Here is a 254718-nt window from a genome sequence, read left to right on the forward strand (position 1 = left end):
TATATTATTTTTTAAATTAAATATCATTGTCAATTAATACAGATATGAATTATCCTTTGAAATAGCTACATGGTAATTTTTCATTTGTCTTCATCATAATTTATTTAACCCCCACTTACTGGTCTTTGTTGTTGTTGTTTGTTTGTTTTTAGAGACAGAGTCTCGCTCTCTTTCCCAAGCTGGAGTGCAGTGGTCCAGCCTCAAACTCCTGGACTCAAACAATCCTCCCAACTCAGCCTCCTAAGTAGCTGTGACTATAGGTACACACCACCACATCTGGCTTCTTCTTTTTTTTTTTTTTTTTTGAGACAGAGTCTTGCTCTGTCGCCCAGGGTGGAGTGCAATAGTGCAATCTTGGCTCACTGCAACATCCATCTCCCGGGTTCAATAAATTCTCCTGCCTCAGCCTCCAGAGCAGCTGGGATTACAGGTGCATGCCATCATGTCCAGCCAATTTTTGTATTTTTAGTAGAGAGGGGGTTTCACTATGTTGGCCAGGCTGGTCTCGAACTCCTGACCTCAGGTGATCCACCTGCCTCAGCCTCCCAAAGTGCTGGGATTATAGGCATGAGCCACTACGCCTGGCCACATCTGGCTATTTTTTAAATTTTTGCAGAGATGGTATCTCATTATGTTGTCCAGTCTGGCCTCAAACTCCTAGCTCACACAATCCTCCCACCTCAGCCTCCCAAAGTTTTGGGATTACAGGTATGAGCCACTGCACCTGGCCAACCCCTCCCCTGTTGATGCCCATTTATGTTGTTTCCCAGTTGATAAATGGTTACCCAAGGTCATCCTCATGTGCATAAACTTTGCATCTTGCTGAATTTTTCTTTAGAACATATTCCTAAGAGCATCCATGCAGAGTTAAAGGATAAGAACAATCGGAATTCAGTGCAGTGCCAAGTTGCTCTCTGGAAAGCAAAATTAACACAATGACCTCCAGGATTGGGTCTCTGCTCCTGAGTGTAGTTGTGCTGCCCAGGAAGGTCCAAGTGGGCAGAGATGCTTAGGGAAGGAGCGGAGGCTTCGCATATGGTAGGGAAAGGAGGGAGGCTTTTCCTGGGCAGAGGGGAAGAAAGGCCAGCGAAGGCTCAATGGAGGATTCATTTTGCTACCCAGCATTCTTTCCTCCTGGGAATCACCTTTCCTCATTCCTTAGAGATCATTCAGTCTATGAGATTTGGGTGGTGTTGACCTCATACTTTGCCTCTCACTCCAGCGTGGGCTAGCCACAGAGGTGACTATGTAGCTTGAGCCAGATTACTCAGAGGACTCCATACCCTGGAGTCCCTGGAGATTGGACCAAGGATGTGTCTATATCTGCATGTCCACATGACCCACTCCAGGAAGCAGCTTCCTCTCTTTACTCAGCCTCATGTGACACCAGAACTGGCAGTGTCCCTCTCCTCCCACACACAAGGGCTGCGGGGATGGAGACAAAACACTGACATCACTGCTGAACCGCAGGATACAGCCATGTCTCAAGTCAGCAGGATTCATCCTGGACTTTGCAGTTACACGCGAGCCCATATACTTCTTCCCCCCTGCCAAATTTTATTCGATTTTATTTTTTAAGCATTGAAAAAGAAAAAGCAAAAAGAGCCAGGCATTGGCATGCATGCCAGCAGTTTCTCTGTCTGGGGGTGGGAAGTAGAGTTTTGGGGAGAGAATGGCTGAGGTGAGAGGATTGCTTGAGCCCAGCCTGGGCAAGATAGTGAGACCCTGTCCTCGTCTCAAACACAAACTAACAAAAAAAAAGCATTGGATTTTTTTCTTTTTCTTTTCTTTTTTTTTTTTTTTTTTTTTTTGAGATGGAGTCTCTCTCTGTCACCAAGGCTGGAGTGCAGTGGCGCAATCTTGGCTCATTGTAACCTCCACCTCCTGGGTTCAAGTGATTCTCCTGCCTCAGCTTTCTGAATAGCTGGGATTACAGGCACCCGCCACCACACTCAGCTAATATTTTGTATTTTAGTAGAGAAGAGGTTTCACTATGTTGGTTAGGTTGGTCTCGAACTCCTGAGCTCAAGTGATCCACCTGCCTGGGCCTCCCAAAGTGCTGGGATTACAAGCATGAACTACTGCACCCGGCCGGTTTCTTTTTATTCACATAACACAAAATTAATCATTAACCATTTTAAAGTGTGCAGTTCAGTGGCACTTACATTCACAAGGCGGTCCAACCACCACCTCTACCCAGTTGAAGATATTTTCATCATCCTCAAAGGAAACCCCATACTCATTAAGCAATCACTTCCTCTTTCTCCCTCCCATCAACTCCTGGCAACCACTAGTCAGCTTTCTGTCTTTATGGCTACACTTCTTCTAGAATGTGGCTTTACGAACTCTGAAAGTTTCATATAAATGGAATCATAAAATATGTAACCTTTTGCATCTGGATTCTTTCACTTAGCATACTGTTTTCAGGCTTCGTTAACATTGCCGATTGTTTAAGTGCATCATTCTTTCTTGGGGCTGGATACTGTTCCACTGCGTAGATACACCACCTTTTGTTTACCCATTCATTAGTTGATGAGAATTTGGGTTATTTCTGCCTTTGGCTGTTATGAATAATGTCACTACGAAGATTCATGTACAAGAATTTGAATACCTGTTTTCAATTTTGGGGGGTATAGACCTAGAAGTGGAATTCCTGGATCATTTGGTAACTCTGAATCCATACCTTCCTTTTCTAGTGTAAGCTAGAGTGCAGTGTGGTTCTGTCCTGGGCAAACAAAGGAATCCCAACTTACTCAGGCCTTGAAAGAGGAACCAACCAGGCACAGTGGCTCTCATCTGTAATCCTAACACTTTGGAAGGCCAAGATAGGAGGATTACTTGGGCCTTGGAATTCAAGACCAGGCAGGGCAACATAGTGAGACCCTGTCTCTACTAAAAATAAAATTAGCAAGGCATGGTGGTATGCACTCGTAGTCCCAACTACTCAGGTGGCTGAGGCAGGAGGATTACTTGAGCCTTGGAGGTCGAGGCTATAGTGAGCCATGATCATGCCATTGCACTCCAGCCCAGGTGACAGAGCAAGACTCTGCCTCAAAACAAAACAAAACAAAGAGGAAGCAGCATGGCTAAAGCGGGGAGCAGTGAGGACAGTGCTCTGCCCAGAGAGAGTAGATATGGGAAGCAGAGCAGGGAGGAAGCACTTTGTCCAGTGGGAGTGAGTGGCACATGAGAAGTTGGTGTTTTCTGAACAAGCACGGGGAGAAATACCCAGGGAGAAGGGGCATCTTAGAGCAGTTATTTGGCAACCTAATCTGTGGGTGGAAACACCCTCTCCTTCCTCTTTTTCTTCCTCCTGGCTTCTTGCCTGTGCAGCGATGAACCGCTGGGGAGTAAGCTGGGTGGAAAAGAGCACATTGTCATTTTTAAGTGAAAGGTTTTGTTTCACTCTGTGCCTCTCCCACTCTGCCAGGAGTTTCTCCATTCTGGTGAGCCGCAGGTCAGCTTTCAGGGCTGTGTTTGAGGGTGGCCAGCCATCTTCAGCTATGTCTGCTCTGCCTGGGGGAGGTTCCCCCTTTTCTAAGCTACCTCAGGGCCTTCCAGGTGTAGTGAAGGCCCCGACCCAGCTTAGAACAGACATGGTTGGAGTTTCTGCTCCTATTTCTTCATCCTCACTGCCCATCACTCTCTGCACCCCTGATGTTATTAGTTCATTTTGGAGAGATCAAACTAGGACAGTTGAAATCCATGTTTTTGCTCACTCTAACTGAGTACAGTTCTCTTCAAGGTCAGGCTTACATCCTCACCGTGGAACACACTATGGTGGAGAGTGGTTCTATTCAATTCCCCTCATGTTGAGTGCCTTTTGTGTGTGTCATGCTGGGCTAGGTCCTGAGCAACTGGAGAAGAGGAGAGGGGCAAGGATGTAGGGTTGCAGGCAGTAGAAACTGAGGCACCTGACCCTGAGGAGCATGGACACATGTCTCAGTGAAGACGAACAGGTACCCAGAGGAAGCAGTGGGGCCATTCAGAAGAATAGACAAAATTACAAAGGTAGGGGGAATTCTAGATCTCCCTAGCACATATCTATGAGTATAATATATGTTTTCAATTTTTAAAGTAATACCTTCACATAGCCTAGAAGCCGAGGCCTCCTGCCAGTAGCCAGCACCAACTTGCCAGTCATGTGGGGAGCCTCTTGGAAGCAAACCTTCCAGCCCCAGTCAAGCCCTCAGATGTCTGCAGCCTCATAAGAGACCCCAAGAACTGTCAAACTAAGTAACCACTGAAGTTCTGACCCACAGAAATGGTGTGATATAGTGTTTTTATTTAAAAAAAAATTTTTTTTGAAACAGAGTTTCTCACTTGTTGTCCAGGCTGGAGTGCAGTGGCATGATCTCAGCTCACTGCAACCTCCACCTCCTGGGTTCAAGCAATTCTCCTGCCTCAGCCTCCCGAGTAGCTAGGATTACAGGTGTGCACTACCATACCTGGCTAATTTTTGTGTTATTAGTAGAGATGGGGTTTCACCATGTTAGCCAGTATGGTCTCGAACTCCTGATCTCAGGTGATCCACCCACTTCGGTCTCCCAAAGTGTTGGGATTACAGGCATGAGCCACTGCGCCTGGCCAAGTGTTTTATTATTAAGTGGCTTCATTTTGGGGTGATTTATTGCACAGTAATAAAGAACTAATCCATAATGCTTGCTGTTATTATTTTCTTGGGTCACCATCCCCAAGCAAAGAAACTAAGGAAGGAGATGTCCTGTGCTATGCTATGAACAGTGGGGATTGTGTGTGCTGGCAGTTGGCGGGTGGGGGCATTTCGGGAGAGAGTCTCACTATGTTGCCCATGACTCAAACTCATGGGCTCCAATGATTCTCCCTCTTCAGCTTCCCAAGTAGCTGGGATTACAGGTGTGTGCCACCATGGCTGCCTGTGAACACAAGGCTAGTGTTAATAGCTAGGACCCCCTTGCTCTTGGGTTGTATATGATGAACTCAGGATCATCAGGCCATGTTATAAAGCTTCCTTTAAAATGAAAAGTTTCACACCAAGTGAAGTGTGCTTCAGAAGCCAGCAGTTTCGGGAGGAGATGCCTGGGCTAGCAAACTTTGCTCACAGATGACCTCAAGTGCTCAGGTAACACACCCATCAAAATAAGAGTGATGGGGCTATAGATCTAACACAGTTCTCATGGCTGGGAATTGACTGAGAACTTTCATTAGAAAAAGCTAGTCCCAGCCACATGTTCATTTGGGTCAGGCCCATGTTGCCAGAGGGTGGAAGTTTCAGCCCTCCCCATGAAAATGAGGCAAAAACCTCTGCGGTATTTTCCAGCAAAACAAGTTTCCTTCCCTGTCATCATTAGCTGGACAGAGGTGTGGGGCACAGGCAGCTGTGTTTCATCAGCTAATGTGAGCTCGTGTCCAAGAAGTCCCCACCCCTCTCTCCTCTGAGTACCTGAGATTCTGGGAAATGAGCTCTATTTTAAGCCTCTGGGTTTTCCTTGTCATTATGAGCACAGAACTCCTTGGAAATAGGTAGCCACAGGGGAGCTGAAAGAAGGGAAGATGAAGTGAGACCCACATAGCCCAAGACTTCAACTTGAAAACTCTGGAATCCTTCATCAGAAATCCTCTCATCAGTCACCCTTAGAGACATTAACTGTCTTGTGTAGGGGCTTCTCTCGGTAATGGAATGGTTAACGGATCTGAGCTCCTTCCCTGTAAGAAGTTTGATATAAAACACTTCAAGAGTGTGTTAACACTTCTGTATTTTTTTCAGCCAGGCACAGTGGCTCAAGCCTATAATCCCAGCACACAGGGAGGCCGAGGCAGGAGAATCACTTGAGGTCAGGAGTTCGAGACAAGCCTGGCCAATATGGTGAAGCCACATCTCTACTAAAAATACAAAAATTAGCCAAGTATGGTGGTGGATGCCTGTAGTCCCAGCTACTCGGAAGGCTGAGGCAGAAGAATCTCTTGAACCCGGGAAGCGGAGGGTGTAGTGAACAGAGATCATGCCATTGCACTCCAGTCTGGGTGACCAGAGTGAGACTCCGTCTCAAATATATATGTGTGTATGTATAAACACGCACACACATATATATGTGTGTGTGTGTGTGTGTGTGTGTGTGTATGAGTCTCACTCTGGTCACCCAGGCTGGAGTGCAGTGGCATGATCTCTGCTTACTACATATATACATATATATACACGTGTGTGTGTGTGTGTGTGTGTGTATGAGTCTCACTCTGGTCACCCAGGCTGGAGTGCAGTGGCATGATCTCTGCTTACTACATATATACATATATATATACACGTGTATGTGTGTGTGTGTATTGGTTTTGCTCCATTGAAACAGGTATTCAGCACCATCTACCTTTCAAAGGCTGTAAAGGGAAGTAGTCGAGAAATGACCGCTTTCCAACCTTCCCAGTTCCCTTGGAAAGAAAGGATATAACACTTGGGTTCAGATGGTTTAAGGCCCAAGTTATTTACTAGTCTTCCTTCCTCTAGCCAAAGCCCATAGGTAGTAAACAAACTCAGTCAATTGGATTCTTACATGCCTTCCTTAAGCATTTCATGAACGACGCTTTTTGGATTAATGGCTAATATTGACTTCCACTTCCCAAAGGAAATTGAACATTTCCATACACTTCCCAAAGGATAAATGGAGAAACCTATGTTGAAAAAGTTAAATCTGGATTTCTGAGAAATAGCCATATTTGTGTGGGAGGGTCTCCTTGGCCTCCACTCTCATGCTCCTTGAGTGCCGTAGCAAAAGGGTCAACGGTGTGTGAATGAAGTGCCCCAGCAGCAACTTTAGACAAGGCTGGCAGTGAAAGACAAGCAATAATGAAAGCAAAGTAAAACGCTACCAAGGCTTCTATTGCCATTGGTATCAGATTACCCTTAATGATTTGTAATTTTGCATTTAAAGTTTTGGCAGGCACCTTGACTTTGAATGAGTGTCTCTTACCCCAGGGGGCTATGGCAAACTGTCTGCAGCCCACAGTAAGACCAGAGCAAGGCTGTCTGCACTGGAGTGCAGCTATCCAGGTAAGTTGTGCCACCAGCCTGAGGTCATTCCTTCCTCCTTGGCGTGAGGTCACCCTAGGTTGGCACCTATCATGGTCACTGCTTTGGTGACTGTCATCCTGCTCAGGGCTTTAAGCGAACACCTTCCACAGACTCCCATTTCATACTATGGAGAAAGAATCTAGTGTCTTGCCTTCCCTCCCTCAGTGCCCTAGGACTGTCTGGTGAGTGGCACTAAAGGATCATCCCTTGGTTCCTGGCATCTAGAAATCTACATATACTTAAAAAAACAGCAAGATACTTGCCCAGATTGAATCTCTGCAGGTTGAAAAGTAAGATGGATTCCAACTAGAGCACCGCCTCCCTAATCCCACACACTTTTTTTTTTTTTTTTGAGATGGAGTTTTGCTCTTGTTGCCCAAGGCTGGAGCGCAATGGCACCATCTCAGCTCACCACAACCTCTGCCTCCCAAGTTCAAATGATTCTCCTGCCTCAGCCTCCCGAGTAGCTGGGATTACAGGCATGCACCTCCATGCCCAGCTAATTTTGTAATTTCAGTAGAGATGAGTTTCTCCATGTCAGTCAGGCTGGTCTTGAACCCCCGACCTCAGGTGGTCTGCCTGCCTCGGCCTCCCAAAGTACTGGGATTACAGGCATGAGCCACTGTACCCGGCAATCCCAGACACTTTTAAGGAACTAGAGCATGAGGAATGTTCAGAGATTATCACAGAACGTTCTGGCCCTTTTGTCAGTGCCTGAAAGCTCTTTAGAGAAATGGACTATACAGAAATTCAGCCACAAGGAGAGCACATGCAGAAGCAGCATGAGCTATTTCTTCCCTGAGCACATACTATGCACACTGACCGGTACAAATATAGCTGAAAGAAATGACTATTACATCAAGTTCCTAGCCAGTGTCCAGAGCATAGTAAGTCCATCAGTCAGCTCTTCCTATTTAACAAATCTTCCCTAAACTTAGTGGCTCAAAACAACCATTCTTTAGCTCACAATTCTGCAGTCCGGCATATTTCTGCCAGCTTGCTCGAGCTCAAGGCCAGCTGCCTGGTGGGCTGGGGCCTGGCTAGACTAGGACAGCCTCAGCAGGGGCAGCTTCTCTGTGCTTCTCATTCTCCAGCAGACTAGCCCAGGCTTGTTCACACGAGTTTCCAGAGAGAGAAGTAGGCAAGAGCTTCAGAACTATACAAACAAGGTCCACTGCATTCTACTGGCCAGAGCGAGTCCCTAGGGCATCCCCAATGGAAGGAGAGGAGAGGAGGAGCACAGAGTCACTTAGCTTAGGGGTAAACATATAGACACAGTGAAGGATTGTGGCTATTTTTGCAATCTACCACTGTAGCTCCCAATAAATTCTGTAAATGTGTATAGTTTTTCAGCCATTTCCAAAAGGAATTCTATTGGTATGTTAGTTGACAAGCCTAGAATGAAAAGATAGATGGGAAAAGAAGACCATCAGGCCAGTAACGAAGGTTGTTAGCCAGGCACAGTGGCTCACACCTGCAATTTCACCACTTTGGGAGGCCAAGGTGGGCGGATCATGAGGTCAAGAGTTTGAGACCAGCTTGACCAACATGGTAAAACCCTGTCTCGACTAAAAATACAAAATTAGCTGGGTGTGGTGGCACATGCCTGCAATCCCAGCTACTTAGGAGGCTGAGGCAGAATTGCTTGAACCCAGGAGGTGAAGGTTGCAGTGAGCCAAGATCATGCCATTGCACTCTAGGCTGGGCGACAGAGTGAGACTCCGTCTTGAAAAACAAACAAACAAAAAACACATTGTCAAAGACCAACACCTTAGTTAATGCGCTTGCTCCCCCAACAGCCAACCCCTGAAAGTGTCCCTCTGCTGACCAGTCCTCCTCCTCCCTCCCCTCAGTGTGAGATCCTGGCTGGGCCTCAGCCCAAGACTTACATCCTGCCCTCAGGACATGTGCATCTGGCCGAGACTGTCCAGCTTCTGGCCTGGCAGTTTTGCTCCCTCGGGAGCTGCTCCACTTTTTAATGGAGTCATTTCAGAGTCTCTGGGAAGAATTGAAGCTCTGCTCCAAGAGTTGGGGATGGATTACCCTGGTCTGGAATACTCCTTTCCCTCTTATTTGGAAGTTAGAAAGTGGGTAGTGACATGGCCGGCGCCTGTGGGATCACCCTCTTCCTCTAGGTCGCTGGTTATGTGGAGACAAGCATGAAGATGCCCAGGTTCTGGCACAGCGTTGCTCTTTGGCTCCGTCACAGTTTCAGGTGAGGCAAATCCGCGTAGTGATTTCCCTTCAGGAACAGGAACGGCATCCCCTCCTCCCTCTGATTGCACTACACATGCCATCACACGCATGCAATGCACTGACGACAACTGCATTGTTCTATTTCTTCAGCAGAGCAGACACCATCAGCTGCTCATCTTCACTCAGACAACCCCCTTTTCCATAGGCATTCTTCTGGCTAGAGGTGATTGTGTGACACCACACGGACTGTGAGAAATAGGCAAGTTCAGGCTAGTGACGCTTCTGGGAAAGCTTGTTTTCCTAATTTTTTAAGAAAGGAGTCGAGGAACTGGCATGCCTTTTGTCCTTCCTCCCTCTTCCTGCCTGGAGCATGGATGTGAGACTAGGAAGTACAGCAGCCGTCTTGTGACCATGAAGACTAAAGTCCTGCACTGAGGATGGTAGAGTAGAATGAAAGAGGCAGCCTGGGTGCCTGATGAGGAGCTGTGCCAGCCTCAGTGTCAATCATTGTGCTTCTGATTTTCTCCTATTTGTAGCCAAATAAATTCCTTACTGATACAGGCAGGGTCCTTGTTGGTTCCAAAGAAAAGTGGATTCACAGAAATATAACTGAAAGAAACATGAATTTCTAAAGAAGTCCCAGAAATAGACCAGTCAGAGAAATTATCCGTTTCAGGCAGGAGTTTCTATGGTAAGTTGCTTGGGTAGAAAATAAATCAGTATTAAGGAGGTGAGAATGCCATGGCTTGAATCATATTACTCTATTTTATGAAGTCTCAGATGCCATCAGGCATAAGGTATAGCATTATTTTACATATCACTATGAGAGAAGAAAATGTTCTCAAGACATATCACTGAATGTAACACACATCCACCTTGATTTCAGACATTTTAAAATGCGAAAAAAGGGAGGGGCATCTTGGGATTGGTGAAATATGCCACATATTTACTTGTTTCCTTGACTCCTGCCTGCTGTCCCCATTAGACCAGAGACACTGTCTGCTTTGCTCTCTGACAAGTCCTCTGTACCTAGAATTGGGCCTGGCATAGAGTGGGCTCCATAAATATTGTTTAATAAGTTAACTTATAAGTTCTAGTCCTTGCTTTTCCAGTAACTTCCCCTGCTACCCTTGCTGGAGAAAGCATTTCCCTTTCTTTGTATCTCATTTCTTCATAACCTAGCTCAGCTGACCCTCACCAGAACAGAAGAAACAAAAAGCCCCAAATACATGCAAAGCGGACCTGCAGTCTGCATTACCATGGCGACCCTCCCAGGGTCCCAGAGGGCAGGAGGCCACATCTTCCACCATCCCTGGAAATCTCTATTTCCCCAGAGCCCAACTCCTTCTAAAGCTCTGCGGTTAACCCTTTCCAGGCAACCCATTTCCCCAACACTCTGTTTGGGTTACTAAATGTGCTCCCTACAAATGGACTAGGGCCAAGGAATTATGCAAGGTCCTTCCAGCAAAGAGATGGTATTTTGTAACCTGCCTGAGTTTCTTCAGAAAGATGAAATGCACAACATATTTTAAAATAATGTCAACCTACATCTGTCAGAGAAGTAGTCTCATATGACCAAAGCCCTTGAGCTGGTGAGGGGCGGGGTTCCAGGTGCCCCTTCGTGACACCAGCACTGTATTCAGAAGTAATCAAGATAAGAGATTTCAAGTAAATGAGTGATGAAGCTTTCACATATATTCCTTCGTTGAGTCTTCAACAGAAACTTATGGGGTAGGAATACCTTTATCCCCATCTTACAAGTGGGGAAACTGAAGCACATAAATGTTAAGTAAGTAGCAGAGCCTAGCCTTGAACTCAGGTGGGGTAGCACCAGAGTTTATGCTCTCAACCACTATGCTCTATTGCCTTATAACTGCCTTATACTAGGCACCTAATTCATGCCAGGCTCTGTGCTTGACATTGAGGCACAGACAAAAAATAAGGCCTAGTTTCTACCCTGGAAGAGTTTTTGCTCTAATGGAAAAGACAGACCTGCTGGCAGAGATGGTCATGAAGTGTCACAGGAACACAAAAGAAAGAAAAAAGGGCCCATGCCTGTAGGCAATCAAGGAAGGCTTCACGGAGGAGGTGGCTTTGAGTGGGCCATTAAAGGGAAAGTAGGAGTTTCCTAGGTAGACAATGGAGGGCAGGGCATCCCTGAGAGCAGAAGCTTCTTGGAGGCTAGATCTGGGGAGGAGGAAGAGACAGAGGAGCTAGCAGAAATCAGGACTAGAAATTAGGGGGGCCCTATGAGGAGGGAGTTTGCCTGCCTTGGTCAGGGAATCTGAGAAGGGTTTAAACAGTAGAGGAACAGGTTTGCTTTGCATTCTTTATTATTATTATTATTATTATACTTTAAGTTCTGGGGTACAAGTAAAATGTCCAGGTTTGTTACGTAGGTATACATGTGCCATGGTGGTTTGCTGCACCCATCAACCTGCGATCTACATTAGGTATTTCTCCTAATGCTCTCCCTCCCCCAGCCCACTGCTTTGCATTTTTGAAAGGGTTCTCCGGTAGTTGCACAGAGTGACTGTGGTGAGGAAAAAGAGAGAACTGCATTCTGGTGGGTAGCAAAATTCCCGTTGCCCTCTGTGAGTGACATTGTGAAGCGGAGAAGGAAAGGTAGGCAGACATGGAGATTAGCATGAGTTTGTTTGTTTGTTTGTTTTGTTTTGTTTTGTTTTGTTTTGTGAGACAGGGCCTCACCCTGTTACCAAGCTGGAGTGCAGTGGTGTGATCATGGCTCACTGCAGCCTTGACCTCCGGGGCCCAAATGATCCTCCCACCTCAGCCTCCCGAGTAGCTGGGACTACAGCTGTGTGCCACCACACCCAGCTAATTTTTAAATTTTTTTGTAGAGATGGGGGTCTCCCTATTTTTCCCAGGCTTGTCTTGAATTCCTGAGCTCAAGCAATCCTCCTGCCTCAGCCTCCCAAAGTGCTGGGGTTACAGGCATGAACCACTGCACCTGGCCAAAACTAGCATGTATTAAAACATGTATTTGGCTTCAAGTGTAGGAAGGATGAGCATCCATGCCTACAGAACTCTCACAACCTGGGTAGGCCTTTTTTTTTTTTTTTTTTTAACTGCTCTTTGTGGAGCAGGGTTACCCCACAAGCAGAGTGCCCTGGCCCCATGTGTTCATGTGCATTGACTTGAGGGCCTCTGGCAAGGTTTCTGCTCCCTCTTCTAAAACACCGTGTGTCTGATGCCTGAAGTTCCACTTTCAGAAACTATGCCTATAGGATATGTGCTGATCTCTCTTCTCCAGAATTTCTCTTATTTTTTCCAAAATCGTTCTTTTACTTATGTTTTAAATTTCCGAAGCGACGTGGCCTTCTTATAAAAAAAGAAAACATTAAAACATAACTGGAAGTGTCCTTTATTTCCTCCCTACTCTAGCTTAGACTCCGAGCATCCCTCAATATCCATTCTTGATTCTTTGTTTCAGTGGAAGGGCCCTGCTTATATTCTGGGTGACAATGTGTCTTGCTAAAAAACAAAAACAAAAACAAAAAACCTTCATTTCTCAGACTTTCTTTTTCTTTCTTTCTTTCTTTTTTTTTTAGGAAAAAAAAAAAAGCTTTATAAATCTCAGCACCAGCAATGTCCACAGGACAGGGGAGTGAGTTCTGTTGACTGATAGGGTTAGGTGGCTCCTACTTGCCTGCGATGAGCGGGCTCCGCAGGACCACGATGACTGAGTCCCTGCGCAGGAACATCTTGGAGATGCAGCAGTCTTTGTCGACCTGTCTTTGTTGACCTTTGTTGGACTTCTTCTTGCCCTTGCCGCTCTTGGGTACCTAGTCCACATCTCCTTCACGTTCTCCAGCACCATGTTGCAGTGCCTGTCGAAGGCCTTCACGCGGCCCAGGAGTTTCTCATTGTCGCGGCAGTTGATGAGCACTTGGGTGTCGTTCTTGACGGACTGAGTGAGCACAGAGAGGGGACCCGTGTTAAATTCCTCCTCCTCTCACTTCTGCAGCTCCTCCGGGGTCATCTCACTCTTGGGCTTGTTGAGGAGGCTCATGTTGGTCACTAAGCTCTTGGTTCACTCCCATTTCCTCCGCGTTGCTGCTGCCTCCATTTCTCAGACTTTCTTACAGCTAAGTGTGCACAACCTCTGTGACTAGGTTCTAGCAACGCGATAAGTGTGGGTGTTCTGTGGGGCTCCTAATAAGGCTGCTTCACGGGAGATGACAGCAGGGAGTGGAGGAGCTTATGTCTTTCTTTCCTCCTCCCAGCCTGCAACTCCATGTGATGTAATGACTGGAGCTTCAGCAGCCATCTTGAATCACGAGGTGACCTTGAGGATGGAAGCTGCATACCCAGGTTGTGATCAAGGGGCCACCATAGCAGTCCTGGACTGCTCACCTCTTACATGAGAAAGAAAAAAGTTTACATATATATACATATATAGTGCATATATGTGTGTGTGTGTATATATATATATTTTTTTGAGATGGAGTTTCATTCTTGTCACCCAGGCTGGAGTGCAGTGGCAGAGTCTCAGCTTACTACAACCTCCAACTCCTGGGTTCAAGCAATTCTCCTGCCTCAGCCTCCCGAGTAGCTGGGATTACAGGTGCCCGCCACCACTCCCGGCTAATTTTTCTATTTTTAGTAGAGACAGGTTTTCACCATATTGGCCAGTCTGGTCTCAAACTGCCGACCTCAGGTGATCCATCTGCCTGCCTCAGCCTCCCAAAGTGCTGGGATTACAGGAATGAGCCACTGTGCTCGGTCAGAAATTCATATTTTTAAACTTCTATTATTTTGGATATTCTGCCACATGCAGCTCAGCGAAATCCTGCATAATACACCAACCATGCTGGTCTTGGAGAGAAACTAACCGGCCCAACAGTAGCAACACCATGGCTGACTGAGCCAGATATGGCCAGCTGACTGCAGTGGAATCACCTGTAGGCTACATGAGCCAGACCCTCCCTCTCAGGAACTGGAGGACACAGAAAGTCTAGCTAGTTGGTGCTGGACTTAAAAGTCACAGTCACGGGGTCCGGGGGCCACCATGTTAGGGCAGCCATTTTATGAGACCATGTGCCAGCTGACAGCTGAGTGAAGAGAGCTGTCTGCTGAGAGAAAAGATGAAGGTGGACGCAGGCAGGAGAGATGAGAAACATGGAACTCCAGAGAGTGAGGAAGAGGTGGAGGGAGTAACTGCCTGAGGACTTCCAGTTCCCTGAGGCCACACTACACTATCTGCAGTCAAGTTTCCATGTGAACTCCAGTTTCCTGATAAGAAGTCCTCTCCTCCCTTTTTTAAAATTTAAGCCAGCTTGAGTAAGTTTCTGTCTCTTGCAATGAACAGATCCCTGACATAACCTAACATACAGTCCTCTAATTCCCTTTTTCACTTTCGAGGTTCCCCCATAAGTTAACACATACACCAATAATACTTTAGGATCAATCATTTTTGTCATCTTCCCAAGTAGAGGAAGTAAAGGAGGAGACAGACAGGTAATATGAGGTTCCGGGGAGAGGATGCCAAAGGGATGGGAAGTGGCTCTGGCAAGTCAGGGGCAGACCTGGCTGCCCTCACAGTACCTGAGCCCAGCCCAGTGTATAGAATGCTCTCCCTACAGTCTGCAGGGACTGCAGGCTATAAAATTCCTGGAGAGATTGTTCCAGAGCATGGAGTTTAATACAGAAGGTCAAGAATTAGCTGGAAGTATGGTATCTTCAGAGCAGGATCTGTGACCCATACTTGATTCTGCAGAAATTCAAGATGCTTGTATTTTGCTCTAAAAGACTGCTTGGTTTCTTTATTCTGTTTCACCAAAAACTTGCCACATCACACGTGAGTAGGTTCTGCCTGTTTCTTACATCACAGACAATAAACTGTTAACTGATAAGAATAAAAACTCAGCATTCTTAGTTACCTATCTAAACAAGTGGCCCCTAAAAAAGCTTTCAGAAAGGGCATCAGAAACACTTATACCCATGGCTGGGTGTGGTCGCTCACACTTGTAATCCCAGCATTTTGGGAGGCTGAGGTGGGTGGATCACTTGAGGCCTGGAGTTCAAGACTGGCCTGACCAATATGGCAAAACCCCGTCTCAACTAAAAAATAAATGAATAAATAATAGCCAGGCGTGGTGGCAGGCACCTGTAAGCCCAGCTACTAAGGAGGCTGAGGCAGGAGAATCACTTGAACCTAGGAGGTAGAGGTTGCAGTGAGCAGAGATCACACCATTGCACTTCAGCCTGGGTGACAACAGCGAAACTCTGTCTCAGAAAACAAACAAACGAACAAACAAAAAAATACCTATAACCTCAAAGAGCCTCCAAAAGCAAGTGCCAAAGCCACTTTATTTACTTGAACTTATACTGTTAAATAAAAATTGCAGGAGGCCACTGTTTTGGATTAAGCTCCTGCACGAGGCCCCAACAGACAAGACTAAAAATCAAAATAGTAGGGTCACACATGCCAAAGTTCCACTTCATCAAACTAAAAGTAAGCTCTCTGACTTCCAAGAAATAAGGCAACAGTCAATTTCCCAAACAGGCCAGTTTCAGTCTTCAATTGGCACGATAATAAAGTTTCCTCTGCCTTAATCCTTACAGGCAAAAGGGAGCCCGACGAACGCGATATTCACGCATCAGTGGTTTTCCTATTGTTCCATCTCTCTGTTCCCACCTTGCAAGGAAAGTAACTTTGAAATGACCAAGAGGATTTTGTTCTTTGTTTTTGCTTTCTTCAGTCTTTTCTGCCTGTAAAGCCAGCCCATTCTCCTCAGTTCATTGGAAAACTTATTCTATTTTATGGAATGAAGTATTGCCCAATTCTAGAACTGCAACAAAGTCAGTTGAGATCTTTAAGCTAAATATCGTTGTAATTTTGCCTTTTTATAATACCCTTTCTCATGCCACGAGGGATCTAAGGGGGCTCTCAACCTCACGTGTCGTCAGTATCCTCCTCCAAGCATGCATTTAACGTTGGCTATATGCAGAGGGCTAGAAATACAGTAATGGTGCCGGGCGTGGTGGCTCACGCCTATAATCCCAGCACTTTGGGAGGCTGAGGCGGGCAGATCACCCGAGGTCAGGTGTTGGAGACCAGCCTGACCAACATGGAGAAACCCTACCTCTACTAAAAATACAAAATTAGTTGGGTGTGGTGGCGCATGCCTGTAATCCCAGCTACTTGGGAGGCTGAGGCAGGAGAATCACTTGAATCCAGGAAGTGGAGGTTGTGGTGAGCCAAGATCATGCCATTGCACTCCAGCCTGGGCAACAAGAGCAAAACTTCATGTCAAAAAAAAAAGAAAGAAAAGAAAAATATAACAATGGTTAACATGAATGGAACACTTATGGCAAGGCATTGTGCTAAGCGATTTACCTGGATTAGTCTGTGAGAAATACTACCATGTTTCACTGAATCAACCATACCAACAATTGTGAGTTACAGCACCATGCACTAGGAAAGAAAAACAAACCTGACAATTAACTGGAGCATGCAATACCAGTCAGGATATGCTAGTCTGTGCTGTCAAAACACAGGACCCCAATCTCAATGGCTAAAGAAGAAAGGTTTATGCTTCTGTCCCTTAAAAGCAAACCAGCTGCAGCTCAGCTCCACATCCTCTTTACTGTGGGACTGGGCCCATGAAACGGCCTCTGTCTGGAACTTTGCTGGCTGCTCGGGTGGATGAAAAAGAGCATGAAATGAACGACAGTTGCCTTTGAAAGCTGCAGCCCAGATGTGACAAATGTCACTTGCTTCACACTCCATTGCCCAGGACAAGTTCTCTGGCCACCCCAGCTCAGCAGATGGGATGTGGGTTGCTCTGGCAGAGCACTGCAGTGGCACGACAGTCAATACAGGAGTGGGGGTACACGACCTCCTGCCCCCATATCAACTGTAAGACAAGCCCAGCTTCAGAGAAATTAAGATGAAAAAAACTGCATATCCTAGAATTGATGAAATACGGAATATCATCCCCAGTATACAGGTTGGAGGCTTAGGTGGGTCATAAAATGTGCTTCAGATCTCAGAGGGGCAGAGCTGGGGCATCCACTCAGGTGTCAGTAACTCTAAACCACACCACTTCCCAGGTGTGGCCTAAACAAGTCTAATAGAGGGTAACCAGGACTTGACAGATCCTAGGATCTATTTCTTAGTAAATTTTTTTTTTGAGATGGAGTCCTGCTCTGTTGCCCAGGCTAGAGTACAGTGGCATGATCTCGGCTCATTGCAACCTCCACTCCCCGGGTTCAAGCTCCTGACTCAGCCTCCCAAGTAGCTGGGATTAAAGGTGCCCACCACCATGCCTGGCTAATTTTTTTGTACTTTTAGTAGAGACAGGGTTTCACCATGTTTGCCAGGCTGGTCTTGAACTCCTGACCTCAGGTGATCCACCTACCTCAGCATCCCAAAGTGCTGGGATTAAGGGTGTGAACGACCGCACCCGGCCAGTAATTTTTTTTAAACTTCTTTCATTCAAACATGCATTGAGTCAGCACTGTGTTTGGTACAACACCGGAGGCTAGGACTCTAGTTCTCCTAAATAAAATGCACCAGGTCAGCCAGGGGCCAGAAGGAAAGATCCACAGAGGTCAGTCATTAGCTGTGGAGGGAAAGGAGTGTGCTCAGAGGGTAAGATACACGTGACCTCGTCCCATACTGGGCTGGCCCTGGTCATAAATTGTCCCATAAAGAGCTGACTATTTACTCTAGGCAGAGCCCTGGTGGGTGCAAGTGAGCTGGCCGTTGGAATGTGAGCGTAGGAGGGTGGGAGGGGAAGTGGCCACTGGCTTCCACTGAGTCACAGAGGGCTGGGTGCAGAGGCAGCTGGGCTCCACCTTGGCCCAGCAGGAAGAAGAAGGGCAGGAAGAGCAGAGGCGGGTGGGGTATGGCAGGGAGGGGAGGAGGGCGGGCTCAGGACACAGCAGATCCAGGCTGTGTGTGACCAGGTCTTTGGTGTAAATACTGCCCAGGAAAACCACTCAGGATCCAGGTGGCCACCCAGACAGTCACTTCTTGAGTGTAAATCGGGGTTGCCATGAGAACATCCGGAGCCCCCACTTTTGTCAGGTGTGAAATTCAGAAGCTGCTGGCCGGAGTGTCAAATATGGATCCTGAGAAGAAGAGATTTGGGGTCCTTTAGTTGCTACTCCTCCTCCCAGAGTGGGGGTCTCAGCATATTAACAATGGGCAGCACAGTGAGGTGGCTCACACCTGTAATCCCAAGCTACTTGGGAACTGAAGTGGGAGGATTGCTTGAGGCCAGGAGTTCAAGCTGCAGTGAGCTCTGATCACACCATTGCACTCCCAGCCTGGGTGACAGAGGGAGGCCTTGATACAGGAAAAAAAAAAAAAAAGATGGGAATAATAAGAGAAGCTGAGGGTTAAAGGGAAGAAGAGAGAGTAGAATGGGTTGGAGGAGAATGTGGGCAAAACTTAAACATTAACTAAAGCCAGATTCAGGATGGCGTCCCTGGGTACCCATGGCACAGTCTGAGTGTGCAGTGGCAGCTCTGCTTTATATAATAACCCGAGAGGAGCTGTGCTGGAGGCCTGTGTATGTCTTCGGTCTGTTAGTGTGGGCTCCTGCTGAACCCAGAGGTCTGGCAGAAGCTCAAGCTCCCAGGGACCCCCAAAGAGCAGATTCGCCCCAGGCACTCTGCCCAGCTGGCACCCAGCCTCCACATGCACCCCCCCAACCCTCAGACCCACCCTCCAGGGCTGCCTGGCCACTGTCCCTGCTCTTGTCCCTAGAGCCTTCTTCTTCTTTTTTTTTTTTTGAGGCAGAGTTTCACTCTTATCACTCAGGCTGGAGTGCAGTGCAACCTCTGCCTCCCAGGTTCAAGCAATTATCCTGCCTCAGCCTCCCGAGAAGCTGGGATTACAAGCACCTGCCACCACACCCAACCAGTTTTTGTATTTTTAGTAGAGATGAGGTTTCACCTTGTTGGCCAGCCTGGTTACAAACTCCTGACTTCAGGTGATTCACCCACCTCAGCCTCTCCAAGTGCTGGGATTATAGGCGTGAGCCACCATGCCCGGCCCCTAGAGCCTTCTTTCAGGTTGCCTTCTTCACCCCGGACGCCCTCTCTCCTCTGCATCCTTAAAGGCCACCCTCCTGGATCACTTCAGCCACCACTGAGCAAGTGCTGTGTGTTCATTGCTTAGGCTCCTCTGCCTACACAGGTGGGGACGGGACCTGCCCTAGCCAAAAGGAAAAAGGAGGGACTATCTTGTCTCATGTAACTGCTCTGAGGACAGTGCCACACTAGAGCTGGCCCTGGGGAGCCCTGGCAGGCCAGCAACTCCGTCTGTCCCTCTGTCCCTACCTGACTTTCTTCAGTACGTTTTCCTTTTTCTTTTTCTCAGGCTGCTAAAGCCAGAATATGGCGCTGAGCATGCCTAGTTCTTCCCCCTACAACCGTGTAACCAGGAGAAGCCACTTTTCCTCTCCTGGCTGATGGCTTTAGAGGTCAAATCTCAGTGAGGGACTCTGGCTCTGCCTGAACCCTGCTTGTACCCCAGGGGCCAGGGTGGCGACGTCGGAGTAGAATTCGGAGGGGCGCTGCTGGCAGAGCAGGGCGGCCTGCAGCACACAGGCCACGGTGTCGTATCATTTGCTAGTTGTTGCAGGTGTTTGTTACCTTCAGGCCTCAATTACGCTTCTGAATGCCTCAAAAGAGAGGATTCTCCCCCATGCTGATTTTGGAGCCTAGTAAGCAGGCCCTCAAGAAACGTTTGCTGACTGGTTGATCAACCATTAGACAAACAGGCCTGGCCAGGACCACTTATTCCTCAAAATAAACTTATTTGTGAAGCTCAGAGTTGATCCTAAATCTTGGGGATCTTTCAGGCTCTTTAGAAATCTAATATTATCCAGGGAAATGCAGACTTCTGGAGGCTGAGCTGCCTTTAAGAATAAAAACTACCTCGGCCGGGCGCAGTGGCTCATGCCTGTAATCCCAGCCCTTTGGGAGGCGAAGGTGGGCAGATCATGAGGTCAGGAGTTCAAGATTAGCCTGGTCAAGATGGTGAAACCGTCTCTACTAAAAAAAAAAAAAAAAAAAAGAAATACAAGTAGCCGGGTGTTGTGGTGCGGGCCTATAATCCCAGCTACTCAGTAGGCTGAGACAGAGAACTGCTTGAACCCAGGAGGCGGAGGTTGCCGTGAGCCAAGATCACCCCACTGCACTCCAGCCTGGGTGACAGAACGAGACTCTGTCTCAGAAAAAAGAACCATAAAAGGGTAAAAACGACCTCTCCTCTCCCTCCCCTCCCACTCCCCCCAGGATAGAGAAGGGCAACTTTTGCGGGGAGGGTACCTTCCAAGGATCTTTGGTTATTTCCCTCCCACTAAGGATCCCGACCTTAAAGGCTGGAATAAAAGTTGCCAATGATACTGATGGAGCAGCCCCACTCGCTCAGCAGAGATGATACTAAACGTGCATCTTAGAAGACAGTCAATGGGTTATAGTGTGTCATTTAACCTGTCCGTTTGAGGGTGGTCATTTATGTGTCTTTCAGCTTTGTCATCTCTCTTGTTTCCCTCCAGGGTTGCCCAGCAGCGCCTCTGTGCCCTCCCCACCTTCCTCTGGACGTTTTCTCCTGAGAGCCAGTCTGCAGCTTCAAAAGCGGGGTGGTTATACTCAGTAAGTACTTAGTGAGCATCCATTGTATGTATCAGTCATTGTGTTGGGAGCACAGAGGACCCCCGAGGAGTGTAAAACAGGATCTGCTCTCAAGGAGCTGCCACTATGCAGGGAGATCCCTGAAGAGAGATGATCCTCGACTGGAAGGTCTTGAAGGTTCTCTGGGCATTAATATAATGTGGTTAGAGACTAAGTGATTGGGTGTGGGTCAGGGCCTGATGGATGGGTAGGATCTGGGTATCTATTAGGAGGTGGGACAGCAGGGAGACGGGGAGATATTCCAAGAACAGGGAAAGTCAAGGAGGTTTGAAAATACAAGGTTTGGGCAGTGGCTCATGCCTGTAATCCCAGCACTTTGGGAGGCTGATGTAGGTGGATCACGAGGTCAGGGGTTCAAGACCAACCTGGTCAACATGGTGAAACCCTGTCTCTACTGAAAATATAAAAATTAGCTGGGCACAGTGGCCAGCGTCTGTAATCCCAACTATTTGGGAGGCTGAGGCAGGAGAATTGTTTGAACCCAGGAGGCGGAGATTGTAGTAAGCCGAGATGGTACCACTGCACTCCAGCCTGGGTGACAAGAACAAGACTCTGTCTCAAAAAAAAAAAAAAAAAAAAGAAAGAAAGAAAGAAAATACAAGGTGTGTTCTAGATTTGACCTGCATGGCCAGAGCAGAGGAGTTTTATGAAGAAATGACAGAGGTTTACTGCAATATTGGTTAGAACTAATGATTATGTAATGTCTCCCATAGGCAGCAGAGACCAAGTGAACAATTTGAACAGGTAAAAACCAAAATTGAATAGTTTTTATAACAGTGTTCATATCCCACTTGCTCAGTGCGGCCTCTGTAATAAACACTGTTTACACTCAGCAACCATTCCCGACTCCTTTCTAACAGACCCCCAATGTTGTTCAAGAGCTACTCCTTCTCCACGCTGCAAACATGCCCCAAGAAAAGCCAGCCCCACCCCGCGGTGACTCATGCCTGTAATTCCAGCACTTTGGGAGGTCAAGGAGGGTGGGTCACCTGAGGTCAGGAGTTTGAGACCAGCCTGGCCAACATGGTGAAACTCCATCTCTACTAAAAATACAAAAATTAGCCAGGTGTGCTAGCACACGCCTGTAATCCCAGCTACCCAGGAAGCTGAGGCAGGACAATTGCTGGAACCTAAGAGACAGAGGCTGCAGTGAGCCGAGATCTCTCCACTGCACTCCAGCCTGGGTGACAGAGCAAGGCTCTGTCTCAAAAAAAAAAAAGGGGGGAAAGAAAAGCTGGTCCCACCTCATGCTCCAGAGTGGGTCTCAGTGGTCTATCTTGCCAATGACTGGTGCTAGAATGAGTATATGACCCAGTTCTAGCCCCTGAGAGCTAATGAGAAATCCACTAGGGGACTTCTGAGAAAAATGTCCTTGTTCCAAAGAGAAACTCAGAAAAGAGAGGGTCTTTTCTTTCCCCTCATCTTTGACATTACTAGGTAAGATGATTTTCATTTTTACTCTGGACATTGTCACATCTGGAGGAGGCTGTTTTGCCTCTAGTCTGAAGATAAAATCACCAATTAAGGTAGCAGAGCAGAGAGATGAAAAGAATGTGATTCTCTGATTATATTGTTGAGCCACTGAATCAACCCCCCTGAAACCTACCCATTCTGTTATGTGATACAGTACGTTTCTGTATCATTAAGCTAGTTGGAGTCAGGATTTTCTGTTACTTGCAGCCCAAGTCATCCTCATTGCTTTCCTCCTGGCTCTTGAAATCTTTTTTCCCCATTAAGCCCATTCTCTAGTGAAGTTATCAGAAGCTCTAGTTCCATGGCCGTTCCTGTTTCTCCAGTTGTATTAACTATTTCCTGTCCTTACTGTCTTTCATGGCATTGAAGAACCCTATAGAGTAGTAGTTTACCTTCACTCCTCTCTTGCCAGCTCCCTCCAAAGCCTCAGTCCTCCCGTCCCCAACCCCCAGCACATTCTCCCATGAAATCCCCAGCCATGGACCAATCCAACTCTGCCTTTGCTGCTCCCACCCTGAGCTTAGGGTAATAAGGTTTGTCTGGGACTGGGGGACTTCCTTGGCTTCTAGCCTTTCACTGCTAAAATGGGTATTGTGCTGGGTAAACTGGGATTGTGGGTGACCCTATCTAGTGCTAGTGAGGCTGCTGGGAAAGGCACCCAATGATGTGATGAGTGACCATTACCAGTGTGTAGTCTGGGATCTCCACTGGAGCATACCCCTATTTGGTAGTCCTATTGCCCAGTCCTGGTCAGCCTGGCAACATTAGCCCCCTTCACCTCAGTGGTGGTTTTAAATCTTCACCAGGGGCTGGCTGGGGTGCAGTGGTGTTTACAACTAATTGATCACAATCAGTTACCAATTCCTTTGTTTCTGTTCCACTCTCACTGCTTCACTTGACTAGCCTGTAAAAACATCTTCACCAGGGCTTTCAAGTTGCCTATGAAGCTCCCACCACACTCCTGTCACAGCTATAAATCTCATGGAAAAAATAGAATTTATTGGCCATCAACCCCTTCACCTTCCTGCCTTCTCACTCAGAACGTACCTTCCCTCCTGTTTCTTAGAGGGAAGTCTTTCTCCATTCCAAAGCAATCACCAGAAATCCAGACCCCCATCCCTTCCTCTGCATCCATCTCTAGCTATTACCCTCTCCCCATCCCTTCACCAACAAGCTACCTGCAATACAAGTGTCATTTGTGGTCTGCTCCTAACTCTCCCTTCAACTCTGCCCCTGCTACTATTCTTGCTGGGTTCACCAAGGACCCAATAACGGATGCAGGCCATGGGCTAACTTCTCAGTGTAGTGAACACATTGGAAGCTCTAGTTCCATGGCTCACTAACGCATCTCCTTGGAGCCTGCTCTCTTCCCTTGATACCATTCCCCTACTTCCCTTCCCATCTTGGTCTGCTCCTGCTCAATTTTATCTTAGGGCGTCTCTCCCTCTGCACTGTAAATATTGGCATTTCTTCCCTCGCTCTTTCTCAAATGTACACATGCCTTGGAAGTTTTTACTCTATAACTATGGTTTCAACTATGATCAAATATTTTTTTCCCCCTAAGTTACTTTTGTTGTAGCATATTATCAAATCTTGACAACTCCTGAATTTGTAGCTCTAGCCAAGACTCTTCTTCTACGCTTTGACTTGTATTTGTTGTGAAGACATCAGTGTGATTGTTAAGATCCACAGTTTTGGAGTCAGACATATCTTGGTTTGAGTCCTGGCTCTACCATGTATTAGCTGTGTAACCTTGGTCAGGTGTCTTAAGTTCTCTGTGCTTCAGTTTCCTCACTTATAAGCTGGAGCTCATCCTGTCTTTACCTTATGGCACTGCTGAGCTGACATGAGATTATGCACAGTGCTTAGGCAGTGCCTGGCTCGTAGTAACAATGAATGCAGGTATGTTTATGGCATTCAGCTGCCTATTACACATCTTTTTGTTTTAAGCTTGTATTTCCTAAATAGCCAGACACTAAACAATTTATATCATTTGAGTCTAAAAAAAAAAAAAAAAAAAAAAAAGGTAAAGCCAGCAAGTAGGTGCTCTATTTTCTCTTTACAGGTGGTGAGACTGAGGCTGACAAAGCGCTGAGTAAGGTCTCACATCCTTGGCGGTGGCCAAGCCTGGCTTTGGACATACTGATGCCAAAGTCCTTCTCAGCCACGACAATGACCCCATCTCAAACCGTATTCAAACCAAAATGTATTCTCTTTTCCATGTTCCACACCTGTTCTTCTGCTTAAAATCTCGTTTTGCTAGAAGGCTGTCAGCAAAAACCCACCCTGCAGGGGAAAGAAGGGTGTAGACAGGTAGGTGGGCTAGACTCTGCTTTCTCTCCTGCCTGACCCCAGGCCAGTTCAGCTTCCTCCCAAATATTCCATTCCCCGCACACACCCTCTTCTCTCCATCCACTTGCCCTCTTTCAGTCCTCTAGATTTCTGTTGGGTTATTGCCACAGCCTCCTAACTGGTCTTTCTGCTGGAGTCAGCAGCCAGTAGGACATCAAGAAATAATCAAGGACCCCTGCTGACCTGAGTCTTGCTCCTAATCCACCCTTTGTTCTGCTGCTAACATGTAGCTATATGTTCATTTCATTCTCCTCAAAGCAGGGGTGTCCAGTTTTTGGCTTTCCCGGGCCACATTGGAAGAAAACTTGTCTTGGACCACACATAAAATACGCTAACACTAATGACAGTTGATGAGAAAAAAAATTGCAAAAAAAAAATCTCATAATGTTTTAAGAAAGTTTATGAATTTGTGTTGGGCCGCATTCAAAGCATCTTGGGCCACAGGTGACCCACGGGAGGTAGGTTGGACAAGGTGGCTTTAAAGGCTCCTGATTTCCCACAGGACACAACGTTAGGGAGAGTTGAGCAAAAGAGAACTCCAGTGTGAAAGGTTTTGGGTCCCCTTGGAGGAAAGGGAATTCCCAAGGTTCGATCCTTTGCATCTGTGGCCTAAGGTTTAGGGAGGACTGATCCTCCAACAGCAAATGTTGGATTTAAGAACACAGTAGACTTGTTCGGGTTTAGTTTCTTTCAGCTGCTTCTCCAGTAGGGGTCAGTAGCGAGCAAAAGGTGTTGCCGTAGGATGGGGCTAGTGACCTCGCTTCTGGACTAGGTATCCTCCAGTTCCCTGGGCCATGTCCGAAGAAAACACTCTGGCTACACAATTGGTCTTTCATTGGCATCTTTTCTGGCAGCTTCAGGGAGAAGTTAGGACTGAAATGACTGGAAAAGGAATTCTTTTCCCCCCTCTCTTTTTTTGGCGCCTCCTGCTCCTGTTTCTGGAGCCAGGAGACTCCTGGGCTGGGTGGAGAGGGATTGGAACCAAAGTTCTGCTGGGAGGGCCTCGGGTCTGTCCACCACTGCCATAGGCCCTTGGAAATTTGTCATGGTAATCACTCCTTTGGCCTCTACCCTGGAGAACCCCACCCCCAGGGTGACTCACCCTTTTCCGGCCCAGGCTGAGCACCTCAGTGGGAGGCCCAGTGGGGAACCCCATTGGGCTCAGTTGGGTGTGCCCCTTAAGTGGCACGTGCCCTGGAAATTCCTGGGTGGTGCATGGCTCACCCTGTGTGGCCTGAGCTGGACTGGCAGCCTCTCAGCCTTGTTTGACTGTTTGCCGGTCCACACACCAGGCTTAGAGTCACAGATACATGAAACCCTGGAGCAGGAAGAGACGGCACCAAGAGCTCATCGCTTTTGCAGCCACGTGCTTCCTGGAAAACAGCACAACAAGGGGAAGGGATTTTCTCAGTCAGTTCAGCACAGCAGCAGGGTTGCTCGGGTGCCCTGAACTGTTAGGGGGCTGGTGGGGCTGGGGTGGTGGTGTAAGAATGCTAAACAAGGCTGGGCACAGTGTCTCATGCCTGTAATCCCAGCACTTTGGGAGGCTGAGGCAGGTGGATCACAAGGTCAGGAGTTCCAGAACAGCCTGGCCAACATGGTGAAACCCCGCCTCTACTAAAAATACTAAAAGCCGGGCATGGTCGCACACGCCTGTAATCCCAGCTACTCAGGAGGCTGAGGCAGGGAGAGTTGCTTGAACTCAGGAGGCAGAGGTTGCAGTGAGCTGAGATCCTGCCACTGCACTCTAGCCTGGGTGACAGAGTGAGACTCCATCTCAAAAAAAAAAAAAAAAACAAAGAAAAATCCTAAAGATATTCTTTCATTTGCTGTTTACCTCAGGACAGTGGCTGACCTGGTGAGGCCTGACCCAAACAGACCTGTGGGTTTATACCTGCTTGCTACAAGTCCTTGGCCTAGTTTAAGATTTACAAACATGTGTCTTATTCCCTTGAATTCTAGAGCTTTAGAGCTATAGAAACATCAAGAGCACCCCAGTCCCTCACTCAAATGAAGAGACCTGGAGGGCTGGGTGATTTGACCTGGATACACCATTCCTACTGTTGGTTAATGGTGAGTCACACCCGGAACCCAAATCCCCAGCACCTCACACTGATTGTCAAATGACATCCTCTCCTAAACTTAGGCCAGGTAGAGGCCTGGTGGAGAGGCAGTGTGGCTTATGATCGAAGGAGCTGGTGCTAGGGAAACATTAATCAAATGAACAGTGTCTCCCTTGGGTTAAGAACTTTATGTAGATACAATATATTGTTTCAGTGGGAAACTACACATCATTTATAGCACACCCCTCAGGGTTATGCTATTCTAGCCCTGTTCACTACAGTCTCTACCTCTCAGGCTCAGTTATCCTCCCACCTCAGCCTTCTGAGTAGCTAGGACTGCAGGTGCACAACACCATGCCTAGCTAATTTTTGTATTTTTTGTAGAGATAGGGCAACCCTAGGTTGCCCGGGCTGGTTTTGGACTCCTGTACTCAACTGATCCTCCTGCAGGAGCCTCCCAAAGTGCTGGGATTACAGGCATGAGCCACCACACCCAGCCCATTGTCTTTTATTATTTTGTTGCTTCATTTTTATTTAAAAGACAGGGTCTATGGTGCCCAGGCTGGTCTTGAACTTCTGGCCTCAAGTGATCTTCCCAGCTCGGCCTCCCAAAGTACTGGGATTATAAGTGTGAACCATGTGCCTGGCCCCTTGTTCATTGTCTTTAAACTATTTTGCACATCCATAAATTGTAGGTAATCCATAGATACATAAATTCTGTTCTGTCTGGTAGAGATTTGACTTTTTCTCACTCCCACTCATTTGGCAGGAAAAAAACCCCACTTTGTCCTCATTTGCAATTCATTGCAACATTTCTTTACTCCATATAAATTTGTGTTGTTTTTTTCCTTTGAACCAATTATAACACCTATCTATCTGGTTTCTTCATATTATTTGAGCAACGTAAATTCCTTAACGTGCTCTTTTTAAAATGTATTTACGGAAGTCATAATTTTACCTTTTAACAACGTCGCACCTGTCTACTTAGCCCAGCCATCCCTCTGGGTGGTGCAGCGACTTTGTTTCCATATCCACACGAGCTGCTCTTGGCTGAGTTTTTCTGCAGAGACAATGTTCGTAAAGATGGCAGATAGTATTGGCCCAGAGTGACCTGGGTCCCCCAGCCCCATGCCATGGATTGGTATTCCTCTTGGACATTGTATCCAAAAATAATGTCAGAGAATAAGTCCTACCCCCTCTGAGAGCAGGAAGATGGCTTAGAAGCAGATAGATGGCCAGCCCTTGGAAGCCAGGCTTACCTGGGCATAGCATAGCCTAGCTAGATGTCTCTTTGGGTCATTTTTCCTGGGTTTGAATTTTCTTCTCTGCCTTTTTTTTTCTCATGGTAATTAGTCCATTGAAGAGAACAGAAGTATTTGCTTACTGCACTAAAAAGAAAGGGGAAAAAGAAGAAAATAGGAAGAAATGAGGGACAAACAGGGAAACAGGGAAGCAATGAGGGAGATAAAACAACGGGTAAGGTAAAGAGAATTGTTTTAGTCCATTCATGTTGCTGTAAAGGAATACATGAGGCCAGGTCATTTATAAAGAAAAGAAGTTTATTTGGCTCACAGTTCTGCAGGCTGTACAAGAAGCATGGTGCTAGCATTTGCTTGGCTTCTGGTGATAGCCTCAGGCTGCTTCCACTTATGGCCAGAGGCAAAGAGGAGCTGGTATGTGCAGATCACATGGCAAGAAAGAAAATAAGAGAGGGAGAAATGCGAGGCCCTCTTTAACAACCAGCTCTCACGGGAACTAATAGAGCAAGAACTCACTTGTGACTGTGAGGAAGACACCAAGACATTCCTAAGGGATCCATTCTTAAGTGATCCAACCCAGTGATCCAAACACCTCCTATTAGGGCTCCCCTCCAACAATGGGGATCAGATTTCAACATGAGGTTTGGGGGACAAACATCCAAACTGTAACAAGAATAAACTCCAGTAGTCTTTGCACCATTATTTCCTGAGTTACAGAAAATGGTCTAAGGACACAGCATTAAGCAGAGACTGATGAGGCCATGCCCTTGGCACTTCTGAGGATGTGACAGAGAAAGCCTCAGTTTGGTGCTGCTCTGTCTTCAACATCTCTCTTCACTTCTCCTTTCTCCCCTGTTAACCAAGGAATGAGTAGGCCTTGCTTTCAGAGCGAGTCAGCAACAGTATCCAGTTAGAATGTAATACCACTGCTCTGTTTTCATTGTGTTAAGTTTACTGTTTAAAAATTTCCTCCCATTATAGGAAGAGATATTGGTTTTCTATTGATAAAAAGTTTCTTTTAAAAATAATTTTACTTAGATTTTTAAAGAACCAAGAGGGAAAAAATTATTGGATGTAAAAAAATTAAGTAAATATTAGGATATGCAAACACTGTGGCGGTGGCACAGCAATGACTAGAATTGAGGACTGAAGTTGAAAAGAAAAAGAAGAAAGGAGAAAGACAGCAAGAAGAATGAGAGAAGAGAAGCTGCTAGAACCATGGCAGGGGTGGGGGACACTGAAAGGGTAGGCTTGACCACAAAGTGAGAAGGAAGACGTCTGAGAGGGATGAAAGAGGGTCTGGCTTTTGCATTTGGGTCTGAAGCGGAGGGTGGGTGATTTGAGGGTGGTACTGGTGCTGTGTCAACTGTATATCGGCTGTTTGGGAGAGTTTGGGGAGTGGTTCAGAAAAACTAGAAGTGGTTTAGGATGGCTCCGACCTCTCAGAAAGGAGAAGGGGGCTCTACCACGGGTGGCTCTGCGACAATTTCTAGTCTCTCTGCCATTAAACAGCGACTTGAGTAGGTATCACTTTGTTTCTTTCTTCATTGGTATTCATTAGTTATTTTTAAATGTCTAATTGCAAGAACTCATTCTGAGCAGCTTACATTTTCATGCTGAGGCATGAATTAGTGTCCAGTAACTCAGAGCCTGTCTGCTTCTCCACTTAATTTAGAGATATGCTGGTTGGCACAAGGCTAATGTTGCCAAAAAATCTTTCATTTCTGAAGCTTTCTAGTCAGCTCCATGAAAAACACCACCATAAATACTCATTCCAACAGCTCCCCAGATCATCATCACAAAGCTTTTACACTGCATTTACCCAGAGCTTCCCAGCCAAGATCATCTCACTGATACTCCTCCAGTGTCGTTGGATATGTTTGTGTCCTCCCACCACCTACCTGCCTTGCTGTGTACCACCTTTCTTGCACCCCTGGATAAATAGGCCACGTGTCCAGAGGCAAGGTTGAAGCTGTGGGCCTGATTTCCTACAGTCAAATTCCTAAAGTGGTAAACCTTTGGCTCCCCAGCTTACCACATAGTGATTCCCTGGCCAGGACAGGTATTGGAGGGTTTGGTAAAAAGACAGAGGGTTTGGTAAAAAGGAGGAAAAAAGTCTTTTTCCTTTACCCAGCTTAGATTTTCTGAGACCCTGTAAAGTTGACGAACAAAAGACATATTAAAAAGGCTGAATCCTCCAACTTTTGGTGTGGCCTGCAGGGTAGATTTGCTCAGTTGAATTGTATAGGGGGAGTAGGAAGGGGGGTCTTGGAAGGACATAGGGTTCTTTCTTCCACCCCATAAATTGCCCTATAAATCCTGGAGTTCACTCAGTCCACAGAAGCAAGCCAGTCTTGTTTTTAGTGGCCAGGCATAGACCAGTCACTAGCCAGCCCCTTACAAGATATTGTCGTGAGGCTCCCACTGTTTCTTAACCCTGGCTACATGCTATTAATAAAACTAACTGGGGATCTTTAGAAATCATGATGCCTGAGACCCATCCCAGACCTTTTAAATCCAGAGTCTCTGAGGGTAAGCCTGGCTATTGGTATTTTTAAATTAAGGTATAACTTAGATGCAGCAGAATGCACAAATCTTAAGTATACAGCCTGATAAGTTTTTGCATATGTATCTATCTAGGTAATTAACCTAGATCAAGACATGGGTCACTTCCAGCCCCTCTAAGGGCTCCTTTCTGCCTTTCTGCAGTATGTGTATGTGTGTGTGTGTGTGTGTGTGTGTATACACATACATATGTGTACACGCAATACATGTTTGTGTGCATATATTAATGTATATCTACATATAAAAATATGTGTGTATATAACTATGTTCATATATTAGGGTAGTCATTTTTGGGAGGGTTTGGTAAAAAGGAGGAAAAATGTCTTTCTCCTTTACCCAGCTTCGATTTTCTGAGACCCTGTAAAGTTGACGAACAAAAGACATATTAAAAAGGGAAAAATAAGCAGAAGTTTATTAGCATGTGCATCCTGCCTGCACAATGGAGTGCCCAGAGATGAGTAACTCAAAGGGGTGGGAGAACCTCGGTTTATTTAGCCTTTTAACAAAAGAACAATACATTTTTAGAGAAGTGACAAGACAAAGGAAAATAACTTTGAATTTCTAAGGCAGCAAATTGTGGGAAGGCAAATATGTGGAGGATCCAGTGGAAGATAAGGGCTAGTGAGCAAGTTTGCTGTGCAGATTCCTCCACTGCCTTCTCTGGGCTGATGAGCATCTAAAATGGTCTCTGTTGATAACTTCTGTCTTTTCTGGTAGACAGCAGAGGAGGAGACACCTTCACAAATTATATCCTGCTTTTAGGCAAATAGGGGGAAGGCAGAGGGCTTTTCTTCTACCTGCTTCTTCTCAATTGCCTTCAGCTCAAAATAATCCTTACGCCAAAGTGGCATATTTTGGGGTGGGGCATTCTGATCCCCTTCAGCAGTAACATCAGGGCCCACTAGATCAAGAGCAGGACAGCTGACATCTCTTCTTTAGCCTTTCCTAGTTTTCCCAACTGCAGGAAACCTACATCAAGCACTCTGGGTCCATCTCTTAGGTCCCCTGACTAGGCTTGATTGGGAGAGAAATGCCCAGGACTCCAGGACAACTCTCTCTCTGGTATTTACATGTCTAGCATTTGGAATGACTTGCTGGAAGGTGAGTGAGTGATGGGTTCAGAAGGGTAGAACTCCTTTCTGAACCAACTCTGCATATCAAGGGTGGTAGACAGGCCTTTGTCTTCTACAAAAGATATTGCTGCACACATTTCCCAGGGCAGGGAGCACATTTTAGCCTTCATATTTACACGACTAGAAGGGGCCACTGCAGGTATTGTCATAGAACAAAGAAAATCTTGCCAGGTCAGGTGGTAGCATCCCCAGTAGTCCCAGCTACTGGGGAGGCTAAAGTGGGAGGAACTCTTGAGCCCAGGAATTCAAGTCCAAGCTGGGCAACACAGCAAGACCCCATTTCTTCTCCTTCTTCTTCCTCCTCCTCCTCCTCCTCCTCCTCCTCTTCTTCTTCTTCTTCTTCTTCTTCTTCTTCTTCTTCTTCTTCTTCTTCTTTTAGATGAAGTCTTGCTCTGCTGCTCAGGCTAGAGCACAACAGCATGATCTCGGCTCATGGCAACGTCCGTTTCCTGGGTTCAAGCAATTCTCCTGCCTCAGCCTCCTGAGTGGGATTACAGGCATGTACCACCACACCCAGCTAATTTTTGTATTTTTAGTAGAGATGGGGTTTCACCATGTTGGTCAGGCTGGTCTCAAACTCCTGACCTTGTGATCTGCCCACCTCGGCCTCCCAAAATGCTGGGATTACAGGCATGAGCCACTGCACCTGGCCACAAGAACCCATTTCTCAAAATATATATATATATATATATATGCTCAAGATGACTTTGCGCTTCAACCAAGTCCTTGGAGGTGCTGGCAGTCCTTAACTTGATGCTGCTTTAGCTAAAAAATATCAGTTTTGCACCCCACTACCTTCATGGGTCTACCCTGTGACAGGCTCTGGCCTGGTATCTGAATTGTGCATAGAGTGTCATTGGCAGAGGCTGCTTGGGTGCATAACAGTCACTGGGCCATGTGGGCTGGGGAGAGGTCCATTTCACCCCCCAAAGGGGTATACAACATGGCTCACTGAGTAGCAAGGGTACCAGGGATGATGGCTGAACAGCTGTCATCTCTGAATCTGGCAGCCCATCCCTGGGTTGATGCCCTGGACTGGGACCTCAGCTTCCTCGCAGAGTGGCAGAAGTGGACATGCCAGTGCTTGCCTTGGCTTCTGTGGCCAAGTCATCTGTGAACTCATGGTGCACCACTGAGGCCTCCTAAAATCAGAGCGGGAGGCCAAAGTTCAGGGTTATGAAAGTGGGAGCCTAGACCAAGGAAATTCCAAATTTTACTGCTAATGGGACCTCCTGGCAGAAGAGGCCTTGGATATTCTGATTCCTGGATAATCCTCAAATGCTAATCAATGAATAGGGCAACTGATTCTTAGAGAAGTAGTTTCTAATCTGTCCATTTCCCAGAGCTATAGCCAGTTAAATCTGAATTTCATACTCTCCAGCTCCTCCTCCTCCTCCCACATATACAAGAAGCATGTGATATGGAATAAAGTGGTCAAGATTCTAAGATCAAGTCTGGCTTCTAGAGATAGGTGTACCCAAATAGGAATTGTAAGCCCTAGAACAAGTAGCTAGAATTAGCAAGGCTTTCCAGCCTTCTGGTTTTCATAGAAGTTCCTGCCTTGAGCACTGAATGGATTGCTAGTGAGAGCCTAGTAAATTAGGTTCGCCTGTTGGTGGCCAAGCATTTCTGTGGCTAGACCTCATCAAGATCAAAGTCTTCTGTAGTGTAGGGGCGTGTTAGTCCATTCTTGTGTTGCTATAAAGGAAGGTCTGAGACGGGTTATTTGTAAAGAAAAGAGGTATAATTGGCTCACAGTTCTGCAGGCTGTACAAGAAGCATGACAGCAACATCTGCTCAGCTTCTGGTGAGGGATTCAGGAAGCTTCCAGTCATGGTGGAAGGTGAAGGGGGAGCCAACATGTCACATGGTAAGAGCAGGAGCAAAGCCAGGGGTGGGGAGGAAGGAGGTACCACCCTCTTTTAAGCAACCAGATTTCATGTGAACTCAGAGTGAGAACTCACTCATTCTCCTGAGGACAGCACCAGCCATTCATGACGGATCCACCTCCACAACCAAACACCCCCAACTAGGCCCACCTCCAACACTGGGGGTCACATTTCAGCATGAGATTTGGAGGGGACAAAACATCCAAACCATATCAAGGGGTGAAGAGAAAACTTCCCCTTCACCCTCTAAAGACTTGCTGAAAAGCAACTGACCAAAGACAGATAATAGGAGGAAAGGTATATACATTTTTATTTTTAGGTGTACAGCATGGGGGAATTGAAGGAGAATAATTACTCAATAACCCAACAAGGTACAGATGCTTATACACTGTTCTTCACAGGAGAAGGAAGATGGGAGAAATGTGGCAATTCATGGGATAGTAAATAATTTTTAGGGGAAAATAAATGGACTTGGAGAGCGTACAGTGGCCTGGGACAAAGTCTACTGAGCCTGCAGAGCAAACAATGGTTTGTGACAAAAGTCTGTCCAGGTGTGTTAACAGACTTCAGTCTTTCTTCCTACAATATGAGTTCAGTTAATGAAAACTTGGGAAAGGGACCAGAGGTCATTGTTATCTTCTTTGATGAGTCTGAACTTTAGGCAGATAAGGGATCTTCAAAGAACAGTTTCATCCCATGCTGAGGGAGAGACAGAGGACTGAGGAACAGGACTAGGCAGGGTGGCAGGTCAGAGAGACCTTGAGGCTGCTGCTTCAGTCCAGCATGTCAAAGCAACATATTTTAGGATATCTGTTTCTCAGCCCCAACACATTTAATAATGGCCATTCATCTAAATCGCCAGGAGTGGCTGCCTTCTCTTCATCAGAGCAGGAGCTGGAGCTCTGAAGAAGGAGGTCGGAATGGGGCCTGGACAACCCTGGCCAGGAATAGGGTGTTAGGGACTCCTATGCCTGCCTGCAATTACCTTTCCCATGAGAGGCTCCGCGACCCCCAAACAGGCTTTAGTGCAAGTCACACTCCTATGTCCTGAGGGATACAGAAAGGCCACAGGAAGTTTGCCATCTGGTAGAGAGAGTCAGGCTTATAGGATAAGGAATCAGTGCCCAGATAAAGCATGAGCAAGGATGCATTGTTCTGTTCCCAGAGGAAGTAATCCTGATGCTGTGTGTGATGTGGTTCCATTAAGCTTGCCCTGTTATCATCACACAACTTTGGTGTTATTTTAAATAATAGCAGAAATGAATATACTAAGACTTTTTTAGGATCAGATGTGTGCTAAGAACATTTTAGTCTATTTTGATTTTTTTAGAGACAGGGTCTCACTCTGTCACCCAGACTGGAGTGCAGTGGTCTGATCATAGCTCACTGCAGCCTTGACCTCCTGGGTCAAGCCATCTTGTTGCCTCAGCCTCCTGAGTAGCTAAGGCTACAGCACTGTACCATCATGTCTGGCTAATTAAAAAAAAATTATTTTTGGCTGGGCTCAGTGGCTCCGCCTGTAATCCCAGCACTTTGGGAGGCTAAGGCAGGCAGATCACCTGAGGTTGAGAGTTCTACCTGACCAACATGGAGAAACCCCATCTCTACTAAAAACACCAAAATTGGCTGGGCATGGTGTGGTGGTATATGCCTGTAATCCCAGCTACTCGGGAGGCTGAGGCAGGAGAATCACTTGAACTCAGAAGCGGAGGTTGCAGTGAGCCGAGGTCATACCATTGTACTGCAGCCTGGGCAATAAGAGGGAGACTGCTTCTCAAAAAAAAAAAAATTTTTTTTTTGTAGGGACAGTCTCTTACTATGTTGCCCAGTCTAGTCTTGAACTCCTGACCTCAAGAGAGCCTCCCACCTTGGCCTCCCAATGCACTGGGATTAGAGGCATGAACCACCATGCCTGGTCCTTGTGCTATGCACTTCAAATTCATGGAGCTATTCAGTTGCCATGACAACACGAGGAGGAAAATATTCTTCTTCTTATTGTGATCTCCATTTCACAGATAAGGAAACTGACCCTCAGAGAAGTTAAATGCTAGCCCTGAAATGGTCCTCCTGGGAAGAGGTGGAGCCAGAATTTTAGTCTACTTTGGTTCAATCTGAGGTGTGAGTGGTCAATGTGATGCTATGCTGGACATTTGAAAGAACCTACAGGCAAAGCCGGCTCTGAAGTGAGTCCTGATTTTGGTGCCAGTGCTTTCCTACCCCATGGCCTTACACCAGTCCCTGTCAAGGGTTTGGTTTCCTCCTCGCTTGTTTTAATAGTTGGGCCAAATGACTACAAATGTGCCTTTCATTTCTAAAAATGCTCTCAAATCTAGGATTTTCAAGTTCCTAAAAATGAAACCAACTTATGCTCACTCTTGTTCATGTCTAAATCCGGAAGAACATTTACGAGGCAAATAAGGTACCATCGTACCCACTCACTCTATGACTTCCGAAGAGACTGCTGTAAAGAATGAAGTGTGGTGGCAGGGGTGGGAGGGGGTATGGGGGTGGGAGAGCCACAGTCCTGTTGACAGGAACTCACTGAACATACTCTAGTATTTGTACAGTGTGTATCAGGATAGACTGCTATGTCAAACAGCCCCAACATTTTAATGGCGTAACCCAAGAAAAGCTTATTTCTCACTTAGGAACAGCCCAACCCAAGTGTCCTAGTTGGCTCTCTCCAAGGGGCTCTTCTCCAGGGGGCTTCTTAGGAACCCAGGCTCCTCCTCTCTCATGGTTCTGCCTGTCTGCTGGGCCCTCAGAGTACTTCACTTTTGGTTGGAGAGAAGGTTTAGTGTGCAGGAAAGTAGCATATTTTACTTCTGTTCCATTGCATTGGCCAGAATTAGTCACATGGTTCCACCTAACTTCCCACAATGAGCTGGGATGTAGGGAACTTACTCTTTATCAGTCATGGAGACTCTCCACAGATGTCCTCTCTGCTTGTTGATGACCCATTTTTCCACCATGACTGTATATGTGACAAACCTGAATGTCCCTTGGCAGGCATAAAATGACCCCCCTTTCCTTCCTTGATTCTCTAAAAGAAGGTAATGGACTTTCTTTAAAGAGTGCAAGGACTTACTTCACTGTCTTGTCCTGGGATCAAAGGTAGAAATAATATGAATAATAGCTAGCGTTTATTGAGCATATATTCTACACCAAGTACCTGCATGCATTGTCTCAGAGTGAGGGCAAATCTCAAGGTCTGGGTGAGATATGTAGAATTGAGCAATGATGCAATTGTATTTACTTTTTCCATAAATGACATTAATTTCTATTTTGAATGTCCATTCTGCTAGGTGGCAGCATCTTAATTTCATTGATTTGGGTTTTGTCTAAGTTCCCAGGTGATGGGCGGGAGCTAGGACCTAGATGCTGTTATGTGTGCCCATCTACCCACAGTGGCACCTGCCGTTACGTCACAGTGTGAGGGCTGACATTCCTGCAGGCTTCTGCCTGATGGTCCTCCTTTACTCCATACCTAAAAACCATCACTCTCTTTGCTACCTCAAAACCACTTCATAGTTCGCAGGGAGCAAAGCCACTATTTCCAGCACCTGGTTCTGACCTAGAGCCTCTGTTTGAGCACATTTAGAAAACAATTCCTCTGCCCTGGGGGCAAGAGGCACCAGTCCCCTCTGCTTTCCTGTTACTCATCACTGCATCTCCCAGAGCAGGTCCCTGGGTACGAGGCAAGCTGTAGGCCCCTCTCTCAGGGACTCTGCCGACTTTCTGCCTCCCTTTGCTTCTTTCCTGCCTTCCATAGTCCTCATAATCCCTGATTTCTGGAGACAGGGCAATCTCATTCTTGTTTTCCCAGTTCCAATATTTGGAGTACAAACTTGACACCTTCAATTCTTGCAGACTTAGACTTTTTTTTTTTTTTAAACAGGGTCTTGCTCTGTCACCCAGGCTAGAGTGCAGTGGCACAATCTCAGCTCACTGCAACTTCTGCCTCCCGGGTTCAAGTCATCCTCTCGCCTCAGCCTCCCAAGTAGCTGGGACTACAGGCACCTGCCACCAAGCCCAGCTAAATTTTGTCTTTTTAGTAGAGACAGTGTTTTGTCATGTTGGCCTGGCTCTTCTCAAACTCCTGACCTCAGGTGATCTGCCAGCCTTGGCCTCCCAAAGTGCTGGGATTACAGGCGTGAGCCACCACGCCCAGCCTAGACTTAAACTTCTGCAGTTCAAAGGCTTCCTTCTGACCACTCCTAAACTGTTGTGCTGTTTCTGCCATGTCATTTGTCCCCTGGGGCAATGAATGCTGCGAGGCAGTAAAAGAGTACAGACAAAATGGGAGAAAGCCAAGAGACACCAGGACATCAATACAGAGTGGTTTTTTACAAAAACTTCAAATATTTTCCAAAATATCTTCCCTGTCACAATCGCACTGAATTCTTGGTGACAACCCTACATAGAGATGCCATTCATATTTCTGTTTTTAAAGAGGGTCTTGCTGTGCTGCCGAGGCTGAGTGCAGTGGTTATTCGTAGGCCCCATCCCATTACTGATAGCCCTGGAGCTTTGACCTGCTCATTTCTGACTGGGCTGGTTCAGCTCTCCTTAGGCAACCTGGTGGCTCCCTACTCCTGGAAGATCACGATATTGATGCTACACTTAGTACAAACACCTAAAGGCCACAGCTTACTACAGCCCAGAATACCTAGGCTCAAGTGATCTTCCCGCCTCAGCCTCCGCAGCAGCTGGGACTACAGGTGCGTACCACCACACCCAGCTACTATCTCTGTTTGACAAAAGAAGACACTAAGCTACATTCTTAAGATACTTTGCCAGGACACTTCTCCATATATAATGTATGGAAAAAGTAAAGGTTATTTTGAATTGGCAAGAAGTTAGGATCAGAGTACTTAAAAGGTTTTACCGTTATTTTTTCTTTTAAGGGTGAACACAAACTCATTGATATAAAATCTTGCCTAATGGAGCCAAGTCTTAGACTTATTTAACAAATATCTAAGGCACACTTGAAATTTGTAAGTAAGCCTATTATTTGGAAATGGATAAAACAACAGGTTTGTGAACTATCCTCTTAATTAAGTTAAACTCCCCCTTGCAATCTCTTCTAATGATTAGCTTATTAGAAAAATCCTTTTGTTTACCGAGAGTGTGAATGTCGTTTGCTTAATTATTCAGTAATATTGATTGAGGTGATTTTGAGGCCCCTGTCTAAAGCATAATTAGTTTTTAACTCTCCAGTTTTCAGCTGTTTTCTCACCTCAAATTTTAAATCTTTCCCTAAAATTTAAGTTTCTCTTTTTTTCTTTTTCTTTCTTTCTTTTTTCTTTTTTTTTGAAACAGAGTCTCCTCTCTCTGTCACCCAGGCTGGAATGGAATGCAGTGGCACAATTTCAGCTCTCTGCAACCTCCACTTCCTGAGTTCAAGTGATCCTCATGCCTCAGCCTCCAGAGTAGTCAAGACTACAAGCGTGTGCTACCACATCTGGCTAATTTTTGTATTTTTGGTAGAGACAGGGTTTCAACATGTTGCCCAGGCTGGTCTTGAACTCCTGACCTCAACTGATCCACCCACCTCGGTCTCCCAAAGTGCTGGGATTGCAGGCATCAGTCACCACCACTGGCCTGATCCTAACTTTTTGCCAATTCAAAATAACCTTTATTTTTTCCACACATAATACATGGAGAAATGTCCTTGCAAAGGATCTTTATTGAATGAATACTTGCTGGGCACTGACTGGGTGCTGGGCCCTGTGTGGGCACTGGAGAAGCAGGAAGCTTTGCCCTAAGGTGGGGTCTGGAAGCCTCTCAGAGGAGAGAAGGTAGTGAGGCCAGGAAAGAGGTGCTTAGAATGAGAAGTTTAGGCAGTGCCTACCTCAGACCAGGTGCCAATTAAATGTTTGAGGTATGAATCAAAATTGTGTTGGGGAAGAAAAAAAAAAAAAACTTTTTCCTCTACCCTTTTAGGTTCAGTGACTGAGACCCTGCAAAATAAGCTGACAGGTGAACCAGAGAAAAATGTTAATTTGATATGCCTAGAGAAGACCTCTCAGAAATGAAATGAAAACTCTAGAAAGGTGGTCAGACCACAAGCCTTATCTACCATCCTAACAAAGAGCAGTATATTTGTGGAGAAGTGGCAAGACAAGGAAAAAGGGTTTTGAGCTTCCAGGGGTGGTTAACTGTGGGAAGGTGAATATACGGAGAAGCCAATGGCCAACAAGTTTTATTTAGTAAAGTCTGTGTGTGCAGGCTCATCTCAGTGCTGACTTGCCATCTTTTTCATGGCCATACAACTCCCCTGAGAGGACTGATGGAAACTTTTATTTCTCAGAAGTTTCTGCTCTTCGATAAAGGAAGCTTTGAGAAGTCTTTGTGCATCTGTTGATTCTCAATGGCATTCAACTCAAAATAACCCATATGCCAAAATGGCATATTTGAGGCAGTATATTCTGCTCCCCTTCAGCTGCAGGGAATGCTAAAAAACAAAAAAGGAAATACCTTCTCTAGTCCTTCTTGGGAGAATAACTCAACTTTCCATAGAATGCTCCTTCACTGACCTGCCTTGAGGGAACCTCAGTCCCCAGGGCGAATAGGCTTTTCTTATATCCAGTGAAGCCCATTCTTACCTTAGTCTCATAGAGCCAGAGAGCACAGCAGAAAGATTTGGAGCAGCATGGGACCCACCCAGCATCAGGGCTGACTCCCACACAAGCATGCACATGAGCCTTTGGAGAGACTGGTCAGGGGCAGTAGCCAGGGATGGGTGGTAGGGAACATTGCCATGGCTGAGGCTCTATTTTTTTTTTGTTTTTTTTTGAGATGGAATCTCACTCTGTCACCCAGGCTGTAGTGCAGTGGTGTAATCTTGGCTCACTGCAACCTCTGCCTCCCTGATTCAAGCAATTCTTCTGCTTCAGCCTCCCTAGTAGCTGGGACTACAGGTGTGTGCCACCACTCCTGGCTAATTTTTTATATTTTTAGTAGAGTTGGGGTTTCATCATGTTAGCCAGGATGGTCTTGATCTCCTGACCTTGTGATCTGCCTGCCTCGGCCTCCCAAAGTGCTGGCATGACAGGAGTGAGCCACTGTGCCCGGCTGGGCTCTCATTTTTAAAAGAAACCTGGTAAAAAGTTATTCTTGAAGCTCACAGAACTTTGCTCGAGATTCCGGATAACACTTATCACAGAGCTTCCTGAGAACTCCTAACCTAGATATCTAGGGGATAGACTCAACTATCCATTAGATGACGGGATAAGGTCCATCATCTTATGGTGGAAGGAGGGATGCCTGGCACCTCAGAAGTCTTACAGGCATTTCCAGATGCTCATCTTTTGTTGAAAAAGACAACAGCTTCCAGTGCGTAGTGGGGAGACTCAGATCTTTTCCATGGAGCTTGGTGCAGCCTGCACTGGCTTCTTTATCAAGAGGTATCTAAGTGTTGTTGATATTGCCACTTCACTTCCTTTACAAACACTAGAAGCAATAATGGCTATTTTCAGTGGTTAGGCAGGTTCATAATGAAGCCTGGAGGTGACTCTAAAGGAAGGATTCAGGCCAACCTGGATTCAAATCCTGACAACCTGGATTCAAATCCTGACTTCACTACTTTCTAGATGTAGTAGGTTAAAGAAGGCAGCAAACTCTTTTCTATGCCTTCTCTCATTAGGAGATGAAGCGTGAAAAACAAAAAAAAGCCATGGCAGTGGCTCACACCTGCAATCCCGGCTCTTTGAGAGGCTGAGGCAGGGGAATCACCTAACGTCAGGAGTTCCAGACCAGCCTGACCAACATGGAGAAACCCCATCTCTACTAAAAATACAAAATTAGCCAGGCGTGGTGGTGCATGCCTGAAATCCCAGCTACTCGGGAGGCTGAGGCAGGAGAATGGCTTGAACCCGGGAGGTGGAGGTTGCAGTGAGCCAAGTTCGTGCTGTTGCACTCCAGCCTGGGCAACAAGAGCAAAATGAGAGCAGAGAGAGAGAGAGAGAGAGAGAGAGAGAGAACGAGAGAGAACACTATCCTCAGGCCTGTAGTTCACTTTGACCAATAGAATACGGTAGAAGTGATGCTGAGGCAGAAGGAGACTTGTCGCTTCTGGCTGGCTTGCTTAGAATGCTTGTTGGGACATCCCTCTGGGAACACAACCTTCCCGTCGGGGGGCTATGTACAGGCAGGCACTCTAGATGACAGTCCAGGTAACAGCCCAGGTCAGCATTTGTTCAATAAAGTTTTGCTCTACTCTGCTTGCACATCCAGCTCAGTAGAGCCTTCAGATGACCACAGCCACAGCTGACATCTAACTGCAACTGCATGAGACCCCCCAAGTGAGAATCACCCAATGGAGCCCTGTCAACCCTAGGATCATAAGAAACCATAGTAAGGTGTAGTAAAGTGTTGTTTTCAGCCACTCTGTGGCTGAAATATGGGGTGTATATAGCATAGACCCTCAGGTGAGGACGTAACCACTCTGAGGTTGTGTTTTCTTCTGTAAAATGGGCAAAATAACAGGATCTACTTATCGAGTTTTCATGATATGAATGCAATAATAATGGAAGTGCCTAGCATAGTGCCTGGTGCACAGTAGGCCTTCAGTATATGCCAGGTTCCTTCCTGCTCCTTCTCTAGGGTGCTCTATATTCCAGATGTGTATGAATCTTGGTTCCTGCTCTAAACTTCCTGGACAAAAATTCAACATCCTCAAAGAAAATGCCTAGAATAAATTTTGAAAATGGGATTGGAGAGCATTTGATTTTTCTTTCTAGGGCAATCTGTTACCCTTAGGAAAAATTTCAGGAAAATTGTATTTTTTTCTTTCTCCTCAAAAGGGTGGAAGAATTGTCTTTGCTTTTTGTAAAAAAACAAGAAATATGGTTGCTCACACTGAAAAGTAACGGCATGAAATGAAACAATTTCCCTTCTGTTTCACAGCCAGCAGATTCCCTTCAACACCCCAGCCCCAGAGAGCTGCAGATTGGACAATGGGCAGACTTTGTTGAACAGATGAACAAATGTAGCTTAATCTGTTTTTTGGGGGGAAAAATAAAAAGGTTCTGAAGCAATTGATAAACAAGAGGCTGAGGTCAGTGTGAAGGAAGAGTAAATGAGGCCAGATTGCAGAACGTTGAAATGTAAGCCTCTTTCATTCCCTGTCCTGAATTGGGTGTGTGAGTAATAGACAGGACTAATCCTGCTGAGAAATCTCTTGGATTGCCTGATGCTGAAGTTATGCTTTTTTAATTCAATTTTTTTTTTTGAAAATTGTACTGGAGTACAACATAGAAAAGTACACGAGTCATAATACAGTTGCAAAAGCATTCGTAAACTGAGCATATCATGTGATCAGTGCCCAGGTCAAGAAACAGAATATTGGCTGCATCCCAAAAACCCCTGGTTTCCATACCCCTCGCAAGGAGAATTGTGACTTGTAACCCAGTCATTATTATTTTTATAGCTCACACACATAGAACACATATAGAATACATATAGAATACATTCATGTGTGTTCTTCTGGAGACAGTCTATGCATCTGCTAGAATATGCATATGCTATTGTATTATACAAATATAGCAAAATGTTATGTTTTGTTTTTTGAGACAGGGTCTTGCTCTGTTGCCCAGGCTGCAGTGCAGTGGTGCAATCAAAGCTCACTGTATCTTCAACCTCCTGGGCTCAAGCCATCCTCCCACCTCAGCCTCCTGACTAGCTGGGACCACAGGTGTGCACCCCTATTCCTGGCTAATTTTTGTATTTTTTGTAGAGATGGGTTTTTGCCATGTTGCCCAGGCTAGTCTCAAACTCCTGGGCTCCAGAAATTGGCCTGCCTAGGTCTCCCGAAACGTTAGGATTACAGGTGTGAGCCACTGCACCCTGTGGTAAAATGTTTTAAATACTATGCAGCATATTACCCAGACTGTTCTGACTATTTTTATGTTTCACATTTATCTTGTGGTCATTCCATACCAACACACAGAAAGCATCCAGATTTCTTCAGTGGTTACCTAGTATTCCATTGTTTGAATGTATCACAACTTATTTAATTTTATTTAAAGCAAAGAGGTTATGTCCAACCTTTTTGGAGCTGGCTTTTAAATATATATATTCTTAGAGGTACCATTGTTGTCCTTTATTTAAGGTGGCAACTAGGCACTGCTCTCTGATGGCTCTTAAAAACACAGCTAGTTGTCACTCCATTCTGAAATGTGTTGGGTGTGGTGCCGCTTGGGGTGGTCACCTATTTTATTCCCTCATCCTGTTAGGACTCAGTTGTTCCATGTTTGAACATGTAACCAGGAAGTGGAAATAATGTTCCTGACGCCCCCACTTCCTTTTCTGGCAAATTGGTATCCGGTAAATGAGTCCAACAACTTTCACCCACCCCTGTCCTTCAGGCAGCTACTTACTCAGCATTGTCCTTGCTACAATCTGGAGATTTCAGAAGATGGACCCCAAAAGTTCTTCCAGACAGGACTAGTTGGATGAAACAGTGTTTGTTTTGGTTGAACCAAGCCTTCCCTTTCTGCCTGCCCTTTCCTCCTTCTGTGGATTCTTCTTGCTCCTCACCACCAACCCCAGCCCTGCTCTCTTGTCTCACCCTGCTCTGAACTCAGTTCTCAGAATCATTTAGTGTGAGTTCAAGACAGTGTCTTCTTTTTTCTTCCAGTGGTATTTGCCCTTTAAATTTCATATCCATCATAATTGCAGAACAAAAGGCTTTGTCTCCTTAAGGCTTTGGATTGCCTGACAGCGGGAACAGATATATTTGGGGGCTGGGGCAATCTCCTCACCTTTCTCCTTCATTAGCAGAATCATGCCTGTCCTTCTTCAGCCCCCAGAGGACAGTCCAGAGGGGCAGGCATAGCTGGCTCAGGACTTCACAGGGAGGTAAGAGCATCTCTGTATCTGTTACCTATAGCAAAGAGGTCCATGTCACCAGCTTGTGCAAAGGGGCGCCAAGCCTGAGCTGCAGAAGCATGTCCTCCATAGGCATGTCTCAGGGACTGAGGGCAGCCCTGACTCAATAGAGAAGGGAAGCACACAGGGTTGTGAGTACCAGGAGGTAAGAATCACCAGCGCACCTCTGGGAACTGGCAACTATACCTTCTCTGAGATGGTCATAACAGCAATCCCCTCACAGAGTTGTAATAAAAGTTAAAGGAGTAAATATTTAGCCATGGTAAGCACTCTATATTTTTGTTTTTTGCTCATTTCATTATTTGAATGTATATTTTTAGAGATAAGGTTTCACTCTGTTGCCAAGAGTAGAGTGCAGTGGCACGATCATGGCTCACTGTAGCCTCAAACTCATAGGCTCAGGTGATCCTTCTTCTTTAGCCTCCTCACTATCTGGGACTGCAGATGCTCACCACCACACCTGGGTAATTTTCTAGTTTTTTGTAAAGATGATGATTCACTGTGCTGCCCAGGCCAATCATGAACTCCTGGCCTCAAGAGATCCTGAACCTCTCAAAGCACCACTCTATAAATGTACTCTGATTATTGTGTGAGGTGGTCTGGACACAAAGGCCCCAGTTCTTATTACCAGTGACCAGATTAGTGATCACTGCTCCATTTCTCCTCCTCTGACTTGCCCTGCTCTCCTTACTTGGCTGTTCCAGCCTGAGCGTTTTTCTAGTCTCTGTGGACCCCTTTGTTGCCCCTGTCTCATGGTGTCCAGAGGCTCCCCCACCTCTGGGTGAGGGGCTTATCAGAACAATAGCACATCACAAAAGGTACTGACGAGAACACCAGTGGATAGAAAATGATGCCTCCATGTGAACTTCTAAAATGGCTTGAGCATTTTTTTCAAGGTAAGCAATGTTCACCTTCATTGTCAACTAGAGGAACAGTATTCAATAGCATTCTTTGATAGCTCCAAAACTGTCAGAGGTTTGTGAAACATTGTCTTAGTCTATTTGTGTTGCTATAACAAAAAACCTGAGAATGGGAAATTTATAAAGAACAGGCATTTCTTTCACACAGTTCTGGAGGCTGGAAAGTCCAAGATCAAGGCACCAGCCTCTGGTGTCTGATGAAGGCCTTGTTGCTGCATCCTCACCTGGCAGAAGAATGGAAAAGTGACAGGGGCAAACTGCTTCTGAAGCCTCTTTTATGAAGCCATTAATTCATTCCTAAGAGCAGAGCCCTTGGTCTGCTTCCCCAAGCAAACCATATCACATCAAACCATATCAATGTCTACATGGAAGGGAAGGTTAAGTCTTAACTTCTATCTGAGGTGGTTTTAATGTTTTTCTCTCAATGTTTGTTTATTTATGTATTTATCTGAGACAGGGTCTCACTTTGTCGCTCAGGCTGGAGTGCAGTAGCGTGATCTCGGCTCATTGCAACCTCTGCCTCCCAGGTTAAAGTAATTCCCCTGCCTCAGCTTCCTGAGTAGCTGGGATTATGGGTGCACACCAGCATGCCTGACAAATTTTAAATTTTTAGTAGAGACAGGTTTCATAATGTTGCCCAGGCTAGTCTCGAACTCCTGAGCTCAAAGCAATCACCTGCCTCAGTCACCCAAAGTGCTTGGATTATAGGTGCAAGCCACCAAACCTGGCCCCCTCAAGGTTTAAACTTTTCATCCTCCCAGTTTTTGCCTGAAGCTACCATTTGTGCAGTCTGTCTAACGATATTGCCAGTTTTCTAACATAAAACAGAGAGATGTATTGGGCTGAATAATGTCCCCCCACCCAAAAAAAAATTCAGGTGCACCCAGAACCTCAGAATATGACCTTATTTGCAAATAGAGCCTTTGTAATTAATGAAGATGAGGTCATACTGGATTAGGGTGGGCCCTAAATCCAATGATTGGTATCCTTGTAAGAGAAATGAGAGGGAAAATGAGACACACAAACACACACAGGAAAGAAAGTAACATGGCAATGGAGGCAGAGACTGGAGATCTATAAACCAAGGAAGGAATGCTAAGGATTTCTGGGAACCCAGAGGCCAGGAAGAGGCAAGGAAAGGAGCGTGTCCTGTCAGCACCTCACTTTTGAACTTCTAGCCTCATGAACTGTGAGAGAACAGATTTCTGCTGTTTTAAGCGTCTGGTTTGTGATGACTTTAGAAAACTAATACAGGGACTCTTGGTTGACTCTTTAAAATAATTCTTCATTATGAATATTTTCATGGATTCTTTTTTTAAATAGATGTGGTTTCTCTATGTTGCCCAGGCTGGACTGTTTACAGGTGTGATCATCACGACTACAGCAGCCCCTGTCGCTAGGACTACAGGCATGTGCCACTGTGCCCAGTGAGTTTTTGCATATCAAAACAAAGAAAAGGTAATGTGTTATGCTGTCACATTTTGATGGCTGTGACATTACAATGGCTATGTTGTCATTAGGAGATAGAAATATTTTCAGCTCCATCATCATTTTGTGGGACCACCATATATGCAGTTCATTATTAACAGAAATGTCATTTTTTGTCACATGACTGTATATATAACTAAACTAGTATAACCAACTGTACTAGTCAGGGTTCTCCAGAGGAACAGAACTAATAGCATATATGTATACATGAAAGAGAGGTTATTAGGGAGAAGTGGCTCACATGATCACAAGGCAAAGTCCCACAGTTGGCCGTCTGCAACCTGGGGAAGAAAGAAGCCAGTAGGGCTCAGTTTAGTCCTAAAGTCTCAAAACCAGGGAAGCTGACAGTGCAGCCTTCAGTCTATGGAGGCCTGAGAGCCTTGGGCAAACTACTGGTATAAGTCCAAGAGTCCAAAGGCTGAAGAACCCAGAGACTGATGTCCAAAGGGCAGGATGAATGGAAGGAGGCATCCAGCATGGAAGAAACATGAAACCCAGAAGACTCAGCAAGCCAGCTTATCCTGCCTTCTTCCACCCGCTTTGTTCTAGCTGTGCTGGCAGCTGATTGGGTGGTGCCCACACATTGAGGCTGGGTCTTCCTCTCCTAGTCCACCTACTCAAATGGCAGTCTCCTCTGGCAACACTCTCACAGACTCACCCAGAAACAATCCTTTATTAGCTGTCTAAGCATCCTTCAATTCAACTGAAGTGGCTATGTTGTCTAGGGTAAATACCCAAGGTTGTCACGGTGTGCTAGGAAAATTTAGGACACAGACACACACAAGGAGTTTAGGAGTGGAGGTTTAATAGGCAAAAGAGAGGGAAGCTGGGAACAGTGGCTCATGCCCATAATCCTAGCACTTTTGGAGGACGAGGCGAGCAGATCATCTGAGGCTCAGAGTTTGAGCCCAGCCTGGCTAACATGGAGAAGCCCTGTTCTCTACTAAAAGTACAAAATTAGCCAGGCATGATGGCTCATACCTGTAATCCCAGCTACTAGGGAGACTGAGGCAGGAGAATTGCTTGAACCTGGGAGGCAGAGATTGCAGTGAGCCGAGGTCACACCATTGCACTCCACCCTGGGCAATAAGAGTGAAGCTCTGTCGAAATAAAGAAAGAGAAAGGAGAGAGAGGATGGAAGGAAGGAAAAGAAAAAGAGAGGCAAAAAAGGAAGAGAGGAAGGAAAAAAGGGAGGGAGGGAAGGAAAGGAAAAACAACTCTCTAGCGAGAGACAGAGGACTTCTGAGAGGAAAGGATCGGCAAGTGATGGATGCACTGGATTTTATTTAATTAATTTATTTATTTATTTTGAGACGGAGTTTCACTGTTGTTACCCAGACTGGAGTGCAGTGGCATGATCTCAGCTCACTGCAACCTCCACCTTCTGGGTTCAAGCAATTCTCCTGCCTCAGCCTCCCGAGTAGCTGGGACTACAGGCACACACCACCATGCCCAGCTAATTTTTGTATTTTTAATAGAGACAGGGTTTCACCTTGTTGACCAGGATGGTCTCGATCTCTTAACCTCGTGATCTACCCACCTCGGCCTCCCAAAGTGCTGGGATTATAAGCGTTTAGGATTTTATAGTCAGGCTTGAGTAGGCCGTGTCTGATTTACATAGGGCTCACAGATTGGTTCAATCAGGTATGATGTTTACATAGGGCTTGCAGAAGGTTGGCCACTCCACCCTAATCTTACTATGCAAATGGACTTTCCAGTTGACCAGCACCATCTTATCTTCTCCTTACTGTACACAGGGCTAACAAAGAAAAGGGAAGATGGAGCTACCATCATGAACATGACTGGCACAACTGCTGGCATCTATGTCTGCAGCTTGATTTGACAGGCTGCTCTTTGTTAGAAAGGAAAATAATTTGAGGCTACTTTTCATTAAAAGGAAAACCTTACCAAGGACTTTCTTACCTTTACTATCTGCTTGAGTAATTTCTTCTTAATTCCTGTATCACAGTCAAGTTGACACCTAGTATTAGTCATCACACCAACCTTTATTGAATACTTATTTTATGACAAGTACCATTCTAAGTGCTTTATAGGCTATCTATTACAGCATAAAATAATCCTAAAACCAGGTGCCATGGCTTGTACTTGTAATCCCAGTGCTTTGGGAGGCTGAGGAGGGTGTATCACTTGAGGTCAGGAGTTCGAGACCAGCCGGGCCATCATGGTGAAACCCCGTCTCTACTAAAAATACAAAAATTAGAGCCTGAGGCACAAGAATCACTTGAACCCAGGAGGCAGAGGTTACAGTGAGCTGAGATTTTGCCATTGCACTCCTGCCTGGGCAACAGACTCCATCTCAAAACAAACAAACAAAACCAATAAATGTATTACTCTACACGTTGGGATATCTGAAGTCTAAAATGAGTCTCAGTGGGCAGAAATCAAAGTGTGGCAGGGCTGTGTTTTTCAGGAGGGTCTGCAGGAGAATCTGTTTTCTTGCCTTTTCTTTTTTCTCGAAGCTGCCTGCATTGCCTGGCTTGTGGTCCCCTTTCATCTTCAAAGCTAGCAATGGTTGGTCAAGCCTTTCTCATTCTGCATCACTGGACTCAGACTCTGTCCTGCCTCCCTCTTCCACATTTGAAAACCCTTGTGTTTCCATTGGGCCCACCTGGATAATTCAAGATCCTTTCCCCTACCTCAAGGTCAGCAGATAAACAACCTTAATTCCATCTGCAACCTTCATTCCTCTTTGCTGTGTGACATCATATAGTCACAGTTTCTGGGGACTAGGACGTGGACATCTTTGGGGAGCCATTATTCTTCCTTCAAGGTGGTTAAAACCAGCAACAGGGACAGCCCAGTCTCAAGGGGAAGGGAAATAGACTCCACTATTTGACAAGAGGAAGAGCAAAGCTTCTGTGGCTCTCTAGTGCACACAGCATGCATGAACTCAGTCTGCAGAACAACTCCGTGAGGTAGGCACCAGTATCATGCACATTTTAAAGTAGGAATCTAAGAACAGAGGTGTTACGAACTTGGCTAAGGCATGCCAACTCGTGAGCAGGGCACCTGGGGCTCAAATCTAGGCAGAGTGGCAGCAGGGCCAGAGCTCCCTCATGCCTGGTGGGCCTGAGGCTCAGCAAACGTTTCTCCTCCTCTGATCCCAGTTTTTCAGCCCCTCAAGGGCAGGAAGCCCCCATCTCCCTGATTACAGACACACACCTCTCTCTATCTCATATAAACATTCACATACACATAAGTATTCACGGTTAAGTCCCTTTAGTAAATAGGATGGTGGAATGATAGCCATTTCAGTGGATAAATATTCAGCTTTGGTTTTCTGGCTGTGTCCTGTCTGGTTATTCAAGTTTTCTCATGATTTCTCTCTACCTGGGTTCTGATCCATCTACCTAACTGCTACACCTTTTTGGCTTTTTTTTTTTTAAAGGGTCTCACTCTGTCAAGGGGTCTGGAGGGCAGTGGCACAATCATAGCTCACTGCAGCCTTGACCTCCTGGGCTCAAGTGACCCTCCTGCCTTAGTCTCCTGAGTAGCTGGGACCACAGGCAAAATACACTGCGCCAGCTCTTTTGGCTTTTCAACTCAAGCCCGCTTGTGGCTACTAGTTCTTATTCTCAGACACGTCTCAGCAGTGTGTGGGCCCTCCCCTACTCTGGTGTGGCTCTGAGCCCCAGCATTCCTCTGCCCTAGGTGCCCCCACCCCCACTCCAGGCCCTGTTGTCGAGAGCAAACCTCTGCTCTGCCTCACATAGTGCAGACCCTAACTGGGAAATGGCAGGAGCTGTGCCCAGATGAAATGGAGGAAGCAGCCTCCAAAATCAGCATCTTGTCAGAATACATTTGAATTTAGGTGAATTTTGAAATCAAATAGGCTTAAGGAGTGCCTCTGTCTGTCCATTTAATAGCTGTTTGTGGAGCCCTAGTCCAAGCCCTGGAGTACAGTCGGGGTGTGACACAGCCTGAAAAAGAATTGTTTGGTTTGGGCTGAGATTGGCACTTCCCATGCCAGAACCTGGGAGAAGGGCCCGGTGTCAGGACAGCCATGCAGACAGAAGTGGACGTGTGCCTTGCAAACAAAGTCATGCTTTTAGATTCACTTACTTCTCCAACAAAGGTACATTGTCATTTGTTATGAGCTAGTCATGGTACTGGGCACAGAGGACAAGGATGAGTGAACTAGATGTGTCCTGTCCTCAAGAAGCCCACAGTTAATTATAATAGTTATATCCCACATTTTTTTTTTTTTTTTTTGAGGTAGAGTTTCACTCTTGTTGCCCACACAGGAGTACAATGGTGCAATCTCGGCTCACTGCAACCTCTGCCTCCCAGGTTCAAGCGATTCTCCTGCCTCAGCCTCCTGAATAGCTAGGATTACAGGTATATGCTACTAAAAATACAAAAATACTAATTTTGTATTTTTAGTAGAGATGGGGTTTCTCCATGTTGATCAGCCTGGTCTCGAACTCCCAATCTCAGGTGATCTGGCCGCTTTGGCCTCCCAAAGTGCTGGGATTACAGGCGTGAGCCACCGTGCCCAGCTATGTTCCACATTTTATACCTGGGCATGGAACATCTAAAGATGTTAATCACTATATGAGTCTGCCAATAAGGCAAGCCTTTTTCCCTAAAAACTGTTGTTCACAAAAGAAGGGAGTACTTTATCTTGGAGTCCTTGCAATGTATCTCATGTTACCCTAATGTTCACTAAATTACTTCATATTTAGCAACTATGGTACAGTTTGAGAAGACATTAGCCTACGAGCACTTCAATTAATGCTAGTTTGGGATGCTTAGGGAGATCACTGACTCAGTGCAAAAGGAGGTGAGAATGAACACAGATTCCTTAGTTATTCCTGGAGGTGTGACTTCACATTTGCAATGCTGGAAGTTGCTGTAAACAAGCCTTTTATGATGACTTTAAAAAGCAGTACAGTGAGCGGTTATGGTGGAGAGACCAGTGAAAACACAAACACAAATGCTGTGCAAATGGGCACTTAGTGGTTTGGGAGAAAATTTCCAGTGACGGCATCCTATACAGAGTCCGAGATAATCCAGCAATCCAGATAGAAGTCAGAATGCCTTCAAAATGGCTCTAATGATAATAAGAATACTGATGACCAAGGGGAACAGGAAGAGTTTGGATGGATTTGTTAAGAAACATGAGAGGCCGGGCGTAGTGGCTCACTCCTGTAATCCCAACACTTTGGGAGGCCCAGGTGGGTGGATCACCTGAGGTCAGGAGTTTGAGACTAGACTGGCCAACATGGTGAAACCCTGCCTCTACTAAAAAAAATACAAAAATTAGCCAGGCAATGTGGCAAGCACCTATAATCCCAGCTACTCGGGAGGCTGAGGTAGGAGAATCCAGGAGATAGAGGTTGCAGTGAGCTGAGATCGCACCATTGCACTCCAGCCTGGGTGACAGAGCAAGACTCTGTTTCAAAAAAAAATATATATATATATGAGAGTGGAAAAAGCAATTACAAATTAATTGATTATATTCTAAAAAGGTATTAAATGTGCATATAACTGAACTTATACATGTAATAAGCATATCACAATTTCATCTATGTCACCAAAAGTTTCATGTGCTCAAGTTGACCAAAACATCACGGGAGGATGTACCCTTTGGAAAATTTAGTGATGTCTTGTATTTGGTGCCAACTTCTATTTGGGCATAAGTGGAACTTTTGCCCAAATTCAAACCAGCAGCGAGAAGGAGAGCCAGGTTTGTCTGACCTACCAATGAGTTTACCTTAATTCCTCATTTAGATCTGATTTAATAAAATATAACACAATAGGTTTGTGCTGTAGTATCTATTTCATTCTGTTTCAACTCAGAACATTTATTGACCAGGAATAAAATGGAGAAATTATTTTTCAAGTCTGTAAATCACTTTTAATAGTGAACTAAGAGAGAAGAGACTGCCTTTGAACTGAAGACTATAGAAAAGGGGTGGTTTTGACTAAGAGCAGCACTGGATTTGGGCTTTACAGGCCCCAGTTCTCTTTGTCAGGCAATGCATCTTTCCTGTCCTCTTGCTTACTTCGTAAGAAGGATTTAAAATGCCAGAAACGTCAGCCCCAACAGGATGGCTGCAGGGAGCAAATACATGTATGATTTCCCTCTGTCTGCTTTAAAATAATAATTTTTTAAAAACTCATTAGTCTCTTTGGGTAACAAATTTTTACCTTTCTTTTTTTTTTTTTGAAATGGAGTCTTGCTCTTATTGCCCAGGCTGGAATGTACTGCCACGATCTTGGCTCACTGTACCCTCGAACTCCTGAGTTCAAGTGATTCTCCTGCCTCAGCCTCCCAAGTAGTTGGGATTACAGGTACGCACCACCACGCCCAGCTCATTTTTGTATTTTTAGTAGAGACGGGGTTTCACCATGTTGGCCAGGCTGGTCTCGAACTCCTGAGCTCATGATCCACCCGCCTTGATGTCCCAAAATGCTGGGATCACAGGCATGAACCACTGAGCTTGGCCCTACTTTTTCTTTATACTTTGCAGTATCATGTGAATTTTCTATATGAGCATATATTATCTTCTATCAGAAAAGAATCAGTAACCATTCGTTTTTGAAAACACACAACTATTAGGCTCCAGGATTTCAATTTTACTTGCCAGATTTGCATTGAGCCCACCTCACATTTAATCTCTTTCCTTACTATTAATCCAGGCTAAAAAAAACCAAAGCACTTGCCTGTGGATAATATATACAAGGATCCCTTCTCTCGAGATCTGTCAGCCCCCACACCACCTTCCCCCCAGATGCCCAGAGAACTACACACAGGAAACAGAACAGAAAGATCAGGCGAAGTTTGATTTTATGTGTCTACTTAACTGGATCGGGGTCCCTGGATATTTGGCTAAGGGTGTGTCTGTGGGATGTTTCCAGAGGTTAGCATTTGAATCAGTGGGCTCAGCACAGCTGCCCTCACCAGTGTGGGTGGGCCTCATCCAATCTGTTGAGAGCTTAAACAGAACAAAAGGTGGAGGAAGGGAGACTCTACTCCTTTTTTTCTTTTCTTTTTCTTTTTTTTTTCTGCTTGACTTGTTGAGCTGGAACCTGGGTCTTTTCCTGTCCTCAGACCAAGACACACTATGGTCTCTCCTGGTTCTCAGGCCTTTGAACTCAGAGGGAATTACATTACTGGCTTTCCTGAGTCTCCAACTTGCAGATGGCAGATCATGGGACGTCTTAGCCTCCATGATCTCATGTGCCAATTCTTCCTAATAAATATATGTATTGTTTTTATTATATATATTGCCTATTGGTTCTGTTTCTCTGGAGAATGCTGACTTATACAGATGCCAAAAAGAGCTGGTGTTATGGCTTTTTGGTGTGTGCATTCAATATTATTATGTCTCTCCTTGAGAGTCTCCTTGTAAGGCCACCCTCTTACAGATATATCAAGTCCCTAAAAGTTGTGTGAAATAAAGAAGGAGGCCCTGTGTGCCTCAGGGCAAGCCATGCAATCTCTCTGAGCTGGAGTTTGCTGATCTGTAGAATCAGTGGTTGGATAAAAGAGGAAAATGTAAAGGAGCATTGCTGGGGGAAACTGACAGGACTGGATTCAAATCCCAGCTGCTGATCGATGGGCAAGAAGTTGAGCCTTAGTTTCTTCATTCGAAAGCAGGTGATAAGAGCCCCATTTTGCAGCAGGTATCATCTTGTGAAGAGTAAACATAGTGTGTATTGTACACTGTATAACATACACTGGTCTATCCTATATGCCAAACAAATGGTAGTAATGGTTGTAATGATAATCACTACTATATATGCAAAAGTGCCTGTTTCTCTTAAAACCATAAAGTACAGTCTGCCAGCTCAGCTGTGCCAACTGTGCACTGCACAACTCCAGAGGGTGCCATCCACATGGACCACAATGTCTGGTGGTGCCTGAGAGAGTGCTACAAAACTTTAGTTATTACTTGTACTAAGAAAAACAGAGAGGTAATATAGGACTTTTCTTGTTGTGGTAGGCACAGCTGAGGCCTCTAAATTGTTAAATTAGGTGACAAAAACACCTTTTAAAAGAAACATTTAGGCCTTCTGGGTAGGACTTGTTAAATAAAAGGCAAAAACAAAAACAAAACAAAACAAAAAAACAGAGTTAGTTCTGTGATTCATTCTAAATGTTGGTAGCGAAAATGTCACCAGAAAGGGACCCAGATCCAGACCCCAAGAGAGGGTTCTTGGATCTTGCGCAAGAAAGAATTCAGGGCGAGTTCATAAAGTGAAAGCAGGTTGATTAAGAAAGTAAAGGAATAAAAGAACGGCTTCTCCATAGACAGAGCAGCCCCGAGGGTTGCTTGTTGCCCATTTTTATTATTATTTTCTGATGATATGCTACACAAGGGATGGATTATTTATGCCTTCCCTTTTTAGACCATATAGGGTAACTTGCTGATGTTGCCATGGCATTTGTAAACTGTCATGGTGCTGGTGGGAGTGTAGCAGTGCCAACGACCAGAGATCACTCTTGCCGCCATCTTAGTTCTGGTGGGTTTTACCCAGATTCTTTACTGCAACCTAGGTTATCAGCAAGGTCTTTATGACCTTTGTCTTGTGCCAACCTCCCATCTCATCCTGTGACTTAGAATGCCTTAACCATCTGGGAATGCAGCCCAATAGGTCTCAGCCTGTTTTGTTTTTGAGATGGAGTTTCACTCTTGTTGCCCGGGCTGGAATGCAGTGGTACAACCTCGGCTCACTGCAACCTCCGCCTCCTGGGTTCAAGCAATTCTCCAGCCTCAGCCTCCAGAGTAGCTGGGATTACACATGCCTGCCACTGTTCCCTGCTAATTTTTTCTATGTTTAGTGGAGACGGGGTTTCACCATGTTGACCAGGCTGGTCTTGAACTCCTGATCACAGGCAATCCACCAGCCTCGGCCTCTCGAAGTATGGGGATTACAGGCATGAGCCACTGTGCCCAGCCTGGTCTGAGCCTTATTTTACCCAGACCCTAGTCAAGATGGAGTTGCTCTGGTTCAAATGCCCTCTGATAAAAATACTGGGGAGAGTGTTGCCCTGGATTCATGGGCATTTCCCTTGCCCTCAAGCCTAGTGAGAAGACCCAAGAGATGGACCCTGAGTGCTTAACATGGGTTTCTGCAGTTGGGAGGACTAAGAAAGTTGAAAGGTGAGGTGCTGGCTGCCCTGCTCCTGACAGCTGGGCGAGAGGAATGCTGCAGAGGAAGGAGCCTATGCCCCACCAAGCGTCTGGGAGGGTCCCTCTGGCAGAATGGACACAGCAGAAAGAGAACTGGCTTGAACTGTTTTCTTTCAAGGGCAAGAGATCTGCTACCTGGACAAGTGACCACAGGGTCGGGAACTGTGGTGCCTATCAACCTACCAAGAAAAACAGAAGTCACCGTGAAGTTAGAGTGGTGGACTGCAGTGTACAGCCCTGGCTAAGGAGCAATTAATTATGGCCATTGCCTCCCAGGTTTCAAAAAAGTTAACAAGGCATGAGGGGTCACCTGGACCACTTCATAATGGCTTTTTACAATGGCCCCAGTCAGATAGGTAGTTTCTGTCCTTTACCTGTCTTTGCTCCCGTGTCGCATCCTGGAGGAATCAGAGGCTTAAGGAGAAACAAAAGACTAGGGTTGAAAAAGGTGAGAAATAAAGGATGGGTTTGGTAGCAGCTGGGCTAGTAGCAGACTGCTTTTTTTTTTTTTTTTTTGAGATGGAGTTTTTGCTCTTGTTGCCTAGGCTGGAGTGTAATGGCGCAATCTCGGCTCACTGCAACCTCTGCCTTCTGGGTCCCAGCAATTCTCTTGCCTCAGCCTCCCAAGTAGCTGGGGTTACAGGTTCGTGCCACCACACCTGGCTAATTTCATATTTTACTAGAGACAGGGTTTCTCTGTGTTGGTCAGGCTGGTCTCAAACTCCCAACCTCAGGTAATCTGCCTGCCTCGACCTCCCAAAGTGCCAGGATTACAGGCATGAGCCACCGCACCCAGCCTAGTAGCAGACTCTTGAGGAATTTCTGAGTAAGGCTGGAAAAGTGGTGGGATTGACCTTCTCGTATCATCCCAAGATGGGGACCCAACAGAGCAGGTATGAGAAAAACAAAGCCATCTCTAGATTTCATAGGCTCACGGCCCAGCTAAGTGGCTCAGGGTGACGACCCTGGTAGTTGACAGTGCAGCTCTGGCCTCGCCCTCTTTAGGCTCTTTCCTTCTGGACGCAAGGCAGGAAAACTATTGCTCTGAGCAGCTGCCTCCCTGGATTGGCATGGGCTTCATGTCTCTCCAGCAAAAACGAAGGTCCTTGAAGCCAGGGGCTGTGTTTCTTCTCATCCTTAGCACCTAACACAAAGGCTATTAAAAGTTTATTATTGAAAAGAAGGTATGCAGAAGATAATGGAGGAGGGACAGTGCGAAAAATGGAAGCGAAGCATGTAATAGACAAGGTTCCAGCTCCTTCTCTCCCTTCATATCTGAGACAGTCATGGCCTCTGGGCTATAAGATCTCTGGGATAAAGAAAACCATGAACTTTCATCATAATCTTGCCGAAGCCACACTTCTCTGACCTTTAAAAATTCAATTTGAGGGTTGGGCACAGTGGCACGTGCCTGTAGTCCCAGCTACTCTGAGGCTCAGGTGGGAGGACTGCTTGAGCCCAGGAGTTCTGGGCTGTAGTGCACTATGCTGATCAGGTGTCTGCACTAAGTTTGGCATCAATATGGTGACCTCCCGGGAGCAGAGGACCACCAGGTTGCGTAAGGAGCGGTGAACCGGCTCAGGTCAGAAACGGAGCAGGTCAAAACTCCCGTGCTGATCAGCAGTGGGATTGCGCTTGTGAATAGCCACTGCATTCCAGCCTGGGCAACATAGCAAGACCCCATCTCTAAAAAAAAAAAAAAAAAATTCAATTTGAGGAGTTGGATGTGGTGGCTCATGCCTGTAATCCCAGTTACTTGGGAGGCTGAGGTGGAAGGATGGATGGCTTGAGCCCAAGGAGGTCAGGACCAGCTGGGGCAACATAGCAAGACCCTGTTGCTAAAATAAATGAATTTTTAAAGAGCCAAGCATGGTGGTACAAAGCTGCAGTCCCAGCTACTCGGTGGGAGGATCACTTGTGTCCAGGAGTTGGAAGATACAGGGAACTATGATCGTGCCACTGCCCTCCAGCCTGGGTGACAAAGCGAGACCCTATCTTAAAAAAGAAATCAGTGTGAAACTTAACAGAACTACAGTAAAAACTAAGTTTTTCCGGCCTTCTCCTAACTAGAAATATCTGGTTTACGACACATCGACTTTCCATGAAGATGATTTGTTTCTAGTGATGGTCTGAGACCTGAGGCACTGAAAGATTCTGAAATCCTGAAGACCTGGTCATCTTAGAAAGTCTGAGTTCCACAGCAGCCAAAATTGGGCTGGAAGTGTGTTTCTGTACATAAAAGTCTTCAAATGTTTGCTCTTTATTGGCCCAAATAATTGATTAACCTGAAGATCTCATTCCCCAATTATGTCAGAGATAAATATTGATCATATTTGGTGGTCAGGCTCAACTACGAGAGAAAATTTACTCCCTTCATTGCTCAAGTAAACATTCATGCTAAACAAATCTCTCCAAGACCGACTGCAGATGAAGGATGTTCAAGTTGAAACAAAGTGATGAAACTACATGAAAACACATGTCCCTTTTCTATATACATTTATGGATAGATGTCTTAGGAACTCAAGAAAATGCCTTTTTTCCCCAAAAAAATACCAACTCCCCTACGTTTTCTTGGCAGTTCACAATTAGAGTGCACTTGAGAGATTGAATTATTTCACTTCAAATATGTAGCAACACACTGTTTTCAGAAAACTGCTGAAGTCTGAGTATCAGCCTGTCTGATCATTTAGGGTCCCAGCTGTGCAATAAATGTAGGTTTATCCTTTTGGCCATTACAGAGACACTAAATTCAGAGCCAGCGTCCACCCAGAAGTTTTGAGTTTATTTGAATAACATTCTTATGCCTACAGGAAAATGAATGTCCATGGTGAACTGATGTGTAGGAAATTGTTAAATGTTGAGGGGCAGGATGGGGGATGGTAGAAGAGTTAGAAAAAACCCCCAAAACCCAGGGAGGTCATCACAGAGAATTAGGAAATCCAGATCTTTTCTTTTATAAGCCTCAAATCTTTCCGGGATTCCATCTGGCTTTCATTTCTAACCCCTTCTCTTCTAACAAAGAGAATAAAGATGGCTTTAAAACCAAATGTTAGCCCTTCCAGAAAAAGATTGAACAAGAGTTTCTCTCTTCCCTTCTTTCGCCTAGTAGCAGAATTTTCTTTTGCACTATTGAAAATGGCGTGGGCCACCTTTTCTCTAAAAACACACGAAGCTGATGCATAACTCTTTTCCAAATAATTAATCTTTCCAGTGGAATCTTTCAAAGCCCCACATTTCCTGTTATTCTATACAGCTGCAATTTGTAACTGGAGCTCCTGCCCAGTGTTCCACAGGCAAAATGCCAAATCCACTACATTTCACCTACTGAGGTGCCCTGCACAAATAATCCTTAACCACAAGTTAAACAGTTAGGTCCTGTGCTAGCTGAAAAGAAAAGCTCAAGAAACAAAAGACTTTTAACATACTTCTGTGTTAAAATTTTAGTGGATGCTCACTACGTTTTATTTTCCAACATCCACATCTGAAAGTATCACCAGTAAGCCACAATAAAAGATTTTTCAAAAATGAATTGGTTCTTGTGTTAGGCACCAGTAAGCCACAATAAAAGATTTTTCAAAAATGAATTGGTTCTTGTGTTAAGTGAATGTGAGTCATAAAAGTGATACCTTCTTAATTATCTGAAGGCCAGAAGCTGTGGCTGTGGTATCAGATCCACCTTATTTGCTTTCTTGTCTATAAGCTGGAAGGCGAGAGCCAAGGTTGGCTAAAGGGTAAGCTGGGGAGGCAGGATTTGTGGGGTTGGCAGGTGACCACATCCCATCTTCCCCTTGCACTTCCCCCATCCATTCACCCAGTTATCACTCCTCTAAGTTGCCCATGAACTGAAGTTCTCAAGATCACTAGGTTGGCAGGCTAAGGTGGGAGGATCGCTTGAGCCCAAGAGCTGAAGTTGAAGTAAGCTGTGTTTGTGCCACTGTACTCAAGGTTGGACGACAGAGTAAGACCTTGTCTCAAAAAAGAAAAAAAAAGATCACTAGGTTAAGAGTTTCTTTTTCAAATCCTTTCCATTCTCCTTAAACACCTCCCTACCCCAACCTCACATTTCTTTGTTTTTCTCCTGTCATCACAGCCTACCATTGAATCATCTCACATTTCTGCATGTGACCTGCCTTTACTTTTCAAAACTCAATGCCATGGAGCCAGGCCCCCGGCTTCCTGCTGCAGCCCCACCTTCCCTGGCGCCATCCCTACTTCCTGTCCTCCCATCCCTTGACGGATGCTTCCTGCCCTGAGGTCAGGCCCTGCACCTGTGTTCTAGATCCCAGCACCCAGAGCCCCACACTAGAAAATGTCTCCTCTCCCCTCTATTTCCAAGACTTCTCTGACACCTGAATCCTTCCTATTTACGTTTAAGCATGGTTGAGTCTCTCAACACAAAACAAAAACACCTTTCTCAACCCACAGCCCCTTCCTGTGACTATTCTTTCTTCTCCCCTTCCCAGTGAAACTTCTCAAATGGATTGGCTATACTCCACTTCAATTCCATCTGCTCCCCTCACTCCTCAGTCTCATCCCTTTGGCAAAAATAATTAATGACCACCATGTTGCTAGAAAGAACTAAGTCCTAACCTCCCCTGGCCTCTCTGGGACCATTCCCTCCTAAAACCCAAGTCCCTAGCCTTCAAGGACCAAGTGCCCTTTTCATTTTCCTTCTACCTCTTTGCCTACTCTTTCTTTTTCTCCTCTGCAGGCCCCATGTTCTCTACAGAGCCATTCAATGTCTAGGTTAAGCTTGCTTTTCTCATCTCTATGCAATCCCTGCGACCCACATCCACTGCTCCGATCATCAGACTCCTATATTCAGTTGCCTATGCCAAATCTCCAGTTGGGCTTTTCATAGGAACAAGTTCAAATCCCAAGGATCTTTCCTCCCAGACTTGACTCTTTACCTCAGATTATTTTTTATTTTTTATTTTTTTGAGATGGGGTTTCACTCTTGTTGCCCAGGTCAGAGTGCAATGGCGCGATCTTGGCTCACTGCAACCTCTGACTCCCGGGTTCAAGCGATTTGCCCGCCTGAGCTTCCCTGAGGAGCTGGGATTACAGGCATGAGCCACCACACCCAGCTAAATTTTCTATTTTTAGTAGAGATGGGATTTCTCCATGTTGGTCAGGCTGGTCTCAAACCCCTGACCTCAGGTGATCCCCCTGCCTCCACTTCGCAAACCGCTGGGATTATAGGTGTGAGCCACTGTGCCTGGCCTGACACTGCCATCCACTGGGCTGCTCAGGTCAGAAACTCAGACATCCTTGATGCCTTTCTCTATTTCTCAAATTCAACCTATCCCTCAATTCTGGCAATTTTACCTCCTAAACTTTCTGATGTCCATTCACTTTCTCTATCTCCACATTGAACTCCAGCCCCAGACACTGTCTTCTCTCTTTTGGACTATGGCAATACTCCCCCATGGGTCTCCCTACATCCTTTCTCAACCCTCTCTAAGCTGTCCCCCACAAATCATGTCACTCTTTTGCATGGAGTTCCTTTTTTTTTTGAGAGAGAGTCTCGCTCTGTCACCAAGCTGGAGTGCAGTGGTGCAATCTCAGCTCACTGCAACCTCCATGTCCTGGGTTCCAACGATTCTTGTGCCTCAGCCTCCTGAGTAGCTGGGACTACAGGCACATGCCACCACACCCAGCTAATTTTTGTATTTTAGTAGAGACGTGGTTTCACCATGTTGGCCAGGATTGTCTCGATCTCCTGATCTTATGATCTGCCCGCCTGGACCTCCACAAAGTACTGGGATGACAGGTGTGAGCCACCGCACCCGGCCTGCATGGAGTTCTTTAATGGTATGTTGAACACAAATCCTGCGTGTCTTCTTAAAGTCCCTTGACTGTGCCTTTTTCTCTCTTGCCTGGTCTTCCACCTGCACTTCCACTTCCAGGCTTGGATGAAAGCCACACTGCAGGCATGACCAGTGAGGGGCTAGGTGATGTGCCCTGGAAGGACACAGGAGTTAGCTTTTGTAGAATTAAACATGAACAATGGGCAATGCAAGATGAGAGAATACCAGGCTGCTAAATTATTCCTTCCTTTCTGCCTGCAAGAATTGCTCTGAGATATGACTTTCCTCATAAACTTTCTGGAGAAGTCCTGCGTGCTGAGCAAACACACCTGGTAACCAACCCTCTGTGTTTCCTTGCAGCTGCAGCTCATTGTGGTGCCACAACCAGAGTGATAACACAGCACTGCCTTGCTCCACATGTTTCCTCACTTTACGTCCCTTTTCCTCACCCTCCCTGTCCTGGCTCTTGTCATCACCACTTTGGTCTTTAACTAAGACTTTACTTCTTAGAGGTCTCAGACAAGACAAATGCTCAGGATAAAGATCATATTATCTATCCAAGGCTCTACACAAAGTGATTCCTGTGTACTTCATTCGTTTCTCTCATGTCTTACCACTTTCCTGCCTACTTCCAACGAGTTCTTTTTTCCTGCCAATTTGTCACGTGCCTTCCTCTCCACTACCCCTTGCTTCACCTGGCTAACACTTTTCCCACCAGATCTCAATTTCCACATGACTTCCTTCACTTCCTTTGGGAACCTTTCCAGCCCTCTCTCTGCTTTTGCCTCTCCAAATCTCCTAAGTTAGGGACTGTCAGTGCTCTAAGTCATTATTTTAATAGTGCCATTCCTTCCCATACTGACTGTAAACGCCACGTGAGCAGGGACAGCGTCTGCTTTTGCTCTCCCTGGCATCCCAGGCACCCAGCAGAGGAGTTTAACACTCAACAAACATATCTGAGTTAATGAACCCATGGGGTTCAACCTTATTGTCTTACAGGTGGAGAAGCTAAGATCAAAGAGACTAAGAGATTCATTCAAGATCAGACAGGTAGCTAGTGAGTGGTAGAACTCAGTTTTACTTTTTCCTTTTTAAATTAAGAGTTATTCTTCTCAATTTTGAAAAAGACATCTTAAACAGAATGGAGAATCCAGAAATACTTAAATACCTGCTTCAACATATAAAAAGTGCTCAGCTTCATTCATTCATAATAAAAGAAATGCAAATTAAAAGTAGGAAGTGGCATTTTTTATCTTTCTGATTGGCAAAATTCATAAAATTTGATAATTGCCTCTCTTGATGAGGACACTCAACAGTAAAGTTCCAAATATATAAAAGTAAATTTATGAGTGTGTATGGAGTGTGTAAATTGTTTTCCCTCATGTGGGACAGTCTGGCAACAGCTATTTGATTGCAGTAAGTACCAGATCACAAGGGCATATGCCTTCTGCAATTCAACCCAGCAGTTCAATTTTTAGGTGCTTATCCTGTAGATATATTTGCCCAGGTGGGAAGTAGTAAATGTACAAAGTTATTTATTGCAGCATATTTGTAATAGCAAAAGATTTAATGTGCATTATTTAAGGACTTAAGTAAATTGTTATTTTCATACAATGAAATATTTAGCTGTTTAAAAAGACTAAGGCAGCTCTATTTTTTGAATTCCATATTTCTATAAATGGAATTTCCCATACTCTTATATATGGAATATTTTATAGTCTTAGCATAGGAATATCCCATAGTCCCTTGTATTCCATATTTCTATAATAATATAAAACCCTTACCAAGATACATTAGGTGAAAAATAAGCAAGGTACACAGTCATTATATAATATGCCACAATTTGGGTTAAAAAATGAACAAAAACTCCAAACAAAATCAATTGAATTATAAACTAAATTGAGTGAGGGCAGTGCCTTTATACAGTTTGTCTTTCTTTGCACAGCAAATGCTTCAATTAATGTTAATTAAATGCTGTTTCTCTTAATATTTGTTGATTAATATCAGTAAGAACAAATGTCCTAAGTGATAAGGGAAGTGAGACAAAGGAAAAATAGACAAGTAGTCAATGTGTATACTTGTTAGCCAACTGGGTAAAATACGATCAAAGAAAAAAGTGCAATCTGATAGTCAGTATGATGGTTTAGGTCACCTGCAGGTTTTTCATTATGCAGCACGAATCAGCCATTCCGATGAGAATTGAAGAGCTCTGCACTCTCGATAGTATCAGCTCCCTTCTACCTTAACTAGAAAGGAACAGACACACTGTAAAGCTTTGCCTGCCAAAAGCTTATTGAGATCAGGTCTCTGTTACTGGTATGTCCTCTACTGGATTAACCCGATTTCTCACTTGTATACAACATCAGGCAAACCAAATGAAAAGATGCTTATGTATTGGCAGAGAGCTTTGCTCACACCAAAGAAACAGATATAATTTTATTAAAGCTAGGGTTTCATATTGCTGCCTGCATATTCTTTTGGAAGACGTATGACTATATAGCTTAGACCTGGGAAGTAATAACTGTGAAATCTAGCTGTTGCCAAAGTAAATATCTGCATGTTTTCCTGTCAAAATGCTCAGTGTGTGAGCTTGCTGTGCCTCAGTGGGGACGTTACTGCTACAGAGGCACTTATGTTATTTCTTTTCTGGATTTGAAGGCTTGTTTTCTGAATAGTATTTGAGTGTGTCAATACAAAAGATGCTTCCTAGTATGACAAAAGCTCAATGATATTTATAATATCAAGAAGCTGTTGTTTTCTTTTCCTGAAATCACTATATTAAAGGCAGAAAGAGTCACTAGAGAGCAGGCAATGTACTCTTTATAAAACTAGTGTTTTTTGTTTTTTGTTTTGTTGAGATGAAGTCGTGCTCTGTCTCTAGGCTGGAGTACAGTGGTGCGTTGTCGATCTCAGCTCGCTGCCACCTCCACCTCTTGAGTTCAAGCGATTCTCCTGCTTCAGCCACCCAATTAGCTAGGATTACAGACATGCATACCATGCCCAGCTAATTATTGTATTTTTACTGGAGACGAGGTTTCACCATGTTGGCCAGGCTGGTCTCGAACTCCTGACCTCAGGTGATCCATCCACCTTGGTCTCCCAAAGTGCTGGGATTATAGGCATGAGCCACCTCGCCCAGCCTACAGAACTAGACTTGATCCTTTGGCTTCATTATAAATAGACAGACAGACAGACAGACAGACAGATAGATAGGGTGTTGCCTCAATGTATGGAATAAAGGCTACAATTCTTAGCCTCTCTTGCAGCTAGATGTGGTTGTGCATTGGTAGGTAAGTGGTATTATATGGGTCTTTCAAGGATAATAAAGGAAGCTGAATCTGCCAAGATGACACCCTCCCCCCTTTTTTTTTTAATCCACTGGGGCTTGATAGCCTGTATTAGAATGCTGGAGTAATACTGAGATGAATAAGACATGGTTGCTATCCTTCAGACATTTACAATTAATCATACCCATAGAAGTATAAAAGTGCCAGAATGCAGACAAGATAAAGGAATTAATCCTGAATGGAGGAAACTCAGAAGTTTCCATTACACATACTGGCCGGGTGCAGTGACTCACTCCTATAATTCCAGCACTTTGGGAGGCTGAGGCGGGCAGATCATCCGAGGTCAGGGCTTTGAGACCAGCCTGGCCAACATGGTGAAACCCATCTCTACTAAAAATACCAAAAATTAGCCAGGTATAGTGGAGGGCACCTGTAATCCCAGCTACTCAGGAGGCTGAGACAGTAGAATAGTCTGAACCCAGGAGGCGGAGGTTTTGGTGAGCCGAGATCTCACCATTGCACTCCAGCCTGGGCAACAAGAGTGAAACTTCGTTGCAAAAAAAAAAAAAGAAGGTTCCATTACACATGCTATGTAATCTGGCCTTTGAAGAATGAATTATAACAGTAACTCAGATTTATTGAGGACTTACCATGTTCCAGGAAGGATGTGAAATGCTTTGCAGGTGTTATCTCATTTATTCTATATGGTAATTCTGTGAAGTAGGTAATATTGCTATCCCTTTTTACAGATGAAGGGACTGAGGGGCAGAGAGGTTTAATGATTTGCCCAGATTAGAGAGCTAGTAAGTGGCTGACCTCCCCGAAGTTGAAGCTCACCCACAGGGATCTGCTGCCTATGACTGAAATAGAGAGATGGGAAAAAAAAGTACAAGTCATCTGTTTTGATCATGCAGTCCAGTAGTGGTCAGTGCAGGCAATTCAATCCAAACTGGTTGTCAGGTAGCATGCGGTTATTCCTAAAGTTTGTTAGTGCATTTGGCAGAATGTCAGTCTTCAAAAATTTTTTTCTTTTAATCAAAGAAAAAATTAAAAAATTTACACACACAGTAACATATACCTAAAAAAGGCATATGGTAAAGAAACATGCCTAATTTCATTTTCTTAAAATCAGGGTTTCTCAAAGCTTATTTGACCACAGAAATTTTTTTCTATTTTGTATTATGAAAATGGAATACAAATAAGACTGGAGAATATAAGAGCATTATGGACCCATCACCCAGCTTCAGCAGCCATCACTAACTTATTCTGTCCTATTTGTTTTATCTATGATCAGGTTTTTTTCCTGGAGTGTCTTAAATGAAATTTCAGACAGCATGTTATTGTATAGTATGCATCTAACAAAGAGGAGATTTTCTTTTTTCTTTTCTCTGTTTTAATTTTGAGACAGAGTCTCGCTCTGTCACCCAGGCTGGAGTGCAATGGTGAAATCTCGGCTCACTGCAAGCCTCTCCCACATTCAAGCAATTCTCCTGCCTCAGACTCCCAAGTAGCAGGGACTGCAGGCACGTGCCACCAGGCCAGGCTAGTTTTTTGTACTTTTATTAGAGATGGGGTTTCACCATGTTAGCCAGGATGGTCTTGATCTCCTGACCTGGTGATCCACCCACCTCAGCCTCCCAAAGTGCTGGGATTACCAGCGTGAGTCACCATGCCCGGCTGACATTTTCTTACAAAAAGTGTCACTATCACATCTATCAAGATTAAAATAGATCCTTAACATAATTTAATACTCAGTTTGTAGTCAATATCCCTGATTTAAAAATCAGCCCTTTTTTTTTCTCAGTAAAAACCTTTGAAATTATTTGCTTATTCTATTCATTCAATTTTACAACCAAGTGCTGGCATCAACCAATCACATATTAGAAAAACTTGCAATCATTGGTAGTTATTTTCTAGGTCACTGCTAAAGAGCTAAAGCTCTGCTACCGTTTGAATATGTCCCCGAAAGTTCTTGAGTGTTGAAATCTTGATCCCCAATGCAGTGGTATTGGGAGGTGGGGCCTAATGGAAGATGATTGGGTCATGAGGGCATTGCCCTCATGAATGGATTAATTTTGTTATCTCAGGATGGATTTCTTATACAAGGATGAGTTCTCCACCCTCCTTTGCCCTTCTGCCATGGCATGACATAGCAAGAAGGTCCTCATAAGACACTGGCCCTTCAATCTTGGACTTCCCAGCCTCCAGAACTGTGAGCCAATGAATTTCTGTTCATTATAAATTACCCAGTATGTGGTATTCTGCTCATGCAACACAAAATGGACCAAGACAGTCCCTTATAATAATTCAGCTTGAACAATAAAGGACTGAATATATACAATCCTTCATTCTCAAGATTCCCTGTGGCTAGTGAAGAGACTAACTGGATTGTATCCTGTTTTTGGTTTTCATTTGAATTTCCAAACAGAAACAAAGTAGAATCCTTTTAGCATCCCAGGAATATGTGTGCCAAGGAACACGTTTTTGGAAACTGATTCAGACAAAATAACCAGTTGAAAGGAAGCTTCGCGTGGCCATTTTGGTATTTGATAGCTATATTTGGTATTTGAACTCTGAATATATAGGTTTTTCTTTTTCAAAGGCATCACATTCTAAAAGGAAGAGATCTGTAATCATTCCTGATTGTGATTCCTAGTAAATGTGTAAATTTAACACACACACGCACGCGCGCGCACACACACAAACACACACAAAATACTGCAAATCTTAGAGAAGCATGGTTGTAAATTTAAAATCAGGACAAAACAATGTGAGGCAAGTGACTAGGTTATGCAAGATCTATTTGAAGGCGATTAACGTAAAAGGGATACTTGCAGTATGGATCTGCAATGTGACAGAGTAATAAACCATACAGCACAGCAGCAATTTGGTTTCCCAGTCTATGAGAGCAGCTAAAATAAACACCTCGTACCAGTTCATTGCCAACTGAGTTTTCTAAATTAAAGAACCGATGAAATTATTTCATTAATGCTTCAATGACTAGCTAATATTTATATACCCCACAAGCACTGTACTCAAAATTTACAGTAGTAAAGCAGCCTGCAGCAACCAAAATATTGATTGAGTCATTAAAACTCAACGTTATTAACCCAAATACCTTCTTGCTTTGTACAAAATGAATTGTGAGGCCAGGGAATGCAATTTCTGAGACAATTACCAGGAATAGGGGCTCTAATGAGTTTATTGTTTTGCATAAATAAATAGCAGCTGCCTAATCTAGGCTACCAGATGAGTTTTGTTCCACACCCCAATGTTAATCAAAAGCGTTTCTTACTATGAGCACAGTTGATTCTTAACCTGAAGATAGACATGTGCACATTCCAAATGTGAAATTTGTGTTCCTGAAGCAGCACACATCCTCGGGCAAACATCAGTATCTGATGTCAGCTGTTAAGCTGCAGGAAGGAAAACAAATGTAAGTGTAAGCTAGCAAACAATGAAATGTATGTCTATTGCGGAAGCACTATATAGTCACTGGCTGGTTTGACACTGCAAGCAGAAACTCTCCTCAGCTTCAGGGTAAGCCAGGGAAGGTACTGGGGGTAGGGATTTGTACTTCCATAGTATGCTTCCTGTAAGGAGCCAGGCAACCCTTTCCCTATATAACTCAGGACACAGCCAGGCGGGGCCTAGTTAATTGCTGCAGGACAGGATAGACAAGAAAGAGGGCCTCAAAGCCAACTTTCTATCCGGAGTGGGGAGACTCCAGGGAGACAAAGCCAGCTGAAGTGACGGCGAAGCTATAGCTTGACAATCTGAAAAGTGTGGTGACAGCAAACTCTGGTAGTGCCAGCAGTCAGCATGAGGCAGTTTCACACAGAGCAGTGGAAGTGTCCCAACAGACAGCATGGTGCTCGATAATCCTGGAGGTGGTGATATTCAGAAATCCAGGAAGATATTTGTAGGTCAGCAGGATCCCAGGACCTGGGCACAAGCTGTAGAGAGGATTTATGGGTGGGTGGAGACCTAGATTATCAGAACAAGATAGAAGCACAGTGTTTTAGCTAGAGTATAAACTAGCTGCTGTGACAAAGAGATCTGATATGACATGGCTTAACTAATATAGAATTTTTTTTTTTGAGACAAAGTCTCACTCTGTCACCCGGGCTGGAGTGCAGTGGCATAATCTCGGCTCACTGCAACCTCCGCCTCCAGTGTTCAAGTGATTCTCCTGCCTCAGCCTCCCCAGTAGATGGGATTACAGGCAAGGACCACCACACCTGCTAATTTTTGTATTTTTTAGTAGAGATGAGGTTTCTCCATGTTGGCCAGGCTGGTCTTGAACTCGTGACTTCAGGTGATTCACCCACCCAGCCTCCCAAAGTGCTGGGATTACAGGCATGAGCCACCACATGCAGCCAACTAGTACAGAATGTTATTCCTCTCTTATGCAACACTGCAAAACAGGATGGACATCCTCAGCTTCATGAAATTCTTCAGGGAACCTGGAGCTCCTCCCTGCCTTACAGTTTCCATCCTTGTATCTAAGACTGTTGCTCCAGTTGTCCTCTTCTTGGTCACAGCTGGCTACCAGCACCCTATTGGAGATCCAGTGTGTGAGAAAAAGAATATGGAGGGAAAGAAACTTTATGCTATGGACTGAATGTCTTCCACCCAAAGCCTATTCTTATGTTGAAATCTTAATCCCTAAGATGATAGTATTAAGAAGTGGGGCCTTTGAGAGGTGATTAGGTCACAGAGTGGAACCCTCATGCTCGGAATTAGTACCCTTATAAAAGAGGCCAGAGAGAAACCCTTTGCCTCTTCCACCATGAGAGGACAAATGAGACACAGAATCTTGGACTTCCCAGTTTCTAGAACCACAAGAAATAAATTTCTGTTGTTTAAGCTACCATTCAACTTAGCAATCCTATTACTGAGTATAAACTCAAAGGAAAATAAATTGTTCTACCAAAAAGACACACGCACTTGCATGTTCACTATAGCGCTATTCACAATAGCAAAGACATGGAACCAATCTAGGTACCCATCAATGATGGACTGGATCAAAAAACTGTGGTACATACACACCATGGAATACCACTCCGCCATGAAAAAAACAAAATCCCCAGGTGTTGTGGCTCATGCCTGTAATCCCAGCACTTTTGGAGGCCAAGGTGGGCAGATCACGAGGTCAGGAATTTTTAGTAATTTATTTATCGTGGCCAAAACGTGAAACCCCATCTTTACTAAAATACAAAAAGTTAGCCAGGCTTGGTGGTGTGCGCCTGTAGTCCCAGCTACTCAAGAGGCTGAGGCAAGGGAATCACTTGAACCAGGGAGGCCAAGATTGCAGTGCACTCCACTGCAAGATGCCACTGCAGTCCAGCCTGGAGACAGAGCAAGACTCCACCTCAAAAAAGGAAAAAAAAAGAAAAAGAACAAAATCATGTCCTGTGCAGTAACATGGATGCCGCTGGAGGCCATTATTTTAAGCAAATTAACACAGGAACAGAAAACCAAATATCACATGTTCTCTCTTATAAGAGGAAACTACACACTGAGTACATATTGAATAAAGATGGGAACAATGGACAGTGCAAACTCCTAGAGGAGGGAGGAGCGTGGGCTAAAAAACTACCTATTGGGTTCTATGCTCACCACTTGGGTCACAGACTCTACCCCACATCTCAGCATCATGCAATTTATACATGTAACAAAACCGCACAGGTACCCCTTGAATCTAAAGCAGAAGTTGGAAAAAAATAAATTCAAAATGTATGTTGTTTACAAGCCACCCAGTTTATTATGGTGCAGTATGTTATTAGAGCAGTCTCAACTTACAAAGACATGATGTTGAAACTCAGGAAGCAGAAGTTACATCACTTCTATTCATTGGCCAAACCTAGTCACAGGGCTACTCTCAGTTGTAAGGGAAACTGGGAAATGTAGTCTCACCTATATGGTCATGTGTCCAGCTAAAATCCAAGGAGGAGGGTTGTATGGGTTTCCTGCCGCTGTTAAATAAATTACTAAAAACTTGGTGACTTAAAAGAACAAAAATTTATCCTCTGACAGTTCTGGAGGTCCGGAGGACAGAAGTCCAAAATTAGTGTCAGTACTGGGCCAAAAACCCAATGAGGGTTGAAGTCCTTCCAGAGGCTCCAGGGGAGAATCTCTTCCTTGTCTCTTTCAACTTCTGGTTGCTGCTGGCATTCTTTAGTTTGTGGCCACATCACTCCAGTCCTTGCCTCTGTGGCCACACTGTCTTCTCCTCTTCTGTCTGTGTAATGTCCTTCCACTTTTGTCTTATAAGGACATGTGTGATTGCATTTTTAGGGCCCATCTAACTATCCAGGATAACCTCCCCATTTTGAGATTTCTAACCACATCTACAAAAATCTTTTCTCCAAATGAGATAACATGGGATTTGGACCTGATATTCTGGGGGATCGTTATTCAGCCTACTGTGGGTACTCAATTACCAAGAGGAAGAAGGAAAGAATGGCTTCTGCAGTACCAGAAATCGACATCAGGGAACTCCTGTCATTGCAGTGAGCCTCACCCAAAGCTGAGTACCAAAGACTGTCTCCCACTCTTCAGGCTCTCCTAGTTGGGTTCTAGATTGGTATGGAGCCTGGGGGCAGGGATATGCCCTGGCTGGCACACATGGCCCTGCCATGGGGAAAGGAGGGCCACTATGCAGAAGAAGCAGGCAGCCAGGTAGTCAGTGCCTGGTAGACTCCATCAACTACAGCGAGAAAGCTCCATGAGTGTTACTCAAGGACACATGAGGTTCTCAGACCAATAAGTGCATATTGAGGCCTTGGCAAGGTTCTGTGAGCAGGTCACAGTCCCTTGAGACAGAAAGGGTGCCTTCCACCTCCATATCTCTTATCATCCTCACCCTCATTCCCCCAAAACACCAAACAGTCTAGATGCTTGGTAGTGGAACACAGAAATCCCCTTCTACCCACTTCCCCAATTCCACTCCCCAGAGTTAACCACTGTTAAGTCTGATCTTTCCTGATTATTCTGTTTATAAACACACACAAAGGAAAATATAGGGGTACCTGTTTGCATAAATGGAATTACGCCATACCTGTGTATTTTAGTTATTCACTTAATAATATATCATAGACATTGTTGCTTTTCAATAATAATAACAAATTTCGTGCTCAGTTGTGCCAGGCAAGATCCCAAGCCCTGTAATATTTTTTATTTCATGTCACTCTCTTAACCGTCTCATTAGGGAGGTGCTATTATATTCACCTCTTAAAGCTGACAAAACAGTCGCAGAGAGGTTAGGTGACTTGCCCAAGGTCACTCAGTTGGTAAGTTGTAGAGCTAGGATTTGAACCCAGATTGGTCCTACCAATCCAGGGAGGACCGACCTCAATTCTTGCCAGCTTCTTTTGCCATTGATGATGTTTCTGCCATACACCTTCTTGTAAGGCCTTGTCATACAGCCCTTCCACTGGGACTTCATCAGCTATTGCACCAAATAAGTTCAACGTTGGCATAACCACCTCTTAGATCTCCCTGGAAACCACTGTGTTCTCCCTGGCTACTGGACTGCTGACTGTCCTGTAGAACACTTGGCCCCAGCTGCCCTGGCTGGCTTGTGCTGGGAAGGGTCCTTCAATTCCATTCCAGAGGTTGTACCTGCCTTAGTACCAACTCCTTGCCTAATCTCTCAGCCTTCAGACTTGGGCTCCAAAGCCTTAGTTGGTTTGGCCAAGCATCTGTAGCCCCTGCTCAGATAACTTGACCATGCCTGGCATTTCTGCTTGAAAATATAGTCATGAACAGTGGCTTTAGACCTTCCCCTCGGGCTGAGTGGGCACTGCTCCTCTCTGCTGGTATAGCAAATACAAGGGTTTTGTGATGGTCAGGGGCCTTTGGAAACCTTTTGTCTTGGGTCTCCCCTTTGGCCTAGAGCAGGCAGCAAGGGCCTGGTGAGAACTCTGCTCCCCTTCTGAGGCTGTCACCGTGGAAACAGATGCCATCAAAGGGATGTATTCCCCTTCCTGCCTGTCCCCACTCCCCAGGTGCTCACTGCCTAGGTGGCTCTTTTCCTCCCATTGGCCCTCTTGCTTCCCTCCCATCAAAAACTTGTCTTGTGCACATGTAGGTCAAATGTCTATAACGTGGAACCCTGAGCCCAGACTCTCAAATCACCCTCAGGAAGAACAAGGACTTGGATGTGAGGGTGAATGGCCCCTGTTCAATGTCAGACACAGATGCTGGCAGTTGCTCCTGGGGTAGAGCGTTCTTTTTGAAGAATTTGAAGCTGGGGGTCTGGCCCTCGACCTTTGGAGGCTAAAGGCTGTCCCTGGGGGAGGACCAAATTAATGCTCTTAGGTGCCAGGATAAAGGCCTCAGCTGCCTGTCTCTCCTTGGTGCAGCTGCTCCTGGCGGGCCCTGCTTGTGTGCCACACCCTCCCCGAAGCTGGTCTCCCTGGTCAGTCGGGTTGCAGTCTTCGCCCTTTGGCCTAGTTGCAACAGGAGTTTCCACAGGCCCTAGCAGCCTGAGGGAGGAAAGTGCAAAGAAAAACAAAGGAGTTTCCACACACCAGCCACAAAGACACAGCACAGTCTCCGGAGGCAGCCCAGGTTCAGGTGGTTCTTTGTGAGCCTGTGGACACTTCCTGCCAGCCTGGGTCCTAGCTGCTCCGGGCTGCGCGGTGCTCCACGTCCCTCTACTCTGCCCACACTGCAGCCTCTCTCTCTCTGTGGTGATGCCATGAGTGGCAGGACACAGGGGGAGCACATCCAGGCCCTTGGTTGGGGTAAGGGTAAAGTTGGGGGGTGCCTACCCTACTGGCCTCCCTTCTTCAACTGCTCATCCCTCGAAGAGCAGGGAAGGGCCACCCCTCCTGGCTGCAGGCCCTGCCTGGACCTCGGCTCCTCCCATAGGCCAGCAGACCCACTGTGGCTCCCTGTCCCCCAGCAGCCTGTGTGTGCTGGGCTTAGATACTCACTTCCACACCTGAGTAACCCAAAGTCCAGAGCAGGATTCCAAGAGTTGCTGGGGCTGATGTTTTCAGAGTTCTGTCCACCTCTGGGTCCTGTGGCTCCTGCCTGTTTCCACACACTTGAGAAGAGCTCAGACCTTCATCCACAAACAGGCCTCCCACCCAAGTGTTCCATGAGCTTAGTCAAGTGTTCCGAAGGTGCAAGTGCCATGGGGAAGGGCCCATGTTGAAGCCTACTGCCTTTTGTTATCTGACAAGTTCTCCTCACTTGCCTTCCTTTTCCCCTTCCTCTCAGACCAAAACGAATCTCTGTCCTTGTTGTAGGTAAGCCATTTAGTGTCCACCTTTGGTAGCAGAAACAAGCTGTTGGGGTCACCCTCCATCCCAGTGGTTTATCAAAGTGTCCCTCCCAAACAAACACCAAACTCTCCCTAAGCATTTGGTGAATAACAATGTCTGCATTACATTTCACCTCCCAGCCCTGGACTTCCAGATGGGGAAAGCCAGGAAGATCCTGCTCCCTCTGCCCAGGACTGCAGGCTTCCTGTGGCAGCCCCCCTGAGCTGTGGTTCTCCAAGTGGGACCCTGGGACCAGCAGCTTGGCATCACTGGGGAACTTGTGAGAGGTATGGATTTTGACTCCACACCAGACCCACTAAACCCGAATCTCTGGGGTGGGACCCCACAATGTGTTGGAACAAGCCCTCCAGGTGGGTCTTATGCACACTCCAATTTGAGAAATGTGATCCTTGGACTCCTGATCCTCTCGCTATCCTTGGAGGAAACAGGTCCACTTCCCTCCTATCACAACGAGACTGAGGTTTCTCCCAGGTAGTTGTGTTTTGTCACTTTCAAGTAGGTGCTGTGGTCCACCTTTCTAGCCCATGCCCTCTGTCTTGGGCCATAAATCAAACTTTTCTATCATCTCTCATGAGAAGCCAGTTATCCACCAAATCTAAGTAGGAAAGAAGCTTAGAGTATTCACCCTCCCAAGGAGTACTGCTGTATTAAAAGGACAAGGAAACTATGTAATCTCAGGCTTTGGATAGAGGAAGTACTTAGGGAAGGCAACACGGTTTCCTCGCTCTTTGGAAGCCACCTAATTGAGAGGATTCCTTTGTTACCAGGAATGGGGACAGGCTGTGTGACTCTGCATGCTAAAGTCAGACTTCCATTAACCATAACCTTTTGGAACACAGAGCTGGAGTGGGAAGCAGTGCAGAAGTCAGATTTCCATTAACCATAACCTTCCTATTACACAGGGCCTCGAAAGCCATTTCTAGAAGCTGGACTTTGGGAGAGCCATGGAAGCCTTTCAGGCATAGATATGACATGCTCAGATTTGAATGTGGGAGATGGCTCTTCCTTGCAAAGAATGGATTGGAGAGGGATTGGATGAGATCAGAGACAGTGAATGCTTAGAAACCTGTTTGAGGAACAGGTGAGAGGAATTCAACAGTAGCTTGATTTAGGGCAATGGCAGTGGTAATGGGGAGAAGGAAACAGATTCTAGAGATGTTTAATGTGGTGGGAGAAGGAGAAAGAACACGCATATAAGACACTTATGATGTGCTAGGCACCATCTCAGGCACTGGACATTGAAAACTTACAATGACAACCTTATGAGGTCTGTACTATTATTTTAATTGTTATTTTAAAGATAATAAAGATGTGTCTTGCTATGTTGGCCAGGTGGGTCTCAAACTGCTGGGCCAAAGGGATCCTCAGCTTCCCAAAGTGCTGAGGATTACAGGCATCAGCCGCCATGCCTGGCCCAGTCTGGGCTATTATAATTCTCATTTTGCAGATGAGGAAACTGAGATGCAGAGGAGCTAAATAACATGCCCAAGTAGCTTCTGATTGAATGAAGGTATGAGAGACAGGGAAGACAGAGTCAAGAAGGGTGCTTAGTTTCCTACATCAGTACTGGGTGGATATGGTACTATTTATTAAGATTGGGAATGGGGGAGGAGAAACAGGATTTTGAGGAATGATCCAAGATGGCCGATCGCTAACAGCTCAGGACTGCAGCTCTCAGTCAAAGCGCAGAGAACTAGAGGACGCCACACTTTCAGACAAATTCTGGTCGCTCACGGAGCAGAAGATCCCCAGTGGAGGAACCACACGGGCGGCAGCTCTCAGAGCAGAGTAAACAGGGCTGGCTCCCCTTCTGACCGAGGTTTGGAGGACACACACGGGTCCCCAGCACAACTCCTGAGGCCAGCGCAGAGGCTGAGATGGCATCTCAGCGCGGCAGCTCTCAGCACAGAGTAAACGAGACTGGTTCCCCTTCTGACCGAGGTTTGGAGCCCAGGGAAGGCAGAGTCGCCTATTATGGACACAAGAAGGAAGCCAGACAGGAGAATCCTGGGCAGAAAAGCACCATCAGTCTTAACGCCGCCGTTTTGGCCCTGGGAACTAACAACTTGGACGTCCAATCAAGAGACCTAATCTGAAAGTTGGTAATTTCAAAGACGACAGGAGGATACACTTACAATGATGGGAATGAACCAGCGCAAAAAGGCCAAGAATACTCAAAATCAGAACGCCTCTCCCTCTAAAGATGATCACAGTTCCACATCAACAATGGAACAAGGCTTGACAGAGAACGAGTGCATCCCAATGACAGAATCACTCTTCAGGGAATGGATAATAAGAAACTTCTGTGAGTTAAAAGAACATGTTGTAGCCCAACGTAAAGAAACTAGGAACTTTGAAAAAAGGTTTGACGAATTCCTATTGAGAATAGACGACTTAGAGAGGAATATAAGTGAATTAATGGAACTGAAGAATACAATACAGGAACTCCGAGAAGTATGCACAGGTTTAAACACTCGAATTGTTCAAGCAGAAGAAAGGATATCAGAGGTCAAAGTCCAACTTAATGAAAGAAAACAAGAAGACAAGATTAGAGATAAAAGGATAAAAAGGAATGAGCAAAGTCTCCAAGAAATGTGGGACTATGTGAAAAGACCAAATTTACGTTTGATAGGTGTACCTGAATGCGACAGAGAGAATGAATCCAAGCTGGAAAATACCCTTCAGGATATTATTCAGGAAAATTTTCCTAAACTAGCAAATCAGGTCAATATTCAACCCCAGGTAATACAGAGAACACCACAAAGATATTCCTTAAGTAGAGCAACTCCAAGGCACATAATCGTTAGATTCACTAGGGCTGAAATGAAGGAGAAAATACTAAGGGCAGCCACAGAGAAAGGTCAGGTTACCCACAAAGGGAAGCCTATCAGACTTACAGCAGATCTCTCAGCAGAAACTCTACAAGCCAGAAGAGAGTGGGGGCCAATATTCAACATCCTCAAAGAACAGAACCTTCAGCCCAGAATTTCATATCCAGCCAAACTAAGCTTCATACCTGAAGGAAAAATAAAATCTTTTATGAACAAGCAAGTACTCAGAGATTTTATTACTTCCAGGCCTGCTTTACAAGAACTTCTGAAAGAGGCATTACACACAGAAAGAAACAACTAGTATTAGCCTTTCTAAAAATATACCAAAAAGTAAAGAGCAACAACATAAAGAAGAATTTACATCAACGAATGAATCAAACAGCCAGTTAACATCAAATGGCAGTAACCCTAAATTTAAATAGACTAAATCCCCCAATCAAAAGACACAGCCAAAACCCAATGGCATGTTACACCCAGACCTGTTTCACATGCAAGGATACACAAAGACTCAAAGGGATGGAGAAAGATTTACCAACTAAATGGAGAGCAAAAATAAATGAATAAATAAATAAAAAGCAGGAGTTGCAATTCTTGTATCGGATAAAATAGATTTTAAAGCAACAAAGATATAGTGGTAAAAGGATCAATGCAACAACAAGAGCTAACGATCCTAACACCCAGATACATAGAGACTTAGATTCAATAAGACAGAAAATTAATAAGGATATCCAGGACTCGAACTCAGATCCAGAACAAGTAAACTTAATAAATATTTACAGAGCTCTCCACTTCAAATACATAAAATATACATTCTTGTCAATACCACATCACACCTACTCATAGGTTTAAATGAAATATTGATTGACTATTATCAATACCCATTTTTTTTTTTTGCAGGATAAAGCAATATTTCTGTTCACCCTCCCTCTCTCTCTTCCTCTTTCTTTCTCTTCTTTACTCATTTTTTTTTCTTTCCTTCTCTCAAAAAAAGAAATCAACTTGTAAACCTCTAGATCCAGGTCGGCAATGTCTCTCTCATTGCTTGAATTCCTTCCTTTCCTTCCCTCCCTCCCCCCTTCCTCCCTTCCTTCCTTCCTTCATCCCTTTCTTCATCCCTCCCTTCCTCCTTCCTTCATCCCTTTCTTCCTCCCTCCCTTCCTCCTTCCCTCCCTTCCTGCCTTCCTCCCCTCCTAAAAAAAAAAAAAAAAAGATTGGGAATGGGGGAGGAGAAGCAGGATTTTCAATAGGGAAATAATGAGTTCTCCTTGAGCTTGCTGGGTTCTAGAGGTAGAAATATCCAGTCATATCTCCTTAATGTTCTCTTTTAAAGAAGCCAGTATGATGCAATTTAAACGTTTTTACCAAAGACAGTTATGATGAAAAAATATTCAGGTGTTCAGAGTGGGTGAGCTTCAGTGATGTGGAGTTACCAGTGCAGATTATTTTTAGGGCTCTAGGGCTTGGCTGAGCTTTGGGATTTCTATCCCTGAATTATAAAAGATAAAGTCTTTGTCTTTTCATGAGTAGCCACCACCTCAGAGCATTTAATTGTCTTGTTTTTCATATAAAGGATTCTTCACCCAAGAGATCAGAATGAATCAAGTAACTATGTATTTAGACAGTTTCTAAAAATCTGTAGTTTAACCCAAGAGACCAGAAAGGTTCCTGTCTCCTGGTAAACAACACTTAAAACGGTATATTAAAATGTTTATTATGTATCTGATTGGTCCACAGAGTAAGTATGCATTTTAGGAATATTTTTAAACATGTGTTCTATATCCCTCAGCACAGTTTCAATCTATCAAGTAACTGAATACTTAGAACATGTGTTCTGCATAGTAAGAGTCATTTTATAAATTCCCATTAAAGGGAACTAAACTAAAAGGCATCAGCTGAAGCCCATTTTTCAGAAGTGTTTATGCTGACCAAATGTAGACAAAGGAAAACAAAACCATAAAGATAAATCGTCCACCATGGAGTCTCCCTCCCTGGCTGGGTAATAGCTGAGGGGTGATCTGAGACTATGATGAGCAAACTTTGGGGGTTTCTTGTAGTTAGGTTACAAGATGTGTGGTGGTGGAGGGGATGGGGAAAGGGAGGAGGGTTATAGAATAGGTATAGGTTATAGTATAGGTGTAGGTTATGGCCGTGAGGGAAAAATTCACACTTCCCTGAAGGGAATGAAAAGTGGGTATTCTCTTGGCTGGTTGGCAACTGGAAAGGAGTGAGCCAAGGTCCAGCTCTCTCTGGTGTGGTGTGTTGGCCAAGAAGTTGGAGCATAGGTAAGGTGAGTTGGGCACTCATGGGGGCCACAACAGAAGGAGGGGCGGGGGCCGGACTCAGTGGCTATAATCCCAGCACTTTGGGAGGCTGAGGTGGGTGGATCACTTGAGGTCAGGAGTTCGAGACCAGCCTGGCCAACATGGCGAAACTCCGTCTGTACTAAAAATACAAAAAATTAGCCGGGTGTGGTGGCACATGCCTTTAATCTCAGCTACTCAGGAGGCTGAGGCAGGAGAATTGCTTGAATCCAGGAGGCAGAGGTTGCAGTGAGCTGAGATTGCACCACTGCAATCTCAAAAAAAAGCGGGGGGGGGGGGGCCAGGACTTCCTAACAAAACTCAGAGAGGGCATGTAGCTGTGACCCTGAAGCCAGGGGGCTCTCCTGGCCCCCTGTGTGCACTAGCCACCCCTGCCAAGGCCTATGAGCTCTCTTGGCCTCATGCTGTTCTGAAGGAGGCAGCAATATACAAGGTACTCTATTTTCCCTAATGTATTAGCCTATTCTTAGTATTCAGAAAGTGCAGTTTGCATGTTAACTCTTTCAGGCTGTAAGGAAACAAGGATTCACTGAGCATGCCTTTTTCCTAGTCTGAGAGTCTTTCTGAGCCCTTGGCCATTAAATAGAAGGAACTAAAGCTTCTTCTAGGCTGGGTGCGATGTCTCACACCTGTAATTCTAGCACTTTGGGAGGCTGAGGCAAGCAGATCACCAGAGGTCAGAAGTTCCAGACCAGCCTGGCCCACATGGTGAAACCCTGTCTCTACTAAAAATACAAAGATTAGCTGGGTGTGGTGGTGGGTACCTGTAATCCCAGCTACTCAGGAGGCTGAGGCAGGAGAATTGCTTGAACCTGGCAGGCACAGGTTGCAGTGAGCTGAGATCATCCCGCTGCACTCCAGCCTGGGCGACAGAGCAAGACTCAGTCTCCAAAAAAAAAAAGAAAAAGAAAAAAAAAACTTCTAAAGTAAACGGACTTGTGGAACAGGGAGGTCTGGAGCTTTCTGAGCCAGAGTGGTAGCCACTGCATCTTAAAGACCAGAAGAGCCACATAGGAGAGAAAAGGAGCTTAAGAACTTCAGGTCTCACTCGGAAGAACTGTGGGAAGGGCAAGTGAAAAAATAAAGTGATCCACCAAAGATGAAGTACACCAGGCAAACATAAGAAAGATAAAAAAAAGGCAGCAAACAGGAAAGTGATTAATAGGGAGGAACTGAGAGGAAGTAATAATTGGATGGGAACTGTTGAAAAATGGAGAAAATGAAAAGTAAAATTTTTAGAGGAAGAGGCAACCAATGTCAAAGTGTGGGTTTTGTGGGATTAATCAATGATTTCCTCGCTGCACACAATTTTTTCCTCCATATAAAACAAGGAGAATTCACTCTGCCAGAAAAGATGCCAGTACCCTTCTTGTTTTATCTGTGATATTAGAACAGCTCACGGCATTGGCTCCTATCTGGGAACTGGGGAATTCTTCTGACGTTATTTTTGGACACAGTCCTAATCAGCTTTAAAGTATGACACAGAAGCATTCTTCCAATGTTTAATGTCTAAAGTCATTGACACTGCTGGACGAGGAAGGAAATACCTGAGTGAGTCTTGGCATGGTCTTGCGGCCTTAAGAAATGACTGTGACCTCAGAATCTATATCAGATAAGGCGCCAAGTGGGCTTTAGAATGGGTCACATATTTATCACCAGCAATGCTGTGGCTGCGCTGGATGAGGGCTGCCCAACTTCATTCTCGAATCATCATCATTTAATGGGTGCATCCTATGTATCAGCATTGCCAGGGATACTTTGCATTTACCATGCCTGATTTTGACAACCACCTTGCAAGGTGGACTCATAGTTGTTTCATTTCACAAAGGTAGAAATCTGGCATAATCGTGGCCACAGAAGTGCCTTTACTCTTCAGTGCTGCCTGCATAGCCACCTAGGAGCAGTATCCTCTCTGAACTGTTTGGTTTGGTTTTTGTTTGTTTTTTTCCACAAGAAAATCAAAGAAGCCACTTGCTGAACTGTTTTAGGTGCTCATTCTTTACAGGACACCAACTTGTCTTCCAACCAGACTATATTTTTCTCAGCGTCAGCAAGTGTCATGGGTTAATAGGAGAAAAAAAGAGCCCTGAAAGGCCAAGTCCAGGACTCTGGACAGACAGTTCAGTCACCAACATCCACTTGGTCATCTGCAACACAGCTGATACCTGCTAGGTGTCTACTCATTTGTTTGTTTGTTTTTTTCTTTGGAGTTTCATTCTTCTTGCCCAGGTTGGAGTGCAATGGCAATCTCGGCTCACCACAACCTCTGTATCCTGGGTTCAAGTGATTCTCCTGCCTCAGCCTCCCCAGTAGCTGGGATTACAGGCATGCACCATCACACCCAGCTAATTTTATATTTTTAGTAGAGACAGGTTTCTCCATGTTGGCCTTGGCCAGGTTGTTCTCGATCTCCTGACCTCAGATGATTTGCCCACCATGGCCTCCCAAAGTGCTGGGATTACAGGCATGAGCCACCATGCCCAGAAACCTGCTAGGTGATTTAAGGGACATGAGGGGATTTGTATGGCAAAGGGGCTTATGACTTTATTCGGAAAAGAGTCAGTCAACTGAAAAATCAGTCAGTCGATCAACAACTGTTTATTGAGTATTTGTTCAACTGTGTGCTGGTTAAGGCCTGTTCTAGGCTCTGAGATACAGCTGTGAACAAAACAGACAAAAATCTCTGCCCTCAGGGAGTTTATAGTCTCATAGGACAGAAAGAAAATCACTAAAATATACAGCATATTAGTGACTGGGTAAAGAGAAATGTAAAGACAGAAAGGAGAGTAGGAATGGAAGGTATCAACATGTAATTGTGATGTAACATATTTGCTTCTTTACTAAAACATCAGTTAACATGATGTAATGGTGGGTCTAACAACTACAATACTCCTTTTACCTCTTTGACACCACCCACTCCTGCTTATCTTAAGTAACAGACTTTCTTTTTTCACCTCTCAGTGACTTTGAGCTCTCTTTATTAAGTTATTCTGAACTGCACTGGTGATCCCATACCACTCTTAATCCATCTGAAAAATATAAAGAACTTACTTGGTACAGGGCCGCATACAGAGCTTCTCTCAGTGGAGTCCCCATGTAACTCCAGAGGTCATTTGGCTGGCTGCTAAGAACTGAGAAGGGAAGTAAAAATTAGGAGGTCTTAGAAGCCTTCCCAGTTCGCCTTCTCTACTACAAGTCTTCCCTACTGTATTATTGCTCAAGTTGCAATAATAAAATCCTGTAGACTGGGTGGCTTACACAACATTCTAGAGGTTGGAAGTCTGAGATCAGGGCGCCAGCATGATCAGTTTTGGGTGAGGCCTCTTCCAGGCTGGCAGGCATGTGTGCACATGACCCCTAATTACCTTCCAAAGGCCTTATCTCCAAATACCATCACATTGGGAGTTAAGGCTTCAATATATGAATTTGGGGAGGACGTAAACGTTCAATCTGTAAGATCTCCCAAACACACCATTCTATATCTCAGCCCCTTGTTGGGTTCCTTCACGACACACTGTTACTCATCCTTGTTTTCTCAGTTTACTTGATTTGTGTCTGCCTTCCCAGCTAGGATAACAGCTCAATGAAGACAGAGACACAGTTTTTCTAATTACGGTGTCTTCATCTCCCAGGACACAACATGTGGCATATGATAAAGGCTCAGTAATTCTTATTTAGTGGGTTTAAAGATGAATGAATGAATGAATGAATGAATGATTTCCCATAGCCCTCACTCACATCATAGGTTAAGGAACCTACCAGGTCTGGGCTTTTGTCTCCACGTCTGTTCTCATGGCAGAATGTAGATCTGCCACAATGTCTGCCTAACACTGGTCACAGTCTCACTATTTTCATTTCCCTCGCTCCTTGTCATCAATCTTAACACTATTGCTCTTGGTTTTACATAGTTTTAGTCCATACCATATGATTACTCACATTTTTTTCAAATTCAGTGTCTTGTGTGTGCTCATGACACATTTTCAAATTCCTGAAATTCAGTTGTGCACTGGAAGAGATTAAAAGATTCAAAACAGGACTTAACAAGTGAGAAAAAATTACAAAGCAATGTACCACAGTAACTATCAAAGTACTTCCAGTTTTCTTGGTGTATCACCAGCGTATTTCCCTGGCCATACATTTTTATGCATCTACCTATATTCTAGTATTAGGTATAACTCTTTTAGTATTTAATGTATTGGCAGCAAGCTGTATACAGCTCTACAGCCAGTGGCACTACCCCCTGGCTAACGTTGTAGTGATTGTATGTTACCTTGCAGCAAAAACACGTTTTACAGATTATTCTGAATTTGTTCACCCAGCTGTTTAGGATTTGCAGACCACCACTTGCATATTGCTGTACTAGTCTATTGACTGTCCATCTTCCTATGCTCAACATGAACTGAACAGGACAGCCACACTTGAAATACACAGGTGCTCCATTTCTGCTGTTGAATTTGTATCTATGTATAAAGTGAAGGTATGTAATTCTCTGTAGATGCAGACAGGGTTTTGGCTTCTTCTATTGAGTATACAGGCACTTTTTACAAATTGAAGGTTTGTGGCAACCTTGCCTTGAACAAGTCTATCAAAGCCATTTTCCAACAGTGTGTGCTCCCTTTGTGTCTTTGTGTCACATATTGGTAATTCTCACAGTATTTCAAATGTTTTACAGTTATTCTACTTGTTATAGTAATCTTCCCTACCGACCAGCCATTCCCCTGTCTCTCTTTCTCTCCCCTTGGGTTTCCCTATTCCCTGAGACACAACAATATTAAAATTAGGTCAATTAATAACCCTGCAATGACCCTCAAAGTGTTCAAGTGAAAGGAAGAGTCACATATCTCTCCCTTTAAATCAAAAGCTAAAAATGATTAAGCTTAGTGAGGAAGGCATATCAAAAGCCAAGGTACATAGAAAGCAAGGCTTCTTTTGCCACATTGTGGATGCAAAGGAAAAGTTCTTGAAGAAATCAGAAGTGCTTCTCAACTGAAGACAAATGACGAGAAAGTAAAACAGACTTATTACTGATATGGAGAAAGTCTGAGTGGCCCGAATAGAAGATCAAACCAACCACAACATTTCCTTAAGCCAAAGCCTAATCCAGAGGAAGGCCATAACTCTCTTCAATTCTATGAAGGCTGACAGAGGTGAGGAAGCTGCTGAAGAAAAGTTTGAAGCTAGCAGCCAGGCATGGTGGCTCATGCCTATAATCCCAGCAGTTTGGGAGGCCAAGGCGGGTGGATCACCTGAGGTGAGGAGTTCGAGACCAGCCTGGCCAAATGGTGAAACCCCATCTCTATTAAAATACAAAAATTAGCTGGGTTTGGTGGCAAGTGCTACTCAGGAGGCTGAGGCAGGGAAAGTTGCTTGAACCTGGGAGGTGGAAGTTGCAGTAAGCTGAGATGGCACCATTGTACTCCAGCCTGGGCAACAGGGTGAGACTGTCTCAAAAAAAGAAAGAAAATAAAAGAAAAGTTTGAGATTGTTTCATGAAATTTAAGGAAATAAGTCATCTCTATAATATAAAAGTGCAAGGTGAAGTAGCAAGTGCTGATGGAGAAGCTGCAGTGAGTTATCCAGATCCAGCTCAGATCATTGATTAAAAAAAAATGTCTGCACTAAACAATAGATTTTCCATGTAGACAAAATAGCCTTCTATTGAAAGAAGATGCCTCTGGGGCTTTCATAGCTACAGAAAAGTCAATGACTGTCTTCAAAGTGTCAAAGGACAAGCTGACTCTTGCTAGGGGCGAATGCAGCTGATGACTTTAAAGTCAGAGCAAATGCTCATTTATCATTCTGAAAATCCTAGGGCCCTTAAGAATGATGCTAAATCTACCCTGTCTGTGCTCTATAAATGGAAAAATGAAGCCTGGAGGACAGCACATCTGTTTACAGCATGGTTTACTGAATATTTTTAAGCCCATTGTTGAGACCTACTGCTTAAGAAAAAAAAGAAAAAAGATTTCTGCTCATTTGCAATGTACCTGGTCACTCAAGAGCGCCAATGGAGATGTACAAGATTAATGCTCTTTTCATGCCTACTAAAACAACATCCATCTTCAACCCATGGAGCAAGGAGTAATTTTGACTTTCAAGTCTTTTTTTTTTTTGGAGATGGAGTTTTGCTCTTATTACCGAGACTGGAGTGCAATGGCACGATCTTGGCTCACCGCAACCCTTGCCTCCTGGGTTCAGGCAATTCTCCTGCCTCAGCCTCCTGAGTAGCTGGGATTACAGGCACGCGCCACCATGCCCAGCTAATTTTTGTATTTTTAGTAGAGACGGGGTTTCACCCTGTTGACCAGGATGGTCTCGATCTCTTGACCTCGTGATCCACCTGCCTCAGCCTCCCAAAGTGCTGGGATTACAGGCATGAGCCACCATGCCTGGCCCTCTTTTTTTTTTTTTTTTTTTTTGAGACAAAGTCTCACCCTGTCACCCAGGTTGGAGTACAGTGGTGCAATCATGGCTTACTGCAGCATCAACCTCCCAGGCCTAAGTCATCCTCCTACCTCTGCTTCCTGAGTAGCTGGGATCACAGGCATGCGCCACCATGCTACTCTAATTTTTAAAATTTTTTGTAGAGACAGGGTCTCCCTATGTTTCCCAGGCTGGTCTTAAACTCCTGGGTTCAACTAATCCTCCAGCTTCAGCTTCCCAAAGGCTGGGATTATGATCATGAGCCACCATGTCTGGCCTGACTTTCAAGTCTTAATATTAAAAAAAAATACATTTCATAAGGCTATAGCTGCCATAGATAGTGATTCCTCTGATGGATCTGAGCAAACAAAGTTGAAAACCTTCTGGAAAGGATTAACCATTCAAGATGCCGTTAAGAACATTCATGATACATGGGAGGAGCCCAAAATATCAACATTAACAGGAATTTGAAAGAAAATGATTTCAACCCTCATGGCTGACTTTGAGGGGTTCAAGACTTCAGTTGAGGAAGTAACTGCAAATGTGGTGGAAATAGCAAGAGAACGAGAATTAGAAGTGGAGCCTGAAGATGTGACTGAATTGCTAAAATCTCATGATAAAGCTTGAATGAATGCTTCTTACAGATAAGCAAAGAAAGTGGCTTCTTGACATAGAATCTACTCCTGGTGAAGATGCTGTGAACGTTGTTAAAATGACAACAAAGGATTTAGAATATTACATCAACTTAGTTGATGAAGCAGTGGCAGAGTTTGAGACAATTGACTGCAATTTTGAAAGAAGTTCTGCTGTGAATAAATGCTCTCAAACAGCATTGCATGCTATCAAGAAATCTTCCCTGAAAGGGAGAGCCAATCAATGCAGCAAACTCATTGTTGTCTTATTTCAAGAAATTGCCACAATCATCCCAACCTTCAGTGATCGCCACCCTGATCAGTCAGCAGCCATCAACATCTAGTCAGGATCCTCTACCAGCGAAAAAGATTGTGATTCAATGAAGGCACAGATAATCATACCTTTTTTTTTTTTTTTGAGACGGAGTTTCACTCTTGTTACCCAGACTGGAGTGCAATGGCGTGATCTCAGCTCACCGCAACCTCCACCTCCTGGGTTCAGACAATTCTCCTGCCTCAGCCTCCTGAGTAGCTGGGACTACAGGCACACGCCACCATGCCCAGCTAATTTTTTTTATATTTTCAGTAGAGACGGGGTTTCACCTTGTTGACCAGGATGGTCTAGATCTGTTGACCTCGTGATCCACCTGCCTTGGCCTCCCAAAATTCTGGGATTACAGGCTTGAGCCACCACGCCCGGCCCTTCATAGCATTTTTTTTTAACAATAAAGTATTTTTAAATTATGGTATACATATTGTTTTTAAGACATACACTATTGCACTCTTTTTTGGGGGTGGGGATGGAGTCTCGCTCTGCTGCCGGGTTGGAGTGCAATGGTGCAATCTCGGCTCACTGCAACCTCCACCTCCTGGGTTCAAGTGATTCTCCTGCCTCAGCCTCCCAAGTAACTGGGATTACAGGCATGCACCACGATGCCCAGCTAATTTTTATATTTTTGTAGAGATAGGGTTTCACCATGTTGGCCAGGATGGTCTCAATCTCTTGACCTCATGATCTGCCTGTCTTGGCCTCCCAAAGTGCTGGGATTACAGGCATGAGCCACCAAGCCTGGCCCTACTGCACTCTTAATAGACCACAGCATAGTATAAATACAACTTTTATAATCACTGGGAAATCAAAAAATTTAGGGTGACTCGCTTTATTGCAGTGGTTTGGAACCAGACCTGCTATATCTCTGAGGTATGCCTGTATTTCTATCTGCAAGGTAGAGCTGGGTATTTCTAGCTGTGTGAGTATGAAAGGGTGGATAAAGGGTACTAAGAATGATCCAAAGTGTCCTGGGCAAAAGTAGGAACTGTACCAAGGACAGACACAACTTATTGGCACCCGTAGTCATACACAGTAATCAGAGCAAAAGAAGATTAAAAGCCAAGATCAACCATGAGTCCAGAAGACCTCCTTGCTCAGGCCCTGCCCATGGGCTGTCTCCCAGAAAACATATCCTCTGATGGTCTTCTGTAATGAAATGGTACCAAGATGTAAGGCAAGAAATAGTCAACTGAGCAAGGCACTTTGTGGCCAAAGATGATGGACATTAGAGCAGAGTGAGAAGGTCCCTGAGCATTTCAAGGTGGAGAATGGCGAGGGGCAAAGTGGAGATGGACAGGGTTGTTGTACTGTGTATAGGTTAGACCACTGAAAACCACTGGCTTCTGGTTAGGAATTCCTAGACTGGAAGAATTATACAAGAGTTATTAAGTGGAAAGAAAGTAAAAGTAGTTACAGCAAAATGGGCTCCGACTTGTAAGTAAGGATGATGTGGATAGCTGGGTTTCTGCGCTGCTCCAAATGAGTATTTGGGGAGTCTGTGGCCATTCAACATGTGCCACTATACCCTGGGTTTAGCCCACATCACCAATATTTTGTTATTCAAAAGTATTAACATCTCAGTAGTGGTATATACAATCTCCAGCCTCCTTTGCCTCTTCCTGCTTCTCACTTACCTACAGTTTTACATCTTGGGAGGTCATCCACTAAGAAAAGTGGACCAAGAGTGGGTGAAACTCAAAATAGCTAATTTTTCTACTACATGTGCCAACTCTGGTTTAAAGTACCCCCCCGGAGGAGATTAAAATCACAATAACAGCAAAAAGATAATTCATAATTTTCTATGGATTTCAATTAATATTATCTATGAAAGCACCATTCCCCACTACCACTAATTACCAAGAATTTACTATAGTAGAATGAGAAGATTGAGACACAATTACAGATATAAGGATAGACACATGTGCATACATTTCAAATTTAATATTGAGAAGAGGTCATTAGAAATAGAAAGGTTTGGGGGGCTCATTTTTAGAATTGAAAAAATGAAATAGAAAAGTGTATTGTTATCAGATAACTGAGTTATTTTACCATGAAAAAATGTCAAATTTTATATATTGAAATCCATAAATGCTCAAGAAGCCTAAATAAAAATTACTTACCCAAACCTAAAATGTAAGTTATTTTTAATAACACACAGACAGATAGATTAGAGTAGAAACCAGAAGTGGGAGACTTAGTTAGCTATTTACATTGTGACCCAGCCTTTCTAAATTATTGGTCTTCATCAAGCCAGAGTTACTAATCTCCTCTTGTGTTACACTGGTCACAGGAAAAAATGAATTCAATTTCAAAACCAGGTCACCACATTAACAGTTTTGAAATCAATTTTTATAACTTAATGGCTGATTTCCTCACAGTTCACCAAAACACCAGCTCTTGACCTATTTATTTCTTTCATTTATATATAATAAAAGACTAGATATCATCTTCAACCTAATCTATCCTTTTAAGTGTGTTAAACGAGAGCTTTTTAAAAAACTTTTGATTATTCCACATGAATATCCACAATTCTATTTGAACACCATTCATTAATTTTTTATATAAATCATAGACATTTAGAGTTAAAGGTATCTTAGAAATAAACTAGTGTGTATGAATCAGGGTTTTGCAAGTAACAGAAAAGGGACTTGATCCAGCTTAGGCAAAAGGGGTGACTCGATTGGAAGGACATCTGAGTGTCCGACTTAACTTCAGGCAAGGCAAGGGTACCGGTGGGTCTCAGAAACACCTGATACAAATGCCATCAGAAGGACCTATCTCTTGTCTCTGTTTTTCACTGCATGTTTGCTTCTTAGACTTCACAGGGTGAAAACAGGGCTGCCAGATGGTCCTGAGCCTCACTCTACCTGCTTTCACAGACTCACCACCACAGAGGTGCTCATTTCTCTCAGTACCAGTTCAAAACAAAACAAAAAAATCCCAGGAAAGCCCTCTGATTTGCCCAGATTGTGTCAGGTGCCCACTCATGGACCAATCAACTGTGGCCAGGTGATGGAGTCATGTAAGAAAATGGTACTCCCAATAGTTGGGAGCTGGAGAAAAAATGTTTCCAGAAGAAGGGAAAGATGATGGGAAGACCTGCCCCCAACCGGAAAGTTCACCCTAACTCATTTCACAAATATGGAAATTTAAGCTCAACAAAGTTAAGTGACTTACTCAAGGGTACAACCTGTACTTCAACCTAACTCTTCTGGCACTTAATCTAATGCTTGGCTTACTCTCCCACACTGCTGTTCATTCTGTGGCATCTGCATTTCAGGGTCTTCAGCACAGAAAAGGCAGGGGCTAGGGTGGAGTGGGTGGAGAGAAATTAGGGTCTTACCCTATGCTTAAATTTCTACCTAGGCTTTTGCTGGAATTCCAACTCTACCAGTCTTTCTGTTATCTGGTTTTGCTTTCTTTTCTTTTCTTTTTTTAGACGGAGTTTCGCTCTTGTTACCCAGGCTGGATTGCAATGGCGTGATCTCGGCTTACCACAATCTCCGCCTCCTGGGTTCAGGCAATTCTCCTGCCTCAGCCTCCTGAGTAGCTGGGACTAAAGGCACACACCACCATGCCCAGCTAATTTTTTTTTTATATTTTCAGTAGAGACGGGGTTTCACCATGTTGACCAGGATGGTCTCAATCTTTTGACCTCGTGATCCACCTGCCTCGGCCTCCCAAAGTGCCAGAATTACAGGCTTGAGCCACCGCACCCGGCCTGGTTTTTCTTTTTCTTTCTTTTTTTTTTTTTTTTACGGCAGCACTTTTATTTTTCTTCACACAATGACGTGTTGCTGGGACCTAACGTTCTCACATAACAGTAGAAAACCAAAATTTGTTGTCATCTCTTTCAAGAATTGACAGTTGTGTACAAAAAAAAAACCTTACATAAATTAAAAGGATGAATACATTTACAGGTGTAAATGAAAACCGCTTCCAACTCAAGGCAAGTACCAGCCCATGGTGCTCTGGCAGGAAAACATCAGGTAAGAAAGGAAACCGGGTCCTACGGCTTGGACTTTCCCACCCTGACAGACTGGCAGCCCTTGCCGGCCTCTAGAGCAATCCCAGAACACTAAGCCCTGACACATGAATACCCTGCACAGCTAAGAGACTGCTGGCCATGCACTCACCAAGGCAGACTTGTCTGCCCCCAAGCACATTTTTACCTCAGCCACGAAGTGACCAAGCCACATGTACTAAAATTTGAAATCAGAGATATGTACAGGGTATCAAACAAATAAGGGGAACAGTTAACTTGAATACAAGGTCAAAATCAGCAACAAGTTCTACAATCCAGTGCTGATATCAGATACAAGCTTCAAGGACAATTTCTTTTCAAAGGCTTTTTTCCAGTTTCATGAGGCTAGCATGAGGTGTATGCATTTGCCAGGGGCAAATATACTTCCTAATTAACCCATGCAGCAAATGCTACGCATCTGCTCGCAGTCCATTTAGAAGCATTTGCGGTGGACGATAGAGGGGCCAGACTCATCGTACTCCTGCTTGCTAATCCACATCTGCTGGAAGGTGGACAGTGAGGCCAGGATGGAGCCGCCGATCCACACAGAGTACTTATGCTCTGGGGGTGCAATGATCTTGATCTTCATGGTGCTGGGCACAAGAGCAGTGATCTCCTTCTGCATCCTGTCGGCGATGCCTGGGTACATGGTGGTGCCGCCAGACAGCACAGTGTTGGCGTACAGGTCTTTGCGGATGTCCACATCACACTTCATGATGGAGTTGAAGGTGGTCTCATGGATGCCACAAGATTCCATGCCAAGAAAGGAAGGCTGGAACAGCGCCTCCGGACACCGGAACCGCTCGTTACCAATGGTGATGACCTGGCCGTCAGGCAGCTCATAGCTCTTCTCCAGAGAGGAGGAGGATGCAGCTGTGGCCATCTCCTGCTTGAAGTCCAGGGCGACATAGCACAGCTTCTCCTTGATGTCACGTACGATCTCCCGCTCGGCCGTGGTGGTGAAGCTGTAGCTGCGCTCCCTGAGGATCTTCATGAGGTAGTCGGTCAGGTTCCGGCCAGCCAGGTCCAGACGCAGGATAGCGTGTGGAAGGGCATAGCCCTCATAAATGGGCACCGTGTGGGTTACCCCGTCTCCAGAGTCCATGACAATACCAGTGGTGTGCCCAGAGGCGTAGAGGGACAGCACGGCCTGGATAGCCACATACATGGCTGGGGTGTTGAAGGTCTCAAACATGATCTGAGTCATCTCTCTGTTGGCCTTAGGGGTTCGGGGGGCCTCGGTCAGCAGCACGGGGTGCTCCTCCAGGGCCACACGCAACTCGTAAAAAGTGTGGTGCCAGATTTTCTCCATATCATCCCAATTGGTGACGATGCCGTGCTCGATGGGGTACTTCAGGGTCAGGATGCCGCGCTTGCTCTGGGCCTCGTCGCCCACGTAGGAGTCCTTCTGGCCCATGCCGACCATCACGCCCTGGTGCCGAGGGCGCCCGACAATGGAGGGAAACATGGCTCGGGGGGCGTCGTCCCCAGCAAAGCCAGCTTTGCACATGCCGGAACCATTGTCGATGACGAGCGCATCAATTTCTTCTTCCATTGCGACCAGCAGAGGAGCAGGGGAAGCGGAGCGGTAAGAGAACACCGTACGCGACCTGGCAGCGGCGTCTGAGAGCTGCTTTATTTTCTTATTGGGGGAGTGGACATCCCAAGTGGGACTTTCCCTCTTGCCCTCCTCCCCTGTCAGTTCCAGAGGGCTCAGCCTGTTTCTGCTGAATAATTATCATAAGAACACCTTACACTGAGAGAGGACTTATGATGTGCCCAAGATGGTCCTTTGTGAGTCTTCCCTCATTTAGATCTTAACAACAGCCCTATGAGGGAGGTATTAGTGGCATTGTTATCTCCATTTTGCAGATAAGAAAACTGAGGCATAGAAAGGTTAATGAACTTGTCTAAGGTCACAGAGTGGGGAATGGATGGAACAGGGTGTGAATGCAGGCAGGCTGGCTCCAGAGTCATTGCTGTTAAGTACTGCAGTTCTACTGTTCTTTTCTAGACAAACACCTCCAGCCTGTGGTTGCCTGCACTCAGCCTGTTGGGTTTGGGACTTCTCCAATGTCTGCTAACCTAAGTGTTGGCTCATCTCTGGGGCTGTGGCCAACCTGTCTCTGATCAAAGCCCTTCCCACTACAACTTTACTGCTCCCCATCCTGATCTTTTGCCACCGCTGCCCAAGCTGCAGCACCATGCTCGGGGTCTGCCTCATCAGTGCTGACAACTGCTGCTGCTGCCTGCCGTGACTGCTCCTGGTAATGCCCTCTTGCTGCTGGAAGGAGCCAACTCTCCTGCTCCATGTGGATAAAGGCTTTGCTCCCTAAACTCGACCGCACAGTTTAGGACAGTTTAGTGTCCTCTCCAGAAAGCCTTACTCTTTCAGGTTTACAGGTTCTCCTTAAAAGGACCTGAATCTAGTTCCAAAGGGGCAAAGGTGATTGTCATAGTGCTTTCTTTGCAGAACTGTAGACCTCTGTAAACACAGACCTGGGCCCCTAAGTGATAAACAAGAGAAAGCTACTGCAATTGTCCCTCACTGGAGGATGAGTTTTTAAGTCCTTGTGGTTAGGAACAGCTTTTATCTCCTCCTTGTTCAGAGGGGTTCCAATTACAGGCTTTGGAGCTAGACAAGGGTTTGAGTCTTGGTCTATTGCTCATTAGCCTTGTGAGCAAAGGCAAATAAACCTTTAATCACTACTCTGTGCTTTGGTTTTTCTCATGTGTAAAATAAGAGTGTTAATATATATCTCAAAGCCCTTTTGTTACTAAATGAGATACTGAGATTAAAGCACATAGATTAAATGAGATACTGTGTTAAAGCACATAGCAGAGTACCTAGCATAAAATAAATTTCAATAGTGATACAGTATGATTATTATTTTAGAGTCTTAATCCTGCTGGCTAGAACCTGACCTTTGGACCCCCAAATATTTACAGTGTTTTGAAGAGTGTGAGGCTGGCATGTGGAACTAGGAGTGCTCTTGACCTATGGCTTGTTCTTGATCCCTCTTCCATCTAGGTCCTGGCTGGCAGAAAGCGGGTTTGGTAACTCAGGCAGGCAGAAGTGGAGGCAGGATAAGGAAGGGCCCCTTATCCACAGCTGGTGCCCACAAAGACAAACCTGTCAGTTACCCTGTACTCCCCTCTTCTCAGCTGGGTGACTCTTCCTCATCTCTGCATGTTGTGGTTGCTGCTGCTTGTTGTTTTTTCTGTCATGACTGTACCACATCATTTCCATCTGGTATCGCTTGCAGAGAAACGTGATCTATGTCCAGGCCCCGCCCAACCTGAGGGTCAGCCCTGGCAAAGCGAATTACCTCCTAGATATTTATCATAATTGCACAACCCCTACTCCTACCTCACCCCCTCACCCCAGGGCGACTCACCTCCATTCTTAGCTCCAAATATTTTAGCCACAAAAAGGTATGCTTTTTGTTAGAATGTTAACCATTCTTTTGCCTGATTTTTTTCTCAAGTCCCAAGTCTAGGTGCTATTTCTGATTTGCTTGGTTGATAAAGGGTTGTACTTTGTACTCTAAACCACAGTCAGAGGAAAGAGCAAAGTGGCCAGACATTCTGCAGATGAGGACAAATGCAAAAAAGAAGACCAAGGAGATGGCACTTTATGGGTGAATGAAAGATGCCAGTCTCCTTACTTTACATATTGTATAATCAAAATTTTGCTTTCAGATAAGCAGAGGCTGGCATGCTGCCTCATACCTGTAATCGTAGCACTTTGGGAGGCCCAGTTAGGAGAATCCCTTGAGGTCAGGTGTTGGAGAACTGCCCAGGCAACAGAGTGAGATCCCATCTCTAAATAATAATAATAATAAGCAGATGTTGTAAAATCCCTATTTAGAGACCTGATTTGAAAATAGTTCCCCCCTCCCCGCTTTTCCTGCATGACTTTTTATTGTAAGCAAGCACTGAAACACCCTAGACATTACAGAGGTTTGTGATTTATTCTGCTAAGATGGCTTGACCCACATATAAGTATAAAATCCCAGTATCCCTGGCTCCCTGAAAGTGGAACCACAACACATTATTTACCTCAGATAAAATGCAATGAAATTCTCTTGTCCCCCCCACCACCACTAACCCCCACCACACAAGGAACACTTGAGTCCTTAAAGGGACAGAACTTATGGAGGTAGGAATTAAAAATCATGCAGATACAGTTACTTGTGACAGAAAAAAAAAAAAAAAGAGGAAATGAATTAGAGGAAACTAATTTCGAGAGGGATGAAAATAAAACTAGCACTTTGAAAAGGGCAGAAGAACCCAACAAAAATGCTGATCAGACGGGAGAAACAATTACAGCACCAAAAAAAAAAAAAAAGGTGCAAAGTGGGGAAAATATACGTGTGTAGAGAGAGAGGGAAGGAGTGAGAGAAGGAAGGAGGGAGAGAGGAAGGAATACCTAGACAGGGTCAAGCTGGAAGAACAAGCAGAGTAAGACAGGAGTCTGGGTGGGGGAATCCCAGAACAATCTGTTTACAAAAAGACAGGCTTATGGAAATTCCAAAAGAAACTTTAGAGATTCAGATCCAAAATAGAAAAGGACCCAAATACACACATGTCTCTGTGTATTTTAACCAACTGCTGATGTTCTATCTAGACTAGAGGAAGTTCTCCACGGCTTTAACAGACGCTGTGAGATTTTAGATTTCAAGGGACCTAAATTATCTAACACGTGGCCTCTTACTGCGTCCCCGCGGCCCACGCGCCCCAGGCCGAGCCATCGGTCGCAGCTGGGACACCCGCGGGAACGCGCGGGGCGCTAAGGCCGCCCCCTCGCATCTCTCTTGCATTGTCTGCCCGCCTGAATGTCTCGGCTTCCCAGGAGCGCTCGGGGTTATTGTTCTCCCTTCGCGGGCAGAAAGGAGGGTGGGACCGGACGGAGGAGGCGGCCGGGGGATATGGGCGGCAGCCATCGTCTGCCACCCGAACAGAGCCGCCTTGGTCCTTCGCGCCCCGCCCCTCCGCTGAAGACCGTGAGCCCGGAGTGGGTCTAACGCAACCCCGGGCTCACCCACCGGTCTGCTGTTTCTGGGAGGGAGCCAGGCGCGGGCCAGGGCGGGGAGAGGGAAGCGGGGCGGGCGGGCGGGCGTCCGGGTGCCGCACAGTGGCTCCCGCCGGCTCCCTGAGCGCTTTCGGCTCGGGGGAGGGACGCTATGACGCACCCTGTCGGTATTAGAACACTTCACCTTCTATTTATAGACACTCCTCCGACCGCAGACCTAGCCCTCCCTCTCCTTCCCTTCATCGTGAACAAAAAATCCTACCTAGAATGGGAGATGCGAATACACAATGATCAGGAAGAATTCAATTTTGTGCATCCCTTTGTAATTCCAAGTATTAATTTGAGGTCTAATAATTTCTTTCTGGCTCAAGGAATTCCCCAGTTTTCTAAAGCTTCAAAACCTACACGACTTGATTTTACAACCCTTCTAAATATGTCAAATTTGTCTCTTGTGAGTTCATTAAATATTCGCCAAGAGTTTGCTCAAGCTGGATAAGACTTAAACCCATCGAATTCGGGGAAGGGATGTTTCTAGCTGGCTTTCTGTATCTGCAGAACCCTAGCAATTCTAAAGGTAGAATTTATTCAGGAAGAGACAGCATGTAAAGGAAAATTATTGCAGATTTCAAACAAAAGTAAAGTTTGTCTTAGTGTTGTTGTTGTTGTTTTAAATTGTGGTTTTTGAATACTGACTTTGTGCTTTCAGCTGTATGCTCACCGTGAAATTATTTTAAATTATTTTTTAAAAATTATTTAAAAATAATTCTTACCTAGTCACGTTAACATTTGCAGTAATTAAAACGGGGAATTTTTTAAAACAATAATTTATTTCTTATAATCTGGTTGGTCTGCTGCAGTCAGCACTGAAGAAAAAGCCTGATTATCTTTCATCTTGGTTTCTAGTCGGTTTCACTTTCTAAATTCCATATACTTCAGAGTCGACTGCCTTTTAGATTTATCACGAAAAAGGACTGGATATACATACATAGATATAGGTTTGTTTTTAAAAGCCTAGCTAAACCACAGCTTGGTTACCATGTCAATTATTCTATGACCACAAAATTAGAGTAGCATACAATGTACAGTTCTTGCTAACACCTCGTCTATGAAGTGGGGGCTGGCTGTAAAAACAGTATTATTACATGATTTTGCTGAGGAAAGTTCTGTGCCCTAGAACTATATAAGTACCTAAAGAACAATCACAGTGAGAAAAAGAAGAAAAAAGAACAACCACCATGACAATTGTTACAGTGCATTATCAAACTAGTACCCTCATGAAAGACAATTTGGCAATCGCATTTAACCTTGGATCCAGTCATTTCATTTCTAGAAGTTTATGCTACAGATGCAGTACCCACAGGTGAAGTCATTGATTGTTGCAATGTGTGTACTAGCAAAAGGGTAGAAACAATATTAATGGCCCACAATCATGATACATCTATATAATGAACTGTTTTGTAGCCCTGAAGAAGATTAAAGCAATCCCTTTTTGTACTGATAGGGAAATAGCTCCAAGATATTGCTGAGTGAAAAAAGAAAGGTGCAGAAACAATATGAACAACAACGATTTACATTAGAAAAATAAATATATATGTATATATGAACTTCTATATATATTTAAATTATATATATGAAACCGGTAACAATTTTTGCCTTCTGGGAGGTAACTGAGAGGCTAGGATGGGAGAGAAAACTATTTTCTATGATCTATCCTTTTGTATCTTGGAATTTTGTTCCATGAGTATGTATCAGCTATTCAAATTTTTTTAAATTAAAAATACCCTTAATTTTTTTTCTAAATATAGGCAAATATGGTAGATCTCTTTTTAATTTTTAGGTGAGTTCATCTCTGGAGGGAAATCTTCAGTTTCTTCTTTGTCTTGACTGTGGGGGGCCTCAGGGCACATACTAGACACTGAATATTTGTAGAAGTTCTGTTTTGGGATTATTATTTTAGAGAAGTTTACTAGGAAACAACCAAAAGCTAATCTTTCATCCTCAGCATGCTTTCTAACATTTTGTTATGGGTGCATAGTAGGTGTATATATTTATGGAGTATGTGAGATATTTTGATACAGGCATATAATACATGCTAATCACATCAGGTTAAATAGGGTATACCTTAACCACGGAACTTTCTTTTAGTTTATACTAAAAGAAACATTCCAACTACACTCTTTTAGTTATTTTGAAATGTGCAATAATTATTGTTGGCTGTGGTCATCCTGCTGTGCTATCAAATAACAGATCTTATTCATTCTAACCATATTTTCATACCCATTAACCAGCCCCATGTTCCCCATCCCCAACTACGTTTCCCAACCTCTGATAACCATCATTCTACTCTATTTCCATGAGTTCAATTGTTTTAATTTTTAGCTCCCACAAATGAGTGAGAACATATGAAGTTTGTCTTTCTTTGTTTGGCTTATTTAACTTAACACAATGTCTTCCAGTTCCATCCATGTAGTCAACAATGACAGGATCTCACTCTTTTTTATGGCTGAATACTTCTCCATTGTGTATATGCACATTTTCTTTATCCATTCATCTGTTGATGGACATTCAGGTTGCTTCCAAATTTTGGCTGTTGTGAATAGTGCTGCAGTAAACATGGGAGTGCAGATATCTCACTGAGATACTGATTTCCTTTATTTTGGAATATATCTAGTAGTGGGATTGCTGGATCATATGGAAGTTCTGTTTTTAATTTTTTTGAGGAACCTCCATACTGTTCTTTCTCAGCACTCTCAACCTAGCTGGACCTGATCTATGAATCACCATAGAAATGCTTTGCTCAAAGGTTGGTAGACTTGTGTTATCAGCATTTTAAAAAGCATTCTGTTGTTCATAGTCTTTCCTCTATTCTTGTGGCATGTTAGAAATGAAAATAATGGCAAAGTTAAAGGTCTACTGAGTATCCATTATAAAATAATTATGTAAAGAAATTTATAACATCAATTTTGTGTTACCCCAGAGTGTATCTTAAAACAAAGACCTGTTTATCAGAAATCACATTTCCTACAATGGCTTTCTATACTAGAGATCAAGTAGTTAGATTCCAAAATATTCCAGTGAGGTAATGTGTCCAGAGTGCTTCTGCCTCTGTTACAAATGTGAAAAAACACAGGCATTGACATAGAGGAGGGTTGTGCACTACAGGGGTCATGCCAGAAATAAGCCAAATGATTAGTTTTCAGTTCCATTGTAGGTGTTTCTTACGTAAGTTTATTTAAGTTAGTGTTGTTACTGTGTAGTACATTAGGAGAGGGTGCAAGATTATTGCTGCCAGGGTGGTTTTCCTTCAGAGGACCCAGCACTAATGCCCTGTGATGAAGATTTTGATGAATACAAAGAAGAAGAAAAGGAGGAGGGATATCTTTGAATAAATGGAAATATTTTGAGTGTACCTATATATGAGCTAATGTACACAGAGCACTTTACCAAAGCTTGGCAGATAAGAAGAGCTCAAAATAGATTAATTATTGGAATGGGGAGAGATTTACAATAGTCTCTTGGGTCACAAGTTGTGTCTAGGGTTATAGAGTAGGGCTGCTCACTGCCTATAATCCACTTTCTTAAGAACCATGAAATCCCTGTGCACACTTTCCACCAACGTGAAACACTTTCATGATTTGTACTCTCTGCACCAACTATACTATTTATAGGGGCCATTTTTTTTGAAAGCTTTTAAAAACATTAATTTAGGCCACCTTTGCTCTCTACTTTGGCTAAGCTTTGCTCTAAGTAATAATCATGGCTTTTAGGCATCAGTGATTATATATATATATATATTTAATATCTATGAATATGTGATATTCATGTATTAGAATAAAATATGTATATTAGAATAAGAAATGTTTGTAAAACTGCTGAAAGTGTCTCATGTAGCATTTCTACCCAGTTGGGATACAGGAAAGGCGAGATCACTACATACCTGTGCTTGAGGATCCTGCAGATGTGCTATAACCCAAAGTGGACTTTATAACATACTTGGCGGCTACTCTTTTCCTTCCACATCCTAGATTTGGTTTGGGGTGGCTGTCCTGAAGCTGGAAAAGCATGCTATGTGCCTCCTGCTTGTGCTACAAGGAAGACACTTTCAGAATAGAAAGCTTTTCCAGTCCTGGCCACGCGTGGTTAGGTCTGCTGTGTATCCATGTACATCTGCATATCTATATTCTAGTGATTCCTGCATTGGTGCTGGTCTCAGCTCAGACATAACCTTTCAGATGGATATACTGCAGTCAGCTACTTAAGAGCAACAAGATTAAATTCTGTGGGTGGTGAAGAAGGTGGGTGTTTTCCTGGAAGAGCCTCAGTTTCTACAACCTGTCTGGCAAAACCTCAGGATACAGAGACTGAGGCTGGGAAAAACCTTATCCTTTGGAATTGGCCTAAGATATATAGACCTATATTATATCATGTACACAAAAGAGTATATTAAATGAAAGTGTACAGTTTAAAAGATAATCATAAATTGACACTCATGTGTCTACCACCCAGCTTAAGAAATAGAACATTGCTAGCCCCTTAGAAGCCACTGTGAACCCATTTCTGAACACACTTGCCTCTCCTCAGGAGCTGTCATCCTGGATTTCATCTTTCTGTGTAGTTTTACTGCCTATGTATGCATTACTGAATAACATGGTATTTAATTTTGTCTGCTTTTGAACTATATTTAGATAGAAGCTTTGGTGACTTGCTTTTTTCACTATATTTTTAAGCCCCATCCAGTCCTTTCCTTTCTCTTTCCATTGCAAACCTCCATAGTTCTCCTCTTGGATTCTTGCATTTCTCTCCTGACCAGGCTTTCTGTTGTCAGACTGTTTCCTCCAGAATTCACTGAACAAACCACCACCAAATACTTACCTTAAAAAGCAATGTTGAATTAAAAATCATTTTCTAGAAGCATATGCAGTATTATAAGAAATGATTACCATGTATTATTACATTTACAAATTCTGTACAAATATATTTCAGATTACTTATGAACCAAAATTTTAACAGTGACTCTCTCTGTAGAACTCTCTGAACAGAAGGATTATAGATAGTTAAATTATATTCCTGGGACTTTTTATATTTTCCAAGGTTTCAATGGATTATATAAAGCCTTAGAAGCAAGGTACAGAACTCTTTCCTGGTTTCATTTTCCAACCTCCCGGCGGTTTCTGGGGCATGACCTGTTGGATAGATAGGAGTGTTGAACACAAGATCATGACTTAGAACCCCCCTTTTTAAGATACATTCATATCTGAAGCCCCCGGCTTTCTCTCCCACCCTCAGTCCAGAGCATCTTATCTTGTCTGCCGCTGAGTAGCCTGGCTCTTCGTTTATTCTTCCAAACATGGCTAGCATCACAGATGTGCCATCTTTGCAGTTGTGCAGGGCCTCACACTCAGAAGGGCCCCAGTTTGGTTTAATATGCTGCTGTGCTGTCTTGAAAGTCTTGATTTTATTTTTGAACCTATAATTTGTCGGTGGTATCTGTTGAGACAATGGCGCATGAGCAGAGGAGATATTCATCAGCTGTATATCTGCCGCGTCTTGCTGCCCCATAAGCACAGAATTCTGGTTGTCTCACAATGCTTGGAGGTTCAGTGAGATGTCTGCTTCATCTTTGATTGGTAAGTGGGGGTGCTGAGAGCCCTGAAAGGCCACATTTTCCATTCAAACCAGAACTTGTTTTGAATGCAGAAAAAAAGGCAATGGCATTCCAAAAAATGTGAATGACCAGGGAAACGGATTATATATCCTTTCTTACTTGTTATATATCCCTGTATTAGCTAATCACATGTGCTGAACATGAGACATAGAAGGAATGGGAAATACTGGGCAATGTATAGTTCTTTTTTCTTTCAGCCCTTCCTTGCTCACTAAGTTGAAGATAGAGTGTTGGTAAAATGCTTACATATCAAGGAATAAAAGCAGTTGAGCTGGTTGTCCAGTATTTCTAATGTTCTGGTAAGAATAAAATACATATGCATGTACAGACTGGGAAATATGAACCAACTGGATAATTTCAGTGATTCAACATCTGAAGTAAATGCTCTTGGCCAGGTGCTGTGGTACACACCTGTAATCCCAGCACTTTGCGAGGCCAAGGCGGGAGGATCACCTGAGGTCGGGAGTTTGAGACCAGACTGACCCACATGGAGAAACCCTGTCTCTACTAAAAATACAAAATTAGCCAGGCATGGTGGCACATGCCTGTAATCCCAGCTACTCAGGAGGCTGAGGCAGGAGAGGGAGCCGGAGACTTTGGTGAGCCGAGATCACGCCATTGCACTCCAGCCTGGGCAACAAGAGTGAAACTCTGTAACAATAAAATTCAAGCTAATAAATTTTCCATTTTTGTTTACTTAAAATGACATTAAATAAATGAAAAAAATCCCATACCATAAGTTCAAAGACACACTGTAGAAGAAAGAGACAATCTTTATATTCTTGTACTTTAACAGAAAGTACTTTTTATTTATGAGCTTTACAAATTATGTAGCTCATCCTGTTTCCAAATCCGTCATTTATGTTGCATTGTAACTTAAGAAAACCCATGCTTCTTCTTTAAAACTGTTGTCTCTGCTATGAGTTCTTAAAGTTCACTTTGAAAAGCATAAATTGAGAATTGATTCTTTTCTTTGTTTCTAAATCTCTGCTGTGCTACACCTGTATCCCAAGAAAATGGACTGGGGTATAAGAAATGCAGGAAAGCCACATTGGTTAACACCTCAAAACACTACCCCCCCCATGTTAAAAACAAAAACAGAACAAAATCTAACGACTATAAATTCCTTGAAGGCAAGGTCTTTTTTCTTCCTCCTGGGTTTACCACAGCACTTTCCTCGTTTCTTGTAATAAGGACCTAATAGCTGTTTGTCCCTTTCCTCAACAAGTGCTTGTTCAATTAATTTTTTTTTTTTTTGAGATGGAGTCTCACTCTGTTGCCCAAGCGGGAGTGCAGTGGCACCATCTCGTCTCACTGCAACCTTAACCTCCTGGGTTCAAGCAATTCTCATGCCTCAGCCTCGCAAGTAGCTTGGACTACAGGCACCCTTCACCAAGCCCAGTTCATTTTTTTGTATTTTTAGTAGAGATAGGGTTTCACCATGTTGGCCAGGCTAGTTTCGAACTCTTGACCTCAAAGTGGTCTGCCTGTCTCAGCCTACCAAAGTGCTAGGATTACAGGCATGAGCCACTGTGCCCAGCCTGTTCAATTAAATTTGAAACACTCTTCATTGTGCTTCTCCAGTTCTGAAACACCACCAGTGGGTCCCTGGTGGTGTTTGTCTTATCCCATAAATTGAAACTCTTAACCAGGCATCTAATGCTCTATAATTTGGACCCAGTTTACTTTTCCAAATACGTCTCCCAAGACTCCCTGGAACTCAGTAAGCAATTATTGAACAAATATGGAATGACTGATCAACAGCTCCTAGGAGTTACAGAAACTGTAGTTGGATAAATCATTAGATCTTTTAGGGTTAGGTTTATGAAACAGATGCAAGCTAACATTAAGGCCCCAATATTGGGAGCTAGTGATGAGTGTTACAGACCCTAAGTGACAATCATAAGATATGCGATCCTGGGAACAATCATCCTCACGGGATCATATTCTGGCTTCTGCAGGATTCAGGTACCCAAAGCTTGCTGGAGAATTGTCTGCAGCTGCTGCTAGTCCACCAGGAAAGGGTGTGAGCAGCTGGGCCTTATATCAGGGGCCTTCTGTAGAGCTCCCTACCTGAGCTCAGAAAAGCTTTTGCCAGGCGGTGGTTGCGGTGAGCCGAGATCGCGCCATTGCACTCCAGCCTGGGTAAACAAGAGCGAAACTCCGTCTCAAAAAAAAAAAAAAAAAAAAAGAAAAGAAAAGAAAAGAAAAAGAAAAGCTCCTGCCTATGGGAGTTTGAGGGCTATGAAGTCCTAGCCATTACTAAGGGTCAGAATTTAGTATGCTGGTAATAGCCATTAGAAAAGCTTCGGGCAGAAGACTGGCTTTTAAAGCAGCATAATTTGAGCAGGGGTTATTCTGAGCATACTTTTGTGGGAAACGATTTTGTTTTCAACATGCCTACTGGAGGGGTCATAACCTAACAGGGCTGGGAGAAACTCCAACAACCATCTCATTCATTCCCTGTCTTTAGCTAGAAAACCCTGAAATTTTTTTTTCAGGAAACTATCCATGTATCCCCAACCTTTTGGTAACTATTTGTTCATCATTCCTGATTTCAGGGAGCTATTTCTGATGTTTAACATAAATTTCTTCAGCTAACTCTCTTTTTTCATCTCATGCCTTTCAACTCTAAATGGCCTTTGTGCCTACTGCTTGCTTATTGACACAAAGTTGATATCACAATCACTGTTACTGTTTTATCCTTATGGCTATTACTAGAACTGATAGCACATTAAGATGTGTACAAAGATACATAAGTAAACATATGTTTAGATCAGTCTTACAACTTTTAAAAATCCAGGACTGTTTGGGTGTTTTTAGCTTGGAAATGGGGATGTGAGCAGATAAAAGCAGCAGAGTAGCAGGATTGTTTTCTGTATCTCGGTCTGTGGCCCACTCCTCAACAGCCATCACTCATCTTGCACCCAGCCTGGGAAGAAGACATGTAATCGATGAATGGCATTTAAACATGCAAAAGTGGAGCAGGAAGGTGGTGGTGGGTGATATGGGGGTAGAAACTGTGGGGTCCTGGTGACTGCCTGAAAATCTGCCTCAACCGCATGTGAGAACTGGAAGAAAATATTTGTCAGAAGTGAACTGTAACAATGCCTACCTTATCCTTCCCTCAAAGTGTCCCAGCTAACTGCAGAAATGAAAAACACAAAGATGTACCCTATAATGAAAGATATCCAAAGGCTTGGAGCTTACCTGATCTTGTCCTGTTTACCTTTTTAAAAAAATTCATAATACATTTAAAAAATGTGTCCATGTTTCAAAATGTACATTTAGTACATTAATTCCAACAGCTGCATGTTGCTCCATGGCATCCATTACATCTACTTACTCATTGCGCTGGTGATGTTTATACCAAGGTTGTCTCCAATATCTGGCTAGCTCAAGTGCTGCTGTGATGAACACCTCAAGTGTGGTCACTTATGGACTTGTGCAAGAGCTTCTTAAGTGTGCACATTCCCTGAAGTAGAACTGCTGGGTGATTGGGAAAAATAAATTCTACTACATTCTATATTTCATTAAGTATTGTTAGTTAGGACTTAGCTCCCAATGGCAAAGCATGAGGATTCAAATCTCTTCCTATCCTAGGCAACACTTAATATTATTCAACTTTCACATCTTTGCCTATTTAGTAGACGTCAATAAATGTTATGGCGTTTTAAGTTACATTTATCTGATTATAAGTGAGGTTGGATATCTCTTCATCTATTTGTTAGTCTCTCAAGGTTCTCTTTTATAGATTTGCCTGTTCATATCCTTTGGCTATTTTTCTATTGCTTTTTTTTCTCAGTGATTTGCAAGAATTCTTAATACTGTATATTATAGATATTAATCTTTTGTTGGTTTTAGCCTTTGAAAATATCTTCCAATCTATCAACTTTCTCTAAACTTGTCTATGATGTTTTTTGTTGAACAGAACAGTTTAAAATTTTGATGTCATCACTCTTTTGATTTTATAGTTTATGCTTTAAGTCTTGTTTAAATGCTCTTTTTTTTCTACCCTGAGATTACAAAGCCATTTTTCTATTTTTAATTTCTATTAGTCTTATAGTTTTACCTTTTACTTTTAGTTTTTTGTTGTTGTTAATGTAGAGCTCACCTTTGCATATGGTATGAGATATGGGTTTAATTTTATCTTTTTTTCACAGTGAACCAATTTCCCCAACATTATCTGTGAAATCAAACCTCTGTGGTAGATTGGATTATTGTTCCCAATCCTTCATGTGCTCCTGACTGTACAATTATATACTTGTGCCCTTTGACATGCAGTTTTAAAGTACCTTCCACTATTGATGTTTGACTTGGCCATATGACTTGTTTGGCCAATGGAATGTTGGTGGATATGATGAGAGCAGAGATGTTCAATGTGTTTGAATGATTTGGTTTGACCTCTTGAGCTTCTGTCATTGCAAGAATGAGACATGTGGTGAAGACTTGAACCTGATCTGCATCCTGGAGCCAAGTCCAGCTGAATTCAGCTGAACCCAACCAAGTCTTAAGGAGCCCAGATGAGATCAGCTGAATCTCAGTTCATATACAGAGCCATAAGGGAGAAAAACAAATGACTGCCATAAGCCACTGGTAAGTTGGGATTATCTGTTATATAATATTATTATTGCAGCAAGCAATAGCTGACTAACTCAACATGATTTCCTCATGGATTTGTGGTGTTACCATGATCACATACCAGGTTCTCATATATTAATGGGTTGTTTCTGAGTTCTCTGTTCTGTTCCATGGTTCTATATGTCTGCTACTATCAAAAATGACCAAGTTATAAGAAATTTAGTCTTCTATGTGCATTTTAGAATAAGTTTAAATTCCTCAAATCTTGCTATGTTTGGGTTGCATTGAATTTATAAACACATTTAGAGAGATAATTGAGATCTTAATAATGTAACATCATCTTATCCATAAACATTATATATACCTCTATTTGGGTTTCCTTTGAATTCCTTTAATAGAGTTAAATATGTTAATTCCTGGATACTTTATAATTTTGTTGTTTTTATAAATAGTATCTTATTTTCTAGTTTGTTAGTGTGAATGTGAATCAATACTTTTGGTTTCCATGAATTGCTTTTCTTTTTCTTTTTTCGAGAGCAAGTCACTCTGTTGCCCAGGCTAAAATGCAGTGGTGTGATACTGGCTCATACCTCAGCCTCCTGAGTAGCTGAGACTCAGGCATGCAAAACTACACCTGGCTAATTTTTATATTTTTAGTAGAGATGGGGTTTTTATCACGTTGGCCAGGATGGTCTCTAACTCCTGACCTCAGGTGATCCACCTGCCTTAGCCTCCCAAAGTGCTGGGATTACAGGCATGAGCCATCATGCAGGGGCATGAATTGATTTTCTATTTGGGATTCTTGCTGTATCAGTTGGGATTAGATTTGACTACAAGTAATGCAAATACACAAACACAAACTAAAATAACAGTGTCATGATGAGACAAAAATTCAAGAAAAATTTCAAGAATTTCAAGAAGATTGGTGGGTAGATACTTGAGGGCTGGTACTGCTAAAGGAGGTGTCTTCTGTCTTGTTGTTCTGCTATGTGTGGCTTCCTTATCCAAGGTCAGCTCATGGTCTAAGATGACTGCTAAAGCTCCAGCCATTAGATCTGCATTCCAGATGACAGGAAAGAGGATGAAGGCACACTTTCTCCCTATAAGGATGTATGAACTACTTCTGCTTGCAACCCATTGCCTGAGACATGACAATACTTAGCTGCAAGGAAGGCTGGCAAATGTTGTTTTTAATCTGGTTGGCCCTGTGCCTTGCTAAAAATCCTAGTATTATGGAAGAGAGGGAGTACAACATCTCTGTTACCTTGCTGAATGCTTATTTCCTAAAAGCTTGCTGTTTCTATTGGATGCTTTATGTGGTTGATCATATTACTGCAAACAACCCTAATTTTGTTTCCTTCCTTCTAATTCTTACGTTTAATTTTCTCCTCTTTTAAAAACTATTCTGGCCGGGTGTGGTGGCTCATGCCTGTAATCCCAGCATTTTGGGAGGCCAAGGCAGGTGGATCACAAGGTCAGGAGTTCCAGATCAGCCTAACCAAAATGGTGAGACCCTGTCTCTACTAAAAATACAAAAATTAGCTCGGCGTGGTGGTGCGTGTCTGTAATCCCAGCTGCTCAGGAGGCTGAGGCAGGAGAATCGCTTGAGCCCGGGAGGCAGAGGTTGCAGTGAGTCAAGATCGTGCCACTGCACTCCAGAACTCCAGCCTGGGTGACAGAGTGAGACTCCATCTCAAAAAACAAACAAACAACAACAAAAATGATTTTGTTAGCCTGGACTTTCAGTGTCATATTAAATAGTAGAGGCAACATTATCTTGATCCCACACTCATGTGGTATGTGTTTAAAGTTAATCCATTAAGTAATGTACTTGCTGTACGTTTTGGTCCTTTATAAAGTTAATTTCCTTCTATTCCTAATCTTATAAAAGTTTTTATAATTAATAAGTGATATACTCTCTCAGATGCTTTCTCTTAGTCTTTTGAGATGGATTATATTGATAGGTTTTCTGATGTTAAATCATACTTGAATTTCTGGCATAAACATTACCTGATTTATTATGTTTTCATGATAGATGACTAGATAGATGGCCAGATAAATGCATTCTAAAGACAGGGAAATATGTTTTAAGGTTTATCCTAGTTCACTGTAGTAAGCATGTTGGATTTAGTTTACTAATATTTTATCTATAATTTTTGCATCTGTGTTCATACGTGAAATGGTCCTCTTCTTTTCCTGATCGGTTTTGTTTTTCAGATTTAGAATCTAATTTGGCTGTGTAGGTTTAAAAAGAAATTTTTTTCCTCTACTTTGTCTTGCTCACAATGGCCTTTTACTTCACTTATTTTGTAATTTGGATTGTGAGCGCATGTTTGCATAGGCTTTATATGTAGAAATTCTATGAGGTCTGGGTGGAATCCTTTATCCTTGATAAAGGATTTGCTTTTGCTTCCTGGTCTGTGTGGGTAGTATATGTTCTCTGTTTATAAGGAGCTTAATTCTAATTGAGAAGATCAGCTACAATCATATAAATATATAAATAAAAATAAAAAGGAAATCTTTTATCACATACTGCTTGCTTTTTTTCAGATTTTAAAAAAGACATCTAACTCATAATCATAACAGATTAGAAAGTAGAGATAAGCAAGAGGAAAACTAGACAGAAATTAACCAAATTCTGCTGCTTAACTCTGACAAACACACTTAAGGTCTCCCTACATATTTTCCCAGGTTCCTATTTCAATGTTGCAAGTGTATACTTTTGAGCCTCTCAGATAGATGGTAAGCCATTTGAGACACCAAAAATCTCATATAGTACTTATCTTTTCAATAACCATCACAGCCTTAGTACATCACTAGTACAGTACCAGTACATCATGACTACATTGCTAGTACACTACCAGCACATCACTAGTACATCTCACTGTTTGGAAGAAAAATGACAGTAACACTATAATTGTGAAATTTGCGTTTTGAAATGTTCCCACATAGAAAAAATTCTGTCTCTGTGTATGTTGAGATCATAAACTAGTAAACTTCTCACATATTACGATTCATATATCACATCAATTACAATGATTTTTTTAAAGGTATATGATTTTTATTTGACTTGCCCATACTTCTCAGTGCTGTAGCTATGAGGTATGCCCACGTCATTTATGGAAGACTATTGGCCAGCTTCATCCTCTTTTTTGGGGATCACCCCTTCCACCCAAGACCTGTGTACAAGCAGTGTAGAAGGGGAAGTGATCACAAAAATGAGAAATAGAAAATATATGGGAGAAAGGAAATAGATACATGTAAGAAAGGAAGAGGAGGAAAGGCAGAAATAAACAGGGGTTCTCAAATTTTCAAAAAGAAGTAATAAACAAGTGTTCTCAAATCAAATATATTTATTTTAGTATTTTAATATTTATTCAAGTCACCTGGGATATTTGTTTAATAAGCAGATGTCCAGGTAGAGCCTACAGAGATGATAACTCGATAGGTCTCAGCAGACTCAGGAATTTGGGTGGACCTTCCCTTTAAGAAACACTGGAATAGGGAGATCACAGAAGTAGAAGGCACATGGTAGGGCCTGGAGGCATGCCAGTAACAACTGAGAAAGGTGCAACTTCTGCCACAAGATGCTAACCCTAGGTATTTGCAGATCCTCTGAAAGATACTAGGGTAAGTCTACTCCACTACATACTACATACTACATTCTAGTGTATGAGGAAGATTCAAAATCTTCTTCAGGGTTATTCATATGTAAAATAATACTCTGATCAATTACCTCACAGTGGAGGAAATAAGAAAGGGGCTTCTAAAATGTATCATTAGCACATTCGTTTTTCTTTTTTTTCTTTTTTTAAAGATGGAGTCTCCCTCTGCCACCCAGGCTGGAATGTAGTGGCGCAATCTTGGCTCACTGCAACCTCTGCCTCCTGGTACAAGTGATTCTCCTGCCTTAGCCTCCCTGAGTAGCTGGTAATACAGGTTCGTGCCACCACGCCCAGCTAATTTTTTTTTTTGAGACGGAGTCTTGTTCTGTCACCAGGCTGGAGTGCAGTGGCACCATCTAAGCCCACTGCTGCCTCTGCCTTCCGGGTTCAAGTGATTCTTCTGCCTCAGCCTCCCAAGTAGCTGGGACTACAGGCCCACCATGCCCAGCTAATTTTTGTATTTTTAGTGGAGACAAGGTTTCACCAAGTGGACAAGGTTGGTCTCGAACTCTTGACCTCAGATGATCCACCCACCTTGGCCTCTCAAAGTGCTGGGATTACAGGCGTGAGCCACTATGCCTGGCAGTTCTTAAATGCAGTTCAATAACCCACTTTGGAAAAGAAGTGAATTTTTCCCACACAAGGGATATAATTTGTTTCTCTTATCACAAGGTGATCTGGCTAAGGGAACACTGTCCACTTTCTGCAAATCATGTCTTGGGGTGAGGACACCCACCTCCCTGCACTGTGGATTTCCAAAGGAGTTTCAGCATACTGAGAGGCAACACATACACAAGCTGTGTACTGCATGCAGTTTTTTACAGCTCATTTTCTAAGTGGACTCAGGACTACTGAAAGAAATCATGGAGTAGGGCTAAAATCAGAAAGGAAAGAGATGAGAAGGCTGTATGTCTTAACAGGCACAGGGGAAGGATCTGTAACCTAAAATGACAATAATCAAGGAAGACCCCAGTATGACCAAAGTAAACCTTTGTGTTCACTTAGTATCTCTCTTCTGAATTCCAGACTACTGAGGGTTCAATTTCATATATATATTTGAAATGTATATCAAATATACATATAGATTTCAAATATACACCCACACATATGTAAAGATCTCGCTCACTTCAAGACTCCAAACCTAAATTAATCTTAGGTTTCTCCAGATGACTCCTTGGAGGAAAGTGGATGTCTGGTATTCTAAGTTAATTTGAATAAAGATACAACGTCTACTTTGCCTTTCCTTAGTTTCTTCACAGTAAACAATTGTCTTTAAGTCTCAAGTAACGTGCAGAAATGCACCTGTGGGGAAGAAGGTGGGTTCTTGCCAGTGTATTTGCTTTAGCGAACATCTCCATTCAGGTTTACTGGTGGTTACAGTTACAGTACTTTCAAGTACAAGGGTGTGGAAAGAGTTAAATTCTGTAAAATGACTGCTGGACAATAGCCAAGAAACTGAGAAAAGCCACAGATCCTGGGAATCAGCAGGGAGGAGAAGATCTAGTAGTGGGTGCTCCGGAGCACCGTCGTCAGGGTTCAAGGTGAGCAAGTGGGAGCAAGAGCGAGCGTTGAGGGAGGGAGGGAGGGCTGGAGGAAGCTACGGTATCTACAGCATTTACAGCTACGCTCATACCAGGTTAAGAAGAAACTCAGTAAAGAAACGGGACGTATTTTGGAGCTGTTTCGACCTGCCCACACCCTACCCTGACTTTCCCAGAAAACAGGCGAGCAAGCAAGGGGCAAATGCGACGGCCAAGCCTCCCGCCTACGGCTTCCAGCCTCCTCAGATCCCGGCGCACAGCCCCGCCGGACTTCCCCCGGAGCCGCCTCCAAGAGCGGGCACTGCGTGATCTGATTCACTCCAAATCCGGCTGTCCCCCAGGGGTGGAGTTTGACCGCTGGGGCTCCCCGGCAGCGCTAGGCAGAGGCGTTGCAGCAGCAGCAGCCGCCTGCACGCTGAGTAAGGAGCCAGCCTCCGCCGCCGCCTCCTCCTGCCGGCTCGGAGTAGGCAGCACAGCCAGGGCCTATCGCTGCCATGCAGCCAGCAGTGGGCCGCCGCTCCCCCCGCGCGGCCCCGGCCCTCACACTGTTATTTGCGTGACTGACCCGAGCCGCGCGGGAGGGGAAGGCGGGCCCGGCGAGGCGCTGGCGGGGAGGGGGAGGCCGGGCCCGCCCGCTCCTTCTACTCTGGCCGGCTGCGGAAGCTCTCTCTTCCCCATTGGCCATACGCTCGCGTCCATCACTCCCGCGAGACGCTTCGATTGGCAGAAGGCGCACTTCTGGCGAAGACGGCCGAGTGACTCCGCGGCTCTCCGGCGCCTCCTCCTTCCCTCCACCCCCCACTTTAACGTCCACCCACCTCTCCCCACCCCCTACTCCGCTGCCCCCGCCCCGCTCGCGGCAGTGTCCTTAGAAGACTCATTGGGCCAGGGGCGCAGCCAGCCGCTTAACGAGCCGCGCCGCCATAGGTCGAGGTCCACGCCCGTCGGAACGGCGGGCCTCACCATTGGGTCGCTCCGCTCCGCTCCTGCCCCTTCAGTGCCGCACCCTCCCGTCGCCGCCTCCCTGCCCGGCTCTCTCTCTGCCCTCTTACCCCGCCCGTCCCCGCCGCATCTCCCCAGTCCAGCTGGGCGGGGACTGCTGTACGACTCTGTAAAGTCTGTGAGTCACTGCACAACCCATCAATCCAATTAAATGTCTTGAGCGAGCCAAGCAGGCGTTGCTGCCGCCCGCCGCTGCTCGCCCCGCAGCGGCCGCCCCTGCTCCGGCTTGCAGCGCCCCTCTGATCCATGGCTGTCTGTCCGTACTTGTTACGGTGTAACATCCTCCTCCTTCTCCACCTCCTCCTCCTCCTCGGGAGCCGCTGCAACTTCCCCTCAGCCAGCCTCCTCTTCTGCTTGGGGACTGCAAAGGCATGGGATAGACCCAGAGCCACTTCCCTCTGTCTCCCCTCCAGCCCTCGCTCAATTATCCTCCCTTTAAATTAAAGTCTGACCCTCGCTCCTCGACGTTTTAGAGATTTATTGGTCGGTCTATTATTTCCCCTGATATTATTCTCTCTCCCTGGGGCAGGGCTCGTAGGGGCCCGTGGGTTTATTTTAGGGAAGGGACGCTCCATCACCTCACTCCTCCGTTTCTCCTCCTCCCTTTTCGGCTGTGACTTGATTTCCCCGCTCCTCTGCGCTCCCACCCCTTGAACTCACAGTCCTGCACTCAAGTGACTCACAGACACCCCCCCGCCCACAGCCCAGACGTCCCCTCCCTCGCTGCCATCCCGACCCGTCTCGGAGCTGGACCGGGTGCCGACTTCGCGGAAGGGTGAGTGCTGTGCTGGATTGGGTGGGGAGGATCTGGAAAAATGTGGTGACCGGTCCACTGCTGGGGAGGGCAGGGATCAGGCTGTGGGCTGGAGGTTCCCAGTCCGGCGTGGATTTAAGGTGGCGACTCCCTCCTCTTCTCCCTCCCTCGATCCCGCTTCCCCCGCCCCTCAACTCCTTATTCACCAGCCTCGCTGTATTTCTAGTTATTGCCAGACTTCCACCATCGGGGCATTATAAAGCTTATAAAACATTTGGTAATGGCATGCTTTCTGTCTTTAGGATGATAGACTCTATCACCTGCAAAAAGCGTAAAAGGGGCGATGGGTGTATTTTCTTCTAATTTAAAGTTAAACTTTTATTCAATAAAGGCAAAACAAAAGGTATTTTTAATTCGAATGCGTGGCAATAGAGCAGCGATAGAGAGGGAAAGACAGATATTGTCTAATGGCATTGCTTAGTGTTTTCATTTGAAAATAGTTTTATGGGTTCCCTATTGAAAAAATATCAAGTCTGTATCAAAGGTTATGAAGTCTTTGAACCTGTTGGAGGAAAGCGAGGTTAGATGGAAATCCAGCTTGACACTTCACCTTCAGCTCTTCTCTGTTCCAGGGAGGCATTACAACACAGAGTTTTAAATTTCTCAGTCACTGGACAAAGTGGAGTATGTGAAGGATATGAAGAAATATGGATTATTTCTCTTTTGATATCCATCTTTTGTGTACTTGATTGCTTGTTCAGCAGTGTCATACTACAGAATTTTGTAAAATTTTAATTTGGTTTCTTGGTTGTCCATAGTTCAGAAGTACAAATACCTGTCCATATATGCTTTATGAGGATGTTGCCGTATGCATCTTTTTTTTGAAATAAAAGTAAAAATTATGAGAAATGGTTGCTGAGAATTGGCTTCTGAGGTTGCTTTTTAGAATTCAGCTGTTTTAAAATGGTATCACTCTTTTTGAATGAAGTTCTGGGCTAGTTGTCCACAAGATTCAAATTAGGCCAAACCAAACATGTTTTGAAATATTAAAGTACGGGAAAGGCCTCTTAGTAGTTCATTCTCTCCTTCTCTTTCAGAGTAACCAGAATAAGTTGTTACTAAATTTAATTTTAAAGAATAGACTGTTCCTGTACTGAAATCTGCGAAGTTGCTACAGAAACATTTCTTTTTAAAGAGCAGAAATGTGTTTATGATCAGCCCAAAGTAGTAAAGTCGAAAAGTGACTTAAATGTAAATGCTGTCTTAAAGAAATGCTTGTCATAAGCCCCAAAACCTTCCAGAGTGTTTCAGGAAGACTTATACAAAGCCTTTTTGAATTGTTTAATAAATTTTATCATGTGACCTTTTTTATAAGATCGAATTATTGAAAGATCTCATAGTACAAGGGAGTCATCCTGCCAGAGTTTGAATCTTACCACCATCCCTCACTGGCTGTGTGACCTTGGGGACATTTCTAATCTGGCCTTTGTGGGTTTTGTCCTGTGGATGGAAAGGATGACTTCTCAAGGGGTTGTTATAAGGTTGCAAGAGAGTACATGTCACCGTGCACTCCATGTTAGCTGCCCCATCATCACCAGTAGTCTCAGAGAGGTATCTAGTGTAGTCGTTAAGAGTAGGACCTCATGCTGGCTCGTGCTTAAAATCCCAGCACTTTGGGAGGCTGAGGTGGGAGAATGGCTTGAGCTCAGGAGTTTGAGACCAACTGGGTCAAGATGGTAAGATCCAGTCTCTACAAAATCGTTTTAAAAACAAAAAAAGTGGGGCCTCCAGAAGCAGATTTTGTAAGTTTAAGTACTAGCTTTTCCTCATTAAAAGTACTAGGCCAAGTCAGCCTAGATTCCTCATCTGTAAAATGGGAATAATAGCACCTACTTCATAGGATTATTGTGATTGCACAGAATGAGTTAATGTATGCAAAGATCTTGAGTAGTCTTTGGTGCATCTTTGCAAGTTTAACTCTTATGTGCCTTGTATATTTTGAAATATGAATGACTATTTTTTTAAAGATTTTTTTGTAAAGATAAAAATTATTGTTACTAAAATAAGCATAATTTTTATCAGTATGCCTGATGTTTTATGGGATTTATACTTTTATTCTAGAGTTTGTATGACCCTCTAAGAAATACAGCTACTGGGCCAGGCACAGTGGCTCATTCCTCCTCTAATCCCAGGATTTAGGGAGGCTGAGATGGGAGTATTGTTTGAGCCCAGGAATTTGAGACCAGCCTGGGCAACACAGCGAAACCCCATCTCTACAAAAGATACAAAAATTAGCTAGATGTGGTGGCAAATGATTGTAATCCCAGCTATTGAGCACTGGAGGTGGAGGCCGCGATGAGCCGTGATTACGCCACTGCATGCACTCCAGTTGGGTGACAAGACCTGTTTTTTTTTTCTTGAGACGGTCTCACTCTGTCACCCAGGCTGGAGTGCAGTGGCACAATCTCGGCTCACTGCAACCTCCGCCTCCAGAATTCAAGTGATTCTCCTGCCTCAGCCTCCCTAGTAGCTGGGATTACAGGCGTATGCAACCATGCCCAGCTGATTTTTGTGTTTTTAGTAAAGAGGAGGTTTCACCATGTTGGCAAGGCTGGTCTTGAACTCGTGACCTCAAGTGATATACCCGCCTCAGCCTCCCAAATTGCTGGGATTACAGGCATGAGCCACCACACCTGGCAAGACCCTGTTTCAAAAAAAAAATAATAAGGAAAAGAACTTTAGCCGATCCCCTTTCATTTAAACTTGCATAATAGAATGTACATACCTCTATTGTAAGTGTAACACATATCACACATTTGCTGTGATCTGTGACTTTCTCTCCTGTTAAACAGAAAACTCTTTGAGGGTAAGAATAGTATTTCATTTATAATTTAATCTCCAGTGCCCAGTGCCTTGTATTTAAAGAAGCTTAATTAATGCCTGTGAAATTAATTAAAACTCTCATGTTTATAGTAGTTGAGTGACATTATAAGTGCTATTGAAGAGAATGCTATTATTTGTATTATTGAATTGAATTTTCACTTTCTCAATTATTTTTGCAAATAGAGAATAAATGAGAGGAATTACACTATAATTTACTTTTAATTATGGAACTTTTTTATTTTCAAGGTTAAACAGAAAAGTATCCCTCTTGTATCCTCCTTTGATACCTGACATGTCCAGTTTTTAATCATAGTCTTCTGACTCCCACACTTTCTGTCATTAAATTGGATATTGTTAATAATTAATATGAATTATATGAATTAGATTTGGAATGTCTCAAAAATGATGATATGATGTTATCTGCTACAGATTAATGATAATAAAGAGAATTTATCAGCCTAATCCTATGAAATTAAAATGGCACCATTTCCTTCAGGACCACATCCTTATTCTCTTTCCATTCAAGAGTGAAACTCCTTCTCTTGAGCAGTCTTAATAAATAATTAGCTATTGAAATAGCTGCACCAGGAATCATAAAGGAAGTATATGTAATTGGTAAATAAGACCCTTACACTTTAAACTTCACCAAACGCTTAATAGGTGTTATTCAATTGGGGAATATATTTTTAAAAATAAGCAAAGTTGATGGGGCCTACCACCTGTCTCATTTATAGAATCATTCTATTTTACTTGTCAATAAAATCCAGTCTAATTACTGAGTCCTCTGAAGTTATAAAAAGCCAGAATTATGTTTCATTAGAGATCCTTGATGATAAAGTCTGAATACTAATCTACTCAGAATTGTTACAGTGTTCCATCATATTGTTAAAACTTTTCAAACACATATATGAAATATCTATTACAATGTGCGTAATTTTGTATATATAAATCTTTGTTTAACCAAATCATCAGTTATCCAGTTTTGTTGAAAATATTACATTTTCATTGGCTAAAACAATTAATTTAGAAAACTTGTCCTTTTTTTTTTTGCTTTTATACATTTAAAGCAGCTGATCTAAAGTGAAACTTTAAAAATTAATGATTTATAAGCACTTAGAAACTGTACTTTGGTGTCTGGTATGCAAGACTGAAAGTCTCTTTATTTTTCATTTGACGCATTTTAGCATGACATTTATTCTGTAGTTCATACCTCTTTCAGCTTTTTTTTTGTGTGTGTGTGTGTGAGGATGTTTGGGTGTTTATTAGTATTTTACAGACATATACAATGTCTGCAGGTTTTGTTTAAAAACCAGTGTTTGTTGTGTATAATTATTTGGAAAGAAGAGCAAGGAGGGGTCGAAGTAACCTTTGAGGCTTGTGATTTCTACCCTTGTCTTCTTATATTAGGAATATAGATAACTACCTATATATTTTATTACTAATTAAAAGGAGAAGGAAATAATATGTGCATTATCTTATGACCTAAACTAAGAATTAAGGTCCACAAAGTTCTGTACGGAGTGATGCTACTGATTGGCATGTGACCTTGAGCATTACACTTAACCTCTACCGCTCTCCATGAGTGAAGGCATTTACCCTCTGCTCACTCACAGAGGAAGTTGTAGGGGTCAGCTGTAAGTGCTTTTTGAAAGCATTTGAGAAGGACACAATGCAAGCAAATACAAAGTAAACATTAGCATTTAGAAATGAGTATTTGTTCATCATTATTTAAAAGTTGTGATCTTTCAGATTTTTTATCTAAAGGGCATTTTTTCTTTTAATTTTATATGTGAAGAGACTTCTTACTAGTATGTTCACAAAAATGTATATATGATACCTTTTAAAGAAGCAAGGAACTTTGGTTTAGCTGAATGGGGTTTTAAATGTTAACACTGAGTTTTTGGTACATCCTGAGTTATAGCAGATGTTGCTATTCTTGAGAACAAACTTCAGGTATCTGAGAAGTAATACATTTTATTAAGTTAAAGTTTATAAAGCTTACACTTGCATTGCAGGAAAGCATGTTGAGACTTAGATTCCATTTAGCCATCTATTCAAATAGAAAAATTATATTATTTACTTTTAAATTTCAAAAGAATTACCTAGCTATAGGACCCCTCTTGTTTTATTACTATTTTTGAGAAGAATGGAATCCCTGGAAAGGACCCTTCTTTATACCCATTTTTTTTAAACCTTGAATGAAGTGAAATATGCATATTTCAGACTATAGTGGCATGGAGAATTTGATTTATTTCAGCTAATTTTGTATTTCAGAAAGCTAGGGAGCACAGGTGTGGAAAGGCTGTATTTTAAGAAACAAGTGTTTTTTTCCCCCTTTCTTGTCCCTAAGAATGAGTTATGAATTATTAAAATTTAAAAGTCAAAGACTTAGAGTTAGCATTATATACAGTTTTGTCTCTCTGATTAATAGCAGAATTATCACAACCTCATAATATTACTCACTTTTTTTTGTTTTTTGAGACGAAGTGTCACTCTGTTGCCTACGTTGGAGTGCAGTGGCGCGATCTCGGCTCACTGCAACCTCTGCCTCCCGGGTTCACGTGATTCTCCTGCCTCAGCCTCCCGAGTAGCTGGGATTACAGGTGCATGCCACCATGCCCTGCTAATTTTTTGTATTTTTAGTAGAGATGGGGTTTCACTGTGTTCTCCAGGATGGTCTTGATCCGCTGACGTCATGATCCACCTGCCTTGGCCTCCCAAAGTGCTGGGATTATAGGCATGAGCCACCGTGCCTAGCCCTGATATTACTAACTTTTTTAAGTAAATATGAAATTCTAGTGTACTCAGAATAACAACTATTAAAACAAGTAAGGCATGTAAAGAAATATTATTTCTTTGAACTGACATTAAGAAGAGTGAATAATGATCCTCAAATGTGAGGTTTCTGAGCAGAAAGCAACTTCAAAAAACATATTGTCCTTACTGTTCAGTAGCCAACTGAATGAAACTTAGAATCATCAGTTTTCTTTTTGAATTTAAAGTTCACATTGATGTTTATAATGTGTGTGTGTTGATATCTATAACTCTTTGGTTTTGAATATTTACCTTTAACATATTAAATGAAATGACCAAACTAATCTACCTTTTATTTAAATTTTATCTATTTTTTACAACCTTCTTTTTGTTCTTACATTGTATTTCAGTTTTCTTAATATTTCCATGTTTTCCTTTTTCCTTTTATGCAGCATATTTTTTTATTTTACTCTATCTTCTGTCTTCCTCCCAAGAATCATAGGAATTCTTTTTCCTTGATCATAGCAGGTTTTTTCCGTTAGCTCCCTTTGCATTTGCCTCTATATAAGGTATGGAGTAGGGGTTATTTATTTATTTTAGTCTGCTTTATGAGACTGATGGAAAGACATTCTCCATAGAACATTCGCCTTGCCTTGTTTCAGAAGATGAGCTCTCTGATCATCTTATCTACACAAACTTAAGGGACCACATCATAAACCTAAGACCAAGTTTTAGCTTGTGTGAGGTGGTAACAAGGGAAAACTGTAACATGTTTATTATTTACTGATTTTCTATTAATCTATTTTATGTGGAGGAGCCCAGATTTTTTTCTGTTCACATCATCTTGAAATGTCCAAGCTTTTTTTTTCTTTCCCTCCATATCTGGTGCCCCGGTAAGTTTTGGAGGTTGTTTCTGCCATGATCATCGCCACCTGACCACGAGGAGGGTGACTTGCCCGAGAACATCACATTAGCTGGGATGAGCAGCTCCTTTGTTTTGTTTTGTTGTTAGCTCCTTAAAACCAGGCAGAACATCAGACCATGTCCACTGTGAGATTTTCTAATGTTCACCATTGTGGAATTATTAATGGTCCCTAGTGAAGTAACCATCAGCTTCATTATCTTCCATGGTTTCAACTCAAATGAAATGTATCCCTTTGAGTTAACTTTAGTTTTGATTTTAAGAGTTCTTATCCAGAAAATCAAAGTATAAAAATAAACATGTATTTTTAAATGTAAAAGATTTACATAAAAATCCTATAAGTAAAAAAGTTTTTGTAAGTACCAAACTTCATTGATCTGGAGAAAATATTTAATAGTTTCTCAGAATATCTGATATTATTCAGATATCAGTAGTAAAAGAGCTTTAAATTTGATTAAGCAAAAATAAATCCTCCTTTTGATTTAAAAAGCAAAGTCTATTTTTACTTTTTATTTAAACAATTTGAATACAAAATTAGATAAACTGAGTTTTGGAGTTGATTAAATAAGGATTTCCCAGAAGTGGTACTTTATAAAATGTATGCCTTGTGGAAGAAGTTTGATCTTTATTATACAGATACATCCCATTTTTGGCTTCTGTTCATTTACTCATGTAGTTAATTCAACAGGTATTTATTGAGCACTTACTATGGGTTAGCTACTCTTGATAAACACGTTTGAAATAGTGGGGAAGAAGAGGGATGAATATGCCTGCCCTTATGGAAATTCCAAACTATTTTGGGAGTGTTTACAACTTGTTATCTATTATTTGGTGTAGTTATAATTAAGCATTATACAATAATGACCTGAAAAAAGTAAGGATTCTTTCAATGGATTTTACGCCTGCTGACTTGGTGTAAAAGAAACCCTAAATCCTAAAACAAAATTCCACTTAAGTGGACAATTCTTATTTGAATTTGAGTTGAAATATTAAAAAACAATACTGTCAGTAGTTTCTAACAGAAATCATGAATCATCCTCATTTCTGAACCCTGGAAAACCTTACAGTGGACAGAGTCTGAAATTTCTCCTAGGTTTTCTTTACACTTTTAAGTTGTTTTCTCCTATTGCTTTGTTTTTTTTGTAACAGAGCCTGAGAATAAGGATAGCACTGAAAATTGCACAATGGAAATGGAGGCATCTCTGCTATATTGCATAATTAACAAGAAAATCTTAAGTTTTCTTTGTCTTAAGAAATTAGTATACATTAAGAACTAATTTTTTGTTTCTATGATTGTACTATGTAATTTCCTTAACAAACAAATAAAATCCTTAGGGTTTATTTCCACCTCGAATGTTAAAGTAGATATACCTAAGTATCTATGCAGTAAAACTAGCATTCATACTGTATAATATATATTGATTTTTATTAATTGTTTTATTTTTATTCATAAATGTTTAATACGTGTCCTAAGTGCTTGAGGGTATCAGAGGCTAATAATAAGAAATGTCATCTGCTTATAATGGTGTTCACAGTCTAGTTAGAGACAAAAGAACCCCACATGAAAATTAAAGCATTTATATTAGGTAATATGTGATTTAGCTTAGTGGGAAGTCTAGTGTAGGCCACTACAGTAAGCCTAATCTTGCATCAAGTGAACTTACTATGTAGAAGAAGTTCTAGGTGGCCTTCCTGGGAATCCATCCTTCCTTTTAAGTCTGGACAAAGATGGTTAGCAGGCTTTCTTTTTATGTTAATTATCTAGAAAGTCTTTTTGTCCTTGGACACCTAAGGGTAGAATATTCTCTGCGCTAGCTGTTGTAGTGCCTCAGCAAGAGAGGGAGGGAGGAAGAGGGAATGGAGCACACATTCTACCCATTTATTACATTCACAAGCTATCACCTTTGGAAGCAAAAATTGCACCTGAGAATAGAATATATGGACACAGTATGAGTACATTTTAGGTTCTTGAGAATAACAATTATTTAAGACTGGGCACAGTAGCTCACGCTTACAATCCGTGTGCCTTGGGAGGCTGAGTTGAGAAGATTGCTTGAGGCTAGGAGTACGAGACCAGCATGGGCAACATAGTAAGACCCCTGTCTTCGAACACAAAAAACTTAGCTATAGGTGGTAGTGCGCACCTGTGGTCCTAGCTAGCTACTTGGGGGGCTGAGACAGAAGGACGGCTTGAGCCCAGTAGGTTAAGGATACAGTGAGCTATGACTGAGCCACTGCACTCAAGCCTAGGCAACAGAGTAAGACACTGTTTAAAAAAAAAATTATTTCAGGCTGGGCGTGGTGGCTCACGTCTGTAATCCAAGCTCTTTGGAGGCCAAGGCGGGTGGATCACCTGAGGTTGGGAGTTCAAGACCAGCCTGACCAACAGGGTGAAACCCTGTCTTTATAAAAAAAAAAAAAATTATTTCAAAGCTTTATGAAGTCTGATACATCAATATGGGCCCCATGGACAAAGGGAGTTCCCTGAAAATGGAAGACTCACTGGAAGGGGAGTTAAAACGTGGAGTTGGAAGCTTTTGATAGTTACTAGAGATACTTCCTCAGTTTTCCCTAAAGTAGCCCTTCCCACAAGATGGGTGTCCTCCAGGCCTAATATGACAAATTTAGGAAGTTTGCATATATTGCTGTGATTTATAGATATAATCTTTGTAAATTGTTTTGCTTTGGAATTAGCTGAAGATCCTGATGTGTGTGTGTGTGTGTGTGTGTGTGTTTAAATTCTCAAATGTAATGTGTGACTGTGGCTTTTGTTTTCATTTTCTTGGATATATGAAAATATTAAGCATTGCTTTGTTTTTATAGTGCAGGTGTTTGTTTATTTGAAGCTAAATCTAAGACAGAATAATGCAATGTATGCTTGCCTCTTAGATTTAAATTAGGGGGAAAAGTCCAGGTACAGTGGCTCATGGCTATAATTCCAACACTTTGGGAGGCTGAGGAGGGCAGATCACCTGAGGTCAGGAGTTTGAGACCAGCCTGACCAACATGGTGAAACCGCATCTCTACTAAAAATACAAAAATTAGCTGGGTGTGCTGGCAGGTGCCTGTAATGCCAGCTACTTGGGAGGCTAAGGCAGGAGAATTGCTTGAATCTGGGAGGTGGAGGTTGCAGTGAGCTGAGTTCATGCCACTGCACTCCAGCCTGGGAGACAGAGCAAAACGCCATCTCAAAATAAATAAATAAATAAAAAGAAATAAATTAGGAGAAAAAAATCCCCAAAGCCTCAGTGTTTATTTTATCTGTTAATAAAAGTATTTGGACCCTTATGTGGATACTTCCTTTTTCTTTTTCTTTTTTTTAAAGATAATCTGTATGAAGAGTTTCTTTTCCTGAAAACTGTTTCTCCTAGAACCGTCACTCAATCTATATGATTCAAAAAGCCACTAAAGGTAGTTATGTTAATTATCTAGAAAGTCGTGATGGTTTTGAGGGTATATACATATGTCACAACTTACTAAATTGTACATTTTAAATATATGCACTTATCGTATATTAAGAACACTTTTTTAAAAAGCCACCCAGATTGTAAGGTATGTTATCAAGATAAAATACCTGTTATAAGAATTATATTTTTTAAGTTTGTTATTTATTTTTTATTTCTTTATTTCATCCACCAAAAGGATATTGATGAGATATTTCATTCACCTATATCTCATACCCCAGACACACATATTTCAAGTAAGAAAGACAAATAGAATTAAGGAGGCCTTTGTGCCTATTGAAATTTAGGTATAGGACCTTAGAGAGCTTTTTACCATATGTAAAAATATGGAGAAAAGACTCACTAGAGTATCTTTAAATAATTTGCACAAATTTGAATGTGGAGAATTGGAGTTGTGTATTCTTCAAGGAATCCTTTTCTTATAGTTTAACAGATTATGACTCATCTTTGGCAAGGAGTAAAGAGCATGATTTTAGTGAGGCTCTTTCCTCCCCTTTTCTTTCTTTCTTTCTTTTTTTTTTTTTTAGAAGAGGTTAAATGGCTTAATGCTTTTTAAATATTCCTTTCTCTCCCCCGCATGTTATACATTAAATTTTGGCATGTTGGGCCATAGACTCTGTGAATAGATTTGTTTAGGGAAAAACTAGGTTTGTTCCATTATTCTTGCTTCTATGGTCTTGAGCACAGTACAGATACCTTGATATGTTTGTTAGTTGGTGGTTTAATGTTAACCGAATATTCCTTATGTTATCCAGTATATATTATATCAGGTAAATTTCTGTATGTATAATATAAAAAAAATTTTTTTTTGAGACAGGGTCCTGCTCTGTCACCCAGGCTGTAATACAGTGGTATGATCACTACCCACTGTAGACTCAGCCTCCCAGGCTCAAGCAATCCTCCCACCTCAGCCTTTTGAGTAGCTGGGTCTACAGGTATACACCATCACTCCTAGATAAGTTTTAATTTTTTTTTTTTTTGAGATGTTTCGCCCTTGTTGCCCAGGCTGGAGTGCAATGGTGCTGTCTTGGCTCACTCCAATCTTTGCCTCCCAGGATCAAGTGATTCTCCCTCCTTGGCCTCCCGAGTAGCTGGAGTTACAGGTGCCCACCCACCACACCTGGCTAATTTTTTGTATTTTTAGTAGAGATAGGGTTTCACCATGTTGGCCGGGCCGGTCTTGAACTCCTGACCTTCAGGTTATCCACCTGCCTTGGCCTCCCAAAGTGCTAGGATTACAGGGGTAAGCCACCGTGCCCAGTCAATTTTTAAATTTTTTTGTAGAGATGGAATCTTACCATGTTGTTCCAGCTGGTCTTGAATGCCTGGCCTGAAGCAATCCTCTTGCCTCAGCCTCCCAGAGTGCTGGGATTACAGATATGAACCACAGTGCCAGGCTGAAGCTTCTTTATTGTTGGATTTAATGCATAGGTTAAATTTAGAACATTGGCAAATTTTCATGAATTAAAAAAATAGTCTAGAAAAATGATCAGAGTTGTGTTTCTGGGGTTGGGACTATCAGGGCATTAATGAGTGATTTGGAAGCTCTAGCTCTTTCTACAACACTGGTAGGATATAACCTAGAGGAGAAGCCCTGGGTTATTGTAATGTAGAGCCACACTGTTCTCTAGGATGCTATCTCTCATACCATATTCCCCCATACCCAAGCTTTCTATTGTAGAACTTTTCAGACATGTAGAAAACCTAACAGAATAATTCAACAAACACCCATATTCTCCCTACCCAGATTCAGTAGTTATTAACCTTTTGCTATATTGGCTTTATAAGCCTGTCCCTCTTTCTCTGTATGAATACTTTTTACCTGTACCATGTGAAGTTAAGTTTCAAGCATCACAAATACTTACCATTAAACGCTTCAGAATATATGTTCTGAGAATAAGAACATTTTCCTACATAACCACAATAGCATTATCACACCTAGGAAAATTGGTAATAACTTGGAATGCTTTTCAAAAAATCAGTTCATTAAAGGCACATGAATTTATATTCTAGTAAAAATTAAATTCATATAAAGCGAGAAGTTTCATAGAATATGGAATTCTGGAAATTTCTGGTAAAGATACGCATTTCTTCTCTGTGTTTGCTAGTAAGGCCACTACTTGAAACATTTTTGTGAGGTAAACACATTTTCTATGTTTGGTGAGGTAAAATATTTCTGACTCTCCCATTGTATGATCATAGCCATGAGAAGAAAGAAACATTCTCAAAGATCATGTCACAGTGTGGTTTAGAGGAAAAAGCTCAGTTTTGAGTCAGAAGGATCAGTGTTGGTTCAAACAGTTGCTCTGCCAACTTCCCTGCAGGTGACCTTGCAGTGAAGTTCTTGTATCAGTTAAGATGCTTTCAGAAACTGCCCTCAAGCTCACTGGAATCATTAGGAAATGTGTTTTCAGAAAAAATTCAGAGGCAGGGCAGGCTTCAGGGTTGGTCAGTTCTGTAGCTCAGGTTACGTGTCTTTCTGCTGTGCCAGGCTCCTTGTTGGCTCTGACTTTGTTTCAGCTTCTTCCTCCAGTGGGTTTATAGCCATACATTACTATATTCAGAAGTCAGAAACCTCTCCACAGGGATGGACTGTCAGTTTTCCTGTCTGATCGGGCATCTCAGCTCACTTCTGGACCAGTAACTGTCTTCAGAGAGCATTCTGCCCTGGATGGCTTGGACTGACCTGTAACCCTGACCCTAGAGCCAGGATGGGGTTCCATTAGGTAGAGGAAGGGAGGAATAAATGTTGGGTATGTCTCTAAGACTCCATTTTCTTTGCTGTAAAATAGTAACAGTGATATCTACCTCTATGCATATTACTTGTTATCAAATAAGTAAAGCAACAAACACAAAGCCGATCTTTAATAAATGTTCATTCGTGGCCCGGTGCGGTAGCTCACGCTTGTAATCCCAGCACTTTGGGAGGCTGAGGCGGGTGGATCATGAGGTCAGGAATTCAAGACCAGCCTGTCCAATATGGTGCAACCCTATTTCTACTAAAAAATACAAAAATTAGCTGGGTATGGTGGTGCACACCTATAGTCCCAGCTACTTGGGAGGTTGAGGCAGGAGAATCGCTTGAACCCAGGAGGTGAAGGTTGTGATGAGCTGAGATGGTGCCACTGCACTCCAGCCTGGGTGATAGAGTGAGACTCTATCTCAAAAAAAATTAAAATAAAATAAAATAAATGTTAATTCCTATTCTTTCTTCTCTCCTTTCAATCTTATATAAAATTCCATTTTCCTTTGATGCTGCCACACTCCATACTAGTGAGCATTTGTCAGTGACTCTCCCTTGGCTGGTCTCCTACCTGACCTCTCACCTCACTGTCTAGGGCATAGCATTTTATGTGAGCTTTGCAAATTGGTCAGACCTTCCATTAACCTATCTTGCCCATCTTATTTTTTTTCTCATATATTTCTTTTAAATTTATTCCATAATATATACCTAGAAACATCTTCTATTTCTCAACTTCACTTGATATTTTTCCAAAGCCAAGGAAGGGAAATTGTTAACAATGTGGACAAGGCCAGGCATGGCAGCAAGTACCTGCAGTCCCAGCTACTCTGGAGGCTCAGGCAGAAGAATCACTTGAGCCCAGGAGTGCAAGATCAGCCTGGGAAACACAGCAAGACCCCACATTTAAAAAATAACACTTAAAAAAAAACAGTGTGTTGTACATATTTATCAAATGTGAAGAAAAATGTCTTCAGCTTTACTCTTCATAAAAACAGAGTTGAAATAGATTTCCCCTTTTATGAAAAGAAAACCATGATGACCCATGAAAAGGTCAGCAAAATAAAGTGCTGTTTGAAATATAGTATCTTGTTTGTCCAGGATAGACCAGGTCTTTGATATTTCAGGAAAATCTAGACTCACCACAGTAGTTTAGCTGCTCCAGTTTCATCAGAACTTCCTTTTAAAAAAAATTGTGTCTAAGTGGAGCATGGTGGCTCATGCCTGTAATCCCAGCACTTTGGGAGGCCAAGGCAGGCGGATGGATCATGAGGTCAGGAGTTTGAGAACAGCCTGGCCAACATGGTGAAACCTCGTTTCTACTGAAAATACAAAAATTAGCCCGGTGTGGTGGTGGGTGCCAGTAGTCCCAGTTACTTGGGAGGCTGAGGCAGGAGAATTGCCTGAACCTGGGAGGTGGAGGTTGCAGTGAGCCGAGATCACGCCACTACACTCCAGCCTGGGTGACAGAGTAAGAGTCTGTTTCAAAAAAAAAATGTGTCTAATTTACCAATAAATCTTTTTTGGATTCTTTTGTCTTGAACCCTCTCATACCTACTTTAAGAGAGAGTCATCTTCCGAAGATGTGTTTTCCAAATACTGTATGTCGGAACAATGGAGGGTCTTTGTTCAGGCATGCCCTATTGAAAATAGAGAGAAAAGAATTGTCGTATTTTTTCACCCGGGGGATTTCTAAAGCACTTCTGAAACACCTGTAATGTCCTGCAAAATTGCCACAACCCAATTACATGGGATGATTTTTCCTTTTGAATTTTCTTCCAAAATGACAGGATTACTCTTAAAGGAAAGTTATTGATCCCTGTTGACCCCTGTAAGTAGAACGTTTTAACTCTGCCACCCTCCATGGCAAGAGTATAGAGGAAGGGTGAAAAGTCTGCTGTTCTGCTTGACTTGGAAGGTGCTGAACCCTGGCTTGTGCCTTTCTGTTACATTTTTTTCAGTGTCTTTAATTTTTAGATTTAGTGGTATCTATTGATCTTTTAGGCTCTGTGAATACTGAAAATACTCCGATTTTGAATGGTTCCATCCATAATTCAGAGCTCCTGCTAGTATGAATCTTTTCAGCCAGAGAGATGGTTTTTAAAGGAACTCTTTAAGTATGTGTTGATGTTTTTTACATATCTCAAATTAGGTTCTGTTATTGTAATGCTGCAAATGAAAGCAAAACTCGGAGATAAATTATAATTTTATTGAAGAAGCCAGAGAAGGGACATTGTGGCTATAATTTTGGTTAAAAGTGCTGAGTTTTGAGAATAAAAAATTTGAAATTCATATTGCATTCCTTAAAGGGCTACTGGTTATTTTTAAGGAGGATGAAATATGATTATAACTTAGGAAGCTTGGTTTCATTTGAGCACATTTTAAATGTTAGTGCCTTGCAGAAAAGTTTTGTGGACAAGATTCCTTTCGCTGTGTAACAAATGCTTTTACTGTTTAGCCAAGGTTTGCTACTAATGGCTCAGAGACTGAAATGAAAAGTGAAATGGCTGTTGTCTCCCCTCTGATAGCTTGATTTTATTTTTATTTCTGCTACCCACTGTTAAACAAAGAAAGCCAAGATCAGGATCCAAAAGCTCAAACAAACTAACATTTAATTTCCCAACTAGAATAAGACTGGCCTTGCCGTGATGTGAAAGTCTTGTATAGGAAACATTTATTCGTAGCTGCACAGTTGAGCATAGTGATTGCTGGATCAGGGTGTACTCTTGCCTCCAGACAGTCAAGCAGGTAAAAAACAATCGAGACTAAGAAGTCGGACTGACTCAATTTCTCTCTGTTGAGAAATGTTTTAACTGTGTTTCTTGCCCCTACTTCTTGCTCTACTTGAGAGAATGGACCAAAAGTCTAAGTAACAGCGGTTTGGAAAGCAATAAAGAGGCCAGAGTGTATTATCTGCCACTTATTACTGAGGGTATATACTCCAATGATAGAGCAATCGCTAGAGTTTTGTCTTTGTGTTTGCTTCTTTCTTGCTTCTGTCATTCCTGTGTACTATCTTGGAGCTTCTCGTGGGCAAGATCTACAACTTCAAGTTGTGTGCAATGGATTCTAAGGGCAAACTGCCATAGTTCCAAGTCATTTATTGTTTTCGTTTTTCTCGAGGAATTCTTATCCTAATGGAAACTGCAGCATGACCGGTGAAAAATTGTTGACCAGCTAAGGAAAATGTATTTACAGTAGTTTTTAAAAACTATTTGGAAAAGAGCTTATACTTGGAGAAAATTTGTCTTTACTTTGGCAAAGTCCCTAGACATAAGCTTTACTGTGTACCAGGTCATGGATCCATCTTTCCTACCTTAGCATGAATCCTTGTGGTACAAAGATACTCTTGTCTTCTCAACACTGTTGTGTTCCACTACCACTAATTTCACATCATCACTAGTGTAGTGACTACTGAATGGTCTAAGTACACTAGATTGACATGGGTCATGAATATTTGATTTTATTGGCAGTACTTATGCGTCTTAAGAACAATATGATAAAAATGGAAACATTTTCCATGTGGGCTAATTTAGGATTATTAATAGAATCATAAAGGCATTTGACCACTCTTTTTTCTGTTTTGTTCTGATATGATGATTGGACAGGGAGTTGGACAAAGAAACATTGCATAAAATGGATCACTTCGATGGTGTAGGAGAGGTGCTTGTTGCTACTACTTTTTATTTGTCTATGCAATCTACAAATCAGTTCATACGGCCTCTGACAACTGTTCTGGTGAGCTAGCTTTGTGTATTTTGGAGAAACTGTGACTTTTATTATTGAATAACTGTGTGAGTAATTATAATAATAAAACTGTGTATAAGAATATAATATAATAATTATGTGAATAATATAATAATGAAACTGTGACTTTTATTATTGAATAATTATGTGAATAGGAGTTTTAAAAAAATGGATTTTCTGTTTCCTGAAATAGAGGCCTTTTCTTTAAGATTATTTTGCTTCACTTTATGTTAGTTATTTTTGATGTTGTTGGTATGAGAATTACTCTGTTAAATTGTTTTTCAATCCAAGTTGTTGACATTCCAGCTAGCAGTATCCCTACCTTTCGCCTTTGGAATACAAAATGAGATGCACTTTGGAATACTTAAATCTTAATTTTTGAATGCTAGATGTAGGTATCAGTTCAAACTAACTACACCATTATATGAAGAGGGAAAAAAATAGGTATTTTTTTTTTTTTTTTGAGACGGAGTTTTGCTCTTGTTTATCCAGGCTGGAGTGCAATGGTGCGATCTCGGCTCACCGCAACCTCTGCCTCCTGGGTTCAGGCAATTCTCCTGCCTCAGCCTCCTGAGTAGCTGGGATTACAGGCACGTGCCACCATGCCCAGCTAATTTTTTTTTTTTTTGTATTTTTAGTAGAGACGGGGTTTCACCATGTTGACCACGATGGTCTCGATCTCTTGACCTCATGATCCACCCGCCTCGGCCTCCCAAAGTGCTGCGATTACAGGCGTGAGCCACCGCGCCCGGCCCAAAAATAGGCATTTTTATGACTAGGAAAAAGTTGTTGGCAAAGAAGAGTTCTGTTTTGTTCAGTCAGTTACTGAAATGGAATTTTTATTAGGTGTGTCTTTGAGGCTAAAATGATTTAATACTTACAGTCACCTATGAGCATTTGTGTAGTGAGTTCTTGGAACCCTTTGTGCTCCTGGAGAGCAGTTTATGTAGCAAATGTGTAGTAAGCGAGTGTATTATGACTTTCCTAGCTAGCACACCATTGAGCACGTGATGTTTCGGTGTACTGGAGTGCAGCAAGCAGTTAAGCCATGGGGTGTCAAGTAGAAGCTCAGGCACTTGGTCAACCCAGTTATAAATTTCTATTCTTCACATGTCCTCCTATTTTCTCTGTGTGCATTATAATTGGTTTTAGTGATCCTGTCAATTTGACAAACCGAAAAAGGTAACAAAAGTAAAGTCCAAATAGTCAGTAAAAGTTGAATAGGGGCAAATATTAATAAGGGTTCCTATCAATTCAGTTTCTGTTACTATTCCTCTTACTGATTGCCTTGACTGGCAAGTTGACTGTTTTACCTTATGTGAGGTTTTATTCTTTTAAAAATAGAGTTCATGAACTTTGTGCTGGCTCCAAATGTGTCAAGCTCTGCTCTCATCATTGCTTTGTTCAGTTGATAAAATTCCTGCTCATTTAAAGCATTCCTAACTCAGACTATTAACACTCCTGCCTGCCACGTTTTTGCTATCATTGTTTCACATCATTGACTTGTGTATTCAGGTGTCCTTTTTTTTTTGAGACGGAGTTTCACTCTTGTTGCCCAGGCTGGAGTGCAATGGTGTGACCTCAGCTCACCACAACCTCTGCCTCAAACAATTCAAGCGATTCTCCTGCCTCAGCCTCCTGAGTAGCTGGGATTACAGGCATGCTCCACCACACCCAACTAATTTTTTGTATTTTTAGTAGAGACGGGGTTTCTCCATGTTGGTCAGGCTGGTCTCAAACTCCTGACCTCAGGTGATCCACCCACCTCGGCCTCCTAAAGTGCAGGGATTACAGGCATGAGCCACAGTGCCAAGCCGTCAGGTATCCTTTACTACATAAAGGAATGAAGCTGGTGACAGCCATTTTCAAGTATAATCTGAAACTACTTCCAGATTTTTCTACAAAGGTATTTGGCATCTGGTTAGCACTCATGTTGGATGGGAACCCTGGGATAGCCCTTTAGGTTTCTTGACATGTTTAGGATATGTGGCCAATGTTACTTGCTGGCACCTACCCTGAAAAAGTTGAACTGGTGTCATACTTTTATGCTTCTGTTACGTCTAACTATAAAATGAAGGAAATGCTCATGGCACTTCCCCCTTATTTAGTGAGTTCTCTGCAGCTCTCAGAGGAGTTGGCCAGGGGCCGCTGGATGCCAGTCCATGTTTCTGTTCTTTTCTAGTTCCTGTAATGTAATGTTGCATAAAACGTGCACTTGTTATCTTCTTTTTTTCTTATGTTCTCCTAAAAACTGAAAAGTAATATTTGCTATTATCATCACCATTTCTCAGACACTAAGAATAAGGCCCATCTTGCTAATTATTTGACCTAGGAGTCTACGTAATGAACTGCAGAGCTAAACAGAACTTGGGATTCTTTCTGGCCTTCATTTCACTACTGAGCCACAGTTTCCACCCTTTTCAGCTACACTTAAAACAGGACCAAAGAAACTAATTTCCAGGTACCAAGAATATTTCTCGCATCTCTTCTTCAGTGTTCCAGTGTTAGGATTTATATGAGATTTATTGTATGAAGTAAAGCTTCATTGCCAGTTATAAACACGATCCACTCCCATATTATTCCTGATTTGACTGCTATCCCAGAAGGTGATGGATAGTTGAAGAAAGATTAAAATGAATGCAGCCCCTATTTTCTTTTTTGCCCTTCTAAATTTGATTTAACAGGTTGCTTGCTGCCAGGAAATTTCATGAATGGGCAAATGTTAATAAGCCAGATTTTTCCCCTTTATAGTAATAAATGTAACAGAATATCTCCCCAAAGTAGATTCAGTTAGAGTATGTTAGTACTTGAGCGAGTACTACCTGAACTTACAGGAGAAACCAACTGCAACCACTCTGAAAATGATGTGGTTCCTATAAAACTTGGTTACTGCAGTCTGAACATATTTCATGCTTTGAAATATTTTGTCCATAGTTCTTTTTGTTAGTGAATGTACAGCTTGAGGAGAGTTCTGTAAAAACTAGAATAGACTTTCTGCTTTCAAAATACTTTTTAAAAATCAAACTGAGGATAAAGTTGCCAAGTGACAGGATTTCCCCACTTTCAGAGTAACAAAAGTGAAAGTTGGATTTTGATCAATTTTGCTTAATCTTCTTAGTGAAAACCTAAGATCCAAAGTGCACGCTGAGCGCACGCACCAAGCAGTTAAGCAGTTTTGTTGTTTTAGTGCCGCTGAACGTGAACTGGTACATGTACACACATGCCACACATAAAGAGTCCATTCTTGCTCACATGCAGACCGAGAAGTCTGGCCGCAGAGGTCTTGGGCTCAGTGGTAGTTGGCAGCCTCTCTTCTCCTGTAAACAACAGCCTGACGTCACCCCATGCAGTGGTGATAGCAGACCAACTTCAGAGATTCCCAATTGACAGAATGGTGGAAGGGCTGGCTTTGATCATCTTCAGTCATGCTTGAGTGAACGCAATGCAGAGAAATGTGTTAATGTCAGACATACTGGAGTAGCCCTTAAAACTGTTTTTGAAGTACATAATCTGTGAATCTTCACATGTAATCCCAACAACAAATCTGTGTGATCAGCAAGAGAATTGTGGCTATTCCGATCATAGAAATGTGCCAGTTCAAGTCCAGAGAATACAAAAGTTGGTAAGTGGTGGTGGAGTGACTCAAATTTAGGCCTTCCAAACCCTGTCTTATCTCTCTTTCCACTATATTGAATATTTCTGTAGAATAGTAATTGTTAATTGTTCTATTCTGCTACTTCCTTTCTCACCTAAAATGTGTGGGGTGATGAATTATGGGATTCCCCCCCCCCCGTAGTCAAGACATCTGTGCATTAATGTCAGATATACTCTTTCTGCATTCAGCAACTCCTAGACAATAAGGTAACACACTCCTCTGCCTCCGAGAGAGCCTTTGAAAAATCTAGCATAAGCCTACCCTCACAGCTTAATTGGGAAGATTTATTAACAAGATGATCCTGTTGCTCATTTGGCTTCTGAAAGCTACATAAAACTGAGAGGATGAATGGTCGTAATTCTTGTGTGTTGTTAACTGGAAGAGACAAAACTAACATGAAAGGACTGCTCTATTAGTTAGAAATCAGAATTTTATTGGGGGAGGAGGAGAAAGTTGAATAGCTACTGGTGAAAATACAACTTATTAGTTATATAAAACAGTTGTCTTTTCTCATGTGTCCACTTCTGTTTTACTTTCAGGCAGTTACAAAAAGTAGAAAAAGAACTGTTACCTTTCATGATTTATATAGTTGCATATATGATTTGGGAATACTTCACATTGTAGGTAGCTCTTGGTTTTCTGTTTGTGACTGAGTTAGTTTTTCAGGGTGACCTTAAGAATAGGCGGGAAGAGTGCTTAGATATGTGTGGATTATTCACAGTGAAGTATGTGGACCTTCTGTGCTGAATGCCCAGAACTTGGAGCAGCTCACCTGAGAGGTGTATGTTTAGGGAATACAAAATTATGTTGATTTTAGTTTACCCCTGACTGAAAATGTATTAACATCCTATACATTAAAAAAGCAAATGTAGTTTTTAAAAAAACTGCTTTTTAAAAATGCTCTTGGGAGATAGTACGCACGCAAAAAACGAGTTTTAACTAAAGCTGTGATAACCAGAGGTTAATTATTTAGCAACCTCAATAAGCTAGCATCTATACAATAATTGGCTAAAATATACCCAAGAAAAAAGTACACTTGGGCCAGGCGCGGTGGCTCATGCCTGTAATCCCAGCACGTTGGGAGGCTGAGGCAGGTGAATCACCTGAGATCAGGAGTTTGACACCAGCCTGGCTAACATGGTAAAACCCCATTCTACTAAAAATACAAAAATTAGCTGGGCGTGATGAGGATAGCCTCCCGAGTAGCTGGGTGTGTCTGTGTCTGTAGTCCCAGCTACTTGGGAGGCTGTGGCAGGAGAATTGCTTGAACCTGGGAGGCAGAGGTTGCAGTGAGCCAAGATTGCACCACCACACTCCTGCCTAGGTGATTGAGCAACAGTCCATCTCAAAAACAAACAAAAAAACTACATTTTGGGTGAAAGAACTGTATCTTACTGATAAAATAAAACAACCTAAAAAGGGTATTTATTTTGCATTTTATTTCATTAAATGGAAAAAGATGTTTTGCCTTTAAAAGATGATACTACCAGTTTTTAAAATTACATCAGGCTGAAGGAATAAAATATATAAAACGTTCTTAAAGCCTCCATTTATGAAGAAACAAAGAAAACAAGTCACTGCCTTCTTATCATCTCTCTCTTTTTCCTGTGAGTGACAAAGAATAGGAGCAAGTAACAGCTGCTGGCCAAAGCCTCTCGCTTCTGTTCTGCAATTAAAGTCTCAAAGTCTGGGGCTACTGTGAGAGTGGACTGACACGTGCAGGGAGCAGCCCGAGCAATGCATTGTGCTGGGGAGCATCCTGCGGTAAGCTGCTCATGCAGGGAGTAGCCATGCAGCAGCTCAAGCTGAGAGCAGCCCTTGCAGTGCTGTGTGTACCCTGTGGGATGCAGTGCAGAAAGCAGTCAGTGCAGCAGGCATACCAGTCTGGGTCTTCCCCAACACTGCCCTTGGGAAAACCCACACCTATTCTTACAGGAATGGCAGGAGGGAGTCTGCCCAAACCAGCTTTAAGTTAAAAACAAAACAAAGCAAAAGAATTTCTAAAGTGATGCAGCTTATCATCTAACAGGCAGTGGAGTTTCTTAGCACTGCCTGAGGTTGTTTGTAATTGTAAACAAGTAGTAGTAAGGGCAGAGGCCAGATGTTAGATAACTGAAGTCAGTGGTAGAGACCAGCTGGAGAGCCAAGCTGGGCTTAGATTTTAACTCTTAAGTTGTCTTACTGTCCACTCCACACATAGATATAACATGAGCAAAAAACAAAGTAGAATTTCAATTTTAATTCTTCAGGAAAGCATTAGCTTTTTTTTAACACCTCAGAGTTTGTTGAAAAATCCATTTTGGCAGGTCGGTACAAGGAATAATAGCATCTGTATTTCTATGGTGCCTTGCAGTTTGTAAGTGCTGTCACGAGCATTATCCTATTTAACACCCACAGTCACAGCCACCTTGTGAGGTATTGTCTTTCCCATTTGACAAATGAGGAAACAGACTTCTGAGAGTTTACAGCTTGTCTAAGGACACACAACTAGTAGTCATTAGAGCCATCCTGCTCCAGTATTCCCTCCACTGTGCACCCAGCACTTTGATAGCATCTAGCTTCCTGTCTTCCCTATCTCTCACTCTCATATTTGCACAGAAAACCACAGTCTAACAATCTGCCTTAGTGACCATTCCATGTTACTTACTCACAGTAAGAACATAAATGTCATCAAAGGGTAGCTTCTTGATTGACTTTGAAGTCAATAATTGAATAAAGGAGGAGCCTTGTTATTTCTTACTTAGAACCATGCTGAATGAACCTTAGGGACCATTTTGTTCAAATATGTACATATATCTAAATCTAGAGTAAAGGCCTTCATAAGGAAAGTGAAACTCCAGTTAATTGCAAAGACTAGGGCCCACTTCCTCAAACTCAGACCATTGTGTTCTTTCTTTTAGATACCTTTTTCAACAGAGGTACAGTTCTTGTCTCAAGAGCCAATTTGACTTGAGCTTCAGATATTCCTGAGTATCTACTCTGTGCAAAGCCCTGTGTGGAATCAGCTCTGCAGGAGTTTCAGATCTAGTGAGAGAGACTTAATCTATGAGAAAATGCACCCAATGCTAAGTCTTCAGCCATTTAAAAGACTAAGAATGTCATAGATAATCCAAATTTGGTCTTGGTTGTCTGGAAAGATTTATGAAGAAGTCCTTTCTTATATGTTCTTATACGACCTCCTATTTGTAGAAAAATAGCAACTGTGGCCACTTTGGAACTTTTGGAATAATGCCACCCATTCCTGAAAAGCTGAAGTATTAAGATTAAAAGCAAATCAAACTGTGATTATTAGCACCAAGTTTCTTTTCTTTTTTTTTTTTTTGAGACGGAGTTTCGCTCTTGTGCAAATGCAGGCTGGAGTGCAATGGCATGATCTCGGCTCACCGCAACCTCCGCCTCCTGGGTTCAGGCAATTCTCCTGCCTCAGCCTCCTGAGTAGCTGGGATTACAGGCACGCGCCACCGTGCCCAGCTAATTTGTTGTATTTTTAGTAGAGACGGGGTTTCACCATGTTGATCAGGATGGTCTCGATATTTTGACCTCGTGATCCACCTGCCTCGGCCTCCCAAAGTGCTGGGATTACAGGCGTGAGCCACCGCGCCCGGCCAGCACCAAGTTTCTCTTTAGGCCTTGCCCTAAAAGTTTTAACTTAGAAAATAACATAAAACTCATATTTTATTATAAAAGCCCTGGTAATAACTTTGAGCTCCTTAAAGTACATTTTCAAAGAGCTGATGGTGAGGAAGCCACATACTTCATGGGCCTTCCCTGAGCACTGATCAGCTGAGAACCTGGAGAGCCTTTCTGAGTATACCCCCGATAATTTGGGCTGTCTGCAAGTCAAGCTGAATTGATAGGGAATGCATAATTGATCAGGATAATTACAAGTGCCGTTATATAAAAGAGATCAGTTTACCAATGAACACTCACAGAATGCCTTTATAGACCTAACTTGCACCAGAGTTAAATTTGTCTTTCTCAATAGTTGCTTTCAAAACTGAACAAACTGCATTGTATAAATGGGTCAGCTTTTACAGTATTCTGCATAAAATATTCAGATATACACAAAGGCAGTTGGATTGTAAATTTCAAGGGCAAACTAGTCTCCAATAAAGCAGGTATGGGAGGAAGCTGTGTTATGTTCTTAGAGGAATGAGTTTCTCTTTAACTTAAAAAACTGCATTCAATATCCTGCTTGCTTTGCTTGGATCATACTCAGCTTCTATTTTTTGCCTTTTAGCCAACCTCTTTTCATTTTTTCATGTTTCTGCCTCTCAGTCAGCAGTATTTGGCTATAATCAGGTGATTTTGCCCTCAGTTAGTTCTCCAGGGCCTAAGAACTCAATAGAATAGAATAATTTGGGGTTAGTTTTTTTGGTTATTTTTTGAGACAGAGTTTTGTTCTTGTCTTCCAGGCTGAAGTGCAATGGTGCAATCTCAGCTCACTGCAACTTCCACCTCCTGGGTTCAGGTGATTCTCCTGCCTTAGCCCCCCGAGTAGCTAAGATTACAGGTGCATTCTACCACACCTGGCTAATTTTTGTATTTTTAGTAAAGACGGGGTTTCACCGTGTTGGCCAGGCTGGTCTTGAACTCCTGACCTCAAGTGATCCACCCGCCTCAGCCTCCCGAAGTGCTGGAATTACAGGCATGAACCATGCATGCAGCCAATTTTGGGTTAGTTTTTAAAAAATAAAGACACTCCATTGGTAAAGGACTGTGTAGTACCTAACTACCTTAATGTGTCTCACTGGCTTTAAATCAGGACAGAGACAGAAGTAAAATATTATAAATGGTGTATACATGAGCTTTACCAAAGAGGGTTTCAGGATTCCACCTCCACTTACCATGTTTACACCAAAATATTCTTTATTTAATTATAGTAGTGAAGGGAAAGTTGAATTTCAACAGTAATCTTTCTGTATTTGTAGCTTTTAATGAATTGTGCCAGTTTCCCCTCTTCCATGATAAATGGAGTATGTTGAGGGCAGGGAGATTCATGAATTTTAGGACAATAATATGTTTATTATTTATTGAGACTGAAATTTTCAGTTCAACTCTTCAGTCTCCAAGTCTTTAGGACAAAAACAGGCATTGCATGTATTATTTAATTGAAAGTGTCAGAAACCTATGAAGGTAACTTAGCAGAAAATGGGGACTTACTGGCTTACAGGATATAAGAAGAATTGGGCCACAAAACTGTGGGAAGAGCGCTAATGCAACTGGCCTCAATACAGCCAGAACTCTCTCCATCTTTCATCTCTGCCTCTTTCCACATGTTTTTTCCATTCCTTCTCATAGCAGACCATTTCTCCATATGGCTGGAAACATGGCCACCAGCAATTTAGCCTACAGCTTCTGTTGCTGAAAAGTTCTGTGAGTGCCAAGTTAAAAAATTATAACGAAGTAACTCATGAGGTGAGGGTCACATAGAAACATGGTGACATGTGTGTTTGCCTGTATGACTATACATGGCTGGGTGGGTATTTCCCTGGATAAGAGAGAGTTGCTGGGCAGAAAATTACCCAGCATGTAAGTTCAGCACAGTGTGTCCAATTAGTGTCTTTCAAATGTTTGGACACAAACCCACAGTGAGAAATGTATTTTACGTTGAGACACACATATACACACATGTTTGAAGAAAATTTTCTTCAAAGAATACTCATCCTCACTATATACAAGGCATTCTGCTATTTTCTATTATATTCCAAGGTAGTTCATTTTTTAAAAATTCTGACTGTAACTCACCTAATTGATCTCTTGACTGAGTGGATAATGATCTGTAGTTTGAAAAATACTGTGCTAGGCATTAAAAGTATCAGGTCAGTTCATGTGTCAGTAGATATTTGGGTATAGATATTTATTGAGTCTTGAAGGAATAACTTGCATTCTAGGGACTCAAGGGTGACAAATATGTGATGTGGATGACTTTCTAGTTCCCATGGTGGAGATGGCAGCAGCTCTCCTACTAAGGAATATTCTGGAGCCTCTCCCCATCCCTTTGTAAAGTCAAGTAAGTTAAAACAAGTGTCCTGTGCTATCAGCTGCACTCCTGTTTGTTTTGGATTTACCTTTTGCTGAGAAATACCGAAATTCTGTGGACCTAGAAAATTTCCCAAAGTGCTTTCAGTTCTCTCTTAAAACAAAACATCAACACAGCTTTCTTGAAAGCTTTATTGTAGCAGCAGGAGGGGCAGCTTTCCTGATCACTGTGGTACTATTAAAGGATGGATGATATCTTTACCTATCCAGGAATCAGTTGAAAAACTCTAAGGTCTCCAACTGATTTTTAATTTTCTGTTGAAACATTTGAATCTATAACCTTCTATTTCTTAAATTGCATTAAAAGATTCAGATGGAAACTTAGTAACAGTAGTACAGATTGACTTCTGAATGTGACAAATGAAAATGCAGAGAAGAGTGGTGGAGTTTCTTGCCATAGTTGGAAGCCCAACGAGACCGTTAGCAACTAATAAGCAAATAGTGCCAGGGATCTAACTATGAAATGCAAAGCAATACATTTCCTTGAAATAATACTCATCCTCACTGGGTGCAAAGCATTCTTCTATTTCTGTTATCTTCAAAGGTAGTTTATGTTTTAAAAATGCTGATTATAACCCACCTAAATGATTCTATGACTCATTCTTCTAAAATAAAACTTTTAGAAAAATGTATTAGGACTATAGAGTTCGGGACAGAGAAAGATTTCATAAACACACAAAAAACACTGACCATTAAGGAAAAGACTGATAAGTTTGACTTCTGTTGATGAGCTTCTATTCACTGAAAGACAGATTAAGTACTTAGAACACAAGAGATAAATGACTCATATTCAGAATATATAAATAACTACTGGTGGGAGTATAGACTGGTACGACCATGTTTACCAGTGTCTCATACAGTTGGAGATAAGATATCCTGTGATCCAGCAGTTTTACTCCTAGGTTTATACCCTAAAGTAGCAGTTCCTCATACCTTTTGATCTCACTTGACACTTGATCTCCTGTACACTTTTAAAAATTATTGATGACCTCAAAGAACTTTTGTTTATATGGATGATATCTGTTGATATCTACCATAGTACAAAATGGAGACATTTAAAAAATATTATTCATTTAAAAACCCGTTGTGTGTTAACATAATGATTTTTTAAATGAAAAATACCATTTTACCAAAACATAAAAAAATTAGTGGAAAGAGTGGCATTGTTTTACAGTTTTGTAAATCAGTTTACTGTCTGGCTTAATAAAGGGCAGCTGGATTCTCACATATGCTTTTGCATTCAAGCAGTTGTGATGTGTTATTTTGTTTGAAGCATATAAAGAAAATGTGGCCTCACACAGATATGTAGTTTGGAAAAAGGAGGAATCTTTTCATAACCTTTCAAATAATTGTGGATATTCCTTTTTGATACTCAATTAAAACTTTGACAAATGGCAGTTCAAAAGGTTGGTGGCAGTATGAAATCTGAATCCATATCCATGAACTTTTAATGTTTATTACATTAAAATATTTGGTTTACTTTGCCTGAAGTAGGTTTTTACTTATGTATGATTTTGTAATATCATGCATTGATTATTTGGAAACATTGGTTTACTGAGTTACATAGATCTTTCCATTGTTGACACATTTTATTATACAATATTAAAATATCGCATTCTGTAACTTCACTACTGATCTCATTAGAAAAGTATTTAAGGCTTTACTTTCAGGGATCATTTCTATAGTTTGTTACTAGAAAAGTGTTTAAGTATTGGGAAACTGTCAAGTCGTAGTGGCAGACATGTTTTCCAAAACTAATTTTCACTTAAAAGCCTGAGTTTTATCACTGGCACCAACTGTCAGTTGGTTTTCAGCTTTATTTTTTTAGTGACTTTTACATTTTTTAGATATAGAAACTTGCTCTGTCACCCAGGCCAGAGTGAAGTGGTGTGGTCATATCTCACTGTAAACCTCAAACTCCTGGGCTCAAGCTGTTCTCTGTCTCAGCCTTCCAAGTAGCTGGGACTACAGGTGCATGCCATCATGTTGGGCTAATTTTTTTTTTTTCGTAGACATGGTTTCACTGTGTTGCCAGGCTGGTCTTGACCTCAAGCAATCCTCCTGTCTCAGCCTCCCAAAGCACTGGGATTACAAGTGTGAGATGCCACATCTGGCCTGTCAGTTGTTTTTCTTCAAGTGGTAGGTTCTCTTGTCTGCCAGATACTCACATTGGAATAACCATAGTCTGTCTGACTGTCATTCCTTCAGCTAAAAAATGGTGTTTTGTGATAAAAGCAACTATGTCAGCTTAAGGGCAAACAACTGCCCCAGTGCTTTTCCTCCAGGCACCCTTCCTACTTTGGCGTGTGGCAGAAGGGTTTTGTGTATGCTCTCCCATTTTGTCACACAGAATATTAAAAAGACATGTACTCACGGGAAGAGATTTAATAAAAGTAATATTTTTTTCTGCCTCACCAAGGACATTTTAAAGTGAGATTGGCATATTTAGTGTGCAGAGTAGAGGAATGCGATGACTGCTAGTACTGCCTTTGTTCATGCTAAGGCCCCAGCAGTTCTGCCAGCCCAAATGTCAACAGTGACAAGAGGCAAAGAATATCTTAGAACTAGAATGAAAATAGTTTTAAGTTCATGGACTCTCTGAAAGGGTCTGGGGATTCCCAGGGGCCCTGCTCCCCTCCCCACAGGACCACACATCGGAAGCCCTAGGGCATGCCCAGCTCTTGTATCAGGAGTACATGCACTACAATGGGATGGAAAGCAGGGGCCATGATCAAGGAGGGTGTGTGGCTGGGAGAGAGGGAGCTTTTCCAATACTGACAAGGTTTTAAGTCTTGACCTGGATAGGGGCATGTATTCTAGACAATGTATGTGAATCGGTCCATTTATATTTGTGTACATTTCTAAAAGTCTGTTATACTTTTAAGGTTTTTTAAAAATTAATTTTCTCACACAGCCTTGATTTTTAAGTTTTGTAAACTGCATTGTTAGCCTCTAGTTTTGTGATGTAGACGGTATTGAGAAGGAAAGAACTGTCTCTGATCCTTCCTTCTTTATCCTGTATGCAGGATTTATTTGTTTAACCTTTTCTGCTTTTTGGGCTGTGTTTCCTTTGGTTATATTATAAGTGAGATAGGAATTTAAGTACTGTTACGTGCAGTTTCCTCCTCATAGTTACTGACATAATTAAGACAGTGAAAATTAAGACAACGATATCCAGGACTTGAACTCAGATCCAGAACAAATAAACTCAATAGAGCTCTCCATTTAAACACACAAAATATATATTATCCACTTTAAACACACAAAATATTGATCGGCCATTATTGATACCCATTTTAGGAATGAAGTAATATTTCTTTTTCCCTCTTTTTCTCTTTTTCCCTCTTTTTTTTTTCTCTTTTTCCCTCTTTTTCTTTCTCTTTCTTCTTAAAAAAAATAAATAAATAAAATAAAATCCACAACTTTATACTGTGCTTAGTTACTTGAGATTTAGCAACCTTCCCATTGGAGCTATTCCAACTATTACTATTTTCTGGAAGGGGAACAAAATGAAGAGTAATGCGTTAGAACATGAAGTGTAGAATAAAACCATTTTTAACTTCCTTAATAACTTTGCTGTTACTAAATCATTAAAACTATGGACTTTGTAAATGAAATAAAATATAGTAAGATTTTGGTCTTGCCTTACTAAAATATAGTAAGGCTTATGGTCATGCCTTAGAATTTTAGGAACACATTCACTTCAGATGTCTTATTTTCTCTCTTTAACACTGTGAATTAGGCATAACAGGTACTAATACTTCCATTTCATATATAAGAAGACTGAGGCATAGAAAAGATCACTGTCTTATATATAACTAATTCAGTAGCAAACCCAGAACTAGTGTAGATTTCCTGTCTCTTAGAATTTGCTTTCCCCATAAAGCTAGTTTAATTGTAAGCAATTCAGGATAGCCATCAAAATCAGGACCTTTTTGTCCCTGCCTCGTGGGTCATTGTGTGGCAAGCCAAGCTCTCCCACCTTCGGTCTGTCCTATATATGCGTCGGCATCATCTGCTCTGTTTTTTTATATTCTGAGACTAGAAATGAGAACATTTAGGAGACCACAAAGACTAAATTAAATTTCAATTTTGTCTGTTAGAAACAGAGTCCATTGAGGTGTGCGTTCTCTGCTACTAAGCATAGCTGTCAGCATGAACCCCGGTGCTATAAGTGAGAGGCGTGTTAATTCTCCATTTATCAGCTGTCAAGATGACTGGGAAGCAGTGGAGTTGGGCTGTGGATAAAAGCGATTAACTTTGAGATGTACCTGATCTCCCAACAGGAATGTCTTCCAGTTCCTTGGCATTGGTTCACAGACTTGGGGTTTGTGTGGTGTGCAAGAGTGTATGCAGTAAGAGGAAAAAATTATTCTAGCTTGGTTGCAGCAGATTAGCAAAGATTGCCTGGGCTCTGTTGTGTATAGGGGATGGCATCCTCACAGAACTCATTCTTATTTAAATGGAACTGTAAAATCCTCACAAAAGCAGCTAAGAATGTCTGGCAAAAGAATGAAGTAATTAGAAAATAAATTGAGGCTCTTATATAGTTTGTCCAGGCTAATCTTTTTTTAAAAAATAAGGTTTACCTTTGTTGATGTTGGTGTCTCTAAATAAATAAAAATGTTTTCAACATTATAGGCCCTGTATTTCACAATGCAGGATCCAGATTCACTAAATACTTTTCTCATTAAATCCTGGCAGGATATTATTTGTAAGGCATAAGGTCTTAATCCAAGTATTTCACAAGTGATATATAACAGAAATCTAATAAATGAATCTGCTAATTGTGTTTTTCCTGATGCATTTCAAATAGGGCAGTCTCTAATTATAAGCAACCCCTACATACAAATGGCTGCTGCTCTTGCCCCAGTTTTCCTTTTCTAACCAGGCCCAGATGCTTATACCACAGAAGGCATTGTCAGTGCTTGTAGACAGTCAGAGGAACAGAGCAGAGGAAGGAGGAATAGTTACGGAAACAGTAAGCAGGGGAGCAGAGCCCATCTGGACCTATTGTGGTGCTTTCCTGCCCTCTTGTTTGCTGTTGGAGTTTTTCTTGTTTGTCCTTGTCAAGTGCCACTGAACAGAGTAACAAGTTTGGGGTAACAAGTGTCTTCTTTAACATATGTCAAAAAGGTTAAGAGCATGAGCTTTGGAGTCTGACACTTCAGACTTGAAATTGGGTGTTACTATCTCACAGTGGTGTGACCTTTGGGCAGTTTGGTTCATCTTGCCTGTCAAGTCTATTTTGTCTTCTGTGAATGGGGATAATTGTACCTACCTCCCAGGGTTACTCTAAAGATTAAATGAAGATCTGTATCCATACAGTGTCCCTGACCCCATGCCAAAGACGTACTGAATAAGCTTTTCCTAGACAATAGTTCTTAATGTATATGCAAACAACTAAAAGGTTTATTAATGATCTATAGAGCATAAATTATTTTTATGATTTATGTGCTTTATTTCAGATATTGTCTTGAACTTGATTCTTTGATTCCCTGGAAGTACTGACATTTTGAGAGAAGTGGGACAGTTGGGAGCTTTTAGCATGGAGGTACTAGGGAAAAAAGGCAGTTCAGGATGGGGAACTCAGGAGATTTAGAACATCATATGGAGCTGGGAAATAGGAAGGAGAATTCTAAAAAGTGGGAGTGGGTGTATTCTTCCTGCAGATGAACCACATACTCATTGTTAGGACCCTAAATTCAGGCCTAGACTGTTAATACTGTATCTTCCCTCTGGTTGTGCATTCAGTCACCTGTAGAGCTTAAAACAAATATCCATGCTTGGGCCCTGCCCTAGTCTCTCAAATGTATATCTCTAAGGGTTGAGACCCAGAAGCACCTCAGGTAACTCATATACAGCCAGGTTGAGAAGCACTTGAACTATGTTCGGGTTAAGTATACTTGTGAAGGCTAGCCTGGAAGCCTGCCCATTCTATCTTCTAAACAAATGGGAACTTCTGCACGCACACACACACACACACACACACACACACGAATATACAGTTTTAAGTTCACCAGAACAATACTTCATTGATTCAACAATTATAAGGAGTGCAGAAGAGATGCTGTTTTCAACGTTTTTAAGATGAAGAGGTAAAATTTATTCACAATTAAGTATAAAATTTCCAAGATATTATGAATGCCAAATAGAGGTACAAATTAGGATGTCCATTCAGAGGAAGGACAAAGTATTTCAGTGCTAGCAGGGAAGGCTTTTTGAAGGAAGTACCATTTGAACTGGATCCTAAAGGACAGCTAGGGTTTTAGACTCTAGGGGTGAAGCAGGGGAGAGACATTTCAGAGAGAGGGATTATTGCAAGGAAAGACTTGGAGATGTCAAAGCCCAAGGCATATATATAGGAAGTAGTTCCTTGTGCTGGGTGATTGAAGCAGAGAGAATGTTAACGGAAGAAATTCTAACTAAAAAGTAGGGATAATAGATGGACCAGATGGGAGAGATACAAGTTCATGCTAAGGAATATGGCCAGTTAATGCAGGTCTTGAGGAGGGAGATGTGGACAGAGCTGTCTTTTAGGAAGCTCAATCTGACAGTAAACTGAGGGGAGAGGACTGGAAGCGGATATGTTCTCATGGACATATGTCTCTTCTGAAGAAAAGGGGCTGTGTGAAGGAGTGAGGGAACAGTGCTTGTTGAACAATGAACAATGGTGGTTGGGCTGACATGATGAGAATGGGAAACGAGAGGAGGTGACTGGATCTGAGGGGAAGCTCATTCTTTCACTTGACCCACTATTGCCTACTGTCTACATTTTATTCCTCAGGATCTGTGTTGGCCCATTTCAAACCACTGTTTCGGTTATTCCTAGAGATGCAAAGGCACAGAAAAAAAGCTAGAATATTTTTTTGAAAACTACCTTTTTTTGCTGAGAATTTTTTTCTGGAACTGAGTCTGGAATATTGGAAAAATAGTTTCAGAGAAGATGTTTCCTTTGTAACCTGCTTATAACTGCTGATTCCTTCTAGATTACTTCTAAAAACCCAGCAATAGGAAGACTTCCCTGGAAAACCATCCACAGGTCTTATTTCCCCGAATCTCATTCTCCCTTTGTCAGGCATCCTTTATATAATGGCCTAGATAAAATGAACTCTTTGGGAGAGTATAGGTGCTTTTCCACTAATAAGCACAGAGAAATACTCTATTTAGAAATAGGAAGAGATTCAATAGAAGCCAACCCATGTAGCTGCAGGACTCAAATATCCAGACAGTAAGGAAGGCATGTGGGTGTAGGAGCACCCTGGCTTAGCCCTGGATGAACTCAGAGTCTTGGAAAGCGACAGTGATTTGTGTTATTTCCAGTTAATATAAATGTTAAAAGTGAGAAGAATGGCTACTGTTAGTGCTGCCTTAGAAATGAGACTAATTAGGCAAAACTGTGCATGATAGAAGTTATAATCAGTGAGATTAGGGGTAGGAAGGTGGCTTTCCTTTAGGAAGTTTTCTCTGCGTTAATGAAATTGAAATGTTAACATAAATATGAAGACAGTAGAAAATCATTAGACATTTTAAATTTGATAAAGGATACCCAGTCACAATCGTTGAACTACTATTTTTATATCTACCTTTTGGCTTATTCCATGTATATATGTTTTTATGCAGTTGTAAATAATATCCATACAATGCTGTATCCCAGAATAAGCACTTAAAATATAACAGTGATATTTTTGTATGTCAATCTCATTTTTAGAATAAAAATTTAATATTATGAATATTTTATTATATGTATTCATCATAATTTATCAAGCAGTTCTATAACACTAGATTATTATTTATTGTTTTTAGGTACTAGAGAAACACTGTATTGTGTATCTTTTACATACAGCTTTTTGCTTTCCTTCCATTATTTCCCTAGAATAGTCCAAGGAGCAGATTTGTTGAGTCTAGGGTATAATATCTTTATGGTGCTTGTCCCAGTTCCTTTCTGAAAATGAGTACTTTATCTGTTCAACACTCTAATGATAATAAAGCTAGCCACGATGAAGGCTTCTTATTTTTACCACAGTTTTGGTTATAGTTTTTAAATCCTATATTGATAAAAACTATTATTCCCTTAAATTTAGCACTGCATAAATACATTTACATCTATAACTTAAAAATAAATTCACTTCATAAATTTATAATTATCTAAATGAGCTATATCTTTTATTTTGTAAAATAAGATAAAATTATAAAAGCTTCCAGGTCTGGAATCAACCCAAATGCCCATCGAAGATAGACTGGACAGGGAAAATGTGGCACATATACACCATGGAATATTATGCTGCAATCAAAAACGATGAGTTTGTGTCCTTTGTAGGGACATGGATGAACCTGGAGAACATCATTCTCAGCAAACTGACACAAGAACAGAAAATGAAATACCGCATGTTCTCACTCATAGGCGGGTGTTGAAAAATGAGAACACATGGACACAGGGAGGGGAGTACTATACACTGGGGTCTGTTGGGGGGAATAGGGGAGGGACAGTGGGGAGTGGGGAGTTGGGGAGAGATAGCATGGGGAGAGATGCCAGATACAGGTGAAGGGGAGGAAGGCAGCGCATCACACTGCCACGTGTGTACCTATGCAACTATCTTGCATATTCTTCACATGTACCCCCAAACCTAAGATACAATAAAAAATTATAAAAGCTATATCTTCTATAATTATTGAAATAAGCTATGTCTTTAATTTTATTTTATATATTTATTTTACGTATACATATTTGAGACAAGATCTCCTCCATCACTCACGTTGGAGTGCAGTGTTGTGATCACGGCTCACTGTAGCCCCTACCTCCCTGGCCCAAGCGATCTTTCCACATCAGTTCCCCAAGTAGTTTGGACTACATGTGTGTGCCACCATGCCAGGCTGATTTCGTTCAGGTTTTGTAGAGATGAGGTCTCACTATGTTGCCCAGGCTAGTCTTAAACTCCTGGGCTCAAGTGATCCTCCTGCCTTGGCCTCCCATTTTATTATATATTTTAAAACTCCACACATGATCTTAGATTCATCATTTCCAGAAAGTTTAAATCACTAGTTTATTAAACCTATAAATCAGTATACAATTCTAATTTTCTTTTCTTTATAATATTTTAGGTGAGTCAATCATATTTATATATCTAGTATGTCTCAGAATTTACTTTATAAAATTAGATGTTTGTGCACACATGCATGTTTCTATGTTTCTTTTTTATTTTTTTTAGACAGAGTCTTACTCTGTCACCCAGGCTGCAGTGCAGTGACCCAGTCTCGGCTCACTGCAACCTGTGCCTCCTAGGTTCAAGCGATTCTCATGCCCCAGCCTCCCAAGTAACTGGGATTACAAGTGTGTGGCACCATGTCTAGTTAATTTTTGTTTGTTTATGAGAGACAAGGTTTAGCCACATTGGCCAGGCTGGTGAACTCCTGGCCTCAAGTTATCCACCTGCCTTGGCCTCCTAAAGTGCTGAGATTACAGGTATGAACCACTGTGCTCGGCTCTTTTGTTAATTTTTAAAAGGAACAACCTGATTTGTACTTCAGTTGGTATATGTAGATCTGGAATACTGAAGTACATTTTTCTGCAAGCTGCAAATCTTTCTGTGCTCAGATGGGTCTTTTCCAAGGATTCATTTTTCTGTGTGTCTGATACATAGCTTTGTTAAGACTAAAAGAAGCTTTGTGGCCTAGAATAGCTTTCTAACCAGTTGGTCTTTGCCATACTTTTTTTCCCCCTCTAGTCCATCCTATTCATTACTCCTAGATTAATTTTTCTAAAACACTGGTTATTGAAAAACCTCACTGAAAAGTGTTAATCGACTCCCCATTTCTAGATGAATTGAGCAGAAACTTTTCACCTTGGCATTTAACACCTACAACACAACACATCTTTGCAGTCTCACAAGAACCACTGGTGAGGAGATAAAGGGGGCAGCCAAGGCTCTTTTCCCAGAGCCACCTGCTCAGAAACCTGTAGGGGTAGGACCCTCTGGAATCTCTCTCGTTTTTAAAGCTCCACAGTAGAAGCACCACTAGCCAGGGGTGGCAAGTTCTGGTACTGGGAATGGGCAGACATAGACTCCTATCTTGCCTTTACCGCTTACTTAAAACTCAGTGATTTCCAGCATGGGTACAGGCCTCTCTACACATAGGCTGCTGCTTTCTGTAAAATGGGGTCAAATGCTATCTTGTGAGAAAAATTACAATTGTATGTACAATAATAATTGGTATAGAGTAAGCACTAGACAAATGTTAGCTGCTATTGTTTCACAGTAATAGTAGTAATACAAGTCACTAGCTCCGTGTTCAGGCAGATAGGGGCTCAAAGCACAACTCTGTTCCCCCCCTCTCTAGATCATATCTAAATTGCTTAATTCTCTGATTCTCAGTTTCCTCCTCTATAAATAGGACTTTGATTTAAGATAGAAAACACTGGATGGGTGCAGTGGCTCATGCCTGTGATCCCAGCAGTTTGGGAAGCCAAGGCAGCAGATTGCTTGAGTTCAGGAGTTCAAGACTGACCTGGACAACATGGTAAAACCTGCGTCTCTACAAAAAAATACAAAAAATTAGCCAGACATGGTGGCACATGCCTGTGGCCCCAACTACTTGGGAAGCTGAAGTGGGGGAATCACTTGAGCCTGACAGATGGAGATTGAAGTGAGCTGAGATCGCATCACTGCACTCCAGGCTGAGAGACAGTGAGACCCTGGAGGGAGGGGGGGAGGGAGGAAAGAAGCGGGGTGGGGAGAGGGGGAGGGCAAAGGGGAGGGAGGGAGGGGAAAAAAAGAAAATACTAGTACATCACTACATAGTAGGCACAAAATTATAGCAAATGTTTTAATATGTGCCAGGGACTGTCCTAAGCTCTTCATGTTTTCACTAACCCTTCCCGTCAACCCTATGAGGTAATACTATTATTATTTTACAGGTAAAGAATCTAAGAGAAGTTAAATGACTTGCTTAAAGTCACACAGTTGAAAAGTTTGACTCTAGAGCCACTCTCACCTGCCATGCTGTGCTACTTCTCATTATTGTGATGCATTATTATTGACTTAGTTTCTTTCCCTACTTTCACCCATATCAATACTAACTCCCCTAAGACTGTGGGTGATTCCTTATATCCCCTATAGCACCTAGCAAGCACTTCATATAGAGAAGGAATTAACTTAACAAATATGTGTTCAATTGAGCATAAACAATATCCATTTATCACATCTGGTCACAAGTGAACTACTACAGGTTGAGTATCCTTCATCTGAAACACTTGAGAACAAAAGTGTCTTGAATTTTTTTTTTAAATATATGGAGTATCCCTCTCACCCAGGCTGGAGTGCAGTGGTGTGATCTTGGCTCAGTGCAGCCTCCATCCCCTGGACTCAAGTGATTCTCCTGTCTCCGCTCCACAACTAGCTGGGATCACAGGCGTGCACCACCATGTCTGGCTAATTTTTTGTATTTTTTTTATAGAGACGGGGTTTCACCATGTTGGCCAGGCTGGTCTTCAACTCCTGACCTCAGGTGATCCACCCGCCTCAGCTTCCCAAAGTGCAGGGATTACAAGAATGACCCACCACACTTGGCTGATTTTTTTTTTTAACTTTGGAATATTTGCATTATGTTTGCCAGTTCTGCATCCCAAACCTGAAATGTGACATTGAGCATTTCCTTTGAGTGTCATGTTGGTGCTCACAAAGTTTCAGATTTGGGGGCATTTAAGATTTTGGATTTTTGGGTTTGAGAGGCTCAAGCTGTATTGGTTTTCTGCTCTAGGCAGCTGTCTTCTGGCAGATCATCTTCCAGCCTCAAATTGGAGGACTCTGATTTTTTTGTCTATTTAGCAGCTTTCAGGGGGCCTCTTCCCTCTGAGCTTTAAAAGTCTGTGTCCTGCAGAGGAGAGGCAGGGAGGATGGGTTACAGAATTTGGTAGAGACTCTCTGGAAGTACCAGCATCTGGAAGACAGCCTGGTTGGCTATGATGGAGGTGAGAGGCCAGACGAGGAAACAGCTGTCTCAGAGGAGGCACAGTTAGCCTCCTTCCATGGTACTCTAACCTTGGAACTGGGGTGGGAGGGAGCTCCTGGGCTCTGTTATTGCTGGAGGTCAAACAGCTGAAAAGCTTCAGACTCTAGAGCCCACTCTTACCTGCCATGCTGTGCTGCTTCTCATTGTTAGATTGACTTAGTTTCTTTCCCTACTTCCATGCCTCTCAACACTAGCTCACATAAGACTGGATAATTCTTTATATCCCCTGTAGCACCTAGCAAGCACTTCATATGGAGAAGACACTGTTAACTCTATAGACCTTATCATTTCAGAGAGATGTTGTATTCATTTCCCAAAAGTATGCTGTTTTTAAGGGGTCGTTTCTGAGCTACTTATCTTCTCTGACCTCTTCTTTATTCTCTCTGCATCGTGAGAGTATCAGTTACCTTCCCTTTTCATGCTGTTACACTTACTTTTGTGGATTTCACACTTAGTCCTTAAAAGGCTGTTTTATTCCAGTTTTCTCCAAAGAAGAAATTTAGGTATACATCTTCCTTTATTTTATTACTTATATTCTGAAAATTTGGAGATTAATCAGAATTCCTATCTTCCTGAGTCATCTGAAATTCTGTATTACAGTTGTGATTATTTTCCTTTGTTATTACAATTTGGATTCATGTCTTTTATAACACTTGTATTTTTCTTTATTACCACATCAATATACATTCATTGTGGAAAACTGTATAAAAATGCAGAAAAGAATATGTTAAAAAAATAAAAACTGCTGCATTTTACTCCCTGCTGATACTCACTTTTAACATTTTGATAAATCTCCTTCTTGTTTCTTCAGTGAACACACACACACACCTTTCATAAAATTAAGATCCAACTATGCATACTGTATCTTTTCTTTTACTGTATGATTTACAAGTGTTGTTCTTTGACTTATTTAAAACATAATGGAAATGAATGAAAAGGAGATTTTGTATACATTGCTGTCTACCAACAATAGGCATTTATTACTAATGCATTTCTTAGGACTTAGACAGCTCGTTGTCTGGAATCCATTTAAAAGTCTGTCTCAGCAGTAAGAGGGACTAAAAGAAAATGAGCTCAACAGGGAGTTTTGAGGAGGTTCCCACTGTGGACGGTAGGCACTTCACCCTGCCATTTGAGTCCTGCTACTGAAAACAAAGCTGGCTTTGGGCTGTGCACTACTGTATGTGGTATTTGATTCTATATGCCTTGGTTTTCCACATACCTTGCCAAATTGGTTTCCTGACCATGACCTTGTAGTTCAGCATTTCCCCTTCCCTCCACCCATTTCCTGCCTTTACTTTTGATCATCAGAATTTTTTTTTCACATGAATCCCATGGTAGTAATACAGTAGTCATATCTACAGTCAGGAGACCCTACCCTTGGTCTCCTGGAATTCTTTTGGAAAAATATATTTTATAGGTCTGTACTCCATAACTATAATATGAAACCACCACACCATATAAAAATGTCTTTTTCTGTCTTTTTTTTTGAGACAGACTATCTCTCTGCCTCCCAGGCCGGAGTGCAGTGGCTTGGTGTTGGCGCACTGCAACCTCTGTCTCCTGGGTTCAAGCAATTCTCCTGCCTCAGCCTCCTGGGTAGCTGGGAGTATAGACACTCACCACCATGCCTGGCTAATTTTTGTATTTTTAGTAGAGAAGGGGTTTTGCCATGTTGGCCAGGCTGGTCTCGAACTCCTGACCTTAGGTGATCCTTCCACCTCGGTTTCCCAAAGTACTGGGATTATAGGCCAGAGCCAATGCACTCGGCCTCTATTTTTAATAGAAGATTTTAGAATAGAGAAGCACATTTTTTTTTCATTAATTCTGGCATGACAATGCCCTTAAGGACCTACATCTTCTCCAGCCCACACCTCTCCCCTCTGCTCCAGTTCTCTATTTCTGTGTACTTCATGACATCTTCCGCTAAATATAATATTGTCACTTTAAACCCAGTCTTTCTTAAATGGACCTCATTATTTTGCATAATGCTTCAACTGTTGTTTTGTTCTTTTCTGTGGAACCCAATAAATACTCTTTCAGTCTTTTGGAGTAAAACAGTAAGGTGGCCAGATGCAAAGTAAGTATACAGAAGCCATTACCTCTCCTATACATCATCAGTAACACTTTAAAGAAATAAATAAAACTCCAATCACTATAGCAATTAAAACTATAAAATACCCAGGAAAAAATTAATAATTTTGTAAGACATATATTGCAAAAAAAAATTTATTGAAGAATTAAATTCATGGTGAAACATATTTTTAGAAGAGAAAATGTTCTCCCCAAAGGATTTATAGATTCAATGTAATTCCAACTGAAAGCCCCAATGGAATTTTAATTTGATAAACTTATTCTGAGGTTCCTCACAATTTGAATGAAGAAGATTGAGAGGAATAGTCCTATAGGAATATACCTATACCAGGTATAAAAGTGTATCTTAAATCTAAACATTATGGCATTAGCAAAAGAAAAGACAAACAGAATAGAATCCAGGGGGAAAAAAAAAGGACTTAGATCCAAAATTTTTTCTTCTTTTTTTTCTTTTTCTTGTTATAAGCTCTGCTCTATAAAGAACCAAATTTAACATATGGTAAACACAGCATTGAAAATCAGAGGGAGGCCAGGCACCGTGGCTTATGCCTGTAATCCCAGCACTTTGGGAGGCTGAGGTGGGTGGATCACCTGAGGTCAGGAGTTTGAGACCACCCTGACCAACATGGTGAAACCCCATCTCTACTAAAAATACAAAATTAGCTGAGGGTGGTGGCGCATGCCTGTAATCCCAGCTACTCAGGAGGCTGAGAGAGGAGAATCGCTTCAACCCGGGAGGTGGAGGTTGCAGTGAGCTGAGATTGTGCCATTGTAATCCAGCCTAGGCACAAGAAAAAAAAAACTCTGTCTCAAAAAAATAAAGGTAAAATAAAACAAAATACAAGTAAAATCAGAGGGAACAGGAGGGACAGTTGAATAAGTTGGAGAGGACAAACAGAATATTGCAAAGGCCTTCAGTGAGAGAACACATGTGGTGTATCTCTTGGACCAAGAAATTCCTGTGACCAGAGAGCAGGAATAGGGACAGTGGAGAGAGAAGACATTAAAGAGCAGGCAAGGGTAGCACCGTATATGTCCTTCTGAAGAGTTTGGGCTTTTATTCAGGTATCTTATTCGTCCCCAGCAGCTGAGTGACATGATCAGATCCACATTTGTAGAGGGATTGCACTGGCTAGCCGGGGTTCTGTTCCAGTGAAATTCAAGCAAGAAAGTGCCTCAGCCTGAACTGAACTGAAGCAGTTGGGGTGGAATGGGCAGACCTTGGTGCTTGCTGCAATATGGTGGGCTTGGAAAGAGGAGAAGGATTGTGCCCTGGTTTCTGAGTTGGGAGACTGGATAGATGATGATGATGCCTTTTAGTGAGAGAGAGAAAGTGGACCAGGTTTCAGGAGAGGCATGGAGAAGAGAATGAGTTCTGTTTTGACATGTTGAATTTAAAATACTCATAAGACTTCTCAGAGGAGAAGTAGAGTTAGGCATTTGACGTAAATCTGAATGTCATTAAAGATCTGGCTGGAGATAAACTTATGAGGCATCAGGACATAGCTCACAGTTGACACCATGGGAGCAGATGAGAGTGTACAGGAAGAGCATATAAGTGAACAGGTGAGGACAGAATCCTGAGGAATACCTGAGGGAGAGGGGCCTCCAAAAGAGACTGAGAAGGGGAAAAAGCGGATGGAGACAGCTTGTTAAGAATTTTGAATGCAAAGAGAAGAAAGATGGTGGTGCTTAGGAGAATATGTGGAGTTGAACAGTTTTCTGAGTTTATTTTTTGAAAATGATGAAGGGCATCAACATGTTTAGATATTGATGGGAAGGATCCAGAAGAGAGAAAGGAAATAATTGATAGGTCCTGGTCTCCAGGGAGGCTGAAAACAAAAGCCCCAAATGGGTTGGGTGCAGAGAAAGTGCAGGTGTAGGTGACTATGTTGGGTTGGGGTCAAGTTAACAGAGGCTAATGGCTTCTATTTTCTCTGTGAAGTAGGAGCACAGTTTTTTACTGCAAACAAAGCAGCAGAATGAGGAGAATGAAGGGTTTGAGGAAAATGCAGGAAGTTTGAAATAGCTACTGTGGAGAAGGGAGAGAGGCAATTAACACAGTATGATAATTTTGGACATATGGAATTTGACTTCCAGAGAGATAACATCTATGTGAGGTGAGGGTTTGGAGCTGAGGCTTCAGTTTAAGATTAGATATGGAGATTTGAGATTGTTAGAAAATGTAAGTAATGGTTAAATAGAAAAAGAACAATTGGCAGGGCAAAGAGAATTAGAGAAAGAAACTCCAGACAAGGAGGAACAGTAGCAGAAAGCTAAAGAGGAACAGCAGGAGAAGTAGAAATACCCAGCAAGTATGATATCCCAGCAACCAAGGTAAGGTCATTATCCTTAGCAAACTAACACAGGAACAGAAAACCAAATACTGCATGTTCTCACTTACAAGTGGGAGCTAAATAATGAGAAGACATTGACAGAAAAAGGAGAAAAAGAGACACCAGGCCCTGCTTAACAGGAGATTGGGAGGAAAATTTCAAGTCGAAGGGGTGAGTTAATGAGTGGGGTCGCTTTTGTAGAGTAGTGATTCTTGACCTTGGCTCATGTTGGAATCACTTGGGGATCTTCTTTAAGCAAATACCTGTGGCTCTGCCACTCCAAGACCAATAATTGGAATCTGTGGTTGGGGCTCTGGCATCACAGTTTTTCTTTATACCATAAACTTCTTTTTAAAAAATATTTTAACTTTTATTTTAGGTTCAGGGGTATGTATGCATGTTTGTAGTATAGGTAAACTCGTGATTAGGGGACTTGATATACATGTTATTTTATCACCTCAGTACTAAGCATAGTACCCAACAGGTTTTTATTTTTTTCTGAACCTCTCTCTCCTCCCAACCTCCTCCCTTAAGTTGGCCCCAGTATGTTTTGTTCTCCTATTTCTATCCTTGTCTTCTCATTATTTAGCTTCCACTTACAAGTGAGAACATGCAGTTTGGTTTTCTGTTCCTGTGTTCATTTGCTAAGGATGATGACCTCCATGGAACTGGTGGCCATTCTTTTTTATGACTGCATAGTATTTTTTTAATGGCTACATGGTATTCCATCGTGTATGTATAGCACATTTTTTTAATCCAGTCTACTGTTTATGGGCATTTAGTTTGATTCCATTTCTTTGATATTATGAGTAGTGCTGCAGTGAACATATGCGTGCATGTGTCTTCATGGTAGAATGGTATGTATTCCTTTGGGTATATACCCAGGAGTGGGATTGCTGAGTGAATGGTAGTTCTGTTTTAGTTCTTTGAGGAATCTCCACACTGCTTTCCACAATGACTGAACTAATTTACACTCCCAGCAGCAGTGTATAAGCATTCCCCTTACTCTGCAACCTCACCAGCATCTGTTTTGTTTGTTTTTACTTTTTTATAATAGCCATTCTGACTGGTGTGAGATGGTATCTCATTGTGGTTTTGATTCGCATTTCTCTAATGACTAGTGATATTGAGCATTTTTTCATGTGCTTGTTGGCCACATGTATGTCTTCTTTTAAACAGAGTCTGTTCATGTTCTTTGCCCACTTTTTAATGGGGTTGTTTGTTTTTTGCTTGTACGTTTCCTTAAGTTCCTTGTAGATTCTGGGTATCAGAGCTTTGTCAGATGTGTAGTTTGCAAATATTATCTCCCATTCTGTATGTTGCCTGTTTACTCTATTGATAGTTTATTTTGCTGTGCCGAACAAAGTTTTTTAGTTTAATTAGGTCCCATTTATTTACTTTTTAAATTAGGTCCCATTTACTTTTGCTTTCATTGCAATTGCTTTTGGCATTTTTATCACTAATTCTTTGCCAGTTCCTATGTCCAAAATGGTATTTCCCAGGTTGTGTTCCAGGGCTTTTATAGTTTTAGGTTTTACATACAGATCTTTAATCCATCTTGAGTTTATTTTTGTGTACTACAAACTTGTAATTGGTATCCAGGGTTGAGAATCACTGCCAGAAAGAGAGAGAGTCTGATGAAGACTAAGAAGTGATTGGATCTGGCAAGCAGGACATCAGTGGCTTTTGAGGGAGCAGTTTCAGTAAAGTAATGAGGCTAGATTCCAATTTATAGCAGGAAGGGCTAGATAAGGATACAGGGTTTTGTGGTGAAAGTAAAGTACATGGAGAGAATTGATGCTGCATGGCCCCCATCTTCTTATGAAGTATTATTGTTAACTGCTGTGAGATGGATCTTTTTGAGCTGTGGATCTTTTTGAGACACTTGTAGAGCATGGGGAAGCACTGAAGAGATGCTATGAGGAATATAAGAAGAGTTTGCAAGGCCACAGTGATGGCTTGGAAGAGCATGAATTGCATTCTGTTATTATGTGGCCCCTATTACCAACTGTTACTGAAGTAACACATACAGTGCTGATGCCTGTAGTGGAGTTGCTTCTCAGACCTGAGATAGATTTTGAAGTTAGCATGTAAGGCAAAAATGGCATTAGTCAAAATTGTTCTTATAAATCTCTTAGAAAGGTGCACAGTGGGGACTTCCTTTCTGTCTCCGCAGAGAGCCAGCTTTCCCTGGCAGCAGCAGAGTATTTTTCACGTGAGCACCAGATGAAATAGTTGACTTGTATACAGCTAATGTTATATGAAAAATGTGACTCTTTACACCAAAGCCATGCTCAGTTTAATTAAATGCTCTTATTAAGACAAAGCACTTGGGTCATTTATGAGGGATACTTAAGTACTGAAATTAACTGAGGGTAAAAAGAATTAGTTCCCCATCTCCATGCTTGTAGGTATGTGATGAATAAAATGAGGAATTGCGTACACTAAGTTGTTATTTTCAGTTTGCTTTTGCTTTTTAAATATCCTATGATCAGCTGACAATCAGTTTTCATTTTTAATTGCGCACATATAATTGAATTTGAGTAAATTAAATGTATGATGATACAGCTCACACCACTGCATTTTTATTTCTCACTTACCCAAAATTGAGAGAGTATTATACAGTCATTAAGAGCATGGGCCCTGGCTCAGACCACCTGGGTTCAAATCATGTCAACATCACTTACAATATGTGTAACTTTGGTTGTGTTACTTAATCTCGCTTTTCCTCCAATTTTCCATCTATCATGTCAGCATGAAAATAGTATCTATCTCATTGGTTTGTTGTGAGGACTGTATTAACCAAGTAAGTTAATACAGGTAAAACACTCAATACTGTCAGAAGTTATTATTTTTACAGTAATGGTGCGTGCTGATGCATAAGTGTGATTTGATGTTAGGCTATAACTTATATCACAAGGTCAGGCTTTTGCTGGAACTTAGGCTGTGGCCCAGTATATCATCTTGCCTTTCAAATCAAGGACTAGATGAAAGAGCTGCTGACAAAGTTTAGATGTTTTACTGCAAAAAGGTGGGGGGCGGGGCGGCTTATTTAGGACTTAAAAAAAATTAGCCCGTTCAAAGGGGGTCTCTTTCAAAACTTAGAAAAAAACAAATACACCAGCCAAGACACAAAATCATGTTCTTTGCACTAAAATAAATGGTAAATACATTGGGATGTAGTAGATTCTTAGTTAATTAAAGCTTTTTGGGCCAGGTATGGTGGCTCTCACCTGTAATCCCAGCACTTAGGGAGGCTGACGTGGCCAGATCACAAGGAGTTCGAGACCAGGCCTGGCCAATATGCTGAAACCCCATTTCTACTAAAAGATACAAAAAGTAGCCAGATGTGGTGATGTGCACCTGTAGTCCCAGCCACTTGGGAGTCTGAGGCAGGAGAATTGCTTGAACCTGGAAACTGGGAGGAGGAGGTTGAAGTGAGCCGATATCGCACCACTGCACTCCAGCCTGGGCAACAGAGTGAGGCTCCATCTCAAAAAAACAAAAACAAAACCTTTTTGTATTGCTTCTACCAAAACCAATGGTGCCATGTGTATTGAAAGTATATACTCTTTTGGTGATGTGATATGATAAATTCATCAGATTTTAGGTCTCATGATTTTTTGCAGAGAGAAGAGAAACATTTATTTTAAAACAGTGTCCCTATTGCAAAAGGACAATGAATGAAGTCTAATGATGTGTTAATCATCATTTAAAGTTAAAGGATGGTGGCCAGGTGCAGTGGCTCATGCCTGTAATCCCAGCACTTTCAGAGGCCAAGATGGGTGGATCACCTGAGGTCAGCAGTTCCAGAGCAGCCTGGCTAACATGGTAAAACCTTGTCTCTACTAAAAATACAAAAATTAGCCAGGTGTGGCAGCTTGTGCCCGTAGTCCCAGCTGTTTGGGAGCTGAGGCATGAGAATCATTTGAACCTGAGAGACAGAGGTTGCAGTGAGCCAAGATCTCGCCACTGCACTCTAGTCTGGGTGACAGAGTGAGTTGGTCTCAAAAAAAGAAAGAGAGAAAGGATGGGGAAAAACTAATGATAAAGGTGGAGAAAAGAAGCTTCATTTTGATATTGTGGGGGGAAAATAATACATCTAAGATTAGGTCAGTTTTGAGTACAAGGCTTTTCATGTTTGGATTTTGCAATGGTTCCATTCAAAGTTTTAGTAATTACTGGCATAAACTTCCCATTACTACTTCTTTGAAGTATATCTGTCATGTTTGTAAAGATTTCTTTTTCAGAATAAAACCAGCAGCCACGATAAACATGTTCACATTTAGAAATTGTCTCTTTGGTGGGGGCCAATATTCAACATCCTTAAAGAAAAGAACTTTCAACCCAGAATTTCATATCCAGCCAAACTAAGCTTCATAAGTGAAGGAAAAATAAAATCCTTTGCAAACAAGCAAGTACTCAGAGATTTTGTCACCACCAGGCCTGCTTTACAAGAGCTCCTGAAAGAGGCACTACACATAGAAAGGAACAACCTGTACCAGCCACTCCAAAAACATACCAAATGGTAAAGAGCATCAACAAAATGAAGAATCTGCATCAACTAATGGGCAAAACAGTCAGCTAGCATCAAAACGGCAGTATCAAATTCACATATAACAATATTAACCCTAAATGTAAATGGGCTAAATGCACCAATCAAAAGACACAGACTGGCAAATTGGATAAAAAGCCAAAACCCATCGGTGTGCTGTATCCAGGAAACCCATCTCACATGCAAGGATACACAAAGGCTCAAAATAAAGGGATGGAGGAAGATTTACCAAGCAAATGGAGAGTAAAAAAAAGCCAGAGTTGCAGTTCTCATCTCTGATAAAATAGACTTTAAAGCCCAAAAGAGACAAAGAAGGACATTACATAATGGTAAAAGGATCGATACAACAAGAAGAGCTAACGACCCTAAATATATACGGACCCAATACAGGAGCACCCAGATACATAAGGCAAGTTCTTAATGATTTACAAAGAGACTTAGACTCCCACACAATAATAGTGGGAGACTTTAACACTCCACTGTCAATATTAGACAGATCAACCAGACAGAAAATTAACAAGGATATCCAGGACCTGAACTCAGACCTGGAACAAGCAAACCTGATAGACATTTACAGAACTCTCCACCCCAAATCCACAGAATATACATTCTTCTCAGCACCACATCACACCTACTCTAAAATTGACCACATAATTGGAAGTAAATCACTCCTCAGCAAATGCAAAAGAATGAAAATCATAACAAACAGTCTCTCAGACCACAGTGCAATCAAGTTAGAACTCAGAATTCAGAAACTAACTCAGAACTGCACAGCTTCATGGAAACTGAACAACTGGCTCTTGAATGTTGAACAATGAAATGAAGGCAGAAATAAAGAAGTTCTTCGAAACCAACGAGAACGAAGACACAACATACCAGAATCTCTGGGACACATTTAAAGCAGTCCCTAGAGGAAAATATATAGCAATAAGTGCCCACATGAGAAGAGTGGAGAGATCCAAAATTGACACCCTATTGTCGAAACTGAAAGAGCTAGAGGAGCAAGATCAAAAAAATCTCAAAACCTAGCAGAAGACAAGAAATAACTAAGATCAGAGCAGAACTGAAGGAGATAGAGACATGGAAAACCCTTCAAAAAGTCAATATATCCAGGAGCTGGTTTTTCGAAAAGATCAACAAAATAGACCACTAGCCAGATTAATAAAAAAGAAAAGAGAGAATAACCAAATAGATGCAATAAAAAACAATAAAGGGGAAATCACCACAGATTCCACAGAAATTCAAACCATCATCAGAGAATATTACCAACAACTCTATGCACATAAACTAGTAAACCTGGAAGAAATGGATAAATTCGTGGACACTTGTGTCCTCCCAAGCCTAAACCAGGAAGAAGTCGAAACCATGAATAGACCAATAACAAGATCTGAAGTCGAGGCAGCAGTTAAGAGCCTACCACACACAAAAAGCCCAGGTCCAGATGGGTTCACAGCCGAATTCTACCAGACACACAAAGAGGAACTGTTACCATTCCTCCTGAAACTATTCCAAATAATCCAAAAAGAGGGAATCCTTCCCAAATCATTTTATGAGACCAACATCATCTTGATACCAAAACCCGGCAGAGACTCAACAAGAAAAGAAAACTTCAGGCCAATATCCATGATGAACATAGACACAAAAATCTTCAATAAAATACTGGCAAGCGGATTGCAACAGCATATCAAAAAGCTTATCCGTCATAATCAAGTAGGATTCATCCCGGGGATGCAAGGATGGTTCAACATATGCAAGTCTATAAACGTAATTCACCACATAAACAGAACCAAAAACAAAAACCACATGATTATCTCAGTTGATGCAGAGAAGGCCTTTGACAAAATTCAACAGCCCTTTATGCTAAAAACCCTCAATAAACTCGATATTGACAGAACGTATCTCAAAATAATAAAAGCTATTTATGACAAACCAACAGCCAATATCATACTAAATGGGCAAAAACTGGAAGCATTCCCTTTGAAGTCTGGCACTAGACAAGGATGCCCTCTCTCATCACTCCTATTCGATATAGTACTGGAAGTTCTAGCCAGAGCAATCAGGCAAGAAAAAGAAATAAAGGGTATTCAAATAGGAAAGGAGGAAGCCAAATTGTCTCTATTTGCAGATGACATGATAGTATATCTAGAAGACCTGCTCGTCTCAGCCCAAGATCTCCTGAAACTGATAAGCAACTTTAGCAAAGTCTCAGGATACAAAATCATGTGCAAAAATCACAAGCATTGCTATACACCAATAACAGACTTAAAGAAAGCCAAATCAAGAACGAACTGCCATTCACAATTGCTACAAAGAGAATCAAATACCTAGGAATACAACTAACAAGGAACGTAAAGGACCTCTTCAAGGAGAACTACAAGCCACTGCTCAATGAAATCAGAGAGGACACAAACAGATGGAGAAACATTCCATGTTCATGGTTAGGAAGAATCAATATCGTGAAAATGGCCATACTGCCCAAAGTAACTTACAGATTCAATGCTATCCCCATCAAGCTACCAATGAGCGTCTTCACAGAACTGGAAAAAACCACCTTAAACTTCATATGGAACCAAAAGAGAGCCTGCATAGCCAAGTCAATTCTAAGTAAAAAAAACACAGCAGGAGGCATCCCACTATTGGACTTCAAACAATGCTACAAGGCTACAGTAACCAAAACAGAATGGTACTGGTACCAAAACAGAGATATAGACCAATGGAACAGAACAGAGGCATCAGAGGCAACACAACATATCTACAACCATACAATCTTTGATAAACCTGACAAAAACAAGCAATGGGGAAAGGATTCCCTGTGTAATAAATGGTGTTGGGAAAACACCATTTCTGGCTAGCTATGTGCAGAAAGCAGAAACTGGACCCCTTCCTGACACCTTACACTAAAATTAACTCCAGATGGATTAAAGACTTAAACATAAGACCTAACACCATAAAAACCTAGAAGAAAATCTAGGCAAAACCATTCAGGACATAGGAGTAGGCAAGGACTTCATGACCAAAACACCAAAAGCATTGGCAACAAAAGCCAAAATAGACAAATGGGACCTAATCAAACTCCACAGCTTCTGCACGGCAAAAGAAACAGTCATAAGAGTGAATCGGCAACCAACAGAATGGGAAAAAATTTTTGCAGTTTACCCATCTGACAAAGGGCTGATATCCAGAATTTACGAAGAACTAAAACAGAGTTACAAGAAAAAAACAAACAAGCCCATTCAAAAGTGGGCAAAGGATATGAACAGACACTTTACAAAAGAAGACATACATGAAGCCAACAAACATGAAAAAAATGCTCATCGTCACTGGTCATTAGAGAAATGCAAATCAAAACTACATTGAGATACCATCTCATGCCAATTAGAATGGTGATCATTAAAAAATCTGGAGACAACAGATGCTTAAGAGGATGTGGAGAAATAGGAACACTTTTACACTGTTGGTGGGAGTGTAAATTAGTTCAACCATTGTGCAAGACAGTGTGGCGATGCCTCAAGGACCTAGAAATAGAAATTCCATTTGACCCAGCAATCCCATTACTGGGTATATATCCAAAGGATTATAAATCGTTCTACTTGGCCAGGCACGGTGGCTCACACCTGTAATCCCAGCACTTTAGGAGGCCAAGGCGGGTGGATCACAAGGTCAAGAGATCGAGATCATCCTGGTCAACATGGTGAAACCCTGTCTCTACTGAAAATACAAAAAATTAGCTGGGCATGGTGGTGCGTGCCTGTAATACTCAGGAGGCCGAGGCAGGAGAATTGCCTGAACCCAGGAGGCGGAGGTTGCGGTGAGCCGAGATCGCGCCCTTGCACTCCAGCCTGAGTAACAAGAGCAAAACTCCGTCTCAACAACAAAAAAAATCATTCTATAAGGACACATGCACATGAATGTTCATTGCAGCACTGTTTACAATAGCAAAGACCTGGAATCAACCCAAATGCCTATTGATGATAAACTGGACAGGGAAAATGTGGCACATATACACCATGGAATATTATGCAGCAATCAAAAACGATGAGTTCGTGTCCTTTGTAGGGACATGGATGAACCTGGAGAACATCATTCTCAGCAAACTGACACAAGAACAGAAAAGGAAATATCGCATGTTCTCACTCATAGGCGGGTGTTGAACAATGAGAACACATGGACACAGGGAGGGGAGCACTACACATGGGGTCTGTTGGGGGAAATAGGGGAGGGACAGCAGGGGGTGGGGAGTTGGGGAGAGATAGCATGGGGAGAAATGTCATATATAGGTGAAGGGGAGGAAGGCAATAAATCACACTGCCACGTGTGTACATATGCAACTATCTTGCAGGTTCTTCGCATGTACCCCAAAACCTAAAATGCAATTAAAAAAAAAAAAGAAATTGTCCCTTTGAAAAAAAATTACCACAGTTTGTCTCAGAAAATAATTAAGGTTCTTAGTACTTTGAAACAATATTACTATATAAACTTTTGAATAACATTTAGTTAACATTTAGTTTAATAGTACCTTGAATAATTAAAGTTCATTAGTCACTACTTTCTAAAAAAGTCAGAGCCATAAGAAGTTGATTAATCAATGTCTTAAAAGTTAAATTTAGTTTGGTTAGTTCCATGGCTATCCCGTAGCATTAGAGTTAGAATAATTTATGCCTCATAAGCACAAAATAGCTAATATTTTTGAGCATTATTTTTGTCAGAAACAGTTCTAAGTGCTTTACATATATTAACTTATTTAACCATTACAACTCTGTGAAGTAGGTCTTGTTGTTATCCCTGTTTTATAGATGAAGAAACTGAGGCATAGAGAGGTTATATCACTTACCAAAGACTTCATAGCTAGTATATGGCAGTGCCAAGATTTGTATTAATATCAGCTACTGCCAGGGCCTTAACCATTAGGCTAGACTGCCTCTACTTGAATACGTAAATTCTGAGTTAGAGTTTAACATGCTTGAATTTTCATATAGCTTAATTTTAAAAGAAGTAGGGCAAATTTACAAAATTAACTTGGATTTATTTTACTAGTTATCGTACCCTGTAGAGATGTTTCTGTTTCAAAGGTAGAATTTTTGAGAATTTAAATACTTCATAATATTATGGGCTATTGAAACAAGACTTTGAGATATGCTGGTTGTACTATTTAGTATAGTAAATTGACAGGATGTGTTACTTTACCTCTTGTTATCAATCTTGCCTTTGATGTTACATGCCACGTATTTTACTTACTACTTTTAAAATTGATAATATGTCTGAGGATTTGGGGATAAGTAGTGGGTTTGTTTGAGTTTGTAGCAAAGAAGAGATATTGGGTAGTTTTGGATGAAATAATTCCCTTGCATTTTGGATGCTTTTTCAAGTAGTTTTTTGATGCAGCAACAATCTGAACAAGTCTTTAGGGCTTTTGTTTATTCCCTCATAGTTCCTCATATACCTTTGCTTTTTGTGCAAATTCAGAAGAGCATTATTTACAAGATACCATTATTTGAGTGGCAGCAAGTTCAGGGATGGGGAAGGTTCAGAAGAGCATCATTCATTTATTTAGAAGATAAAACAAATTATTTCCTCAGGATGCTTCATATTGGCTGCTGCTGTGGCCTAGGCCTTATGTGGTGTGGCCTAGGTCTTATATCTCTAGAATGAAAAGGGGAGTGTTATTCTCTATTAAATCAATTTTAGAAATTTTTAGGTTTACATTGCCATAATGAAAAGATTAAAATTCTCATATGTTTTAACTGACTCCAGAATAAATTCACTTCCTTTGGAAATTGTACTAATTTTATCTATGTGCATGTGTGTGCTTTGGATTATGATTTTGTGTGATTATCAAGATATGTTTGTGCAGGAGATTCAAACCATAGAAGCATAACCCTCCTCCCGCAAGCCCTCCACTCAGAATCAACTGGCATCATTTTAATAAATAAGCTTATATCTAGACCCCACCATCTCCTAGGGTATATATAGAGATAGATAACTTTACGTAAATAAAGTCATACTAAGATGCTGTTTTGCCTTCTGTTACTTTCAGTCTTGGAGATCTTTCCATGTCAATATAGACTACCTTTTTAAATGGCAGCATAGTATTCCACTGTGAATGTATAATAATTCTTTCAACAAACCATTATATCCAGGCATCTGTCTTGGTTTTCATTTGTACTCTTGTAAGCATTATGCTGCTGGGAACATCATGTAAACTTACATCTTCACACATTTTTTTCATTTTTCTTCATAGGGTACAATTGTTGGTATGGGCTTGCTGAGTCTAGCAAAATATACATTAAAATGTTTTATGATGTTGCCAGTTTGTTCCCCAATGTCTGATTGCTATGTAGTCAGATGTATCTTTCTAGACAGGCATTCTCCACCCTAAGATTATAAAAGTGTTCACCCTTTGGACTAGCCAGGGTTCTTGGTAGTAAAACAGAAACTGATTGTGGCCTATTTATAAAAACAAAAATGGTATCCAGTGCTCCTAGCATTGGCAGGAAGACTTGAAATAAGGTGTTAAGGGAGCTGGGTGGCCTGCATCACAGTAAGGCTACATGGCAGGGATAGGCTGATGAGACCAACTTTCTCCGTCCCTGAACTTGCTGCTGCTCAAATAATATCAGGAATATGTTTTCCCATTTTTCTTCATTGCTTTCCCCTGTTACGGTATCGTCGTTCTTACATGCATTGTTCCCATGTGTGGTAGTAAAGGCAGTTAGAATCCATAGTCTTGCCATGTTAGCATCCCAGAAAGAAGGCACTTCTCAATATTTTGTGTGGAAATATTGGTATGGAATCTTATTGGCCTGTCTTGGGACATGTATGAATCTATGAACCAGCCACTTTGGCAAAGGGGATGAAATGCACTGATTGGCCAGGCCTAGGCCATGTGCCCATCCCTAGTGCCGAGAATGAAATCATCTGGACTGAGAAAAAAGGGAGGGGTGGTTTTCAAAGAAAAGAAGGATGCGGTTATGAAAGAAGAGGAATAGATGCAACAAGAGAAATAAATATCCCCTGTGATCATGGTATATGAAATTTTTAATATTTGACTGTATTCTGTATTCTTTTGGGAGAGTAAAGTGCCATTTTACAATTTATTATTTGAGAAAATTAAAATATCTTTTTATTAAATCTGTTCTTTCTCATTGTACATAGGATTATTAAAATACCAGTAGGATTTATTAAAATATCAATAAGGAAAGTAAGTTTCATTCTTTGTTTTTCAATCAATTATATTGAATTAAATAAAGCTATAAAGATGAGTAAAGAGTTGCAGGCCAGGCACAGTGGCTCAAGGCCTGTAATACCAGCACTCTGGGAGACTGAGGCGGGAGGATCACCTGAGGTCGGCAGTTTGAGACCAGCCTGACCAACATGGAGAAACCTGGTCTGTACTAAAAATACAAAAAACTAGCTGGGTGTGGTGGCCTGTAATCCCAGCTACTTGAGAGGCTGAGGCAGGAGAATCGTTTGAACCCAAGCAGCGGAGCTTGCGGTGAGCTGAGATCACACTGTTGCACTCCAGCCTGGGCAATAAGAGCAAAACTCTGTCTTAAAAAAAAAAGTTGCTTATTTTTCATTGTATACATGGAACATGGATTCTTAAATATGCAGGATTCACATATGGCGAAGATACGCATTTTACTGAAGGACTGTATATCTTTGAAATTTGGTACAGTATTATAGACATGTTTAGAGAGATACATAACAGCATACACTAGGAAAGCCAAAAATAAAACTAAAAAAAGAAACCTCAGTCACATGGCATAAAAAGTCATTGCTGTGTGTTACAACAGTCCTGTCGTCATTCAAAACTGTTTCCCTATTTGAGTCACTACTTGCTCAATATATTTTCTCCCATGAATGTTAGTAATATGTATTTTAGCAAACAGAAAAATACCAATAAACAATGTAGTGTAGTGAAACAAACATGGGTGTTGAAGTTAGACACACTTGGGTTTCAATCTGATGTTTGTTTATTTGTTTTTGATAGGAGATGGGGTTTGTGTTAGTTCATTCTCACACTGCTAATAAAGACATACCTGAGACAAGTAATTTATAAAGGAAGAGGTTTAACTGAATCACAGTTCAGCATGGCTGAAGAGGCCTCAGGAAACTTAAAATTATGGCAGAAGGGGATGCAAACTCATCCTTCTTCACATGGCAGCAGCAAAGAGAAGTGTGAGCAAAGTGGGAAAAACCCCTTATAAAACCATCAGATCTCATGAGAACTCACTCTCTATCACAAGAACAGCATTGGGGGATTGCCATGCTGGGGGTCCTGCCCCCAGTACATGGGGATTACAATTCGGGTTATAATTCAAGATGAGATTTGGGTGAGGACACAGAGCCAGACTTTATCAGGTGTTGCCCAGGGTGGTCTCTGGGCCCAAGTGATCCTTGTACCTCAGCCTCCTGCGTAGCTGGAATTTCAGGCACATACCACTGTGCCTGGCTTTCAGTCTGATCTTAAAGGATATGGCCTTGCATATGTCTCCCCATCTGAAACCTACCTCATGAGTTTAGGGATTAAATCATGTTTTTATATAATAATAGTAACTATTATTATTATAATAATTTGGAATTATTACTTGGGGGAAAAGTAACATTTTTTAAGAAAATCAGTTGTTCCAATTAGCATATTCAGAGACAGTTATATGTATAAGAGAAGTATGATACATTTCCAAATGTGTACTGGGATTTTTTTTTTTTATTATCTGCAGTTTTGGTATAGCTGTGGTAAAGGCTGATTTACTACAGATAGGCTGTAAGGTGCCAGCTAGTATTACTTTACAGTGTTCAAGGATCTGTGAGAAGCAGTACTTCCTCTACATTTTCAGGAGTAGAAAGGAGCAGTGGTGGCCCAGAGTGTCTGGCTACTGCACAGTGGTCATGCTCCCTAAAAATTGAATGAGTGTGTAGAGTGAGCCCAATCAAGCCCAGCAGTGTTTGAACTCTGGATCACACTTTAATTTGATTAACACTTTCACTTATTGATGGTCTCGATTTGTCTTGGCACTTTACAATTGAATGATCTATACAAAGCCTTTCTCCTTTGGACATAGCACATATTTGTTGTCAACTACAGAGTTGAACATCAAATAATTTTATGACAGAACACATTTGGCATGCCTAGTTATTCAGGGAATTTTCAAAGAACCGTAGAGGGACTTTTTAGTCACACATCCTCTCTGTTCTTAGTCATCTACTCCTTTTATGGTAGTCATTAGCCAGTATCTCTCAACCTCTTCTACAATGTTTAACACTTAGTGTACACTCTCTGTAGTGTTGGCTTTTTTTGAGCTCTGTGTACTTAATAATGAGACAGTCAGCATATACTTGTGAAAACATAAACTAAATGTTGGTATATTCTCTGCATGATTTTTTTAATAGAACCACAGTTGTTGATACACACATTAAATTATTTCAGAATCACTAATGAAAACATTTCCTCATCTGTATTTTGGGGATATTATCTTTTCTCTCCTCCAGCTGTACCACTTAAGTATCATTGGTTACATTCAGAATTAAGGGACAAGAGAATGACAGTGTGATTTAGAAGTTTTGCTTTAATGCGTCAGAAAGGAGATGTGTTTTCATATTCTAGGTGATCGGAAGTACCTTCTATATTTAACTACTTGACCCTAATGGCCTGGTCAAGTTCCAGTGTTGTACAATTGCACGCTACCTTCCCTAATACCTAGTGAATTTAACCGTTTGGCTACAAACTATTCCCCTTAACTTTTGAAAACCATTTTGTAGGCGGTGCTCTTATAATGATAAATCAGAAGCCCCATTTGTCACCTTTTCTAAAAAATGTGAGTCATTTTCACTCCCTCTTGTTCTAATCCTTCTGCTTTCTCCCCATACTTATAGACACATTTCCCCCAATATTCAGTTTTCTTGTTCATGGATCCAGAAGACATTGGGCATATGGCTTGAATACAACACTGGGGTAATAATTAATTAAGGTAAGAAAGCAAAGATTTCGCAAAGTGTGGGTTGATGAGTCAGATAATGGTAGGATTTTTCTCCTGATCTCCAGTAAGGTATTACAAAGTGCTCTCCTAATTGTCTTACAGGCCCCTGACAGCATATGCTGAGTTAAACTTGTTCTCTCTCCCCAGCTTACCCTCCTAAATTCTCTGTCTCCTGTCATGGCGTCTCTCTCCATCTCTTAATCATCTAAACTGGAATCCCAGCTCTCTATTTTACACCCTATATCCAATTCCCTCAGCCTTTAAGAGAGGGGGGCAATAGATCTTGGCTGCCTCAGTCACCTGTGTGCTCCAGCAGCAAGCAGGTGGGTTCATGTCCTGCAGTATGCTCTACAAGTATTTTATTTTTGTATGCCATGATGTGATAAAGTTTGGAAAGTATTCAGGATAGAATATACATTCTCATGAAGGCTGTGCCAGAAATGACCCAACTGACTTCTGGCTTCATCCTCTCCCTCTCTCCTCAAGTACATTTTATGTTATAATCTCATCAAAAAATAGCACCCTAGATAAATTTTGCCATTGTATTTCCCCATCCTTAATTACATAATTTTGTGGTTGCTTTTCCCTGTTTCTGCATGGTGAAATTTTATTCATCCTTTAAGCATAATCCAAATGTTATCTCTTCCTTGGCCTTAGTAGGTGGAATTCATGGTGTTTTCTTTTGTGATTCCAGAACTTACGCTTTTAACCATTATGCTATGCTGAGCCAGTACATCTCTATTGCTCTGGAATTAGACTATCTGGGTTTAGATCCCAGGTTTATAGCAGGTGAATGACTTTGAATAATTGTGTAAACCTTCAAGTACTCAGTTTTGTTATTTGTAACCTGGATATAACAATAGTCTCTAACTTGTGTCACTAGGATTAAGTGACAGAGAAAGTTATTTAGTGCACAGTAAATGTTATCTTATAATGATTATCTGAGTATTTGTTAAATACTTGAAAAATAAACTTCTTGTTGTATGCCCCGTACTGGGATGTAAACTCCTTGAGGGAAGGGGCTGTATCGTATTTGTTTTTGTCCAACATTTATGATAGTGCTTGGCACTATTGTTAGTATTAGTAGTAAGCATTTTATAGATCTTCCTCTCCACCAGGCAGTATCTCCTTCAAATACCCTTGCAACAACTCTATGAGGGAGATATTGTTTTGTCCATTTAACTAAGGCATAGAAAGCTTAAGTACCTTGTCTGAGGCCACAGGCTAGTAAGAATTTGGACCCCCAGGCAGCCTAGAACAAATTCCAAGCTATTAACCACCACACTAGGCTACCTCATAGTAGGTGCTTGGTTAATATCCATTGGAACAAATAAATGAATGAGATTTAGATAAACAGGCATGTGGGGTGGAGTGCTAGGAAATGGTCCTATTGAAAGAGATGTAGGTAAGAAGTAAAGAAAAAACTATCAAGAGCTAGACTGAGTGAGTAAGAGGAAACATTGATAATAGTGTTATAGTAACACCAGGGGATAGTCAGTATTAGTGTCCTTTGCAGATACATAACACTTTGTTTTCCGAGTTGGAAAGCTTCTGGATTGCAAAAAGTAGCTTTATGCCTCAAATGAGCTCAGTTTATACCCCAATTAAAATATATTATGATGAGAATTTATTTTTCCACCATGATAGAGTAATTGGTACTGGTCCTCCCTCCTGCTTCAAATAACAAGAAGACTGGACACAATATATGAAAGAACTTTCCAACACTGGACAATAGGCAGTGTGGACGGGGATCTCCAAGAGGGGAACAGGGTCAGTCCTGGGATCACCACAGGTTTCTGAGTGCAGGCACCGTGTATCCACCATGTAGCAGAGCTGAGAAAGGAGAGAGATTGGAGGTCAGTGAAGCTGAAAAGATGGACTTGTGAGGCAAAGTGCCAGGGAGGAGGGAGCTATGCAGAAAAAGAACTTCACACATCTGCATAGGGTCCCTTGAGTTTGTAAGTATGCACATACTCAGCTATGCATACTTACAGTTAAACTCCCCATGGACCAGATGTGTTGGTGGTCCCCAGATCACCCTTTGTTTGATGACTTTCTAGGAGGACCCACAGGAGTCAGGATGTATTCCTGGCTAAGATCTGCTAGAGTGAAAGGGTACAAAGCAAAAAACAGCAAAGGGAAAAGGTACATGAGATGAAGTTTGGAGGAAGCCAGGCACAAACAGGTTTCTAAGAGTCCTCTTCTGGTGGAACCACACAGGATGCACCTAATTTCCTTAGCAATGAGTTATAGCAACACATGTGAAATGTTGTCTACCAGGGAAGCTTATTAGAGACTCAGTGCCAGGATTTTTATTAGGGGCTAGTCACATTCTGCCTGCCACAAACCAAAATTTCAGACTTTCACAAAGAAATCAGGTGTTCAGCATAAACCATATTGTTTATACAAATAATTTAGGCACTGTGAGCCACTCAACAGTTAGGGTGTTCAGAATGCTCCTAAAATCCAAGTTCCCAGATGTTAGCTAGGAGCCAACCTTGTAAGCAGGCCTTTCAAAAGGCAGCATTTGCACCTGCTATGTTAACTTCTTCATACACTTTGGGCAGAGAGCTGTAAGAGATCCCAGAAGACATTTGACAATTTCTGGAGACATTGTGTGTTGTCGTAACTGGGAGGTCCATGGACATATATTCGATAGAAGCCAGGAATTCTGCTAAATGCTATGCAATCCACAGACTAGCCCCCACCCCTTCAACCAAGAATTATGTGGCCCAAAATGTCAGTAGTATCAAGATGGAGAAACTCTAGACCTACCCTAACAGAACTTAAAAACAAGCGTGGGAGGGATCCAGTTGATGTGCAAGTAACTTAAACGCTAATCAAAACAAAATCAGTGGCAAAAACCGAGATTGCACCACTGCTCACGCCTGTAATCCCAGCACTTCAGGAGATAGACCAAGGCGGGTGGATCACCTGAGGTCGGGAGTTCAAGACCAGCCTGGCCAACATGATGAAACACCTGTGTCTACTAAAAAATACAAAAAATTAGCCAGGCATGGTGGTGGGTATCTGTAATCCCAGAAATTTAGGAGGCTGAGTCAGGAGAATCGCTTGAACCTGGGAGGCAGAGGTTGCAGTGAGCCGAGATTGTACCACTGCACTCCAGCCTGGGCAGCAGAGAGAGACTCAATCTCAAAACAACAACAACAACAACAACAAATCAGCACTTTTTAAAGGAAGACAGTAAAATCAAGACACTCAACAATGCAGCATTTATCATGTCTAACATCTAATTAAAAATCACTGCACACGTGAAGAAGCAGGGAATGAAATCTATAATCAGAGGAAAAAAATAGTCAATATAAGGAGGACTAGAAATGACTATGTTGGTTAATTAGCTGACAGTTATTATCAATGTGATCAAAGATTTAAAGTCAAATATGAACACAAATAAGGACAGAAATGGAAGATATTTAAAAACTAGAACTTCTAGAGCTGAAAAATACAGTGCTCAAAATGAAAACTTCACTGGATGAGACTCATAGTGGATTAAACATAACAGGGGAAAAGATCAGTGAATCTGAAGACATTGCAATAGAAACCATCCAGTATGAAGCATGGAGAAAAATAACTGCAACAACAACAAAAAAAAATGATCAAAGCCTTAATGACCTGTGAGATAGTATGAAGTGGTCTAATATACAAGGAAAATTTGATGAAAACTATAAACACACATACTAAAGAAGCTAAATGATCAATAAGCAGAATTAATGCAGAGAAAACCACACCAAGGCACATTATAACCAAATTTCTGAAAACCAATGATAATAACCAAAATCTTAAAGAAACCAAGAAAAAAAGATATTTACATATAAGAAATTAAAATGAAAATACCAGAGATTCCCCATTAGAAACTATAAAGTGGAAGACAGTAGAATAACATCTTTGAGATGCTGAAGGAAAACAGCCAATATTAAATTATATACCAGGTGAGTCCAGGCATGGAGGCTCACACTTGTAGTCCCAGCACTTTGGATAGCCAAATGGATCACCTGAGGTCAGGAGTTTGAGACTAGCCTGATCAATATGATGAAATGTCATCTCTACTAAAAATACAAAAATTAGCCACGTGTGGTGGTGCACACCTGTAATCCCAGCTTCTTGAGAGGCTGAGGCAGGAGAATTGCTTGAACCTGGGAGGCAGAGGTTGCAGTGAGCAGAGATTGTGCCACTGCAGTCCAGCCTGGGCAACATAAAAAAATAAAATAAAAATAAATAAATTATTATTCAGGTAAAAATACCCTTCAAAAATGGAGAAAAAACAGACATTTTCAAATCAAAAGCTACAATAATTCATGGCCAGCAGACCTGCACACCAAGAAATGTAATGGGAAAATGTTCAGACTGAAGAAAAAGAGATCTTAGAAACTTAGAATTACACAATACAATGAAGAGCATTGGAGGTGGCAAATATATGGGTAAATATAGGAGACTTCTTTCCCATTAAAAACATTTTTTTAAAATTTTTTATTGCATTTTAGGTTTTGGGGTACATGTGCAGAACATGAAAGACAGTTGCATAGGTACACACATAGCAGTGTGTTTTGCTTCCTTTCTCCCCTTCACCCACATTTGGCATTTCTCCCCAGGCTATCCCTCCCCAGCTCCCTCTTCCACTGGCCCTCCCCTTTTCCCCCCAGTAGACCCCAGTGTTTAGTATTCCCCTTCCTGTGTCCATGTGTTCTCATTTTTCATCACCCGCCTATGAGTGAGAATATGTGGTATCCCATTAAAAATTTTTTAAAAATCTTTTTAAATAACAACTGACTGTTTAAAGCAAACATGAGAACATTGTATTGTGGGCCTTATAACCTACGGTAGAAGTAAACGTATGACACCAATATAGTACCGATAATGGCTTTTGCAATATATGTGAAGTGATCTAATATTATTTGAAAGTATATGTTGAATATCCCTTATCCAAATTGCTTGGGACAAGAAATCTTTTAGATTTTGGATTTTGGAATATTTGCAATATATTTACTGATTGAGCATCCCTAATCTGAAATCCCAGATGCTCCAATGAACATTTTTTTGAGCATTCTGTCAGGGCTAAAAACATTTCCAATTTCAGAGCATTTTGGATATCAGATTTTTAGGTTAGAGATGCTCAAACTGTATGTTCTGTTAAATTAAAATGCATAGTGTAAATACTAATAAAGAAATAAAGAGAAATAGCAAATATACAAATGGAAAAGATAAAATGAAATAGTAAAATACACAAAAGAAGGGAGGAAAATGTAATCAAGAACAGATGGTGGAGATAAGGAGCAGAATGAAGCTTTCCAGAGGCAGGGAAGGGTATGAGGGTGAGTATGGCACAGGCAATGGTGAATGGGTACAAAAATATAGTTAGGTAGAATGAATAAGATTTAGTGTTTAATAGCACAACAGGGTGACTACAGTCAACAATATATTATACATTTAAAAATAACTAAAAGAGTGTAGTTTAAATGTTTGTGACACAAAGAAATGATAAGTGCTTAAGGTGATACTTCATTTACCCTGATGTGATTATTACACATTGTATGCCTATATCAAAATATCTCATGTACCCCATATATATATCCACCTACTATGTACTCATAAAAATTAAAAGTTAAAGAACAGATGGGACAGATAGAAAACAAGTTCCAAGATACCAGACTTAAGCAAACTCATATTAATAATTACATTAAGTACAAATGGTTTAAACAATCCATGTAAGGGACTCAGAGTGGGGAAAAATGATTCAACTATATATATTATTTATAAGCAGAGCCTAACTGTATGCCATCTATAATTATATGTTATCTATGCACGTAAAATATCAACATACAGATAAGTTAAAAGTAAAAGGATAAGGATAAGGAAAAATAAACCATGCAAACACTAATCAAAAGGAAGCTGTAGTGGCTATATCAATATCAGACAAAGTAGATTCAGAACAAGAAATATTACCAGGGATAACAAAGACATTATAATGATTGTGGTCATTTTCCATATGTCTTCAAATTGTTAGGTATGCTTTTTTAAAGAGGTAGAGCCTAATTCTTCTCCTCTTGAATGTTGATTGGACTTTGTGACTCATGAATGGAATATGGTAGAAGAGATAAAAGATATTGTGGCTTCCAACTTAGTTGTTCTCTACTTAGTCATTTGCTCTGAGAGAGATCCACTGCTATGGATGAAGAGAGGTTCACATAGTGAGCCACCGAGACCTCCAATGAAGAGCCACATGTGTGAGCCATCTTGGAAGCATATTCTACAACCCCAGTCAAGCCTTCAGATAACTGCAGCCTCAGCCAACATGTTAACAGCTACCTCATGAGAGACCCCAAACCAGAACCACCCAACTAAGCTACCCCTGAGTTTCTGACCCACAGAATCAGTGTAAGATAATAAATGTTTGTTATTTTAAGCTGCAAAGTTTTAGAATAATTTGTTACACAGCTTTAGATATCCAATAGAATGATAAAAGGATATGATAAAATGATATCTGATAGAATGATAAAATTCATCAAGAAGATATTCAAATCATGAATCTGTATGCAGTTGATAACCTTCAAAATATACTGTGTAAAACCTGAGAAAACTAAAACCAGAAATAGATCATTCTGTAATTAGGTTGGAAATTTCATTACTCCTGGCTCAGTAATTGATAGTGCCAATAGACAAAAAAATTAGAAAGGAATGGAAAGACTTGAAAAATACTATCAACCAACCTGATTGAATTGATTTTTATAGAATACACTACCCAGTAGTAGCAGAGTACATATTATTTTCAAGTGCATATGGGGTAGTCACCAAAATAGACTATTCTGACCTATAGAAAAAGTCTCAGTAAATTTTAAAAGATTGAAATCATGGAGAGTGTTTTCTGACCACAATAGAGCCAAACTAGAAATCAATAACAGAAATGTATCTGAGAAATTCTCCAAATATTTAGAAATTAAACTTTGTGCTTTAAATATAACACATGGGTTGAAGAAATCACAAAGGAAATAGAAAATATTTTGAACTGAATGAAATCATAACATGTCTAAAGTCTGAAAGATAGTTATGGAGAAATAGTATTTGGGAAAAAACCCTACAGTCTATATGTTCTCTATTTTGTCTTTTATTTTGAACAAAAAGTGATGTAAAGCAGGTGATGAAAAATTTGAGATCAAGACCAAAAATATGTGTTCCAGAAAAATGCAGTTAAAGATGTTAAAAGACACATATTGGACATTCATAGATTGCAGTAGTAGCAAGAAGTATATTTTCATAATATACAACATTTGGGCCGGATGCGGTGGCTCACGCTGGTAATCCCAACACTTTGAGAGGGAGAGGTGGGTGGATCATGAGGTCAGGAGTTCAAGACCATCCTGGCCAAGATGGTGAAACCCCATCTCTACTAAAATACAAAAAAAAAAAAATTAGCCAGGCATGGTGATGGGCGCCTGTAATCCCAGCTACTCGAGAGGCTGAGGCAGAGAATTGCTTGAAGCCAGAAGGTGGAGGTTGCAGTAAGCTGAGGTCGCGCCACTGCACTGCAGCCTGAAAGAGCGAGACTGTCTCAAAAAACAAAAAAACAAAAAAAAAACATTTATGGCAAGGTATTATTCAGATACCATAGATTTTTATTTAATTCTCCAAAAGAAATAAAACTATACAAAGACCAAACTACCAACGTATCAAACAATCATGTGCAATGTTAATGGTTTATCTCTTCAGTTATCAAACCCATTGATAAGTAATCTGTGCCACTATTTGTAGTTATTCACAGTGACAGAATCGTGTAATAAAGATGAAGTAAGTACGTATGTATATAGAGTAATTTTGTTCTTAATGAAAGTAAATTCAACTATTTGGTTTTCTTTAGTTTGCAAGATAAACTACTTGATCAGCAAATACTGAGTACAAACCCAAGGAAAAAGTAAAATTAATTAAAATTATCTTAATCACTAGGATATTTAGTAAATTTATATTCTTTCTTGATGATTCACTATCTGATTATTTGGTTCATAGACTATATGGATTTTCTGTTTGCTTATAAAATCTTAGAATCAAATAACATAGTCCAGCCCCTCATTCAGTTTCCTTTTACTTTTCATATTTTGAACACTTCACTGATCACAAGCCTCCCACATACAGGAAGAAATACTTAAAATTGAACCAGTCAGTTCTGCTATATTCTAATGATGCTTTTAAGAGTTTTCTTCATGTAGTGGATGAGAAGTGGGGTGGAGGACGGATATATAATAATAAAACAACGAAATTTAGGATTCTAGGATTATTGGTGGAATTGAATTTCAAATTCTTATTTTTAGCTTCATTTAACCTATTAGTTTGTAATATGCTTGTTCACCTGCTTCTCAAGAATAGTTTCTTTCTGTTTTTGTTATCTTCCTTCTGAAGTATGGACTTTCACTCCAGGCAAAAGATGAGAGTTAAAAGGCTAATAGGGCAGACAAAAGGAAAACTTTATAAAGATTCATTTTTCTGAGGGAATTTTGATGGTTGATTAGATAGGGAACAATGCTAGAAACAGAAGGAGACTTTTGAATGGCCTAGAAGAGAACCAATTTTAAGGATAGAGGACTATCATTCTTTCTACCTGTTGCAGTTTTCAGCTACCAGGAATTCTTTAAGTGCTGTGAATCTCAGGGACTAAGTGAGACAAAGTAATTATTACACACATTATTGTTGGGAATTGTTTGCACTCTTGTACTCTTGTTTCTTTTATGCATGTCTTTCTAACACATTTTTGGAGTTTGCTGTATTTGAAAGCTGTGCTATTTGACACTAGTATTTTTATAGTTAAACATAACTGAATGTACTATAGCTGTAACTATTTTCTGGAATTTTTCTCTTATTTTACTCTGTAGTACGAGGGTTTATTTTTATTTATTTGGGGCTGTATTTATGAAGTAACAGAAAATAAAACACCAGACAAATTTGAATTGTAAGATTTATTGTTGCAGAGGATAAGGTCTAATGCCATCATAAATTATCAGAGAGATAGAAAATGAATTGTTACCCATTGGCACTCACTCTGCCTTTCTTTTTGATTTGTTTTAATGAATGTTTCCCTTTTTTAATTTAACTTCTCAACTTATTCTTTCCTTCTTTCTTCTTCTTATTCCTAGATGTCTCTTCCTGGGCTAAAGCAGTTCTTAATTATTTCTTCTGAGAACTAGATTGTCCCTATGTTTTGTTTTTTAAAAAAAGCATGACCTTTCTAGAACCTCACTTTTCTTACAAAAGTTTATTTGGCAGATAACATTTTTTAAAATGAATATTGTGAAACCTGTAAATTTTCTAGTAAAATAATAGCTTTTCTTCACAATGGGCAATAAATAAATATATGTTGACTTAATTTAAATGAATTATTGTACTTAATTTAATTCAGAATTGAGAAATACCAGAGTCCCCAGAAAGGGATCAATTAATCCCAGCAGACTAAAGCCAAAGGTCACCATGTTCCCAATGGTTTTGTAATTCTGTAGAGACCAGAACAAGTGAACCCTTGGTTACTGGGTCACATTGCATAAGAAGAGGAGTGTGAACTGTATTCATTCAATGAAATATATCTATTACCTGGAGTAAGCTAGGCATTGTGTGTTGTCGGCGTGTGGTGGAAAATAAGGTAGAAGTTGTCCCTGGCTTCATGAGGTTTCCATTCTGGGTTCCCTGAGAAGGCTGATACTTAGCTAGAGGCAGCCATTTCTCATTTGCTACCTGATTTCTCTTCTCTTTTCTTTCTCAGACCAGGTCTAAGGATTTTCTTTGTTACATTCTTATACCATTACCTAGGAGCTCCTTTCACACTGTCTTATACTTACTTAGATGTCTATTTTTCCAGATTGTAAGGGACTGTCTTTATATATTTATATTGCCCCAATACCCGGCAGAATAATTGAAACATGGTTGGTGTCAAGATTTGTTTGTTTACTAAATTTATCAAACTAGAACAGTGCATCACAGCCTTTTCTGTGTCATGTTGCATAAAAAATACTGAAGAGAGTGAGCCCTACAGCAGAGGCACTGGCTTGAGGGGGGTTTCCATTGCTCTGGGCCCTCAGTGGCTGCCTTGAGGATGGAAGGATCAGCATCTCAGTGCACCTGCCATCCATTCATGGTACTTTGCACACTGTGCAGAAGCTCTGCATTGGAGAGTACCATGTGCTGTTGGAGGTCTGTGGATCTGGGGGTTATAGTTGGAGGAAATGGAGAAAGAGCAGTGGCCAAGAGCAAGAGTATGGCAATGGGGCTAGAGGGCAGAGTTATTTAAGAATAAAGACTGAAATGTAATCTAGGGATTTTGGCATGTCTAAAGTTGTGGAGGAAAATATGCTTTTTGTTTGTTTATTTGTTTTTGAGACAGTCTCGCTTGGTTGCCCAGGCTGGAGTGCAATGATGCGTCTTGGCTCACTGCAGCCTCCCAGCTGAAGCAACCCTTCCACCTTAGCCTTCTTTCATTTTTTGTAGAAATGAGGTTTTGCCATGTTGCCCAGGTTGCTCTAGAAGTCCTGAGCTCAAAAGATCTGCCTATCTCAGCCTTCCATAGTGCTGGGATTACAGGTGTGAACTACTGTACCTAGCTGAGAATAAGCTTTGAAAAAATTCCTGCTTTGGACGATGGGCCTTTAACCTTGAAAACAGTGGCAATTTATGGAAAAGTTCCTCCTTTCTACTTTCTTATTGTCTTGCCCTCTCAAAACACCATGTGCAAAATGCAGCTGGTTTTACAACTCTGTGAATATACTAAAAGCAGTTGAATTGTACACTTTAAATAGATGAGTTGTATGGTATGGGAATTCTATCTCAATAGATCTGTTATATTTTCCTCCACTGTATTTGACGTTTTTTTTTTTTTTTTTTTTTTTTGAGACGGAGTTTTGCTGTTGTTACCCAAACTGGAGTGCAATGGCACGATCTCGGCTCACCGCAACCTCCGCCTTCTGGGTTCAAGCAATTCTCCTGCCTCAGCCTCCTGAGTAGCTGGGACTACAGGTGCACACCACCATGCCCAGCTAATTTTTGTATTTTTAGTAGAGACGGGGTTTCACGTTGTTGACCAGGTTGGTCTCAATCTCTTGACCTCATGATCCACCCACCTCGACTTTCCAAAGTGCTGGGATTGTAGGCGTGAGCCACTGCGCCCGGCCTGTATTTGAGTTTTTAAATAATAAACCTGAAGGGAAACAATAGAAAAAATGGTTAATCTCTATGCAAGAGCGAGTCTACTTAGAGGATTGGAATTACCAAGATATGAATATTTAAATTATCAATACTTAAGCATTTCCAAATCTGAATATTTAGAAATTTGCTTGTTTTATTGATGCCTCATGAGTTTTATGGCATTTTATATATCTCACAGATAGAATTTCATCCTGAATTATAATCGAGATACTATTTTATCTTGGTAGAAAACAGTAAGAGATCTTTATGGCTGTGTAACATAGATTATTACTTTGATACAACATCATTAGCTTAAAATATTTAAACAAAATTAATTAGCGCTTGTAAAGACTGATTTGCTAGTGTCCAAATTGTAGTAATATAGAAAGCTATTTTAATACCCCGAGTGATGTATTTCTTTTATTTTCATATAAATACTACCTACAAGTTTGTAGTATATGTAAAAGCAGCAAAACCATGAAATTAAATGTATGTATGCCTTTTTAAAATTACCTCTTATTATTGATATTTCTATTTTTTACCTCTGTATTAGTTATCTATTTATTGCTACATAACAAATCACCTCAAATTTAGCATCTTAAAACAACAAGCATTTATTATCTCAGTTTTTCCATGAGTCAAAAATCCAACTGCAGCCTAATTGGGTGCCTCTGCCCTACAGTGTCTCAGTGCCAGACAGGGCCACAGTCTCATCTGAAGGCTCAAATAAGGAAAGATTTACTTCCAGGCTCACTCACATGGTTGAGGGAAGGATTCAGTTCCTTACAGGCTGTTGGAATGAGGACCTCAGTCTCTCATGGGCTGTTGGGTGGTGTCCTTATCATATGAATTTCTGTCTAGAGTAGCACACAGCGTGGCAGCTGACTTTCACCAGAGCAAGCAGCAAGAGAGCAAGAGAGGATAAGCAAGATGGAAGCCACAGTCCTTTTGTAAACCTAGTCTTGATAATGACATCCCATGACCTTTACTGCCTCTGTTTGTTAGGTCTGAGTCACTAGACCAGCCTACTCAAGGAAAGGGAATTCCTCAAGGGTGTGAATACCTGGAGGCAGAAATCACTCGAGGACATCTTAGAGGCTGCCTACCACAACATGTCTCTCAGAAAGTTCTACATAATATATATTTTTAACTTAGGATTCATTTTTTACTAAGAATTTTGTGGTATCTCCGGAATTAGTGATACTCAAAGATATAAAAAAAGAAAGATTAGGGAACAATGCACTAGGACTATGATCATATCCCTTTCTATTTTGTTGCTTCACCATCCCTAGAGCATTGCCTTTGTCCAAGATGGCTGAATACCCATTAAATCAACCATTGGAAAGGGAGAGGGGATGGGCACAACCCAAAAGTGACAGCTGTCAGTTTAGCTCACTTCAGCTCAGATCCCCTTTGCCAGAACATAATCACATCGCCACACCCAGCTATAAAAGAGGCTAGGAAATTTAGTTTTTGATTGGGCAGTCAGGGACTCAACTAAAAATTAATTATTGTGGAAGAAAGGGGGTATAGATCTATATCTATCTGTCTATCAATCATCTATCTCTCTATCTATATAGATATATAGGTTGGAAAGCTAGAAGTCTCTGCCCAAGGCTGTCACGAACATTAAAATGGATATCACACAGCCATGCATTAATTCATTTTACCCAGAGGTGAGTAAAATCACATCCCCAGTTCAGAGCCTTTTACAGAATTCTTGTTACCCTGGTTATAGGGTTTCCTAAATCATTACAGATTAGAAGGAAGTGCAGTGAGAGGCAGGCATCTTCACAGCTGCAAAAATTGAGAGCAGAATGTCTAGTAACAATAAGGACATACAGAAGGCTGCGGCAAAAGCTGAAGTGGCAATTTAGAGGAATCTGATATGGGATCAGATAGTCCTGTGAACTTTAGTGGCCCCGAGGCATTGTCCCTTTAACAACATTGCCACATAGTAAAATACTTAGGTTAAGTAATCATAATCCAAAGTCTTCCACTGTGGTTAAAAGACAAAACATTTTGACACTCTAAAAGAAGGTAAGCTTCATCAATTTTATGGAATTTTCATTTATGTGCAATGTTCTATGAAAGTGATTCTGTCAGCCAGGCATGGTAGCTCACGCCTGTAATCCCAGCACTTTAGGAGACCGAGGTGGGCAGTATGAGGTCAGGAGTTCAAGACCAGCCTGATCAACATGGTGAAACCTTGTCTCTACTAAAAATATAAAAATTAGCTGGGTGTGGTGGCGCATGCCTGTAATCCTTGCTACTCAGGAGGCTGAGGCAGGAGAATCCCTTGAACCCAGGAGGTGGAGATTGCAGTGAGCCGTGATTGTGCCACTGCACTCCAGCCTGGTTAACAGAGCGAGACTCTTGTTTCAAAAAAAAAGCAAGTGATTCTGTCAAATAAAGGAGAGACCCCTCTGCTCACCATTCTTTTCGCCTTTATCTAATTAACACCACATTGTATAGGAAAATGTCTTTCTGAATTCCATTTTTGAAGTCTAGGATTATATATCGTCTCAAAGGGTTTGGTACCAGTACTTTTCCTTGTTTTTGAAGAAAGTACTTATTATATTCACCAATCCCAAAATATTTCAAATTGCAGACACAGAGCAGTTACTCTGCATCTCTACCCCCCTATCCTATAAAGAGCATAGGACTTTCTGGCTGCACAGAAAGTGTTATTGTAGGTATAGGAAGGATTGTCAGAAATTTCCCATGTTCTCATGTTTTTTTAAGCCAACTGGCATACTAGCTAGTATTGCAATCCTGATACCTTATCCTTGAATGTTCTTTCCCATTTCTCTATCTGGCAAACCTTTATTCACTTAAGACTGAGTCCCATTATAAAATAAGATACATTATACATGTAAAGCACTATCAGTAAAAGGAAAAAATGACAAATTAGACAATCAAATTTTAAAAGTTTGCTCTAGGAAAGACCATGCTAAGAGGATGAAAAGACAAGCGACAGACTTGGAGAAAATATTTTCAAACCCTGTATCTGACAACTAAGATACATAAAGAACACTGGAGACTCAGCAGTAAAAAAAAATCATATAACTGGGCCAAGTGGCTCACACCTGTAATCCCAGCACTTTGGGAGGCTGAGGCAGATGGAACACCTGAGGTCAGGAATTTGAGACCAGCCTGACTAACATGGAGGAACCCCACCTCTACTAAAAATACAAAAATTAGCTGGGTGTGGTGGTGCGCACCTGTAGTCCCAGCTACTTGGGAGGCTGAAGCAGGAGAATTGCTTGAACCTGGGAGGTGGAGGTTACGGTGAACTGAGATCACACCACTGTACTCCAGCCTGGCACCTGGTGACAAGAGTGAGACTCTGTCTCAGGGAAAAAAAAAAAATTAGCTAGGTATGGTGGCACATGCCTGTAATCCCAGCTACTCAGGAGGCTGACGCATGAGAATTGCCTGAAACTGGAGGGGGAAGGGTTGCAGTGAGCCGAGATCATGCTATTGCACTCCAGCCTGGGCAACAATAGCTCCATCTCAAAACAAACAAACCATAGAATCAAATTTAAAAATGGGTAAAAGGCATGAAGAAACATTTCACCAAAGAGGATATACAAGTGCAAAAAAATGTTCGACATTATGAGGGAGATGCATATTAAAACCACAAGATCCAAACACACCTATCAGAATGGCTAAAATAAAAAATAGTGAAAACACCAACTACTGATGAGGATATGGAGAATCTAGTTCATAGGCACATTTGCTGGTGGGGATGTAAAATATTGCAGGCATTCTGGAAAGCAGCTCAGCATTTTCTTGAAAAACTAAGCATACCACTACCACACAACCCAGCAATTGCACACTTGGGCATTTATTCCAGAGAAATGAAAACTTAAATTTATACAAAAACCTATATATACAAGTGTTGGTAGCAACTTTATTTATAATAGCTCCAAACTGGAAACAACCCAGATGTCCTTCAGTGAGTAGGTGGTTAAACAAACTATGGTAATTTCAGCACTACTCAGCAACGAAAAGAAACAGGCTAATGATTCTTTCTACAACCTGGATGAATCATGCTGAGTGAAAAAAGCTAATTCCAAAAGTTGCAGACAGTATGATCCCATGTATATAACATTTTTGAAATGACAAAATCTTAGAAATGGTGAACAGATTAGTGGTTTCCAGGCGGTAAGGAAGGTAGGGAGTGGAAGTGGGTATGGCTATAAAAGGGCAACACAAGGGATTTTTATGTGATGGCAATGTTCTGTATCATGTCTGCATCAGTGGCAACGTCTTGTGCTATACTTTTGCAAGGTAGCACCCTTGGGGGAAACTGGACAAAGGGCACATCTCTCAGGATTGTGTCATCCAACTGCATTTAAAAGTACAGTTATCTCAAAAACAAAGTTTACTTAAAAAATTATGAACTCCTCGTGTCCTTTGTACGGACATGGATGAATCTGGAAACCATCATTTTCAGCAAACTGACACAAGAACAGAATATCAAACACTGAATGTTTTTTCACTCATAGGCAGGTGTTGAACAATGAGAACACATGGACACAGGGAGGGGAGCATCACACACTGGGGTCTGCTGTGGGGGGGGCCAAGGGAGGGACAGTGGGGGGTGGGGTGGGAGGTCAAGGAGGGATAACATGGGGAGAAATGCCAGATGTAGGTGACGGGGGTATGGAGGCAGCAAACCACATTGCCATGTGTGTATCTATGCAACAATCTTGCATGATCTGGCACATGTACCCCAGAACCTAAAGTACAATTAAAAAAAAAAGAACACTTTGGGAGGCCGAGGCGGGTGGATCACGAGGTCAAGAGATAGAGACCATCCTGGTCAACATGGTGAAACCCCGTCTCTACTAAAAATACAAAAAATTAGCTGGGCATGGTGGCACATGCCTGTAATCCCAGCTTCTCAGGAGGCTGAGGCAGGAGAACTGGCTGAACCCAGGAGGCGGAGGTTGCGGTGAGCCGAGATCGCGCTATTGCACTCCAGCCTGGGTAACAAGAGCGAAACTCCGTCTCAAAAAAAAAAAAAAATTATGAACTCTTTAAAACTCCATTGGGCTGTGAACTCCTTGAGGGAAAGTATATTTTATTTCTTCAGCAGTTGGTACAGTGCTGACTTGTAGAAGATGTTTGAAAAGTGTCTGTGGGTTGCCTTAGGTGAGAAGAGACCAAACATTTGAATGTAGCCATATTAAGCACCCATAACTGATAGTATATCTCCAAAAGAAGGGCAACTCTCTGCCAACGCATTCGTTTAAAAATTATGCACTGAGCATCTACCTTATGGAGGCATTGTTCTGAGTGCTGGTGTCTTAGTTCAGGCTGCTATAACAAATTATCATAGACTGGGTGGCTTAAACAACAAATATTTCTCATGGTTCTGGAGGCTGGAAGTCAGATCAGGGTGCCAACATGTTTGGGCTGTTGGTGAAGGCCCTCTTCATAGTTACATCCTTATATGGCTTTTCCTTGGTTTGAGCACACACACAGATCCCATGTCTCTTTCTTTTTCTCCAAGGGCACCAATCTCTATCATGGGGACCCCACTGTATGACCTCATCTAAACCTTATTACCTGCCAAAGTCCCCACCTCCAAATACCATCATACTGGGGTTTTCACAGATGAATTTGAGAAGGGGGACATAAACATTGAGACCACCAGCTAGAAATATAGTAGTGAACAAAATTAGGGGAGAAATGTCCTGGCTTTCATGGACCTTGCAGTTTAACTGAGCAGAAGACAATGAATATAATACATAAATTATTCAATATGTTAGGAACTGGTAAGTGCTGTGGAAAAAACTTTAAAGCAGTGTTTAGGGGTTAAGGATATAGAAAGGCCTGCAAGAGTGGGTGGTTGCAATTTTACACGTTTGAAGAATATTTGAACAAAGGCTTGAAGGCAGTGAGAGAGAAAACCATGTGGATATATGGAGGAAGAAAGTTCTAGGCAGAAGAAACAGCCATTGTAAAGGTAACATATCTAGCATGTTCAGAGACTAGTGAGCAGGTAAAGCAGTGTTGGTGGAACAAGATAAGTGAGGGAGAGCAGTTTGGTGAGAGGTTAGAGGAACAGTGAGAATATAGAGCCTATTTATAGGCCCTTTTGCCTTCTTCTTTAAGTGAAATGATGGGGGCCATTGGAGGATTGGAGGAGTGGAGAGGTGGTATGGGTCTGATTTCCATTTGGAAAAGAATCACTCTATAGCCAGACATAATGGCGGGCACCTGTAATCCCAGCTAATCGGGAGGCTGAGGCAGGAGAATTGCTTGAACCCAGGAGGTGGAGGTTGCAATGAGCCAAGATCATACTATTGCACTCCAGCCTGGGCAACAAGAGCAAAGCTCCCATTTCAAATAATAATAATAATAATAATAATTAAAAGAAAAGAATCACTCTGCTGTGTTGAGAGCAGACAGTAGAGGAGCAAAGCTGGAAATAAGGAAGTGTACTTCAGAAACTATTTCAGTATTCAAGGTCCAATAGGTGATGGTGATTGGGACTGGGGTAGTAGCACTAGAGCTGTGAGAAATGACCCATTCATGTTTAGGTTTTGAGACAGAGCCAACAGGATTTCCTGCCAGATTAGATGTGATAAATCAATGATGGGTCTAAGGCTTTTGCAGCTGAGGACTTGGACAAATAGTGTTGCCATTAACTGCGTCAGAAAAAATAATGCAGGGCGATGGCTTTGGGGGGAAGTTGAGGAGTGCATATTGATGAGACATCTATATGGAGATGTTGAACAGGCAGTTGGAGATTCGAGACTGGACTTCAGAGGAGAGGAGTACAGGCAGGAGGTATAAATTTGGAAGTTGACAATATGTATATGGTATGTTAAGCCTTGAAACTAGATGAGATCTCCAAGGGAGGAGCATATTGAGGAAGCCCAAGGATTGAGCCCCACGTACGCTTTAGAGTTTTTTTTTTTTTTTTTTATTTATACACTTGAAGTGCTGGGCACACGTGCAGATCGTGCAGGTTTGTTACATAGGTATACACATACCATGGTGGTGGTTTGCTGCATCCTAGAGTTTTAGTATATGTGCTGCCGAAGCAAGCACAACTGTATCCTAGAGTTTTAAAGGTCAAGGAGAGGGAGGAGAACTTACTAAGAGAGACTGAGAAGCATGGCCAGTGAAGGAGGAAAAAACCAGGAGTGTAGGGTCCTGGAAGCCAAGTGGACAGAGTGTTTCTTGGAGGAGGGAGTGGTCACTGTATAGGTCAGGTCAGGTCAGGTAAGGTATGAGAACTGATCATTGAATTTAGCAATGTAGAGACAACTGGGGACCTCCACACATCAGAATTTTAGCCATTAAATGAATGTATGTCTCATTACAAGAATGTAATTATGTTTTAAAAGATTTGTTTTAAAAGCTATTTTTTACTTCCTCAAAAAGGTAAGCATAGAATCACAATATGATCCAGCAATTCCACTTCTAGGTACATACCCCAAAAAATTGAAAGCAGAAGCTCAGATAATCATATGCCAGAGTTCATAGCAGCATTATGCACAATAGCCAAAAGGTGGAAACCACCTAAATGTCCATCAACAGAGACTGGAAAAACAACATGTGTGGTATGTACATACAATAGACTATTAGCCTTAAAAAAGAATGAAATTCTGATACTGGGCACACCATGCGTGAACCTGGAAAATATACTAAGTAAAATAAACCATGCACAAAATAACAAAATTCTACTTACATCAGGTACCTAAAATAGTCAGATTCTTAAAGACAATATAGAATAGCCTCCTCACCAGAGGCTGAGGGTAGGAGAAAAAGGAGAGTCATTGTTTAATAGGTATAGTTTCTGTTTGGGGCAGTGAAGAAGTTCTGGAGATGGACAATGGTGATGGTCATGCAATGTTGTGAAGGAACCTAATACTGCTGAATTGTACACTCTAAAAAGACTAGAAAGGTAAATAGAAATACCACATTTTTTAAAAAAAGGATAGGATGCAGGTAAAACACAATCTCAAGGGAAATTGATAACATATATTAGAATTAAAATCAACCAATGAGCAAAAGAAAAGCTTTTTCATGTATTGCTGACCTGAAAACTAAGTTTAACTTGGCTTTCCTTGTAGATTGTTTTGTACATATTTGTTACACTCCATTTTTAAAGGCTCAAGCCTTAGCCATCGTAGTTAAAGAAAACAGTATCCCCTTATACAGGTCATTATCAGAAGGGCAAGAGAAAAGTCAGCTACTACAGAGTGATCCAACTACTTACAATTTTAATAAGAGTATATCTTTTAAATAACATATTTCATTTATCTGTATACTCTCAGGAAAACTGTTCTCTCTCTCTCATATAATGGTTTTTGAGAATAATGTTCCTTGAATGCACATGTAAATAATTCCCTTGCTAAAACCAGCATTTCTGATAATTCCACAGAACTGATAGGGAGAAAACCTTGAGTACTGGAAGGTTTTGTGGTACAGCATATTTAATAACCGTGACAACTCAAGAATTTTAAGCAGACTCGCCTCCTTGTCTGGGATCTGTCGGCAGCATTGTGTCTCTACTGGCAAGCCCCTCAATGTACTGCTTCAGCCAAAACCGTGCTAATGATGGTCTACCAAATTTTTACTTGGTATTTTAAAGTCTCAATATTCTCAGGATTTAGAAAATACTTTTCCCGATCCTTTCAAAAGCTGCCACTCTGAAATACATAGAATTTTTTTTTTTAAGTCTAAAATTGCTTTACAGCCTTGATAAAACAAAGACTGGTGTGTTGATGTGGCTGCTTTTGTATGATTTCCGAGGTGAATTTAGATGACTGGAAGATAGATGGGTGCCAGATGCAGTTTGACATAGATTCAGGCAGCTGCTCCTGGGCTAGGTTTCATTAGCTGGTAAGTGCTCCAGCAGAAGCAGCAGAGCGAGGCCCCAAATGCCAAAATGACAGTGAGAACAGTGGAACAATACAATATTCACCAAGTGATTTTAATCTTGGAGATTAAATGTCACCCAATCAGTTTCCAGGTCTTAAAAAACCAACTTGTATGAAACCATTAGAGGGCCCAAGTCTGTCAGAAGAAAAAAGTTTTACTTTTTTGAAGGGGGAGGGTGGTTAGTTTTAAAATACTAAAAAAAAAAAAATTTTTAAGTGTTTTAAACCCATGTTGGTAATACACAATAAAAAATCTTGTCAACCTCCCTAACACTACAGTAAAAGAAGTTCATTCACTATTATAACCAGGCAGATTCCTCAATAGAAGGAACCAATGTTTGTTTGTTTATCTATGTTTCATAAAATGAAAGTCTTGGATGGGCTTCACAGGCCTCTTCCAGCTTAAATGCCCTCCCTCCCCCACCACGACCACACCCATACTGCTCCAAAGAAAGACAGAAGTCTTAATACAGAGAGTATACTTCTTTGTTTTTGAGACCTTACGGTCTGCATAGCTGCTGGTGGGTAAATAAGTACCCAACCACATAATTGTGAACTTAAAAAGTTCCTATGAAGGATTTTTGTTCTCACTACTTGTGGGGGTCATAAGTAATTATGAAACTGATTCCAGAATTCTCCATACTTGAATTCAACTCACATGTTTTCTCAACTGAGAGAGGGGACCTTTATTTAGTATATTATTTATACTTACTAAACTTACCTTTGCTTTTCCAAAAAGAGTGTTATGATCTAACCCATCAGTGAGGTAATTTTTTTCACTAAAATTAACCCAAAATAAATAATTTATTGGACATGTACATATTTGAAAACTGTAAATCTAACCAGTCTCCGCTTTTCTTCTTTAGTTTTAGGAAGCTAGTACATCACTTACAATAGCTCTGAAGCATTACAGAGTATTTTTCCCTCTAAATGTGTGTGTGTGCTCAGCTCTCTTAACAAACTGGGAGTTGTATATGTTTCCATTGCATTTTAGTATCTTTAGTGTTTTGCTTAGTAATAATTTCATAATGCTACTTTTTTTGTCTACAGAATGATTAAAAATTTGGAAATAAGCTCTGGTTGAATTAGAAATACTCTGTGTTAAAAAGCAAATTATAATGTTAACTAATGGCCGTGTGATACCCTACCAAGTTTGAATATATTCTGGGCTTGAAGATAGTGCATACGTGCTCTCTGAAAGTTGAATTTCCTTGGCACAGAACTACCCATCTCTGAATTTACATTTGAATTACAGGGAATACTATCTTAGGTGACATGGTTTGACTTTGTCTAAATCTTTGGGAAATGTTTCATAGTAATCAAAGCTTCTCCTTCTCTCTTCTTTTTTCCCTCCCTTCCTTTATTGGCTTAGCACTGACAACTTGATCACATTGACCAAAGTATTAAGAACCTTTTTTGTTTCACTGTACCCATTACTCACAAGGGCTATGCTAGCAAACCTCATCGATGAGAAGTGAGTATTGCGTTAATGAAGAGTCCATTAGGTTCAGCACACTCAGTTTTGGTGAACCTAATTAGATTCAGATTGTATTTCTCTTGAACAGCTTTTAAAAGCCTTTCTAGCCGTTTTCTTTTTTTGAAACAGAGTCTCGCTGTTTACCAGGCTGTAGTACAGTGGCATGATTTCGGCTCACTGCAACCCCCACCTCCCAGGTTCAAGTGATTCTCCTGTCTCAGCCTCCCAAGTAGCTGGGATTATAGGCATCCACCACCACACCCAGCTAATTTTTGTATTTTTAGTAGAGACACGGTTTCACTATTTTGGTCAGGCTGGTCTCGAACTCCTGACCTCAAGTGATCCACCTGCCTCAGCCTCCCAAAGTGCTGGGATTACAGACGGGAGCCACCACACCCCACCCCTTTTTAGCCTTTCTTTATCCCTAAATTTACATAATTCCTCTGATCCATTTTACTTCCATTTCTATCAGGTATATATGGTCCTTTATCTTCAAGAGATGTTGTGAAAAGACAGTGAAAAGGGAAAAGGTGGTGAAAAGAGCATTGGGTTCCAAGTCCAAAGTCCAGAAAGTTACCTCCCTGCTCAGTGAGAGCCTGAGCCCTGTCTTCCTCACAGGGTGGCTGGGAGGGGTAAAAGAGCATATGGAGATCCTTGGAGAAAAGCACTATATGTAGAAGTCCAAGATGCCATTGTGGTTATTACTGTTAATTACCAACCAATCCAAAGCCATTTCAATTGCTAATCATTTGACATTTTAATTCATTGTTTTTCTACAGTAAAATTATATATTTAAGCCATAGTCTCTTACCACTTACCTTATAGACTACTTACCACTCTATTAACATCATTGCTATATCTATTCCCCCAGTTCTCCTTTTTTTCTTTTTCTTTTTTTTTTTTTAGTGGTTTGTTTTTGTTTGTTTTGAGATGGAGTTTCACTCTGTTGTCCAGGCTGGTGCAATGGTGTAATCTTGGCTCACTGCAACCTCTGCCTCCCAGGTTTGAGCAATTCTCCTGCCTCAGCCTCCCAAGTAGCAGGGATTACAGGCACCTGCCACCACACTCGGCTAATTTTTGTATTTTTAGTAGAGACGGGGTTTCAGTATGTTGGCCAGGCTGGTCTTGAACTCCTGACCTCATGATCCACCTGCCTCAGCCTCCCAAAGTGCTGGGATTATAGGCTTGAGTAACCACACCTGGCCCCATCCTGTCTTAAGGAAACTCTGATTTTATTTGAGGTAGCATAATGCTAAGCTAAAATATTTGATGACTTGGCACCCTCAGCTGAGGTGGCTATTTTCTCACTCTGTTCTGGCCTATGAGATGCAGATAGAGGTCCCTAAGGAGGATATCCCTTCTTAAATAAAAAGACAAAGCCTCACATGGACAATGCTTTTGGCTTTGTCCTTACCTGGAACATGGATGAAATGCCTGGTGGGGAGTAGCCTTTTTGTGACCCTGAGGACAGTGAGGATGATGGAATAGCTATCTTTGAGATGTCTTTTCAGTCCTGAGCTGCCTAACCCCAGACTTTAATTTTGTAAGGACAAATAAACCTTTAGTTATTTAAGCCAATGTTGGTTTTTTTTTTTTTTTTTTTTACTCCTAGCCAAATGTAAATCCTGAAATTCAAGCCCCATAATCCATCACCCTGGTGCCAAATGAAATATTTGTATCTGTGATTAGTGCCAGTATTTTTCAGAGCAACTCAGAGATAGATTTAACATCTGAGGTTCAGCTGTACCGTAATGTCATAGGTGCTATAATAACTAAAGAAAGATGGGTACATCCACTCCAAGTGAGACTTAAAGCTGTCTACATTTTGTGTGCACATTCTGTCTTTATTTGAGTTTAGTTGCCAAATATTACAGGCATTTTTTTTTTTTTTTTTTTTGAGATGAAAACTTGTTATGCTGCCCAGGCTGGCCTCAAACTCTTGGGCTCCCAAGTGAGCCTCCCAAGTAGCTGGGATTATGGTGTGCGCCACTGCACCCAGCGCATTACTGGCATTTTTTAATGTAGAAAAAAAAAGTGCCAATTAGAAAAAAAAAGTAACCCAATTATAGCAATGAAAGTAAGAAGAAACATGCTGATAGCTCCTGCTACTTCAGTTATAAAGCCATTGAAGAAAGTAGTTGGTCTTTCCTAGTCTTTATTATGTTTTCCCATCAGAATATAATTAAAACAAAGGGACAAGAGGAGGGAATCACAGATAATTAACAATCCAGAGGTTTAACACTCTTAGTAATTTGTGAGAGAATCTTTTCTTAAGCTTAGCCTACAGCCTGGCACAATGGACATTCATTAAATGTTTAGATGAAGAAAAACAGGGGTATTGGTTTTATATTGAATTGCAGTGACAGAGGTACATTTTGAACACTAGTCAGATGATGAGATTCATTCAAGAAAATTATTTTTCCTGTACTCCAGTCTGACTTAATGCCTTAAATGATTGGAGTTTCATCTGATCTCTCGTGTACAATGCGCATCACAAAGCCTCTGTAAGATTCGTCCCAGTTGGCAGCACTGATGAGGCCTGCTGGGGATGACCAGGGAGCTCTCCATCCAGTGCCAGTGACCACCAGCACAGTATTGAATTTGATGAGCATTATGTGATTAAATAATTATTAATAATAGCTACTGTTGTTTATCATTTTTCAGAGGCTGCGCTAACTTTTCTACATACTTTATCTCATTTAATTCTCAGTAACACCACACTGCAGGTTCTGGGTCTACCCCCTTTTACCAATGAGGAAATTGAGGCTTAAGCAGTTGCTGAAAGTCAACCATCCAACAAATGCTGAAAACACTGACTGTGGAGTCAAACAGCCCTGGGATAGACAGGGTTTCAAAGGGATAGAATTTGAAACCCTGTCTATCCCAGGGCTGTTTGACTCCACAGTCAGTGTTTTCAGGCATGTCAGAAAATGTTGCCCATAGTTTGCTAAGTTACATGTTAGTGTCAAAATACCCTTTGTTTTGCTTCTCCAGTTTCTCTGCAAAAGAACTAACAGATAATGTACAAAAGTGGCCAAACTCATAATGAAAACTTTTTTTTAAAACTGTTAGTGTAGAAAGGATGATTTCTGCTGAAGGGTGCCTTTACTTCAGTCTCATCACACAGGCTCTCCCTCAGGTGGGAGGGTGAGTCAGAGGTCGATGACTGTGCTTTGCTGGAGTTATTTGCAGTGTGTGACAGGGGCAGTAAGTGTGAATGCATGCAGCCTCACATCTGACAGGTACATCCCTAAGCTGCATGACTGTGGCAGCCTCAGATGAATCATGGCATTTTAGGATCTGCATGTGTCATCAACATATGTGGGTTGAATTAGCATGGAAACATAGTAGTACTCTAGAAACACAAATAAAACACGCCATTGGAATACCTGCAGTTTTTCATATAGAAACCGAATGCTTGTGAAATCAGTACATTTTGCGCTTTTTGTTTTTAGAGCTAATGCTTTTGTTTACTAGCTAAGACCATCTTAGCATTTTCTATTTCAGTGTTTAAGATTCAGTCACAAAGTTTCACTCTAAGCTAAAGCTGTTTATAGTAACTTAGGCAGTATGTGGGTGTATTAAAAGGAAAAAATAGAATGTATTTCTAAAAGATATATTAAAATTTTTCTGGTTCATGCTGCTTGATTGATGATAGATGATGGATGGATGGATGGATGGATGGATAGATAGACAGATAGATAGTTCACCGTAAGTTTGTGTCCATCTGAGTTTGTTTTTAGAAATGTGCTTTGGCAAAGAATCTTCTTTAGACAGTTAAGTAAAGTGATATTTATAATCATATAAATTCAAAAATGAAAAGCGGATCTTGAATTCGAAGATATGGATTCCAGTCTGGGCTTTGCTGCTTGGTGGTTGTGGCATCTTGAGAAAGTTTTCTCTGAGCCTCGCTCAGTTCCTCCAGTGTAAAACAGAATAGTAGCTGGTACTTGGGGTCTTGAGGATGGGGAACAAATAAGATGATGATGTCAATGTGCTTTATAGTCTGTGAATGCTATACAGTTTTTTTTTAAGTACTATAATTATCCAAGTTTAAAATTATTCACAGCCAGCAGATGGACTGATCTATTACCATTCTTCATCCATGAAGGTGATAATGCTTATTTTGGTCTCCTAAACAACACAGGTTTTTTTTTTTTTAACACATTTATTGAGCTCTTATGATTTGTGAAGACTTCCTTCACATCAGCAGAATTTATATGTAGATTTATGAAGCCTTTGTTTATACAGATTTGTTATTTATATAGCATAGCAACTTGTTATACATGTGAATTTTAGAGAAACCTGAAGTTTATCTCTTTAAGTACCTAAACTTGTTTTACATACACTTGTTGAATAAAAATCTATGTTTATATAATTTTGTTGTTGATATTATTTTTTTTTCCATAGACAGCATTGAGCAATGCTACATTTTTATTATGATTCAGGATCATTTAGATTGCTAAAACATTGTAAAATAGATTTCTTTAGGGTGGAGCCAGTAAGGGACATGGTGCTATTTACCCTTACTCTAAATGGTCCTAGATCGGTAAATTTTTTGAATTATTGAATCAATTTTGGTTTTTGCTTTTAATTAAAAGAGATGGAGTCTTGCTGTGTGGGCCAGGGATAGTCTCGAACTCCTGGGCTTAAGCAGTCTACCCACCTCTTCATCCTAAAGTGTTGAGATTACAGGCGTGAGCCACCACGCCCAGCCAAATCAGTGTTTTTATAATCCCTCCCTTCTATTCTAGTTGTTAACTGTCTTTTTTTTTTCTGTTACTACTATCATGTGCTTGCCTCTTTTAATTCTTTCTCCCTTCTAAATTTCTAAATTTTCATTTATAATCTGTGGCTTGGGAAAAAGGCCAGATATATTTTAATCTTTATGATTAAATAGGCACTTAGGTAATACATGTTAATATATGAAGTTTGGTATGTGTGCTTTGTTATATCTTTTTTTTAAAGATATATTTTTGCTTATTTTATAAGTTCCAAGTAACCAGTCTCTCTGGATGAATTGTTTTATACACCAACATTTACAGCCTGAATCAGTTTCCTCTAATAATCACCAGTTATACTTATCTATCTATCTATCTATCTATTTATTTACTGAGATGGAGTCTCACTCTGTCACCCAGGCTGGAGTGTGGTAGCATGATCTCAGCTCACTGAGATCTCTGCCTCCCAGGTTCAAGCAATTCTCCTGCCTCAGCTTCCCAAGTAGCTGGGATTATAGGCATGCACCACCATGCCCGGCTAATTTTTGCATTTTAGTAGAGACGGGGTTTCACCATGTTGGCCAGGCTGGTCTTGAACTCCTGATCTTAAGTCATCCACCAGCCTTGACCTCCTAAAGCTGGAATTATAGGCGTGAGCCACTATTCCCGGCCAATCACCAGTTATACTTACATAGCTCTTTATAATTACAAAGTGTTTGTATATACTTTGCCTACTTTGATCTCTTCAAAATCATGAGAGATAGGCAGGACATATTTTGGCATTTTACAGATAAGAAAGCTAAGGCATAGTTGGAGGTTATTCAGTGGATCTTAGCTGGGGATTGCAGCTGAATCTCCCAGGGAAGTTTGTTCACCTATATATACCAGAGTATCCCAGTTCCATGGGTCTGGGGCAGGACCCAGGTACGTATATTTTGAAAAGAGATTCCAAATGATTCTAATGTGCATAGCTTTCAAAGATCTTTTCCTGTGTCCCCTCATCCCCCACCTCTGCTCCCACTGAGAACTGCTAAATTAAAATTTTTATCACCAGTAAGTGGTTTATTAAGATGTTTTCACCTGCAGATTACAGAAAAGCCAACCAGCAGTGGCTTAAATCTGATTTTCAGTGGTTCCATAATCAGCTGGTGTGGTGGTCAGAGTAAGGCTCCCTGTATTACCTTACATGGCAAAAGAGACTTTGCAAATGTAATTAGCGTTCTTAAGATGGGGAGATTATCCTGGATTATCTGGCTGGGCTCTGTGTAATTACAGGGGTCCTTATAAGAGTCGGGTAGGAACGTCAAATGCAGAAGAAGGAGATGGGATAATGGAAGCGAGGGTTGGAATGATGTGCTCTAAAGAAGCAGGAAGGGGTATGAGCCAAGGAATGAATGCAGGGCAGCCCCTAGAAGCTAGAAAAGACATGAAAGAGGGCCTCCCCTGAAGCCTCTGGAAGAATGCCAGCCCTCTCAAAACCTTGATTTTAGTCTTCTGACCTCCAGAACTATATGAGATCATTTTAACCCACTAAGGTTATGATAATTTGTTAGAGCAACAATAGGAAACCAGTACAGCTAGGAAGTATCAAATGCAGATTCTTAAGCCCCTCCCACAGAGATAAAGTTTTACTAGAGTGGTGTGGTTTGGGGAGCTGTATTTAAACTAGTCCTTAGGTGATTTAGTGGCCTGTGGTTTTTGGCCCTTTGGCCGGCATCTGCAGAGTTGCAAAATAACCACAGGGCCATTACTGTTTCTCTCAGATGTCTAGAGGTTGGTCATCCCAGCATGGCGTGGGTGGGGGTGGAGATGTCAAGGACCCAGGCCCCACCGGGACCTCTGCTCTACTCCCCTCAGTGTGTTGGGCTTTTACCTTATCCTCTTTTTTTGTTTGTTTGTTTTGAGTTTTGTTTGTTTTGTTTTGTCTGGCATCCAGGTTGGAGGGCAGTGGTGTAATGACAGCTCACTGCAGCCTCAACCTCCTGGGCTCAAGGGATCTTTCTGCCTCAACCTCCCAAGTAGCTGGGACTATAGGTGCACACCACCACACTGGCGAATTTTTAAAAGTTATTTTGAGTAGAGATGAGGTCTCGCTATATTGTCCAGATTGGTCTTGAACTCCTGGGCTCAAGTGATCCTCCTGCCCTTGGCCTCCCAAAGTGCTGGGATTACGGGCATGAGCCACTGTGCCTAGCCTTACCCTTATTCTTGTTACATCACGGTCACAGATGGCTACCAGAAAGAAGATTCCTTCCCAGAACTTCCAGCAGACTTCCCCTTACACCTGACTAGCCAGAACTGCAGCACCTGGCCACCTCCAACTGCATAGAAGGTTAGACAGCAAGAAACCTCGCATGATATCTCAGAACATTATTCTGTCTCCCTTCTCCTCCTGGGAAACGCATGCACCCCTCCAGCAACACTTACCTTTCATCTTATTGTCTTCTTCCTCCAACATGGGTGTTTAGTGTCAGGTCCTTGGACCTTTTAAAATTATCTCAGGCTGGTGGCTCACTCCTGTAATCCTAGCACTTTGGGAGTCCAAGGCAGGAAGATTGCTTAAAACCAGGAGTTTGAGACCAGTCTAGGCAACAAAGTGACACTTGTCTCTATGAAAAATTAAAATAATAAAATGGCTCCTGTCATTTTGGAAAAAAAAAGCAATAATTTATTTATCTTTATAACTCCGTGGGTTGGATAATTTCCCTTTATTTATTTAATGTATTTATTTAATGTATTTATTTTGAGACAGAGTCTTGCTTTGCTGCTCAGGCTGGAGTGCAGTGGTGCAATCTCAGCTCACTGCAACCTCCACCTCCTGGGTTCAAGCGATGCTCCTGCCTCAGCCTCCTGAGTAGCTGGGATTACAGGCACCTGTCACCACGCCTGGCTAATTTTTTGTATTTTTAGTAGAGACGGGGTTTCACCATGTTGACAAGGCTGGTTTCAAACTCCTGACCTCATGATCCACCCACCTCAGCCTCCCATAGTGCTGGGATTACAGATGTGAGCCCTGTGCCCGGCCTATTTCCCTATTTTACAGTGAGAATTAGAGATTAAGAAATGTACCCAAGGTCCATAAGTGGAAAGCTCATAGTGACAGATCTACCTTAACTCTAAAGCTCAAGCTCCTAACCATGACACCAACCCAGGGGTTCTCCATTGGTTAGTGTTGGGAGCACATTTTCAAATATTAGAATTGTTGGCACACTTGAAGAGATTACAGACTCAAAGCAACACTAAACAAATCACCAATCATTATGACCCCATCACCATCATTGGAGAGTTTTGAGAGGAGAGTGACCTGACTTGTTTTCATAGGACCATGGGACATTGGATTGAGAATAATCAGTAGGGGTTTAGGGTAGTGCAATACTTACTTCCCATCTGATTCAGGGTGAAAGCCACCATCATTGCATTGGCTTATACAGCCCTCTACAACCTGCCTTTCTCACATTCCCATACCTCCTCTCCTTCCACACTCCCCTTTACTGATTCCTCTCTTCCACGTGAACATCCTCAAGGCCACAGGCATGCTCCACACTCACATTGTGCTTACTCGTGCTGTTCCCTTTGCTGCCATGAAAGCTTTTCTGCCAGATAACTGACTTGTGTTCCTCATCTCCCTCTGGTCTATACCCAAATGTCATTTTCTTATCAAGGTACATTCAACCACCTCTTTAAAATTGCAGCCCTGCCCCACACACATACTCCCAAATACACATTCCTCATCTTATTTTCCTCTTTATTTCTCCCATAGCACTTAATCTTTAATATACCATATAATTTGTGAATTTATTCCACTTTCTCCCACCATCCTGAACATAAGATCTGTGAAAACAGGGATTTTGTGTTTTGTTTGCAGCCATATTCCAGCTCCTAAAACTAGAACATAGTTAGGCTGGCCACAGTGGCTCACGCCTGTAATCCCAGCACTTTGGGAGGTCAAGGTGGATGGATCACCTGGGGTCAGGAGTTTGAGAACAGCCTGGCCAACATGGTGAAATTCCATCTCTACTAAAAATACAAAAATTTTCTGCACTTGATGGCATGCACCTGTAATCCCAGCTACTCGGGAGGTTGAGGTTGATTTAACCTGGGAGGTGGAGTGAGCCAAGATCGTGCCATTGCACTCCAGCCTGGGTGACAAGAAACAAAAACAAAAACAAAAAACACTAGGACATACTTAGCATTCAGTAATTTTTTTTTTTTTTTTTTTTTTTGAGTGCAGCGGTGCGATCTCGGCTCATTGCAACCTCCACCTCCGGGGTTCAAGTGATTTTCCTGCCTCAGCCTCCTGAGTAGGCTTCCACCACTGTGCCCAGCTAATTTTTGTATTTTTAATAGAGATGAGATTTCACTAGGTTAGCGAGGCTGGTCTCAAACTCCTGACCTCGAGATCTGCCCCCCTTAGCCTCCCAAAGTGCTAGGATTACAGGTCTGAGCCGCTGCACCCAGCAAAAGGTTCTTGATACACATCACCAAAACTCTGTCTTTCCCAAGGTTGAATCAGTTTATACTCACATCAGTAACCGTAAGACAACCTGTCCACTGTACCCTCACATTGTTATCAGCTTTAAAACAACTTTAGCCACCTTAGTATGTGAAAATTACAGTTGTTTTAAATTTGTATTGCTTTTTCATGCATTTTTCCCCTTGGTAGTGGTGAGTTTGTGTCCTTTGCTCATTTATAAAATTTTGTTTTAGTGTTTTTAAATTTAGTATTGGTGGTTTTCTAATTGATTCATAAGACCTCTTTAGGTTTAAAGTTACTAAGTCTTTGTTATCTGTGTTGCAGTTACTTTTCCTGGTTTGTCATTAAAAAAAAATTGCTTATGGTGTTTTTTGTTATGTAGTTTTCCTTAATGTAGTCAGTTTTATCTTTATGGCTCTTTTGCTTTATGTTTGGAAGGGTCTTATCTACCTCTAAGATCAATTATTCATTGGTAATTTCTTTTAGTTCTCTTATGTTTATGTTTTTTAATGTTATTTTTTAATCTCTGTTGTTTTATCATATTGTATGATGCAAGGATCTAATGTTCATTTTTCCTCCCTAAATAATAAACCATTCATTACACATGCCTTCCTTACCTCACTAACAAGAATGTGTCTTTAGTGTATACTAACTCTTTTTACTAAAGTCTGTTTCAAGTGTTCCAGTTCGGATTCATTTATATTTTTCTTTTGCCAGAATCTAACCCTTAATTATTGTTTTTAAATATGTTTTAACATCTTCTTTCAAATTTTGTTTTTTCCTTATTTGTTGGTTTTTCTAAGTAAAGTTTAGAATCACTCAGTAAATCTCAAGAATAAATGGGGAGTTAACTTCCTGAAATGAAAATCCCATCATGCCATTCACCCATGGAAGATCTTTTAATGACAGAATATAAAGGCCAAACTCAGTATTGCCTCCAAGACCTTCCTAGACCGGCCCCAGCCAAACTCTCTAGTGTTATATATTGCTACTCCCTACCTGAAATTTATACTTGAGCTCTGTACCCACATCTCATGCTATTTCTCACCTCCCTATCTTTGCTCATCAAACTCTCTAGTGTTATGTATTGCCACTCCCTGCCTAAAATTTATACTTCAGCTTTGTAGGTTAATTATATGGTTTTATCTTTCAAACCTGTTCCATCTGCCTTTAATGACCTTGAGTAATGACCTTGACTAATTCCTGTTTATCCTAAAATCCACTTCCTGGCCTTATTCCACACTGGCCAGGCTCTGTGTATGTCCATTGTGTATGTCCATTGTCATCCTGTGCATGTCTCTTACACCACATAACGCATTGCATCACAATGATGAGTTAATCTTCCCCCTGAACTGGGTGGGGGCATCTCTTGTTCATTTTGTATTTCTCGGACCTACCATCTTACCTGTCATACAGGAAGTCATGTGGATGGATTCAAGGAGAATATTCGAGACTGGAAATTAGGAGACAGATTGTTGCCACAATCAAAGTGAAAGATAACTAGGGTATTGACTAGGGGAGTGGTGAGATAAATGGGACATATATGGAAAATATTTAAGAGAGAAGATTGTGTCTTGATGAATGTGAGTATAAGAGAAACGGAAGATGCTTTGAATCTGAGATTTCCAATGAAGACTCCAGGTGGATGTTGTGCCTTAACTATATTTAGGCATTTGGAATGTAGGGGGCAATTTAAGGAGAATATGATCAGGACAACTTTAGATGTGCTGTGAGTTGGAGATGCCTTTATGATACTCAGTGGAGATGTCTGATAGCCAATGGGGCATGAATAGGTTAATTATATGCTTTTATCATTTAAACCAGGACCTTTTTGAAATTGACACAGGATGCTATTAATAATTATGCCAGGATAACGAGCATAAACCAGGAATGACCCTTATAAACTGGGTTGCATGGTCTTCCTATATAAAAAGGTCACATCTGGAGCTCAGAGAGAAAGGTCTGGAATGTAGTTAATGATTTGTGAGTCATTAGCATATAGGTGCCCTGAGAATGGGTGAGATTGCCTAGGGAGAGTTTCTAGGATGAGAAGAGAAAAGGGGCAAGACAAAACCATAGGGAATACTAATATTTACATAGTTAACTATGTAACTTGGATTATTAAGTGGGAAATAGTTTTTCAAAACACGTTCGTAAATTTCTATGATTCTAGTATTTTGTTTGTAAATTTCTATGATTCTAGTATTTTAATCAACCATTCCCATATCCACTCCCAACCCTGAAATGAACCATGGCCATCTCCATCCCCAGCCCCCAGAACAGTACTTAATCCCTCTCTGGCTCCAAACTGCAGCCAGAAGTTTTGTTTTTTGTTTGTTTGTTTGTTTGTTTGTTTAAGTTTAAAACTACAGGTTTATAGGGAGGGCAGAGGAAGAGGAGCCAACAAAGGAAACTATTAAGTGGCCAAGGAGATAAGGACCAGGAGACTACAGTTCAACTTGAAGGAAACCGTTTGAGGTGGTCAGTGATGTCAGATGCTTCAGAGAGGCTAAGTAGTATGAGGAATTGAGAAGTGTCCATTGGCCATGGCATTTAGGGGTCACTGTTGCCTGTTTGTGGGGTAGTCAGTAGAGTTGTCCTGCAGTAGAGAGAGGAAGCAGGAGGACGAATAAAGCTGTGGATAGACAGAAGTAACGACCAGCAGCATTCCTGCAGCATTAAACATGGAGAGGATTGATTCCTGTTTTAAAAATGAAGATAGAATGTACTGAATATGTAATTTGTTGATTGCAAGAAGGAGCCAGTAGTGAGGGCAAGACTGAATGTACAAGAGAGGGAAAAATACCAATCTTCAGTCACATTTAAGCTTTTTTTCTAAGTCTCATTCCCTTGTCAGGAGCACCTGTGCTGCGTTGTAGTTGAATGCTACCAGTCTGTTCTAATAGCTGTCACTTTGACTTTGAATACTACCATCCACATGTCTGTTTGGTTGGCTTGGGATCTAGATGGTTCTTCCTCTTTTTCTGAAGAGTCAAGACGGGAACCTTTGAAGAGAATATACATTTGCCTTCTAGTTGCATTGATTTGCTGATCACTGGTAGAGTGTTGATAACCCACAATCTAGATTTATGGGTTAATGTGATGCATCCTTTTTGATAGATTTAGAAACATATGCTGCACGCGAACCTACTCCTTTGGTACATATATGTGTGTGTCTACATAGTGTCACATATATTACATGGAAAAGTGAGTTTTTAAACCAAAACTTGTTTTTTCTTGAGAAGTTCCATTAAGAAAAAAATGTTAAAATACAAACTGTTCCGTTGTCTGATGTGCTATCTCATAGTAAGCAGTTAGTTGTAAGGTTAACTTCCTCAGAGGAAAGAAGGCAAGGACACTAGCAAAAGGAAAAGAAACGTTTAATTGCTCTGCAAAGGCTCCAACATCCTCTGAAAAGTAAAGATTTCAGGCTTAATGTGCATGGAACAAAAGACCGTTGTGAGCTGTGTACAAGAGTTGGTGAGAGTTTGTATTCTGCCCCTTTTTTCTGTGGGAGTTATTTCCTGTTGTTGACTAGAGTTCTTTATTTAGAACCACCTAGCTTCAGAATGCCTGCTAGCTTGCAGAAAAGTGTGTGCTTAAAACCTAGACTTATTTCAAGACAGTCTCTCTGAAAAAAAGTCACACTACACATGCACTGAAACATTGTGTTCCAAAGGTCAGAATCCACAATAAGTAGAGTCATAGTAAAAAAGACACGCAATGTGTTTGGCGTAGCACTTGGTGGTCACCTGAACACCTAGTGAAAGATGTTTGATGTGGAAACTGTGTTTCTATTTCTTGCTTAAAAAAAATAATAAGATTTCACTTTTAGTGCTGAGTTCTTTGTCATTTTAAGGAAGTAGCAAGAAGTCTTCCATATTTTGTGAGAAAGATTTATCCTTGTTAGCATAATAGAAGTTTGCCTTGCAGGTAAGAAATATACCCAAAACAGGCTTTAAACCACTTATTCCTTTATACTTGGGCTATCAACTGGGTTTCCTGTTGAAGAACTTTAGGTTGATTTAGCATTTTCATTGGCTTTTGCAGTCTAATATTAAGAGAGAGCAAGAAGGATAATATATCAGAAAGAATGAGAGGAGTAAATTGTTTATTACTGAAATATGGGGAATAAATGAATGTTTGCAATACAAATATTGTCCAGTATTTATTAACAGGTACCAGAAGTTGTAGGGGAAAAAAATCTTGCACAGTTCTACTTCATGGGAATCATAAGGAAGAAAGAAAAGAAAATGTATTTCTTTAACATTATATTCTGAAACAATGAAACAATTACAATATATTTATTTGCTTTTGATTGTCTACTTTAAAAAAAAATCACCTGTCTGTCTCTCCCTGATTCCATTACCCTCCTCCTGTTACCAGAGGTAACTATTTTCTCGAATTTTTTAATCTGTTTTCTTTAATTGCATACATATATGTATCTATATATGCAATGTTTTGCATGTTTAAAAAGATTTTATATAAATGGTATTGTATATATAACTTGCTTTATTTTATTCAATATTTGTTCTTGAGATATAATTGTATATTTTGTATATTTTGAGATCAACACTTTGTTGATATGTAGTACCTTTAGTTCTTTTTTTTTTAAGGGTTTTTTTTTTTTTTTTGGCTATAAGTTTATGCAATGCAAAATAATCCTCTCCAATTTTAGTGAGGTAGCTGACCATGTCCACGACCAAATCCACCTCTAAACTGGAATTCAGTTGCTGACCCAGCCCCACCCAGCCTTGGCTTTCTTGTCCGCACCAGGGGGTACAGCACTCTGTCTGTAGGTATCTCTGTGGGCTTCGCCTCTTGTGAGTCTTGCAGGTCGCTCACCCCCCAGACCTTTAGGCCGAGGCCTGCCAGTCTCTGGACTGCTGTGGCGTAGGGTGGCAGGCACAATCTCCGGGGGTAGATGAAGGTAATCACAGAGATACTGGATACCCTCATTGGTAAGGTACCAGTAGAAATGTCTCCAGGCCAACTGTTCCTTCACATAGCCTCAGGACTTGAGAGACTGCATGGCCTGGATGACATGAAGGTTGGGCACATTCTTGTCTGCAAGCTCCAGGTGCTTAGGCATGTGGACATCCTTCTTGGCCACCATGACTCCTTCCTTAAAAAGGAGTTCATAAATGGCAATCCAGTTATTATTAGGCATTAACATCCCGGCAGCTGTAGGGGCTGGGGCCAGGGCTGGAAAGACATTTAGTTCTTTTTAACCGCTATAGTTTTCAGGTGTATCATCTTGATAATCTTTCAGGTTGCTTACAATATCTTGCTATTACAGGTGATACTACCACATAGATTCTTCTCCTATGTCTCCATGGGGATAAAAACAAGAGTTTCTCTAGATTCCAGACTTAGCCCTTCTCATCCAGAATTCTTCGAGAGAATGAAGCCCCAATCTCCCAAGGGATCCTTTGTAAGGTAATGACTTAACTTTTGTCCTGTAAGTCTGGAATGGTTGAAATGTTGAGCTGGAGCTGAAAATTGATAACCACTCCTAAGAATGAATGTGCTAATCTCTTCCTAATTCATGGGTTCAGTTGGGAGGCTTGAAATCAGCCATGGTGTGGGTATTTATACCATAGAAATCAGCAAGTGCTACAAATAAAAGCTTCCTTCCCTACCCCCTAGCCAGGTTGTTAAACATTTGCTAGCACACCACAGATTTTAACTTTATACCATCCTTGGGAGAACTGAGGAAACAGTCACTTGAATCCTTTTCTGTGGAGTTTATTTTTCTACTTGAAAAAGACTGTATGTATGTGGCAGGGTGTGTGCGTCTTTAACTTTACTAGACGGTGCCAAATTAGGCTGGGCATGGTGGCTCAGGCCTATAATCCCAGCACCTTGGGAGGCTGAGGCAGGAGGATTACTCGAGCCTATGAGTTCGAGACCAGCCTGGGCAACATAGTGAGACCCCCCCATCTATACAAAAACACATTAAAAATTAGCTGGGCATGATAGTGTACACCTGTGGTCCCAGCTATTTGGGAGGCTCAGTGGGCGGACTGCTTGAGCCTGGGAGGTCAAGGTTGCAGTGAGAGGCGTTGGCACCACTGCACTCCAGCCTGGGCGACAGAGCAGGACTCTCAGAAACAACAAAGAAAATGCCTATATATCTCCAAAGTGGTCATACCAACTTATATACCCACAAGTTTTATGAGAGTACCTTTTTGTCTGTCTTCTCATCAATATTTGATATTGGTATACATATAAAACTTTGATTTTTGTCAATTTGATAGCTTTGAAATATTTCTTTATAATTTGCATTTTTATTTTATTTTATTTTATTTTATTTTATTTTATTTTATTTTATTTTATTTTATTTTTTTAATAGAAATGAGGGTCTAGCTGTATTGCCCAGGCTGGTCTTGAACTCCTGGGCCTCAAGTGTCCTACCATCTCAGCTTTCCAAAGTTCTGGGATTACAGGTGTGTGCCATTGCACACAACATGATTTGCATTTTTCTTTTTGCTGATGAAGTTGAGTATCTATTCCTGTGTTCATTGGATGTTTTAGTTTCTTTACCCATTTTTCTATTGGGTTTATATGTCTTTTAAAAGATTAACTCAGAGGAGTTCTTTGTTAATTTTGAATACTAATCTCTTGTTGATTCTATTTCTATGAATCACATGCATCATTTGACAATCTTTAGCCTGCCTTTAACTTTTTTGTAGCGTATTTTGTGTAAGAGATGTTTAATTTTAGTGTAATCAAAGCTATTGATCTTTTTCTTTATGGCTGGTTCATTGGGTGTCTTGTTTCTTAATAGTTAAGAGTCTCTGCAAGAAACAGAATTCCACTGAAATGATTCAACTAAAGAGACACTAGTAAAGGGACTTTTTACAGAGATGTGACAAAAGTTGAGGCACAGAAGACAAATAACTGTAGAAAGCTGTTGCTGTCCTTCAGCCTGAAGGGGAAAGGGGAGGAAATGGTGTTGCTAGAACCCAGTGGAAGTTGGCATCCTGGAGAAGGGGCCACCTGGCAGAAGCTATAGTTGTGGAGGGATGGGTACTCACAGGTGGGGGCCCAAAGCAGGAAGGAGCAGGGAAGAAGGACCCCAGCTTCTCCACCTTCTGACCCATTGATCTCCTTCTGGTACCTTCTTTGAATCCAACTGGAAGCTAGTGAACAAAGGAACTTGGATGAGGTGGTCCCTAGATGTCAACATTTTAATCATAGAGCCAAGCAGAGGCAAGTGGAGAATGAATCTCAGATGAATCATAATCAGCACACCATCCTTATCCTAAAGATAAAAACATATTTTGATATATTTCCTCCCTAAAGTTTTAAATTTTGTTTTATATATTTAGATTTTCATCTACTTGAAATGTATTTTTTTGGTAAATATTAGGCACCTAATTTATTTTTTATACAGGTAATCGGGTGGCCCTGAGCTATTTATTTATAATTTTTTTTGAGTTAGAGTCTCACTCTGTCACCCAGGCTGGAGTGCAGTGGTGGCAACACAGCTCACTGCAGCCTTGACCTCCTGAACTCAAGCAATCCTCCCATCTCAGCCTCCTGAGAAGATGAGACCACTGTGCTCAGCTAATTTTTTTTTAATTGAGATGGAGTCTTGCTCTGTTGCCTGGGCTGGAGTGTGGTGACATGACCTTGGCTCACTGCAACCTCCAACTCCCAGGTTCAAGTGATTCTCCTGCCGCAGGCTCCTGAGTAGCTGGGACTACAGGCACCTGCCACCATGCCTGCCTAATTTTTTTGTCTTTTTAGTAGAGATGGGTTTCACTAGGTTGGCCAGGCTGTCTCGAACTCCTGACCCCATGATCTACCTGCCTTGGCCTCCCAGTGTGCTGGGATTACAGGCGTGAGCCACCACGCCCAGTCTGCTCAGCTAATTTTTAAAATTTTTCTGGAGACAGGGTCTCTTCATGTTGCCCAGGCAGGGTTCAAGCAGTTCTGCCTCAGCCTCCAAAGGTGCTGGAATTAAGGCATGAGCCACTGTGCCCAGCCCTGAGCTACTTATTGAATTCTTTCCTTACTGATCTGTAATTTCACTTCAGTCATATATTACACTTCCATATATATGTGGTTCTGTTTCTGAACTCTCAATTCTGTTCCATTGATCTATTTATACCTATGTCAACTCCACTCTATTCTAATTACTACAGGTTTATAATAAGCTCTGATAGGACATGTCCCCCATCTTGTTCCTTAAACTTACTACAACTGTCCTTGATCCTTTTCTATTTCAGATGACTTTTAGGATTCGTTTGCCAGGTTCCATTGGAGGAAAATATGGGATTTAAATTGCATTTAATTTGTTGATAAGTTCGGGGGAGAACTTATCAACAAATTAAGTATTATTAAGTATTCTTGTCCATTAAATGGTATAGCTCCCCATTAATTTTGATCTTTTCATCTGATGAACTTTTGGAAAAGTATTTGTTTTCTCACTTTTCATTTTTGACTATAATGAGAAAATCTTAATTCTGGAATCCTTATTCTCATAGCTGTTAATTGTTGTTGTTAAAACTAAAATCATGATGTCTAACAGTTTAAAAGGGACAGCAAATCAGAATGGATTGAAAATGAATCTCTCATTAAAACTTTTTTCTACCTTTTTGTAACTTGGGCTTTAGTTTCTTAAAGGAAGTCAAACAGAAATGATGTTGAAATTATCAACATTAGTCCCACAAAAACTATTTTTTCTGTAGGCCCGGTACTGGATTGTGCTGCACTCTGTGTAAAGAGGCCAGATGAATAGCTCTGCACTCATAGTGAGAGAATCTGGCGCTTTCTAAGTGAGATTTTTACTTGTTGTGACTCTTTCGGATGTATGTTTTCTTTTAAATGAATCATCTTTAGGGACGATTAAATATATGCATTGTCTGAGCAAGTTCAGGATCAGAGAGTGTACATTTATTTGTAGCAGAACAGAACAGCAGTGGGCATGTGTGCTACAGATGATATTCTTGGGGTATTTGCTGCCGTCCACTCGCCTTTCTAAATTTGGTGTTACAAATTCAACTTCTGTTTTTAAAAAGGGAAGTTGCATATAGATCATTCACACTATTATTTTCTCCTTAAAGCCAACTTCTCTACCCATGTCAGGAGTATCCTATAACCTAAACAAGACTTCTCTAAGCACACCACTTTGAAACAAATATTACATAGCAAGATTAAATCTTTTGTTCAATATTTAAAGTATATTTTTTTAAAAAAACAATTTGACTTGTTACACAAATGTACCTAATGTGGTGTTGGTGTCTGAGTTGCTTGCTTTATTTTCTTCCTACCCGACTGTATTCTGCATTTCTGAAATTTTAGTTATAAAAATTAAAAAACTAAAAACAAATAAAGCAAAAGAAAAGGAAAACAAAAAAATTATGTTTTATTTTATTTTTATTATTTAATTTATTTTGAGACAGCTCTGTTGCCTAGGCTGGAGTGCAGTGGTGTTATCTCAGCTCACTACAACCTCTGCCTCCTGGACTTGAGCGATCCTCGTGCCTCAGCCTCCCAAGTAGCTGGGACTATAGACATGTGCTATCATGCCCGGCTAATTTTTTGTATTTTTAGTAGAGACAGGGTTTTGCCATGTTCACCAGGCTGATCTCAAATTCCTGGCCTCAAGTGACCCACCTGCCTTAACTCCCAAAGTGCTGGGATTACAGGCATAAACCACTGTACCTGGCTATAAATCTTAAATTATATATATACACACACGCACACACACACACACACACACACACACACAGTATATTTATATATATATATAATATATTATATGTATATTTTAGTTTAAAGCAAAGGACTACTATTATTAGACAGGTTGGATAATTTTGAAAACATCTTGTTTATTTTGGCAACAGGTCTTTAAAAGACAATTCTACATTAACGACTAAACGGTAAAGCCTACACTGTCTTGGCAAGTGTTACCTCTGTCCCCTAGAAAACTAATAAAAATGCATGTGGCAAAGAGCTGATTCATTTTTAGTTGTATATTGTGTTTACACTTAAACTGTATCCTCTGTTCACGTTTATTTTCTAATGATGTCTCATAACCTAAATTTGGAGGCACTTCCTGGACATCTATTCACATTAAAGCCTTGATTTTTTTTTGTTTTGAGATGAAGTCTCGCTGTTGTCGCCCAGGCTGGAGTGCAGTGTCACAGTCTCAGTTCACTGCAATCGCAGCCTCCCGGGTTTAAGCAATTTTTGTGCCTCAGCCTCCCAAGTAGCTGGGATTACAGGCACCCACCACCAGCCCCTGCTAATTTTTATATTTTTAGTAGACACTGGGTTTCACCATGTTGGCCAGGGTGATTTCAAACTCCTGACCCCAGGTGATCCACCCACCTCAGCCTCCCAAAGTGCTAGGATTACGGGTGTGAGCCCCCCTGCCAGGCCTTGATTTCTTTTTTAACTTATCTATGTATAATTTTTATAGCTGAGACTGCAAAAAATGGTTTAAATGTATTCTTTACATCACAAAAATCACCATACTTCTCTTAAAAGTCCTCTTAAAAATTTTAAAGGTATACAATAGATATAAGAATATTTATAGAATTTAGTTTAAAAGATATAATTTAATCTAGCCAATCATATATATTTGCTTGATTTTAAAACATAAAGACATTTGGTATTGGAGTAATACTTTCAAAAAAAAGTATTTTTTCTATCATCATTTTGCCAGTTTTTCCTCAGAATTAACATTGGTTGATAATATTCTTGTTCAATTACTGTCATATTTTTGTATTCCATGGACAAAAGGGGGTGAAAGTGACAGTGTTAAATGCTTATTTGAACCATTTAGTTAGGCATTTGAAAATTTGGATGGACAAGTCTTTTTTTTGTATCTTCAGATCGATGGCCTAAGCATATATTTTGGTTTTCTTCAACCTCTATCTGGCTTTTTTCTTTAACCTAAAAATCAAATGCTTCTGTGTTTTAAAATGTTATTTGACTGATACTTTTCATTTTTTATAAAGTAAGTAGGCAGAGAAGAATCTTCATTAAAAAGTACGGAATGGTGGGATTCTGGCAATAATTTGGTGTTTATCTGCAAGGTTGTTCCCCATGTAATGATCCTGTTACAATTAACTCTTAACAGCCCATACTTCATGAGGGAAATTTTAGCAGGAAAGATGAGCCTCTTGAGTCTATGAAGCTGGCATAAGCACTTCAGCATTCCTTATTGGTCCATTTATTCAGTGATCCTTATTGAATGCCTACGGTGTCAGGCACTGCTGTAGAGGCTAGAGAGAGGGTGGTAAACAAGAATGACTGTGTTATGAACCTTACTGGAAATGAGTAAGGGGCTAGGGGGTATAATGAGTTTTATTTCTTTTTTGTTGTGGTGGTGTGGGTTGTTAATTCTGTGGGATAAAATGTGGTGCTAACAAGGCTAAGGATAGGCAGGGTTGGAGTTTTTTGTATAAGAAATAGAATTGTTATTCTATGACACAAGCAGAGAGATGGAGCTACGCAGCATTCAGTTTCTGGCCCAGCACTACCCTCCTGTTGGTATCTCCATGTTGACTCTGTATTTCCTGGCTCTACACCATCTTCTGTTCCTAAGAAGTGCATGCTCAGCTCTCAGAAGTGCTTCTCAAGATGCCTAGCTCTCCTGGCTTCCTCAGAATGTTTCAATGAATGTTAGATCCAGACTTTCTTTGACCCTGGAGTCAGCTTGATAAAGAGTTCTTGGTAGGTCCTTCTCAGATCCTCTGTTTAGTCCTCTATGAGATGTGGGTAGTGGTATCTGCCCTGCCTATGGCACAGGGAAGGTATTATGAAGAGCAAACAAGTGGATCCATATGAAAGCACCTTGTAAATTGCCTTGCTGCTATACAAACTTAGGGGGTGGGGGTATTGCCAGTCTCACAGCTAGGTGACTTGAACCCTAAGGTGTAACAAATCTAGAATTACATGGATAGAACTGCTGAAGTCCAGCTTCTGGACTTAAAAAAATAATTCAAAGAACATATCTTATTGAAGAGAGCACATTATCATTATTTGTATTTCTAGTCTTTTCATTTAGAAGTATGTAAACATGAACTTGGTTTTATATTCTTCCAGATAAGCTGAGCAGCTTCCAAAGCATTTTATTTCATTTGAGCCCTAAAACTCCTTCATGAAGATATTCACAGTGTAATCACTGTTTTATAGACTCTCAGCTCTAGGGAGGGGCTCTTGAAATATTTTGAGTCCAAGTTCCTTTTTTTGCCAGGTGTGGAAACAGGCCCGGTGTGGAGAGTCTGATTTGGCATCCCTGCTCTCTGTGACTGAGTAGCTAACCCTGAAATCACCTGACTCAACAACCCTGTGCTCTTTTGATCAGAACTGGTGCCGATCCTAAATCTCTGATATAGTTGATTAAGAAACTAAAAAATCATAGATTTATCATGGTTAAGTAATTAATCTGTACAAGATCTTCAAACTCCTAGTTCAGGACTCTTTATCTGGCCAAGCTGGTTCCTGGGTGGGGGCAAGAAAGGTCTGTGCAATTTCTAACATTCATTGAAATTTTCTGTGGAAGCTAGAAGTGCTCAGTGGGAAGAGCACTTGAGAAGAGTGGGAACTCCTCAAGAATGGTGGATGGCTTGCTTATAGACAGGAGTAAATACAGAGTCGATGTGTGTTGTTTAGGGAACTGGGGATGAGAGGAGATGTTTCTGAGAAGTGGCCACCAGTCTTAGTGGAGTAGTGTCTCTGCCGGAAGGAACCCTGGAGTTATCAGAGTCACTAAGAAAGTTCTTTGCATTTTGATAGACTTCACAAGGTTTTTGAAGATTTCAGTGGAAAATGGAATAGGAAGGAAGCTAATGCCCAACAGAAGCCATCTGCTCCAGTAATAGTTACAAGGGACTGATCCTAAGTGCTAGAAAAAAAGAAAATGGTTTTAAAAGCATTTTCTTTAAACATTGCCATATGAAGATTGTGTTTCTGATTAAGATTTAAATATTGTCCGATTTTTAAAAGAGAAAAGGTGTATCTCTAACAGACAAGTGAAACCTCCCTCCGAAGATAACAAGCAGTCGTTGCAAAGTAGTTCAGTAACAACATGGAAAGCTTTGCAAAGGGGCCTCCACTGGAACGGTAGTTCTGCTTTTACGAATTATGACTTCAGGGAGAAGCAGAAAAAAAGCATGACAAAGCAAGTGGAAGAAGAGATGGAGAAAAGTGTGCAGAAGTAGATGAGTTCACTTGCTGCTTTGATAGAATTGTTTTAAATTATTAGTGGCTGAAAATGACTGAATCTGTCTGTGCCATCTTTGTGTGAGAGTATTTAGTTTTCCAAATCATTGCATCCTCGGTCTACTCCTTGATAATCAGTTAGGTGATGTGACTTCCAGAACTCTATTTTGAAGATTTATTCCAATTTTCAGTTATCTGAATGGTGAGTCCACAGTTAAGATCTCCATATTTTCCATGAAAAGCTTATTTAGCCTAGCTGGCTCTATATAGTTTAATAAGTGAAACATGTACTTTTTTTGCCATAAAACCAAGACCAATATTTTCAAGGTATATAGATGGATGATGATTACTGGTATTTCAGGTGGAACCTGAAAGATAAAAATATAATAAAAGCAAAGGAAAAATGAAATTAAGTTCAAAACCTGTTTTAAAGTCTTTGTTTCTCAGTTTATATACCCATCTTGCCCCTTGTTTTTTTGGTGTGTGCTAATTAGGTGCTAAAAGTGGCCTTCAGTTAGTGCACTAGTGTACTAATCTACAAGATGTGAGGGCACAGAAACTTTCAAAAGAGAAGCAGTGAAGTGTAAACTAGTACCCAGAACTACAAAGTGATTCTGAGAATTACTTCTCTGAAATTAAACTCATGAGCATTTTTAAAATTTACCATCACAGTTCTATATTTATAAAAGGAATGTTTCTTTTCTCCCTTAACAGATATGTTCCTGGTAGTTAAATGTGGATGACTAGCCTAATTTCTTATAACTGTTCTAAAGTTATGTTATCTGAAAGTGAGACGGAGAAATTCTAAATTCTGGATGAGGTCCTTAGAGTAGGATTATGTTAAATGGGATTTTGTTTATTTTGAGACAAGGTCTCACCTACATTGGAATGCAGTGGTGTGGTCATTGCTTCACTGCAACCTTGAACTCCTGGGCTCAAACAATTCTTCCATGTCAGCCTCCTTAGTGGCTAGGTCTATAGGCATGCATCACCATGCAGGGCTCATTTTTTCATTTTTCTTTTTAGAGATGGGGGTGTCAGTGTGTTGCCCAGACTGGTCTCACTCCTGGCCTCAAGTGATCCTTCTATCTAGGCCTCCCAAATTGCTGGGATTACAGGTGTGAGCCACTGCACCCAGCCCTTAAATGGGCTTTTACATCTCCCAAAGAATGAGAACGAAATTTACATGTTCACTAAACATTTCTTATTCATTTGATAGGAATAAATAATGTATTTTTGAAGACAGTGTTTTGCTCTTGTTGCCCAGGCTAGAGTGCAATGGTGTGATCTCAGCTTACTACCACCTCTGCCTCCTGAGATCAAGCAATTCTCCTGCCTCAGCCTCCTGAGTAGTTGGGATTACAGGCATGCACCACCATGCTTGGCTAATTTTGTATTTTTAGTAGGGACGGCATTTCTCCATGTTGGTCAGGCTGGTCTCGAACTCCTGACCTCAGGTGATTTGCCCGCCTTGGCCTCCCAAAGTGCTGAGATTATAAGCGTGAGCCACCTCTCCCAGCCAGGAATAAATAATATTTTAAATCATGTCATTGCGTACTGAAGGGAGCTGACTTCAAAAGTGCAGAAAGTGCCTTTCCTTATCATCATAGACTTGAATTTCCAGGGCTGGGTAGAGGTTGCTGTCCTGGTCTGTGTGTGACTCAGCCTTGGGGCAGGGGGTTGCATAAAGGGAGGGAGAGGGTTAACCAGCTGGTGTTAACCACATCGGCAGCTGTTGAAGCTGCTTGTTCACTTTAACTTCTTAGTGGAAGATGCCAGACTCTAAAAGTAGGGGAAGTGGGAGCTGTTTGTAATGTGTGCATTGATAAGATGTTACAGCCTTCAAAGGTATAAAGAGATGGAAACCATTTCACTCCAAAAAATGCAGGTTGCTGGTCTCCTAAGAAGGCAAACCTTTGTTCGAGCAGATACAGAATAGAGACCTTATGGACTTTAGCAGAATCATGTCTACTCTGGGGACACAAAAATTGTCGTTTTGACTTAAATCCTGTTATTTTATACAGAGACACTGCATTTGATGTAACCCGTTTGCTAGAAAATATCCAAGTGTCACAAAAGTTCTGCAAGTGTAACTTCCTGCTTACTTCAATTCATGAATAGCAGTTTAAATTCACTTTAAATTCAACAGAGCTAATGCCTCTGGCCTCCTCTACAAAGATATCACAGGAAGAGATTATTGCAGCTTCTATTTCAATGGCTTTTCCTTAAAGTGAGCACTAAAAGTTTAAGTGAGTGGGTGGTTAGGAAACTGTTAGTAGTTAATGTCGTCTCTGGAAATGAAAAATATCTTGGCTTTACAGCAAAATGTTTGAATGTTATGCCACTCAGGCACAAACTGAGCAAGACCTGCAAGAGGGACGGTGAGCACAGCTTCCCTAAGATATCATTTTGAACGCCATTATAATGAGGCTTTTCAAAGATATCCACAAATAATTAGCTTTTGGCTTAGGTTAAACTGTATAAGATTTTAATTATACTGAGGGTCCAGTAAAAACCTTTTCCATCCTCCTTAAAAACAAGAAGCTTTGTCTTCTCTATCAGTATTTTAGCACAAGTTTAATTTCGATGATATCATCAATTTGATTGATAACAAATCATTACAGAACAGTTTAAACAAGTCTAAATTTCTCTTGATGTTAACGACTTACAATCACCTTTATGTTAGGTCTTAAAGCTTTATTATCCTTAAATACAACTAGTATAGTGGACCATTAAATTCCAAAGTGATCTGAAATGATACTGATTGGGGTGGCAGCCAAAATTTTAAGCTGCCTGCATTGTTTTTTACCATCTTTACACTGAATACCCGTGTAATTCTTAAAACAATCATAAATTTTCCAGTCGAATCGTCTCTCTGGCCTCTTTCCCTAGTGCTCTTAAATTCTCACACGCCCTCTTCCAACTAGTATAAATTTCCTTGCTATGTTTAAGTAGTTCCAAGCATAAGCCTACTCCACGGGAGGGAAAGGCTATCAATGTGAAACTTGTGGGCAGAGGACTGAGCCTCCGACCCGTCTGCATCTTCCCGCCCGGCTCCTCTCTTGCCGGGTCTACACCGTGGCCCAGCCGGCCCCGAAGGATGCAGCTCGGTTCGGTCCGGCTCCCAAAGTGCTGTGGACTTGGTGACCCACTTCGCGCATCGGGCTGGGGCCAAGCGGGCAAGGGACTTTTTGCGACCTCGGCTCTCGGCTGGAGCCCCATCCTGCCGTTCGGACCCCTACGGGCCTCGGGGAGTGCCCCGCAGCGGATCCCCGCCCAGGAATCCCGCGGGCGGCGAGACGGGCGTCCGGGCCTGCTCTCTGCCCCTCGCCCCCCGCGGGGACCCTGCCGGCCCCGCTGACCGGCCCCACTTTGCCGAATCGAATAACTCAAATGCTTGTCATATTTGCGGTCGCGCGACTCCGCGGGCTGTGCACGCGCAGCACTCGCCGCCGCCTTTGTCACCAGCCGCTTCGTCATTCGCCTGAGCGCTTCTAGGGTGTGTGTGTGGGGCGTTACTGGTGGCAGTGGCGGTCCTCGGGCCTGAGTGTCTCCTTCTCTCTCCCCTCCTCTTTCAGCTGTCCTTACGAGAAGATCAGGGGCTCGCCGACCCGGCAAGGAGCCGGGGGCGGCGCTGCCACCCGGAGCCCCGCGCGCTCCGCCGCCCCTTCCTGCTCCTCCCGAGGCCGCGGCCAGGCTCAGCCTTTATCACGCCTCCCGGGATCGCGGGGGAGGGGCGGGCCGGGGCGGGGCCGGAGGGGGCGGGGCCGCACGGAGAGGGGCGGGGCCTGCGGCGCCGGGGCCGGGAGCTCGCAGGAGGCTCGCGGGCCGCACGTCACTCTTGCACCGCGAGTGCTGGAGCACGAGCTGCCGCTGGCTGGGTCAGGGCGCCCCCTCCGCCCGCCTCCCGCTTCCTCCTCCGCTGCCTGCCGCCGCCGCCTCCACCATTGTATAATGCTCCGGGCGCGCAGGCGGAGGACAGCGGAGTCTTAGCTTCGGCCTCGCCTGCTGCCCGCTCCCCGGCGCCACCCTCCGGCCCCCGGAGCGGGGCACTCCGCATGGAGCGGGAGTAGCTGAGGAGTGGGCGGAAACCCCTCCTGATGCGTTAGTTCCCAGGTGGAGCTGCATGTGGTAAGTTCTCCCGAGGCCAGGCTGGAGGGGATCCGCGGGGCGCGGGGGCTCCGGGTGGATGGGGGCGGTGCTGGGACTCGGCCAGGGCAGGGAGAGCCCGGAGGGCGGAGGAGGAGCCGGGCGCCGCGACGGGAGGGAGCCGGGGACAGAGCAGGTACGGGAGGAGCGCTCCCTCCCGCGGCCCTGGCCCGGCGCTCACGGACCCCCGGCGCCTGCGGGCTGAGCCGCTGGGGGCAGGGCCGGGGTCAGGAGGGGGTCGGGAGCTCCGAGAGCCTAGCGGCGGGCGGGGGTGCCTGGAGCTGTCGCCTCTACAGCTGGGATGTGTGTGCGCGTTGTGGCGGTTGTGTTGTTGTGAACGTGCGAGACTTTTTAAGGCTCTGATTGCTGGCGCGAAGGCTGCTTCACTTTTGAGTTCCGTGGTTTGGGTTTGCTTCCAACTTGCTATGGTGCGTTTTTGTCAATTTTCCGGTGTTTTTTTTTTAGTGTTAAAAACGCCCCTCTCCACCCTCTCTTCGTCTTTGCCCAAGTGAATTGATTTGGGATCTCTATGTATGTTAAACTTACGGCTCGTTGGTTTTTAAGTTAGAAATCTACAAGTCATCTTCGTGGTGACCGCCTATGACTGAAAGGGAGGGGGCTGAGGGGAGCCAGCTGTCCCAAGCCCTAGACTTTGTACCAGTAAGACAGGGGCTGTCGTCACAGGGCCACTGCATGGAGAGAAAATCGTGTTTGTTTGTTTGTTTTTTCTTGGCTATAAGTTATCTTTAGCAGAAATGGTAGTAATAGATTGAGATGAGAGTCTAGTTTGAGGTTTAATTTTTAGGTTTCACGAAAAGATCAGGTATAGTTAGCTTTGGAATAACTTTTTGCTTGCAAGCTGAGTCGTTTCAGGAGGTAGAAAGTACGTTTTTCGGACACTGAATGGGGAGGGCAGTCAGCAGAATGAGCCAGCCAGCCCCAGACCACAGCAGTTTTTATTTGAATCGAATTGGGCAGCCCCAGTTGGTCTTAGGGGAGAAAGTACATGTTTTCAAGCTTTGTTCATGAAATACACTTTTTGATTTCTCAATATATGTTAAGAAATATCCATAATGTGTGTAAAGAGCCTAGAAGTTGTAATCACCACTAGGATTCCTGAGGCCCTAAGTGTTCACAGTAGCCTTTTGTAATTAGAGACTAGTCCCTGACAAGAGTGAAGTGGGCCTTTGGCTTCACCCCGCCCCTGAAGGACCGTCCACCTGAGAGCCTCTGGGCTGCTTGGCCGATGGGGGTTGGGGGTAGTTGCTCAGCTCAGCAGAAGGCATGTCTAACCCTGGCAGCTCCCATCCCTCCCCCTTTTTATAGCAGTCTATTCTGATATGCGTGTGCTAGGGTGTGCTGTGAAGATGAAAATATCCATCCTAAGATCCCAACTTCTGGAGTGAACAAGAATAGTTTGTTGTGGATCTCTGCTTTTCTGTTTATTTTTTCAGATTTTTTTTTTTCATTTAAAAGAAGCAATTGATTAAATGTTTTCCTTCAGCTTCATTGACTTCTTTAGAGGTACTATATGTTAATATAAAATTGTTTATGTCGTTAAGCTTGAATTCCTTTAAATTTTTTTTTTACTTCTTTCACCTCCTAATTAAAATGTACATAACCATGTTGTTCTCAGAGGAGAAATCTTAGTGACACTCCCCAACCCCTTTTCCTTTAACACCCAGCTCTATTTCTTACTTCATTAAGACAGGTAGGAGAGAGGACTCACATTTTGTAATGCCAACCAAGTGTATGACAGTAGGTGTCCTAGGGAACGGTTTTATTGTCGGGCGAATGTCACAGCGTCTTAGGTAACAGCTGCTCAAGCTTGTTTCCCTTGAAGAACTAAGAGAAGGATATTAATTCAGATTTAGAAAATCTTTATACTTCTATTTGCCGAATTGTCCCTCTTTAAAGCTTTTCTATTTGAGAAGCTGAAAGAGAAATTTTGCCCTGTTGCTACACACTGAAGTATTACTGATAATGAGCATAGTAAAATAGCACATATTTTGATAATTTAGAAGTAATTTAAATTTGTGTGGCTACTGATAGCTCATGGCATCTGCTATTTTAAACAGGGCTCCGATGGCAGAATAAGTTCAACATGACTTTAGAAAGGCACACACAGGCATCACACATGCAAAACATTACAAAACATATGAAAGGAGTTTGAAGATGTTCGAATGCAAATACATAAAAATAATTTCTATCAATAAAAGTAGCATACTGCAAGTTATCGGTATCCAATGATACTACAGGTTTGCCCTCAGACAAAATATTTTACATTTTAGTAACTAAGAAAGGTGAAAGCTAGAACAGAAACTCTGAGGGGTTTCTTTTGCTGTGGTTTCTTGTTAAAGAGCACAGAAAAAAGTATGAAGCTTTATTTTATATTTTACATAGATCAACAGAACCAAGACCACTTTGTCAATATTACCTGTGGAAAAAGATACATGTAGATAGTAGGATTTTGGACCATGAACTTTAATTCACTTCTAGAATTTTAAAACTTTTTGGCAGCAGAAATTTTGTATTCACAGTCATGGCTTGTCCTGTAGGAGATAGCTCTAGTTGCAATAGTTTCTTGGTGCGTGAGAGAGCGCAGGCGCTGTCTCTGATTACTGAGTCCAAAGATCAGGTGTGTACTGAAGGCACCAGAAGGCAAGCTCCAGTTGACATGAAAATGGCCTCACTATAAGGGTGACACCAGCTCTCATAGGTCTTTTCGTTAATTAACACTGACTAGCAAAACATGAAAATCTAAAAGTGCCATGGCCACTGCATATGCACAGTTCATATATTTTGTACCTATTATTAATAATTTTTCCTTAAGCTGTTCATAGAAACCCATAAGCCAGGACTGCCATTAAAGAAATGTGGAGATATCATTTAGTTTTAGTATGTTTGAAGGAAATGGCTACTAACCTAAAAAACGATTGTCCCAAATGGCTGGTACAGTTGATATTAAAGGCAAAACTTCTGCCGCCTTGTGTGCAGATGCTGGGAAACCCTTATGAACAGAACTGTCCCCTGGAGCGTCCGTCACTCATTGTGTGGAGCAGTGTCTTTCTCCATTAGCACTGTGTGGCAGTTCATTCTTTGTATGAATCTGTGAATGGCATATGTCAGCCCAATAAGACGACATTCCTATTCTGGGTAATAAATAGACGCCTTGTTTTTTTCTCTTCTCGGAGATCACGAGACAAAACATGATTGGCTGTCTAAAAATTTTATTTGAAATACAAATGAACATTTCAAAGTAAAATCATCAAAATATATTTTAAAATATATGATTTCTAATAGGGCAGAACAGATTCTCCCAATTTCAACAAGCACCTCATATAGACAGTGCAAACTCTGTTTTGAAAATTCTGCTCTCTTTGTGGTCTGAGGGATCCCAAAACTGGAAAGACCCATTTATGTTTTCTCCGAATCCTCTGTCCCTCATCTGAACTTAATGCCAGGATTCTCTGAAATAAACCCCACAGTTTGATCTATTTTGGAAACCCAAGATCACCTAAGCTGTATTCTGCACCCATTGCAGTTTTCAGCTCAGAATGGAGTTGGCATCTGTGCTCCTGGCCGGCCTTCTCTTATACTTGCATGCTGTCGGTCCAGAGCTGGTCCTGCCTCCCTGCAGGGACAGCAGAATGAGGGGTGAGTGTGCCCAGCCCACCTCCACCCTGAGTGGAGAGTGGACTGAGCTATGCAGAGGCATGGGGTGGGGGCTGGAGGGAGAAGAGCAGAGGACAGATCTGGAGCTGACTGTGCAACTGCTACAGCAGGTCTGACTAGTTTGAGGTGCCCAAAGGCAGCTTTGTTTCTCTAGTAACTCCAGGTAGCAGCAAACTTCAGTTCTTAAAACTCATTCATATCTGCCTTACTATCTTTTTTGTCCCTTTACAAAAACCTGTGTCTTTGCAGAGTTACTAATTCATTCTAAGCTTTTTTCCTTTAAAAACCTTCCTTAGGCAGTTAACTGAAAAGAAGCTAAACTAAGCAGTTTCTAAGGAGTTTCCCTTAGAATTAAAGGGGAAAGGATTTTGGCACTTACAGACATGATCTATGTCTGTATATTCTTGTAACCATGTGCACACACTGATATTCAACAGTGGGCTGAGTGAACCTGTTGAAGAAAAGGAAAATGTACACTTGAATAGACTGTGGTCAAAAACACTAAATGATCAAAAGTCCCTTGCTGCAGATCAGCCTTTAGTGCTTTGCTTGCCTCTGCCCTGGTGGCTGCTTATCATTCCACACCATGCACTGCAGCTCCTGGGGTTTGGAGCAGGCCTGCTGGCGAACCCCACCCTTGTGTTTAGAAGTGTTGCCCAAGTTAAACCCAGAGAATCTGAAAGTCCCAAGGTCATCTCTACACCAGAACAGGTTTGCATAAAAATCTAGTCACGCTAATGAGATATCAAGCTGGCAACTGCTTTAAACTGATCTTGCCTGTATGGTTATCCCATTTTATAATAGGTGATACAGATTTGCTTTTCAGATTTCTTTCCTTCTTTGAGGGGACATCTCCCTGTCCATGTGTACCTCCTCTGTGTCTTCCATGCTGTCAGAAAAAAAATCTGCCTGAGGAATTTGAGTGCTATGATCCAGAGTGGAAGAATCTTTGCTTTACCTCTCTGTCGGGAACTTGATGGTCTTTTCTGAACTTTTTTGTTTTTAAGGCAAACCAATTTAAAAAAAAAAGTTTTACCATGTCCAGAAATATAAAATAAAATAGGTTTCACCTGGCAGTGATTCTTAGCTGTCTGACAAGTAGTTGGTTTACATATTAAAATATTTGATTCTTCAGGTGGTTCCTGCCTCCTTCTAAAGCTCCGGAAGACAGGTAGGATGAACAGAGTGTGAGGGGTGGCAGGCTGGGGACGTCAAGGAAGGCTTTCCATAAAGTCCATTGAAGGTTCTGAATTGAACTGCAGAATTATGAAGTATTTTCCTTAGAAAATAAATAGTTTATTACATGTAGTGTGGTACTCTGATTATTTATATTGTGTTTAAGTGACTTAAAGTTCAATGAGCCATTCATTATCAATGCACAAATGTCCAGAAGAATGCACAAAAGTCCAGAAGATATGCGTTTTATCTCAAAGTAGTCCCAAACTAGTTATTTTTTACTGGCTGCCATATTTACAAAGTATCATTTACTCCCTTCCAGTCTAGTTTGTATTCTCATTGCCTTTTTCTTTCTAAAATCATTTTCTGAGTGTGAATTATTCAAGTAGATGATACAAAGTTTAAATTGTCTTTGTAAAACCTTATCATTGGCCTACCCAGTTCTTAGAGGCAACTAAAATAAACATTCAAAACCTAGGTTACTTACGTGTGGGACACATATTTACATAGAATAGTTATTTCCTGCCATTTGCATGTCTCAAGTATATTTCTATTATCCTACCCCTCAAGTGTTTTGTACTCATATGTTGGGTTGTAGAAATGTGATATTGTTCTCTAAGGAATTCAGGTTTAGGCTGTACAATACAATGTTCAGTTTTACACAGTAAGTAAAAGAAATAACATTTCTCTGGTTTACCTCTTTTGACTGCATGGATAAGTTAAAAGATGAACTATATTCTGTATTTGTAAAGAATATTTTAAGTGATTCTTTTGTAGTAATGAGCATCCAAATTTGAAGGCCTGACTAGTTTTAAATTTTTAACTTTTGAGAAACACTTCTATTGAAGCATTTCTTGAAGTAGCATACTTCATTTTTATTCCTTAGTTTTATTCAGTGGCAAGTAGTTGGCTAATTAATAAAACCTAAAAGGCTGCTTTTGTTTTAACTAAGATGTAATTTTATCTATCACAGAATTGTTCTAAAAGCTTATATTTCTCTTAGTATGACTTATATATGTCTGAATCTTTTTTAAAAAAAAAACAAAAACTGTCATACTTTTGGCAAACCCTTTCCTTTCCACTCTAAGCCTCCCCCTGACACACACACACTGTTAAGGGTCTCTAGTGTGAGGAGGAAAAACAATGTATCTTTGGGGAAAAGATGCTACAGGAGGACTGAAGCAGAATCCCATCCAAGCAATTATAAATACAGGAGAAAAAAATATTTTCATTGTGCCCGAGAACTGGGGGGTTGGGCAATACTGGCTAGCCTTTACTAGCACGTAATCTTATGGGAAAAATTGTCAAATGCGAGCATTCCTTACCCCGATAATAATGAGGCCTTAGATTCAAAATGTTAAAAACGTAGTCTGACACCAATTGTGAAGCGGTATCACAATTCAAATGATTATAACATAGATATGTTTATAGTTTCCAGTTTTCAAATGGGGAGATTCATTAATACAGTTCATCTATTATGAGCATTATTATTGAACATATAACATCATATAACCTGAACTTGTAATTTGAATAGAAAGAATTCCAGCAAGTAGTTACCCATAATGATCTTGCTTCATTATCTCCCTAAGGTTAACTGCGTTACATTTTATAATTAAATGGCCCCTCCCCAATGTCCTTTATGAAGGGTTTTCCCAAATAACTGCCTGAAATAGTATCTGTTCGGTATGGAGATAATGTCTGGTTACTAAGAAGTAGTAAGTAGGCTTAGTAAAGGCTTCTTTGCTGGTGAAATTCTTAGTGCTGAATTTATTGAGACTCATTGTTTTATTGGGAGTCCATGTTGGACCCCCCTCCCCTGGAAATTCTGAACTATTGATTTCTCCACATTTGCATCTTATGACTTGAGTTTGTGTTTGTTCTCACTTCAGGAATCCTCCAGGGATTTTAACCATGGTTTTTGAAACATATTTTGTATTAACTTTTATATACAGGGAAACAATCTTTCCTATACATAGTACTTCCAGAGTTTGAACCATACCATAATTTAATTTATTTTGGCCTTGGCAAACCTCCCAGCTTGCTTAGCATTGTCCTGTGGATACCTGAATTTGGGAACAACTTGAAAATGTGTATACTTTGAAGAACTGTAGGTAGAAACTGCTGTGAAGAATCAGACTTCTGGGCTCCTTGTTGCTCTGCTGCGCCCCCTCGTGGCTGGATGTGATGTGCTGTCTTCCAGAGTTTAAATTAGAGTTCCAACTTGTATTGGGCGTGCTTGTTTACATGGAGCACTAATAGCTTTTTTCTGTATGAAAAAATCCTATCAAATTAATATAATAATTTTCACTGAGGGTGTGAGTAATTTATTCTGCTTATTTTATATGTTTTAATTTAAAAAATATGTATCGGCGTGTTGTGGTTTTTGACTTTTTATTAACAGAAAATTCCAAGCACTCAAAAGTAAAAGGAAGACCACAGTGCACTGCCTTGTGCTTGCTTATCAGCCAGCCTCAACAGGTATCAACATTTTGTCAGATCTTGTTTCATCTACGTGGCCAGGTTTTGGTTTTTTGTTTGTTTGTTTGTTTGGGAGTATTTTAAAGCAAATTCCAGACATTAGAGCATATTATGTTTTTGTTAACTTAAGGCTAGAAACTGCATAATTCTACTCAGCCTTTTACTTGAATTAAGTGTGCCATTAAACCTTTTTTCTTGTTTTTTTTTTTAATTGTGCCACACTTTTAGCCAGAATCCTTAGGTAAAATAAAATAATTGACAGTATTCTCAATGTCCTTGGAAGAAGGTGATTGGTGTCCTTGGTTTCATAAGAGCTGGGATTCAAACTTAAAATTCCCAGCTGGCAGAGGAACCACTAAGACAGGATATAAGAAACATTTTATACCACTTGACATTTGTATTCTAAAAAGCCTATTTTCTTTCCAGATGTGTACTATCAAGACCACAATTTATTCTAAAGAAATATTTACTTGAAACATTTCCTCCCAGAATTTGACTGTATTTTGCTTCCTAAATGCAGTTAGTTGTCAACATTTAAAAGAATTATTTTACTGGGAGAAGAGATTATATTTGACAAACTGCCAGTATTGGAAACTGCCTTCGATTTAATAGAAACATGTAAAAATCTGAGAGGAGAAACTAGAATTTTATTTGCACTTTAGACAACAGCCCCAAACAGTAAAAGTTGTTTCTGAAATTTAGTTAGGGCTTGACTTCCTGGTCGAATTGCAGTGTATCCTCAAGCTTTTTTTTTTTTTTTTTTTTTTGTCTACTCCACTGTCAAGAAAATCAGGAGGATTGCTCCTGCAAGCCTCGGTCAAAGGCAGTGATTGTGAACAACAGCCGAGGCTGCGTCGCCCTGCGGGCCCCCGAGCGGCCGGTGCGCAGCGGGAGAGCCCGGCGGAGGTGCCGGCAGCAAACAGTGGTATCGGGTTACAGGTTCAGAATATCGCTGAAGCACTGGTGACTGGCTTGATCTAGTGACTGGCTTTATAATTACATTGCTGATTTGTTAGGGGAGGCTTTGTCTGTCTTACCAATTAGCATGGATGTTACTGCAGGGACCTCAGAAATTCTGGATGAGCTTTGTTGTTGTTGTTGTTGTTGTTGTTTTTAAAGCCTCTGGATCCATAGAGCTTCATGAGCTCTGTTACTAACACTCCCCCTTGTCTTTGGGTATCCTTACCCTGTCTGTAAATAAGCCAGAGGCAGTCTCTCCCTTTTGGAATTTTGCCCCTGTTTCTGCCCACTCCCCTGGACCAGACGCAGTTGTTTTGGGGTCTGAGGTCTACTTTTGCTGTGCAGATACCTGGGCTCCTCCCCACACTCTGCTGGAGGGGACAGCCCCCATCCCGTGCCCGCTGCAGCGTCAGGACACGAGAGGCCCAGCTGAGGACGCGCCTGTTTCTCTTAGCTTCCTTTCCGATTCTGCCAGCATCATCCACCACTGCAGCTTTTTCAGGGCAGCCTTTTTGTTTTCGCTGGTGTATTGGTTGTTCCTTGGGGGAGGAGGGTGTTGAAAGCATGGACATGATCAGATTTCTTAGACCAGAGTGTTAAGGTGTAACATTTTAAGTGTAGAAAGTTGTCTAAGCAAACAGCTTCCCCCAACTAGGATCGGGCTTCTCCTTCCTGCTCAGGAGTTGCTGTGTCACACTATGACAGCAGCCTGGAGGCAGGGCTCTGGGGTCCTCAGCGTTGTCAGGCTGGTGGGAGGTTCCCTTTTGTCTTGAACAGAGGCTCTCCACTTGGATGACTCAAAAGCAGGGTCCTAAATGAATTGAGAGGCCAGCCTGTGAAGTGAGGAGACGAGAAACAGCATACCCTGTGTTTCCTAAGTTGTCTCAAAACAATCCTGGCCCTACTTTGAGCCTCTGTTCAGCTCAGAAGTTTGCCACATGCCCAGCTAATTTCACCAGGGGCACCCCTTTTTCCTACCACCACCCCCAAAAGACACCAAGAGAATGAATGTGTTCCCACTTAGGGCTGAGGGCTTTGATAACACAGGATGTCAGGGGAGGGGAGGGACCCCTGCCAGCCTTCTTGTAAGATAGTCACCACGTCTTCTCTCAGCTTCTTTTTTCTTCCAAAGAGGTGGGTGCATGAGGGCAGATCACTGCATTGAGTGTTGGCATTACGGTAAAGGCCTCATCTTTCCGATTTTAGTGTCAGCATTGGCACCTCTGGACTCAGCAACCAGTGGTCACATCAGCAGTCATATGGGACAGTGTGTGTGATGAGGTTAGGGATATGGCTTGTTAAAGCTCCTCTTTGAATCTTTTTCCTGAGAGCTGTTAGTTAGCGTTTTGAAAACGTTCCTGAAGTACAGCATGCATGTGGAGCCGTGCAAGATCCCGCCTGTGCAGGCCAGTGACTCATCACAGGGCAGGCCCCTGCTGTGCTCTCCACCCAGGTGAGGGGCAGAGCATGGCCAGCTCGTTCTGCTAGCTGCCCATACACCACGGCAGACACTGTAGTTCAGTGTTGCCTTGTTACCTGACTTTTAAAACAACATACCGCTTAATTGTGCAGCCTGCTGCACTCCTGAAAAGGGAACACACAGAATGTCTGGTTGTTGCTGTTTCTTAAAAGGAAATTGAGAAAAGCTCTTGAAAATGTACAGAAGATACAAGCCAGCTGGACTTCTAAGGTGAAGCTTTCCTGGGTTCCCTGTCTATCCCAGCACCAGGTCAGGGTAGTGCCGAGCTGCACAAGCCCCACGGGTGCAGGACCAGGGGTCTCCACTCAATCTTTGATGCCTTTTCAGTCACAAGATCAGGCATACCTTCCCCAATTATTTCCTCTCTCAAGAATTTAGAACTAAGCTGTCAGTTTTGAACTTCTTTTAAAAAAGTCCTTTTGTGGTATGAATTCTCTTTCTCTAGACACTGAGTAGAAAAGTCTGTGATAGGGGGTTTTCTTTCCGTCCGGGCTAATGACAGTCATTTGGGATGAATCAAGTTAAAACATAATGCAAAGTTTTACATCTATGAAGACTTTTGCATATTTTTTTGCCTGGAACAAAGAAACACAGCAAGGCAGCCTTTATGGGATGAGGAGGGCTCCCTGTGCGGGTCTCCTGCAGCCGCCTCTACAGAGGCTGGGGTTGAGCCTGCACGTTAAAGCAGTGGTCTTTGTTGGTGGTGGTAGGATGACAGAAGGTAGTTCAGAAAAGGCAATTTGATACTCTCACCTGAAAAATCTTAGCTTTTATTTTGACAGTTCAAATAACACTAAAGGACAGTAAATTAAAAAAAAAAAGTTTTAAAGAGGCGTAGCTTTTAAATAGTTGGAAAACATTTGAGCTAAAGATAACTTTTTCTGATTCATCTTTTAAAAAATTGTTTGCATTTTTTTCCAAAATGCAAAGTGTAGTAGTGGAAGATGTTACTTACTCTTTTAAATGTAAGTAGTGCTTCAGTTTCTTTTTGAGCTTTGGATAAGATCCCACTGCCATCACTTTAAGACCCCAGCAAGGAGAATCTGGGCCCCATTGGGCCAGTAGGGTCTGATGCATCAATTTGAGAAGCTGAGTTTTGTCATTAAAATTGAGTTTGAGACATCTTAACTCTGCATGCGGTATTTTGTTTTCTAATGTCAGTTGCTATCACAAAAATGCTGTTCATTCCTTTTTGCCCTGCTTGCTTAGACATAAATAAGGAAGGCCTTGGGAATCAAGACTAACTGCATAAAGATATCCTCAGGCCTAAATTTGAAATGGCTTGATGAGGAAAAGGAGATATGGTAATTCTCAACCAGCATCACCTGAAAGCTTGCTGGAACTGTCTATTGGAGGGCCCCTCTCCAGAACTACCGAAAGAGAAATATGGGAGGTGGGGCCCAATGCCGGTTGAGAAGTGAAGGATGGGAGAGCCATTCACATTAGAGCGGCTCAGCTGGAACTCTCCTGCCTACCCTGTATCTCAGCTGATGGTGCATTTCGAGACCGTGATCCCGCCCTGTGTGCAACTCCTCCCTCAGACCCGCCCTCCCAGACACAGTTCACACTTGGGTGCACGCACACACACCCACCACCCACCCACCCCTCTGGCTCTGTTTTTACAGTGCTGCCCTGGCTGTCCCTTGGTGTCTTTCCTCATTATTTCCATTTACTGTTCGTATGTTCAGTGACTGACTGTGGAGCATCTTGTGTCGGAGACTTCCGTATGCTGAGGGTACAGAAGGGAACAAAACACACACTGCCCATGCCCTGGGAGGCTCACTATCTTGAGATGGGAAACAGACATGAAGAGACAATCCCAGCTGAAATATAAAGGCTCCAAATCTATACCCAGCAGACTCCCCGGCTGCCCCCAGCCCACAGTAATCTCTCAGATTCCTGACTGTGGGAGTCATTCAGATTCTGGAATTGCAAAACCCCAAAAAGTCAAGTCATTCAGGCTCCTGGTCCTCTGGTTCTTTGGCTTCTGAGGATGCTTCTAGTGACATGTGTTACTTTTGAGCATCTGCCCAGATTGTAGCTTTTGAGGGCAGGGTCCTTCTTCTTGAAAAGTTGCACAGTTGAAAACTAGGTTTGGTATACTGACTTACGTTTCCTATGAAACTTCCTGGAGAACTGCAGAAGTTTACATTTATGTAACTACCAGTGAGTTTTGTTCTTTATTTTTGAAACTTGGTTTACTGCAATTAATAGTTGCTGAAATTAATGTTTAGGAAACCAGAATGCTAGGAATTTGTTTCTAAAAAGTTTATTGGGGAGGGAGGTCCTTTGATCTCAAACCTCATGTTAAGAGCCAATGACTATTCAGTAGGAAAGTGGTTGTGGTTAGGTTTAGGGCCCTTAGGGTGGGCAGAAGAGGGAGGAGCACCCACATGATTCTTCCATGGGAGTCTCCAGCCCCACCCTGGAGCTCAGGGTCACTTTGGGTCTTTGTCTGGAAAAATTGGGTAGAAGGCATGGGCTTTAGGCCTTGGTCTTCACCAGCCAAGAGAGGAGATAAAAGTGGAATGTCAAAGCCCTGGGGTGGCTGAGGAAGCCAGTGAACTCCAGGCCTACCCTCTGCAGGAAACACAGCACCCCTCCCTAGAGTTGCCTAGACATCCTTAGCGAGCTCCTGCTGCTGCTTCAGCTTCAGCTTCAAGTTGCAGCCCGGTGAGGCCTTTTTGAAAGGTCCCTTGCTTCTCCAAAGGGTGGTTCAAGAGCTATTGTTATTTTCTTAGAGTGCCTGAGGAAAGAGCCTTCTGAGGAGCTAGAAGCTAGGCTGACCCTGAGCCAAGCCCAGAGAGGCCCCAGGGGCTGACACGCCTGGCTTCTTGCCCCCTGGTTCCTGAGGGCAGGTCGTGTCTTTTCTCCTTTAGATTGGGCCCTGCTTAAGGAGGTGGTTGTTACACAAAGCCCTGAGAGTGAAAGTTCCCACTGCCCTCCCCACTCTAGGAGTTGGAGGCCTCTTCTGAGTATGCTCATTGTAATGTTACTGCAATGTGTCAGGCAAATGTAAGGAAACTGACTTCATTGTTAAAATAAAAGTGTGGAGATCTATTATGTTGCACTGTATTCCTTTCTATAACAGCTTAGATAGAATTAGGATTAAAAATCAAGATTATATGCTTTTTACAAACTTACTGGGTGTGTGGAGTCAGTTTTGCCTTATAATACAAAATAGAGAAATGGCAGCAAACCTGCCATGAGGTGCACTCCATCAGGGGTCCTTATTTACACCTCTGAAGCACATCCAAGAATGGTGTGTGTGTCTGCTCTTGCTCACAGATTTTGCTTACTGAGCCCTCTGCTCTTTCCTTCCACGCAGCATTACGATGTCTTATCAGGCTTTCTCTAAATCATTAGGATTAGCACACAGCTGTGACCAGCTGGATCATTCTAATTGGAAATTAGGTGCTTCTCACATTGAAATGCTTCTGAAAATATCTCCAAAGATCTCGTTCAGCTATGGGAATTCTACTAAATACCTATAGTATTGCATGGCCTATATGCTTTTTAGATATGTGAACTCTGTAGATTCAGTGATTATTTCTAGAAAAATGCATCATTTAAGAAGCCCTGTTGTTTGTTCTAGTAACGTCTTAAAAAGACAATTCTGCATTGTTGACTGTAAGAAGAGTCTACACCATTTTCTGCACGTGTTACCTCTCCTCCAGAAAGCCGATAAAAATCCACAGTGGCGATGAGCTTACCAATTTATTTTTAGCTGTATTTTGTTTTACACTTATGGACAGTGCTTCTCAAGCTTTCTGTGACGACAGGGACTCTCTTGGTTCCCTGCCCCCCCAGTCCTTCATAGACCTTAATAAGACACAGTAAAAATAATTACTATAAAATGAAATAAAAATACAATGTTATAGAAGCCCCATTAAAATAATTCCATCTAAAGACATACAGTCACTGTGTAAATTTGCTGTAGACGTTTCTAAATAATAAAATGTCTCTCTCTCCATAGCTCATCACGGACCAGTAACAGTTCACAGACAGGCACCATCTGTGGCCACACTTTGAGAAACACAGTTTTAGAGTGTGCATGTATGTGTGTACTCACACGTTTAAATGTGTTGCTGTGATCACATAACATAGATCTTAGCACAACTTTGAGAATTAAATGCACTTAGCAAACTCTTTAGCAAAAGTGAAATTTTTAAGTATTTGAATGATCAAATTATAAACAAATACCAGTAGTATAATTGTGAATACAGTTACGTGTTTCACAACCGGTGGTCCGGTAGCGCTTCTAATGCATGAAGTAGAAAATGTTTTGCAATGTGAGAAGAAACCACCTCTACTCTGATTCACCTTCAAGTTTAAACAGGTACTTTAGATAGGAAATGTTCTGTGCAAAGTAAATACACAAATGAGACTTGTGGCACTAAACAGTAGGAAATACGTCTATCATGTGAAGTATTAGACAAACCAGTTGTTACTATCGTAACCTTTCTTGCCTTGGAGAACAGTTAATTGTACTGGACTGGTCATTGTGATTGACAGCCATTTTTTAAATGTTAACAGAATGAGCAGAAATGTTTCAAGTAAGTAACTCCATATTCTTTGTAAGCATTAACAGATCTCAAGCTGATTCTGATGCTGATAGGTCGCAGCTTGCTCATTTGTCTCTTCTGAGACACGTAACTGTATTCACTGAGGCATGAGGTCAGACGATTACCCCGAGTGGCAGGCTCCGTGACCACCTGTATACTGGCCTTGAGGGGCAGCATGGCCTGCTTTCTAACAAAATATGAGAAGTTCTGGGAAGTTTATATTCCATTTAGCCTTATTTCTTTAGGATGAGACTTGAAATTCAAAACGGTGTTCAGGTGTAGGAGGAGATATTTAGCCTCTTGAAGGCCAGAGTATTCACGTGGGACTCCCCATTGGGCCTGGCCGAGTGCCTACCCCAATGTAGATGTGGATAAGCTAATAAAGGATTGAATGAGGTGTGGTCAGTCAGCTGAAGCAGTTTATTAAAAGGTAAGTGGCATTTAGAAGAAAAATTGGATAACTACAAAGCAGTTGCCTGTGTATGAAGACATGAGTCACACTGAGGACAGGATTAACAGGAGTCCCTGAGAGTGCTGTAGCAGGAGCAGGGGGTGGTGAGGGAGCAAGCATGGGCCTGGCTTCATTCAAACCACGATCCTGGTCTGAACACTAAAAGGCAGATTTCTTGTTAAATGGTTAGAAAATGAGGTATTTGGCCTGGCAACAGTGGCTCTCGCCTGTAATCCCAGCACTTTGGGAGGCCGAGGCGAGCAGATCATGAGGTTGAGATCTAGACCATGGTGGCCAACATGGTGAAACCCCATCTCTACTAAAATACAAAAATTAGGCTTGGTGGCGTGCGCCTGTAGTCCCAGCTATTCAGGAGGCTGAGGCAGGAGAATCACTTGAACCTGGGAGGCGGAAGTTGCAGTGAGCCGAGATCACACCACTGCACTCCAGCCTGGCGACAGAGTGAGATTCTGTCTCAAAAAAAAAGAAGAAAGTGAGATCTTTTGAGGCAAAGGCTAATGGACTTGAGATTGTTCTGTTTAGACAGTAGAAGTTCTGAAAGGAGGTGATGATGATGTCACTTGATCATGGAGAGTTGGAAGGACCCCTTCCCAGAGGGTGACAACCAAATGACCAAACATATTCACTAAGGCCAGAGCAAGAGAGGACACAACCTGGCCTGTGAGCAGCAGGCAGGATGGGGCAGGAGTTCTTCGCTGCGGTTTTAAAATTCAGCCTGATACCAGATTCTCAGGGTCTGAGATAGGAGGTCGTGGTTTCCTCAAAATATGAATGTATCTCTGGAATCACAGTAGGTATTTTGTTAGGAAATGTCTCAAGTACCTAAACAGCAATGCTTATAATCAGAGCTGATTACTTTAAAATTAATCCAGTTGCCTTCAGACATAACTGTGCATGAAGAAATTGAGTGAAGGAAAAACTTAGGCTGGGAAATACACATTCCTCTACTTGATTCTAGAATGAAAAGTGGTGGCAGCTCAGTCACTGTGGTATTTAACATAGGCGCAGCGCTTTACCGCATGTCACCAACCAGGCAGAAAGACTCTATGCTTATTGAGGAAGGAAAAAGCATTTTGAAAGCACACACAGTTCTACCAAAATTTTACATGTTCCCTTTCTTTAACCTGGTTCTTTTAATCCTTTAGGAAGTGCTCCAGCTGTAATCTATGATACCTATGTCTGTTTAGGTCAGCATTGTAATTGTTTTCTTGGGCTTTAAAAATAAATCTACTTGGGGGAGGGAAATTGAACCTGCATGATAATCTTAGCCATGCGAACACAAGCACATGAGCTGAGAAAGTCAAAATCATGGTTTCCATGGTAACTCTTAACTTGTCTGTGTCGTACACATTTCTCAAGAAATACACTCATCAGACTACCTAGTGATAAAAATTGCTCCAGAGGCATACAAAGGTGGATTTTCTAATTCTCTCTTACTGTCTTCCTTCCACCCCTAATTAATCCACATGTATTTGTAAATAACCCTGGGCAAGAAACTGAGGTCCAAGTCCTGCCCTCTAAATCAGCTTCTTTTTTATGGTAGAAATCAGCTTTCATGCGATTAATACCGTTTCCTCCCTCTCCCTTCTGCAGATATATGTTGGGTAAAGGAGGAAAACGGAAGTTTGATGAGCATGAAGATGGGCTGGAAGGCAAAATCATGTCTCCCTGTGACGGTCCATCCAAGGTGTCTTACACCTTACAGCGCCAGACTATCTTCAACATTTCCCTTATGAAACTCTATAACCACAGGCCCCTGACAGAGCCAAGCTTGCAAAAGACCGTTTTAATTAACAACATGTTGAGGCGGATCCAGGAGGAACTCAAACAGGAAGGCAGCCTGAGGCCCGTGTTCACCCCCTCCTCCCAGCCCACCACAGAGCCCAGCGACAGCTACCGCGAGGCCCCACCCGCCTTCAGCCACCTGGCGTCCCCGTCTGCCCACCCCTGCGACCTCGGAAGCACTACGCCCCTGGAGGCTTGCCTCACCCCGGCCTCGCTGCTCGAGGACGACGACACGTTTTGCACCCCCCAGGCCATGCAGCCCGCGGCTCCCACCAAACTCTCACCTCCAGCCCTCCCGCCAGAAAAGGACAGTTTCTCCTCCGCCTTGGACGAGATCGAGGAGCTCTGTCCCACATCTACCTCCACAGAGGCGGCCGCGGCTGCGACTGACAGCGCGAAGGGGACCTCCAGTGAGGCCGGCGCCCAGAAACCCGAGGGCCCTCAAGAGAGCCGCGCAGACGACTCGAAACTGATGGACTCTCTGCCTGGGAATTTTGAAATAATGACGTCCACAGGTTTCCTGACAGACTTGACCCTGGATGACATCCTGTTCGCTGACATTGATACGTCCATGTATGATTTTGACCCCTGCACTTCCGCATCAGGGACAGCCTCAAAAATGGCCCCTGTGTCTGCCGACGACCTCCTCAAAACTCTGGCTCCTTACAGCAGTCAGCCTGTCGCCCCAAGTCAGCCTTTCAAAATGGACCTCACAGAGCTGGACCACATCATGGAGGTGCTTGTCGGGTCCTAAGACCCAGGGTCCCGGCAACTGTGCCCACCCAGACCCCGGAGCGTTCCCGCAACCCTGACAGTTCTCCACACTGTGCATGCACCCTTGCTTGCCTTTTTCAGAGAAAAAGAAAATTTTACAACAGGATCACACTAGTTTTTGCTTTGAGCAGAGTTGGAGTGCCTTCATCCAAGTATGACCACTTTTAATACACTTTTTGGAGTGGTTCCTCAGAGACCTACTACCCTGGTATAGGAAAGAATCCATTCGAAGACAATGTTGCAATGTTGAATGACAAAAATAAACAGTTCAAGTGAAGCACAAGGATTAAGTTGGAAAAGCTGTAAATTGCATGTGCATATTTGTCTATTTTTTCTATAAGTTTTATTGCAAGAGGTAAAGAAGAAAAAAAAAAAATATATATATATATATATATATATATATATCTTATTTAGATAATCTCAGTACCTTTCCTGGCATTTTCGCCCTGTATAGGTTGACTTGGCAATTGGGCCTTTTTAGAGGCATTAACTACTCCTCATAAGTGTTGCATTTACATGGCTGTTTAGAAAACTGCTGCCCAAATTTATTTTATATTTTTGTACAGATTCTGCAGTTTATGATATTGTTTTTCTAAAAACAAATGCTGTTTATACATATGAGATAGCTATTTTGATAGGATTTGCTCACATAGTTCCTGCAAACTTCAGATGTACAAGTTGCACTTGTACTTTTATAGAGTTGTAATGTTTTATATGTGTATGGTGCAAGAGAAAATTGGATCAAATCAGTCTGCAGTTGATGTCCCCAAATGCAAACACTCACAGGCACACACATGCACACACACGGACACACAAAAACACACACACAGCGCTTTAAGAAAGGGCCAAGTAATATCACACCCAAATTTCACAAGCACTGACCCCCTGGCACCAACACCCGCCAGTACTGTGACTTCCAAAGCCAGAGCCACATACGCCCATCAAACTCGCATTCAGCAGTTGGGGGAGATGGCTGTGGAGCTGGGGGTTTAAGTGATGGTTCTCTTTTGCTCCCTCTTTTGAGGGTAAAGCTACCATCTTTCTTAAGAGTGTATTTATGCCAAGTTTGTGCTTTTAATTGTTTTTATTTTTAATGAAAACCCAGATCTTTCCTTTTTGGCATAATTTTTATGAGGACCTGAAATTTTACACCTGAACAAAATTTTATGAAAAGCAACCAACTTCTTCATGGAACTCAGCCCTGTTGCAATGCTTAGGGCCCTTAAGAAGAAAATCTCCCCAGAAGGCATCCATCATGTTGCGAAATTGTCTTCTGCTCCTTCCTTTCCCTAGAGCTTTCCTTCTGTTGCTAAGAGCTGAAAATGGCATCTTCGTGATCACCACAGTGAGCTTGGCTCCCCTCGGCCGGCCCAGGATGCACTCTTACAACATGCGTGACTCTTGAACCTGGAGTTCATCACATTACGTCACAGCTTTCCATCCAGTTGCTTTCCTAAATCAGCTACTTTACTCTTGACAAGGCTGTTCCACCCCAAAACTCAGACAGGACTTTCTATGCATGTTTCCCCTCCTCCCCCCCATTCCTCCATTCCACCCCTTCCTCCCAGGACACACTTGAGAAGTAGCTTTTTATTCCTAGTGGTGTACATTTAATTTTAAAAAGTTTGCAATGTACCATGCTTGTTGCCGAAACTGTTTATGGCCTTCTTGTTTCAGTTTTTTCTTCCAGTGGTACTTTAGCTGTTGAGTGCAGGTTACAACCTATATTGTTATGCAGATGGCTTCTTTAGGAATAACTTTTATATTTATTTAAAAATTTTTAAATTATGGGATTTTGTTTTGTTGTCGTTGTTGTTGTCTTTGTTGTTGGTCATTTGTCAATATTCAGTCACCAATTCTGCTCACTTCTTGCCATGGATAAAATTGGGTCTTTCTGGCTAATGAAAAAAGACAACTTTATAAAATGGCACTTTAAGCAAGCCATAGTTTTATTTTTGTAATGCACATGGCAGAGCAAAGACGTTTGTGATGAAGGAACTGCTCATGTAAGCAAAAGATTTGAGTATGATATGATAAAAGTCTTTCTACATTCTAATTTAATTTTCTCCCCACTCGAATGTGTTTTAAAGGCTAATTATCAACTCAGTAGAGCAGTGAGAAACTGATCAAATTGCACTTGTTCTCATACAAGCAACCTCCACGCAGATACCTCTTACTGCTGCAGGCGTGTCATTTCCTTTAATAGGACCAGGGACCATGTAACTAAGGTGAGAGTTGTATAGTAGATGCTTCCAGTGTCACTGTGCCTGTCAATTTTAAGAGCTTCCCTTTCTCACAGAGAACAAGTCTGCCCAGACTCCATGCTTCCTATAACTGGAGGAGCTGGCAAACGTGCCGCATGCTGCACACCGCAGCCTACATACGCATATACAATAGTATTGATGATTCTGAACAATAACAGGGTAAAACAGTTGATTTGCCATTGTTAAAAACTGATTTACAGTAACTTAGAACAACTGTACTTTTGTTGGATTAGCAAATCATGTGTTTAAACAAATCCCATATGTTGGGCAACAGTTCAAATAAGCATGGAGAAGTGTTGCCCAAACTTGGTTCTCTGACTCTCATGTATTTGTAAGGCTGGGCTTCAAAATCAAAACAAAAACCCCAACAACAGCAGGTAAATGCTTTTTTAACTCTGACACCCTTGCCATAAATCCTTGATACTCAAAGTCTAACAAGGAAGATATGGAAAATTAGCAGCCCATTTTCAGAAAGATCAAAATGACCTACGGTTCAAATTGCCTTTGTATCCTATTCTTACAAGTTGATGTCCCAACAGGGAACAGTAGGAGCTGGAGTGGGATCTCCAAGTCCCAGTTTGAGTGCAGGATGTGCTTCCAGATGCCACCTGGCAGCAGTGCCTTCCCCTTTATGAAAGACATCACACGGCATCCAGGGCCAGGCAGGCAGCTTGAGGTGCCTTCACAAGAAAGCCAAATTGGGAGCTGGGTCTGGGAGAGGACAGTTATTGACAGTGATGTGCAATGAAGTGACAAGATGAGAGCAGAATCGTAAGAGCTTTGAATTTGAAGAAGTGAGGTTTTTTTCCCCATAAGTTATTTATTCCTATTTTCTGTGTAAATATATTTATTTTACTGTGGAGCGCTAACATCTGGATCGTAACATGTGCAGAATGTATGGTAGGAATGTATTCTCTTGTAGGAATGTAAATCTGTATTAAAAGGGGGTCCAAGCCAGGCCCCCTGGGTCTTCTCATTGTATGCACAGTCCGCATTCATTTTTACTCTTCTCTAATATGGGTCTATTTGAAATATGCAAAAGGTATGGATGAGGAATGTTTTAATACCTCCAAATTTTTAAGCAAATCAAGCATCAAAGGGTTGATATTTTTTAAAGTTTTTTTAGTAGCACTTTCTCTGGATGACAGAAGAGGTGACCACATGGGCACCCTCGTTCATGCCAAAGGGTGAGCAGTGGCCAGTGCCTCCTCTGCACCTCTCGAGTGTCTTTACCAATTGAGCTTTTTATCGCTGTAGCCCCTTGGAGTGCCCCAGCTGCCCTGAGGTCAATTAAGGAAAATTTCTTAATGAAATAAGCTCCAAAGAGCCAAAGTATCAACTTACGGATCATTTTTAAAGCTTAAATTTATTAACCACCTTTGCGGTAAACAATGAATTATGAATATCACAGGGCAGCCTTCTTAAATGACAGATGTAAAAAAATAATAATAAGAGACTCTACTTTGTTCAGCAGTTGCTACTCTATACGAATTGTCTTAATTTGAAAACCTTGCTGTTACAAATTGGACCTTTATACGTTTTCTGAAAACAATGACAAGAGCATCTTTAACCTTTTCTGGCTGTAAGTGGTTACCTTCCTGTCACGGCCCCACACCTGGAGGCATGGAGTTGTGTGCGTCCTGCTTATGTACAATTGTTTTCACTGTTTCAAGAATAAGTCTGAATGGTTCTTGAAAATTAGGATCAAATGCTATTGCAGACAAAGCCACTAAAAAGTTGGACTTCTTTTAGGGATAACAAATTTGAAGAGAAATGCAGGCCATATGTGTGCATGACCGAGATTGTGAAAAAAAGATGTACATAGTGACATGTTTGGTGCATGGTTTTTGAGGAGGGCTTTTGTCAAAAAGGAGGTATAACCTTTCCCCCACAGACCTGAGAGCTGTGCCTTTTCTATGCAATATTACAGACGTTACATCAGAACCCAGATGGCTGTATTCACATGTAGGTTTGGGCTGTAATCTAAACAATTGGACAGATTAAATGTACATGGAAATGAGCAGTCTTACTTTTGTAGTTTTATATTATACAATAAACAGTTAAAAGATGAGAGAGGCATGCTTGCAGTTTTCTTTTGATGGGAGTTCAACCAGCTTATCTGTGACGGTTTGCCCACATTAAGCAAAGTCCAGCAAGAGCAGCAGGGGGCCCCTGCAGGAGTGGGCGCTGGTGGCCTTCCTGGACCCTGCTGGTCTCAAGAACCATCCTTCTCTCCTGGTTCTCCCCCTGCCTCTTAGACCCTTCTGGACCTCCTTTTTCTCACATCTGTACCCCAGCTCCCTTTAAAACATGGTTTTTTCCAGGGTTTGGCCCATGACCAGCTCTTCACTGAGCCTCCACTCCTGCTGCCACTTGCTTTCCCAAGGTCCGATCAACCACTCTGAACTCTGAAAACTGGTCTCCAGCCCCTGCCTCTCTCCTGAGCTCCAGACTTTCAGCGTCTACCAAGATTCGCTCCCTCATACTCAGTGCACCTAAATAACTCTTGTTTCCCCTGGGGGCTGATTCTTCTGTGGGCTGGTTGTCTTCATCACTCTGCTCCACACTTGGCTCAGTTGCCCACACTTGTGGCCTGTTCCGCAGACCCAGCCACATTGTTCCCTCTGCCACCTCCTCCATCCTCACCACAGCTTCCCCAGCTGGGGCCCTCCTCCCTCCTTGCCTCTGACTGCCCTGCCTGCTTCCGGACCAGTCTTTCTGCCATGATTGTCTTTCTACCATCCCTGATGCTGGAGTTGATGTTCTAAAGTGCCAGTGGGTCACATGGTTGTTGGACATCCTCCAGATGTACCCCCTGATTATGCCATCTGGACTCTGCCCCTGCTGTCTTCCAGGGGGGATTGGGGGAGATCCTGTGCAACCTCCTGGGCCTCTGGGCCATCTTGGATGGAGGCATGAGATCTGGCCTCCCCTGGCCTGGGCAGTTCTTTATTTTGGTCTGGCCGGGCCACCACACCACTGGTGAGGGAAAAAGGCTGGATGTGTGAGACCTGGGAAGTGAAGGTTCCGCCCAACCAGCAGTGGACTGTGGCCTGGGGTGTGAAGTGCTGGGGTTGGGGCAGTGGTGTTAGGGGTTGAATTGTTTCCCCCCAAAAAGATTTCAGTATCTCAGAATGTGACTTTAATTGGGAAATAGGGTCTTTATAGAGGTAATTAAGTTAAATCGAGGTTATTAGTGTGGGCCCTAATTCAATGGCTACTGTGGCCATATGGTGAAATCCCGTCTCTACTAAAAACACAAAAAAATTATCTGGGCATGGTGGCACATGCCTATTATCCCTGCTACTCAGGAGGCCAAGGCAGGAGAATCACTTGAACCCAGGATACAGAGGTTGCAGTTAGCCAAGATAGTGCCACTGCACTCCAGCCTGGTGAAAGAGACTCCATCTCCAAAAAAAAAGATTTGATCACAGACACACAGCAAGAAGGCCATGTGACAATGAAGGCAGAGATTGGGGCAGTGGATCTACATGCCAAGGATACCGGCAAACCACCAGAAGCCAGGAGGGAGGCGTGGGACAGACGCTTCCTTACAGCCCTCAAAGCAGCCAAGCCTGCTGACGCCTCGATCCGGACGTCTAGCTCTAGAAACATATTTCTGTTGTCCCAGCCACCCAGTTTGGGATACTTTGTTTCAGCAGCCCTAGCATACTGATGCAGGGGGAGAAGAACAGGGTGAGCCCTTTCTAGACACCCCCGGAGATAAGCACCAGGCAACTAGGAAGGCGGGTCGGGTCCGTGGCTCAGTAGAGTGGTTTCTATCTGGAATTAGGAGCATCTGCTATTAATTAATGATAAAACTTTGGCAAATCATTCAATCTCTGTATTTATGAGGATGAGATAAAGCCATGGCTCCTAGGGCTCTTTGAAAATGTTAACAGTATAATGAAAATGCAAATTATGAATGTCTGTCCTCATGCCTAGAGCTGTGCCCAGCATATGGTAGGCATTGTTGAATGAAAAGAAGGAAAAGCAATCTTATAGTTCACCTTTCTTTACAGAATGAGAGAAGCCCAGCACTCAACATCTTTCTTCTCGGGGTCCTAGGTTCACCCCACCCTTGCCCTCGGGATGTTCCCCTTTGCAGCAGGCATGTATGTCCTGCTTCCTTCTTTTGCACCTGAGTCCCAGAGAGGGGAAGGGCAGCCTGCCTCCACATGTCCTTGCTTGTACCTTCCCTTTCTGCTTGTGAAAATTCTACCCGTCATTCCAAGGACAAACTCAAATGCCCTTGAAGCCATCTCTGCAAGTCCGAAGTCAAAAACAGCCTCTTCCTCTGCTGGGCTCGTGCAGGGCTCGTGCAGGGCTCCGTGCCTCTGCAGCTGCACTTAGCAAATTTGCCGTGTCTTTGGGTTAGCTGTGCAGTTCGTTGCCTCTGTAGCCTCTGGTATCCTTATGAGCAGCAACCTTGTGTTGTTTATCTTTGACAGAGGTTGGCAAACTGCAGCGTACAGGTCAAATCCTGTCCACTGCCTGCTTTTGTAAGAAAAGTGTTGCTGGAACCTGGCCATGCTCGTGTGTTGCCTTGTCTGCTGTCTTACTGTGATGGTAGAGTTGAGTAGTTGCAAAAAAGACCACATGGCCCTCAAAATCTGTTTGCTGTTTGGCCCTTTACAGAAAAGGTTTGCCAAATCTGATCTTTGCAACCCTCCTAACACTTAGCACAGCATCTGAACATAGATGGGATAGGCTCAGGGCTACATAGACTGGGGACACACACCCCTGGAAAGATGGATATAGTACAGGCGTCAGGGGAGTCCTAAGGGCAAGAGTGCTGGAGGTGGGGTTTCCAGGGCCAGACAGGGCACAGTAGTCTGGAAAGTCACACAAGCGTGGACATATTCAGAGAGCTTAAGATGTGGAAGGAGCCATAGAGCTGGATCCTCCCATTAAAAGGGCCTTTTTGACAGATGTGCAAACTGAGACTCAAAGAGGGAAAGGGATTATTGTCTAAGGCAAAACACAGTTTATAGTATCAGAGTTCAGTTTGGCTCTGCAAGCAGATCTCCCAAGCTTGAATCCTGGTACCTACAATCTTGGGCAAGTTCCTGAGCCTCTCTGTGCCTCAGCTTTCTCATCTGTAAAATAGGGGAAATAATTGAGCTTATCTCATGGGATGGTGAGGATTAAATGAGTCAAGCATTTCTAGGGCACTGACTGGAAAGAAAGTCCACACATGTTAGTACAGCTCACATGGCAGCAGACAAGGCTAAATCTAGCTCTCCACTCTCAGTGTGGTGTTTTAGGTTAAGCCTTAAAGCACAACCGGGGTATCTTAATGCTGGGGGCATGTTTGCTGGGTGGAACCACGATTTCCTAATACCATGCATGTCACAGTGGCCAGCCACTTACAGAGAACACTGTGCTCTGTGCTTGTGTGGCAGTGTGGGTACCAGAGTCCCTGTTGCCTCTTCCATCTTTTGTTTCAATGTCCTTTTCTTTCCCTTGGAAAGGAATCTCTGAGTGCATCAGGATTAATAGTTTCAGGGTTACCACCTGAGCACTCTCGCATGTGCCAGACTCTGCTATATACTGGTGTGCGTGATCTCATGAACTCCTCTCCTCAGTTCTTTGAGTTTTATCTTACTACCCCCACTTTACAGAGGTGGCAGCTGGCTCAGAGAGGTTAAGCCACTTCCCAGAGGTCACACAGCTGGCAAGTGGTACAGCTGGGATTGGTTCTCTCTGACTCTTAGAACCCCTTCAAGCATATGCCTTGTCTTCAGCCTTGAAGCTGAGCAAGGTGTTGGAATTCAATCTTTGCCTCTATAACTTGCCTTGGACCTCTCTTCATCATGGGCTGTGGATTTCTCCAGCACATGCACAGCATTGCCCTGAGGAGCAAGAAGAGGAAGATCTCCTGCTGGGGCCAAGTAGACCAGGAGTTAGGATAGCTCTCCGAGACTGAATGCCCTGTAGGTTCTCTTGTTCTGGTTCCGTGTAACCTTGGGCCAGTCAATTCCCCTCCCGGGGACTCAGGAGCAAAAGTAAGAAGCAGGACATATATGCCTGCTGCATGCAAGCTGTGGACCGTGCTTTTCCCTGGCAGCACATTAGAACCATGAAGGTCTCCGCCAACATCCCTGGGCATGCCATCCAGGCCTCGAGGATTTTACAAAAGCTCTGGGAGGCGAGGGCTGCTCTAAGGTGCCAGCCTTCAAGGCTTCTGGAGAGTGCGGCCATGTGCATGATCCTGGAGACACACAGCAGTGTTGTCCTTGGAACTGGAACTGGGAACTCCCACCACAGCAGGCTGGCTGCCGCAGCCCCACAGCCCACCAGGCGGCCTCCCTCCTCCCTCCCTCCCTCCCTCCCCTCCTGGGCTGGGCGGCCAAGCTGCCAGCTGCTAGCAAGGCCTATTGTTCAGCAGTGACAAGAAATGGCTTTGGAGCACAGCTTGGTCCTGGAGAGAAGCTGGAGGCAGGAGGAGGAGGGGGCAAGCTGGGGAAACGACACCAGCTTCCCTGGGGCACTGCCCTGTGTGCTGGGAGGAGTCAGGGACAAACACACCCCTTGTGCCGGGTCTGTCCCCTCCTTCCTCCTTCCTTAGGGCCTCACAGACTTCTTTTTCATTTGTCTTCTCTGGACGTGATGATGGGTGGAAGTGTGTGGCATTGTTTTTCTGCGTCAGTGTAGGGAGTCAGGCCACCTCTAGAAAAGGATTTATGGTCACTTACTTCCCAGCTGATGGCCTGCAAATAGTGCCAGGTGGCCCAGTGCATTTGAAAGAGGCTGCTCCCATCAGCCCAGCTCAGGCTCTGAGTGGAGTGCACTCCCTGTGCCTGGAGAGGCTCGCGTGGCGCTGAGGGTCCTGACGTTTGTGGGTAGCTTCGTGCATCTGAACGCCTCACACACATTTGCTTTGATTGTCATGACAGTTCTGGAGGAGGTGGCAGGGGAGGGAGGCTCTGCAGACATGGGGACTCTGAGGAGCAGAGGACACAGGAGTGGCACACACAGAAGAGCAGGTCCCAGACCCAGGCCCCTCCCTTTATCACCCTCAGGCAGCTGCTTTCAGGCCTAGAAAAAAACAGCTAGAAATTTAATTACGAAAAAATCAAGGTCTGTAAGTGAGCCATGGAGCCAGAAGTCACATATTCTCCTGGGGCTTTGCAACAGGGGCAGGACGGGAACTGAAACCATTCTGAGCTTTGATTCTGTTCTTTCTGTCCCTGAGACCCTCTCTCCTCCCCCTGCCCCAAACACACACACAATCAGCCATAGTGGAGAGGCAGTGGTGCAGCTACAGATGGCCACTGCCTTCCCCGTGTCACTATACCAGACATCCCAACTAAGATAGAGTTAGGCGCTTCCTGTGTTTCTTCTGCCTTTTTTTTTTTTTTTTTTTTGGTAGAGACAGGGCCTCATTGTATCACCTAATGGCATGATCATAGCTCCCTACAGCCTCGAACTCCTAACCTCAAGCCATCCTCCTGCCTCAGTCTCCCAAAGTGCAGGACTATAGGCCTGAACCACAGTACCCAGCCAGCACTGTGTTAACCCAGCTTTGAGACAAAACCTGGGTCTCCCTCCAGATTGCTGCCTCTAAGCCTTGCCAATGCAGAAATTCTACAGCCCCCATGCTCACTGGCACACCCACTCTCTCTCCCCCACCCCCCAATCCTCTCTCTCCCTCCTCCCTCCCTGCCTCCCAGTTTCTCTCCCCTCCTGCCCATCCTCTCTGCCTCTGTGTCTCTCTGGCTCTCACTCCCATCCTCTCCCTTGCAGTGTCTGTCTTTGTCTCTCTCCTGCATTATTAGTTGAAAGCAAGCTTTGCTGTCGCAGAGCAGATGAGTCTGACCTTGGGAGCTGGATGACACAGCCCTCTGCCCCGCTGAGGTCTGGGTTTTCCGGGTCTGATGTGCTGGGTTCCAACTTCTGGGCTTTGAGTCAGGTCTGGTGGGGCTGGGTGGTTCCAGGGCTCAGGTTCATTGAGGTTTGGGGACCTCAGAGTCACCACAAGAGGGCCCCAGGACCCTCTGGGATGGAGGGGGTTGTCCGGGGGCTTCAGTACTGCCCCCTGGGTACCTGGCTTCTCCATCTGGGGCTGCCTAGCTTCCGGGCTATGAGGTCATTGGGGGTAAAAGTTTTCTATCTCTGTTTTCTGAGTTGCCCAAGAAGCTCTGCTTGGACTGTGTCCAATTGGCCTGCAGGCATGGAGAGAGATTCTAGGCAGAGAGGCTGCCTGGGCTGGCCGAGCTGGAGGGGTGCTGGCTGCTGGGGAAGGTGGGCTTTGAGAAGAGGCATCCACTCTCTGGGAGGAGGATGGAAGCTGGTGGTACCAGCAGGGGTGGACAACAGAGTTTTTGTTTGTTTGTTTGTTGAAGAGATGGCGTCTCACTGCATTCCCCAGGCTGATCTTGACCTGCTGGGCTCAAGCATTCCTTCTGCCTCAGCCTCCTGAGTCGCTGGGATTATAGGTGTTGTCCACTGTCCCCTCTGTCCAGCTGGCAGGCAGCAGAGTCTTCAGTCATTTGCTCTAGGTGGTCTGCAAACAAGCCTGTGTGGCGTGGAGAGGGGCTACCTGGGGCCCCAAGTGAAGGCTGGGAGCCTGTGCTCAGGAGATGGGCTGGGGAGACCCCCTGAGGAAAGCACTTTGCCTTTACAGAAAGTGTGGGCGCTGGGCTGGGCTTTCTCTGGTCCCCCTTTCACAGATCCGAAAAGGGAAACCAAGGCCCAGACAGGTGAGGCAAATTGTGCAAGGCAGCTTGGCTGGAACCGGGGAGCTGCGGTCTGAGTGTGCCTGCGCGGCTCTGCTCTGCCCCTGCTGGACACATTTCCCACTGTCTGGGGGACCCAGGCCTCACTGTGGGTTGCTGTGGAGATGCCACCATGCAGAAGGCTTACATGGGATCCCTGGCTTTCTCAAGGCTGGCCCAGAGGGGAATGAGGAACCAGGAATACTTTCTGGTCCCCAAACCCTAGTAGTCTGCAATGGTGGCCTGCCAGGGCCCTGAGCTTGGCTACACAGAAGAACAGGATGGTTAGGAGAGGATCTCTGGAAGAGAAAAGGGCTCACTCACACCCACTGAGGTCTATCTCCAAAACAGGCCAGAGGATAGAAAACTTGTCTGATGCTCGGCAGCCGCAGGAAGACTGGCTGGGGGAGGCTGCAGGTCAGGGAGCCCTGAGGCCCATTGGCTCTTTCATTCCCCTAACCTCCATTGGCTCATTTCACAGTGTGCCCACCACAGCAGATGCACCACCACTCACCTGACAGTGCCCTTGGAGCCGTTCTTGCCTTTCCCCTTTCCCACCCACACACACCCTACCAGCAAACCTGTTTTATTCTGCCTTCTGGATAAATGATCCACTAGCATCTCACCATCCCTACTGCCAGTCACCTCTCACCAGGATGATTGTGACAGCCTCCATGCTGGTCTCCCTGCTTCTGTCCTCATTTGGATGCCTGTCCTCAAAACAGCACCCAGAGTGATCCTTTAGAAAATGAGTTAGCCAGCCAAGCACGGTGGCTCATGCCTGTAATCCCGGCACTTTGGGAGACCGAGGTTGGTGGATCACTTGAGGTTAGGAGTTCGAGACCAGCCTGGCCAACATGGTGAAACTCTGTCTCTACTAAAAATACAAAAATTAGCCATCGTGGTAGCACATGCCCATAATCCCACCTACTCAGAGAAGAACTGCTTGAATCCGGGACGCAGAGGTTGTAGGAAGCCAAGATCGTGCTGCTGCACTCCAGCCTGGGCCACAGAGCAAGACTCCATCTCAAAAAAAAAAAAAGAAAGAAAAGAGAAAATGAGTTAGCCCTGTGCCTCCAAATAGGAGCACCTGGGGATCTGTGAGGATGTGGAGTCTAATCAGCAGGTCTGGGAGAGGACCAAGAGCCTGTGTGTTTAACAAGCTCTGCATGTCTGGCGGCGCTGGCCCAGTGTCAGGTTATGTTCCTTCTGTGCTCCAAGCGCTCCACAAGCTTTCCTGGAGTAAAATCCAAAGTTCTTCTCCTGGCCTCTGTGACCTCAACTGCTTGTCCAACCCCAGCCTCCTTGCTCCTCTACCCTGTTTGTTCCAGCCCCGCCAGCCTTCTTGCTGTTCCTCAAGCACACCCGGCACGTTCTTGCCTCTTGCCTTTGCACACACTTTCCCCCTGCCTGACACCCTCTCCCTTCTCCCAAGGCCACCTCCCAGGCCTTCCCTGACCGCCCTGCCTAAGGGAGCAGCCTGTCACTCAGTAGCCCTTTCCTCACCTTTTTTTTCACAGCACACATCACTTCCTTGCAGTACACCTTGCTGTGTTTATTTGATGATTGTGTCTCCCTCACTGAATCGCAGACTCTGGGAGGGCTGGAATGTGTGTGGCTTTCCCCAGCCTGGCACAGGGCAGCCCCTCAGTACTGCCTGCTGAGGAAATGCATGCTCCTGTTACATGCTCCAGGACTGACACAGCAGATCCGGTGCCTGGCCTCTGCTTCCTCTACAGCCTTGTTCCCCAGCAGAAGGACAGGCGTGGGGCTGAGGAGTGGGAACAGTCATGGTGGACCCTCCCTGACCACTTCCTGTGTCTGCTCTGTGCTGAGGGTTTTCTGTGAATTATCTCATTTAATCTTCATTATGGCTGAGCTAGGCAGGCACTGTCATCATCACTACCCCCAATGAAGGGTGGCCTCCTGCTCGCTATCCCATACCTCTTCAGGGCTCCCCTCTCTGCCCTGGGATCAGTGGCCTGACCTCCTTACCCTGCTAGCCTGCTAGCCAAGGCACAGGGAGGAGAAGCATCTAGCACTTCCCTCCACTCCTCCAAGGCTGGGGCACCACGACTGTCCCTGGACACTGGACTAATCTGGCACCCCACCCAGGGACACTGAGAGGGTTGGGAGGCAGAGAAAACGGTTGTGGAGTACAGATGGTGCCCCTGCAGGGAGGAGGACTGGCGACATCATCCCAGGCCAGGTCATGGATTGAGACGATTTGTCGCGCTGGTGTTGCAAGAGATTTTTCCCTTTCCCAGCTGAAGAAATGTTGTGCTCTTGACTGGCCCCAAGTGGTGCTTTGGGCTCCCTAGCACTCCAGGCTTTTGGCTGGAAGAAGGGAGAGTTGGCCGGCAGCTGGTGCTGAGGGAGAGGGGCTGCCTCACCCTGTCCTGCAGGAGATGGGAGTAGGCAGGAGTTTTTTAAAAGTTATTTTTAGGCCGGGCACAGTGGCTCACACCTGTAATCTCAGCACTTTGGGAGGCCAAGGTGGGTGGATCACGAGATCAAGAGATCAAGACCATCCTGGCCAACATGATGAAACCCCGTCTTCACTGAAATACAAAAATTAGCTGGGCATGGTGGCACGTGCCTGTAGTCCCAGCTACCCTGGAGGCTGAGGCAGGAGAATTGCTTGAACCCAGGAGGCGGAGGTTGCAGTGAGCTGAGATCATGCCACTGTATTCCAGCCTGGCACCTAGAGACATAGCAAGACTCTGTTTCAAAAAATATATATATATTTATAAACATTTATTAATAGGCTTTTAAGAAAGACCACCTTTAGGTTTACAAAAAAAATTTGTTTGTTTGTTTGTTTGAGATGGAGTTTCGCTTTTGTTGGCCCAGTCTGGAGTGCAATGGTATGATCTTGGCTGCAACCTCCGCCTCCCTGGTTCAAGTGGTTCTCCTGCCTCAGCCTCCCAAGTAGCTGAGATTACAGGCATGTGCCACCACACCCGGTTAATTTTGTATTTTTAGTAGAGATCAGGGTTCTCCATGTTGGTCAAGCTGGTGTCAAACTCCTGACCTCAGGTGATCCATCCACTTCAGCCTCCCAAAGTGCTGGGATTACAGGCGTGAGTGACCAGGCCCAGACAGGATTTTTTTTTTAAAGTACAGAGAGTTTCCATAAACCCCCTCCACCAACCCCTTAAGTTTCCTCTATTATTAATATTTTATATTCATGTGTTGCATTTGTTACAGGCGATGAGCTAATATTCATACATTATTGTTGTTATTTTGAGACAAGGTCTCTTGTGTTGCCCAGGATGGAGTCCAGCAGCATGATCACAGCTCACTGTAGCCTCAACCTCCCAGGTTCAAGCAATCCTCCAGCTTCTTGAGTAGCTGGGACTATAGGCACTCACCACCATGCCTGGCTAATTTTTTTTTTTTTTTTTTTGTGGAGCTGAGGTCTCACTCTGTTGCCCAGCTGGTCTTGAACTCCTGGGCTCAAACTAGCCTCCTGCCTCGGCCTCCAAAATGCTTCATATATTATTATTGGCTGAAGTGTCTAGTTTATATCAGAGTTCACTTTTAGTGTTGTGCGTGCTATGGGTTTTGACAAATGTATAATGCCACCATTATTATAGTGTCATCCAGAGTAGTTTCACTGCCCTGAATATCCCGTGTTCCCACCATTCATCTCTCCCCCCTCTCCAGGAACCCGGACAACCTCTGATCTTTTCACTGTCTTCACAGTTTGCCTTTTCCAGAATGTCATATTAGAATCATATACGTATATAGGCTTTTCAGACTGGCTGCTTTCACGGAGCATTACACATTTAAGTTTCCTTCATGACTTGATAGCTTGATCATTTTTTAACCCTGAATAATATTTTATTATCTACGTGAACCACTATTTATTTAACCTTTATCTGTTGAAGGATACCTTCAGCAAGTTTTTGCAATTTTTCGAATAAAGGTGCTATAAACATTTATGTGCAGGGCTTAGTGTGGATATAAGTTTTCAGTTCATCTGGGTAAATTCCTAAGAAGGTGATCGCTGGATTATATGGTAAGAGCATGTTTAGCTTTGCAAGAAACTGCCAAACTGCCTTCCAATGTGGCTGTACCATTTTGCATTCCCAAAAACAACGAATGAGAATTCTATTGCTCTTCAGCCACTTCAGTATGTGGTGTTGCCTGTGTTTTGGACTTCAGCCATTATAATAGGTGTGTAGTGGTATCTCATTGTTATTCTAATTTGCAATTCCCTAATGACATATTATGTTGAGCATCTTTTCATATGTTTATTTACCATCTGTATGCCTTTGGTGAGATGCCTGTTCAGATCTTTGCTCATTTTTAATTGAATTGTTTTCTTATTGTTGAAGTGTTCTTTGTGTACTTTGGATTCCGGTCCTTCATCAGATATTTGCTGATATTTTCTCCTAGTCTGTGACTTGTTTTTTCATTTTCTCAACAATGTCTTTTGCAGAGAAGTTTTTAATTTTAATGAAATTCAATTTGTCAGTTTTTTCTTTTATGTATCATACTTTTGGTGTTATATTTAAAAAGTCATCACCAAATCCAAAGTCACCTAGATTTTCTTCTATGTTATCTTCTAGACTTTTTATAGTTTTGCCTTTAATTTAGATCTATAATCTATTTTGAATTTTGTTAAGGGGTGGAGTCTCACTCTGTGGCTGAGCCTGGAGTGCAGTGGTGCAATCATAGCTCACTGCGACCTTAACCTTCTGGGCGCAAGCAATCCTCCTGCCAAGTGACTGGTACTACAGGTGATACTTTTATAGTAAGTCTTGAAATTGGGTAGTGTCAGTCCTCTGACTTTGTTCTCTTCTTCAATATTGTGTTAGCTATTCTAGATCTTTTGCCTCTCTACATAAACTTAAGAATTGCATGGCCAATATCCACAAAATAGACTCCTGGAATTTTGATTGTGATTATATTGAATCTATAGATCCAGTTGGAAAGAACCAATATCTGAACAATATTGAGTCTTATCATCCATGAACATGGAATATCGCTCTACTTATTTAGATCTTTGGTTTATTTTACCAGCATTTTATTGTTTTACTTATATAGATTTTATACAAGTTTTGTTAGATTTCTACCAGAGTATTTCTTATTTTGGGGTGCTAATGTAAACGGCATTGTCTTTAATTTCAAATTGTAAAGCATTCAACATTTCAACAGTCCAAACATGAATTAGTTCACATTCTGATCCTCAAAATTCTTTTTCCCTGAACTTAGACTCTCAACTCCTTCTCTAACCAGGCCTGCCCTCCATGCTCACTTTTCCCTATGTGTCCCTCACTCAGTGCCCTGCTGTTACACCAGCCTTTCTGACCTGAGACTGCCACTCCAAGCTCAGTCCTGCCTCAGTTCCTTTGCATTTCCTACACTCAGCACCTCTATCTCTGTATTATATTAAGCTCTCTGAAATTACTTTTTCTAGACCAAAAAGGGTTAAATGTCTAGACTATGATGAGATTCTACTATGTCTCACTCCTTCTCATTCTCCAAGTCTCAGCTGAAATGCAACCTCCTCAGAGTGGCCTTCTCTGACCACTCATCCCAGACAGACACATCATTGTCTTCTCCAGCATTTGCCACCATCTAAAACAGGGGTGTCTAATCTTTTGGCTTCCCTGAGCCACCTGGGAAGAAGAAGAATTGTCTTGGGCCACATATAAAATACACTAACATTAATGATAGTTGATGAGCTAAAAAAAAAAAATCGCTAAAATAAATCTCATAATGTTTAGCCAGGCATGGTGGCTCACACCTGTAATCCCAGCACTTTGGGAAGCCCAGGTGGGTGGATCGCCTGAGGTCAGGAGTTTGAGACCAGCCTGGCCAACATGGTGAAACCCCATCTCTACTAAAAATAAAAAATTAGCTGGGCATGGTGGTGCATGCCTATAATCCCAGTTACTCAGTAGGCTGAGGTAGGAGAATTTCTTGAAGCCAGGCGGCAGAGGCTGCAGTAAGCAGAATTTGTACCACTGCACTCCAGCCTGGGAGACAGAGTGAGACTCTGTCTCAGAAAAAGAAACACCAAAAACAAAAAAAACTCATAATGTTTTAAGATAGTTTACAGATTTGTGCTGGGCTGCATTCAAAGCTATCCTGGGCTGCACGCAGCCTGCAAGCCACAGGTTGGAGAAATTTGATCTAAAGCCATCTCATTTATTCATTTGCTTCCTTGTTTCTTACTGTTTAACCTCCTCCAGCATATAAACCTCCTGATACCGGGGCCTTGTCTTGGTCAACAAACCCCTCAGAGACCAGATAGGCTGGAGACCCCAGATACTTGTCCCATCCTAGGGAAGGGGAAGCCCCCCTCCACCCCAAACTTGACTGATGTCATATTTCCAATGAGCTCTCTGTTAGGAATAAAGCCTAATTTACCTGACATAGAACAATAGGGAGACATGATATTTCTGTTCCTAAGTATTGAGGACCAAATCTGTAACTCTGTGATTGTGTGGTTGAATAGTAGCATGGAGTGTTCAAAAAAGGATTCTGTTGGATGCAGAGAAACTGAGTGAGAACCAGTTCTGGCCCAGCAACACTAGTTTGTTTCCTTGGCTACCACATCCTCCAGCCTGTTCTATGCAAGAACAGACCAGGCTTCCCTATACCCATGGTGCTCCTCCAGGTCCGGTTCTGATCCACAACTTCAGAGGCTCCCTCTCGGCACAGGAAATATCCATTCCCCTTCCCATACCTTCAAGACCCTGCTCTCTCCTTCCCCACTGACCCCTCCTGAAGTCCCTGCAAAGAAGTCGCCTTCTTCTCCCCTCCCTGACCAAGCTCTCTCCATCCTTTGGAGCTCAAATCGAGCCCCACCTCCTCCAGGAGCATTCCCCATTCTTCTGCCTCCTGTCAGTGTTCCAGTGAGTCCACTGAGCTCTCAGGTTTTCTTTGAGAATTTCTGGGGCCTGTTTTAGAGCTCAGGCTCTGGAAGAACAGAAACTGAGTCCAGAGACTGAGCATCAGCTTGTGAGTGTGACTTGCTGAAATTAAAGTAAGGCAGGCTGACAGGCCTCCCAGCCAGGGAGCTTCGTGGAGGAAATCTTCTCCTGTGTGGGGACCAGACCCCTGAGAACACACCAGCTCAGAGACGTCGGGTGTGGTGCCCTCGAGGGGGAATCCATGCAGCAGTTCCACCCCCACTTCCTCCTCCTCCTCACCCCCAAGTGCGGAGCCAGCTCAACTGACTCAAGTGGCAAGAAAATAATGCCCTCCCCCAACAAGCTGCTGCACATCTGTGCCCAGACAAAGATAGCTATTAATCCTTGCCTTTGTGTGAGTGTTTGGGTGTTGAATTCTACTTGGATCTGCTGGCTTTTGGAAGGGGAGATTGGAGGGGATTTAGTGAAGACAAAAGGAACCCACTGTGGGGAATGGTGGGAGCAGGGGAACTAAGAAACCGAAGCACATTCGCTCAGCCTGGTGAGGGTCCTGGGAGCCCAGCTTTAGCCAGAGCTGAGTGAGGCACCAATAGTCCCAGGGTCTGAATCCTGAAAAGGGGCCACTCTTCGGAATAAAAATACCTGCTTCCCAGGGCCTGACAGAAACCTGCCTTTCACATCAGATGCTGCCCAGGGCAGTGGCCCCAGCCTAACAGGGCCTGGGCACTGACACTTTCAGACCTGAGCAGTCATTGTCCATGTGAGTCCAAGGGGGACAGACAGGAGAAAGTAGGGACTAAGAAGGAGTCTGGAGCCTCAGAGACTTGAGTCCAGATGGAGAGAGAGCCTTAAAGCCACCAGAAATCCCCAGTTGAGTCAACAACACAGCAATAAAGCCAG

General features: G+C 42.4%; 1 protein-coding gene, 1 long non-coding RNA gene and 4 pseudogenes across 10 annotated transcripts; 2 read left to right on the forward strand and 4 right to left on the reverse strand.

Moving 5' to 3' along the window:
- Positions 1 to 12696: 12696 nt before the first annotated feature.
- On the reverse strand, positions 12697 to 13308 carry LOC108588130 (small nuclear ribonucleoprotein Sm D2 pseudogene; annotated as a pseudogene).
- A 46401-nt stretch (positions 13309 to 59709) lies between these two features.
- On the reverse strand, positions 59710 to 96243 carry LOC144579160 (uncharacterized). The gene is made up of 7 exons (XR_013526092.1): positions 96120 to 96243; positions 94804 to 94896; positions 83598 to 83667; positions 82713 to 82792; positions 68506 to 68626; positions 64076 to 64169; positions 59710 to 62077 (listed from the first exon to the last, which is right to left on the reverse strand). It is a non-coding gene; the product is annotated as an uncharacterized LOC144579160 (long non-coding RNA).
- On the reverse strand, positions 91490 to 92702 carry LOC100398645 (actin, cytoplasmic 2 pseudogene; annotated as a pseudogene).
- Positions 96244 to 111486: 15243 nt separating the features above from the next.
- SERTAD2 (SERTA domain containing 2) lies at positions 111487 to 240279 on the forward strand. 9 transcript variants are annotated; one of them, XM_078349181.1, is made up of 4 exons: positions 112634 to 112678; positions 113264 to 113335; positions 206545 to 206684; positions 234979 to 240279. In XM_078349181.1, exons 3-4 carry the CDS (start codon positions 206581 to 206583, stop codon positions 235922 to 235924), a joined length of 1050 nt encoding a protein of 349 aa, XP_078205307.1. In that variant the 5' UTR covers positions 112634 to 112678; positions 113264 to 113335; positions 206545 to 206580; the 3' UTR covers positions 235925 to 240279. The 9 variants fall into 9 exon arrangements, with proteins under 9 accessions (XP_054100865.1, XP_078205312.1, XP_078205307.1 ...); XM_054244890.2 differs by lacking the exons at positions 206545 to 206684; positions 234979 to 240279 and adding an exon at positions 113947 to 147972 and having other exon boundaries at positions 111487 to 112678; XM_078349184.1 differs by lacking the exon at positions 206545 to 206684.
- Positions 141176 to 141255, forward strand: LOC118147667 (small nucleolar RNA U3; annotated as a pseudogene).
- Positions 205427 to 206540, reverse strand: LOC108588226 (small ribosomal subunit protein eS10 pseudogene; annotated as a pseudogene).
- Positions 240280 to 254718: the final 14439 nt, after the last annotated feature.

Source organism: Callithrix jacchus, chromosome 14, assembly GCF_049354715.1.
Source record: "Callithrix jacchus isolate 240 chromosome 14, calJac240_pri, whole genome shotgun sequence".
Lineage (NCBI taxonomy): Eukaryota > Metazoa > Chordata > Mammalia > Primates > Cebidae > Callithrix > Callithrix jacchus.

Coding starts and splice junctions, on each gene's coding strand:
- SERTAD2 (XM_035272414.3), top strand. CDS start 202,778: ATGGGACATATATGGAAAATATTTAAGAGAGAAGATTGTGTCTTGATG. Junction 202,829..206,544: donor AAGATTGTGTCTTGATGAAT/GTGAGTATAAGA, acceptor TTGCTATTACAG/GTGATACTACCACATAGATT. Junction 206,685..234,978: donor CCCAAGGGATCCTTTGTAAG/GTAATGACTTAA, acceptor TCCCTTCTGCAG/ATATATGTTGGGTAAAGGAG.